General features: G+C 52.3%; 11 protein-coding genes and 1 long non-coding RNA gene across 30 annotated transcripts; 3 read left to right on the top strand and 9 right to left on the bottom strand.

The window, feature by feature from the left end:
• Window positions 1-2,372: 2,372 nt before the first annotated feature.
• Window positions 2,373-24,269, bottom strand: KIF4A (kinesin family member 4A). 2 transcript variants are annotated; one of them, XM_075106588.1, is made up of 31 exons: window positions 24,179-24,269; window positions 23,796-23,938; window positions 23,594-23,708; window positions 22,752-22,942; window positions 22,365-22,457; window positions 20,945-21,111; window positions 20,605-20,699; window positions 20,276-20,395; window positions 18,944-19,119; window positions 17,868-17,929; window positions 17,042-17,177; window positions 16,462-16,520; window positions 16,112-16,217; window positions 15,366-15,431; window positions 14,870-15,055; window positions 14,092-14,195; window positions 13,647-13,791; window positions 12,516-12,626; window positions 11,666-11,749; window positions 10,960-11,073; window positions 10,573-10,728; window positions 10,056-10,150; window positions 9,472-9,601; window positions 8,458-8,628; window positions 7,947-8,054; window positions 7,095-7,172; window positions 6,901-7,002; window positions 6,065-6,226; window positions 4,617-4,736; window positions 3,760-3,882; window positions 2,373-3,186 (listed from the first exon to the last, which is right to left on the bottom strand). In XM_075106588.1, the coding sequence occupies exons 2-31, from the start codon at window positions 23,916-23,918 to the stop codon at window positions 3,001-3,003; spliced, it is 3,684 nt and encodes a 1,227-aa protein (XP_074962689.1). In that variant the 5' UTR covers window positions 23,919-23,938; window positions 24,179-24,269; the 3' UTR covers window positions 2,373-3,000. The 2 variants fall into 2 exon arrangements, with proteins under 2 accessions (XP_074962689.1, XP_074962690.1); XM_075106589.1 differs by having other exon boundaries at window positions 17,042-17,174.
• Window positions 24,270-24,577: 308 nt separating this feature from the next.
• Window positions 24,578-27,999, top strand: PDZD11 (PDZ domain containing 11). The gene is made up of 6 exons (XM_075106587.1): window positions 24,578-24,748; window positions 24,893-24,976; window positions 25,506-25,562; window positions 25,915-26,013; window positions 26,194-26,254; window positions 26,983-27,999. Exons 1-6 carry the CDS (start codon window positions 24,662-24,664, stop codon window positions 27,015-27,017), a joined length of 423 nt encoding a protein of 140 aa, XP_074962688.1. The 5' UTR covers window positions 24,578-24,661; the 3' UTR covers window positions 27,018-27,999.
• Window positions 28,000-32,093: 4,094 nt separating this feature from the next.
• Window positions 32,094-50,215, bottom strand: RAB41 (RAB41, member RAS oncogene family). 9 transcript variants are annotated; one of them, XR_012662664.1, is made up of 9 exons: window positions 50,025-50,211; window positions 48,476-48,534; window positions 46,755-46,808; window positions 44,506-44,611; window positions 40,145-40,256; window positions 37,394-37,487; window positions 36,798-36,891; window positions 34,942-35,008; window positions 32,094-34,403 (listed from the first exon to the last, which is right to left on the bottom strand). XR_012662664.1 is itself a non-coding variant. In XM_075106584.1 (9 exons), exons 2-9 carry the CDS (start codon window positions 48,499-48,501, stop codon window positions 34,339-34,341), a joined length of 633 nt encoding a protein of 210 aa, XP_074962685.1. In that variant the 5' UTR covers window positions 48,502-48,534; window positions 50,025-50,185; the 3' UTR covers window positions 32,094-34,338. The 9 variants fall into 9 exon arrangements, 6 of the variants coding, with proteins under 6 accessions (XP_074962685.1, XP_074962684.1, XP_074962687.1 ...); XR_012662662.1 differs by lacking the exon at window positions 44,506-44,611 and adding an exon at window positions 40,522-40,630; XR_012662663.1 differs by lacking the exon at window positions 44,506-44,611 and adding an exon at window positions 40,522-40,627.
• Window positions 50,216-50,257: 42 nt separating this feature from the next.
• On the bottom strand, window positions 50,258-58,107 carry ARR3 (arrestin 3). 3 transcript variants are annotated; one of them, XM_075106577.1, is made up of 15 exons: window positions 57,684-58,107; window positions 57,113-57,143; window positions 56,699-56,759; window positions 56,266-56,310; window positions 55,666-55,865; window positions 55,496-55,555; window positions 55,177-55,244; window positions 54,737-54,872; window positions 54,558-54,642; window positions 54,360-54,432; window positions 53,673-53,810; window positions 53,081-53,164; window positions 52,759-52,782; window positions 52,627-52,679; window positions 50,258-50,911 (listed from the first exon to the last, which is right to left on the bottom strand). In XM_075106577.1, exons 1-15 carry the CDS (start codon window positions 57,698-57,700, stop codon window positions 50,679-50,681), a joined length of 1,308 nt encoding a protein of 435 aa, XP_074962678.1. In that variant the 5' UTR covers window positions 57,701-58,107; the 3' UTR covers window positions 50,258-50,678. The 3 variants fall into 3 exon arrangements, with proteins under 3 accessions (XP_074962678.1, XP_074962679.1, XP_074962680.1); XM_075106579.1 differs by having other exon boundaries at window positions 50,732-50,919; window positions 52,622-52,679; XM_075106578.1 differs by lacking the exon at window positions 52,759-52,782.
• A 4,852-nt stretch (window positions 58,108-62,959) lies between these two features.
• LOC142063162 (phosphatidylinositol 3,4,5-trisphosphate 5-phosphatase 2-like) lies at window positions 62,960-74,591 on the top strand. 3 transcript variants are annotated; one of them, XM_075106576.1, is made up of 28 exons: window positions 62,960-63,290; window positions 63,471-63,879; window positions 65,151-65,214; window positions 66,052-66,190; window positions 66,276-66,420; window positions 66,547-66,687; window positions 66,816-66,903; window positions 67,216-67,302; window positions 67,576-67,683; window positions 67,775-67,889; window positions 68,084-68,190; window positions 68,408-68,510; window positions 68,923-69,119; window positions 69,394-69,511; window positions 69,623-69,719; window positions 70,002-70,140; window positions 70,254-70,353; window positions 70,685-70,773; window positions 71,009-71,090; window positions 71,166-71,255; window positions 71,357-71,473; window positions 71,567-71,655; window positions 71,866-71,953; window positions 72,187-72,342; window positions 72,520-72,601; window positions 72,680-73,199; window positions 73,488-73,609; window positions 73,857-74,591. In XM_075106576.1, exons 2-28 carry the CDS (start codon window positions 63,743-63,745, stop codon window positions 73,969-73,971), a joined length of 3,435 nt encoding a protein of 1,144 aa, XP_074962677.1. In that variant the 5' UTR covers window positions 62,960-63,290; window positions 63,471-63,742; the 3' UTR covers window positions 73,972-74,591. The 3 variants fall into 3 exon arrangements, with proteins under 3 accessions (XP_074962677.1, XP_074962675.1, XP_074962676.1); XM_075106574.1 differs by having other exon boundaries at window positions 72,187-72,348; XM_075106575.1 differs by lacking the exons at window positions 62,960-63,290; window positions 63,471-63,879 and adding an exon at window positions 63,892-64,531 and having other exon boundaries at window positions 72,187-72,348.
• Window positions 74,592-75,713: 1,122 nt separating this feature from the next.
• On the top strand, window positions 75,714-81,480 carry P2RY4 (pyrimidinergic receptor P2Y4). Of its 2 annotated transcripts, none has more exons than XM_075106571.1 (2): window positions 75,714-75,884; window positions 79,763-81,480. In XM_075106571.1, exon 2 carries the CDS (start codon window positions 79,779-79,781, stop codon window positions 80,901-80,903), a length of 1,125 nt encoding a protein of 374 aa, XP_074962672.1. In that variant the 5' UTR covers window positions 75,714-75,884; window positions 79,763-79,778; the 3' UTR covers window positions 80,904-81,480. The 2 variants fall into 2 exon arrangements, with proteins under 2 accessions (XP_074962672.1, XP_074962673.1); XM_075106572.1 differs by lacking the exon at window positions 75,714-75,884 and adding an exon at window positions 78,972-79,416.
• An 879-nt stretch (window positions 81,481-82,359) lies between these two features.
• On the bottom strand, window positions 82,360-88,218 carry LOC142063160 (diacylglycerol O-acyltransferase 2-like). Its single transcript, XM_075106573.1, has 8 exons — window positions 87,855-88,218; window positions 86,027-86,155; window positions 85,842-85,949; window positions 85,520-85,590; window positions 85,213-85,417; window positions 83,497-83,671; window positions 83,208-83,410; window positions 82,360-83,077 (listed from the first exon to the last, which is right to left on the bottom strand). Exons 1-8 carry the CDS (start codon window positions 87,892-87,894, stop codon window positions 82,923-82,925), a joined length of 1,086 nt encoding a protein of 361 aa, XP_074962674.1. The 5' UTR covers window positions 87,895-88,218; the 3' UTR covers window positions 82,360-82,922.
• LOC142063161 (uncharacterized) lies at window positions 83,939-85,206 on the bottom strand. Its single transcript, XR_012662661.1, has 2 exons — window positions 85,109-85,206; window positions 83,939-84,946 (listed from the first exon to the last, which is right to left on the bottom strand). It is a non-coding gene; the product is annotated as an uncharacterized LOC142063161 (long non-coding RNA).
• Window positions 88,219-89,866: 1,648 nt separating the features above from the next.
• On the bottom strand, window positions 89,867-96,289 carry IGBP1 (immunoglobulin binding protein 1). Of its 2 annotated transcripts, none has more exons than XM_075106570.1 (6): window positions 96,069-96,289; window positions 95,474-95,779; window positions 92,907-93,102; window positions 91,792-91,877; window positions 90,661-90,773; window positions 89,867-90,393 (listed from the first exon to the last, which is right to left on the bottom strand). In XM_075106570.1, the coding sequence occupies exons 1-6, from the start codon at window positions 96,254-96,256 to the stop codon at window positions 90,248-90,250; spliced, it is 1,035 nt and encodes a 344-aa protein (XP_074962671.1). In that variant the 5' UTR covers window positions 96,257-96,289; the 3' UTR covers window positions 89,867-90,247. The 2 variants fall into 2 exon arrangements, with proteins under 2 accessions (XP_074962671.1, XP_074962670.1); XM_075106569.1 differs by having other exon boundaries at window positions 89,867-90,396; window positions 96,069-96,287.
• Window positions 96,290-102,880: 6,591 nt separating this feature from the next.
• LOC142063157 (protein Wnt-11b-like) lies at window positions 102,881-110,139 on the bottom strand. Its single transcript, XM_075106567.1, has 6 exons — window positions 109,836-110,139; window positions 107,198-107,429; window positions 106,559-106,794; window positions 105,861-106,138; window positions 104,939-105,231; window positions 102,881-104,158 (listed from the first exon to the last, which is right to left on the bottom strand). Exons 3-6 carry the CDS (start codon window positions 106,704-106,706, stop codon window positions 103,984-103,986), a joined length of 894 nt encoding a protein of 297 aa, XP_074962668.1. The 5' UTR covers window positions 106,707-106,794; window positions 107,198-107,429; window positions 109,836-110,139; the 3' UTR covers window positions 102,881-103,983.
• An 8,348-nt stretch (window positions 110,140-118,487) lies between these two features.
• On the bottom strand, window positions 118,488-121,869 carry LOC142063156 (transforming growth factor beta activator LRRC32-like). The gene is made up of 2 exons (XM_075106566.1): window positions 121,713-121,869; window positions 118,488-120,778 (listed from the first exon to the last, which is right to left on the bottom strand). The coding sequence occupies exons 1-2, from the start codon at window positions 121,830-121,832 to the stop codon at window positions 118,790-118,792; spliced, it is 2,109 nt and encodes a 702-aa protein (XP_074962667.1). The 5' UTR covers window positions 121,833-121,869; the 3' UTR covers window positions 118,488-118,789.
• A 5,244-nt stretch (window positions 121,870-127,113) lies between these two features.
• EDA (ectodysplasin A) lies at window positions 127,114-208,721 on the bottom strand. Of its 4 annotated transcripts, none has more exons than XM_075106562.1 (8): window positions 208,358-208,721; window positions 157,444-157,549; window positions 139,086-139,115; window positions 135,241-135,420; window positions 133,861-133,895; window positions 133,405-133,456; window positions 130,342-130,472; window positions 127,114-128,330 (listed from the first exon to the last, which is right to left on the bottom strand). In XM_075106562.1, exons 1-8 carry the CDS (start codon window positions 208,640-208,642, stop codon window positions 128,079-128,081), a joined length of 1,071 nt encoding a protein of 356 aa, XP_074962663.1. In that variant the 5' UTR covers window positions 208,643-208,721; the 3' UTR covers window positions 127,114-128,078. The 4 variants fall into 4 exon arrangements, with proteins under 4 accessions (XP_074962663.1, XP_074962664.1, XP_074962665.1 ...); XM_075106563.1 differs by having other exon boundaries at window positions 130,348-130,472; XM_075106564.1 differs by having other exon boundaries at window positions 130,342-130,463.
• Window positions 208,722-217,216: the final 8,495 nt, after the last annotated feature.

Genomic DNA, 217,216 nt, shown 5'->3' with positions numbered 1-217,216 from the left:
CACTATACTAGACAAAGTGCGCTGCTAACGCCGAACATATACTGCAGCGCCACAGCGAGCGTGGGCGTGCACCCCCACGCCCGCCGCCCGACAGCCAGCCGTGTCTATAGTGTAATATATAGGTAGACAAAAAGCATATGCTATTGCAGCTCTCCCTCTATTTAAATATCTATGAACCACCAGGGACACCTGCTCTTGCTCTCACAGACGCTTAGGGCTTTACATACACACAGGTGTATTCTCGCGCTACAAACACACGGCCCAGAGAGCCTTTTTATATACGCAACCCATAACATGTGTGAGAGATTACTATAGACTGTATAAGCTAGCATATATATGAAAAAATACATATATTATTAACACATATAAACCATGGGTTTAGCTAAAAACACATAGAACCATATGCTTTTTAATACATGGATAGGTTTATACTCTCTTCAGATAATTTCAGACACCCTTTCATTGGGGGTGTTTGTTGGGGAGGGTGTGTACACACAGGTGTAAATATGCATGCCATAGGCGCTATATATATAAAAAAATTAACATTTTAAAAGAAAATAGAGACTGTAAAACACAGCATGCTTAAATATAAACCAATAAACCACACATATTTGTGTGTGTATATTTAATTAAAAAAAAAGTTGGCCTCAATGATCTTAAGGCTCTTTTCTAGCCTAACCTCAAGTTCTGTGTTGCTGCATCATACACGCAGCATCAGCCAGATTTTATACAGCTAAACTGTACGATGTCATATACTGCATACCACAGAATCTATGATATACTAACCATTGTATGTATAAAATATAGCCACATACCACACCCAGCACTCACAAACACCTGCTCTTTTATGTATGTGATATTCTAATATATGTATGACTATATTCTCTCACACATGCACACACTCTTGGTCACACAGTGACACGTAGGCTTAGCTACGTGTGCGCTACAAAGGCGCTCTCCCTCTCTCATTGATTACATTTACTCTTTAATGGGGCGGGGGATGCACGGACACCAAATGAAGACGTGTGTCCTGATTTAAGCCCCGAGCGTGCCCCACAGCCCCAGGCGATGGCGTGACTCCCACCCCGGGGCTGAAGCACGGCACAGCTCAGCGGTACGAGGGGCTGAGACTAAGGCAGTGCATCAAAAAACCCCCAATCCAACCCATTTTTCTGACTTACAGCTTTTCTTTTACAGCTGAATAGGGCAGGGCCCTGCCCTGCCATGCCCGAGCTGTGGCAGGGCTCGGGGCACAGGTGAGCACTGCGCAACCGGCTGTTGGGGTCCCAAACCTCGGCCTCTTCCAGCAGTGGCGGCTGAACTGAAGCCTGTTGGCCAGAGCGGGCTGTTGTCCTGCAGCTGCTCTTCTCTGGCGTCTGCCCACGAGGCAGCAGCATTTGGGGCAGGCGAGGGGAGGCCTGCCACCTCGCCCGCTCCCCGCTCGCCTCCCCAGAGTAGGACAAGTTTGCTTAAGCCACAGGCATGTGTTACCTCGCATTTCACCTGCGCAAAGATTTGTCGCCTTTGTGCCGCGTCTTTGTTCTTCAAATGCGAAATGATCCTGAGTCAGTTTCTAAATCCTTGGGTAAAGGAGGGGAAGGTTTGTGGGGTAGGCTCGGGGGGTGAGGTGGCTGCCTTTTTGCTGGGTGGAGCCACCCTCACAACTTACAGGCTTGTTAAAACCACTTTGAAACAAATATTTTACAACTATCAGGGTCTTTGATACACTTGGAAAGCAAAAAGGTGCCGGAAGTTAGAAGAGCAGTCACCTAACAGCTCTTGGCGGGCAGTTTCCAGAGGCAACACTCACCTCACAGAGCTCAGAGAATGGTTTTATCAGCGAGAGCAGCACGAGCCCCGCTCTGCTCCCAGCACTCCTCGTACGAGGAAGGGATAGCTACATTGCTCATTTGTGACGACACTCATTTTAGTTCGGAGAAATCCTGCACTTTGGTTTATTAAAGGCGTGTCTGAACAGCTCCTGTGCAGCAAAGCCTGCTCAGCTTGCACCGAGCCAGAACCCACGTCATGGACTCAGTGCAATGTTACCCAAGATAAACGCAGAGGGCTCCCAAAGCAAACGCTAACGCAGAATCCGTCTGCAAGGGGCACTGTTAGCAGCGAAGGGAAAAAAAGATACATTTGGAGAAGGAAGCCTCACTTTTTCTTCCTGCTGTGACTCAAAAATTAGGCCATAATGGCAAGGAGAAGAAAAGCAAGCAGGAGCAGGCTGCTGGGGTTGCCTCCCATGACAAGGTCCAGAGCCAGGCCTAGGGCAGTCACGGCCCAGCAACTGGTGGACCGTTTTGAGACTAATTTTAATTGCAGAGTGCACAGGTTGTTCATCGTACATAATAACATGAAATTAAAAGTCAGGGTTTTTTAGTAGTTACTTTATTAAAGCTACAGGATGATGTTAAAATGACTACAATATTCACATAAGGCTAGCAGGTTTCTAACTTCACTGAACAAGGACAGACCCCGTGCGCCAAAAGGGGACGGAAACACTGACCGTCGCCTCTCCACGGGCTCGTTTAAGACTACAGACAGTGCCTCCTCGGGCCCAAGGCCCAGCACGTCTCACACAGCAGCTTGGAACAGTTCCTCACACCCTAGTGGAAGAGACAGTGCCCACTTCTCCAGTGCAAAGGCAAAAGTTTTTTCAAGATTATGGATTAAACTGTACCCGACGTGTTCACAGCTCAGGACGAGGAAGGCAGGTGGAATGAGGAACCTGGATAAATCACCTCCCCTCACTACTGAAATTCCCGAGGAAAGAATTTCCTACCAGCAGCCCAAGGCCCACACATACAAGTATTTACAGAGACACAATCTCACAAGAACTAGTGTTTGACGCTCTTGCTGAGGCCAGAAGCTGTCAGGCACGACAGTCACCTGCCTTCTGCTGCAGCAAGAGATCCCAACACTTCAAAAAAGTCACCAGCAACGTGGTCGAAGGGAGCGCAGCACAACCCAGGCACAGGGCGTCTTGTGGGCTCCTCAGTTAAGCTCCTCTTTGATAGGGGTACAACCCGAGAAGAAGCTGGTGTTGCTGCTCAGCATTCTCCTCTTTCTCTTGACAAACGGTATCTGGTTCTCTTGGGACTCCTCATCTCTCGCGAGCAGAGAAGCGGCAGCGCTGGGCTTCTTCACGAGCACGTCTTGGTCTGTGATATCTTTCAGCACCTATCGGAAACGTTAAGACAGTTGTGGAGCTGGTTGCTGCCCTGAGGGCAGCCAGCTTGCACCGAGCTTGGAGGCAGCGTGCACGCAAGTTGCCAGGCCAGCGCCAAGGGTTGCTTAGTTTCTTTACTCAAGTCAAAATCCTAAGGACAAATTCACAGGCTGAGCAGGAAGAGACAGCGTTTGGAACAGTGCGCAGCGCGTACACACGGGACAGGAGAATTTGTTTAGCTGAGGCAAAATTACAGCTGCCGAGTCAGAGTGCGCAAGGGCTCAGGAGGAGCAGTACGCTTGGACACAGACAGGTAGGGGCACGTAGGACAAAATCCTCAGTTACCAGTCTCTTAGTGCTGGAAGGTGCAGCAGGGAAGCATGGCCAGCCTGCGTGGCAAAGTTTTCGTACAAGAATTTAAGAATACAGCAGGCTCAGAACTTAAATACAGGATGGCTTGGCAGCTGTAGCCTAGTCAGACTTCTCTAGCAGCAGTCTATCACCTTGGGGCTTTCTCTTCTTTAGACCCAGCCGCGAACGAGGCGGGCGCACATTCAGAGCCACTGTAGGGCTTTAGGCAGTACCTTTGTAGTTGGTGTGACACACACCGGCTGAAAGAAGGTCTCTCCTGCAGTCACTTCAGTGGGGTCTTCAAGTTTGAAGGAACCTTCCGAATCCCTGGTTTGGTTCTCACACAGCGTGGTGTCCTGAGGGGCAACACGATTTTGAAGCACTTTTACAATACCCATCCCTTCCTTTCCCACCAACGGCTGAAGAAATACTAGGGGTCCCTAAGCCACCTTCTCTCCAGCTGCAAAGTAATTCGTAGTACAGGACGCTAGATGCATCTCTCGGGCAACTGGTTTCATAAAATAGTCAATAATTAAAGAATTGCTATGGGAGGTCTCTGCTTTACATCTCTAAGAAAAAAGAGTAGAGCAGACATTTCTAGCAAAAGCTCTCATGAACATCAGCTGCTCAAGAACCTCCCACATGCTACAACCTTCCATTCTTTAAAAAAAAAAAAAATCAGTCTGAAAGCAAGTCATGGTTTTATGCCATCTAAAGCTAAAGATACAATTTTTATTTACCAAGTGCAAAAGAAAGACTTAAATTGTTTGTCTTCAGTTTCAAGGCTGGCAACTGGCACTCGGTAAGCCTACGTGACTTGGGAGATGACCCAAATATCTGTGTTTAGTGCAAGAGCCTGGCACTGCAGTGGAAAACTCTGCTTTCGGTTACCGCAGATAAACCCTGAACTACAGTGACATTTACAAGTGCTTCAGAAAGACGTGTTAGCTTCAGCTTAACAAACAGTGCACGTACGTTTAGCATGAGTAGCGTAACTGTTTATCCACCCATCCAGCTTTGCTGGAACCCACGGTGTAGCCCGGACATCGGGCGTGGGCCCTTCCGCACCCCCGAACGCGGCGCTACTCACCGGAAAGCCGGGGTCTCTGTTTCTGCACTTTGCCGAGTCACAGCTACAGCCTTCAGTGCAGCCCACCTTCTGCTTCCTGCAGCCGCACTGTCTATTTCCACACCGGCCCTTGCAGGAACACTAAGAAAGAAGAGTTCTGTGCAGAAACAGCTCCGGTGTTTTACAGACTTGCATCTGGATTGCCACAGCTGTCCCTGCCTGCAGCAATCTAAAGGGCAGTACCTTCCCCAGGCTGCCAGGAACCTTTTATTGCTACACTGTTGGTCCTGCACCCCAGGAAAAGAAACCTTTCCACCTATAGAGCCATCTCTTGCTTCAGCATCCCCAAAATAAGCATCTTCCTACTCAGTCCCTGACTTCAAGCTACCCAAAAGGACGCCAGTTTCAGTGCGTTAAGCTAATATTTGTGTGCTAGGAGGCAAACCTGTGCCACCACGCCTGGGGCCCTCCCTCTAGATGGAGGTGACCCAGTTTAGCTACTTCACAGCAGAGATTCTCTGTGCTGGCCTGGGTACGTGAAGTGGCAGCAGACCACACGGAGCAGCTGCTCCATGCTACCGTTCTGAACTGAGCAGTAACTTGCACAGGGGTTCCACTGGGCTACGTAAATGAACTCAGAAGAGCCGAGGGTCAAGCACAAGGCCTCCTCCTGCAACACAGCCAAAAAGAACTCCCTGAAACCAAACCACCAGTAGTACCGTCATTCAGGATTTATCAGGTCAGCAAGCTCCAGTGAAAGGAGCTAAGCTAGACCTTAAAATTCATATGCTTTTCTGTGGTAACTGCTGACATTTGCAGTCACTCAGTAGTGAAATATGTAATAATGTACCCCTCTGTGAAGGGGAAGGAGGACACGTCTCACAATACAGGCCTTGATTCCCAGAAATTCAAGCCCAAAGAGGCCCATTGGTTCACAGTGACTTGTGTTCAGCAGGTTCAAATCATCTCTTCTATCCCATGGGGAATTGTTTCAGCAGCAGGCTGAAGCTTCAGGCCCAGCACACTGATACAAACAGAAGATGGAAGCTGAGGCTTCTGCCAGGACTAGGAGCCGCAGTACACCGCAGCGGGAACGGCACGCAGGGATGCATGACCCCTTCTTTCCCCCCGCTAAAATAGGCTCCATGAAGGAATAAGGCTGCCGCTAGGACTCGCTATCGCTGCTGTCTGAAACGTACAGGCCAGTTTAGCCACAGGTAGCAGGACAGAGCACATGTCTCATGGCAGAAGATGATTTGTACAATGAAAAACCCTTTAGGAAAGTGTCGCTGACTTTGGGCAACTTCTGCTTTTTCTGTCAGAATACGATAAATAACCAATGCCAGCAGTACTACCGCATTAAGGCTGTTCAGAACAGCAGTGGAGATGCCACAGTCTCCCTCTGTACAGGGATACAAGCAAGCGATTCCCTTATAGGTAATAACGGGTCAAAGGTAACTGGATCTTACCCCCATCATGCTTTTCTTCGCTCCTTTGACTGCTTTTACAGGAACCCAGTCTGCATCCTCCCTCTCCTCTCCAGACTCCTCCGAGTCAGACAGCAGCTCTTCCATGTCCATTTCTGGGGTTGGCGCGCGGGGTTTTGCTGTCGTTTGCCGGCGAGTCTTTGGCTACACACAGAAGTTACAAGGGTTGGGGCCCCAGAAGAACTAACACTGCATTTTATTAAGGCACTTCAGAGACCCACCACCACAGTCCCATTCTTCTCAGACAGCCAAGACAACTGTAGGGTTAGGGAGGGGATGAAGATCACATTGTCAGGATTAAAGATTCAATCCGTCACTTTAAACTGCTATAGCTGACAAATCCTTGGAAACTTAATAGATTTGTGTCACAGCCTTGACAAAGTAGTTTAAAATCTTTTTTTCCTCCCAGCACTAAAGGTTTGGCTCTTTTGCAAGGCGATGATTAAACTTTCTATGACAGATGCCTTGCTCCATGATTCAGAGACTGGAAATGCTACAGAGAAAACACCTGGATTACTGAGGATAGAGTCAGACCTAATTAGACTGAGAAAACAGGTTTGGTTTTTGTTTGCTCTTATTTTTAAAAAAAAAAAAAAAAAGATCGAAAGACTAGTGCAAGCTAGGTTCAGAAGTATTCTGAGAACAGAAGCCTTAGGACTGTCTGAAGTAGAGAACAGGCCTACTTCAATAAAGCAGAACAAGATAGAGTGTAAAAAGCAACGCGGGAGCAAGAAACCAAGATTGCCAATAGCCAACATTAGCTTTTGAAAAGAACCCAGATGTGACACAAGCATGAAAAGCAGTATGCAGATCTTTACTTTGGGTGGAATATAATCAAACGAAGAATCAGGCGACTCAGACGGTATTTGCTGAATGTGACGGAGCTTCTGTCCACTGGCAACTTGGAGGAGCAGCAGTTTCTGTTAAGAGGGACAAAAAGAGTGAGCTTTGCAAAATACGTTAACCCAACTGCTGAGAAGCTCTTACTGCTTCTGTCTGCACAGATCTCTACCTGCTTAAGAGTGTCGTTCTCCTGGAGAAGTTCCTGGTTCTTCTCACAGATCTCCCTCATTTTCTCCAGCTCTTCCTCCTGTTTGTAAGACAAGATGAAATCTGTAGGCTTACTTGTGCTGCCCCCACGTAGCCCTTTGGGGCAGATTTTCCTATTTGGATCTTTCTTACAGGATCAAAGGGGCTGCTTTGTATTCTCCAACAGGAGACCAGCTCTGATTAATCAGGAAAATCATTAGTGCTACAACCTTGTTTTATGTATAACGCTGCCTATACAACAGAGGGAATGGGATCCTTCCAGAATGACCATTTAAGACCTAAACCTCCCTCTATTTCTAAGGCTTATCTCCAAATTAGGTGCACCTAGGACTGATTTTGCTTTAATACATGACTGAACATGCCTTCCCACAGGAGCTTGCTATACCACTTAAATCTCTTAGTGACAAGACAAGGTGCAGCTTGTAACATGTTTAGAGCATCAGGCTAAAGTTCTTGCCTTGCTGATAGCACAAGGGAGCTGTTCTCAGCAAAGGATCAGTAATGGCGTGTTGAATACCCTAAAGGTGTTCCAGCATGGAAGAAGTTTGCACGAGCTGGTCAGATCGTGGCAGGTGTCCTTGCTGCATTTACATTTGTTTAATGGAAGAAGATACATAAGAGGAAAAAAAACCAGTCTTATTCAAACCTGTACAGCAACTGTCCCCTGCAACCAACAAAATTGAGCAATCTTAGCTACAAATGGAAACGCTCTCAGTCTTTCTGCACCTTCCTCGCTCTAAAGCTACTATTCAAGTAAGAGGTAGCCCTAATGAGCACACACCCACGCCCCCCAAGCCAAATCCAGACACTCTACCTGGAACCTGAGTCGCTCTTGCAGCTGTTTCTCTTGCTCACTTAGTGAGTCTTCCAATTTCTTCTCTGCTGCTTCTTTTTGCTGGAATTGGCTAAGTAGGTACAGAACCTAAAAGGAAGTCAATATAGTGGAGGGAAAGAGGTGTGAATTCCTAAAGAGACACTTGGCAGCTCAGGAAAAGGCCTTGACAATTTTGGAAAGATTCTTTCTGCCACTTCCAGCATGATTCTGCCCTGATCCACTTTAAAAGTTATCTTGTGCTCAGGTGTAACATCCTCACTTAGAGGACTGCAAAAAGTTATTGAATAAAACAAGCTGTGCAGGAGAGAAAACAAACAGGGAGATTTCTTGGGATTTTGTTAACTATCCTGCAAGAGTCTAACAAATCTTGATCAGATACACAGCAACAGACTGGTTTCAGCACAACATTTTGCCTTTATCTCTGAGCAGATCTGGGAATCAGAATACCGACACACAGATGCTCTCAAGACTTCTATCACTTGTGCTTTACCTTCTCCTGGTGGTGTTGTTCCTGCACCAAAAGCTGATTTTGGAACTCAGCCTCCATCTCCGTTATGTGGTTTCGCTCTTCGATCAGCATCTTTTGTATATCTGAACAGTTGGCTTTACTCTGCTGAAGGCTGCTCTCCAACTTGCTTTCCTGCACTTTTGAGGAAACCAGCTGAAAGACAAAAGCAAGACGACTGCTTGGGTCAACGAGTTCCGTGTTTCATACCATCTTCTGGGGCACACATGCTTCAGTCTGAAGGCGAAGCATTTCTGCCTAACTTCCAATGACCCTGAGAGCTGCACTGGCCATCAGCAACTGGGAAGCGAGATGAGACGTTCAGAGCTTGACATCTGACAGCCAGCACAGAAGTGCAACACAGATAGCAGGAAGCTTTGTTAACAGCTCTAGATTAATCTCCTTTCCTGAGTATCGGGGGACCCCAAAAATGAATGCTTTCTCATATTATCTCCTTTGTTCTTTTCCTTTAATTTCCAAGCCCCAGGGACTGATATGATTCTGCCATTCAATTGCTCTTTCCTTGATTCCATGTTAGCCCAATTCCTAATCCTTCCTACCCCCAGTCTTGTTTAAGCTTCTCCTATCCCAACATCCATTCCACTGCTTCCACTCTGACCTCAGAGCGGGCCCCTTGTTTCCCTGCAGATTGCCTTACTTGTTCAGTGAGTATTTTTAGGCACTACTTCTTCTCTTCCACTTGTGAATTTTGTCTCTTCCCTTTTACTATTCCCATACAAGCCTCCTGTAAGCACAGCTTTAGCCGTTACCTCAAGATGGGCTAAAATGTGTCTATTCTGTTTCTCTCTTTTTTGGATTTCACTCCCCAATAAACTATTTTAATAAGAAGTTGTGAGAAAAATAAACCTCATTCAGTACAGTAGTGCTTTACTCTAATTCATCTCTGCCATCAGCCTGTTAAATCACTTCCTTTCATTCCTGGCTAAGCACTTTGAGCCCTTGTTTTTAGCGATGAAACAGGAAAAATATAGAACTTACCTCTCCAAGGAGATACTTCAAAGCACATTTAGCCTCTAGAATAGTTGCAATACTGTCCCAGCGCTGTTTCACACGATCTCCGTTGTCCGCGTCCAGGAGTTTCTGCTGCAGATCGGCTATCTGGGCACTCCTTTGGAAGAACACATGCATTTGAGGTTACAACACAGCAGAAAACCTGGGCTAGTGTCTGGGCTAAAATGACTGTTACCAGTATATTAGACAAAATAGCTCAAGTTAATATTTTGACTGATTAGTACAGCAGTTGGAGCCTGCAATGCTATAGCAGGGAATTCCTCCTCCCCTCTACACTTCCAATTAGGAGTGCAGTGTTTCCCTCATACAGAGATGCTCACAAACAGTTAAGAACAAAGCAATCTTAGTGACTGAGTATTGCCCTCATATCCCCACATCTTGGAAAAATTCAAGCCAGGAAAACCACATGGTCTTATTTCATAATTTTTAGTGTCAGTGTATAAGTTACTTCACTTTCTCTTCTCTTTCACGGAAGAGCTGTAGATAGAGATGAGGGAATAAAAAAAAATGGAGGCAAGGCTGTGCAAATCAGCTTTGCCATACTGCCTTACCTGAGCGCCATCTCGGTCTCCAGACTTTCTATCTGCTTCGATATGGAAACGTCCATCTCTGAGGCCTGCAAATCTGCGAGGGAGTAGGTGCGTCTCTGAAGAATTACAGCAATGGACAGAAGTGAGCAACAGGTGAAGAAACACACGCAAGACCGGGCTTTCACTTAGGGACATTTCAGCAAAGAGGAGCCAAGCTATTACAAAAGCCTCCAAGTATTTCTCTGTAGCTTAAATCCCACTGCTCCTTCCCAAAATTCACAAAGTCTTTGGTAGGGGGTGTGACCCACTCACATCCACCAGATGCATTGCATTAAGTAACAAGTTACTTCAGCAACTGTTCCCTGACATGCCAGAGAACAGTAACAACATTAACCCTTTAACTTTGCTTCCAGAAAAGGAACCATCTGCATCCCTACTTTCTAAGGGAAAAGATCAAATAGGAGTGGATAAGAGGAAGTGACAGTACTTGCTGAACAGCCAGAGGTGTGGGACAGGGAAAATGGCATTTCCTTCTTACCCGGAGCTTTAGAGGTGGGTTTTCCCCAGCCTCTTTCTTCTCTTTAAGCTGAAGAAGCTCCTGTGCCAAGGTCTTTCTGTCTTCCAGAAGGTCTGCAAGGTGCCATCGAGCCTCTTCAGTACTAACGAGAACTTCTACTTCGTTTGCAAGCCAGCTCTGAAGGAAAAAAAAAACCACCAAAACCCAAAACCCAGTATAGTATCAATTTCAGGACTGAGCCCTTCTCTGAAATGCCTTCACAGGTAAATTGAATAATCCCATTGTATCCCTTAATACGCAAGTCCATGTTCCTCCCCTCTGCTCTCCAGCCATCAACCCCAGCAGGACCTACTGAGTTAGCAAAGCTAGTGTTGTGCATTCCAACAAATGGGCAAACTTGTCACCCACTTTTACTCGTGCACCAACTCCTTCCATTCCCCGATTTTGAGTCTCCTTCCGTTTATCTGCAGCCTCCCGTTGTTTCTGCAGAGCATCCTTTAGGCGCTTGTTAGCGGCTGCTGCCTGTAAAATATTTTACACAAAAGCTGAACAGTAGTTACTTCACTTAATCTGCAACAGTTGAAAACATGAGGTATTCACAATGCAAGCCAGACATTGAGACAATGAGAAGAGGTTAATAAAAACTTCAGGATTAATCCAAGATGAGGGAGTCCCCCTGATTTAGTTTCCTTTGCTGAGATTCCCAGTTTGAAGAGAATCTACTTCTAGGCCTCAAAGTAGAAGAAAGCACCCAAAAAATGTTCTCAAGATGCATTCCCTCTATACAGCCATCCTGAAAGAAATTTGAATTGCAATCTAGCGTAACCACCCAAGCTCATTTTACACTTTTTCTAGCTTGTGTATCTGCAATAGATTTGCCACAGCAGCCTGATGATCAAAGGGTAATCTACCCTTCAAGGAGCAGATTTAACTAGAATCCCTCAAAGACAACATGACAGAAGCACAGTATTTTTTCTACAGCGAGAAAAGCACCTATTTCCAGACCTCCAAGTTGTGTTTAAGAAGTTTCTGCATACCCTGTTACAGCCTCCAACCACACTCTGCAGACCTTTAGGAACTGGTCAGGAGTTTCTAGCAGACATTGGCTCCTTACCTCTTCTGTTTTGCGCCGAAGTACATTGGCCTGCTTCTGGAAATCTCGTTCTAGCTTAAGTAGCTCATATTGTCTCTTGCGGTCCTGCAGGGAAATAGTGTCAAGACAGACAGAAAAGTCATGTGTCACACTAACACCTGTGGCCAGTTTCATACTTCTTGGAACAGAATTATTACATTCGCTGTTCTGCAATGCGAATCCTTCACGACAATAATTTCACTGATCATGACAAGCTTAAGCCATATAGTGCCTCTGAGAACAAATGGCTGTTAGGCTTAAAGCGGCTGGAAGGAGCTCCACACTTTCCATCAAAAAGGTTTAGGAGCCTGAAGGCTGCAAGAGACTGCAAACCATAACTTTAAGACTTAGTGTCCCAAAGCACTGGGGAGCAAACTTCCTTCAGTAAGAATTCCTCTGAGACCAGAGCTCAGGAGGTACAGATGTTTGCTGTCCATTACACTTGAATGCTACAAGCCAGCTGGATTTCATTAATGATTTTCACTGTTTACCTGCAGATTCAATATTCCTTTGAAAGTTTAAACACCTCCCATTCTGTGGCCAACCCCTACAACTTTAAATACTTAAAAATATTAGATATATTTGCCTTCTGCTTTAGAGCTGAATCATGACGACTATGTTGATAGCTTTAAGGTTGCCAGACACGAGCGAGCGAGTCAGTTTATGACAACTGGTGAAAGGTGGCAGCCATATGAACTAATGTTTTCTTCAAAGCATTCCCCAGCTGTTTTTCAGATGCTTGCAAGTTAAACAAAGCCTTACAGCAAACGCTTTAATGATTTGTTTCACTCTTCGGAGGGAGGTACAGTTTGGGGGCTTATTGTTTGCTCACCCGTTCTTTCAGCTGGATCACTTCCTTGTCCTTCTGTTGTTTCCACTGCCTGAATTTCTCAGCATCATCTTTCATTTGGCGCATCAGCTGCACCCTTTGGTTTTTCATTTCCTGAAAAATATAAATTGCTGGAAGAATTGTCCAGTATTTGCATTCTGGGTAGTTTCAACCTACATTCCCCTAGTGTGTCTGTCAGGGTGAGGAGGGGCAGACGGGAGATATTACAGCGTGCTGCTCATTCAGAGTACATGCCTAAGGACACCCGTGAAGTGCTAAAACCCAGGAATTCATTTTTTTTTAAGGCATAAAGGGAAGACTGCAATGCATGAAAAGGAGTGTGGCCAGCAGGGCGAGGGAGGTTATCCTCCCCCTCTACTCTGCCCTAGTGAGACCACATTTGGAGTACTGCGTCCAGTTTTGGGCCCCCCAGTTTTAGGACATGGAACTGCTAGAGCACGTACAGCAGAGAGCTACCAAGATGATCAGGGGACTGCAGCATCTCCCTTATGAGGAAAGGCTGAGAGACCTGGGTTTGTTCAGCCTGGAAAAGACTGAGGGGGGATTTAATAAATGCTTATAAATAAAGGGAAGGTGTCAGGATGATGGGACTAGGCTCTTTTCAGTGGTGCCCAAGGACAGGCCAAGGGGCAACGGGCACAAGCTGGAACACGGGAAGTTCCACCTGAACATGAGGAGAAACCCCTTCCCTGTGCGGGTGCCAGAGCAGGGGCACAGGCTGCCCAGAGAGGCTGTGGGGTCCCTTCCCTGGAGACATTCACACCCCGCCTGGACGCGGCCCTGTGCCCCTGCTCTGGGTGTGCCTGCTCCAGCAGGGGTGGGATGGGATGAGATCCAGAGGGCCCTTCCAACCCCCACCAGTCTGGGATTCTGTGACTGAGGCAATAAATTATCAGAATAGCCAGAAGACACTCTGGACTTCTTTTATTCCTCCAAGTCTCAGTAGTCACCTGCCTATTGTATTACACTAGCAACTGTGGTCACATAGCCAAAGGAATCTCACAAAAAACTAGTGTTCTCAGCCTAATAAAACAAAAAGCAAGTGCCTTCTGCCTGAAAGCTGCTTTGTCTACACTTGAGCAAGCCTGAGAGCTGCCTGCTAGGGTTAGTTACCCTGATCTCCTGGTTCAGTTTGGAGACAGTGTGTTCTGTAGATTCCTTCAGCTTTAAGAGCTTTGATTGCTCATTCAGCTTTTTCTTCAGCTCATTAATTTGCCCTTCCAACTCCTGAAGTCTTTTCCGCCGCCTTTCACTCAGTCTGTAAAGAAATTACACTTTAGAAACAGTCCCCCACTAATAACTGGTATTCTCAACAAGTACTCTCCAACTTTAGAGGCACCTCATGAAAAATGAAGCAATTGTGTATTATCATCTTTCACACTGACGAAAGCCCACTACCAGGCTTCTCTGCAATTCATACAACTCACATGGCACGTTACAGGGACACACTTGCATCAAAATAAGATCTTTTACAAGTAGAAATGCAAGACCACGAGTTTTCCCAGGCACATTAACAGTTTTCAGTGCTATAAGCCACATGGCTTGCCTAGTCACTTACTTGGCTTGGTTGACATCCTTCTTTGCCATATGCAGAGCAAGAATCAACTCCTCCTTTTCTTTTTGCAGATTGCTGACCTCCAATTCCAGATCCTTGATATTAGTCTAGAAAGGACAAGAGTAGTAAGCCTCCTAATAAAAACCTTGAAACTTCACTTTGAGACAAAGCTTTAAGACAGGAGTCCTTGAGACACACCGTTCCTTTCCAACAGGCTGTAAAACGCCTCCTCTAAAAGCAGCATGAGTGCCAAAGGGCTAGTCCTCCATACACTGAAATCTTAATCAGTCCACAGAACCATCGTAACAAACTAAATGATATGACTGAACAATTTCACAGGTGGGAGATCCCAGCACACCTAGTGAAAAAGGGAAACCAGATCAGCTGGCTGGACTACAAGAGTTAACAATGAAGCACTTGCATTTGGGCTTGGTGTGGCCAAGCAAACCTCTGAGTAAAAAGCAGAGAAGCCCATTTCACATCGAACAGCTAGTGGCTAATAGCTTATTTCAGGGAAAAGAGAGCCTTCTGGTGGTAGAGCTATTTGTAGATAGCTGGGCAATGTTCACCCCGCCCCCACCTTCTCTACTGACACCCATAGTTAAGTCCCCCATACGCCCAAGGGGGCGGTGACCCAGCTTAAAGAAAGAGATAGACACAATAAGAACATGCTCATGAGAGGACAGATCTCCTCCCTTCCCTCCTCAGCATGGAGCGACTGCATCGACTGGGAAAAACAAACCGAACGCATCCTCACAAGAACTACTTCAGAAGAGTTTACCTGGTATTGGGACTGAATGGGCTCCAGCTGACTATCATTCTGAGTAATTTTTTTGGCAAGTGCCTCTTTCAGAGCCAGGGCTTTATTCAATTCAAGCAGCTCTTTGGACATCTGTGCTTGACGGAGGGCATGTTGAGTGGTGAACTCATCTGAGGATCTCTTGGTATCTTGGCCCATTTCTGCTTCCTAGAGGAGACACAGCAATGAGCTGCGGAAGCCAACCCAAAGCCCTTTAAGTCTGATAAGTTTCTGCAGAACACTTCAAATTCATTTTTTACGTAAATAAGTAGATATTCAGAAATGAGAACAGGTTATCGATCTAGAACACATTAGGCAAATATGAGCATAAAATAGCAGCACATACAAAAGCAACACATATTATTTACCAAACATTTGGATTAGAAAACTAGCATAAAGGACCCAGTTAAAAGGAGTGCTGAGGGCATAAAAAAAGGTGCCCCTGTAAGGTCTGCACTGCTAGACTCCCCTCACTTACACCTGTAGCATCCTGTTCAGATTTTGCCATCTCTGTAGCAGCTTCCATTGTGGCAGCATGTTCACCCTATACATGACAAAGAGAAGAAACTTTTAGTAAAAAGGGAAAGATGAAGTAAAGTGAAGCTACTATGACAAAGCATTATGTTGTTCTCCTCTGGGCCATCTCTGGAAAGATGATGCCGTCTTCTTCCTCCTTTAGTAAAATAAGCGTACTCCTAAACTAGCTGGACAAGGCAGTCTTTCTAGTCTTCCCTGAACTCCAGCACTGGCAGCCAGCTCCTCACGAGAGTACAGGAGTCTGGGAACAGGAGGAATGTCTAGTGAGGGAGAACAGCAAAGTTCCTCAATTAGACAAAGATTCAGCAACTTCCATTTAACAATTTCAGGTCCCAGGAACTGAGGCTGCTCATTAAAACTACCAAGACTATAACTCTCCTTCCGACTTCTGGATTGTAAATCCATGCTAATCTCCCACTATAAGATTCTTTTACAGAGACTCTTCCTTTTCCCGCACCACGTGCAGCCACTCAAGCACAAGTGGCCTTTCTGCAGTATTAAAAGCACAGCAGGACAAATTGTTTTGACATGGATATCAAGAGTCATTTAATACTTGTAATTCCTAGGCTCCTTAAGCAAAGTTTCCACAGAGTGGAATCCACTGCTCTGCAGATCAGCGGAAGAACCCTAGGTTTCATTAGTAAACTTGCCTGGCACACACACTTCTCTCCCTGGATTCAGTCTTACCTGCAACTGAGCCAACACTTGCTGCAGATTGCGAATCACCTCTATATTTTCTTTTAGTTCCTCATCTTCCACAGTCTCTGCCAGCTTCTGAAGATCAAGCTTGCATCTGCAATGCGGATGTGGGAATAAGTCCCTGAGTATTACATGGCACATTTGTGTCACATGCCAGTGAGGAGCAACTTTCCCCACTGAACACACAAATGAGTTGTGGATGAACAAATACAAATTGGCTTTTCCTGTTTATCCCCCGCCCCCCCCCCCCCCCCCAAAAAAAAAACCAAACCAAAAAACAACATTTAATGCCGAAAAGACATTTCCTTAGCATGAGTGGGGTGTGGAAACAGACTTACACAGCATGCTGCTGAAGTTGCTCTAGTTTGGCATTCATCTTCTCGTTTTCGTGTTCTGTCTAAGAGAAGTCAGAATTATACTGAATTGTAGGAAAACCAAGATAAGAAGCCAGAAAACAGCTGATTTATTTGTAGCAAGATATGTCGTCAGTCTGTGGCAAATCAATGCACTGAAAGATCTTGCATGATCATTGCCACTAGTTTGTTCAGACTTAACACCCCGTTTCGCAGGAACATACACTGCAGCGAATCAAAACAAAGCAGAGCAGGAGGGTGGGAAGAGGGAAGAGAGAGAGAAAGCATGTGCACAAGTGCTGGTATTTAAAACGTTAAAGCAACAGAAAAGCTGAAAGATTCAGGTCTACTCTTCCCCACAAGTCACCAAACCTACAGGCTTTGACAGGCTCTGGGAGACTTTTGGTTCCAAGTATCCAAAAGCTAGAGATTTGAAATGAATATGAAAGGAACATTAAAGAGAGATTCCTAATGTGCCATTAGCACAGCAGGTGCTAGTGATTAATCTTCAGCTAAAGGGGAAAGTCATGCAACTTAAAGCTCTTCTTGGGTAACTGAACCTTACCAGAATGATCCTCTCCAACATCTGGGCTGTCTGACCAGCGGCCTCACTCAGCCCTCTGCTCAGCTTTTGATTCTCCTCCATTAGTGACTGGTTCTTCTCCATCAGGGACTGAAGATTCTCTGATGGTGCCATACTACTAAAACATTAAGGACCGGTTTGCTTGTGAACATGACTTCGCTAGAGGTTTGTAAAAGTGCTGAAATTACCTCCAAGCTTCCTAAATAACTTACAATAAATATAGGTTGTAGCAGATGATCAGAAATAACTGGAGGAAGTCTGGTCTGAATTCAGAAATGTAAGTAGTACAGCATACCAAAAGTAGATGTTTGCAAGAGAAGGCGACACCCTTTGGAAACAGTAATGCTGTTTAACCAAGGGTAAGTCTGTAAACGGCATGAACTTGAGTTTTGGAACATCCTCAGAGACAAGACCTCCACAATCCAACTCTTTCCTGCATTTTGTGCTTTCAAGAACAATGGAGATGGAAGTGCTCTGTATTTAGAGGTAGGGGAGTGAGGAAGAAAAAGGGATGGATGGATCTGAGAAATAGGGAGTTAGGAGACAATGCCTAATTCTGCTCATATTTCCTACAACAGATTTTTGCAGTCTTAAGGGGTTTCCTACAAAATAAGTGACCCATACATGAATGGAATTTCAGTAAGCACAGAAAAAGAGGAAAAAAGGAAAAAATTGTCTAGATGCTATTAGAAAGCAACCAGCTTGCTCTGCCCACGCTCTACAGTGCTGCCTGGAGCAAAGGTGGTCTAGAGCCTTTGGTGGTGTGTGACGGACATCAGTTCCATTGAGATTAATCTACAAGTCTTACTTGAGAGACACTGGGAGGGTCCCTCCATGGGCCTGCAGCAGTAACACCTGTAGCTGTTGTACCTAGAAAGACAAACAATTACCAGTTTTAAAGCTCTCCCATATAGTAACTAGATGGTTGAAGGAACATGAGTAAGATCCTTAGTTTTAATACAAGTGACTTGCTCCACAATTGTCCTTTTACCATTGCCTGTGGAAAGGGATCATGTTGCTACAGTATTTCAAGTAATTTACTCCTAAAAAAGCTACCTTCTCTTTATCAGGGTTGCTCAGATCAGAGCACGTTAAGTCACCCACAGACAGCTGACATACTGTTCTGTGCAGGGTGCCAGAGACCTTGCTGATCCAAAGGGCAGGTCTCCCGCTTAGCGGAACGAATGCTCTGTCACTACCTTTCACATGAGACAGTCATATCAATTGCCTTCCTACCCTACTTCCATATGTGATTTGAATTTACAGTATGTTTATTAACACGCAGGAGGCTCTGGTGAGCACTCCCATGCAGTAAGCAAGACCTCTTCCTTGTTCCATTGTGGAACAAGATTACTGTTTTCCTACGGAGAGGTAGCATGAAAGACCATATCATATGCATACAGTCAAGCAAGCACAGCAAGCCTGGCTAGCTGTCATCGGTAGACAAGCCCTTGGGCAATTTTAGCTTTGGGTTTAACCAATTCTAGTTTATGCAACTTATTTCCCTCTGAAGCTGACCACAGAGGAACACTCTTCACCTCCCACTCTGTGCCAGGCATAGGCAGGTGATGTCAGCAACACAACCATCTCTCTGCCTCCAATTCTGCCTGTAGCCTGATGGGCAGGCGATGATTCGTTCAGTAGAAGGGAAACAGATGTCACACTAACACTACCATTTTTCTATGGCACTGAATAGTTGCTATAGAGTTAAAAGAAATATTCACGTGTTCCCTTTCCAACACTTAGACAGCCATCTCAAGAGACAGAGGAACACATACTAATTTTTTTTCACATATTTTGTGGAGCTTGGCACCCAATATCTTTGCTTACTAAGCTTAGTACCAAAAGGAGGGATCTACTCCTCTCAAAGAAAGCACCAAGTACCTGCTGCTTTAGATGATGCAACTCAGCCGCCTGGGGATCAAGGTTGACGATGGGTTTATTTTTTATTTTTCTTGCTCTGTCAGCATAACGCAAAGTATTTAGAGTTTCTTCTAGATTAGAATCCGCTGGGCTTACACAGGCAATCATGAGAGTGTGGCTGTTACCGCCCAGAGAATCTGAGAAGGAAAACAAGGCATAACCAAAGCTTTGAGAGACAGCAAGAACGACTAGTTAAATATCATCATTAAGGTATCTGCAACAGCTAAAAGATATCCAGCTGTAGGTTTCTGTCATTGTCATCTACTTTCTCCTCTGCCCCAGTCAGTACTATACTAAAGAGCTTTTACTGAAAGACAAAGTCATGCCTCAGCTCTAAGCACCGATGATTGTACATCAGAATCCCCCAGTAATATTGTCCTGTTAAGTAATTTCTGTAACTGCTGTAGTTTCTGTATGCCATTTCGGGCATAGTTCTTTCAGGTTTTCCTCTTCCTTCTCCCAGACAATAACACTCAAGACCTCCATGCATATCCAGACTATCTGAATTCACACTATCTTCCAATTTAAAGAATTATCGGCTAAGAACAGACTTGTTCAGATCATCAAGCTGCATGGCATTTATCCTTTGGTTTTACACGAACACATACTGGCTACTTAAAATTTTTGAGCTGAAAAAAGGACCCCATATCCAGCTCCACATAATCCAGTTTCTTTTTATTAGATACTCTCAGATATGGCAAATACTGAAGAGCCTAACCTTTTGTACCAAATCAATTAACTACCAAAAAAATCACAGTAAACTGCGTTACTAGCCCACATTAAAGGCTATTTTAGATAAAATGTATTAAAAAACCATCGCAACTGTTGAAAAATAAGTGCCACGAAGACCAGATAGTCAGACTGAGAAAATAAAACATAAATATGACATGCACAGTGCAGGCACAGACAGCTCAAGCTTCATTCTGGTTGCAATATCCTTCAGTAAGTAGCTATAATAATAAATCTCTGCTTCCAGACTTAACTTCTCATCTTCCTTCTCCTCACAAAAAAAAACTCGCACTCAATTTGTCTGGTTTCCTCCTAGCATGTAGGAACTGCAAAGGAGCAGAACTCATTAAATGAGTCTGTTTCAATGCATTTGCAACCTAAAAATAAGAGTACAGAAGAGGTTGAGCTTCAGCCAGAAGGGGAACTAAACCAATAAATGCAATGCCTTTGTCAAAAGCAGCTACAGCTTTGAACCATGGCTGTATGGCTGTTAGGGGGTGTTTTCCTACTTTGCCATTTAAAGTGCATCTGTAGATTTAGGCTTTATTATCATCTGCCCCTTACCTTGCAGTAGCCTTGTTAACTTTGAGTCTCTGTAGGGGACAAACCCACCCTTTTTATTTTCATCACCAAGAGCACTGATCACATTCCCCAGGCAGAGGAGACCTCTGTTTATGTTGATGCCTGCATACAAACAGATGACAGCAAGTGAAGCCACCTTGATAGCTAGGAATTGCTTATTTCATGCCCTTATTAAAAAATATAAGGAGGGTTAATTAACTCTTATAATATGCTTTTTTTAAAGAACTGCTTTGCTTTTCCTTACAAGGACTCCGTTTATTAACTCAAAAGCAGTAAGAAACCCACACCATACCAGTCCTTTTCCTACAGACCTTCTTTTAGTCGGTCTCCCTCAGCCTTGGTCTTCTTTTGTCTCTCAGAGCCAGCAAGATCAACCAGGTGTAGCTTGGAGTGAAAGCTGCTGTTCCTATGGCAGAAATAGCCTATTTTACTCTCTCAAATAAACATGCAATTAAAAAAGGAGCAGTCTAGCAGTTACTACAGTTAGGCTGAAAAACATACTTCATATCAGAGACAGCCAAATAAAGAAACTGACTCAAGAGTAGCTCAGCTGAGCTCATCCAAGAGCAAGAATGAATGACAGCACTAAGAAATTCTGAGTATGTCTTGACTCCTAAGAGCTTCTAGGAGTAGCTGTACAATCACACTTACTTGTCATTTTTCTTTTTCTGATCAATGCATATTGTGAAGATGGCATGGGACCGTGAGGACTGTGAGTTCATTGCCGTGGAGGCCACTGTTCTGGAATTGTTCCCTTGCTCTAAGCAGGATACAGTATCTTGGGCACAGCTGACATTTTTTTCTGTTAACCCTACAATCTGTATCAAGGAAGAAAGCATCATTTATCCTCTCCTTCCTCTTCACCTCAACTTACATCACAAATTATCCCCTCTCTTAGGCTACAGCAGACAAAGTAAAGTCTCTGTGTAAACACATTTGCAAAAATCAGAGTCTCACTTCAGGCCAGAGGCTTGCTATGGATTCCCCCAGTGAAAATTTATTCTGAACTCCAGATCAGTAACTAAGTTGCATCACCCCTCCGTCATCCTATTCCTACACGCACACACCCAGTTCCTCTGTGCCTGCTTGAGCTATGGGATGGAGCTTGAGCTATGAGCCCACTGAGCAAGGGATGGAGACAGGGCTCCTGAGTACTCTGTGGAGAAATCCCCAGCTGCCCTCAGGTATCCCCTGGCCAAGCTGGAAGTTGTGCCCATCACAGGCAGAAAAAGGGGAAGCTGGCTGAAGGGGGTGAAGTATTTGCGTGGAGAGAGCAGAGGGGAGGCAGGTATTAGGCATGTAATGGGCAGAAGGGACTGAGTAGTAGGGACTGGCCATGCTCCTCTGCAAGCTTGCACTTCCCCTGAAGGACTTGTCTCCTTGGATCACAATGCCACTGCTAACTCACGGAAGAGTCGCACCCCCGTACTTTAGAGATGACAGTGAGCAGCATGAGAGTACGCATAAAAAAAAGCATTAATGGACCAAAGCTACAGGTGTCGTGCACACCTACGCTGTGCGGATGACAGCCAACAACCTACCCACCACTGCAAAACGAAAACGTACAGATGAAGGACAATCGATTTAACTACAAAACAAGCACACAGAGCAAGCAGTAGCGAAAGGTTTTCTGCACTACACTGTAAGCACGCATCTATACAAAACTGCTAAATAAAACTTGGGCGCTTAACTAGTTTACCCTCGGGGTCCCTTTGTTGCAAGCTACTTCTGTCAAACTGAAGAGTACGACTGCAACAAGTTTGAAATTTGGCGAAGGGAACCAAGGTATGAAGTTCTCAGATAGCCACCTAAATCAGCCCTCAAAAAAGAAGTCAGACTAGGACTTGCAGGTGCATTTGTCATGAATGTCTAAACCTATTGGTGTTACTCTGAGTAAATTTAAGGATCAACAGCTCGGTTTTGAGGGGAATGAGTAATTGTGATGATTTCATACACACTAATATAAAGCATTGTGCTGTATGTGCTCAAGGAGTAGGGCAGCTGTTTCACCACAACATTCATCCTAAGCCATGTCACCCCCCACACACCCATATCTAACAGGGCAACAGACCTTTATGCCCTCTTTCGGATCCTCCCGTATGCTGATTTGAGAAGACCGCTCTTTTGATGGGCACAGCAGGTCTAGAATGTCCTCATTGTAGATCTGAAAGCATCAGAAGAGCAGTTCAGAGTTAGCAGCCTGACAAGACAACAATTCTTGTAAAGAAAGATGTACAGTTACACTGAAATCGCGGCTAACTGCATGACATTCTATTCGCTTTACTTTTAGAGAAAAATATCTAGAACTTGGAATCCAGTTCCTGACAAGACCTCATGTAGTCTTAGGTTTTGATTTGATTCATAAATGCCTATTACTTGAAGGAGGTGGCCTCATTAAAGCTCACTTTATCTGTAATTCATAACTTCATAACAGTTTGAAAACCAAAACAACTTTTACCTCTAGATAAGAAACCTTGAGGACAAATTCCCAATCCTGCCTTTGCTCCTTCTCCTTAAACAGCAGTTTGATTACCCGAGGGATGACCCCCACGCTAGGGTCATGCTCTTGATTGGCAGTGTAGGTACCTCCCATAGAGTACGTTTTTCCAGATCCCGTCTGTCCATAGGCTAAGACGGTAGCATTATACCCTAGGGGGACAAAGGGCACCCAGATCAGACAGTCACGTGGGAACCAGAAGTTCTGATGAACAAAGCTACATTCTAGTAAAAGCATCCTTCCAAAAAACCCCCCCGTCCCTCGCTATCAGTTTACACAACCTTTATGCACAGACCACAGTTAGCAACATCAAGGGAAAAAAGTCAATGAAAAGCTCCCCAAAGCACAGATAACATTATTATTCCAGCCCTTTTTAAAGTCTGCTCTGTTGCTTCACTAAAGTTAGTCACAGAAAGACAGGGTAGAGTTCTCTGTCATCCCAGCGCCACTGTAGCATCAGCAACACCTTCTGGTGTAGGATGCTTATCAGTTCATCCTCTTCTTCACTTCATAAAAGTTTCCCGCTTTACATAAAGAGCTGAGGAACCAAAGCGTCCCAGTGAACACGTACAAGTCATTTTGTTATCCCTACAGAGTACAACAGGCTGTGAGCAGGTAAGATCTGACACTTCTTACTAGAGGCTGGAGTCGGTGTCTGGACAGCACAGGATTTTATTTTCTCAGAAGATGAAAGAAATTAGTTAGAATGGAGAATGAAACAGGGCAGTGCCTTCTTCTGCACAGCTGAGCCCACCAAAATGCCCAATATTTTAAAGCAGAGCTTGACCTCAGCTGTCACACACCTTTGAAGATGCCCCGTATGAGAGGGGCAACGGCTGTGTTGAAGACTTCTTCTTGCTCAACGGAAGGGTCAAACACATAGTCATACGTGAAGGACTTATCGTTGCCTACGACCACCTGTGGAGGAGAGGGGACACACGACACTGGCTGGGCACCCCAGCGCCCTGGCAGCAAACTGGGGGGCGGCGGGGCCGGCTCCCTTACCTGCGGTTCCCCCGGCACGAAGGACAGGCACACCTGACACCCTTCGCTGGTCTCCTTCGGCACCAAGGGGCGGCAGCGCAGCGCCACACGCACCGGGATCACCTTGTCATCTTCCCTCACCATTTTCGGTCACCGCGGCCGCCCTGCAGAGGAACAGGAGCCGGGTGAGGCCTCACAGGAGACAACGCCCGCGGGTACCAGGAGGTACCGCCCTGGCGGGGCCCAGCGCTGCGGCCTGCACCCCTCTGCCCGGGAGCCCGGGGCCTAGGCCAGTGAGGCGCCCGGGGCCAGCTACCGACACCCGGGCCGGGCCCTCCGCAACGCCCGGGCCCAAGCGGCCCCACCTGAGGAGAGCGGGGGGTCGGGGCAGCACCGTAACCCACCTGGAGGAGCCGCCACCAGTACCGCCGGTTAAGATGGCGGCGCCGCAACCGCCAACATTCAAACCGGGGCCGCGCGCCGCAACCGCCAATGGCGGGGCAGGGCGTCAGGGGGCGGGGCGGTGCCGTGAGGCGGCGGGGTGGGACGAGGGGCGGGGCGGTGGGATGTGTGAGGCGATGCCGTGAGGCTGAGGGGCGGGGCGGGGGGCGGGGCGAGGGGCGGGGCGGTGCCGTGAGGGGGCGGTGCGGTGCCGTGAGGGGGCGGTGCGGTGAGGTGGGATCCGTGAGGCGATGCCGTGAGGCTGAGGGGCGGGGCGAGGGGCGGGGCGAGGGGCGGGGCGGTGCTTTGCGGCGGCGGGGCGGGGCATCCGTGAGGCGATCCGTGAGGCGGCGGGGCGGGGCGAGGGGCGGTGCGGTGCCGTGCGGCGGCGGGGCGGGGCAGGGCGGGCGGATCCGTGAGGCGATCCCGTGAGGCGGCGGGGCGGCATGGAGGGTCGGCTGCCCTACGATGACTTCCCGGTGGTTTTCCTGCCGCCTTACGAGAGCCCGCCCGCCTGGGTGCCGCCGCATGAGGTGAGGGGACGGGGGCGGAAGGGAGCGGCGGCGGCCGGGGCTGCGGCGGCTGGCAGGGGAGCGGCGGGGGCCGCGGCCCGGCCCGGCCCGGGGGTGCGCGACGAGGTCCCGCCGCCTGACGGCCGCCGGCGCCTTGCCTTGCAGAGGGTGTACCACCCCGACTACAACAACGAGCTCACGCAGTTCCTGCCCCGCACCATCATCCTGAAGAAGCCGCCCGGGGCGCAGGTGAGACCCCGCTAAACCACCCCTCACCCGCGGCCCCACGGGCTCCGTGGGGAGCTGCAGGCCCAGCCCGGCCGCTTCCTCCACCTGGTGTTTCCCCCGTTTCATTTCTGGCCGTTATTCCCAGTGCTTTTCCTGGTAAAAATCGGCCGGCAGAGCTGCGGGATGACGGTAAACCCCGACCAGCAGCACCCTCGCAGCAAGATAACCGCCGAGGGGAGGTCGGGCGGGTTCCCGGTGCTTTCCTCATCCAGGGACTTGGTAGGATGGACGGGGCATTGCTCCTGCCCTGCTGGGAAGGGCCGTGCCCTGGGGGGAAACGAAAGCTTTGTGGGTCAGGTGGAGAAGTACCGCATCTTGTGCTGTGGGGCTGGTCAAGGTCGGGGGCCCCATGGGTGCTCGAGGTGAGCTTACGACAGAAGTTAGCAGAGAAGGGCTGGTGCTCGCTGCTGCCAACACCTCTGCTCCGTCTGGAAAGACGCATATCTAGCCAAAGGGGGTGACTGCATTTCACTGCTGGTTTCTCTCACAGTTGGGCTTCAACATCCGGGGAGGAAAAGCCTCGCAGCTGGGGATCTTCATCTCTAAGGTGTGTCTGTCCTTCTGCCGTTCCCTCCCCGTGTTCTGCGTGCTCCCTTGGGTGTTGCTGGGCGTGCAGTGAGACTGCCGTATGCCTTATATGCATCTCTGAACTCATAGCTGTAATTTGCCATGCACCAAGCAGCAATCAGACAGTCCTGCACCATTTCCTGGTCTCTCCCCAGCCTGTGGAGTGTTGCTGGGGCACCAGAGTCCCCCATTCTCCCCTGTCCTATGTGAGTGCCCTGGATGAGCACTGCGGGGAGACCCTGGGGCTGGGCTGTCTTGGCTGCATGGGAGGAGAGCTGAGGCACCGGTCGTGTGGAGAGTCACTGTTGCTGCGTCTGCTCTTCCCTTCACAGGTGATCCCAGACTCGGATGCCCACAGAGCTGGGCTGCAGGAAGGGGACCAGGTGCTCTCAGTGAATGATGTGGATTTCCAGGACATCGAGCACAGCAAGGTGAGCGCTCCTGCGGCCCAGCGGCTGGAGCAGGGACAGGGCAGGGAGTCTGTGCGTACACCATCTCCTCCCAGCCTCTCAGCCTGCACCAACTCCCCTTGTGGCACCGTGTAACCGATACATTCCTCTCTCCCATCCTCCAGCCCAGGCTGCTCACTGAGCAACTCTTTCTGCTTTCAGGCTGTGGAGATCCTGAAGACGGCCCGTGAAATCACCATGCGTGTGCGTTACTTCCCCTACAGTAAGTGCCCGCCAGCGCCGAGTCCAGTCACTAGCAGCACTGGCTGGGAAGCAGACTGCCGTGCATGCCGGCCGATTCCACCTGAGCTTTGTGCTTACCAGTCTAAAGTTGCAGATGGTGTTAACATAGAAAAACTTTTAGACCAGGGCTTAGTGACACAGCGCTAAAAGGTGGGATGATTGTTGAATGGAAACGTTAGCTTTAGAGATGTAGAAGCAGCTACTTATCCTTGAATAACATAGGAATTAGTTCCATCCCTGATGGACATATGCCGATGGCGGGTGCTGCTTGTGGTTTTTATCCCTCCCTAAGAACATCTAAATACTGACTGAGGGAAAATACTCTTAACTTTTGGTTTCTGCATCCAATGAAGCCCACAGATATAAGGAAGGGGGGAGAAATACAGGTTAGGTCAAGCCAGACAAGGATTCTTCATAAAATAGAAACTGACAGTTAAGTGAAGAAAGAAGAAAAATATGTGGCAGGGGGAGAGAGGACTTTAAACAGACTTTTGTTCTAAATGCCCTGAAATAACTGGAAATGTCTGGCTGGGGTGCAAACGTGCTATTTTAAACCCAGCTGCTACCCAAGAGTGTAGCAAACCGTGCCTTGACTAGTGAAGTGTAAACAGGATATATGTTTTTCCTTTAGCGTTTTGGCTAATTCCCCCTTGCCATCGGTGACTGCTGCTCCTGCCCTTTCAGCCTCGTCTCCTCTTTCCCTTCCAGATTACCAGAGACAGAAGGAAAGAACGGTTCACTAGCAGGCGGCTGTCTGCGGGTCTGCAGAGTGGCCATCCTGCAAACAGCTCTCTGCTACTTTTCCTCAACATCCGAGATGACACACGAAGTTTTAGCTGTCACTGGAGGTACAACTGTCCTGTTGGCTGCACAGGCATCGGCTCTGCTTCCTTCGTGGAGGGACGCCAACAGTCTTATTTAGCTGGAAGATGGATGGGGCTTTCGTCTGTCCTCCCTGAACTGGGTGTTGAAACAAGCTGATGGTGGTGCTGTGGAAGTGGGTACCAGAGGGCAGATCCTCCAGCAAGATCTGGGCTCCTCTTCTAGCAGGACTTGATTTAAAGGAGTGCTCAGCTGGTTGTGGATCCAACCCTTGTCACTAGATGTAAGGCCAAGCCGAGCAGAGCGTGGCCTTTGTCCTCCAGGAGATCCACCCGTTCACTTCTCTGGTGACATGAAATTCTTTCCTTCTCCACTCTCCTACCTCTGCCCTACACTACGGGGTTTGCCTGGGACTCAAGGAGCAGGAGTAAACTCCACTCAAACTCGGTGCACACCTCTAGCTGCACTAGTCTGACAAGGCATGTTTGTACCTCTTTGCCGCTTAACGCCCCCAACGATACAGGACTGAGACGCTCGGAGCGCGTTTCCGAACTGCTGTGGGTGCTTGGCCGGGTTCCCTCAGGCGTGGTGCTTGTGCGGGTAAAGGTTTCGCTTGCTGAGCTTGCTTCCTGCGCTTGGCCCCATCACGTGCTCCCATCACAGCTCCCCACCGCTTCCAGGTAAACTTCTCCCCTTCCCTGTTGTCAGAGAGAGGCGAGGAAGCTGCTGTGCTCCGCACTGGGAGAGGGCAGGGGAAAACATGCTTGTTACCAGCAAACCGGGGTGCAAATGTGTGGTTCTGTCACATTGTAAATGGCATCAGGACAGCCCTAGCTCTGGCCTTCTGTGCAGTGTTTTCTGCTTGTCTGTAGTAACTGAATAAAAATAAAATGAGTACAGCAACCAGACTTCACCTTATCCCTGCTCAGGAAGCCTCCGTGGAGGGTTGTCACCACCCGAAGGAAAGGCTGGGTGGGCGGCTCAGACAGGGCTTGATTCTGGTTGCCCTTACAGCCTGTGGGAGGGAAGTGTGGGGCCCACATGAGGTGCAGCCCTGTTTTAAGGGGTTTTTTCCACCGATTGCGAGGGGAGCCAGCCCTTGATTAGCCTGGGGCAGTGTTTCAGCACTGCTGCAGTGGGGGGTTTTGTCTGTGGTGGCACTAACGCAGCAGCTCGCTTGAGACAGCCAGGAGCAGCCACCCTGACCCTGCTCCAGTGCTGCCAAGCCAGGCTGCTCTTAGCTCAGAATAAAAAAAAAAGTAGCTTTTCTACCAGGGAAATAAGCACCCTGGAAGCCCTGCTGTAACACTGAGAAGGGAGCTAAGAGCTCTTGTACGAGACAGGCCTCTCTGTCCCATGGGACATTAGCCTCTCCCATCTCACACCGGTTTCCCAGCATTTACCCGTTCCTTGGGGAGGGAGGCTGCTCGGGTCGCAGCAAGGCAGTGTTTCGTACTGCCCTGCCTTCCCTTCTCCCCTTGTGCTTGGAGGTGCCGGGGTGGTGGTTTGGCAGGCAGTCTCTGGCCCCAGAGCCAGCCCCGGGCTCTGCCTGGTGGAAAAACAGCCGTTGAATGTGCTTTAGGCACACAGCCCGAGTGCCAAGAGGCACCTCGAGTTCTCTGCAGGGGGCTGCGAATACCACCTCAGTGTTCAATCTTCATCCTGCTCCAGAGCAGCCCCTCGCAGGAGCTCCCAGAAGCATCCCCTGCCCAGGGCAGCTTCCTCCCTGCCATTACTCAGAGGTAATTAACTTGACTTGCAAAAGAGAGGCCAAGAGTCACAAGCAGGGCGGGTGCGCTTGGATCCAGTCACTGCATGAGAGAAAAGGCTACAAACCCAGAGGTTTTCTTTAAAAGCTCCCCCTGCTCCTTACTGCAAACCCCTGGATGAGCCTGAGCTGCAGCATGTACTGTTCCTCCCTGTCCCCCAAACCGCCGCGCTCACCCCTCTCACCCTTCCGCTCGGGCAGGCCGATGCTCTCCAGAGAGGAGATGCTCTCCAGGCTGCAGTGCTGGCTCCGACGGCACCACGAGGGGAAGCTCGTTCTGCTCGGGGGATGGCCAGTGGTCCATGTTGGCATTGTGCTGCTGCTTCCGGGCACGGTGCTTCACACAGGCATTTCATGAGGTTTCTTTAACATCTGATCAGGAACAGGGAAGCACGGGGGGAAACAACCACGGTCTTGGCTCATTTCTCAGCTAGCCACTACTGAAGTCTATTCCATTTCTTTTCTGGCACTTAGGAGGGGCTCAGGGCCCCCTACAGAGAAAGGCAGAATGCCGATTTAACGCCTTAGGACCACCTTCTGCTTGCCCAGGTCCCCTGACGATGCCAGCTGCTTTAAGAGAGTGAAATTAAACTTCCTGTACCGAAATCGTTTGCCCCTGTCCCTGCTCTGGCAGCAGAGACCCCCTCCAGCATGGCTCTGCCACTCAGCTCAGGAGCTCCAAAAGCTACTAAGCTTCAAGATCTTGTTCAGGTGGGGTTTGGACAGTGGGGGGGTCAGGCACAAGGGAGACCGGAGCCGTCGTGCTATCCATACCCCTCTGGCTTTGGCAGTGAATCAGTCAGCTGTCAAGGCTGCCAGGGCTGGCGGGATGCGACGCCACACCAGAGGTGAGCCGGGCCGCCCCTTCCTCGCGCAGCCCTGCCGAGGGAAGCCCACCCTCTGCGCCAGCCCCTGGGCTGGGATGTGGCACACGCACCCAGGAAATGCTCCGCTCACCTGCGGCACCAGGTGCTGCGGGGCTTTATTTACAACCTGCTTTGGCAACAACCCTACTAGATTAAGGCGGGGGGAAAAAACGCCCAGAAGTTAGTGTGCCAGAAAACGGCTGTGCTCCCACCAACCACCCAGCAGACCACAGCGTTAGCATCACCGCTTGCCAGAGAGGGTCTGGAATGGGAGTGTGGCGGTACATGGGCATGCTCTGGATTACGAGCGGGATTTCCTACAAGTGGGGCCAGAATTTGCATCATCCTGTCACCACATCCTGAGGCCTGCAGAACCAGAGTTACCTTTTGGAGCCACCTGAGCCAGGTAGGTCGGCCCATTGGGCCCAGCTGAATGCACCGGGTATTCTGGAGAGAGGCCATCCTTACCAGACCCTTGCATGGAAGGGCTGGCTCTGTCCAGACACATCGGACAGCCAGGTGCTCTCTTCCATCTTCCCTGCCCTCTCCCTCTCTCAGGTTCGGCACTGAGAATACAGGGCAAAGACTAGGCTAGAGGCGCAGAGGAGCTGCCTCAAGTTGAGGAACTTGTGAAGGAATTACACAGCTACACGCTAAGGGCTCTGGGCTCCTGGTTGTTCTAGGCAGAGGTGGGATCTTGTTGTCTACAGCCAGCCTGCTGCACTCCCCAGAGGCTGGGCGTAGCTCAGCTTTAAGGGAGCCAGCGCCAAATCCTGTTCAAGGGACCATCCCAGACTCCTACAGCTGGTGACCAACCCTAAGACAGCATCTTGCCCTTAACAGGACCGTCCGGTTCATGGCATCACTGTAACAGGGGAGCCTTCCAGCCCAGCCTGCTCTTCACTCACCAGGTGTTCAACAGAGGAGTTGGTAATGGCACGATACCCATCCTCAACCTGCCAGGATCGCAGCGTTGCCACAGCCCTGTTCTTCAAGGGCTTCAGGCACCGCCCTAAACAAGGCGGAAGGAAAGTTGTTTCCCCTGCCTGAACAGCGCGTGGGGCCTGCAAGGACACTGAGGTGCTGGAGCATGTCCAGGGAAGGGCAATGGAGCTGGGGCAGGGTCTGGAGCACAAGTGTGCTGGGGGGCGGCTGAGGGGGCTGGGGGGGTTTAGCCTGGAGAAGAGGGGGCTGAGGGGGGCCCTTCTCACTCTCTGCAGCTGCCTGAGAGGGGCTGGAGTGAGGGAGGGGGTTGGCCTCTGCTCCCAAGTCACCAGTGACAGGACGAGAGGGAACAGCCTCAAGCTGCATTGGGGAGGTTTAGGTTGGAGATGAGGGAAAATGTCTTTACTGACAGAGCAGTCAGGCCCTGGCACAGGCTGCCCAGAGAGGTGGGGGAGTCACCGTCCCTGGGGGGGGTTCAAAAACATGTAGATGTGGCACTTGGGGACATGGTTCAGGAGGCCTGGGTGCACTGGGTTGGGGGTTGATGGTCCGGTAGGTCTTTTCCAACCTTAATGATTCTGACACGCAGCCACTGCAGGCATTCTGCCTGGCCCAATTGTCCTCTCTAGGTCCCTCAGAGATGCCGGTCTCATCGAAGCAGCGCCCACCCCACCCCTTCCCATCCCGCTGTGCCAAGCAACACTTGCAGCGGTGATCCCAAGCAGTGGCCTGTACTCCAAGCATCTCTCCTGCCCAGCTGCCTGGACAGGGCAGCCCCTCCGCTTAACACAAGGCAAGACTTCAGTGGAAGGCAGCTGGTCCCACCTCAGCCCCCTTAGGCCTCCGGCCCCCACTCACAGGCACAGCAGCCCACATCAGCATTGGCAGCCACCTGGATGACATCATGCCTGTTGATGACGTTGGTGTCCCACGCCTGGCGATACTTGATACTGCGCAGTGCACCACGCACCATCTCCACCACCACATCTGGGATATCACCGTGGCACTGCGGGGAGCAATCCCACCCTGCACCCAGCCCCGGTGGGGTGTCTGTGGTGGCGGTGGGTCCCCCAAAACGCCCTCATGCCCCAAGGGGAGGAAGGGGCTTGCGAGGGCGTGGGGAGGGGGATCCCATCACAACCCCAAGTGAGAAAGGAGCTGGGGTCCCGGGTTGGTGACACCCCCTCCGCCCTCCAGGAAGGCAGGTGCTGAGCGGAGGTGGCACAGCACAGCCCCCCCCACCCTCAGGGCCCACGTTCTGGGCCCTTCTCTTCCAGCTCTGCTCCCAAAGCCAGGCTTAGAGCCAGTAAAAGCTCATCCTTCTTCCACCGTACCCTACGTGGGATAGGGTTGTTAAACCTATAAATAAAACATGCAGAGGCAGAGCAGGCCCCTCTCTGGCAGCAGGACAGCAAAGGTGTTGGTGAAATAACTTTATTTAGTGTGATACACGGCTGTGGTCAGACAGTCCATACTCATATTAATAGTCACACTTACTCGGCTAACAGCTAGGAGACAGCAGGGCCAGACACACACTCAATATTATACACATCCACAGAGAAGACAGGCGGGAAGTGAACTATATATTTCACTAGTTACCCCCCCGTTACTTAGGGTCTCCCCCCTCCCTCCCCCCGGGTCCGTGACTCAGAACAACACGACAGCAGAGCAGCGCACACCTGCCTGTGAGAAGGGGACAGCAAAACCTGTTCTACGGCAGACACGGACACACCGACAAACATCAGCAATTCCCACACAACGGGGGTATGTACAGAGGAGGGGGCTGAGCTTCCCACCGGTGCTGAGACCCGGCTACGTCAGCTGGGGGCTGTGGGTAAGGGGGACACACTCCAGAGTGAAATAGGAAAAAAAAAGAAACACATCCCAGCTTCCTCCTGCAGGCCAGCTCACCCGGAGGGGAAGGGACAGGGCTCTGGGGAGCAAAGGGTCGGTCAGCGGCAGCGAGGTGACCTGCCACCCGTAAGCCAACGCGGGGACGGCCAGCTCCTGGTTCGGGGCTGCCCCTTCCCCTCCCTCAACGGCTGCAGGCTTCCCAGTGCGCATGCTGTGCCAGTGAGCGTCGGGTACCCTGCGAGGGGAGCGTCACCAACCAAAGGCTGTTGTCCCCGCCTGTCACACCACGGTCAGTCGCTCTCCTGCCCGCTAGCGTCCCCCCCCGTCAGCATGACATAGGCCAGGTGATGAAGAGGGAACAGCTTAGAGCCACCCGACTTTTGTGCTCTCCTCACTGCCAACAAACCTACAGACTTCTTAGGATGGATGAAAAAAACCCACCAAGAGTCTCTGAAAAGCCTATTAACATAATTAGAAACCAAGGGCAGGGGAAGAGGAGGTATTTCCTGACTCCGAGGTCAGAGCAACACCGAAATCCACTTCAGCAGCATACATTCCTCCACCCAGGTCTGACAAGAAATCCCTGCCACTGCTCACCTCAGCTTTGGCAATGTTACAGCTTAACACTATTCCAGAAGAGAAAGGGCCATTAGCCCCAAACCCCACCAGTCTACTACAAAGGCAGGAGCAGCTATGTGGGACTTCATCAAGCAGCAACCTAGGTACGAGAGCAGAACTATTGCTGGCCTTCCACCTGCTGCAGCTGCCCTGCTCCACGTGAAGCAGCTCCCTGTCTATGCGACGACGAACAGAACAGAGACTAGGAAAGGAGCCTGAGCAGCATCCGTGACTCCCAGGGCAGGTATTGCCCCCGTAGCGATGGATTTCGGGTAACTGTTTGCTCTTGCTGTTGACAGAGAGGAGCCAGGTCTCTACAGACCAACCTGAGGATATCTCCCCACCCGGCCTCATGCTGCAAAGCCTCTGCACCCTCCTCCTTCCCTACACCTGACAGCCAACATGCACCGAGCACCAGCATCCTCTGGATGGGAAGATATTCCAACAGAGGAAAGCAGTCTGTGGGATGTCTCTGCTACACGAACGGAAGCAACAAGGCCAAAGCTATCAGAGTTTGGGGGTTTCTGGTGCTGTAACACGAGGGGCAAAACTCGGAAGTCGTGAGCAAGAGTTAGCCAAGATCATCCACAGAAAGGAGAAACTGAGGAGCTAATATTGTGTGCGCCCTGTGGGAAGCAAAAGCCTAGAAACAGATAACCTGTATTGTCCAAAAAGGCAAGGCCGAGTCAAACGGACTGGTTTAAAAGGAGCAGCCTTTCAACAGAGGAAGTGGGGATGCAGGACGAAGACAGGGCTGGAGTGGACAGGGAACTAGTTAAGATGCAAGGCAGTAAGGAAGGTGGAAAGCCCACCCCCAAGCTTTATTTTTGTCTTCCCTAACTTGGTGGCTTTTCCATTGCATTCACAAGATACATCTGAGCAGACAGGCTCAAGGTGGGGAAGAGGGGGAGAAGGAGAGGAAGAGAGAGAGAGTGTGTAAAGGGCACCAGAGTGCCAAAGTGCAACAACATAAAAAAATAAAATAAAAGACAGGACACTCATTCTGCACTCAGGGCTCATACCATGCAGTAAGAGGGGCGGCCGGGGCTGCTCCCCACCAGTAAACAGGGAGTTCGCTCGCTTAGTAGATTGGTTTTTCAGCCCACAAAGTAGGGTTGCCTAGCCAATGAGCGGTGATGTTCTTCAGTGAGACTGGCCGGTCGGGGAATGTGCTGCTACAGAACGGGCCTGTTAGCAGGAGCACCCGCTCTCCGTGACTGGCTGCTCGGGAGGTTTCTCTAGTTTGATGTCAATCACTGCAGGAGAGGAGTTAAGTCAGTCACCCAGCTCAAGGAAGAACGAGGAGGAGAGAACAGAGAAAGGAATCAGTTCCTGAAAAGGCTGTTAGCTGGCCCTTCGTAAGGGCTGGTTTTAGCAGAGCAGAACAAATCCCGCCTGAACAGGATTAACCACAAAACCAGTGGACTGGGTATAGCGAGACCACTTAGAGGGGAGGGCCCAATCACACAGGTCCGCACACAAGACAGCCCTGCGCAAAATAGTACGGTATTTTAAAACTATATGGATTTTATCCTAGCTTAAGTGGAAAAAGCAAAACTTGTGCTTGCCATTAGAAGTAGTAGGGTACATTTATATTTTGGCCCCAAGCAGGGTCCTCGGTTTATGCCCACAGGTAAGCACCACGCCGACTGGCTGTTTCAGCCATACCTCTGCAAAGCCCTGGGAAAGCCCATCCCCACAACGTGCCAGAAAGTCAGCAAGCCCAACCTAACAAAAGATAATCATCAAATTCTACAAGAAAAGAAAAGTTACAGATGAGAAAAGCAAGGATACTGTCTTCTTTGCTCTTCTCTGGTGTGCTGTCCATCCCAGGTAAGGCAGCAGCCACACGACGGAAAAGCTGAAAAGCAGCAATAGGTAAAGTTGAAGGCTTGTCAGAAAAAAAAAAAAATCATGTTAAAAAACATTGCTTTACAGCAGATCTTAAGAGTCCGAATTGTACAAACTTATTAGGTGGGTACTTTAGCAAGCAAAGCAATGATCAACAAATGCCATGAGAATTTTACCTAAGAAATCTATCAGGTTTTGTTAAAGAAGTTATGCAATGCCTACAAAACAGTTTTATTTCACTTGTTTCTGCTTGAACACAACACGGAGTTCATGAGTAACAGTTCTAGGGACACACAGAACAATTCCCTCCTGCACTCCATCAGTGTGTCATTGACCGTTTCCAGCCTCAGCTGCTTTTGCACGCAGCGATGTTACAGTGCACAGCTCGGGATTCCTCATGAGTAACCTTGCAAGAGATTGAAGGTTTAAGAATTTTATGGAATAACAGATTCTACAACCCATCCTTTCAGTTCAGTCCTGCTGCAAAACAGCCATTTGTGAGCGGAACAGCTGGCTGAAGTGAGCTGCATTTAAGCTATTAAGGATGTGCTCCAGCTGGGAAGGACTACCATATCCCCATAAAACACAGAAAATGGTTTTGCATAAGTTTTCAAGTCAATGCTTAGAGCTCCTCCTGCCGACATCAGTGCAGCAGCTAACACAACACAGATGCTGCTAGGCAGTCTGGTGAAAAGTGCTGCAGAAAGAACTAGAGGAATCACCAGCTAACGATTTTTCTCACAGTAGCTTGCCAGGGGCTTCTCATCCACCCCTCCAAATGGTGTTACGTGGAAAATCAAGCCACTGAGGTAGTGGCAAGGTGCTGCAGTTAGCGTCTTTTTAGTCACACAAGTTCCCACTGCAAACACCCGCTGGGCAAATAAAGCAATGGTAAGCTAGAACCAAAGATTAAAGCGGATTCAAGCCAGAACAGCCAAAAAGAAAACCAAACCCAAAGTCTCCTAATCCCATTGCGAGGTTCTCCCAACCAGCCAGGTGACACCAGTAGTACTTATGCTCCCTGCAGATCCCTGGCCCTTATGGCTGTCTTGCTCCCCAAGTTCTGTCATGCTCCAGAACGATCCCTGAACTAGTGGAGAGTCAGATCACAAGCTTATAGCAAGATGCAATGGGCACAAACTGAAATACAAGAAATTATGTTTAAACATAAGAGAAAAGTTTGAAAATTTTTTTACTGTACGGCTAGTCAAACACTGTGACAGGCTGCCTGGAGAGATGGAGTCTCTATCCTTTGAGATATTCAAAACCCAACTGGAGTCAGTTCTGGGCAGCCTGCTCTGAGCACAAGGGTTGGCCTAGACCATCTCCAGAGATCCCTTCCAAGTAACCTAAGATTTCCTGCTGTGGCATGCAAACAGGAGCCAGAACTTCTTCTCTAGTGCATCAGCATACGCAGGTATCCCGACTGATGTCAACACTGATTTTAGAAAACAGTGCGTTAACTGTTAACAAAAGCAAAGGGAATGTATAAGATTACATTTGCCTGGCTGCACAAAATAGCGGCACCCCTATCCCTCGGCACATGCAGTTTTTACACTCTCTTTCAAGGTAAGTTTGCTTAGCTTTAATGAGGAATCATTGGCTTGACAGGAAAGGAGCCTCCACTAGATCAAGCAGCAACCGTGAGCATTGGGCAAGAAGAAGCATTTCAGTGGTTGACAGTAAACACCACAAGTAAACATCTGATGGAACATGAACCCTATCCAGCAGCTTAATCCTCCCACATACAGAGCGGTAAAGTACGGATTTCCTGTCTTTAGAACAGAACATCGATCTACCTGTTTCACATTGTATCCAGTCTTTGCACTGGTCTCAATAAACATCACATTCAGCTCTTTGGCTCTCTGTTCACCTTCTTCTGTAGTGATTTGCCTGGACAAAGATGCAAACAGAAGCAGAAAGACAGAAAGGAAGAACAGACAGGAAGAGTTAGAGACGGCTGTGACTGAGACGCCCTTCAACAGAGGGCTGCTTCACCACCCCTTACGAGACCACGTAGTCCAGCAACGGAGACCTCAGGAGGTCCCAGTCTTCAAGACCCCCAGGTCCTCCAGCTAAGAATGAAACAACCTTTGCCAAGTTACCCAGGGAATGCCTGGACTTCGGACTATTAATAATGAATGACCAGCGCAGGATGAAGTTTGTGCAGTACATTTGAGCCTCGTTCACAGCTTCCTCAGGGGAAGGAAGAATCCCCATACGCTGCACCTGATACAAAAAGCAGTTTCCCAAAGTCAAGAGAAGAGAAATCCGTGAGGTTACTGAAAGGTTTCAGAAAGGCTCCAGCAGCAAGTACGGTGCAACAGCAAGTGCTAGGCTGCTCCCTGCAAGCAAGCACCTGCAAGTACATCTCTGATCAATACCCTGTACATACCTGCTTCACATTATATCCTGCTTTAGCACTGGTTTCAATACACATCATATTCAGTTCTTGGGCTTTTCTCTCACCCTCCTCTACAGAAACCTGTCTACAGCAATGAGAACAAATCACGGAAAAGAAAAACCAAAACAAAGAAAAATAGTCCAGGCATGATAAAAAGAAACTGCAGGGGGAAAAAAAAAAACACACACAAAAAACCAGCCACCAACTGAAGAAACATTAAGAGGAAAGAAAAACTTAACAGGCTGCCCCAAATAAGAACAGTGCTATTTTTAGTTCAGGTTTTTGGCCTCGGAACTTAACTTACATCATCGCTTGTTTTTTACCATAGGATGAATGGCTTCCAATAGCTGTATTCTATTTCAAAAAATGGGACCAAGCTCAGGCCAACACTGTGGCTTTGTCCAGTCTTAAAAGGCTCAGTATTTCAGCCTAACACAAATCTAACTTCCTTTTAAAAGAAAGGCAAAGCAGCTTCTTTTACTGATACCTGGATACCACCATAACCCCAAATTCTAGCCCAGACCAGGACTACTGCCACTTACATTAAAGTTCTAAAATAAGAATTTCTAGCGCTCCATGAACTTCAACTGCAGCTGTATTTCAAACAATTTTATGGTATTTTTCATTCTTAGGGCAGTGCCGGGCCAGCTGTCCTGCACCCACACCCTGCTTCACTTACATACTATCAGGAAATAATCCAAGGCAGAAATTAGCCCAGTGGGTTTTCCAGTTCTACACGAGACTGGATTTTGATAGAAATTCAAAAGCCTCAAATCTAAATGCCAGATTATGTAGTTAGGGAACTTCGGTTATTTCTAGCTGCCAGGAGGGTGTAAGAGGTACTAACTGGTCAGTGCCCAGAGCTGGCCTAAGTAGAACATCTTGGATTTTGCTCAGTTGCTTTTATAACCTGATTTCAGAGACCAGACTGATCTGAGGTCTTGCCACCTGGAATTCTTAATCCAAATCAGCTATACACATTTTTGTTGTATTTCTGAACCTCTGAGCGCCAAGTTTTCCCAATATTTCCAAAGAGCAAGGCACAGGACACTTGGAATGGCCCCCCCACTGGAAGTAGGAAGAGCCAGAGTTGTTAAGACTAAGGTGGTCTGTGTGGTGGACACAGAACACGTTTCTATACGAACCATCAGTACAGAGCTCACACAGCACCCAGCTGGAACATAACTTTATCCTTTTTCCCACTGATTCAAACCAGTCAGTTTGAGTCAATCTAATACTGGCAAGACAGTCTTAGAACTGTCCATGCTTTTCCTGCTAGGCACGGCAAGCTAAGAACTAACAGCATGACTCATACAGGCACGGAGGGCAAAAAGCACCTCCTGACACCGTGCTGTGCAGCCAGGGGTGCTGGCTATTGTCTCATACAAGCACCTGGCCAACACCCAAACCACAAGGGAAAAAACACATCACAATACATTCCGAAGCAATACGTACACTGCAGGAGGGAGTAAAGCAAGGTTTAGAATTCAAAATGTGGTAACATCCAGCAATGAAACAGTCAGATCCCTGTTAGGCCCCATCAGTCCAAGAGAGAAAGAGTAAACAGGCAGTTCAGATATCAGAGCCAGATTTCTGAGAAAACATTTATGTTCCACCTGTAAGGCTTTTCAGGCTGTTATCTTTTGATCAGAAGTGTCTCGCGAACAGCCAAGGATAAGGTTTTGATTCCATAAGACCTCATTTTATTGTGAGATCCGGGTGTTTCCCAGTTCTGCCTAATTCTTTTGCATCAGATAAAAATTCCCCACCACTGCAGTGCATCATGTGTCCTATGACATGTGAAGCACATGCTTTAGAGTAGCTGGGGTATGTGAAGCTGGTTCAGTTTAAAGTATCGGGACTGTAAGGAACTGCGTGGCTTACTCCGTTTTCCCTTTGCCAGCTACTACTGGTATTAGCCATTAAAATCTCTCCTTATCTACACCGTTTCTGACGTCTTCACAAAGAATGAGAATCTCTGAAAACAAAGAACAAAATTTTTGCAAAATCAACAATTAAGAGAAGAATTTGAAATAGAAATGCAAAGCCCAAGCCTGTGGTCTTCTAAGAAGCTATTACATTGGTTATGTTGGTTGAAGTGGCACTGTAAGATTAAGAGTTTGAAAAGCAAAATGCTTTATGACATGTCCCAAAACATTAAGTCTTTTAAGAGTCTAATTAACTTTTTACGTCCCTTGGGGGAATTTGCTTTTGCTGATCTAGGTTCCTCTCATACATCCACAACATCACAGTTTGCGTTATGTATGACATGAAATTTATGCTCAGAGGAAAACCTTTTAGATACATACTGTAAAGTCCTACGCTGCATCTTGTAAAAAGAAGGAACTTTACTATGAACTTACAGTGGCACATGTGGAAAGAGTCATGTAAATAGGATTATGGGAAAAAAAGGCAGATCTCCTTGCTTTTGCAAGACATCTTTTTGGCTTCATCTCAGCATGAAAGGAAAAGTCAGACAAAATACGCTATTGAAAAATGTGGTACAGAGATACTGAAGTAAAAGGAATTTTTTTAGGTGGGTTTGTTTTAACTTTTAACCAGAACTATTTGCAGAATAGCAAAATGGAATAACTTTGCATATTCTGAAACCAGGGATCTAAATGACATAACAAGCTATTTATGCTTCGTTTAAAACTAACACCTGTTTTGAAGAGAGACTAGTCAACCAGTTCCTTGCTTTCACTGGCGGGGGCAGCAAGGCCGCCAGCTCCCCTCCATTACCTCTTGTCTGCCAGGTCAGTTTTGTTCCCCACCAACATGATGATGACGTCGCTTCCTCTCTCTGTCCGGACGTCATCGATCCACTTGGAGGTTTGCTGGAAAGAATTCAAGTCTGTAGGGAAGAATCAAATGGGAGCGCTGAGAATAAAACTTCTTTCCAGAGAGGAAAAATGCTATGCTTGCACTTGGGCGCTTCTCCAAATATCCCCCCACCACATATAAAGGACCCATAAATTATTTTCCACTCAGAAAGAGAAACAGAGTGGGGAAAAACTGTTTCTAACATAAATCATCCTTTTGCAGAACCTCTGGTTGTAACATATTAGTTCTGCTTACATGCAGTATTTCAAGTAACGAGACACCAAAGCACCACTCACTTGTAATGTCATAGACTACCACAGCAATAGTGGAGTCGCGGATGTAGCTGGGAATGAGGCTGCGGAACCGCTCCTGGCCTGCTGTGTCCCAAAGCTGCAGCCGAACCTGCTGGTACCAGGCCAGGGAGAGCAGAGAGAGAGAGAGACAGAGAGCGAGAGAGAAAAGAAAGGAGGAAACTGTCCTTTAGAGAAAAGGCCATTTCTAGAATTAACCGTATGCGGCTCAGCTTGAGAAGCTGAGGTTGACATTGTAGCCTTGCCCCAAATATCCAAACACCACAAAAGTTGGTTTTCCTGACTCTGTAGATAATGTGCTCTAATTACCTCCCTTGCTTGCCCAGAGATCCTGCTACTTCCACAGTCGCCACATCCCAAAGAGCTCTAGGTTATGGTTACTACCTCCAGCCGTTGCTGACAGTGGTAGCTAACATGTACTACAGAGCTGGTGTTCCTGCTCTACCCAGGATTACATATGGGGTCTTCACAAGGCTCCTTGCCTAGAGCATCTCAGATCAAAGCGTTTTGGCAACTCCCACATGATAGACACACAACTCCCTCAGCCCAGACACCACGTCGCAAAACACCATCCATTCTCCAACACCAAGCATCCAGAAGATGGCAACAGGGATTTTCATGCAAGATTAAGGCATTCAGTAAGTTCCAGCAGAAACAAAAGCTTCACGTGACACAAAGGGCTTCGGGTTCTCCTTTCAGATAAGCGCAAGAGTTAGAAACAAGCACAAATGCTCTGAGAGCTACAGTTTGATCTCCAGAACTATGCCCAAACACAAACTGGCCTATTATATATATATAGGTCTAAGGTCTGGGACCTGCCTGTTTGAAACAACAATGGTCAAAACATGTCCACCTACCACAGTGAATGCTAAACAAAAGCTTTTCACGACTGGGAGTGATACCATTTCCTTCCAAGCCATTACCCCACACAGCTAGCTGTACAAATAGCCCAACGTTGCCACAGATCAAGATTGTTACTGGCGTTCTCAACAGGCGCAAGTTTCACAGGGGGGCAGATACTGGTCCCCAGCTTAATTACGTGAACTGGTTAGATGTGCTCACAAAGCCACTTGTTCAGCAACGAGGGAGAGCAGCTGTTTGTGCACAGAACAGCGGTTAATAGGGCAGCTTGCAGGAGACTGGCTGCAAGGGAGAAAGCAGTTTCAGAAGGACGAAGAACTGGCTTGTTTAGAAGAGAAACAGGAGCTAGACAGAGCACATGTCTGCAAAGCGTCTTGCTGCAAGCAGCTTCAAAACAACATATTGTACCTACATCAGGGCATGTAGATCTGATGCCCTGGGGCTTAAGGAGGATTAGGGCTTATAGTTAAATCAATTAGCTCATGCTTTGTTTTGAAGGCAGCCTTGATTAGAGTAGCAAAAGTCAGGGATCTTCACTACCCCAGGAAACCCAGGGTGACAAACTCCAACCACATGGACAATATTACACCAGCGCTGGAAGATCAGACCGATAATGACAGCTTCTGCCTCTTGCTTCTAGACTTCACAACGAGCTTCTGCGTAGTCCCCAGGACCTTGCTGCTGCACCAGACCATTCACCCAGAAAGTTTATGAAGGTGGTGATTTAAACACTCCAACCTTCAGACTCACAGTCAAAAAAGCAACCAGAAGAAGGACCACAGAACTGGGGAAGAACCGGCCCCTGTAACCTGGCTGTAGTGAAGGGTAATGCTATTTGGTGGAAGACCTTCAGCTAGAATGTGGGTACCATGCAGACACCCCTGAAGTGACCTGAGAAATTTAGCTGCAGTATTTCTGTGGCTTCTTGTTTCTAGAAGTCAAAGTTTGCGTGCACCCATTTCGGAAGGGAAGAGAAAATACAAATAACCCACCCAGACATGGTGGTGTGCTAATAACCCTACCGTTGCAGAAAGATGAATGGTCCTCGGCCAAGAATTAACCCAGGCCCCCTTAGAAACATGGTAACGTGTTCAGAAAGGGGCACAAGTTGCAGTATGGACCTTCACCATGGATCTCTCCACAGGCCACCTGTATTTCAAGATGCTCTTTTTTTAAATTTAATCTAAACCTAAGTTTGTATTTTTCTATTCTAAAATCCATTTTATATGTATTTCTATTTAAATATAGAAATAGGTATAAAAATATAAATCCTATATTTAGAATTATCGATTCTAAATCTAAATGATATTTAATCTAAAAAATAAGATTTACAATAAGCAATTTCTCTTTTTCTTCTCAGCTCACCACATGCACGCTAATATTTTCTCTCTGCTAATTAAGAGTATCTCGGCTGCCACTTACGCACGTCCTATGGTACTGTCCCTATTTTACACTACCACGACCGGTATCAACTTACAGGAGACTATCCAAGGTTCCCAAACACAGTTACCACTAAAGACAATGTAAATATATAGCTCTTAAGAGTCATAAAGGAAACTCTGTTTTCCTAATCCCGCTAGCGCTCACCATCATCGTGCCCTCAGAAGTACACCAGGATGTTTGTTCAATAACAAAAGAAAACTAAAAGCCTCTCAGTCCCTAAGAGCAGAACAAAGAGCGGTAATAAGAAAAAAATGACATTATCTGAAAAGATCAGACCATTACCAAGGCATGATGAGATCAGCTATCACTTAATTATCTTTGACATGTCTGGAAGCTGTTAAGAACACCCTAGACTGTGGTTAAGTTTTTTCCACCTGCTTGGATAAAGAGCATCCTGACCCGTCACAGCCGAGGGGAGACGGGATGCCAACCTACGCAGCCTGCCGTGCTGCCTTGCCCAGATGTGCTCCCAGCACAGAGTCATCACGTGCACGTCTCGGTGCTCCTCAAAGCCCAGACAGACCGCTTCAGTTTTACATCAGTTTGCACTGGACCAGAAATCCTCCCAGAATCTGCTACTTAAGCTACAGAACTGGGAGACGGACCATGTAATTATTTGCCCTCAATATGTAAGATAAATCACAACAGAAGTTGACTATTTGTTAAGCGCTTCTGGTAACTGAAGTGAAACAAACCCCTGGCCCATAAAGCCTTGCTATAATCTAGAGTTTGTGACAGAACAAAGGTGGGCCAGAGGTTTTTCATCTGCGCTGTGTTCTTCACTTAGACTTTGTCCACATGGCGTTGGCTCCCAGGTATATCTCCTGTCTAGATAGTTATGCCGACATTTATGCTATTTATCTAGATATTTAAGCTACAGCTTAACCAAAAAAGCCAGATCAAGTGAAATCAGTAACAAGGAGTTATAATGAAATAACTGTGTTTGTATCTTCATATCTTATACCAAAACATTTATGCCAAGAGTTACAGAGAATTCCCCTCTAAGCTTGTTTATTCTTTAGATACGACGGTAGTTACATCTCTTCCCTTTCAAAAACTCTCTAGTTACTCATAGGAGTCGCCAGCTCTCTTCCGTGAGCCAGGAGTCTTGAATCCTCTTAAGTCGCTATGTAGCTTTTATTTAAATGAGTGTTGTACCGTTTTACCTACTCTGACAGTATTCCTTTGTTTTGGCATCTGAAGCCTTACTTGTATTCCCTCTCTAGTTATTCAGAAAGGAAAAAACACATTCATTCTGAGGTAAAAAAAAAACCAAACAAAAAAAACCCAGAAAACCCCAGCCCAAACCCAGAAAGAATAAAAAGCATTCCAAAGGCCACCCATCGCCTTTCGTTCTAACCAGCAGGCACACGAGAAGTCACAACCCCACTTCACCCACCTGCCAATCCTCTGCACACCACTTCCATAATTTGAGGCTTTGAGCAGACCAGAGTTTTCTAGTCCTCCCATTTCTGGATTATGGGATGGAGTTACCATTGCTTGTGAGGGAAGATGCTCTGCTACCTCCCCTCAGCTCATTAAACACCTACGGTCCTGGGGCCGATGGCCTATCTTAGCTCCTTTCAGATAACACCAGCACTTCCAATGCATAAAAGGTACGTGTTAAAAGCAAGGTCCCTGCAGGCACTCCGGCTCAATACCTACTTGTAACGTCAAAGACAATGACAGCCACAGCAGAGTCACGGATGTAGCTGGGAATGAGGCTGCGGAACCTCTCCTGGCCGGCTGTGTCCCACAGCTGCAGCCTGATCTGGGAAACGGAAAAGTGTAGGGGAAGAAGGAAGGGCAAGAGCAGGAAAATGGAAAACAAAACCAAAACTCATGTGAAATAAAAAATAAAAATTAAAAAATTGCAAGGCAACAAATAATGCAACAAAAGGAAAGTTGAAAAGGAACAGAAACGTGAAAAGAGCCAACAATACTTCCAACCGCGTTCTCACACTAACCTCAGCCTAGCACATCTGAGAAACCTCCCTCCTTTCACACACCCATTAATAACTCGCACACATGAACACATTCTTCCATTTAATCATAAAACCAAGATATCCCTAAAATACCTCCTCACACCATCTGCTAACAAGGGAAATAGGCATACATACCTCCGTGCATCCTGCCACATCAGGACTCTGGCTATAGCGGGCACACAAGCAGCCTGCAGCTAGCTATATGTGGTCACTCCTAACCGTAAGGACATCATCACCCCCCCTGCGATGAATCCTCTGGAAAGCCTGCTGTCAAGTACTGAAGTAGTGGGGTACAAGCCAGGACAACAAACACCCTCTAGACTGGCTTATCTTGGCCTTAAATCCAACAAGTCTGGGAAGATATCGAGACACAGTAAAGGAAATAACTACTTGGTCTTTCAAGAACAAGGTTGTAGCTGTAACAGAGCTGGCAGCCGAACAGTCGGCATTGAGGATGGGGCTCTCATGGCCCCAGTTCACTTCACACCACGGGTCCCAACACACTGGCAACATGCTGGGAACGGCACGCTGCCAGGCGCCCGCTTTGGGAGGCTACAGGAGGTGGTGTGGAAGAACCCAACTCTACAGCTATTTGTCCCTTCTGCTGGCTAGCACATGCTACCCAGGCTGTATTTAGAACTGTGTCACCTGGCACAGGTATAATTTCAGGATGTATTATTTGGTGTAAGGACATAGCAAATATGCCAAAGCATACGCCACAGTTAGAGGCTCAGCATTATTCATCTGAAGCATAGCAGTCAAAGCCTATTGCAAAATACAGCATGAGCCATACCAGAGAAATTATTTCAATGTCTGAATCTTCCTAGCTTGTGTGCCTGTATTTCTGCCTCCTCCTATCTACATTCAACACCCCTGTTATTTAAACAGGCTCTGTGGACCACTTACATAATCAGGAAAGCTAACAGCATATCCAACACTGGAAAGAAAACAGTATTTTCTGGATAGCAGGCCGGGGGTGAATGACATCCTGACCTACACAAGCGTAAGGAATCAAGACCACACTGCTGAACACAGCACACAGGCATTCCAACTTGCCTTCACGGGCATCAGGCAGAAATCCCAAGATCTTTTCCTTCTTCTGCCACTGCCAGTACCATTGCAGGAAATTATCCAAGTAGTTTATCTCGAACAAAGATTAAACAAGGTCTTGTCTAATACTGAATCACTGGGAAGATGGCAGAGAAGCACTCAGGGAACTCACCACACGCACCAGGCTGAGGCTTCTTCAGAAGCAACAGAGCCAAAGCAGCACAAAGGGCTTCCCTCGCACCACTGGCCCCTTCCTCCCCCCGACAGTGTAATACTTCCCAGGCAGCAGGAAAACTAGCAAAAAAGGCAAGTACTAGCAAAACATGAACTAATGAAAAGACAAATACTGAAAGACAGGAGAGGGATGTAAGGGATCTCTATGCAAAAAGGAATAGCATGCAAGCTAAATCCAAAATTGCTTTATTAACTGTACATCAGAACTGTGTTACAAAAGGAGCCTTTCTATGAGGAGGGAGTCATCGTTACCAGTGGTGTCGTAATGACTTCAGGACATGGAAATGCCTGGGGTCTGCTCAGACCCATTTATACTGATAATCTCAGAGGCAGAGCTGCAAATTCTGGGAGCAAACTACGCCTAAAGTACATATAGCAGACAGCCCATTGCCTGGGATATGGATATTAGCTTGACCCAATTTTGCATGAAAGATTTTGACTTCGTTCTAGAGGTTATCTGATATTAACGGGTACCAGAAACAGGAGAGTGGGGGTCAGTGGTTTGACTCAACAAAGGCTGCCCCTCGGAAGGCTGCTGTGGGATTTCAGCAGCCGTCGGAGGAACGGCCAGGCGGAACAGCACGCGCAGTAGCTGCTGCTCCCATGACTGCAGTTGCCATGCTATCACCCGGACGCCTCCCTTACCGTGCGGTCTTCAAGATACATTGTTTTTGACAGGAAATCAATTCCAATGGTCGCCTGAAAAGAAGAAAAGCATCAGTAACTGCAACTTGCCTTCCAGCATCTGCAAATCAGATCTTTCTATACAAACTCTCAGAAATGTTCACAATCTTATAATCAAGTCATTCAAGTCATTTCCCTTCAATACAGTTGATAAAAACAAAGCAATCCGGGTATCTACACCATCTTCCTTTCACATCATTCTTCCAACACTTCTCAGCTGCACAAGAACCTCTGAGCTTGGATTTCAGCCTCAGACATTCAAGCACCTTAACCCAGATCACATCTGAACTGACATCTCTTTCTCATCTACTGCAATTCAGTCTGGTAAGAATTATCTTATTAGAAATAACCAAAAGATAGAGCAAATTGCATCTATAAATTGCAGGCAACTGTGCTGAAAGCTAAAAAAGGAATGTTTATTCAAGACTTTCCAACTGAGAATGTGCTTCCTTTCCAGTGACATTCAGAAGCTTCATCTCCCAGGCAGTTCTTTCTGTAAGTCTCCTTCCAGTCACATTTCCATTGCTCTACAGCAATTCCAGGACAAAGACATTTCAAGTAATTTACTAAGTTAGATGCGCTCCCAGGCACTTAAATCAAGCAGATGTCCTAGCCCATCATAACCTGGGAAACAGGAGGCACGTTACTGATGTAACAGATTTGAGTATTTTACACAGATTATCTGCAGTCTTAACACACGCAGGCAGCAAAACATGTTCTGGGAAGTCTCCATTTAACATCAGAAGAGACCACCACAGTCAGTTTCTGTCGGTAGTATTTATTTCTGAGAGTCCTATTTTCTGCAGCCAGGACACAGTTTATAATGACTACAATAAGCAGATAAATCCATGACAACACCTTACAGAAGTCAGGAAAAGAAACACCACAAGAAGATCCAGTTCCAGTGCATGACTTGCCCTCAAGAAAACAATCTTCTCTTCCTTTTTCAGCTTAATACCACTCCAGTCTAAACCAGTAACTCTTTCTGGCCTGAATTAAAAAGAGAACCCCATAGTCTCATCTTCCTCAAAGATACTTGCTATTCCCTTGAAATACCACTGAGTGCTTTTGATGCAACTAACTCCTGAAATCTTCACGCCTCTTACGTATTTTCAGCTTTTCATCTGAAGCCTCTTCATCCCTACCCTACTCTCCTTGCTAAGATTTTCCCAGCTTTTTCTATCTATAGCCTTTCAGTTTAAAAAAATAAATAGTAGAAATAAAAAAATAAAATGAAATAAAAAAAGACTCTGGACTCAGATGCTAGTTCTCAGTGTCTATCATAATCATGTTCTTATCTTCTTCTTTCGGTTTCCTTAGACTTCTATATCCATCATCAGGCACCCTGACCATCCTCTTCTCCGTTAGCCAACCCCATAAACCAATGTTTCTCCCTGTTTTTCTCAAGCCTTCTCACATACCCAGACAGGATCTAAACCTTGCTTCTTTTTTGTACATGGTATTTCCTGACATCATATGAGGTGTTTGGGCTTTATCATGAAGTCACATCTCCATTGCAAGGCACATTACAACCTCACACATGATATTGAATGGATATCTCATGGAGAAACCTGCTTGCCCCTAACAGCTCTCACAGGCATACCTTTTCATAGCAGGGAACAGATTAAAATAGATTCAAATAAAAAAAAAAAAAAAAAAGAAAAAAGACGACAACCACATACCTGGTAAGTATTGTCAAAACTGTCATACATAAACCTGGTGATCAGAGAGGTCTTCCCAACTACAAAAGAAGAGAAAAATTACTTTCAAGCAGCAGTGGAAAAAAAGAATAACCACTGCTTTGGGAGTGACATGCTGGTAGCGCTGATCATCAGAAGGAAGTTGCCAATTTAAGGCTACTGCCCAGCTACGCCCTCCTGCAAAACAACCAGCTAAGGAATTAATTCACAAAGTGACAGAAGTATGTTAAGCCAAGTCAATCTCAGTAGGTCAAAAATTAATCACAATGAAAACTCGGTCCTCAATTTAGGTACGTTGTGATGCATATGACAAAGGATTATTTGTTTGCTTTAAGCAATAAATCTGCTTTGTTTCTCATGCTTTGCTACTTATGTAATCACCAAGTCTAGGACTTAGGCATAAACATCAAAACAAGATGCTATTTAGCTGCCTTGGGCTGGATAGAGAAGCGACATTCAAGGCTCACATTCTTTCTTCATAATTAAATTTTAGATACAGAGTAAACTTTGGTGGCTTGCTTAAAAACTTTGAATTTATACCTCCAAATATTATCAAGAGACAAAGTGCAAAACTGACAAGAAATGGGAACCGAAGAGAAGATCTCCAATCCTCTCTCAGGAAGCCAGGAAAAATTGAAAGGACATGGATGGAAGAGAATAATTTTGCAGAAGAACACAAAAAGGAAAAGGAACATGCTGCTTCGGAAGGCTGTGAAATTGCAGGCATTGCAGAGGGTTAAAAACAGGTTAGAGAAATGCCTGCCAGCAGCAGTGTTGTTATTGCTTTGGTAAGGGAGGAGAATGAGGCAACTTCTGGAAATTCCTCCGAGACCTGCAGCTCTGGGACCTAGGAGGTGAGCAGTAAGAAACCTAAAGAGAGTCATACAGCAAAGAACACCACGGTTTCATGGAAAGGATACGACTCATCCATATATTGCGAGGGAAGGGGTACAAAAGGGAGGCAGCTTCCAGACAAAACGCATAAATGAAGATGTAACACGGGGGAGGCCACGCGTGGGACCAGCGCTGCTTTGCCGTTTATTTTCTCCCTCCGGTGCCCGCCCCAGGCTCGGCGTGGGCCCGGCCGGAGCCACCAGCCACGGGGCGGAGCGGCGGCCTCCGCATCCCCCCGGGCGGCAGCAAGGCCCGGCCCCGCCGAGCCCCGCGCCTCGCCGGCAGCAGGGCTGCGGCCGCACTGCGGGCCGGCCCCGGGAGGAGGCCCAAAGCCCCGGGGCACCGGGCCCAGCGGGCGGGGAGACCAGCGGAGCGGCGGGAACGGCGCCCCGGGGGCTGCCCGCCGGGCCCGTGCCTCCCGTCGGCGGAGGCCTGAGGCCGGGCCGCCCCTCCCTCGGGCGGAGGCGGCGGGCGGCTCCTCCCCGGGCGGCGGGAGGCCCGTGGCGGCCCCTCCGCCGCCTCGAGGTCCTGAAGGACCCCCGACCATTACCGGCGCCTCACCACCACCCCCCCAGCCCAGCGGGGGAAGGCCCGGGGCGGCCCCTCCCCGCTCCCCGCCGCCGCCTCCCCCCCTCACCGCTCTGCTCGCCCAGAAAAACGAGCTTAAACTTCCTCAGCGGGTTCCCGAACTCGCCGCCGCTGCTGCCGGGGGCGGACATGGCGGGGCGGGGAGGCCGAGCCGGAGCCGTGACTGAGGAGAAGGGAGAGACCGCCCTGCCCGCACCGTTACCGCCGCCCCGCGCGTCACTTCCGCCGGTGGCGCCGCCGCCGTCACGTCGCCCCGCCCCTCCGGTTGCCACGGCGACGGGCCGCCCTCGCGGGGCGGCGATAATGGCGGCCTGTACCGGGGACTGGAAGGGGGAGGGACCCGGCCAGGAGCCGCCGCCACCGGCTCCTCCAGCCCCGAGCCCTCCCGCCGAACCCCGCCCGAGGCACCGGTTTGCCCGTTCCGGTCTCCCCCACGGCCCCGGTTACCACCACGCAGAGCCTGCACCGGGTCACCGCGGCGGGTTTATTTATAACGGTGTCACAGAGTATCACGTAACGCAGGAAAACGACAGACTGACGGCGCTCGGCCGGGCTCCGGTGCACCCTCCCCGTCTCCTCCACTGGCGCCCATGGGTGCGAGGCGGGTGGGAGCACCAGCCCGCACGCAGTTGTACCGGGTGGCTCCCGCCACCACAGCCAGGGCTCGGAGTCGGTGCGAGGAGCCCGGGGGAGGAGGGTGTACCTAGGGGAATAACATCGCACCGCGCGTAGAGGGCTGAGGCGGCGGCACCGCATGCGGTGCAGCGGGGAACACGCTATGGGCATCTAGGTCCCAAACCGGGGCGCGGTGGCTCTCCGTGCGAGCAGGCGGCAGGTTAGCTTTCCTCCTTGTCAGCCTCCTCCTTCTCGTCTTCATCATCTTTCTCCCCCTTGAGTTTTTGGCGAGCGAATTCCTCGATGACGATGTCCTCCTCGCTGGAAGGGAGAGCGGAGCGTGGTGAGACCTGGGGAAGGCGGCCGCGGGGAGCACCGCAGTGGAGAGGGCGAGATCCCTGCTGCCACCCAAACCCGGCTGCTCCTAGGGGACAAGGCGGTGCTCGCCCTGGCGCCATCACCCCGCACGCCACAGGGAACAGTCCCTGCGAGCCGTGGCCTGGCCCGAGCATGTGAATCTGGGAGGAATTGCTGGCTCGACTGCAAGCGTGCATGACCGGAGGAGCTGAGCTCCCGCCTGAAACTTTTGGTGGTTTTTTAAGACCATATTTTGCATTGTCAAGGGAAAAAAGGGAAGGAAAAGAAATTAAAGTGGAGACAAAGAGATGAGTTACCTCCTTGTGAAAGGCAAGTGGCCAATGACATCAAGGGAGAGCCACAAAATGAAAAGTGGGAGAAGGAAACGGGGGGGAGAGAAAAAAAAAGAGTCAGCAAACCCATTCGAAAAGCTTGCGAATGTGAAACGACTTGGCAACGTCTACAGGGAGCGATGGTGGGGACAGGCTGAGACATTTCCTCCTCTCGAAGTTTAAATACCCTCGCTGAGCTGGGAAACTGATAGGCTTTGCTGTGAAAGCCTCGCAGTTGCAGCCTGGGTTTCCAGGCTCCAAGTCCCAGTGCTCGTGTCCTGTTGCAGGGTGTAACCAGACACAAAAATCAGCCTTCTGGGGCTTTGCAAGCCAGGGCTGGCCTCGGGGCTGGTTGGCGGCCGTGGCTGCCAGGCACGGCTGCCAGGAATGGGTTTGGCACGCTGAGGCTTCCCGGAGGGAAGCAATCCCAGCTGTGGCTTCAGCTGGAATAAGCTCATGTCGTGGGAGGAGAAGAGGGCTCTGGCACTGGGGAGCGTGCGGGGGCACGGGGCTGTGGCCGGCGCCGCTTCCAGGGATGAAGGGACCTCAGCGTGGGGCAGATGGGGGCCACTTGTGACTGGGAGACGCAGCGCTGCCGGCTGCTTCCAAGGGAAAAGGCGTGGTCTGGGCTTGCAGCAGGAGAGGCTGCTGCGTTTGCAGCAAGGGGAGTTGTAAAATAAGCCCTGGAAATTCGCAGAACGTGCCGAGCCCAGCATTTGAATCCTCCCAGCCTGTGACAACGCTCCTGCTGCCTGTGCCACCATGGAGGGAGGGTGTTGTGCTGGCTGCTGTCACATGGGGGCTCAAGACTTTGAGGCCCTCGTGATTTAATTCAAGGATGTAATCTTAAACTGGAATGGGGCATCACATCTGTCCGTGACGGATCTGTCACATCCGTCTGCGATGGATCTCTATGGTTTAAATGTTAGAGGAAACACTGTCCTGAGGTATAAGGAAACATCTCTTTACCTTGGCTTATCTGTAGTCCATTGATAAGCAAAGCACAGGGAGGCAAGGATTGAGAACAGACACATGCAGGTTAATAAAGGACATTTCAACTAACGTCTGTTCTTTAAGCTCAAGTGTTTTTCTAGAAAGAGAGATGTTGAGATGGGCAGCAGCTGGGGCTCTGCAGAGAGGAATGCTGCTCCCACGGCTGGTCCCATACAGAGCATGGCTGCCATGCAGCCAGAGCAGCTCTGCCTGTCCCACAGCCAGGGAGGCTGGGACAGAGCAGGGGCCTTTGCACAGAGGCGGCTGCATCAGTGGTGCTTTTACCAATTCCCCTCTGAACGGGGTCTGCCTCTTCCTCCCCCGCGTTTCAGCAGCATCCCAGGCGCTACTTACCGTCCGCAGGCTTCGGGTGCATCAGGATGACAGGCAGCTCGACACCCACGTCACTGGAAGGAAAAGCACTTCTTTCAATAAACCCACCCAGCACCACACCATGCTCGGCCCTGCAGGCAGCTCCCTCCTTACCTGGAAGTGAGATCCCCCAGGATGCTGTGGAAGCGGGAGAGAAGGGACAGAAATCAGCCGAGGCAGAGGGGGGGAGGTGTTAGACTTTGCTTTATAATAAGGTCAAAGATGATCTATAATAGGGGTGAAGGGCAGCACCGATGGGGATGGAGGTGTAGGAGTCAGAATGCAGCCCAGCACAGGTTGCCCCATGGCCCAAGGGAGTGGGACAGGGACAAGGGGATCCGCGCCATGAGTCCCTTCGGCATCTGCCCAGTGGCACAAGATCCCATGGCATGGCCCAAGGGGACGGTCGCTGCCCCCCATGCCCACAGAGCCTCACCCTCCTCGAGACACCACCAGGTTGACCTTCACTTTGTAGGACACCAGGATGCCTAATACCTCCTTGTCCATGCCGGGTCTCAGGCTAGGAGAAAGGCAGAGCGGAGAGTGGTGAGGCGGGCAGCTCACAGACCCCATCCGCTCCCCCCACAGCAGCTCCCGGGGCTGACTCTGTGCCCTGTTTCATATGGGGTGCACTGGGCTGTAGCAGGAGAGGACAACACAACATAGCAGTAAAAGAGAGGGGAAGTCACTTGGCAGAAGGCACAGAGCTGTTTCTGGAGGCTACTTGAGCTCCTGAGCTGGGATTTACTCCTAAGACAAGACCTGATGCAGCTCTGCAGAGGGATAGCGGGGCTTTGGATGATGTTTGGGAATGGGAGGCTATGTCTTCTACGAGATGAGAGGTGGGTCTGTGGCCACGCCACAAAATCCCTACATTTTCCAGCTGGATGGGGTGGGCTCAGGCACAGGAGGTGTGGGGGACCCTTGGTGGGAGCCCAGAGCACCCAGAGCAGCAGGAGGCTATCAGAGAGAGGGGAAGGCATGGGTCCAGTGTGGTCGGCAGTGGGGGGAGCCCACCCAGCTCTTACATGGTGGAGGAAGCCAGGTTGGTGTCCTCATGCTTGAGCTTGCCATCAAGAGCGAGGCCTCGCTTCTCACGGTTGGCCAAGAGCGTGGGGGTGATGGAGTACGTTTTGGAGAAGGTAGAGTTGGCCGCCACGTTCTCACTGGAAGGGGTAGGAGAGGAGAGCTCAGAGCCAGCACCAGGCTGGTGGGTGCTCAGCACCCGCTGGGGATGCTCAGCATCGCACCGGGCACCTGGGCAGAGCTAGACCCCCCCACCCTGCCCTCCCCACGCAGCTGCCTGGGCCTGTTTCCTCCTTTCGTTCCCTTAGACAACCACTTCTTTTTTCTACCCCCTCTCTCCACCTTTGCTGCAGCCCTCCTCATTCTCAGAGACGCAGAGGCTGCATCTGGCCTCAGAGATGCAAAGCAAGGAGAGGAAGCAGCCGGAGGGGTGTGGGGGGGCAGCTGCGCACCTTCCCCCAGGGACCTCCCCGGCCAACACCAGCTTGTGCTGGGGAGCATGGTGTCCACAGCCTGCCTTCTCCTCTGCTTCCTCTGCATCTGCTCTTCTAACCCTGATATTTTTGCTGCCTGGTGTAAAACCGCCTTCCCCGCCCCCTCTCCCCATCACTCTCCCCTCCTCCTCCTCCTTCTTTCTCTTCCTCCCTCTGGCTGTGATGCCACACCACCCCCAGCCCCTTTTTACATACTTTATCTCCTCAGTGCACACAGTCTTCGTGTATTTATCCAGCGAATAGAGGACCACATCTGTGATCTGATCAACTGAGGAGAGACGAGAGGACGCAGTGTTGGCAACAGGGCAGGGGCACCGGCACGAGGTCCCCATCTCCAACGGGGAGGCGGGGATGCGGCGGTTGCCGGGACGTGCCCCTCCTGCCTCCTCTCACCTGAGATCTTAATTTTTTTCACAATCTTGTTGGTGGTGTTGTTGATGTTGACGGTCACGTTGATGGGGTCTCCGTGGTAGTAGATCTGCAGTGGGAAAAGGCTCAGTTACGTGACATCCTGGTCCCCATCCGTGGGGATGGTGGTGGTGCCACGAGTCAAGGACTGCCCCTGTACTGACCTCCTTATCCAGGGAGGCTTCGAGGTGCAGGGGCTTGTCGGACATCATGAACTGCCGGGTGGTCTCCGACTTGGGGGCTGGGCCTGTCTCCATGGGTGCAAACTGAATCTTGCGGATGATGAGGCGCACGGAGTTCCTGCGGGGTGAGAAGTGGTTACCCCCAGCCCCCCGGCAGGGAGGTGTTGTCACGGCCTTTGAGGGGGACACGTCGGCTCTCTTCGGGGACACCATAGCCAAAGGAGGCAAGCTGCAGCCTGCTCTTAGGATGTGGTGGGTGCTGGCATGGGGACCACTGCTCCTCCTCTGGGCAAAGTGCCCCATCCAAGCGTGGCACAGGCTGACAGCAGGTCCTCAGCCCGACCCCTACACTTGCCACCCCAAAAACATCCCGTGGTTTGGTCTTAGGGCCACAGGGCAGGAAAGGGATGCCCTGCAAATACCTCTTGTGAATTTTCTCCTCCAGGTTTTCAGCACAAAATCCTTTGACCTCAAAGTCGACGCCGCAGGCCTGGGGGGACACATAGGGTCACTAAGCAGGAGGGGCTCAGAGCTGCCTGAGGTTTAGGTTCGTTCCCCTCCTTCCTCCACTGTATTCCTGGAGATCCTGGTCCCAGGCCCAGCCATCCTTCTTCCCCAACCCTCGCCCTGTGGGCCAAGTCCCCATGAAAGAGAAGCAGCTCTTGTTTTTGGCGCCCCACAACTTAAACCCCTGCCAGAGGGAATGGGTCCAGGGGACATGGGTCGGGGACAGCAGCTCACCTTTCCCACATCGTCTGGTCCCGGCTGGAGGGTGACCGAGCAGGGCAGGTTGGTGGCAATCTGGGCAGGACAGGGAAAGAGAGAAAAAAGTAAATAAAGAGGGTGCCCAGAGATGAGCCCTGGTGCAAACCATGGGGGTGTGCAGTGGGGAAGAGCTGAGCAGCCCCTACCTCGAAGGTGAAGGGGTAGGCATTCTCCCCAAGCTTCTTTGTCAGCTTCTCCTGCAAAGGAGTGAGGGTTTTGGGTGCCTGGTCCGGCACTGGCGGGAAGATCTGGGTAGTCAGGACATAGAGGTCCTTCCTGAAGGTCAACCCGATAACGTCGAGGTCATCTCGGCCGTAGCGAAATGCGCAAGTCAGCGTCACGTACACTGAGGCCGGATGGAAAGGGAGAGGAGTGGGGTTAGGAGAAGGGTGAGATAAAGGGGAGGCATGGGGTTGAGAAAAGAGGAAAGAAAGAAAAGCTACTTTAATAACTCTTTAGGAGAAATACGACCCTGTCATCAGGACCCAGACCTCAAACACCAAGTTAACAGGATTCATGACATCTTTCTGCAAGGCACAGGTAACTTCAAAGCCAGTGCCCCAGGCAGAGGAGGTGAGGAGAAAGAGGCAGCTTTCCTCTCCGGATCCGCTGCCATGGCCCTGATGTATGATGAACTGTAGACAACTCATTGCAGTTTTAACCTGACTACAGTCCCAGGTTGCTTGTGAGCTTTGGAAGGGTTTCCGTCCCTTCACTTTATAATGTGGGGTTTTGTGTCTTAATACCTTTTCTGTCCTTTAGGTACTCTGGGTCGATCAAGCAGACACCATCTGAAAACAAGCAGAGAAGTAGGGCCAGTAAGCTCAGCTGCCCAGGAAGATCCTTGTAAAAATACAGCGCTTTTTAAAGTCAAATAATCTGCTCATCAGCTGGAAAGGTGCCCAAGGGGAGCTGCCAACCAGGGGGACAGCGATGCCTTCTCCAGCATCTCAACCAGCAGCGTGGCTGAGTTGTTTTGCAAAGGGACTTTGTCCCTTTCCCCACCATTTTTCTGTAAGGGTATTTGCAGGAAGAGAAGACGTTTGCTCCCCTGGAGCTGCCCTTGCTCCTCCTGCTCCAGTGGGAAGCAGAAGCGAGCAGCCCCCGGCACAGGGTCCGCTCTCCCTGGCTGCTGACTGCCCGTGCTTCCCCCTCCATGGTGGGCACGGCCCCACTCACCTACAGAGTCCACTGACTCCACGTGATCCACAAAGTCTCTCCTCCCCAGGTAGATGGATAGCTGGAGGCAGCACAAGGTAAAAGGAGAGAAGGAAACAGGTTAGTGTTTGCCATGGAACCAGCTGAAATTTTCAAGCCCTGGGTGGTGTCGGGGGGCTCGTTAACCCTGCTGTTAGCTTGTTGGACTGGGCATTCCATTTAAGGATTCATATAGGGGTTTTTCACAATTTCTATTCTGAAAAGCGAGCCCTGCGGTGGCATCGTGGCTGCTATAGCAGGAATCAAACAGATTTCAAAGGGAAGGGAAACCCATCCCATGGGCAGAGCCACCCCAGAGAAGCCCCGCAGCCCCTTTGCACGGGCACAGCCCATACCTTGGGGTGCACAGTCCCGTCTCTGCATGCATGCACTCACCTTGCCGTTGGGGCTGGTCTTCTTGAACACCCTGTGGAGGAAACACAGACAGATGGTTTGGGAATGCCTTGGACGAGGCTGGCTGCCTCGTGGCACAGCCCACTCCTGGGGCAGGCAGGGAGGGGGTGACTCTTCATCTGCCCGGGACGAGGAGGGAGGGGGCTTCCCCTGCGAGCATGGTGCATCTCCACGAGCTAAGCCAGAGCGTGCATGGGATGTCCTGGCCTTGGGGAACTCAGTGTCCTGCAAATTCAGAACCCAGCCTGCCTGGTCTGCCTGCCCAGGGGGATGCGGTGCTCCTGAGCTCAGCGTGTGACCATTGAGCACGGGGTGCACTAGTTGGCTGTGTCTTACGGGCAAGTGAGAAAGCACCAACATGGAGAAGAAACGAGAACGTGCTTTGCTGGCCCCGCAATGACTTGCACCATCATGCTACAGCAAGCTTGTGTACCCCCCTGTGGGGGAAGCAGGTGGGGGAAGCTGGGGGGCTTACTTTCTCCCTCCGCTCCCACCCTACAGTGCCCTGCTCCATCCCAATAAAAAAAGACAAAAAAAAAAAAGAGACACTTACTTTGCTCCTTCTGCCATTTTAAATCAGCGGCCGCGCAGGCACAGATCTGCGGGGAGAAGTGGAGGGGGAGTGGGGAGTGCTGGGCGAGGCGGTGGGGAAGGGGCAGCCGCCAGCCATTGCCAGCCGGTGGGACAGAATCATTCACGTCCCAATGAACTGCAGGGCTACGGTGCTGCTGGGCCTTTTGCTCTGGCAGAACTCGGACGCTCGGGGCTCAGCTGGGGCTGCCCAGCTTCAGGACAGTGTGTGAGGCACATGCTGGTGGCTGGAGACCCCGGGGGGACAGCTGAGCCGAGCGAGCCCCTCACCCCCAGCCGAAAAGGCAGTGAAGAGGAGATGGAAGAGAAAAGGGGAGAGCGATGCCCCAGGCAGGGCAGGCTTCAGAAAATAGAAAGCACAGGGGTGACTCCCAAGGGAGCGACTTCAATGCTGGGAAAGGCAAGAAAATGAAGAAAAGGTCTTACGGAGTTTCAATTTTATGAATTTTTCTTGTTTGCAGGAAATTGGCTGTCACGGCTTAACGTCAGGAACGGGCTTGTTTTGTCTCATCACTCATGGGAGAGTGAGGAAACTACAGACAGAACGATCGAGGGCAGCTTAATCACCCCACGGGCAGGGGGTCTTGGCGTGCACAGCCCCTTGACCCACAGCCACTCCGTCCCCATCCCTGGCCAGCAGCGCCAGAGCCGGCTTTGGGACGGCAGCGCTGGCAGCCCTGCCTTCATGCCGGCAGCCCGGCCGAGGCTGCCCAGCCCTGCCCAGCTGCTGCCTGTGTTTTGCTTGCTCAAGCCCAGCATCCAGAATTAAACCGTAAATATCACACTGATCACCAGCTGATTCGCTGGGAGATTAGATGGGATGAGCTCAGCTTCTTAAAGTTAGGCAGCTCTGACATTAGCAGAGCTTAAGCCCAGGCAGGATTTTAAGCCCCAGGGGTGCATGGGCAGAGTTGCCTCTTTATGCAACCGCAGCGATGCTGGGGAGAAAGAAGAAATCAATATGGGGAGGAGGAGGTGGTCCTTTTCCCCATTGGGAAAACAAGGGATTAGTCCCAAACACAGGATCTTTGATGCCCTCAGGTGCTGCAGGATGTGAAGCTCAGGCATCCTCGCCCGCAGGGTTTCTTGGGCAGCAGCAAGAGAGGGTGCGAAAGGAGTGGGAACAGAGTGGTGCTGCGGGCTCGTCCCTCTCCAGAGCCCAGGAACTGGCGACAAGGCGATGAAAGGTGGAGGAGAGAAGAGCTGAACTGCTCCTTTGCATCTCCCAAGCCCCTGAGAGGGGACTCGGATTCCTTCTGGCTTGGCTAAGCTCTCCCATGCTGCTACCCAACCCCGCCGCCCATGCCCTCTAGCCTGGCCATGCTGAAATCCTTTTGGCCACGTTGTTCCCCTTTCAGCCCCAAACCAAACTGCTTCCAGCCACAGTCCAGCACCAACGCCCCTGCCCCCAGGGTGTTTTACAAAACAGCGGAATTCAAGCCCCAAAGCACTGGCAGGGCCCAGGCAGCAGAGTGGGAGCACTCACCTGGTGGGTGGATGGACAGACAGACACTCTCCTCTTCCTCTCTCAGCACGTCCCACTGCCACCCAGTCACTGTGGGCTGCTCCCAGTCCTGCAGCTTCTTATACCCCCTCAGCGGTCCCTCCCCTGGCGTCTGATCTCACCTGCTTGGCTTTGGCTGGAGATGCGTAGCGCGCGTGTGTGTGTTTGCGCTGTGGGAGAGGTACTTTCGGGAAGAATCCTATTAGTTTATTAATTGGGGAGATGCTTCATGAGTAAGAGTGGGCTATAAATACAGCTGCTGCTGGAGCCCTGAGAAAGCAGCTTATGGAGACTGGCAAAATGGGCTTAGGAGCGAGGTGATGGTAATTGAGGTGGAAGCTCTGCTCCTGGTGGGTAGGGATGCAGGCAGAGGAACGGGCAGGGGCGCGGATTCCCACGGGGGCTCTCTACAACTGCCCCTAAGGCAAGTGGAGCTGGGCCTGCCCTGGGCACGAGGGTGGATGGTGCTGGCAGAGGGGAGGGAGTGACCTGCCTGGTTTTATCCCTCCCTTACACACTGCTGAATGGCTAACAGATGGACGGAAGGTGCAGGCAGCTTCTTGCCTGGCCAACGTGCCCATCTGGCTGGTCACTTAGAGGTGATCTGTTGTGGTCTAGGACACCCTTGCCACAGGGATGCTGGTGAACAAGGTGATGGCACGAAGGCACACATGAGGCTCAGGGTGGCAGCGGCAGATTCTGTGCCAGGCTTCGGTCCCCCCTGAAGCAGCAGGGAAAGGCTGGCCACCCCTCAGTGGTGAGACACAGACCTGCTGCTGTCCGCCAGTACTGCTGGGCAATCTGCTTAGCCCCCACGTCGTTTCATAACACTGCAGGCTGGTGTCGCCTGACCGATTCGCACATCATTAATTCAAGGTTTGCTGCTGCAAATAAAAAGCTGTTGAAAGTGCAGCGTGGATTTGCCTTACGGCCTGCCAGGAGAGAAGTGCTCCCTGCTACCACCCTTCCTCGGCCTCTGCTGGTGCTCAGGATCCCCCTCCCGCAGGGGTGGCTGCAGGATGCTCACATGGGTGCTGCCCCCGGGCTGGCCCTAGGGACAGGGCACAGACTCCAAGGACAGCCCAGGGTAGCCTGCAAACTGCTCCATTAAGGCCCCACTCACCTTCCTCACATCCAGCATCCTTCAAGCCCTTGCTGGCTCGGCCAGACCCTTTGCTTTGAGCATGCACTTGGTTCTGGCTCAGCCCCCAGAGCAGAGCACCAAGGTCAGGATATCCCTGCTCACCTCTGTGCCTCCATTGCAGAGCTGCTGGCAGCCTCCTCCCAGCCCCCTGGATCAACTCAATGACCTTCAGCACCTGGGTACCAACCCCTCCCAAACTCAGCCCACCTGTGCCCCAGCCCCATGGGCCACCAGGAGCCACTGGAGGCCACCACGAGCCGCTGCGAGCCACCGCAGCACACCAGCCCCGCTGCCCAGGGCTTTAGCTGTCAGCACGCGTTGCCCGAGGCCAGGACTTGTGATCTCTTTAATTGCACACAGGAGAGCTGCTTAGTTTGTAGATTAGTAGGGGCTATTTCTGCCAAGGTCGGGGGGACACGTGAACTGTGACCTTCCCGCTGGGGGGTGGAAGAGGAGGAGGAGGAGGAGGAGGAGGAGGAAGCAGCCCCACCTGGACGCTCACTGTCTGGCTGGGGGGGGGATGGTGGAGCGGCCGCCTCCAGCGCCATGCCCAGGGCACCTAATCCTGAGCTCTCTGTTTGCGGCTCTTCATTAGGCTCTTAATAAGGCCTCTGAGATCAGCGTGGCTGTAGGATCTGCAGAGTGTGGTGAGGACGGAGTGCAGATTTCATTATGGGTGGCTTCAGCTTGATTTAATCCCAACTGGGTAGATTCATCCAGGGAAAACTTGCCCAGGTGGGGTGGGGGGCATATATTTCCCCTGAAAAAGAGTGGTGAGATGGACGGACCACGTATCCCTTCCTGTGCTTGTGCTATGTGCCGAGCCAAGCGGCGGGGAAGGAAGCTGGGGGATGCAGCGCTGTGTTAAAAATAATAGGGAAATGAGAGAGGGCTTCTTCCTTTTTCCTGTTTAATAAATGGCCAAAGGCTCCTCTCCTCTGCCTTATCCCACCCGTCCCCCCAGGTCCATGTGCTGCGTGAAGCACAGCTCGGTCATCCCCATCCAGCAGGGCAGGACGTCGGTGGATGTGGGGCTGGTGGAACGCGTGGGGGCCCAGCTTCATCTCCAGCTCCTGACGGACAGTGTCCTGCCTCCCTAGTGAACAGCCATGGGGCTTCCCGCATCCTCCTGCTTTGGTGCCCTCATCCACAGGGTCTGCCCTCCGAAGGGAGCCCGGGTGGAGCCGGAGCCCCCTGAGCACTGGTGAACCCACATTGCCTTCCAAAATATGACTGTCCCCAGGTGCTGGCAGCACTCCCCGGGTGCCGGTGCTGGTGCATCTGGCAACGTCCCGGCTCAGCCTCCAGCACTGCGCATGGCGGCCACCTTACGTAAACGCCCACAGCCAGCACCACTGATTTCTCAAAGCCCCTCAGAGCTCCAGGTCTTCCTCCCCTGATCTGGATTAAGTGGCGCAGACGGCATTAATCCGAAGCCAGGCGCCTCCGCAGCGGCGGGGAATTACTGCCACGCTGTTAAGTAACGGGAGGGAGCAGCACTGGTGGGTTTCCAGCAGGATGGGGGTCTCCAGCTGCCATCCCTGCACAGACCCGCCATCACTGCGTGTCCCCATGGCAGGTGCTGGTGAAAGATGATATTGCTGCCGTGCAGCCCAGAGCTGCCAGCCCAAAATCTAGCGGGCTGACTTCTCAGTGGCCCTGGCCACAGGTTCCTCTTGAGGGCAGCAGCCCAGGAGGAAGCCTCGGCAGGGGCTTTTGGCACGTCTGCACTTGCGGGCTGGGGCAGGCAGAGGTGTGGTCAGTCCCTTTTTGTTGGGCTCATGGCTGCAGAGGATGGCTTGTGATATCAAGGGTGGCAGACAGCTGGGAGCACAGCTTGATTTGGCCCTCCATCCTCATCCTCCTCTGGCAGGAGTCCGCCAGACACCCTGGCAGCAGATGGTGGCTGCTACTCATCTGTAATTAATCAGTGCTAATCACCCTAGTGCAGCTCGAGCCAGCCCCTTGCCCAGGCGGCCGCTGGCGCGTGCACGGCCTGCTCACTGCTTGCCACGAGGAGCAAAACCTCTGGGTCTGCGCCTGGGAGCTGCAGGAACCCTAGTGCTGTTTGCAGCCAGGAAAAGCCTCCTGTCTTCCCGACCCCCTCCCGGCAGCCCTTGAACCCCATTTCCCTTCTGCCTGGAGTCAGGGCACCCACAGATGGGGTGACATGAATGTGATTACGGGTGCCCGGCTTGCTCGTCCGCCCGATACCTGCAGCACCTCTGTCTCTGTGCAACCAGCAGCAAGTGGCAGAGCTCAGCCTTGGCAGGGGCAGCAAGCTCCCCGGGAGCAGGCAGCCTGGTTTCTGCTCACAAGCTGCCTGCCTGCCCACCACCCCAAATGCATTTTAGGGGCTTGCTGCCACTGCCACACCACTGACAGTTCCCTCTCCCGGGGTCCTGTCTGAGGGACCTCCCCACCATCACCCCTCGCCCCTGGGGAAAACGGGCAGCGGGGAGTGGGGTGGGGGCAGACCCCCTGCTCCAGGACTGCTCCTGCCTGCACCCTGCCATGCTCAGCCCAGCGTGGCTGCAGGCTTCCCCCCGTAGCGGAGCTGGAGCGGGAGGAGGAGCGAGGAGGCTGGTCCTGGCAGTGGGGAGAGCAGAGCGCAGAGAAGGAGGAAGAGCACGGCGGCCGCCGCGGTGCCGCGCGAGCAGCACGGGGCACGGAGTGGGTGGGCCTGGCCGGTGGGGCAGGGAGCGGGGGCACCGGCGTGGGTGCTGCCTGACCCCACACGGCCACCCCAACAGGCAGCGTGTGCCAGGCAGGGCTGCTGGTGTGCCCTTTGGGAGGAAGCCAAGAGCACTGGTGCAGCATCGCGGCTCCTCTCTTGCTTGGCTGCACCCTGAAAGGTTGGCTCATTGCCCGCAGCACCCCACAAGAGCCGCAGGAGTCCCGCACTGTGTCTGCAAGGGACGGTGAGTGTGTCGGGTGAGGTCCAGGCCTCCGCGTGCCGCCGGGATGCCAGCACGGCCTGTCCTCACTGTGCACTGGGGCAGGATGATGGCCCCGGGGCTGGGGTGGCAGCATGGGATGATTCCCCTGCGGGGAAGAGCCGTTTTCTGATCTGTGCCTCCCTGCCCCTGTGCACCCTGCAGGCTGGAGCCCCCTGCGATGAGAAGTGTCTTGACCTCCAGCCTTCCCCAGCTCCCCCCCCGGTCCGGCTCCTGCCACACCGCTTGGCCACGGGGCACCCTGTCCCCTTAAGCATCACCTCGGTGGCTGTACATCACCTGCTGGGACCTCCTGCCACTGTCTCGCTGAGGAACTGGTGGGCTGGTTGCCCTACACCACCCAGCACCTGCCGCTGAGCCCTGATGCGGGGCTGGGACAGGGACACAGCACAGCTGGTGTCCTGCCGCTTCGGACAATGGCAGCAGCAAGCTGGTACCACCGGGACATCAGTCGCGTGGTGGCGGAGGAGCTGCTGGCCAAGGCCGGGCGGGATGGATGCTTCCTGGTGCGGGACAGCGAGTCCGTCTCGGGGGCATATGCCCTCTGCCTTCTGTGAGTCACCTGCCTGGCTTCTGCTTGTGGTTTCTCTCTCTTGTCCCTTGCTGGGGTCCCTCTGTCTCTCTCCCCACTCTGTGCACGCCACTCCTGGCATCGCTGAGACCTCGCGGAAAAGCCTTCTGCAGGAATGCCGATGGGGCGAGTGGGGTGCCAGCTCTCTGGCACTGGGGGTTTCGAGTGATTCACATGTTAGACCAGTGGAGAACCCTATCTCCTTGGGAGCAGGCAGAAGCCTGGGCCAGCAGCCCTGACAGCACCGGAGTTGCTGAAGGGAGAGCCCAAGATCCAGGGCATGCCAAACTATTTTGGGCTGCCCGCCATCCCAGCCCTGTGAGCAGGAATGGGAGAGGCTGACTTGCATCTCCCTCCCTCTGCGAAAACAAACATCCCCTCTCCTTCCAACTCCCAACACGGCCGCATCCGGACCGTGACGCCCACTGTTAACATCTGAGCTGCCGGGACACCAGGGCTGCCTCTCCCGCCGCCCACGGGGCCCCCCTGCCAACTTCTCCATGCCTGGGACCTGGCTTACAGCCCCTGAGAGCATTGCTGCTGGGGCTGCCTGCACCCTTCCTGCTGCCTGCACCCTTCCTGCGGCCGAGCGACACGTCTGCAGCGGGGAGCGCGCGGGGCGGCGCCTCGGCAGGTTTGGCAGGATGCCACCCCCTTTTCTACGGCTGGGCTGGCCTGGTGCACGGGACAAATTGCAAACACATGGTGCCGAGGGGTGTGGGGGGCAGGCGGTGCAGGACATGCCGGGGGTTCAGCTAGCAGCTGCCCCCGCTCTGCCAGCATCCTGGCACCAAGTCAGAGGTCACGCCGATGCCAGACGGGACGGTGACATGGGCAGGGATGTGCAGTAGCCTCGGAGTGACTACGACCATGCTGTCGCAGTCATGGGGAGCATGGTGCTGGGCTCTGGCTGGCTGAAAACCCTCGATGCCACATGGAGCCACGGGACCGGAGGTGCCCCAGTGAATGGTGGCAGAGACGTGACCAAGCCCCCGGTGTGCGCTGGCCATGCCCGCTGCAGGCAAGGTGTTGTTTGGGGGCAGGGGGACACAGCGCATCCTCCCCTTCAAACGGGTGCAGACCCAGAGCTGAGGGTGATGCTTTTCTTTCCAGAAATGAGAGCTCAGTTCCTCTCTCTGCAGAGGGGACAGGGCATTTGCATCAGCGCTGGGTGCTAAACACTCCCCAGCGCTGCCAAGTGCCCACGTTGTTGTGGGGGGCACAATGGGGGACCCTCGTCTGCTCTTTCCTAGGTTCCAGCGGCATGTCCACACTTATCGCATCCTCCCTGATGATGAGGGGCTGCTGTCTGTCCAGGTGGGTGCAGTGGCAGGTGCCCCGAGGCTGGGTGCCACCGGCATGCACTCCCTGCCCTGGCTAACACCTCCAGGCGCCGTGCTGGGTGGGCAACCAGCTGCGAGCTGGGGCGTGGGCAGGATGCAGGTGCAAAGGGGCCGGGGTTCTCGCCTCCCCCGCCCACCCTGTGCAGCGCCCGGAGAGGTGGCGTCTGCCTGCCCTCCCCGGCACGCCAGTGCTGCGAGCGAGCGGTGCGGTTTGCTTTTTGCACGAGCTGCCTGCAACGCCCAGCACGGCAGGATGCGAGCACTTTGCAGCCCCCGCTTCAGCATGGGGCCGCCTGGGAAGGCTGCCTCCCCGCTGGCCCCATGGCTGCTGCCAGCCCACCCGGTGTGGTGCAGCAAACTGCTTGTCCCCTTTCTGCCACTGTCCCCTGCCCCACCCTGGCTACACGGCCCCGATCCCCATGACATCTGTCCCCACAATGTCTGTCCTGGCCGCCAGCTCGGCCTCGCTTCCCCTCTTTGGTGTCACTGTGGTTTCTCACAGTACCTGGCTCTCTGCAGCCACCCCTTCTAACACCCTAAAAAGAGCTTCCCGAGAGTCCCTAGGGAGCACCCCCGTCTGCTGCCCGAGGCAGATGTCTGCACTCCTCTCCTTGCTCTGCTGCCCTGCCAGCGGCCAGGGTGAGCCTCGCATGGGGCTGGCATCCAGCTGGCATTTACAGCTCACATTCTGGGGGGCGGACCCGGTCGACATGGCAGGCTGGTCTGCAGCCCAGCAGGGGGCTGCCCTGGCATGCAGAACTGGTGGAAAGGGGGGGACGTTACTGTACTTGTCCCCTCTCTGCCTCCACAGACCATCCAGGGCATCCAGGCCAAGTGCTTCCGCACCCTCCCCGACCTGATCGGTGCCTACCAACAGCCCAACAACGGGCTGGTGACACCCCTGCTCTACCCTGTGCACCGGGCAAGGCAGGCGGCCGACGAGGACTCGGGTGAGCCGCGGAGGGGGCAGCGGGGACTGTGCCAGGCTGCGAGTGGGGAGGGGGTCCCGCTGAGCTGGCTGTCCTCTGCCCGCAGATGGGGAGGATGGCCGAGGCAGCGGGCAGGCGGCGAGCGTGGCTGGGGGAGCCGGGGCAGGCACGTGGCTCGGCGCTCCCGTTGCCGGCCGGACCCACATCTCGCAGCAGCTGCACCAGAGGCTGCAGGAGCAGGTCCACAGCAGGTAACCTGCCCCTGCCCACCCCAGGCTGATGGTGATGGTGGGGTGGGCACGGCCACCCCCCCCATTGCGATGGTAGCACGCCTGGTGGGTGGGGATATATCCAAAGATGCCCATCCGCCCTTGCAGCCCAGCCAGTGACTTTATGGGCTTCATGGCCGAGTACCTGAACCACCACGTGCAGCTGGACCTGGAGGCGCTGCGCCACGGGCACCCGCAGCTGCGCCATCTCAGCACCGCGCTCGTCACCGCCTGCCGGGCACTGCACAGGCGAGTGGCCTGGGGGGGCAGCCCCGGGGCCCCCTGCCTCATCCCTGTCCCCTTCATGGTGGCTGAGCATCACCACTGAGGCTCAGGAGATGCCTGCGCTGACTCTCACCTGCTTCTCTCCTCCGCAGTGAGATTGACTTCACGTTGGCAGGTCTGGAGACACTGGCCAGGGTGTTTGACCCCCCTGCGTCCCCTCGCAGCCCAGCCAGGGAGCAGGTGAGCCCCCCTTGGGCTGCCACAGCCCCTCTTGGCACCCAAAGGTGCTGCACGCCCCGTGGTGCTGCCAGTGTTCCCCGGGTGCTCTGTGTGCTGGTGTTGCTGTGGCTGGCAGAGGGGACCTGGCTCCCTGTGTCCTGGGGACAAGCAGAGACTCATTCCTGCATGTCCAGAACACGGTGGGGAGGAAGCTTTTTCCTCTGCCAGACCCCAGGGACCCCCACATCATGGGGTGCAGCCCGGACATGTGGGGAGGAACGCACTGGTCCAGTGCCACCATGCTGCTCCAAAAATGTCTGTCCTTCCTCTCAGGGTCTCCTGACCAGTGATCCAGACCTTGAGCTGCTCCTCAACAAGATATCTACTGTCAACCATCTCCTCTCTTCGCTGGAGAAGAAGGTGCCTGCCCACCCCTGTGATGCCAGGCTGGGGAAGCCTGGCTGGGTGCAGGGGGAGCATGGCCGCTGCTAACCACAGCTGTGCCAGTGCCCCAGGCTGGGAACCTCACTCTGCTCCAGCAAACCCCTCACCTAAACTAAATCCTCCATCAAAGCAAGCTGCCAGCAGTGGCACAGCCCCAGGGTGCCCCTCGGGGAAGAACGGGCTGGCAGAGGGTGCCCAGGGCTCCCAGTTAGCCCTGTGTCCCCAGACCGGTGACCATCTCTCTGGCAGGTGCTGAAGTCACTGCAGGAGACGGTGTCGAGGCACAACCTGGTGCTGCCCAGCATGGCAGCAGCCCCCCCGCCAGCTGCCAAGCCCCTGGCGGTGCAGAGCTTCGAGGTGAGGGTGGAGGGGCACGGAGGGGCCCTGGCATCGCTGTTCGGGCAGGGGAGGCATGGGACTGACTGAGGAGCCGCGTCCCCATCTGCAGGTGAAGGTGGGCAAGTCGCAGCGGGCAACCCTGACGGTGGACGTGGAGTCGGGCACAGTGGCCATCACCAAGCGGGGCAGCGGATCCCCAGAGGAGACCATCCCACAGGATAAAAGTAAGCGGGTGCTGGCTGCCCCCATTGACTGCCAATGGGGTGTTGTGGGGCCACGGGATGCCCTGGCACAGGCCTGATGCCAGGGTGATGTGCTGCAGACATGTTCGCACCCTGAGCATCCATCCCACGCTGCCTGCCTCCCCCATGGTGGGAGGCGGGGGGCCACCACTGCCCTCCTCACTCCCAGCGTTCAGTCCTGCAGCTGATCAAATACCAGAGCATGCAGAGCAAGGTGAGGCTGGTGTACGACCGGGAGTCACAGAGGAGCCTGAGCAGAGACTTCATCTTCCCCAGCGCGCGGGTAAGCGGCACCAGCTGTGCTCACGGGGTGCCCTGGGGGAATACAGAGCCGTTATGTACTGATGCAGCACGTGAGTGGCCTCAGGGTTGAGACCACACCTGCAAGCCAGCTCCTATGCCTGGGGGTGATGTCCCCCTGACCCCATCACCGGCACCTCTGGGGGTGCTGCAGCTCCTAGCTCCCTTTTGGGACCCTAAGACACCCATATGTCCCGCAGAAGCGAGAGGCCTTTTGCCAGCTGCTGCAGCTGATGAAGATCCAGCACTCCAAGCTGGATGAGCCTGAGCTCATCTCAGTGTACGTCGGGACATGGAACATGGGTAAGGGACCAGGATAAGGTCATATTGTCCTGGGAGGCTGTTGTGTCTCGTCCTGAGCCCGCGTGGGTTTTGGAGGGTGAAGGCTGCAGGGGGCTGCCTCAGGAAACCTGAGGTCCAAGCTGGTCCTCGGTGGGAGGAGGTGGCTGGAGAAGACTCTGACTTGGCCTCTTTCAGGTTTATCTGTGCTCCACTCGCCCAGGGAAACACAGGAACTGGGGTACTGGGAGGCTTTTGGGTGGTAGCAGTAAATCCCAGCATCAGACTGGGATGTGCGTGGGTGAACCATGGGGTTGGCACGATGCTTCCCGTCCCCGGTGGCTCCTGGAGGTGCATAGGGTGTGGGGTTGGAGAGGAGCTCGAGGAACCTGGCACATTGCCCACCTTGCAATGACCTGCTGTCCCCTGCCTGCAGGCAGCACGCCGCCGCCCCGCTCCCTCGCCTCCTGGCTGACCTCAAGGGGCTTGGGACGCACGCAGGACGAGACCACTGCCTGCATCCCCCATGACATCTACGTTATCGGCACCCAGGAGAACTCCCTGGGCGACCGCGAGTGGGTTGAGTTCCTCCGTGCATCTCTGAAGACCCTGATGGCCATCGACTACCGAGTGGTAACGTCGGAGTGTAGCCTGGACCCCTCTGACTGTGCCTGGGGAGGCACCCGGTGCTGAGCAGGCTAAAGACATCCACCAGCAGTCATGGGGAGCTGGTTGCCAGCAGCCATTGCCCCAGGGCTCTCACCCCAAACCCAGGGTCCTCTCCCACCCCAAACGCAACCCAGGGAACCTCCTGTGCCCTATGGGCTCCATGCAGGCGGTGCCCTCCCCAGAGCCACCTCTCAGGGATGGGTTAACTCATCTTGCTGCTTCTCCACCCCTGCTGCAGGTCGCCCTGCAATGCCTCTGGAGCATCAAGATCGTGGTGCTGGTGAAGCCCGAGCATGAGCGGCGCATCAGCCACGTCCACACCTCCAGCGTGAAAACTGGGATTGCCAACACGCTGGGTAGGGATGGGGGGATGCCCCAGGGCAAGGGGGCAACCTGGGGGCCATCCTGAGGGCCAGCCTGAGCCTCCCAGGCCCCCAGAGAGCTCATTGCCTGGCACATCCCTGCAGGGAACAAGGGAGCTGTGGGCGTCTCCTTCCTTTTCAACGGGACCTCCTTTGGCTTCGTCAACTGCCACCTGGCCTCCGGCAGTGAAAAAACCCACAGGTGATGGAAGGGCCGGGGGGGGGGGGGGGGTGGGGGGTGGGGGGTGGGGGGTGGGGGGTGGAGGGTGGAGGGTGGAGGGTGGAGGGTGGAGGTGGAGGTGGGAGGACACCTGGACATGACAGGACACATGGACATGACAGGGTTGTGCTGGGGCAGGAGAATGTCTCAGAGGGCTGGAGGAGCCCCGTGGGGCTGTCCCTGTCTCTGTCCCCCCCAGCAGGGACAGGATGAGGATGAGGTGTTGCCGGGGTGCCTAACGCGGTGCTAACCTCCCCACCACAGGCGTAACCAGAACTACAGTGACATCCTGCGTTCTCTGGTCCTGGGCGACAAGAGGCTTAGCGCCTTTGACCTCACCCTGCGCTTCACCCACCTCTTCTGGTTCGGGGACCTCAACTATCGCCTGGACATGGACGTGCAGGTGGGACCCTGCAGGCATCGTGGCTGGGGCCGGCAGCATGCTGGCGGCAGCGCCGGTGCAGCCGCAGGGGTGAGAGGAGCGGGGGCTCACCATGCCTTCCTCCCCCGGCGCAGGACATCCTTGCCCATATAACCAAGAAGGAATTTGAAGCCCTCCTGGCTGTCGACCAGCTCAACCTGGAGCGGGAGAAGAACAAGGTGTTCCTGCGATTCAGTGAGTGCGGGAACAAGGGCACTGCTCCCCTCACCAAGACAGCAGCACCTCCAGCACACGGGGCCCTGTCCCAGAACAGACCTGCACGAGGTGCTGAAAGCCTGGGGACATCAACGTGCACCGTGCAAGCCCCCCCCGAGCAGGTCCCTGGGCTCTGCATCCCGAGAGCGTGCAAGCACAGGGACAGTCAGAGGGGCCAGGGGTGTCAGCCATCGGTGTGAGCCTTGAGCAGGGACCATGGCACCCCATGGGGTCCCTCCCTGGCCGGTTGCAGCTGTGGGGACAGGCAGGGATGCTGGCCTCTGTGTCACCTCTGTGTCTTGGTTCCCAGGCGAGGGTGACATCTCCTTCCCACCCACGTACCGGTATGAGCGGGGCTCCCGGGACAGCTACATGTGGCAGAAGTTCAAGACCACGGGGGTGAGTTCCTAGAGCCTTGGGCTGAGCTGCAAGATGTCACCAGGGGACAGGGACACCAGGCTCGGACAGTGCCGGGCAGGCTGCATGGTGATGTGCAGCCCCCACACCTCCACCAGCCTGTTCCCTCCCCAGGCGGGTCCAGGCAAGAGCCTGCTCGCTTTCTGGGCTGCTTTTCTGGGCTGGGGGGAGCCAGAACCGAGGGGCCACTGAAGCCAGCTGCTTTCCCCATTTTTAGATGAGGATCAATGTCCCCTCATGGTGTGACCGCATCCTGTGGAAGTCACACCCGGAGACCCACGTGGTCTGTAACTCCTACGGTGAGTGACACCCCAGGGCCGGGGGGACCCCGGGGCTTGAGGACCATCACTCACCTGCCCACTCCCACCATCCAGGCTGCACCGATGACATCGTGACCAGTGACCACTCACCTGTCTTTGCCACCTTCGAGGTGGGAGTGACATCGCAGTTTGTACCCAAGAAGGGTAAGGAGTTTGGGTCTGTCACCCCCTGCACCTGGTTTGGGGCGAGTCCTGGCCATGGGTGCTCGGCCAGTGCACGCTGACCCACCGGTGCCTGCCTGCAGCTCCTGGATCCGGCCCCGAGCCCCTGGCCTGCATCGAGTGGGAGAGCATTGAGGTCATTGTGAAAACCACCAGCCGCAGCAAGTGCTACATCGAGTTTCACTCCTACTGCCTGGAGGGTGAGGTGGCCCTGTGGGGCTGGGGTGCTGGGGGTGCGCCATGGGGGTGAGCCAACCCCGGCTGGAGCTGTGCCCCCCACTTTCCCCCGGCAGAGGCCCAGCGGAGTGGGGAGAACACCTCCCAGAACTGTGACATCCCTGGCTTCCTCAAGCTGGGCTGGTCTGCAAAGCATCTGCCTGTGGTATGCAGCAGAGGAGAGGGGCAGATGCTGCCTCTCCCCAGCCATTGAGCATCCTTCTCCCTCCCCTTCCCCATTCCTCCTGCTGGCTCTGTACCCTGAGCCCCAAGGGGTGCAGGGGGCTGTCATCATCCCCCTGAGGACAGAGCCACCCCTGTGCTACCCTGCCCTGTGGCAGCACCCCGTCCCGAGCACCCCTCTCTCCTCATGCAGCTGAACCCCATCCTGCCAGACCTGGAGTACTTGGGGGACCAGCACCTGCTCCTCAGCATCAAGGGTGTGGAGAGCTGCGAGTCCTACGGTGCGTGTGGAGTGGTGGCGTGGGGGCCACCACAGTGGCATTGGGGTGCCAAGCATACACCCCCTCACCCCCACCCTGCAGGGCTCAGGCAACAACCTGCTGGGTGTAAGGTTTTGCATCTGGAGCTTGGCAGAAGGAACCCTGGCACCCACCCTGCTGCATATGGTGGGGGGGTCTCACCTGTCCGTTGAGCTGCACCGGGGGGCTAACGGAGACATGTGCTGTGCCTGCAGGCGAGTGCTGCATCGCGATGAGGTCTATGATCGGCAGCATGGCCCAGCAGTTCGAGACCTTCCTCTTCCACCGTGGCGAGGAGACAGGCTCCATGCGTGGCTGGATGAAGGTCCGGGTCCCCAAGGACAGGCGCAGCACCCGCGAGAGGCTCTATGGTAAAGGTGGCGGCACACCAGCCCCCTCCCATCCCCCTGGGCATGGGGGCTCAGGGCATGCTCAAGCATGGTGTGGCTGAGAGCTGCCTATGCCCAGGCTGCCCTCCTGGACCCCGGTCATGGGCAGGGGCTGCGCGGTGCCCAGTGGGGAGAGGCCAGATTTTGGTGCCTTTGCAGAGTGGATCAGCTTCGAGGAGGAGGATGCTGAGCCCGTGGCAGATGCCCCAACGTGCCCCAAGCCACCCCTGCAGCGCCTCAGGTACCCCAGCCGGGCTCAGCCCCGCCACGAGCCCTGGCCATGGGGTGATGCTGAGCCCTCTCCTGCTGTGTCTTGCAGGAGCCGGCCCCGCAGCCTTCCAGAGCCGGCTTCTGGCTACACCAACCCAGCCTACTTCATCTTTGAGGGGGTCCCCAACACGTGGACAACAGCCGCCAGCGCTAGCAAAGCCCATGACAAGCAGGTGGAGAGCCCAGCCGCAGTCCAGCGGCACCGGAGCCCCCTTGGAGCACGGGTGCCTTCACCCTCAAAGGAAGAGCGATGGGGTGGCTGGCCCTGCTGTGTGCCAGGGGGCCTGTCCCATGGGCGCCCACTCAGCCCCGCCGCAGTGGGTCGGCAGAAGAGACCCAAATCGGCCGTCCTGGCGAGGGACACACCAGGGGTGGGCGACTGCTCGCTGACGGCGCTGCACATGGCCACCTGCCTAAGCCAGCTGGACTGGGTGCCCCCCGCATGCGGAGGGGACAGCCAGAAGACCCTGCTGTGCCAAACCCACAGCGCCCTGGAGCCTCCCCCGCGGCCCTACCGGGAGATGCCAAGGTGTGCACCAGATCCTCACCAGCACGGCCGCCCTGGAGAGGTACTGCTGTGGTTCCCGCAGGGCTCTGGAGCTCAGCTGGGGGGGGCTTGGGGAGCTCAGGGAGGGGAGGGAACCTGCTTTTGGCCGTGGGACCACCAACAGAGGTGGGGTCCCATCCCCATGGCAGTGCTCTGCCTGGTGGAGGCACCACAGCGCAGCCAGTGCGATGCAGTGGAAGGTGGAGGAACAGCTACGTGCATGGTTCATGTGGGGTGAGGACGTGGAGGTGGTGAATTTGTGGTCCTGGTGTGACGCTGCCGGTGTGCATCCTTGTTCTTCTTTCCCCAGTGGCCCTGCGACAGGGGTGAGTGGTCCTGTGGCAGCGACGGTGGTTGCCTGGGCCACCTTGCCTTGCAGCAGGACGTGGAAGGGCTGCAGGAACACGGCTGGGACCACCTAGAGATGTTCAGGTACCCCCAGGCTCTGGAGCTTGGAAAGGGGGACACCATGTGCGACAGCTTCCATGGCCCTGAGGTCCCTGGCAGAGACCCGTGCCCCAGGGGGGAGGAGAGCTGAGCCTTGGGGTCAGGATGCAGCAGGGCAGGGGCAGAAGGATATCAAGTCCCCAGATCTCCATGGATGCCCCCAGGCCGTGTGGGCTCTCCGCTCCCTCTCGGTGGCTCCCCAAGCACTTGCTCCCCCTCACCCTGCATGCAGGGACCTCACGGAGCAGGACCTGCTGGAGGCTGAGCTGCTGAGTCTGACCCATCCCTGGCTCGTCCCACGGCAAGCTTGGCGAGGGCACCGCAGTGAGCCTGCTATGGAGCCCTGACCTTGGACCCAGCACCTAGAGCACCTAACCCTGCCCCAGCACCCACATGTGCTCTCCTCTGTGGAGCTCCTGAGGCAGGCAGAGGGCTACTGAGGAGGACTCGGCACGCAGGCACCCTGGGCTGGGCTTACTGGCACTGCTCTGAACTTGTCCAGCCTCACCAGCAAGCGACTGGTGCTTCTCAGTTGGAAAGTCTCAGGAAGCTCCTGTGGCCATTGGGACAGACGCTTTCCAGGTCTTGCCGCCTGTCTCCATCCTCCCTCCCCAAAGCGACGGAAGGACCATACTAAGCCCCACAAGCAAGGATGGATGGGGACAGGGGAGATGTTGAGGCCACTTGGGAAGTGGGGACTGCTGGGTGCTTTGGACAGGGAGGCTCAGCCTCTCTGGGTGACCGATGTGCAGCCTGCAAGGGCACAGTGGCAGCTGTGGCCAGCCCAGCCCTGCACACCCTGGTGCCTTCAGCCTCAGCGGCTGCTCCCTCCTCCGCGGGCTCAGCCCTGGTCGGATGGCATCCCCAAAGGATTTCTCCTACAGCAGCCGCTCCTGAGGCTGCGGCACCGTTCCGTTACAAGATGCCCTTGCTATCCCCATCCAGAATAAAGTCTCAGGGACACTGGGGTGCATGCATGCAGCGCCTGGTTCTGTGCAGGGGCAAGGAGCGAGTGTGCCAAGCCGAGCTGAGCCAGGCAAGCCAGGTGGGGAAAGCACCAGCTCCCAGTGCCCTGGCTGCTCCAGAAGCATTGCCCCCCAACTCCCATGTTTAATCAGGAACGCTGCAGACCCCAACCTTTGAGGCTGCCCTTTCCTGGTGTCCCGTGGGGCTCCTGCCCAGGGCTGGGCTGGCTCTGCCCTCAGCAAGTGCTTGCGGTGGCATGGTTCCCCTCCGAACATGCCAGCTCTGCCTGTTCACTCCTGCATGTCAGGGTCCCCCCACATTCTCCCTCTGCAGCTGAGCATCCCCGGGCTGCCCCTCATGCCTCTGCTTTCCCGAGCCTGCCCATGGTCCCCCACATCTCAGGGTGCGCCTGGTCGCCCCCAGCATGCCGCGTTCATTGCGATGCTGACACGTTTGCATAGCACCATTTGCCCACCTGCACGCTCACAAAGGAGTTAAATCCCCCAGAGCGGGAACAGCAATGCAGTCAGCAGGGGCACACACTCCCCCCAAAACACAGGGACAACCCGACCCAGCAGGGCCCTGGCTGCTGTGACACCCAGGGTGGCCCTGGTTTTTGGGGACACTATGCCCAGGCTGGCCTCAAGGTGGCAGTGGCCACCTTTGTCCCCAGGATTGCCCCACAGGGCTGGGGTGCCAGCAGGGCAGCACCCTGGGGTGCAGGCACGGCCAGGACCTGTGTGGCCCCAGTGGGGCAGAGAGGCTGCCCTGGAGCGGGCAAGGGGCATGGCCCTGTGGGCGGGGGGCTGCAGTCCCCACAGATGAGGGGCTGTGACCCCCGTGGTTGGGGAGCCATGGTCCCCATGAGTGAGGGGCTGTGATCCCCATGGTCAAGAATCCTTGGCTTCCACGGGGAAAAGGTTGTGACCCCGTGGATGTGGCCCACCCGTCCCATCTCTGGGGGGCTGCTGCAGGGGCTGCAGATGGCCCAAAGCCTGAGAGGGTGATGAACAGGATGGGAGCGCAGTGGGGCTGAGACCTGCGGGCAGCCCCTGGGACGGGCAGGGACTCGGGCAGGGACGCTGCGGGCTTCTGCCCCCGCCTCTGCCCGCCTCCAGCCCTGCCTCTCTCGGGCACTTTGCTCCCAGCGGTGGGAAAGCGGGAGCGGGCACAGACGGCACAGCGCAGTGAAGGGCAGCCTGCAGCCCCACCAGCATGGCCCCCAGCCCCACGGGGGACAGGAGCTCCCCGGGGGCGCCCCACTCCTGAGAGCTGCCCCAGCCCAGGACCGCAGGTGAGCCACTACATCCCATGCCTGGTAGAGGGCAGCAGCCAGGACAACCCCACCATGGCTGTGACACGGCCGTGCAAACACAGACAGGCTTTGGGGGGCCCTGGGGGGAGCAGCTTTGGCCCCACAAAGGACAGAGGTGGGATCCCTGCGGCTGGACAGATGTGGGGTGGGGGTCAGCCACTTCTCCTATTCCTCTACCCACCCCAAATCCCTCTGTGCATCCTCTTCCCTTAATATGCCTTCCTTCATCACCAAGGGCCTTCATCCTTCCTGGTGTGGCCACCTCCTCTCCTTCATCTTCCTCTCCATCCCCCAAATTGCTGTCTTGACACAGGGTGCAGCTGCCCCTCGGGCTGCCGCAGCTTCGGGATCCTGCACTTCCCTGGGGAGGTGGAGGGACAGGGACAGCCTACCCAAGGGCGAAAGGAAACCCTCGCCTCCCACCCTGCTGAGAAAGGGGGGTCACTTCGGAGCAGGGGACACGGTGGGCAGTGACGCTGCTGTCCCTGAGGAGGTGGCACTGGTGCCCAAGCCATGTGGGAAGATCGCGCTTTGGCTGCGCTTGCGGCCGAAGGGAAGGATTGAAAAGAAATTAGGTCATGCTCACCTTGTGCTGGGGCTTTGGGCTGCACAGACCACGTGGTGATTGGGGACAAGGGTCCTTCTGCAGGATGTTTTGCATAATTTCCCCTTGTTTTGCAATTTCTAAGAGCTTAGGCGAGAAGAAAAGCCCTGTTTGTTTCCCCGTGCTCCAGCAGTAGCTGGACCCAGGCTCACCCAGCCCCACATCCCTCCGCAGTTGCTTGCTCCCCTCCGAAATCCACTCTCCTGTCCCCTCTCTGAAGCTCCTGCCCATTACACCATGATCCCCGACTCTCCATCCCATCCTGCCAGCAGCCAGGAGTTCAGCTCTGGGGCAGAGCCTGCCTTTGGCACTGCCCCACTCATTCATTTCGCTGGTGCCTTTCCAATGCCTCCGTAAATCCCCAGGGCAGGAAGCCTTGGCCGGCTGCAGGGGCATCCCAGGCTGGGGGACCCTGGGCTGGGGGCAGCTGTCAGCTCCCACCGGGGCCGGTGCTGCCTGCAGGGCCGAAAGATGGGTTCAGGCTGGGCATGGTCGCAGGGCTGGGAGCCAAAGCAGAGCTCCCGTTCCTGTGGCAAAGGGCCAAGGGCAGCATGTGTCCCCCCACGTGTGGCCCTGTCGCTGGCCCCTGCCCCTTTCTGCAGGCAGATAGCTGTGCGGGTGTTTTGCAGGACCCCTCGCTGCTTCCCAGGGCACGTGTGGGGGCCAGCCCGCAGGCACAGTCCCAGGGAGTTGTGCTTGCCATGGGCAAGGGATTCCCCAGCATTGCAGCCCCCGTGCTTCTGCAAAACGGGCAGGGCAGGAGCGGGCATCACCTCCCCAGCTCCCTGTCCTTTGCTTCCCTGCAGTGCCTCCCACCTCCCACTCCGGCAGCGAGCCCGAACACTTGGCTCAGACCCCACCACGGCTGCGGTCAGTCCCTCCTTGAAAATCCCACGCTGGAGAGGCTGTGGCTGGGGAGAGCTTTGCTAGGATGTCAGCGAGGAGTAGGAACGGGCCTGGTGGTGACACATCCTCGGGGTGGACTGACACGAATCAGTAGTTTAAACCACTGATTTTGATCGTGACTAAGATGAGGAAGCAGGAAACCTGTGGAGATAAAGCTTGCCAAATGTCATCATCTGTTGCATTTTTTTTTTTTGGTGGTTATCCCCAAAGGAAGCTTGCTTAGGAACGGTGAAATCACGCTGCTGACTGCGTTCAGGCTCTATCAGCTGGCAGAAGCCACATACCTGCACTGTCCTCCAAGCAGCCCGGCACCATGTAGCTGCTCGGGCTCTTTTTCCTTATGCTTTCCTTACACCAGATTATTATTTTTTTTTTATTTATTGGCTTCTTCATATCTTAGTTGTTTGTTGACCTATGTCATTGGCTTTGGTCACTGGACCCTGCAGCACCTCCGGTCTGGTCAGGTTCAAGGCTTCATGATCACTGGCACTCAGAGGTCAGAAGAGGAAAACAAATCTCCTGGTGCCTTTTGTCCTCGGCAGTGTTGAGGCTTGGGGAGACACAACTGCTGGGCTGGGACCACCACAACCAGCACAACCTTCCCTTTGGCAGAGGCAGCCCCATGGGACCACCACTGGCACCAGCACTTGGTGGCTCAGGGATTCCTACCAGCTGTTTTTCCCTCCTGGTTCTGGGAAAAACAGCAAGTTCTTCCCACTGTTAATGTTTGATCAGGACCTGCCTGTCTTGCTCTCTGAACTCATCCCTGTAATAAAGGCAGGCAGCTGCCTGCGTCAGCCTCAGCGGGAAGGAAGCTGCAGGGTGTTTGATGCGAGCCCAAAGCTGCAGCTCAGCCCACAACTCAAACAGAGCGCGTGGAGGTGCGTGCGACACGGAGGGGCCGGTCCCGCAGCCACCCACCTGCCCATCTGCCAGCTGATTCATTTATGATCATCTCTGTAAACCCGGGGATGTCTCTCCAGGTGAGGCTTTGAAGGGAGAAGACGGATCGCAGCTCAGCTGACCCCATGGATACACCCTGTAGGATATTCCTGCCAATGGTGCTTGCCACGAGAAGCCACAAGGCTGCACATCTCCGCGGCAAAGGGGCAAACAGGAGGGGGATGAAGGAGCCTGAAAGGATGCAACCTTCTGCCTCGCACCACCAACACCAGCATCCTGCTAACACGTGTCGTCCCCCTGAGCCCCGGGTCCTCTTCTGTCCTGGTGCCCATCACCTCCTGGGTGAGCTCTGAACCAACAGAAACTGGAGACACACCAGCCCTCCCTCCATCAGATAACATTTTGGCTACACCCTTGTCTCTGCCCGCAGCACAGCAGATGCTCCTGCTCTCAGGTTACTCATCCGAGCATCCGTCCTGGCCAGCAGAAGTGGCTACGCCAAAATCACTTTGCCAGGGATGGTGGAGGGTCCGGAGAGGCCAAGGCACGGGCAGCCTTTGTCAGTCCTTTGCTGGACACCGTGATGGTGGCAGAAGCTCCCTCTTCCCTCTGGAGGAGTGGGCTCTGAACTTTAGACATCCTGAGAGGTGAATGCAACCCTTTGGCAGCTTGCGCTCACACCTCAGCCCCGGGGACAGATTTGCCAGGAGGATGTGGACCCCAGGCTTTGATCCTAACAATGTGCAAGAGGAAACGTCCTGCCTGCCTTGTGAACTTGCTCTGTCTTGGGCTGGGACTTGGCTCCAGCGCAGCTCATCTCCGCAGGGCTTAGATCATCCCTCTCCTGCGGAGAATACTCGGCAGCTGGAGGCCCCTTGCCATCCAGGGACGCTCTCTCCCAAGGGCTCCTTTAACAGCCCCCTGAGGATTTCTCCGGGCCATAATATTCCCCCAGACAAGCCTTTCTTCTCCTCCCGCCTTTCTTCTGTCAAGGAGCCCTCTGGGACGAGCAGCATTGTCAGGATGGTGCCAATTAGGCTGAGCTGGCTTCCAAGAGGCTGTGCTGGCACCGGCCGGGGGCTGCTGTTGCTCATAAAGGTCTCATTGTTCAGCGCGCCGTGGGGCTGCTGGCCGGCGGGGCCGGCGCGGCCCTCTGTCTCAGGCACGCTTCCCGGCTCCACGCGGCGCTGGTGTCACTGCGCGCTGCTTAAAGGGATGATTAACGGGTGTCATTGTGGGGGCTGCGAAGGGGAGGATTTGTCAAGCCTCCCTCGGCTCCCCGCGAGGCCCGAACGCGCGAGCTGAGAAAAAGCAGAGAACCATCAAAGTGGCCGGAGCTCCTGGAGGGGGGGGAAAATCTGGCATCTTTGGCTCCCTTCCACGCTTTGTGCCTGACAATGGTGGGGATCAACAACTAATGTGCTTTTATTAACTGCTCCCCTAGATCTGGCTCGGAGAACATGGCCACTTCAGTGAGGACATTCCCAGTTGCCCCGTGGACACCGACGCCGGCTCCCTGGCCAGGAGGAAACACCACCACAGTGGCGGAGGCAAAGTGCATCTTCAACGAGGAGTTCAAGTTCATCCTGCTGCCCGTCTCCTATGGCATCGTCTTCGTGGTGGGGCTGCCCCTCAACTCCTGGGCCCTGTGGATATTCACCTCCAGGATGAGGCCCTGGAACGCCACCACCACCTACATGTTCAACCTGGCTGTCTCCGACACGCTCTACGTCCTCTCCCTCCCCACCCTGGTCTACTATTACGCCAACCGCAACAACTGGCCCTTCGGGAAATGGCTCTGCAAGATCGTGCGCTTCCTCTTCTACGCTAACCTCTACAGCAGCATCCTCTTCCTGACGTGTATCAGCGTCCACCGCTACATGGGCATCTGCCACCCCATCCGCTCCCTGAAGTGGGCGAAGACCAAACACGCCCGCATCATTTGTGTGGGTGTATGGCTTGTTGTCACCATCTGCCTCATTCCCAACCTCATCTTTGTCACCACCAGCTCCAAGGGCAACAGCACCCTGTGCCACGATACCACCAAGCCCGAGGAGTTTTACCGTTACGTGCACTACAGCTCCTCCGTCATGGCCCTCCTCTTTGGGGTCCCCTTCTTGGTGACTGTCCTATGCTACTGCCTGATGGCCAAGAGACTCAGCAGGTCCAGCTTCTCCAGCTCCGGCCCCCGAATGCCCTCCTACAAGAAGCGCTCCATCAAGATGATCATCATCGTGCTCACCGTCTTTGCCATCTGCTTTGTACCCTTCCACATCACCCGCACCATCTACTACACCTCCCGCTACTTTCAAGCCGACTGCCAGACCCTCAACATCATCAACCTCACCTACAAGGTCACGCGGCCCCTGGCCAGCATCAACAGCTGCCTCGACCCCATTTTGTACTTCATGGCTGGGGACAAATACCGGGGGCAGATGTGCCGGGGGCCAGCCCAGCGCCTCCGGCCCATGCCCACGTGCAACCTGGCCCTGGTATCTCCCTCCATGGACAATGTCGCAGGTAGCACCCACACTGCCAGCGTCATCCAAGGGACAGGGACAGCACGGAGTGGAGGCGGGTGCTGAGGTGCCAAAGGGGGTTCCAGTAACCTCATTGTCTGGTGTCCACGAGTTGCAGCCCCTCCAGGCTCTGTGTGGGCACCCTGGTACCCCCAGGTCCCCAAACCTGACCTGCCCAGCCCTTGCAGGGGCAGAGACTGCAGGGCTGAGGGCTGGTGGCCATGGGGCTTGTCCCAGCTCAGCGCCGGGGTGCCGTGGGAGGAGGGTGCCAGTGCTGCTCAGGGCAGGCCAGCCACTGGGCACCCAAGGGAATGGGAAGGATGCTGAGAAAGCCATTTTAGGGAGGCAGGCTGGCATCCCATCCCGGGGTGCTCCTGGGGACATGTCAGGGCTCACAAGTCCCTAAAGAGAAGGGACACTGGTCCCTCCCTGGGCACGCAGAGCCCTTCCAGTCTGCTCAACAGCAACGTGTGGGGACCGGACTGAACCTGGGGACAGAGCTGACACCGGGCCCACCACGTGCCTGGCAGAGGTTCTTGGAGATGTCCCCGTCACACTGCTGGCCTTGGGAGAGGTGGGGAGGGACACGGCACAGGGCACTTGCTGCCTGTCACCCCCAATAAAGCCACTTCCCCTTTCTCTACGCTCAGGCCCGTTTCTTCCCATAGCAGAAGGAAGAGGGACGAGACGCCCACCCTCACCCCAGAAAGCACCTGAGAGCAGAGAAAAGCCACCCGCCGCCGTGGCGCCAGCACTGGGGCAGGTTCCGAGCGAGGGGCCAGAGTGGTGACACCTGCGACGATGGGAGAGTCCTCGAGAATCTGCCTTTATGGGTGTTTGCTTTCCAAATGTTTACCCAGCCTTTTTGTTTGACCAAGTGCCTGCGCAGAGAGGAGCAGACCAGAGATGGCTATCAGGGCTGTCAACTCTCCCACGCCAGCCTGGGCAGGGATGGGTCAGGGCTCTCCCCAGCATGGGGACACCGGTGAGGGGCTGCCCCCTATTGCCCCCCCATGAGTCCTACCAGCACATGCCTAGGGAAGAGATGCCCATAGCATCTTCGGGGTGTCACCCCCCCCAAGGCATGGCACCGACCGCACGCAGCCACATCCCACCAGGAGCTGCCCAGGTCAGCCGGAGAGGGAGAGGGCCCCAGGGATGCCACATCCCAGCCCGGCATTCCCATCCCACCAGACAGTGGTACCCAGAGAGCCCCCCTCCCTCACCGCTGAGCCCAAAGCAGACAGAGAGGAGACCTCCCTCCTGAGCCCAATTAACCCAGTAAGAGCAGCTGCTGCCCCTCACCTCCCATTACATCCAACGTGACCCAGGTGGACATGGGAACTGCTTCGTTGCACCTGAGCACTGCAAGGGTGCCCGCAAAGCACAGCCACAGCCCTGGAGATGGGGCTGCCAGGGAGGGGGCACGGGTGGGTGGCGGGCGCACCCACACGGGGAGTGCAGGGGTATGGCTGCGGTGCCGCTGATCCTGCCCCCCCCAGCACGCACAGGCAGCAACAGGGCGGGTTGGAAATCTGTATTGGGTACAGAGGCGACAGAAAAGGCTCATCTGGGGCCAGACCAGCACCTGCCCCTTGCCCAGGGCCACACGGTCCCAGCTGAGGCCACTTCCATGGGTGCCCAAGTCTGGGAGTGTCCCCCCTCCACCCCAGAGGGGGATGTCTCCCCAGCCTGGTCCCACTCACCATGGGGATGCCACCCCAAAAAATCCCATCTCGTTCCCTCCTCCCATGATGCCCCCTCCCTCAGCTCGCGGTGTCCTGGCTATTTTGTGGGGACCCTGGCCATCGCTGGCCCTCCCACAACAGCCCCACGTCCTCAGGGGATGGCTGTGTCACCCACAGCTCCTCCAAACCCCTTTCAAGGGGAACCCTTTCCCAATCTCCCCTTCCCCTCACTTCCTCCTCTCCTCCCACCTCCCGCACAGGTTTTTCTGCTGGAGGAGCAGAGGGCTGGAGTGGGGACCGTCCCCCGTGTGTTCCTCGTGCCGGGCCGGCTGAAATCCCCACCCACAAGAGCCCGCTGCCCTTGTGAGCCAGGATCTGGCCGCCGGCACTGGCGCACTCAGAGGATGTGCAGCTCGTCCGTCTCCGACAGCCCGTATTTGGTCTTGTTCTCGTTGAAGAGCTTGAGCAGGGAGCGGACGTACATCTCGTGGTACATGTCCACCGTCTCGCAGCTTGGGTCCTCGATCTTGGGCACTGCCAGTGGCTCTCCCACTGTCGGGAGGGGAGGAAGGTCAGGCAGGCAGCTCAGGGATGCCCTTGGCTCACTGGGGACATTGCAGGGTGTCCTCCTCTGCCCCTCCACCTTCTGGGGGTCCCCTCCATCCTGATGGGCAACGCTTACCAACAGTGGTGATGGGTCTGGCATAGGGGAGGAAGCCCCGGGACTGGACGGAGGTGAGACCCCGGCCGTAGAAGACACAGGGAGCGAAGCCCATCATCTTCTGAAAGCGCTGCTGGATGCTCCTCATCCAGCTGCCCTCCTCAAAGACCACCTGACGGAAGAGGTCGTTCTCCCCAAAGGAGAAGGAGGGGACAAGGTAGGCCCTGTGGAGGGGACATGGTGAGTGGTGATGGGGTGCTGGGACCCCTGGAGCCCCACAGCAGCGGTGGCAGCGGTGCCCATGACCCACCCGTGCTGCAGGGCCATGCGGACAAATCCCTTGCGGTTCTTCAGGATGAGCGTGGTGACACCTGGACGGCAGGAGAGCGACTCGGCTGCACCGCCGATGACGATGGCTACCGCGTTGCCAGTGCCGTTCTTGGACAGCAGGTACCCGATGGCGCGGCGTGTCACTGGGCACAGGCCTGCGGTGGAACAGACAACCGGTGCTGTGGGACTGCCTGCCCGTGCAGCGCCCAGGTGATGGGGACCCTGCGAGGGACCCCCCACAAGGGACCGTGTCTGGTGGGACCCATGCAAGGGCCATGCAAGGTACAAGGGCCATGCAAAGACTGTGCAAGGACCATGCAAGGGACCGTGCCTGGTGGGACCATCCAATGGACAGTGTGAGGACCGTGCCTGGTGGGACTCTGCAAGGAGCATGTAAGGGACAGTGCAAGGACCCTGCAAGGGACAGTGCAAGGAACATGCAATGGACAGTACAAGGGACCATGCCTGGTGGGACTGTGCAAGGCGCATGTAAGGGACAGTGCAAGGACTGTGCAAGGAGCATGTAAGGGACAGTGCAAGGAGCATGCAAGGAGCATGCAATGGACAGTACAAGGGACCGTGCAAGGCGCATGTAAGGGACAGTGCAAGGACCGTGCAAGGCGCATGTAAGGGACAGTGCAAGGAGCATGCAAGGAGCATGCAACGGACAGTACAAGGGACCGTGCAAGGCGCATGTAAGGGACAGTGCAAGGACCGTGCAAGGCGCATGTAAGGGACAGTGCAAGGAGCATGCAAGGAGCATGCAACGGACAGTGCAAGGACCGTGCAAGGCGCATGTAAGGGACAGTGCAAGGAGCATGCAAGGAGCATGCAACGGACAGTGCAAGGACCGTGCAAGGCGCATGTAAGGGACAGTGCAAGGAGCATGCAAGGAGCATGCAACGGACAGTGCAAGGACCGTGCAAGGCGCATGTAAGGGACAGTGCAAGGAGCATGCAAGGAGCATGCAACGGACAGTGCAAGGACCGTGCAAGGCGCATGTAAGGGACAGTGCAAGGAGCATGCAAGGAGCATGCAACGGACAGTGCAAGGACCGTGCAAGGCGCATGTAAGGGACAGTGCAAGGAGCATGCAAGGAGCATGCAACGGACAGTGCAAGGACCGTGCAAGGCGCATGTAAGGGACAGTGCAAGGAGCATGCAAGGAGCATGCAACGGACAGTGCAAGGACCGTGCAAGGCGCATGTAAGGGACAGTGCAAGGAGCATGCAAGGAGCATGCAACGGACAGTGCAAGGACCGTGCAAGGCGCATGTAAGGGACAGTGCAAGGCCCGTGCAAGGGACGGTGCAAGGGCGCCCCCTGCTGCGAGAGAGCTCCCAGGGAGGGCGGGGACCCCCGGGCTGCCAGCCCTGCGGGCAGGGTGCAGGCAGAGTGCAGGCAAGGTGTGGGTGGAGTTCAGGCAGGGCACCTCCTCTGCCCTGCCTGCTCCCGGGTTTCCCCACAGATGGGACCGGGGAGCCCCCCTGGAGCCCCGCTGGAGTCCCCCGTGCCCGTGGGCATTGCTCTCTCCATGGCAGCAGGCAGAGGTGGGCAGGAGCGGGACAGGCAGGGGGGTGCATCCCTGGGGCACCCACTTAGCTCAAGGCAGCACAGCAGGCCATGCCTGCAGGGCTGCCCGTGAGGGTGCCCTCCATGCCCGTAAGGGCGCCTGCCCCGCCGCCCTCGGACCCTCACCCCCGCTCATCAGGTACTCCCTGAAGACGGGCAGGCGGAAGTTGCCGGCCAGGGTGGTGAGGAAGGGCCGGATGCCCGGGAACATCTCCCCGAAGCCCGTCGAGCCCGTGATGAAGTTGCAGAAGGCGCCGACGCAGAGGATGCCGTGGGGGTGGGAGCCGATGATGTAGTTGTGGCTGGGGGACAGGTCATGCGTCTTCACCAGCTGCAGGGACAAAATAGTGTTGTGGGGACATAACGGCGGCACGTCCTTTTGGGTGGTACCTCCACCCGCACGAACATCCCGTCCCGGCTCCCCACGCCGTACCTTCACGGGGAAATAATCCCGAAAGTGGTTCCACACGGGCCATCGCCGCAGGCACGGCAGCCTCCTGCCACCTGCAAACCAGGGAGGGATGGCAGGAGATGACACCCACCCCAGCAGGCAGCAGGACCCGTGGGAAACACTCCCTGCGGACCTGCCGCATCCCTCTTCCCACCACGATGATGACGGGGGAGAGGAGGGAAAGAGCAGATGGGGTATGGTGCTCCCCATTTGCTGTGCTGGGACGGACCCAGGGAAAGGGGGGACCCCACACCCCATCCTGCTGCAAAGCTGGAGGAAGCGGGGGGGCTCTGCCCATCCCCACCTTTCTCCGGCGTGTCCCAGTCGAAGATGATCCAGGCCAGGTAGAGTGCAGAGATGGGCCAGAAGCTGGTGAACACCAGGTAAATGAGGAGCAGCAGGCTGACAGTTCCTGCAGGAGCCACGGAGAGGGGGTGAGCAGGTGCACGCCCACCCTGCTGGGATCCTCCCCCACAGCCCCCTACTCACCCAGCAGCAGGAAGCTGAGCACCCACTGCAGCACAGAGAGGAGCTGGAGCCAGGAGCGGATGTCTCGCTGTGAGGGCCAGGGTGCTGCGAGCAGGGTGCGCAGGGCAGTGTGGATGCTGGCGCGGCTGCCTGCGAGGAGGGACGGGGCACCCAGCCCAAAACAGCACGGGTTGTGGAAATGCTGTCCCGGCTGGCCTGGGGGGTGTCCTGGTCTGGTGGTACCTGTGGCTGCTGGGGTTGGGGCATGGGGGGCAAGGCGGGAGGTAGGATGGGAAGGATGAAGCAGTTGGGCAAGGAAGGATGGGATGGGGTGGGGGATGCTCATCCTCAGAGAGCTCTGGACCATGCCAGGAGGTGGCCCTGGGCAACTGGAGCCTACTCTGGGGCCAGCCCTGCTCCAAGCAGGGGGCAGCTGGCAGGTTGGGCACCCCTAAGCCCAAAACAAATGCGCCTGTGAGCCTGGGTGCACCAGTGGAGCCAAGCGCAGGGGCATGTCTTGCACTGTGCCAAGGTTCCCGAAGACCAGGGGACGTTCAGGCTCATAGATAATTCAGGGTTTTCTTAGCCAGGCTGGTGCAGCAGGGAGGTGCAGGGCAGTGTCCGCCCCGCAGCAAGCCCCAAGGACAGCGGCCAGGGGCCGAGCCAGGTGGCCGAGGCTGGCCGCCCCCGATGAGCCTTGCATCCCACGAGGGACAGTCCAGCAGCCCATGGCCGCTCCACTCCCCGTGCCGCCCCCTTCCCTCCAGCCAACCTTGGTGAACCATTAACCGGCCTGGGCCAGGCGCCAGGATCCAAACTCCAGGCGCGGCCCCATCCCTCCTCCCTGAAACGGGCCCAAGGCGCTGGTCCCAGCGGCGCACTGCTCCTGGACAAAGGTCCACTGTGGCCGAGACCACCTGGCATGGCCACTGCAGCGAGCCATGCCAACCCTTGTATCACAATAGCCTTATTTTCTTGGGAAAACAACCCAAAATCAGCCTGCTGGCCAGACAGAGAGATGCTCAGGGTGAGACAGGAGCAGACCTGTCCCTATGGCTCCCCTGGCCAGGGACCCTCAGGTCCCTAGTGGGATCCTCGGGTGGGAGGCGAGCCACCAAACCCCAGTTTGGGTAGCTGAGGGAGGTTCAACTCCTCCTGGCTCTCTCCATGAATGGGACAATTGAAATAAATTAAACACTGGAGTCACCACCAGCATCAAAGAATTGTTTTCCCTCTCCCCTGAGCAGCGTGCCGAGCTTTAAGCGATCCCTCCTGCCCGTCCCTGCATGCCCAGCGAGGCTTCCCCAGAAGCCCGGCCACCCGCACACCCCCGCCGGTGTCAACTTCCAAAGCCCCCCCTTTTTTTTTTTCCAGGGGAGAAGCAGAGCTCTGCCTAGCGAATTTGTGCCTACCAAACAGTTGCTTTTTTTAGTTCGTTTTTCTAGCTCCCCCCAAGCACCCCGTGAATGTCCAGACCACAGACAGAAAATGGAGAAACCCTGGGGGTTCCGCTGCCAGCCCTGTCGACGGCGACAGAACGCTCTTCAAACCCAGAAATTAGGATTCTGCGGCCTGGGGCAGCAAGGAAAGACGAAGGGGAATTTGCAGCACTCTGGAGCATCTTGCGGGAGTAACGTTACCGAATGCATTGTCAGAAATTTCATTCCTATTGAGCAACTGTATGTTTTCCTCTGGTGCTGCTAACCCCAAATTGCTCCGAACACCTCCCTTTCCCCTAAGCAGTCTAAAGCCAATAGACAATAGTGACAACAAATGCTAGTTGCATGAGCAGTTCCTCGCATCGCCAGCGCATCAGACACCATTCAAACACGCTTTGGAAATATCTTACCACTAAGATTTTGGGAACAGGCTGCAATAATTGTTTTCATGGCGGCAAGGAGTTCTGCGCCAGACCCTGGTTCAGCAGGTTAAAAGGCGAGTTTGGAAATACCAGAGCGCGATTGATTGTGTATCCAGCTGCTTCAACCGGCTGATCCAAGGCAACCGTCTGCTGTGGAGGGGAGCGGACACGCTCCAGTCGTGGCTTGCAGAGCAAGGAGAAGAACTGATGGTCCTTGGGAGGATGAGGAGTCACAGCGAGCGGCGAGAAGCTGCTCTCGAGAAGGGCAGCCGCCGCTCCTTGGAAAGACACCGCTGCCGGCACTGGCGGTGGCCGCCGTCCCCCAGGAATGGTACCGTCCACACTTTGGGTATTTCACAAACCGCTGTCATGCTCTACCGGTGTGCCTCCCCTCCAGAACCGCCCGAAAACGTCATCCCGAAGCTCCCGCAGTACAGGAACACAGCCTGCCAGGCGGGCCCTGACCCTCAGCCCCAGCGCCCAGCACCATCCCCTCCTCTTCCACCCCTAAGAGGGGCACCGGGGTCAGCTAGCCCTGCCTGCTAGCCCAGGAAGACTGGAGCACTGCCTGGAGAGGACTGGAGGGAAAAAAAATGAGAAGGAAAGAAGAGCAGCACAAAAGCAGCACTGAGATGGGGCCTAACGGCCAAAGGAACAGCAAAAAGCCACAGGAACTAATTCACTCAAGCTACTTCTCAGGATCTACCTCGCCAGAGGTTCTCGCTAGGAAGAGCTGGCTAACGTCATCTGTATGGAAAGGATAAATATATATAGATATACATTATCATATATAGCATCAGTAGGACTGCACATGCTGTTAAAGTGAAAAACGTTTCACAGGAGAGGTTTGGAACCCAGGAACCCACAAACACTCATAAACTGCTGTTGTAGATTGTAGAGACTAGAAAGGGTGCAACAGCACTCACAGATGTAGATCAGTTAAGAGGAGCCGAGATTGCAGATTGCTACACATAACATGTCGAAGCTCCCCTGCAGCCTAGCTGGCCCCTCAGGCATGCCTGAATCATGCTAACAGGGAGGAAAACCCCCAGATTCTTTCGGAATCGCACTGTCCCCAGAGGTAAGGGAGTGCTTTGCTGATGAACCCAACTGCACCAAATCAAAGAGGGTAAATGCCTCCTGGCCGGCTCCAGGTGACACACTGCCACATACGCAAGCTGCGGTGATGCTCTGTGGGGATTTTTTTTACCCCAACATTTGTTAAGAGCTTTAGAACGACTGCAGGCACAGCTGCCAGCCCACGCTGAGCGACTCCAGAGCTTCCCGCTACGATTCCTCACTTTCTCGCCCAGTAACACCCACCGCATGCCGGGTCAGTGCCAGGTAAAGCAGACCAGTCATGCCCCCTCTCTTCTCACTCAGTTCAGGATTAGTGCCAGCAGCTGTTCAAACTAACTTCAGAGGAATCCAGAAAGGGTTTTCACCTCTTCAGGGTTACTCTGTAAGTAGACTTCAAAGCACACCGACAAACAGTGTGCTACCTGGCTCGAATACGGCACCATTTGTGCCAGTGTTGGCCCCGTAGGGCTCTGCAAGACGTCTGGACACACACACGTTGCGCACACAGTATGCGTGCTGTGGCCACGCAGACCCCACGTTATGCTGAGCAAAAAGGACAAACATTTCTATTAAGGCATTTGTACTATGTGTAGTATCAGCACTTCAAGACATTGCCCTCGAAGCGCCCGACCTACTTAACGCCAAAAAAATGCCAAACCACTTCAGCCTGCCCGCTCGGGGAGGAACAGCGGGACAAGCCTGTGGAAAGGCCACAGCCGAACGCCTGGCTGCACACAGACCTCCCTGCTGACGTGAACGCTGCACTGCAAGCTGGTGCGTTCAGAAGCCTCGGCCAAAAAGTCTGCCCGTCTGACATTGCCTATTTCCCATCCCCAACTCCCCTGGTTGCTGGAAACCAGCCTTAACAGACTTGCTCTAAGAGCCTAGGACGAAGAGCAAGGGATTTGCACAACAAAAACTAGGCAGCACAAGAGATTTTATTTTGCTTAAAATATAGAGGAAAAAAATAAATACATCCACCCACAATACAATGAGCAGTTTCCAAATTCATGTACTTTTCTTTCAAGGACTTCCTCTGACTGGGAGAACAGAGGCAGTCTGACCCCTCGGAAAGAGCTCCACCTGACAGGAGCTCTGTGGTACCACTGTACACGACCAGTGCACTCAGTCTGACATTTAACGTAAACCAGAGCAAACTTATGTTCACTCCTCTGCCTCCGGTGCCTCCCAGAGAAGCCAAGGATACCTCCGTGTATGTACAGTGTATTTACTCCTATATCTCCAGGACACAGGCAATTCTTACAGGATTTCCAGGCCCTGCTCCCTCTGCAGCGAGAGCATCAGCCCACATTCTGCCGGTTGCCATAGCCTCTTGGGTGTGTATCTTTCCAGTCATCCCAGTTTCGAGCTTTTTGAAGAGCATCCTCATCGTCCTCCTCCTCTTTTTTCTCTTGCTGCTGCTCCTGCAACTCTTCCTCAGTTATACCTGCTGAAGGTCAAGAACAGGAGTGAGGGACGGTGGAAGATCCCTAGTCAAGTTCTCAAAAGAGAAGCCCTGCCAGGAGCCGGTCTCAACAGAAAGCAGGAATTGTCAAAGAGCAGTCTAGCAATCCAGTTATTCTCACAGCCTGATGAAGTCTGTTCTTCCTCTTCCTCAGTCAGTGGGTGTTTTACACCCTGAACATATCCCTGTTCACCCTCCCCCCTCCACCAGCTTCCCAAATTCTTTATTCCAAGCTTTGCCGCTCTGTACCTGGTGCTCTCTGAGGCGCGCTCTGACCAGACACGACCCCTTGCCTTCTGCGCTGCTCATACCAGTCATCCACGGTCATCGTAGGCAGGCCGGGATATCCAGCACCAAACACTCTACAGGAAGAGAGGGGCACTCAAAGGCGGCACTTTACATCTCTACGAATGAGCCGACGCAGCAACAACCATGCACAGAACTACTCTGTAATTCAATTTGTACTAAAAACATATGGCTTGTTATCAAGGAGGGCTTGAGAACAAACGTATTTCTACAGCTTGGGCCTTCAGCAACAGATTTCCGTAACATCATTTAAAGAGTTCACCCTGCTAGTTTAGGGAGGGGAAGACTGTTCTAGTCCAAAGGCCTTCAGTCGCTTCTCCAGCCCAAAGGAGAACACTGTGTTACTACAGCTTGCCAAGGAGGCCCCTGGGAACTGAATTAGGCACTGCTTGGCTAAATAGATATATGGAAGGCTCAGGGCAAATAATGTCAAAAGCACGAGAAGAAATGTGGTTTCTATCCCATTTTGTGCTTTAGCTGCCATATTCCTTGCAAGAATCTCAGGGTGCCACAAAGCCTTGCAGTTAAAAACTGTATTCTTGTGACTGACGGTTCGCTAGCAGGTATCGCAACTTCCCAGCCCCTAAGATCACTTGTTGGAACTCAGTGAAATCTTCCAGAGTTTATATTAGATTAAGAGAACACATGTGCTTTTCTGCTGGGCTCTATTTTAACAGTGAACAATCCTGTTATATCACACAGAGGTTAGAGGGGCAGATAAGCCTTGCCTCTCCGCAGCTTACTAAACAGCAAGCATGTGGCCTATAAACTAACACAGTAATATTTGCTTATTACAATCTCCTCTTCTGTCCCCCCAACAGGAGGAAGCAGCATTAGCCAAGCTGCTGCAGTGTGCTGGTAACAGAAGAAATCAGAGAAAGTTCAAGAAATGCATTAGATGATCCCCCCACCCCCTGCCCAGACGCACGACCCATGCCATCTTGATGTGACATATGCTGCCCAGAGTGTCCGGAGGTAACGACTGGTTTTCTGCACTTGAAAGAGTATTTTAAGGTTGAGGTGAGAACAGACCACTGCCTTGTCCTGTGTCTAAATAATCATTAAACAACATACTTAGCCTGAGCAGCATCTCGGGTAAGAATGAAAGGTTTCAGTGGAGCCCTGGCTTGCCGAGAAGTACCATGTGGTGGTGCTGAAGACTGAAGGTGCAAACAATAGTCATGAGATAATCGCGTAGACGAGAATCCCCTTCACTGCTTCCCACCCCCAACAACTTATTAAAGGTCTTGTAGAAGAGGAACGCCTCTGCTGTCAGAGGAACATCCCAAGATGGACACTTTGGGCCTTAATCCAGTTTAAATCATGAACTCCACCTGTGAGCTTCTACAAATCACTTCTCCTTGTGTCTTTGTTACACACCCGTTCTGATCAAAGTGGAAAGCTGACAGAGCTAAACCAGATCAGCTCAGATCAAAGCATGAAATAGAGCTTATTTTTCCCAGAGATCAAACGCAGAACACTCTGAAGCGAGTAGACCCCATCGTTCCCAGTGGTATCACCAAGGGCACCAGGCAACCCACACAAGAGCAGAGTTCTGCAACGCCAATAATGAACTACACAAACCAGCTGCGCCAAAAACGCTGGACTATGGTCTATGTCAGCACATTATGGGTTTTTATTTCTAGTCAGACAATTTAGGTGAGTAACAAAAAGCCCAGGAACACTGTTCTAGACAGGAACAGCAGGTCTATGAGAAGCTTTCAGCATTCAGAACAGGCATTTCTTTCTGTAATGTGGACGCTTTGTATCCCAGAAGCATAGGTTTGAAAGAAATCACAAGGGTCTTCTTTTAATTTACAGATATACTTAGTTCTTTAGAGTTAATGGTCTGGCAGAACCCAGCAAGGTGGAGAACAGCCTCTGCACGCAGACTGGTTCAGCTCTGACACTCGACGCTCTAGCATTTCACAAGCCATAACTGTCTAGAACATGTGGTAGCACCAGACAGTGACTAATCCAAAAATCAGACCACTGCTCATTCAGGATTAAACCAAACCCCACCTGCTTGTGCTGTGACTGAGCTAAATTTCAGTTGGGAATTCACAGAATAAAACTTATGAAACTCTGCTGTTGAATTCCTCTGTGGTTCATTTACTTGCAACAGCATCTACCAGCAGGTCTGACTACCCAGAGTTCGTAGGACCCGCAGTGCAAGAGAGATCTCATACCTGCTTTGCTGTACCTCTGCTCCTCAGGATGACCATTTCTTGGTCAATACTCTCAATTTCCTCAAGGCTGGTGTTGATCCATTTCTGGATTTGCAGTATGTAATATTCCCGTATCTGATCCTCATCTGCTTGCTCGCTCTCCACAAAGGTTCTCATAGAGGCCAACCTGTTCTCCAGCTCCTTCTTCTGCTTATATCTGTCTCAAAGAGGACAAAACGAGATCTTTTCAGTAACCGTTCTCTAACACAACCTAGATAGTGTTTTCTAAAATAAACCATTTCCTATTTCTTGAAATTCAATCAAACGTAGTTAGAGAGCCACCTCCTGTCCCAATCCTCTTCTAACTGCTTTTCACAGAGGTGACAGTCGCTGACCAGTGCTCACTGGGGTACACAAATCCCAGACGTTCATAAAGCTCCCATGCCTTTGACAGATCTCCTTGCGCGAGGAGGACCCACCCACGTAACAACTGAGCAAGAGTCCTGTAGAACTAAAGCACTGACTTACAGGCACGTACCCGTTGAGAGGCGGAGGAGCACTGGCAGCACCAGATCACACTGGATCACCATTTACTGATGACCTCTCGATGCGTAAGCAAGAGACAAAACGCCAAGCAGGGGGATCCATCTCCCCACCTCATCTGACTGACAACAGAAGGTTTTTGACACATGAAAACTACAGAAATCAGAAGAGTTCCATTCTGCTTAGAAAAGGTTTTGAAAATGTACAGTTATATACATATACGCAGCACCAAGATCTTTTCCTCCTGTCTTCCCCATCGCTTCCATCTGTCAGTTCAAATTTAGACATTATACAGGATCTTTACTACTCTTCGTAAGAGGTTTCATGTAATGTCATGCATTTAAAAAGAAAACTGTATACAAAAAGGGAAGTTGCGACGGTTTAGTGCTGTAATTTAAGTATCTCCCATCTGTTAAAAGCAGTTTTAATAAGACAGATTAAATTTAGAGGCGCCTCTCTCAATTATTTTTTTCTTCTCCTTAAAGTTGAGCAATCCTTGACAATTAAGCCTCCCAGGTAAAATTAGGCAAGCTGGGCAACATTAATTTCCTGGAGAAAAACAGGACTTTAACTCATCAGCTCCTTCACTGAGAAATCCAATGTAATAGCTATTTTGAATTGCTTCTATATGACACGAAGATATCAAGGAGCTGCTTGTAAGGCAGATTAAAACACTTCCAATTTCTCTCAGGCGTTTTTTGGGGGTGGGGTGGTGGTGTTTTTTAATAGAATTTTGGCCTCCTGGATTTTTTGACCTTTCCAGGAATTAGTTATTAAAGGGGGGAACTACCTATCTAATACACTTCCAGGCTAAATACTTGCGTGCCACTTCCCTCAGTTACAGTGCCACCTGGAGAACGAACAGTGAGAATCAAGGATTAGAAACCTACGGGAGCTGAAAGGACAAGGAGCGTACAAGGGTTGTTCTGAAAAAACAAACCCATCCACAAATGCTCCACAGGGAACCCCCAAAACCACACCTGGACGGGCTGCACTCCCGACTGCCCAGCCCTGTCCTGCAGGGAAGGAAAGCAAACCACTCCGTTCCTGTTTGTTTTTACACTCCCAGCAGGATAAGCTCTCTTCAGTTGGCTGTGGCAATCCCAGCCCGCCCCCTGGGACGCTGCAGCGCCTGCTCTCTCAGAGAGCAAGGCTAAAGGCAGCTAGGACAAGACAGGCCTGGAGTTGGTGCAGTGATACAGGCCTTCTTAGGAAAATCCTTGTTCATACAGTCTATGCATTTTACTGAGAGTAGATATAATTGCAATGTCTCACCCTGATCAAGTACCAACCTGCTTGCAGAGCTCACAACAGAGGCACCTCCTGTTTGCCTTCAAGCAGGAGTCACGGTACAGGCAAACACAAGCCGCAGCGAGAGGGGGGTTCATGTGTAACCAAAGCCCTACCTGCAGCACCCACAGAACTTGCTTGCGCTCGGGAGGTGACGTGCAGCTCCGAGGCTACAAAAAGGAGCCTGTGCTGAAGAGGTGCTGACCCTGAAGGCCCTGATGTATTCTGGTATCCCAAACCCACCTCAGTGAGGTTATTCTCTAGAATATAAGTCATAACTTTGTATTCATGCAATTTAAACAGCTCTCCAGCCCAGCTTGGGCCTCCCAGTGCTACCACAATAACTGACAACTTGATTGTCAAAATCTCCAGCTGAAGCATGACAACGAGGCATAAACCACCTCTTTTTTTAAAGATTTAATAAGCACACTGGCAGGTATCTTCCAACGGGGGTGGCTTTTCACTGTCAGCAGTGACTAAGGAACCCATCATGAGAGCTTTTGCGTGGCTCTTCTTCAATGACCAGAAACTAAAGACATAAATGCACCTCCCCGTCCGTGCACAACCCAACAGCATTAAGTAATAATGTGGTGCATCTCTTAAAAATCAATGTTTCCTGATCAAAGTATTCCAATACCAAGGGAAGCAGTTCCTTCCTGACAGTCCTGTCCGCACAATCTCGCACTGCCTGAGGCTCTCCCCTTCTCTTAAACTGCTTACCAAAAGCCTTTAAAGACCGCAAAGTCAGAGCCTACCTTTCGATTTTGGCTTGCCTACTCGACGCCATGGCCACCAGGCTGGTCTGGGCAGCAGCAGGGCCCCCCAGGGATGGGCTCCCAGCATCCTCCTCCTGGGGGGGACTGGCGGGGGGCAGGTGGAAGCTGCCCAGGCCGTAGCTGCTGCAGAGCTTGAGAAAGCGCCAGAAGTGGGCCCGAGCGCTCTCCAGGTGCTCCAGCCTCCTGCTCAGGTCGACCTGCTTCAGCGTCAGGGCCCCCAGCAGGGCAGGCAGCGGCAGGTACTTCAGGTCGGCCGAAGCTATCTCCTCCAGCTCCTCGTTCTCACTACAAGGGGACAGGCAAGGTGAGGCGAGCCTTCCCCTTCCCACTCTGCTCCATCCAAGCCCAGCCCACTCTGTGGGGGCCGGAGGCCTGTGTGGAGGCGGCAGAAGGCATGGAGGGCCCTCGCACAGCCTCACTGGGCCCCTCCAGGCCCAGACCCACACCCAGACCCTCGCAGTCCCAGACCCAGGTCCAGGCTCAGGCCCAAGCCCAGACCCAGACCCAGATCCGGGCTCGGGCTCAGACCCAGACCCAGACCCAGATCCGGGCCCAGGCCCGTCCCTCCCCTCACCTGAACAGGTCCAGCTGCGCCACCATGGCGGCCGCCCGTTGCAGGGCATCCAGACCCTGCCGCACCTTATCCTGCACGGCGGGGGCCCCCGAGGAGGGCTCGGCGCCGGTCTCCACCTCCTCCCAGAGCCGCCGGCCCGCCGCCAGCAGCTCGGCCAGCCGCGGCCCCGCACCGGCCCCCTCCGCCATGCTGGGCCGGGAAAGCGTAGCCGCCCAACCGCTTCCGGGTCGGCCGGGAATGACCCCCCCGTCGCCGCCATCTTGGTGAGGGCAGCGGCGGCGCCCGAACGAGCGCGGCCGCCATGTTGGTTGTGGCGGGCCGAATGCAGGGCCGGGCCCGGGGACCCCCGCGGCGGGCAGGCAGCATCGCCCACGCGAGGCTCGGCGTGGCCGTGGGGCCTCACGTGCGTGCGGTGCGCCTGAAGCTGCTCCTGACTGCCGCACAGGCCTCCCCAGGCCCTGCGGGGGGCCCCCGGGGAAGGAGCAAGGGCGGTGCGGTCCAGTAAACCCGCAAAATTGAGGCTATTTAGATAAATGGACAGAAAGCGTGCAGCCCCTCGGGCTGGGACGGCGGGTGACACGCGGGGTCCTCTCCTGCTCCTGGGAGAGCCTGAATGATGCTGAGCTTTAGGATACAGCAGGACTTAGTCCAGGCTTGTGCTGTGCAGGGCTTTTACTCCGTAGTCCGGGACCTAAATGTGAGAGACGATCCTGGCAGCACGCAATGCGCAGCTCGAATGCTCAGCAGCGTGGTCCTACGGTTTATTTGTTTAAGCACAGCACCTTCCATTTCTTCCCTCTGTACTCTTTTTACAACAAAAGGAAGCTAAGCAGCCTTTCTAATTTCTTTTTTATTTAGCTCCTAAGTCCCTTCTTACAATATCTCTGACACTTAAATAGGCATAGGGCAGGTAAGGGTTAAACCTGGGCTTTTAGGAACTGATGTTGGTCCCTTAGAAACACAGGTAACTGACCTAGATGTGAGAAATATATATGGTGTAACTATAATTCACGGCCGGCCAGAAGCACTCGGCCTCCAAGAATGAGTCAGTTTACGATTTACTCTGTTTGCTTCATACCTACGTGAGATAGCTCGATAAAAAGCTACTCATAAAAACCAGAAGAGCTGTGGGTTTGCGTCCCCGTTTGCTGCGCCCTGAGCACCCGGCAGCGGTGTCACTCTCCTGCCACCCTCCGTGCGTCCGCTTTGCTCAGGCTGCAAAGGCAGGCGCCGGTATGTCAAGAGCCGACGGCGTCGTTCTGTGGCGTTCCTGTGTGCCAGGCAGGAGGCGAGGAAAGCGCTGTGTCCAGCGGTGGGAGAATTAATTAGTATAATGATTGGAAGTGGAATGAGGCCAGGAATCTACAGCCGTTTGTTCTTCACTAGCAGAAGATGTTTTGGTGTCTCCAACAATCACAACTAGTTCGCTTTCATCAAGGCAACACCACTCTCAGTATAGCGTCTTACTCCTTTGTATGTATCAGTTAAAAGCTACAGTAAACCTGTCACATCATCGCCGCCTGTAACCGCTAAGACTCAACGTTTATTTCAGCTGCACTTCTAAGGATCAGAGCAAAAGAGCGAACTCCTCTGTTGCGTTATCCTTTGTGTTACCCCGAGAGTCCCTGAGCAGTTCACAGATCACCTTTCTGTAGGTTATCTCTGTTTAATCTTTAACAAACACCTCCTTAGGACATTCTCCTTGGAGGCCTTCACCTCTCCGAGCAAGCCAGGCAGGTTCATAGGCTTGCGCTCCACGTAATTGTCAATAGGCTGAGGATGGAGCATGGGATCTCAGCCCACCTCCCCTCCCCTAAAACTGCAGGGCAGGAGAGGCAGTTTTGACCCAGAGCATCAGAGGTAGCACAGGACAGGCCTTGAGCAGCATGTTATCCCGGCTCACCAGGCAAACTAGACCAAGAGGATAGGAAATCTGTGTGAGGCCTGGTTTCCTCTACGGTGGAGAAGGCTTTGCCTCTAAGAGCCAAGTGGGTTAGCTTGTTGGAAGCTCCTGAATCCCCTTGCTAGAAGTTAATCAGTCCTGTTTTTATCTGCTGTCCCAGCTGGCCAAGAAGAGGTTTCAGTTACACCACGGAGGCATGAAATCAGTAAGGGTTAGCGACCAGGATCACCCACAGTCTGCTCTTCAGCTCCAGCGTAGCAAACTGCAAGTGCCCACGCATGTTGTTCTTCTCCTGCCTGAGGTCTGCCTGGCAGGATGTGGTTTTTTGAGCTGCCCCTTCTAATTACAGAGCTAATGTACACAAGAAAAACAAATAAATTAATCTTTGGAAGGCATAATTACGCAGCAAGACCCTATTCACACCACAATGAGCCTCAAGCTGGTGACTAGAGGAATAGTAGCTGTGATTAGTCCCACTGCACGTGAAAAAGGGGGAGCTCCTGGAGCTCTGGCAAGCTGGGGATCGATCTCTCCCTCTCCCCAGTTCTGCCAGGTGTCTTGGTGCGGTAGGTTTTCAGCATAAAGTCAATACCTAGGGATCAGCCTCAGCTTCTGGAGTGTTCTTACATTTCCACTTCCAGACATGAAACATGCCCACGTGCTTTCCATTATACAGGTAGTAAAACCAGCCACCACAGTGTATCGCATTTAATGCACATGTGTAGAACATCTGGCCGTGCACATCCAGAAAGCCTGTCCGGTGCTTCCCAGGAGCTCCAGCATGTTACATGTACATCCAGACTTCCTGGAAGGTGTTAGAGCTTCTGCATGTCATCCTGCAGCCCACGAGCGCTGCTCCAGCCAGACTGAAGCACGCCTGGAAATTCCATATTCCACCACACAGGATGTGCACAGTGGTCATGGCTGACACACACACAAGCTGAGAAAGTCCTCAAAATCTGTACGGCCCTGGTTCTGGGCTGGTGGGAGGATGCTCTTGGAAAAGCCCGGTTGGATGGCAGCCCCAGTGTGGCTCACAGGCCCATGCCAACTTCTGCTCTGGAGAGGAGACTGTTCTGCGGCTCCTTCCCTGCTTTAACTCACTTTCTGATGGACCTTGGAGGCAGCGTCTCCAGCAACGCACAAAGGGAAGATGCTGCTATTTAGGGACTCAACAAGAAGGCCACAGCATCTTCTCTGTACTGGCAGAAAGGCGATGCGGAAAGTCTGCCATGAGCAGCCTCCAGGACGCTGCCTGCACTGAACACAGGTGAGTTTAAGCAAGCAACAGGGAAAAATATGGGCTGGTGAAGGGAGACTAGGGTGCTCAGAAATGCCACCCGACTCCTCCTGGCCCCTGCGGACATGATGGGGATGCCACAAACCTGCGGTATCTGAGGCTTTTCCACTCTGATTGAGCAATTTGCTGACATAGAGGGTTCAGAGCTGGAAGGGATGCTGGCCTGCCCATCCTAGGAGAAGGGATGGAGGTCTCCTTCCCCTCTGAACCTCACACAGCCATTGCCGCAACTGCCCGTCAAGATACGCCCAAGGGCCCTCGGTCTGCAGGTCTTCCGGCTGTTACTCACCTATGTTGATTTGTCCCTGTCCCTCAGCTGAAGATCCCCATAAGGACAATCCCTATTATTATTTCTCATCCTTAGGGCATCATGATATTGCTGAACACCCCAGAAATAAAAGAGAACAGAGATACAAGGGTTTTTCCTTGAATACAAGTCTTTACTCATATTTGTGTCTTGCGGTGTGATAGCGTGGGCACCAACTATGCCAAAGGTCCAAGCAACATCCCCAGGATGTTTACAGCAGTACAGATGTTGATCCACAGCTGAGCCCCCAGACAGTGGCCCCATCCCCTGCTGTATCCTTGTTCTGGCTTAGCTTTCTTTGGGAAGAACACAAGCAAAAAGCTGGCAGAGGTCCTGACCCACGGTCCTATCCGAGCTGCAATCCAGGGCTGTAGGGAAGAAACAGCCCAACATGTTCTTGAACACAGAGTCAATCTTCCTCCAGAATGCTTACTTGATTACCAACAGCTTGTTGCCCTTGCTCAGATTATCCTCCTGGAATAAGTTTATGCAGCATCCCTCAAGAAATAAAGAAATTAAAAGGGGGGGGGGGTGGGGGGGGAGAAGAGTGCTTTAGCAGCAAAGTCAAGAGTCCATAAAAATCACTGTCCTTTCTCCAGTCTTCATTGTCTGCGCAAGTCTAACCAGCCAGGAATGATCACATTCATACCAGCGTTATTCCTTTCAAGCCCAAATTAAAATCAAGCAGTAACCAAGAGGAGGCATTTCAGAGCAAAGCTTTGCCTGGTTCTCACCACATTTCATGTAAGGAGGTGGTTTTCTTCTGTGCGCAAGCCATTTTCAGAGCCATCTCTCCCATGTCAGTTCACAACACCAGAAAGTGAAAGAGTTCTGCCATGGCCATGGAGAATTCAGCTCCCGGGAGTCTCATTTCCAAAGAGACAGATAAACAAAAAGCCACAAGACATTGGGAAAAATGGCTAATGACAGGAAAGTCAAAGAGGTAGATCCATCACATTAGCAGTGAGCCTGGCGAGGGTTCGTGAAGCAGAGGGTAATGACAGCAGCCTACCACAGTCTGGAGAGGACCGACTGTGAAAGCGGGGCAAAAGAAACATGTGAGGAAGTGGTCTGAAGGGCTGCAAAGCCACAATTGTCACAGAGATGCTCTCGGTTTCAGGCACACTGCTACTGTCCTTGCCCAGGTTTATTCAGGTCCTGAAGGGCTATCTGCCAGAGCTGGAGATCTTTGTGGTGGGAGCAAAGGGTTAGAGAAAAGCCCTCTTGCACTGATTTCTCTGGCAGAGAGTTGCACTGACTGGTGCTGGAAGACACCGGAGGGTGATGGCAGGGTCCAAGTTTTCCCATCTTTTACCTCAGAGGGTGCTTGCGCTAGCCCAGGTGGGGTGAAGGGGCTCCATGTTCCCCTGGCACCTTCCCGCTGGCTTTTCTGCCCAAGCAGAGAGAGAAAATGCATCCAGTCAGACGGTTCCCCTCAACCCTTGGGACCAAGCACAGGGTTTATTCCCTCTGGATCCATTGTCTGATGCCAGCTGCCTTGCTCTGGTTCTCTGTCCATGGGAAACTCTTCCAGCCCAGCAGATCTCACAAGCCTGGTGAGTTCAGGTGTGGGCCCAGATTACAACACCTCCCACTCGGACCATTGTCACTGAACTGTCACCTCCCCACCACAGTCCTTCCTGCCAGCCTGACCCTTTGCACTAATTACAGTGCTTTCCAACTTCCCGTAGGACGCAAAGGGAGCCCAAGGTCCTCACTGCTGGTTGACCCCTCTAGTCCTTTCCCAGCTCTTCCCTGTTGGGCTTGCAGTCAAGATGCAAGGAGCAAGAGGAGGAAGAGAGGACTCTGCATATTCAGCACTTGACCGACCCTGCCTTTTCCCAGGCAGAAATTCAAATGGGCCCTCTCTAGGAGGGGTTCACAACATCTCCACGGGGCATTCTGAGCTATTGTGGCTCCTCTCCTCTACCCCAGGCTATGTGTGTTTGTCGTTACCAAATGCAAATCACATTTCCCACCCTCCTGGCTGAACCTCTCACTGCGCAAGATCCTTCCCCTGGTTTTTTCTCACCAGCTCGTTTTGCAATGCTCTGCAGAGTTCACAGCCCCTCCCGGTTTCACCTCCCTCTGATCTGGCGATGCACAGGGAGGTGGCTATAGGGAAGGTATTTAAGCAGTCCTCCTAATTAAGTACCTGCATCACCTCTCGGCTCAGCCTGGCTCTGGCCACAGAAACTGCAGCTATTTTGCAGCCTGGCAGCTGAAGACTCCCTTTTCTGAGGAATGCCGGTGACTAACCCCTAATTGCATTTTAAAAGAAAAACTTGAGAGAGAAAAACTCGAGATAGCTCTTGGGTCTTCAGAAGCCTTGCAGCTGTGGCTTTACTGTCACTCTGGGAAGGCTAGATGTCAGCAGCCAGATCAAGTCAATGGCACATTAACAACTGATAATGATAGTTAATTCACTTGGTTAACTATGTGAGCATATGCTTCACCCCTGAGCATTTCACCTTCCAGCTCCCAGGCTTGCCTCAAGCCACCTTTGCCTCTCAGCTCTTATTCACCGTTAATACAGAAACCTGGAGCACATTAAGTGAAGGGGACGGTTCACAATAAAAGCCCACGAATTGATTCCGTGACCCAGCAGAGGCTATTGAAAATGATTGAATGAATATGGAAATGAGTAATCGTACAGCTGGACTCGGGGCTGAACACGGCCAACTCCATTCAGTGCAAACCACAAATAAAACAAGGCGCACGCAAAGACACCAGAGTCTCAAGGTCATGGTGTGAGCTGGAGAAAATTGCCCTAGGATTTCCATCAGGTTTACCTGTCCTCCTTATGCAGCGGGTTCTCCTCAGCACCTGTGTAAATACACAGACTCACCCTTTTTCTCCAAAGGCTGCATGACCAGGAATCTCTTATCCCGTGCAAGTGCTTGGCCAGCTTCTGTGCTAGGGGAAATGGGGGGCCCGCAGAGCCCCCACGCCGGGCTCCCCACCCCTTGCTGTTCACACACACCCCGCTTTGCTAGTCCAGCCCACATTCACAAGGATCAGAAGATAATCCCAGACTGCCTCGGTTTCCAGCCACCAGTGCTGAATCCCAGCAAGCCGGATCCCTGGCTGGCTGGTCAGAGACCTGAGGAAGCGAGCGACAGAAACCTTCCAACAGGTTTTTCTCCATGTGTGCGTGGTAGCTGAGGCTGACAGATATCTGTCGTTAAAGGCAAACCTGTGCCAATGAGCAGCAGAAAGAGTTAAAACTGAACTGGTCCCCGTCTGCATGTAAGGGTACAGGCACGGCAGGGCTTTATGCTCTCCTTACAGGCTTGCTTTCTCCGTGGCCAGCTGAGAAGGAGGTGGAGGAAGGAGGTTGTCCTAGGAAACACATCACAGAGAGGTAGAGTGTAATACATTTATTTAAAAAACACACACAGAACCCCACTTACATTAAGTTTAGAGGCTAAAGGCTCTCTCTCCAGGCCAGAGTGCCAGCACACCTGGTATTCAGGGGGTGGAAAGAGTGGGCCTTAGACCTTGGTGGTCTGGAAGAAGAGGCAGGAAGGACAAGCCATGAGTATGCCATGCATTGAGTGGGCTTCCACCTCCAACACAAGCCCAGAGGGCAGAACTACAGTTCTGCCATGGATGCCTTGTTAATACAAGGCTGCTAGGTGCAGTTTTGTCAAGCTTCGCCAGCCTCCGGGACCGCTCCTGTCCCTAGGTATGCGTGCCATCATCAGTCAGAGATGAAGGCTCATTACCATGACAGCAGTGGCGATCTCCAAGCAGGTTGTGGGGAGGATTGATAAGCTCTGTCTCCTGGAGCAATAACTAGTTCTGCCTTTGTCCAAGCCTGGTCTTCATTTCAGGTGCTGCAAAGGGCACTGGACCAGTATTTGCCCCAGAGGAAGGATGCTCAGTGGTGTTGGATGAGCCCACAGCAGAAACCTGCCCCGAAAGGAGCCACCCATGACCCCCTCACCCGAAGCAGCTTTCTTCCCCTGCAGCCTTCTCCCAACTGGCAACGCTCTATCCCCCTTCCCATCCATCACTCCTGGCTTTCAGGCCACTGTCAGAAACCTCCTGCAGAGAGACAATGGCAGCTGAAGGTCCCCATTCACCCCTGGAGAAAAGGGCCTGTGCATGCGGAGTGATAAATGGTTTGCCCCCAGCTGGAGACAGAGGGCTGGACGCTCTCGATCAGCTGCAGGGGGGCAGCCCTTTGTCTTGCTCCGGAGAGATGGAGCAGAGGTCGGCCCCTGGTCTTAGGCTTCCAGGCATCTCTCTCAGTGTGAGGTCTTCCGTGGTAATGCGAGAGTCCAGGCTTCCCGCATAGCCCGTAGCTCAGAGCATCCCTTGTCGTTGTCGTTCCGTCTCCAGCTGAGCCCCGGAGGATACGGGCGCAGGAGTCCTCCCACCTGCCGTGACACCTCTGGCGTTATTTACAGACGTATCTCTCCACCTTCCGCCGACACTTCTTGCACGCCACGTAGCAGCACCAGTGATACTTGCAGTGACATCTCTCCACCACCTCCTCCGTGTAGGCGTTGTAGCCGCGGCCGCAGCACATCAGGTTGCAACTGTCGCTGCCCGCAGAGGTCTTGTTGCACTGCCTGTCGAGGGGAGGATGCACAAGCGGGAGCTGAGGGAGCGTTCCTGCCCACCCATGGCGGTGGTGCTGACCACGGCTACCTGCCCTGGCCTCCTGCCAGAGTTTACGTCCTCATAGCAGGAGGCAGCGAGACGCAGGGGTCTGCTCGCAACCTGGGGTTGATGTCGGCTCGTGTTACTACGGTGGTGTTTGAGCAGCTGTGGCTGAGGTTGGGCACACTCACTCTGTATCACGCCGGGGGCAGGAACTTCCCATGGGAAGGAAGGGTGGATGGCTAAGACCAAGAACTTCTGCTACCGCTCAATCTAACAGGGATTGCAAGTCACATCCCTGAGACAGCCCTGGCTCAGCCTTCAGGTGAGGCTTCCCCAGCCCTCTAAAAGCTCCCCCCTCCCCTGCTCCAGAAAGGAGACATTGGGGAAGCGTCGGATACAAAGGACTGCTGAACCGTTCTCATTACTGGCAGGCAGCACCCAAAGGCTTGCAGGGAGAGGTGGTATTTTCCTTTCTGACTCCTCAGCAGATGAATCCTGTCATGGAGCGGGGCGGGGGGGGGGCTGTCAGTGAGGGCTCTCCCTTGCCTTTACACCTGCATAGCTCTGTACCTACCTTCCTGCCCTCCTTGAGGCTTAAAGACACAACGATTTTGCAGCAGTCCCTGTGGTGTCCCCATCCACAGTGTCCCCATCCACGCCAGCTTCCCGGAGCATGCTCTCAAACCCGATGATACAGACACTCATGAAATGGGAGGCTGAGTTAGAGGGTATTTGCAGCTTCTTACCTATCCTGTGTCCCCAGAGACCCCAGGTGGAGATTCAGTATGCAGTAGTCAGGGGAGTTGATGAGATAAACCAGATCCGTCTCTTTCACTGGCCTGACATCCATTTCTTTGGGTATCAGCTGCTTCCTGGGCCCTATGAGCCGATGGGTCACCTTGATGGCTGTCAGGTACTTGGACTTGAGGTCAGAAGCGATTTCACCCAGGTCTGGCAATCCCTTCCAACAGGTCTTCACCGAACAGGAGCCTGAAACACCATGGCATTTACACTTGGTATCCAGGGAATCACTCAGCACCTGCAGAGGACAGGAAAACAGATTAATTTGCTTCTGCTTTCTCCCGGTACCCACCCTACCGACTGATTTGCAAGAGCATCCATGTGAATTTTCAAGAGATGAAAGAGCTCAGCTGCTTGCTGCCACCTTTAAATGAATATAATGGGGCAATCAAGGGCTCAGCCCTGCTTCATTCCCCTTGTGATAAGAACCTAACCCTCGGGGAACTCCCTGCTGGAGCTTGCAGTGGGGCTTCCCTAGGCGAAATGGGTGCAGGATGGCCACGGCCTCACTGGGGGAACACGGGTGCATGAAGGCACAACACCCCACCGTTCTGCGCAGGGCTGGGGAGCCCAGCGGGAGCAGGGCAGGATGGGCCTCAGCTGCCAGCAGAGGGGCGGAAAGAAGTACTGGAAGCACTGGTGTGAAGTGGCAGATATCTTCCCCTAGTTGTGGAAAGGGTGTGGGGATGTTTGGGGAGGGTAGCAGTGGGGGATGTCTCCGCAAGCACATGTAACTCCATTTTAACCATTTAGTTGCCTCCTGACTTTAAGAACAGCATCCCGACAGCCTGGCTGGAGTCTGCTGCCTGACATTAGGCACCTCTGCCCCCCAGGCTGCTGTGATCGGGTGGTGGGCACCATACCCACCTGCCGGCCCACCCCGTTGTTATGCAGATTCATGGCCTTGAGCGCTTGTGTCCCCAGCTTGCTGGATTTTAAGGGACTGTCAGCAAAGGCGGCGCCAAGCTGGAGGCCGTAGCTAAGGTTGTCCCCGCAGCCACCCCATCTGAAGTCCGGCCCGGGAACCTCTGAGGGGACGGAGCCGCAGGAGCAGAGAGGGAGCTCCCCCGAGGTGCAGGCTTGGGCGATGGAGTGCGTGACGGCAGCGGCAGCCAGGGCGTAGACGAAGGCGGATTCCCGGGTTCCTGGGAAGAAGGGGGGAACATGTCCTTCCTCCCTGCCCAGCCAAACATTCCTCTTCAATGAGGATGGTTTTTTTTTCATGCAACAGGATAAAACCAAGACCCAGGGTTTTTCTTGTGCTGTATTTTTAACCTGTGCCACCCATTATATTACCCTGTCAGTATACAGCCTGTGTCCCCACCTCTTCCCCATTTTTTTTTGGAGCCTCTAGCAGCTGTTTTTGTTTGAAATGGAAGTTACTGCCTGTCATCTCCTGCAGACCTAAGCTGCATAGGATTAACACCGGTGTAACAGCAGCAAGTTTCTCCAAAATTGACGCCCATCAGCTGAACAGCAGCGCTGTATATTAAAGTGCTGCAAGCCTGGAAAGCGACGTGGGGCAGAAAGAGGAGCACGACCGCAGCGGATGAAGCAACTTTTACCTTTCAGCAGGTCAGGGCCAAAGCTGGGGGCACGTTGGATGGAGGAGCAGTTCCATCTCATGTCTGCAAAGGTCTTCTGGCAGACACTCTTGCTCTGGCGGGCGGCCCGGACGATGCTGTGCATGACCTCCAGGTTTCTCCGGCACATCTGGAACTGGTCGGGCACCAGCCCGGCGAGCAGCCGGCAGTGGTGGGTTTCATTCCAGGCCACCCCGTTGCCGCTGTCCGTCAGCCCTCTGTGGGGAGAGGATGGGTGTCAGCGGGGTTGGGGGACCACAGGCATCCCTCCGGGGACCCAGCTGGAGAGGGGGAGCCCCGAAGGGGGTCACTGGGGAGGGGGTGCATCCCCCCCAGGGCTGCTACTCACAGCCACTGGATGGCCGCGGAGAAGCCCAGCTGGCAGAGCAGCACGGCGGCGGCGGTGGGGCGGCCCATGGCCAGGGATGGGACCGGGGCTGGGGCCGGGACCGGGGCTGGGGCCGCTCGGCACCGCCGCCCCCTTTTATAGCGGCGGGGGGCGCGGTTCTCCCCCCGGGGAGGGGAACAAAGGCGGTTTCGGTGCCATTCACAGCGGGATAGGGCCGGGGGGGGGGGGGGGGCTACAGTTGTTATTAGCTGCCACCATCCCCGAAACAGCACCTGGGAAGGGATTAAGACGTGCCCCACTGCAGGACGGAGCAGCTCTGTGTGACCAGGAGCTGGGGGGCATCGGGCCTGGTGTGTCACCCCACTGTGCCCCGGCAAGGCGTAGAGGTGCTGCGCACAACGGGGGGCGCGTGGCGTTCTTCCTCTGGCATCTTCGGGAGAGCCAGCGGATCACGGAGCAAGTACATGGCTCTGCTCAGCAGGTAAAACTCATCTCTCTAACTCGCTGCAGGAATCAGAAAGGGATAGATTAGTAAAAGGCAGAAGGGGTTGATATTAATTTCTGGGTTTTTTTTTTTTCTTATTTTCTTTGCAAGAAGCTTTAAAAAATACATTTTAACCAGAAAGAGTGGAATTCTCAGCCATCTGCCTCCGGAGCCCCAGGAGGACAGCAAGGAGCCTGCGCTAACCATGTATATGTGCCATCAAGGGTGTGGGCGCTGGTCTCACCAGCCTGGAGAGGACGCAGCCAAAGGCTGTGCTGGGACCGAAGCTGGCTGAGCGTGGGGAACTCCTGTCCCTAGACACCGACATCGCAGCGTCAGCCCCAGCCCTTTGCTTACAGACAGACCAACTTACTGACCAGGCATCGGCAGCTGCTAATGGGTTTCATAACTGCAGAGAAAGAGAGTGGGTAGAAGGGGATATGTGGAAGGGCTCTCGGCGTGCAGCCCACAAGCACATTTCAAAGTAATGGGGTTAAAGCAACCTCTCCCTGCTGCAGGAAGATGCTGGGCTGCAGTGCAAAGACTCCCTCCTCCATGCTCCGCTCCACAGCCCTGCCCATGCAAACTTGAGAAACAGCCCTAAAACGGAACGTGTCCATTAGAAAAGATGTGGTCAGAGCAGGATCTAACTCAGCGTGGGGCTGTCTTTAGCTTGTCAGTGCCGCAAACCCCAGTCCATAGTTGGCACGGGGCTTTCTGTTGCCTTCCGCACCCTGAAGTGCACAGGGGCAGGAGGGACAGCTAAAGGACTTTGCTTTGACCCTGTCGCTGGGCTTGCTGGATCAGGACTAATGCCTTGATGTGTACTGCTGATTCCAAGCTCCTGAAAACAGCATAACCAGGGCCCACAGCAGTTTGCCTCTCCAGGCCAAGAAAATGAGCTTAAAGTCCACCGGCTGCCTCACAGACAGCCCAGAGGGGAGAGTTTGCCTGGTGCTGTGGGCAAACTGATGTGTGCACATCCGTGAGGCAGCACTGGGCACAGGTATCGGCTGCAGAAGTGCCCATTTCATTGCAGGAACCAGATTAGAGCTGGCAGAAATGATGCAGCCAGGGAGACGGTGCCTGCTTGGGCAGGAGCAGGTTTGGTGTGACATTTCCATGGCTTGTACACGCTTATCACAAGGTGTTATTTTTTCTGAATCTTTCACTTCCGTAAGTCAGAAAAGTGCATCCTTGCTGCTGTGAAGACCTTCAGGAACCAGGTAGACTCATATTTTCTCACATTGGGAGGTGACGTTGAGACAAGTCCAGCTGACACCAGCTTCTTTTGGAAACAGTCACAGGTTGAAGACCTCTACTTTGGGCTTTTACTTTCTCCCTCGCGCTGCAACTTCCCTTCTCTAGTGCAAGGTGCTTTCCCTTTACAGGACAAAACTGGGTGGCTGGCTAGCACCCCCCCATGACCTCCCTTTGACTTGCTATCACGTGCACTAAAATTAGGACACGCAACTTGAATCGTTGACCTTCCCAAACTACCCCCTCGGGATGAAAAGGCCAAGGTGCATTGTGCTGGTGCAGTGGCCCATGAGGAAGGGTCCTGCTAGGAAAGCACTGAGGTCACTCCCAAATCCCAAGCAGAGTTACAAGGGGCTTAATTAAAGGACAGAGAGAAAAGAAAGAGACGCTGTGTTTAGTGTTCCTGGGATCGGCAGGCTCTGATCCCATTAACCTTCCTCTCCCTGATGCCTGTGAACTGACACCAAAGGGCTCCAAAGTTACAGCAAGCTCTTGTTGGCTAAGGAATGATTTTTCAGCAGGAGTAGGAAAGATACAGGACAAAAGCAAATTTGCTGAGCTGCTCATCAGGGCGCACAGCTTGGGTGCCTCTGCAGAGGGCACGTGGAGGCCAGCAAGTGCTAACCACAGATTTCTGCTTCGGCGTGGTCTGAGCGGGAAGTCTGCCCTCCCTGGACATCCAGCTGGCCGTGTTGCCACCGGCTGAGCATCAGCACTGTGGGGCTGGGAGTCCCTGCTTTAGGGCAAGAGGAGCCTTTTCTCACTGCAACCGGTACTTAGAAAATTATCCCGAGTATTTCAGGGTGGGAAATGCTTTCCCAGCTGCAGAAAGCAGAGTCCCTGTTGAAGAGGACAAGGGATAACCCAAGTCTATATTCCCTAAACACCAAACCCCATGTTCTGGTTTCTGTCTCTAAAACTAGGACTAAGCTGATTAAAATAACAACAGTCTGCCTGTTTTTATGGGATAAGGTAGCAATGAGCATTCCCTCTCCCGTAGCACATGCTGCTCCCAGCCCCTTCTGACCAAGCATCAGGTACAACGGAGCCCTCCGGCACCTGTGGGAGAGCAGGGCAGGTCCTGCCCCCCTGCTGCCCCGATTATTGCCCCGCGGGGGAAGAGTTGGGGCAGTTAGTGGTCCCCAGCTGTAGGATGTGTAACTCACGGCCTGCAGGGAGGTCGAGCAGAGGCATCTGGGCAGACTTTATCCAGCCACAGGGACAATGTGATCTGCTGGCAAGGCACCGACCTCCACGGGATGTTCTGCAGGAGCAGGCTCGCCTGGGAAACCTGCCAGGAGGAGATGACGCCTGTCAGGACATGCCACGCTGTTTCAGCCTGGGCAGTCCCTATAGCATCTTTCACTCCCTCGGCTTCCTTGTGGTCCCAGACACAATTCAAGCACCCTGACTCCTTCCACAATGCAATTCACTTTTTTCTTGGTTTTCTGCAAGGCTCCGGATTTTCAACCCGACTCAGCTGCTCCCTCATCAGCCCAATGTCTCCTCCAGCATCCCCGCTACTTAAGGAAGCTGCTGTTTATTTTGCTCCAGTGGTACCTGGGTCCTGGTACTGCTGTCCCATGTAAGATCAAACCCCCTCTGGGCCCTTCGTGCCAGTCCCAGGTGGCAGAGATGAACCTGATCCGCTTCTGCCGAGGGCTCTGCAATCTCATAGTCTCTGTGAAGTCCCTGCCATGACGGACTTTACTTACATACATCACAGGGCCCTGTGAGTTGAGGTAGAAATGCCCCATGAAGCAGCGCCCGCTGTTGGGGCCAGATGCTGGTGCTGCGTGGGGCAGGGTGACAGCACCCCGGGGTGCCTGGGGCCCTGCCGTTCGACCAGCAGCTGGGTGCTGCAAGACTCCTTAGGGCCTGGGGTAAAGCTGGGGTCCTTTGCCACGAAGTTACTCGTTGTGCTTGGGGAGACTGAAGTCAGACTGGTCTCACCACAGTGACATAGATCAGCTTTCACCTTTCTTGACCCAGCTCGCTGCTGCTGGTACTCACTGCGCACTGGAAGTCCGTGATATTTCTTCGACATCCCACCTTCCCAATCACAGCTTTTGCAGATCCCTCTCTTACCTTGACCTGCAATCAGATACGGTGTCTACACTTCTCCCTCATGTTAGCCCAAGAGCTTCTTTCACTCCAACCCAGAGGATTCTGATGTTATGATATCATATTCTCTGTAAGTTCCCTTTTCAGCCTCGGGGAACGGGGAACTGCCTCGGGCCCTGAGGGGGACATTGCGGGGAAATCTGAACTGCTTCTGAAGGGATTAGGAATTTTCTGACCAGGAAAAGCTGCTTTTGTCGGTGTTGGGAGGCGCCTGGGTGCTTTTCTGGCCCATCATGTGCTCAGCGGGCAGAGGGAGGGCAGCAGTTCACCAAGCACGTGCAAGGCAGGAATTGCCAAGCAAAGGCAATCCCTTGTGCTGGGCACATCTAACCAGACACCTCCTTCTCCAGACTCCAGCCAGAGGGATGCAGGGACTCCAGTGGCTTCCAGTCCCTCCCAGTTACAGTCAATCTGCCCTGGACTCCTTTGCGGAGGTGCCCTACATCCAGCCTGCTAGGAAGAGCTGCTTTGCTGATTGTTGCTTCAAAGCATCCCAATGCCACATCTCTGCTGAGGGATGAGGAGGTCTCAGTGGGAACGCAGGCTCTCCCAGAGATGCTAATCCTTCTGGTGTGATTTCTAATGTTATCTCATCAGCTGCCTGGAAATGCCCCACGCCGCCCAAGAAAAAAAGCGACCATCAGCACAACTAGACCCTACGGCAGAGGATTTCAGACAAGAGGGTCAGGAAGGTCAGCAGCTCCCTAATCTCTCCTGAGCAAGACACAAAGGTGGGCAAAGTGCAAGCCTACCTCTGTGCAAGTGGAGGGGGACGAAGGTCTAGGGTTGCTATGTAGGCGAAGCCGATTTCCAGCTGGGTGGCCCCAGAGTATTCTGGTGCCTGGGGCTGTTCTCCCCGGGGCAGGACTTTGCACTCCCCGCTGTTGAACGCCCTCCTCCGTGCTGGCCATAGGTGCTGTGGCGTTCACACCACCAGCTCCTGCTACGGCTGGTGTGGGCTGAGCTTCTGGAGATGGACATCGGGGATGCCCGACCACCTGGGTGGGACACCGAGCGTTGTCCTGCCGTTGCCTGAGCTGTTCAATCCAAAGTGGGGTCTGAGCTGGGTTAGAGCTTCCAAACCAACATGGACCCATCCCCGGCACAAGGGGCTCTGTGCAGTGCCAGACCCAGAAAGGAAAGGGGATATTGCCACCTTCTGGCCAGTGGTTTTGCTTTTAAGGGCCACCATCTCCCCCAGAATCCCTGGAAAACCTGCTTTCACCATGCTCCTGCCTGCTGTGTTGGTGCTGGCAACGCTCACGTTACAGCAAGGCACTTTTTCCCCCCATTAATCATGTTGCTTTCAGGCAAACTCCTCAAGGTGTGGATGGCAATTTTAGTCTGGGAGCTGGAGGATCTCAGATGGGTTGCCATGGCCAGTACATACTGGGGTCGGATGGCAGCTGGGAAGGCGAGAGCACCTGGGATCCCATGGGTTTTAGGAAAAGCCATGAGCAACAGTCAGGAAAAGCTGCTGGAGAGCAGGAATGCAGAGAGGACACACGCGAGGACGGGCTGGCAGGTGGAGGCATCTTGTAGCTTCTCAAGTGCTGGGAGCCACGATCCGCGCTGGGGCAGAGGGGCTTAGTACCTCCCTGTCCCCTTCTTTTGGGGTGCGAGGTCACCGTGGGAGCTGAGCAAGGGCACGAGAAGCCAGTGCCAGCACAGGGAAGAGCGTCCAGCGATTTCTGAGCCCAATCTCCTGCTCGAGCCCGCTGCCTCCTACGAGAGGTGATTTTTACAAATCCCTCTTCACAGGAAAGTTTTGCAATGACCAAGTAGTAGGAAAAAAGAAAAAAACAGCTTCCTTTTAAAGCAAAAGCAATCCTTCATTTGAAGTCAATTCCTCTTCTTAGCTCAATCCTTGAAACAACCGTAGGGTAAGTGCTAAAAATACCCCTTCCCCTTCCGTGTCTTGCTCTCTCTTGGGGAAGGAGGAGAGCAGGAGGGGATTCCCAGCCCAGGAGAAAGGCTTCCCTTCCCCAGCCTGCCCATGCCGGAGAGCCACCACGGGGAGAAAGTGCAGCTGTGCTGCTGGGGATTCGCCTGTTAGCACTGAGAGGAGGGAAAGGCCGGCGGGGAGCTGGTGAGGAGCTGGCGAGGAGCAGGGAAGGACATTGGGAAACATCACCCCCAGACTGCCTGCCTGCCTGGTGTTGGCTGCCCTAGGGACACAACCAGGAGGGGAAAGCTCAAGGAGGAGCCTGCAGGAGGGCAAGGACAAGACCTGCTGCTGGGTCAGGGCTTAGCCTGCACACAGGGCTTGCCCCTGGGATTAAGCTAATTACCGGAGGAACATCAAATAGTTGTCCTGGAGGGTCAAAGGTTTGCGTGTCCCACTGTTGGGACTTGGACAGGGGCCAAAGCAAATGCCCGTGAATGGTTTGTGGCCTTCGTAAGCACATGGGGACCCCTTGCCATGCACCATCCCAGCTTGCAATGGCTTGTGGCTTCCAGGCTCAGGAGAGGCAGCTCTGTGCGAGGACCTTCCAGGGGTTCCCCTGCCATCAGTGTGCCCCGTGAGCCCTCGAGCCCTTGGCAACCTTGGCGCTCCCCCACCCCATGCTCACCTACCGACCGACCGCGTGAGGAGTCACATCCTTTTGCCTGGGAGGCCGTGACAGCGCCGGGTTGTGGTGACGCAGGCGGAGGTGGCACGCTGTCATGTGGCCCCGACGTCTTGGGGAGGAGGCAGGTCATGCTCCCTGGCCAGCTCCTGCCACGTCCCAGAGGTTGTGGATGGGATCCCTGCTGCAGGTGGGCGCCTGGGAGCATCCAGTCCCCTCTGGAGGCTGGGAATGCTGGGGAGGGCCACCCTGGTGCTAGGTGACTGTCCTGCTGCAGAGGGCTGCTTTCCTTTAGTGAAACCATCCTCCTTCCTCTTTCCGATGTAGTGATGGAGTCAGTGACCTCACCACAGGACGGATACTGAGAAACAGGCTGGGGGTGACGAGGACCTCCAAGGACTTGTTCCTGCCAGCTGATCTCCTCCAGAGCCACTTAAGCACAGCGCTGCCCTCCAGCTCCACCTGGCCCCGTGGCTTCTCCCGCTTGCCGCAAGGGTGCTCCCACGCATCTGCCTGGAGAAGCCCAAAGCTGGGACCAGGGACCGCAGGGCTGCGCCTGCTTGTGGGTTCAAGCTGTAAGGAGACAGAGGACCTGGTGACACTTCATGAGCTGCTGTGGCCAGGGCTGCCTGCGGCCGCAGCAGTGTCCCATTGCGGGCAGCACACACCAAGGAAACCCAGAGCAGGCTCTGCAGCACGCCCTGTCCCCAGGGCCCCGGGACCGCTGGGCTGGGGGGATCCAGCTGCTGAACATGTGTTGGCATCTGCACTCCCGCCCCAGCAGCCCAGGACAGCCTGGGCAAGCAACGCTGCGGAAGGCAGTACAGGACATTGCAAGGCAGGGGAGACGCTGGAAGCTACGTTGCCATCTGCTCCCTGCCAGAGCCTCCTCTGGCTGAAGGTCTGCGTGCTGGAGAGCTGGTGGCAGGTCCCAGCCTGGCCAGAGCCCCACCAGAGAGGAAGAAAGTGTCATGAATAACACGTCCGACCTCACTAACTAGGCTAGAAATAGCTGCCAGGGGAGTTTTGTTGAGTCACGCAGAAGAGGCTGTGGCAGTGAGTGATAATGGAAAGCAGTGGCGGCACAGCCCTACGAATGGGAGGGACACGTGGGCTGATGTCCTGGAGGTGACAAAGGGGATGAGCCACTGCCACCATCCTCCTGCCCCATCCCAGAGCCGCAGAGCAAATGCCGCATTAGCTAGGGGCACGTAAAAGGCACCCAGCCGCGGGGAGCCAGGCTATGGTAAGGGGACAGTGGTTTGTGAGATCAACCACATCTGGGAATGCAGATTGCAGCAATATCAGGAGAAAATACGAGAAACAATACCTTCAGCAGCCGTTCTGCTGCTGTCTGTGCTCTGAAGTAGACTTACCTGAGCTCTTCTGTTGCATGGGACCCAGGGCAGGAGCTGCTGGGAGGAAAACAGCAGTCACTGCCACGACGGTTTCACGCCTTGCAACAGCCTAAAGCATGTTATCTTGGAGGAGAGTTGGGGAGATTTAGGCTAACCTGTGCTCCGTCCAAATGCAGAGGATGAGGAGCACTCTCCCTGCTCTGCCAGGCAGGGGCAGCTTGAGGAGCAATATCTGCCAGCCAGCGACCAGGAAATTCTTCAGCTCCTGCAGCAGATGAGGCTCTGGCTCTCATCTCCATGGAGAGAAAAGGAAAAAGGGAAAAAAAAAAAAGTCCTCGAATTCAAGTTAGTTGCAGACAAGGTAATTTCCACATGAGTTAGCAGAACAGCTAATTGGAAATTTTTGATAAAATCTGTTTTTCTTTGAAAATGCAGAGCCAGTGAAATGTGAAGGCTTTCCACTGGAAAGAATGAGTTTTGCTGGATTTCTCAACTAGTTCTCTAGAAAACTTGTAAATGGTCACAATATTTCAGCCACCACTGTCCTTTCAGACCTAAATTTATACTCCTAATGTCTTACAGCTTGACATGAAAAATGCAACATTTTTGGCATCATCACTTTATGTGTTTGAACTTCAATATTCTACAGATCTTCTACCCTCATTTTCGATCAAGGAAAAGCTTGAGGTGCCGAGACAGCCCTGGGATAAGGAAACCATTTTCCCTAAACTGTGGGAAACTCGGGCTGAACATAGGACATACGCCTCCCATTAACACCAGTCAGCACCACAGCTGGGTTTCTCCTGTCCTCATGGGTAACCCGTGCTGGTTTCTGCTGTCACAAAGGCGGTTCGCGGGGACAGGGTCCGGCCAGTCTGGTCATACATTCTTGTCCCCTGTGCCAGCAGGAGCCCCGGGCACTTGCCCCGTGCCCTGCTCCTCGCCAACTGAAAGCACGCCGCTTCTCCTGCTGCTGGGAGAAGAAGGGGCCATTGCCCTCGGCACTGACGTGGATTTAGTTCTTCTTGCAGTACCCGTGAGACCGCAACCTGGAATCCTGTTTTTCTTTGATTCAGGAAAGCACACAGACATCGATAAAGATAATAACCCGACACACCGTTTCCCTGGCTCAGTTTCTGTACCTTCTCGACCCTGCTTTGGTCTCAGGGGTTCTCCAGGCTTTCTCATCTCTTTTAAAGCTTACATCCCCCAGGCTCTGGCAGCCTCCCTGTCCCTTAGCAAGGCCAGCGTCTTCCTTCCACCCCTCTTACTCTAAGCTTTATGTGTCTCTAGGAGCCTTCCCTGCAGGGAGAAACTGGTACCAGGATCCTTTCTCCTATTTTTAGTACACGCTTGAGCAGGTGCAATAATTGCCGGAGAAAACTTGGGGCATCAGCAGCCCGCCGCCCCCAAGCACCGCCATCCCCACACGGGTCAACCACCAGCAGCTGCTGCTGCTGGTCCCTGGGGACACGACACAGCCTGTGTCAACAGCGCTGGATAAACACGGCGCAGGAGCGCTGGGTAATCCCGGGCAGCGCCTGGCACCGACCGAGCGCCCAGCGGTACGCGGCGTCCCCGCCAGTCACCCAGCTCCGCATGGCTCCAGCCCTCCGCAAGCCTTAAGGGGAGGAGGATGCTGGTGGGAGCTGGTGAAGAAGCAGCACAAAGGGCAGGACATCTTACGGCTGCATGCACGGAAAGTACAGCCTTGGGAGGGGGTTTAAATGAGGAACAGAGGCCACACAAAATGTACCAGAAACACCCACCGGAGGCAACAGCAGCATTTTGGGCTGTGGCCAGACGGCCCCGAAGAGCATCCTTGTAATGTCACCAAGTGCCCAGGACGGGGAAGGAAGCTGGCATGGCCTTAGGGACAGGCTGAAGCCAGGCTGAGCTCACCCACCTGCTATCGCAGTGCTTCACGGGCAGGCAGGAAAGCACGTCCCTGCCCCGGGGAGCTTGGGTGCCACCCGAGGACGGGCGACCCTGCTGAGGAGAAGTGCAGATGTGACCAAGGCTGGCACGGGGGCTCCTGGCACGCTGTGCCTCACGCCCAGAGCCCGGCTGGCTCTGTGTCCCCGGTGACACTAGCCGGGGCTCACGCTGGAGCAGGGGACAGAGCAGGGGAGCGCTGGGCCAGCAGAGGCTTGCAGAGGGAGGGTGGCTGGCACGCACAGGGGCTTTGGCGAACAAGAGGGACATGGGAGCAGGAGCGAAAAGGGGAAGGGTGCATGTGGAAGCAGGAGATCCACAAAGAGCTGCCCTCGAGCAGGAGGCTGGGTTTTCACCAGCGTGGGCTGCCTGCCCATCCCAAAGGTCCCTGCAGATTGGTGGCACGCAGCACCAGGCTCCCCCACCGCACCCCAGGCACCAACACGGCCGGTCACTCACCATGGCAAGGCACAGGGTGCCAGATCAAAGGGAAACTGAGGTGGGGATGGAAACGTGGGGCCATCAAAGGCTCTGGGGGTCCCTTGGGAGCTGGATGCCCATCAAAGGCCAGGAAGCTGTGGCCCCGGCAGCAATAGGGGCAGCATGGGGAAGGCATATGTTTTATAGCAAAAATGCCCCTTACTTCACAGTAAAACCACGATAAGCTTGAAAGAAAAAAAAAAAAAAAGAAAGTTAAGAAATTGGGATTTTAAGTGACTTCCAAGCCCTTTTTGTTGCCACAGCCTCTAACCCAACAGGTGTGTTGACAAGTGGGTGGCCTGGCCCAGCCGGGGACTTTCAAGGTGGAACCAAAGGGATGTGAAACATAAAGGGTTTCATTGCAGCCTTATTTTAACCCCTCCCCAGAGCTGGCAGCCAGCCCTTCAGGTGCTCATCGGGCGCCTGGCTGCTATCGTGGGGGATGCAGCACTGCTCCACCCTGGGCAGCTGGACGTGTCGCACCCGGGGCAGACGGCTGGCCACTGTGTGCTTCCCGGGAGCACGGCACCCGTCACACCACGACAGCAGCCACTCCGCATTGCTGCCGCAGCTTGCTGCCCCGCTTTGCACCTTCTCCCTAGCTGGGGGCCCAGCCCCTCACGTTACACGCCGGCTGCGTGCGGAGCAGATGCCCAGAGGGTGCCAGATGCACCGAGGACCACAGCTCTGCCAGGCAGACCTGAGCAGCACCGCGCCTTTCTGCTGCCTGCCTGCTGCTGCGGGAGCCAGCACTTACCCCCCGTGATGGGGACCGAGCTGCCCCTGCCACCGGTGCCTCTGGAGCCCAGGCGCTGAGGGTGGGAACGTCCTGCACCCACCCCAAAGAGCCAGTGACCCAGCATCAGCCAGGGACAGCACAAGACTGGTTTTTCTTTCATTCTCGCTATCTCAGTGGGTGAGGACAGGGCAGATTTCCTTCCTGCACCCGCAGCAGTGCCTGGGATCATGTTAAGCCCTGCCAACTCCACAGCATCCTTCAGATGACAGCGTGGCAGGAAAAGGCAGGGGAGAAACATGTAGGATCCTGCAGAAACCCCTTCCCCGCCGGCGCTGTAACCCACCACTGCTGGAGCCATCCCTCCAGCACAGCATCCACCAGGCACCACTCCCTGCCGCTGCCTGCTCCTCCCAGCGCTGGGGAATGCTTTCAGGAGCAAGAGTTGGTATTTAAATGAGCTATTAAACCTACTTAACAGTCAGAGAGTGACTGCTGAGAAAGCTGTGAAACACTCAGGTGGCACCAATGGAGACGATTCCCTTTCCACAATCAGCATGTGATGAGTTTGGGGGCGCAGATTGATACAAGCAGGCCTTGGTTTCTTGTCCTGGGTGATGAGAACATACGATGGCAGGTCAGAAAACCCACCCACAATTGCTTATAGCGTGTTTAATTTCTTGCAGGGAACAGAGCAGATGGGGACAGCTTCCTTCTCGAGAAGGACGGGTGGCCCAGAAACCACCTCTGCCCAGCCCAGAGCTCAGCACCAACCACACTCCCTTTATTGGGTTTGCAAAACACGCAGGATACCAGTGACGGGAGGACACCTAAAATACAATAATAATATTATTAATGTTATTAATAATAGTTAGAGTTCTGACTGATCGCTACAGTTCCTGCTCCGCAGGGCTGGGCTACACTTTGGTGATGATGTCTGCTGGCCTCACTTTGGGCGGCTCGTCTCTTTTGGGATGGTGGGGGAAGACCCCCACCCTGTTGCTGCCCAGTCCCGTACACCTCAGCGACTTCTGCCCTTTCTTCAGAAGGCAGCAAGCCCCACAGCTGAGAAAGAAAAGGCTCATCAGGACCACGAGCAGAGCCAGAGAGCTGGAGCCCTTGGGTCGTGGACAAAGCCACCGAGGACTGCTGGTTATCTTGGCGGAGAAATTCCTGCTCTCGTCCTGGTAGGCGCAGAGGGCTTCGTCCAGGTCCTGCACGCCCACGCCGGCTGCCTGCAGCGTGTCCAGCCAGGCCAGCGAGCAACAGCTGAAGGGGTTGCCAGCAACAGACACGTCTCTCAAGCTGCGGGACCAGCTTGCGAGCGCCGGCTTTTCCAATGTCAGCAGGTTGTTATTGCGAACGTCCAGGCTTTCCAGCGGGGAGCAGAAAAGACCTGTGGGCAAAAGGCTCAAGTGGTTGCCTGAGAGGTCCAAGACTTTGAGTGTGTCCAGGCAGGGGAGCTCTGCCTTGCTGTCGTCCATCTGGTTGCCCCTCAGAGAGAGTTTCTGCAGGGAGAACTCCAACCCCCCCAGGGCTTCCTTAGGCACAAACAAGTCCTTGTTCCCCGACAGGTCTAGGGAGAGCAGCGAGGTCTGGTTGAAGGCGTAGGGGTGCAGCCTGGTAATGTTGTTCTTGCAAAGACTCAGATGCTTCAAGTGAGGCACGTTGTAGAAGGGGGTGCAGGTACCTCCTGAGGCTGGTACACGAGAGCCCCCTCCCAAATTCCCTCCCTGATCACTTCCCTGGCTCTCGCAAGGCTGGAGGCTGTTGGAGCCCAGGTCAATTGTTTCCAGCTGAGGCAGAGAATCAAAAAACCAGCGTGGCAGCACATGAATGGCATTGCTGTGGAGGTCCAGTGAGCGCACGGAGAGGGTGGCACGCTCCAGCGGCGCAGGCGAGTAGTCGCTGGGCCCCATGCTGGTGGTGAGCGGCTCCTTGGCTACTTCCTGGAGACAGTTCATAGCCAGGCTGAGGTTGTGTAGAGAGTCCAGGCTGTGAAAGAAGGTAAATGGGAACAGCTGCAGCCGGTTATTGCTGAGATCCAAGTCAGCTACATGTGTCAGACCGGCCGTGGTATGCAAGGTCCTGTTAAACCTCGCCATCTCCTTGTAGCGCAGCACAAACTCCCCCGGATGGCGTGAGCCTGGGAGCAGGGAAGCAATAAGGTTGTTGGAGAGGTTTAAGTGTGTGAGATAATGGGCTTTGGGGAGCTCTGGAAAATAGAGGAGTCTGTTATGGCTCAAGTCGAGCACTTGAAGCAGGTAGGGCTCCGCTCCCTCCTCCGAGGCAAAGAGCTCCAGGGCGTTGTGGCTGAGATTTAAAACTCGCAGCTGCATGAGGTTGAAGCCAGAGATACAGTGGAGGGAATTTAAAGCCAAGTTCACCACCTCCAGCTCTTCCAGAGCCTCAAAAACTCCCTCCTCGATTTCCATGATGTAGTTGTTGCTGAGGTCGAGCTTGCGCAGCCGTGGTGTGCTCCAGAAGATCCCTGCTGGAAGCCTGGTCATCTTATTCCCGGAGAGATCGAGCCTCCTCAGCCTGGTGAGGTTGCTGATGTACCAGCCTGCCATGTGGCTCTCCAGGTTATTTGCCGACAGGTCCAGGACCTCTATATTCCTGAGCAGATGAAATGCTCGCCCGTTAGCGAGGTAATTGTGGTCCAGGTGGTTCGATCCCAGGAGGAGAGAGTGTAGCTGGGGCAGCTGAGCCAGGGCCGTGTCTGACACAGCTTCTAGCTGGTTGAAGCACATGTCCAGGTACTCAAGCTGCCCGAACCCTGGCATGTGGCTGCCCGAGAGGTTTTGGATGAAATTGTTGGAGAGCTCGAGGTACTTAATTCCTTGGCCAAGTTCTTTTGGAAACTTGCGCAGGCCAACCCCTTTGCAAGACACCTTCGTGGGGCTCTGCAGAAAGAGAGGAGAAACCGTCAGCAGGACAGGGGCTACAAACCACAGCTCCAACCAAGCCATCTGCTGTCCGAGATGGGCAGAAGCAACACGGACATGAGCACCGCCACCCCTTCCCAAGCCCGGGATGGGAAAGAGCCACACCACCCAAGGCCCCTGCTCAGAGACAAGGAGGGTGTCCCCAGGGTTAAGGTGGGCTTCCCAAGACCCTGGCTGATAGTGCTGATGTTCCTGATGGTGCAGGAAGAAGGCTTAGTCTCTGGCTGTCGTCCCCTGCGTCCCAGCAAGGAAGGTGGGCAAAAAAGTAGCATAAGCACTGGAGATGCATCGGTGGGGCAAACCCAGTCTCTGGAGGGCACTGGGACAGCCCAGGGACTGGTGCAGGGCATCCTTGTCCTGTCTGAGCAGAGAAGGATCACCTTCCTGGTGGGCTCCACCTTCTCTCTCCCTCCAAACTGGTTTCCTCTGCCAGTTTGGAGGCGGGAGCCTAGACGTGGAGCAGCTGGTTTCTGTCCCACCCTGACACATTTGGCGGGGGCGGGGGCCAGAAACCAGCTGCTCCACGTCCAGGCTCCTGACTGCCTTGCCAACCTCTGAATCCCCGTGCGACCCTGCACTCCATCCTGCCTCTTAGCAAGCATCTCGAGCCGACGCCTCTGTGGCAGGGACTGCTGGAAGGTGCCACCGGCACGGCAGGGATATGGGAGCAGCTGGGTGCCGGGACCAGCTAGCTGGAGACTGGCTCGGAGACGGGAGAGCAGAGAGGAGATCAAATCTGAGAAGGTTGAAGAGGTGGAGGCTGGAGGGAGGTGAGAGCCCTGGTGAGGAGGTGCACCCTGCGCCGTGCACAGGGATGCTTGGAGCCCTGCTCAGACCCGGCGGTGCTTCTGGGGCCATCCCAGCCCAGGGGCTCCTCGGAAGGCAGCCTTACCTGCTGGCACAGCATGGACCTGGGCCTCGCCTCCCCATTAGACTGGGCTCTGAGAACAGATGGGAGCAGCCAGAGCAGCAAGCATCCTCTTTCAGCCAGCCGGTGTTCAAACAAGAGCATGTTGGGCTCTGGGTGCTGCCAGCCCCGTCCCGCTCCTCCAGTGCTCTCTGGCAAGCTGGGCAGGAGCCAGGCTCTGTATAAATAGGCTTCAGAATGGGATGGGGGAAGGAGATAACACATGTGGGTGTTCGTAGCTACGGAAGTGGGAAAAGAAAGACATAAGATTGCAGAGGGGGAAAAACAGTGCACAAAGCCACAAGGAAGGGAAAGAGAAACAGCGGGACGGGGAGGAGGCAGGGCTGCACCGCGCTCAGGTGATGGGCCGGCTGGCCGGCCGAAATCGAATGCCAGGAGGCAGAGGTCGGTACTTGGGAAAGCCGAGAAGTTTGGGGGGAGTTCCCCTGCTTGGACCTGCTCTTCCCCAGCCTCCTCTGCCCTGTGCCAGGGCCACGCTATGCCCTGTGCCAGCTCTCGCTGGGCAGCTGGTGCCGAGGGTGCCAGGAGCAGGCGGTGAGGGCTCCCCGGCCATCCCGAGATGGGGACCGAGCTCCTGGCTGCGGCCGCCGGGGATCACCGCGGGACTCCCAGCACCTCCGAGGCCGCAGGTGAGCTCACCGCACGAAGGCAGAGCAAATTCCCCTCCCCATGCCGCTGCAGCCCATCCGAGGGGACTCTCCCGTGGCACCTGCCCCTCCCTAGGGAAACAACGGCTCCCTGGGGCTTTGCCACCTGTTCCCAGAAGATGCGCAGAGCTGGCATCACTCTCCTCCTCCGCCTCTTCCTCCCCAGGAGTCCGCTGCACTGCAAGTGCTGGGCTCCTCGCTGCCATGTCCCCGTGTCCCCAGGACAGCTGCTGGGTCACCTCCTCACCCAGAGCAGGAACCAGACGGGGACTTTCCCTGCATCTGGGCGCCCGCAGCCGCACCCCACCCACAGGGATTATTTTTGCAGTGACATTGCTGTGTCCCTGTGCCACCTAGTGCTGACATGCTCCCTGGGGACGTGCTCCCTGCATGCTTCAGGGGGCTGCTCTGCAAAATGCTTGCATTTTGGCTTGGGTTTTGGCTCACTGTGGCTGATTTCCTTCCCATCCAAAGGAGCACCTCCAGGCTGCCACACAGTTGCCCAAGGATGTGTTTTGCTGTAATTTTAGCTGTAGAGCTGTTGCTCTAGTCCTAGATGGGTCTGGCAGGAAAGAAAATAATTATATATTTTTTTAAAAAAATATAAATATATATATACACATACACATCTGGAAGATGAAGCAGCCTGGCTTCTGCTGCTGTTGCCCGACAGCTGGCGTGGTGGGGAGCACTTTGTCACCTCCGGGATGTGGTTCAGCCTTGAGCCAGACCAGCATCACCAGCCAGCGAGGGCATGCACGGCAGCGGTGACAGCCAGCGGGCTCAGCCTGAAGGCCAGGGTTGGTGTTTTAGGCTGACGTCCTCTCTGCTAACCGCGGTGGACCTGGGCTTCGGCAGCAGCCGGGGCCAGAGGCAGCTGCGAGCGAACAGCCCGCCGTTGTTTTCAGAGGCGCGGTAAGGCTAGCACATCTGTGCAGATGTGAAATCCTGCAGGCTCTGGCCAGGGAACCACCGACCTCTGGATGAACCTTCTCCTCCAGCGTCCCTTGTCTCCCATCAGCGGCCGAGCACGGAGCCCCGAAAGCGGAAGGCAGCGTGGGGGAGGAACCACGGCGTGCAAGTGCTCCAGCCCCTGACACAGCCCCCGGCGCACCCAGCCCCAGCGCCGCCTCGCCCGGGGAACCCCGGCCCTCTCCTCCCTGCATCCCAAATTGCTGGGCACGGGTCTGCACAGCAGACATGGCTGATGAAATCAGCTGAAAAGTCCCTGACTTTGATCAGGGACTGCGGAGAATCCCTGGGCATTTGCATCCCTAGGCTGTGAACTCCCTTTGCAGGAGTGCCTGGCGGAGCGAGCCTAGTGCGGACCGAGAGCCGTCCAAGGCGCTCTGCAAACACTGAGAGGCTTTTCGCTGACCGCCCGGAAGGCAGAGCGAACCGCACAGCATGAACGGGAAGAGATTTGCTCCTGCAAATCGCAGGGCATGCTGTGCTTCTTGCCACTCGTGGCCTCCAGGCTGGCTCCCGGGTCTCCAGGGTGGTCTGTTAAAGAGAGGTGCATGCCGCTGTTCCCCCACGTGAGACGTCTCCAAAGCACGGGAGGAATGAGCGGCAGGGCAGAGCCTTGGTAGAAAAGGGGATGAAGCCACTTGCCCAACATCACAGCCCTACCGCAGGGTGACAGACACTTGCACCCATCCTGGGCGTTAAGGAGGCAGAGAGGCTCTGGTTATCAAATCTGTACATCTTTCCCAATAAGCAGTGACAGAAATGCTGTTTTCTGTGCATTCCCCTGACTGCAGAGAGCAGTGGGGAGCTGGAAGGCACGTTGAGCAGCTCTGAGTCCGGCGAGGGGACCAGTGCCTCTCACATCAGCGGCGGCGGCCACAGCAGCTGCCTACGAAATCCTCCCCGAAGGACAGAGGAGGAGCTTTACCTTTCGGCTGTGGCCCATCGCACAAACACAGTCAAAAGACTTTCCACTCCTGGTTTGGCTGGGGAAGGAAGTCCCATCCAGAGCACTGAGATCAGGAAAAAGCTTTATTTGCAAAGAAAATATTGACAATTTACATAAACTTACATCCTAATTTATATACATTATGTATATTTTATATACAGATAGTGTCTTGAATAAAGATGTCGAAGCACAAAACAGCATCAGCATATCACCACGCAGCTCTAACAGGTAATGGGGGGAGCCATGTCTCTCTTCCCACAACTCCTCTCCCATTATGCTTTTGTTGGGGAGTCTGAGAGGCTTCTTTCCAGCCTGGGAGGGACGAACACGGGGTGGGTGGGTGGGGGTCAGGCTTGTATGGGTGCAGCTGTCCCTTCCCCTTTCCCCCAAAGCCTGCGCCAGGACTGCCCGGGGCCAGGACGGGATCCAGGGCAGGTGCCAGCAGCGAGCGGGAAGGACTCCCTGTGCTCCACCTCTTACTGGGAAGCAACATGAATGAGCTAACACACTTCGCTCATCTTCCTCTCAATGCAGCTTGGGTGGCCTTTTCTAAGCACCTGACGTTGCTCGGCCAGTGGAAGGGTGCTGCCAAGTCCCCAGTTGGGGACCACAACCGCTTACCTGGGTGAGAAAGGTGCTGGAGGGAAGCAAAAGCCAGGCTGCTCTGGGTAGGAAGCCTTTACTGAAGGGAATTGTTCCTTCAAAAGGGGTCCTAAAAACAACAGCCGAGCTGGCTTTCCTAGAATTTGCCTCCATAGAGAGGAGCATGGGATGGACAACGGTTCCAGACGATGTGTTACACACCGATTATCTGCTTGCTACATTTCTGCAGCTGGAGTCCAGCCGAAAGTTGGGCAGCAGAGCCAAGGCACGTAGGTAAGAGCAGAGCCAGCAAGTACCACTGGAGAGGAAGGCTGGCACACGGGAAGCCACCGGTGACTGCTTTCGTGTCCGCCATCTCAGATATGCAGACGTTTGCCTATAAATGAAGCACTTCCTTCTCAACCAGACTAGGAGCAGAGATACACCAAAATTCAAAGACATCTGAAGGAAAGACTGGAGCAAGGCCCTGTTCCCGCTGGACTTTGTTAAAACCTCCCATACGCATCTTCCTCACGCTCCCCTGAGCTGCTTCCAGGCCTTTTCGGCTCCAGGTAAGGGGAAGAGGCACCATAGATGGTGAGACACCATCTAGAGAAGCATCACACAGAAGCAGCTGTGCCTCAGCCTAGGTAACCTGCACTGTAATACTTCATTAAGGAGAACTTGTTGCCAGAGAGGCCAAAGGGTTTCAAGTATAAAGACTCTCCACGGCTGCTACAGGACTGGTGATCCACCTGCTCATCCCAGGGATGAGCACGGCCCGCGGTACCAAGGCCACCTGCAGGAAGGTGTTCTCTGCTCTCCAACTCTGTGTCCAACTCCAACTCCCTGCCTCTGGCTCGGCTGCACTGAGCTCACCCTTCGGTTTAACACGAGCATCAGAAAAAGCAGGTTAACACCTTCCGCAGCCTGAACCGCTCCATCCTGCTCTCCGTCCGCATCCCAGGCAGAGAGGGAACCTGACAGCCACGCACGGGGCTTTTACAGAGGGGAGGGATTCTCCTTCTGCCTCCTCCTGCCCACAGCCGCAGTCAGGAGCAAATCCCAGACCCTGCCAGTGGGGGACAAGAAATGCAAAGTCCATCACGCTCTCCCAAGTCATTGCATTATTTATGCTTGCCCCTAAGTCTCGCTGTTCAGGCTGTATTCTAAAGCAATTGTTAATGATTTGCTTGATGCTCTCACTATACGCAGTTGTCCTGATTCATTCTTGACAGAGAAACATGTCCTCCTTAATCCATTTTAAAGGAAATAAACCACAAAGACTAGTTAAGTGCCCCTAAGGCTCTTACTAGTCCAACATGTTAAGGCTAGAAAGGAGAACATATTGAAAAAGAAATTGCAGGCAATTTTTCATGCAGTTATTTTACAAACTGCACGCCTCCTGTGAATAGCGAGGCTGTAGCCAAAGCTGGGTGCCCCCAAGAAATATTTATCTCCCAATAACTGCAATACTTGGCAAGTGAGATCACTCGCTACGGATGGGGAAAAGCGACAGAGCCAAGAATGCTTCAGCCAGGGTGGACCCTTCTGCGGTCAGATCGGTCGCTCCAGCGCGGAGCTGAGACACGTCCGCTCCCACGTCCCTGCAGGTGACCACGGCTGAGCCGCCTCTGCCTGGCGATGGAGGTCATCTCCAAGACGGCGCTGCGGGACGCGCCCCGTTTGCTACATAGGCTGAAACTTCACTACCCTCTTGAGTTTTTAAAGAAAAAAAAACACATGTTCTGAAAAGAAACCCAGTTTGAAAAAAAAAACCAACCAAACGAACCAAACCAAACCCAGCACAACCAAGCACAAACCAAGGCACGCCACAGAAGAGCAATTAGCGCTTCAGCCTCTTCCTCAGCTCGAGCACATCTTATAGCTTTAGGTCTCCCCAGTTGAGGGGAGGTAACGGCAGAGCGTTGCTCAAGAAGCCAAAAGAAACAATAGTGTCCCAGCTCTTCTATTAGTCACCAGAAATCGAGTTATGACTAGACTCAGCAGGGCTCAGAGAAAAGAAAAAGTGGTGACTTCATGCTGGACCAGACTTTTTAAATACAATTTTTTTTTTTTTTTTTTTTGCTAGAGACTCCATCACCACTTATTAGAACATTTTAGGTAGAAGGGTGCCAAAAGGAAAGGGGTGGGGGGAGGAAGGATAAAAACCACATCCAAAAGTAGGACAGTTGCTATTAAAACAGAAAAAAAAAAATCCTGTTTGAATAATTTTATTCTTAAACATGACAAACTTCTTCAGAGTGTTTTCACAAGTACTTGTGTCTGCTCTACGCGGCTTGGTGAAGCCTGTAGAAATGTGTTCTGGTTTGCAAAATATTAATTAAAAAGACAAAAAAAAAAAAACCCAACAGAACACAAATTGCTGTAACAGCAGCAGTACTTTAAGGCAGCCCCTGTTGGGGCAAGGTATACCTCTGGGGTAATGGCAGGAGCTGAAAGTAGCAGAGGCTCTGGAACCAGTAATCGGCATTTTCTTTGGGACTTTGTGATTTCTGGAATGTGGAGGCAGTTTCCTATCTGCTAAGCCTGCTCTATTAAGTATTCACCTTCCTCTCGCACTTACTGATTTTGCAGCCTGCTTCCCAAGCTCTAGGTAGAGGCACTTCGCCTTCTTCGCTCGCGCTCCTGAGGATGAATGTAAACACCACTGACCCTGCCTTATTCACCTCCCTTTGCATCCCGTGGCCGTTGCAGTTCAAACTGGGAAGGCAGAAAACCAGAACCCCCCTTTCTCGCTTTCCTTAGCGTGCGGAAGCAGCAGCGCCTGGATAGGACAACTTTGACATTAGCCTGTCTTCTCCCGCTACTGCCTGGGATGTTCTTGCTAGTGCAACATAAAAGCAGAGACCCACACCACTCTCAACAAGCCTCGTGTGAAGATCACAGAGCAGAATATCAGTGCAGTAATACTTGAAATACTGAGACAAGGCAGACACAACAGCCTTTCTTCCTCACAACGCTTTTTCAACTAGCTTTTTGATCCAAGTCTCCATGCAAATCACAGAAGACAATTGTGCTTCCTGCATTCACATATAGGAATAAATAGCTCTGGATCAGTTTTCTTTATGGCTGGATTACAGAACCCCCTGAAATACTGATACGCTTATGAACAGCAGCACTGTGCAGTTCTGTGAGTATCCTTGGACACGCCAAGTTCATCTAGGATGCTGGTGCATCTCCTAGGCGTATGGCCCCAAAGAAAGTTGTGTGCTTGCTCATGTTGATGGAGATGTCAGCATGGACCATTTTCACAGCAATCTTCTGCCTGGCTTTGAGGAGGCAGACCCCAGCTGTATAGCAGGTATTGAAGTTGGTCTTGCCGGTCTCAATACTCCGAGTGCATTGCAGAAAGGGCTTTTCATCCACCACCACCTCATAGCTGGCAAAATCTGTGAAGTTTATGTAGTATACCTGATGTGAAGCAGGAAGAAGAAAGGTATTAGGGAGTGTATTTGTGCACATGGAACAAGTCCACATTCCCTTCACTGTGTACACCTATGCTGTAAGGATGCTAACGATCCCTTCCTTGGCCCTGGGACACCTGCACTCATGGGAGGTTGACTTGTTCGAGGGAGAAAGAACCCCAAGGCAACCAAACACGAGGATACTCTGTATTCCACTTCATACTAACACAAGCATGCAAGAATCCGTGGATCTAAGGCTGAGCTACAAATCCTCGCTTTAGACCTTGCTTATTACAGGAAAAATTACAAACCTGCACAGGCTTAGTTACAAAAACACGTAGGCAACCCTATCTGCTACAAACAGCCTTTCATACAACAAACAAAGAGAAATATTTTAACTGAAGTCCTCTTTCACTTACCTGGTCAGTCCTGCTCTCTGGGTCCCATGAGCCTCCTTTAGTGCTGACATCAAAAATGCCCTAAGATGTACTGGGAGTTACCTTCTTTGTAACTGGACTTGAGGTGCTTTCAAAGGCATAAGCTATCACAGGGAAGATGCTCTCCCAACCTCCACAGCTTGGAAGCAAATGACCTTATAGTGTTTGTACTGATTTAACTCTTGGATCTAGCGCCTAAGTCCCCTTGACTCCATTCCTCATTAGTTAACCTCTCCCACGCACCGATTCTGAAGTACTATGAGATGCATGAGCAAGACCTGTCCAAAGAGAAGTCACTCCCAGCGAGCTGCTTCTTCCTGATGGAAGAAAACCAGCCATTCTGGATGCATCTGCTAATTCTTCTTGGTCTACACGCTGCAACCACAGAAGCTACACGAGACTGCATCCCCCTTTTTCCTTGATGGACTACAAACGACAAAGGCTTCAGAGGCACAACGTTGTGGCCAGCAATTAGCATTAAGCACGTGGGAAACAACTATACTTCGGCCCACGTAGAGTTATTTTTCCTGTCCCCATCCAAATCAGACATCCAAATCAGTTCTGTGGAAGAGCTCCTAACCTGACACCCACAGCCCGCTTTATCCGACTTGGTACAGTCCCAGCGGGGCTGTCAACCGAGCAGAGGCAAATCATGAGCAGGACGTAATATTAGAAGCCCGGAGCAAGGTGGAGGTTACTTAATTGTGGTTGTCTTGCTAAAATCTGACCCAGAACCTGGACAGTTTTTCAGTCCACAGGTGGGTGGACGCCCTGCATGCTCTGGAAGGGGAGAGCTTTGTAGCTCATGCTCAACGCAGCTCAGCAATTCTGTTCAGAGATTTGCAAGACACTGGGAGAGTGCGTTAAAGGACTGTCTCCTGCATTTTATTGGAATGGGGAGAGGAAATGATGTCTTAGTTAGCCGTATACTAAACCATAATGCAGTAATTTATGACTTTGTTCAGCCCTTTTTACAGAAGCAGGTCTGTACATCCATTGTCAGTACCAACTAAAGCAGCAGCCGAGCCATCCCGCTGCACAACGCGGTTGCGGGCACATCGTGTCGGTCTGAAGCTGCACAAAGGTGGGGGCAAAATGGAGTTACCTGGGCTGGAGTCTGGCCAAGCCACTGGGGCTGAGAGTCCTACGCTTACAAAGGGTGACATGGCTTCGCAATGATCACAAGTTGTCAGGGTTTTGGTCTTAACGTCTCTTTTAAAGCACAGAGCCTAGCGTCCTGCTGGGACCCTTGTTCTGCCAGGAGGTTTGGATGTGCTGGTGAGTGACTGCACAGACAATATGGAGGATTAAAAAAAGGCACTGGTGGCGTGTGGGATCTGGCTGGGTGCCTGCGCATGTGTTTCGATAACTAATCTCTCGCAGCTGGTGTCACGGCGAAACGTGTGACCTTGCACTCCGAAACTCTAACGTCTTCCTCCGACACACATCTCCTAGAGCACGAAGTGGTTAAAAGTACATACAAGTTCTTGGCATTTGCTAGTTGTCTGGAGCCCTCTCGTGGTTCATGCAAGGCTTCCATTGGAACACAAGAATAGGAGTTAGGCCTAGGACCGTACTCACTTCTACCTGACTATAGATGAAGTATGTGCCGTCCACCAGTACCTCCAGCTCCCCACTGCGGGCATGCAGCTTAAACACCTTGGGGTTCATAGTGATGCGAGACCAGTCATTGAGGACTCCACCTGAAAGATCTCAGTATGAGAAAACGGCAGTCACTCAGTACCCGTCAGAATGAAAAGCGCAGGAGCACAGAAATACAGTGACATTGCAACGTTTCGTACACAACGGCTGGCACAGACCCAAGTTGAAAAGTCAAGTAACTCGGTAAGAAAATCCCAGAATTAAAGGCTACGGTGTATTAGTTTGGACTCCTCTCTACAGCTCCAATTACAGCATCACTCGGTGGCGGATGCTCATTTTGTTCCGTGCACAGCACAACTGATTTACGTCTCTACTTGTCCTCATCAGGAGTAGTTCTCCTCGTCCTTGGAAAGAGCCGTACGGCCTTTTGTACTACGCTACGTTCATCCCCAGCGCTGGGTACAGGCTAGCCTGCCTCCTCCTCACGCTAAGTTAAGCTTATTATTATATTTGAGTGCTTCACAGGCCTGAAAACATGTTCCCAGTATCATCCCTGCTCCAGAGCAAAGACACTCTGGCACATGCAAATCAGTGCTGGTACTGTATGGCATTTGCTAAGTTTTCTTAGTTCACCTGAGAGGCCAGGGGCTGACTTTTCACACTGTTTTTGTGTGTTCAGCCACAGATCACAAATGACTTATCGCAGCCGTGATTATAAAAGCACTTCTACAACTCAGACCCCAGGCGCCTCCTGAAGAGTATCTGCTTGTGGCCCTTGTAAGTGCTTTGTTACTGGCGATCTCCCTGCTGTCGGGGAAGAAACTGCAGCAGAAGTAGAACCAGGATCCGATTCTCCAGGAAAGATCCTCAACTGACATTACCCAGCCTCAGGACTATTAAACCTCTTCCTCTACTTTCCAACTCACTCATTCCCCTCCCCACACCTCTCTGCTTAGTGTCCACACTAAACAAAGTGGAGCTTCAGCAGGCGGTGTGCTGAAGACCACGTCAACAAGTACGTCCTTGAGGACCACCGCAAGGCTAGGATGAGAATGGTGATCCCTGTCCTTGTGGGAATGGGACTACACGTGGCTGGTCTGTCAGTCTGCCCCCCTCCCAGTGCTGCTGGGCAGGAAGATGTTCTCAGCAGTGGTGTCATGATACAGCCTTCACCCTCGCTATAAGCCTTGGGATCATCCCTAGAAGAAAACTAGCTCTTGCAGCAAAAGAGACAACAGTGTTATGGGAAAAATATTTTGTGCAACTACGAGACCAGACCACCTCTCAGCACACGTATGTGCATGGAGGCCAACTCAGGGTTGGAGGCCAACTCAGGGTTACACAATCAATTTTAATTCTGGTATTCCTTGACTTCAGCATTCTTGACTTTGTAACTAGCGTTATTTTAACACATGCTTTGTCATTCCATTTCCTAGGTTTTTAAGAGCCAAAATAACAACAAAGTATGAAATTGCATCACGTCACACCACATTAACCCCTAACTGGGGTCCTCAGCACGGTCAGGGGTTTATAGATCCACCACCCAGTCCTCTGGCGCTGGAGCCAATGGAATAACTGACAGCGCGAGCAGAGCTCTGTTCTCTGGAGGGGCCAACGAGCAGGTCCAGAGGACGCACTTCGCTACGAGCCGAGGACAGAGCCGTTCTCTGTAGGTGCCTTGTTTTATCAAATACAAGTCTCTTCCTCCCAGTCTTCATCTGCTGCTCAGCTCCCTGCCCCCAGTCGCAAACCAGCCAGGCCGTGTTTTCTGCTGGCTGTCAGCTGGACAGCATTAATGGCTCGCAGCATCAGATTGTTCCCGAGCAGCAGGGAAGCACACTTACAGGGCAATTCCCACTCTTAGGGAGTAGCGTGTGCTCTGTAAACATACAGGCTTCCCATTAATAAAGGGATAATTACTTTTTGAACATAAGCAAACCAGCATCTTTTCTCTCGTATTGTTTTAGGAACGGCCGGTTTCCTTTTTGTTTCGGGGAGCTTTTCCCCCACCCCGCTGTAAGCATGCTTCCCTGACCATGAGAAATTTCAGCTCCCACAGCTCACGTCTGCTGAAAGGGAGAAACTGCCTTTCAACAGAAGCGCTGGTCAGCCCTCATCATCCCGTGCGTGGGGGCAGAGGCTGGCGGACAGGGGTCCTGCTGCAGCAATCCTTGGGAGCTGCAGCCCTCGAGGTCCGGGACGGGGGTACGTGCACCAGGGCGGCTGCCCGCGCTCCCTGGGGAGCTGCGCGCGGTGACTCAGGCCGGGGACAAGACAGCCAGCTCCTCTCCGGCACAGCCAGACATCGTGAGCAGGGAGGCAGCAGCTAATGAATGAGACCCAGCTGTTGGCAAGAGGAGCAGGAACTCGAGCAGAAATTGGATAGGGATCCAGGGAGGAAGGAGGAGAGCAAAGAGCTGCCTGTGGACGTGAAGCGGCTTGGCAGGACTCGAGCTTAAAGCCTTAAAGGCTGTTGGTGGGGGTAGAGATGCACGAGGGACCGTGGGGGCTGCGTGTGTGCAGGCTTGCAGCGTAAACGCGGGAGGAGCTAGTGGCTGCGCACCTCTGTGTCCTCACACTACAGCTGTGCCTGCCATAAATTACTGGGAAAACTGGAGGAAAACAGGCTAATGGGGCTGAGACAGGAAAAGGACGCACTGAGGGCTTAGAATAGAACACAGTGGGAAAGAAGGCTGGCCACCGAGGGGCTGAGGAAAACTGACGGTACAACAGCGGGTTGGAGGAGGCGCATCATAGGCCTGGAGGTCAAGGAGAAGGGGGATTCAGCGGGACAAAACTACTGGGATGCACAGGACAGAGACAGCCTGGGAGATAAGTAGGAGCGCAGGGGAAACGGGGATGGAGACTCAACAGAGGACTCCTCCAAGGGGGTCTGGGCAAGGCAAATCAGACTATCACGGGGTGAGCCAACAGCAGGGATAATCAGGGACCCGGGTTATAGAGTGGACTTAGACCCAGGTACGAGGCTACGGGTGCAGGACGGGCTCTTTTCAGTAACTGCCAATATCATGAGATCCTTACCATTCTTCACTTGGATTGCTGAGCCTTGGCCTTGAAGGTGGACCACAGCTGGCTGCAAAGGAGATCAGAGGGATTTAAAATTAATGGGGAAAACTGCGTCACTTTAACTCGACACACCTCCACAGTACTGGTGACCAGTACAGAGGCATGACAGTACCCTCATATCATTAATGCTTTTCATAAATGAAAAAAGAATATCAGAGCAGCAGACAACAAACTGCTTAAGTACTGGAGAAGAAGTGAGAAGCCCAGGCTACATTAACACGGCTTTCTTTTGAGCAATAAAAAGGGTGAGATCAGGCAGCCTCTCTGTGTAGCTATGATTTATCACATGCAAGGAGGGGGGGGTTTTTTTCAGAGCTACGCCATCGAACACAACATTAGCAAACAGAACCAGTAATGTTTACAAAAATCCAGCCAAAGCTGGGTTTTTCCCTTGAAAGAAGATGAACCAACCTGGATGTCTCTGGAGCCGGCCTTGTCTGTGGCACCTGCAAAATACAGTTTCACATTACTGAAGAAGAAGCTTGAAAGAGCTGCAGTAAACACTCCTATAAATAAAACTTCTCTTCCCATAATAACCAATAAACCCCTATTTTTAACAGAAGGAGGACAGTAAGAGCGGTATGGGGTGCAGCTTAATGTTAAAAAGTACATAACCAAGAAAAACATTCATCCTATTTTATTCCTGCATTTCTGTCTAACATCATCAAAATTCCCCAACATTATTCAACCAGTTTCCACTAGAAGGAAAAATTGCACAACCCTTTTCCTGATCGGTAGTGGCAATAAAGTCTCTTGGCTGCAAAGATTACAAGTTTCGCTCTGCAGTAACTCAGGTCATTCATTGCATTCAAGCTACATGTTGAAATCTCTTTTCCCTGAGAGCCAAATCTCTATTAAAGATGAGATGCTTGTGGGCAGCACTCTGGAGTGCTAAGGACCTCATGCTGCTCCTGGCCTCTGCTGTGGCAATTTCTGAGATATAAACTGAAAAGTCAACCGAGTCTTCCTTTGAGAGCCATGCAGACTATAGGGTCACAGTCCCCATTTCTCTGAGGATACGTTTTTTAACAATAGACTGTTGAGAGAGATACATATACACAAAAAAACCAAACACCGCTGATGTGAACTTCCACTAATCTGCGTTTTAAAGAGTTATTAAATTCAGGGATTTTAACAAGATCATTGGCACATGACTCCAGGGGGAAACAATATGGTGCAGATACAAAGAAAAATGAAACCAAGAACTGCAGGAGAAAAACATATTTTCATCTGGCTGGTATGGGAGGCAAGATGCCTCGGCTCGTGCCGTGCCTGGGCTGGCCTGGGGACTGTGCTAAGCGGCAGCCTGCCTGGTGCCAATGCAAAGCCAGGCTTTGCGTCAGCTTAAGAGGAACTAACACAAACACTGAGTCACCACCGGGAAGAGCCACCTTGCAGCCAGTTTGCGCACACAGAAATCGGTCACTGGCAGACTCCAGTGGGATGCTTAAAAGCAACTGAAGCTCCACGGGTCTTTGCTGGTCCTTCTCTGCGTCTTCTCCTGACGGGCACCACCTCGCCTGCGGCATCGCACCCTAAACCACTGCTGCCGGGCTCCCACCGCACAGCCCAGGGGGCTGCAGGACTCCTGTTCCTCTTGTCCTCCCATGGGTGCAAGGGTGAGCCCAGAAGCAGCTGAGTCCTAAGCCATCGCCTTCAGACCCTACGCTGTCCTCAGGTGGAAACCTGGAGCTTTTTTATTGATTTGTACGGCAGCAGTGCCCCGTGGCACCCCCTGCGTCCCCCCGGCGTTTGCGGGGCTCCGAGCAGAGAAGGGAACAGACACGTTACCTGAGGGGCCCTGCAGTCCTGGCGGCCCCTGGGGGCCCGGCGGGCCAGGGGGGCCAGGCGGTCCCATGACGGTTGTGCCGGGAATCCCGGGGATGCCGGGAATGCCGGGGGGACCCTGGGGCCCAGGAGGACCCGGCGGCCCTTGGGGACCGTTGGGCCCTGGAGGACCAGCCTTTTTACCTGAAAAGCAGAAGGGCAGATGTTAGCTTCTCCACACACTGAGTATGGGATGGTCTTTTACCTACAGGAAAGCAGAAAATCGGGGATGGCTTGTTGCCGGCTGGAGGGCAGGGACAAGGAGGAGCACCCAAGCATCCAGGGTGGGGTGGAGGTCCTGCAGCTCCGCACCATGAGGCCAAGGCTGCCGGCAGGGCAGAAGCAGGACGCTGCCTTGCAGGCTCCTTCCAGCACATGTAACTACATTTCAATAAGGCGTGGGGACTCCCCAAGGCCTCCCAAGAGATGGAGGCTCAGACGGTCTCTGCCCCAGCGCTCTGGCCGCAGCCCTCCCCCGGCCACGGGGCTGGGAGGTCCCGCAGCCCTCAAAGGCAGCGCGCCCGAGAGCTGGTCGCACCCCCTCGGCAGGGTTCGGCTGCTCCCTTTGACCAGCTGCACGCTGCAACGCAACACGGTGAAAGCCGGGCTATTAAAAGTCAACGCGAACCACTCCACAGTCTCTCAGTTTTCTGTTTTTTTTTGATGGAATACAGCTGCAATCTTTTCTACCTGCTGTCTATGTAGGCATTAGTATACAATCCCCATGGCTTGCTCTCCTGTCTGAGGGAGAGAGGTGCCTCCAGAGGGCAGTTCAGAGCTGAACTTCAGCTCCTCTCCACCAGCTGCCGAGCGCCCAGGGCGATGCAGGAGGCATCCCCACAAAGCGGGGCACGTTTCTGTGGTGCGATGAGGATGCACTTACCGCGCACGAAGGACCTAGACGCTACAACACCTCAAAATACTTAGATGTGCGCCTTGGCCTTTGGATGGAGGGGTAAGGGAAGGACTAACCCGATCAGGAGGATGGAAGCACTGAAGAACTGCCGCGATCCTCAAACACATCTCATCACGCGGTCGCAGGAAGAGACACAGCACAACCATGTACGTAAAGACTCTTCTCAGGCGTACACACACAGTGGACTGAAACAAGGCCTGCGGGGAAAGCTGACCTGTGCTCTCCTCATTTTCCAGATCCCTGACAGAAATTAGGTTCTTTTGAAGTAGTTTTTAAAATGCAACTTTGTAAAGGCTTTCAAGCCAGAGAGCTTTATTAACTTCGCAAAACTGCTTCAGTTGCTGAAACAAAGTCCGCTGTAGGACGGAATTAAACACTTCTTTTAGATGACAGCAGCAGTTAGGATACAAAATAATGGTTTCTGAGTACATTTACGTGCTTGTTTCTCTACTAAATATCCATCTTTCTCATGGAACAAAACTATGAGGAAAAACTACTTCAGTTACACAGAAGTGGGAACCTCTAGATGGTCCCTAGCCACGAACAAGGGCACAAGAAAATCAGCGTGGGGTGACTGCGCGGTTCAGCGTCAGTGTGCAGAAAATCAAGTTAAAGTTAGCACGGGTGGTTAAAGTAAAGCAGGTGTCCTACAAAAACAGGGCAAAGCTTAAGGGGACAAATTGTTCGCAGCAGTATTTCTGCCCCGATTAGCAGCCGCGTCTTCAAATCGGAGCTGGCAACAAGCCGGCTTTCCTCTAATCCGGCAATTCTCCTCCTCCTCCGGCTAATGGGAATTATCATCTTGCATCAAACCCCTTACCCGTTTCCCCTAAAGCACTTACTAAACTCTTCTCATTCACATCCCCTCCAGTCTAGGCCGTCCGGATGAAGGATCGTAGGCAGTAAGTCAGGAACCCTGCCGCTGTCGCTCCTTGCCTTCCTTCCCAAGAGGGATACACATTACAGCTGGTTTAACTAATCTGCCTCAGAAATCTGGTCTGCTACTAAATGAGCTGCTAGTTTAGCAGTAAAACAATTGCACATAATTCTGATGCCGCACAGGGACACTTATTTTCTGATCATTCCCACTCCTTCAAGTAATTTCAACTACTTTTCTGCATTAATGGAACCTCGCTTAATGAAGTCACAAGGCAAAAAATAGGTATTCATGAAGTATAAAGCTCCCGATTCATCTTCTAACCAAGGGGACCCCAGCACCTCTCCAGGGAGGGTCTCCAGCACCCAAGTCCCAGCGTCCGAGTCTTTACCGACATGCAGTAGGCAGCCCCCAAAACTCAAAGCAGGCAGAGCCAGTAAGTTTTCCTTGATCATCATTCGCCAAACAATATGCTCTAATTCTAAAAAAAAATTAAATGTGACAATACCATAAAATTAAACGCTTTTATACAGCGCTACAGCTGTACATAATACAGCTCTAAGAGATCCCTCTGCTACTCCAGAATTGCTACGAATACCACAGTCATCATTTGTTATTAGTTCGGCTGATTTAACATGGGATTAGGATTTCAGAGTTTTGTTAGAACAAACTTCTCAAACATAAAATTTTATGCTGCTTTTGAGGGTAAATAAAAACTAAATTTCTAACTGTGGCCTGTCTCAGCCTCTTAGCCGTAAATGAGTTTGCATCCAAGGATTAAAAACGACCTGATGCGCTATTAAAGTAGCACAGACATGCAAAGCTCAGCTGCTCCTGCTGCCGCAGGTCCCGACGGCGGGCTGGGGCCCGGGCCGTGTACCGGCACGCGAAGGAAGGTCTCTCGAGGGACTCAGCAAAGTGCTGAACAGCTAACTTTTCGGTTAATTAAATATACATCAGGTGGCACAGGCAGTAAGCCGAGAGCTGGTGTGGCACCTGAAGGTGCTTTGCTGCATAGGCTTGGCCATGAGCACGTGCTGCACGTCGACGCCTGCACGAGCCCCTCGATAAACCGAGCTCCCCGGGCTGCGGGGGCAGCACGACGCCAAGCTGCACGCAGCTTCCGCACGTCTCGTAGCCTGCAACCCGTTGCCAGCGTGCACCGCAGTTTAAAAGGTGCGCGGAAGTGTTTTGCTGGTTACAAGGAGCAAAAACGGGTAATCTGACTGCGGCTCCCTGAAATCAAGACTGCGGCATATTTTTGAGGACAAGTTTAGAAAGCAGCTCAGATCCTTTGACTCGCTTAAGTTCCTGATAGCAAGTAAGTGTATGACCCAGGAGTCCTACCCAAACAAGGACGGCATCAGACACCCCATGGAAACACAGGGCTGCCTCCCGAATAACCCAAGTCACAACTACTCATCGATATGCATTTTAAAAAATACCCACTTACCCACAGCAAACGGCTCGAGGAACATAAGAAAGTCAGACAAAATACCCGCGGGCTGGCCAACACTCGGAAAGGACACATAAAATAATAATTCTGAGGTTAATACGTGACCAGAAGCGAGATGCAGAGCGTGTTTATGTCGACTTCAGTGGGTCTGAAGGAGACCCCAACCCGCAACAAGAAGCACGGCAGAAGGGGATGAACAGCTAAAGCTGTTTTGGTGGAGGGGGCCTGGCAAAGAGCAAGCGGCTCCCGATAGCTGGTCCGTGACTCTGCTCAGCTCAGCCATTGACCTATAGCATCTCTGGAATTACTTCTATACAATGTAATGAACTTCCTTTAGCTTTTAAGGAAGGCTTTAACGAGTGCCTCTGTGCTCCCGCCACCGCTGGGTCATGCAGCCCTGCCATGGCAACGCGGGCGCAGGACAGCAACCCGTGCACGTTAATCCCTGCCCTTCCCCGAGAGGCACCCTGTCGTTGGTTTCTCCTTCGTGTTGGCCAAGGAGAATTCATAGCTGGGTTCACAGGTACAGAAAGAAAAATTAAATTAAAACTCAAACTTACCTTTTTTCTTGTTTTTAACTGAACTTGGACCTACAAAGAAAAGAAAAAAGTGAAATTCAGTGATCATTTCATCTTAGAAAATCCCCACTGTCCCCAACACCCACCGACCCAGAGGGTGCCTCTCCAGAGTTGAAACAAAATTAGCAACACAACTGATGAGCCGGTAGAGTTTTCGGTTTTCTACAAGCAGCTGCTGTGAAGGTATAACAATTTTACCCCCTCTCAGACCCCAGCAACCTGCGGCTGGTGTAACACAGGAGAGGGAGTTTTGGTGGGCTCTCCGGGAGGGCATCTCCCCCTTCACTGCAAAGGTGCATTAAACCACCTGCTTGTGGCCAACGGCAAAGCTCAGGCGACAGATGCTCTTCAACCTTGAGCCAGAGCTTTACTCTCAGATACCAGCTTAGGTCCAGCTCTGCTGAACACCGCTCAAGAGTTTTGCCACACGTATCCCCTGATGGAAGTACGGCACATCAAACCTTCGGCCAGCAGAAATCCTGAGGCTCAACAGAAACCATTTAAAAATAGGATCCCTACACAGCGGATTATTTCTGAAGTGGACAACGGAAGCATTTGTGGTCTGTGCAGACATACATGAATTTTCTCTGTTAGCTTGAAATCGCCAAGCTCAACATTTAAAGCTGACACGTTTTACTTTCCGATGAGAACAGGTTAGAAGAAAGTTAGCATGACTCAGCTCTCAGCTGAGAGCAGCAATCCAAATACTCGTGAGCCAAATTGCTTAAAAATAATAGTAAAATACTAAAAAAAACCACAAAAGCGAAGAATTAGTACGAACTGGCTTATTTAAACAATGGGAATACAAGCCTCCCTATCAAGAAGTGAAAATATTTATGGCAAAGCTGAGAAACTACATGACTTTTTAAGTAGAAGCTGAAGTGTGAAACACATTCCAGTGCTTGCTCAAAAATGAATCAGGGATGGGAACGAACTGCAAAAATCCCCAAATATTCCCTTGCTGTTCACCAGTGAAATCCCTCTGTAATCTGGTTTTAAACATACATTGAAGATTGAAATCACCTTTAACTGATACACGCTTGTAACGCATGGAAGGTAACGAGGTTGCTTTGAGTCAGCACCGGTACAGAAAGACTAATTACCAGTTAGTGCACAAGTGCCACGTTCCCCTGGGGAGATGGGAAGGTGAGAGGAGGACAAGAGAAATACCCCGTAACCTTACTGACGCCTTTTCAACAGGAATATTAATTTGCCTACGTTGTGCTGTCGGGTCATGAAAAATGATGGTATTATCTAATTTATTACTTCTGCTAATTTACTTTTTTTTTTTTACTAATCCATATATTCACTGTATTAAAGCACGTAGGTAGGATAAGACATAGGTTTCTAACAATGCCGGTCCCGGTATCTTGCTAGGGAGTGACAGTGAAGCCACCCAGCAGGTGCTCCACCAGCAGATGAACTGCAAACCTTTAATGTTCGGCAAACACCAACAGGCTCCTCTTTCTGCATTGCAGAAGGAGCCACGATCGCGCCGGCGACCTCCACCAGCCTAGGCATCTTAGGCACCAGCTAGTTAATAACATTTTCAGTGAAGAGGAAAAAAAAAAAAATTTTCTGGGGGACGTCACTTGAAAAACAAAACAAAACCACCCAACGCAGCAAGAAAATGGGAGTGCTGCGTATGTGTCTCTCCAGACCTCAGAGTCACGAGAGTTTATTTCATGTTATATATATCACACCATTAGCGCTATAACCAGAGTGAAAGTACAAATAGCTGCGGCGAGCCAAACACATTTGAAATGGATGGAACCAATTAGCTTCAAAGATGAATGGGAGGAATGAGAACCACATGCGATGTCAATGTTCACAGTCTATATTACAACACACGCATCTGTTCCAGGCACGGCAGAGAGAGATGTTACGGCTGTGCAAGTGAATCTTTCGACAAACACAAAAATACTTCTGACATGAAAAAAAAAAAACACAATATTATTAGCCTTGGGAGCTTCTGAGTCTCTGGGGTTTGCATCTGTTCGTCTCCCAACAGGAGGGGATGGATGATTTGATTGTAGCAAGGAGCCGTAAGGTTCATCCCATGCACCAGGAGACAGAATTTTCCTCATTTTTTGCTCAAAATGGTAAACTCATTGCACCGTCTCAACTTAAGTCTAAAACGGTAACAGAGCCTCTTTTGAGTTCGGGAAGCAGCGTTCCATCGAAGTAACAGATCTGCAGTTCCTTCAGTATGAAAGGTGCTGAGGCACAAGGCTCACGAACTTGACTTGATATACGTCGCCCCATATGTGCAGAGGAGGGGAAAAAATAAAGAAATCCTTTCTGACATGCTTTTTGAGGCCACACCCCAATATTTCAGCAATAAAGGCTGCTAAATGCTGCAGCGGTTGAATGCGTATGACCCACTGGTTAGCTGTTAGTTGATGGAGCAGGTGAAATACCTACAAGTTAGGCAAGTGTAAGTCTTCCCTAGAGTCTTCTCCTACACGGTTAACCCCACCTCGCCATCCCGCTCCTTCTGTGGAGGCGCTCCTGGGTCTCGAAGCCTTTCACGCTACCCACATTTCTTTAGCGTAGGTTCACGGAGGCCACCGGATGACTTGATTCCAAGGAAGGTCTCTGAGAAGGTACTTTTTCTTTTCCACTCCGAGATGCAGGCTGCAGGCATATGCACTGCGTTCCTCTACAGTATCAAAAACATTATAAAAAAACAAGTCACAGGACACCTACTGCTGCTCCGGAGTCCACAAGACCTGCCATCTTCTTGTAGAAGGAAATTGGTTTGACTTGAAGAATTCTCCACTGATCAACCTTGCATGCTACTGCTCTCGTCTCTGCTTTCAGGAGCTTCACAGTGCATTTGAGGATTTATTCCAGTCCCGGAGGACCTGAGAGCAACCCAACCGGTCAGCTGGTCCCCAGCACCTCTTCTCCCTTCTTCATAAAAACAACCCTGAGTTTGCTTTTCTGCACTTTTCTGACATCGTCTCTGGTCCTCCTAAATTCCTTGAAGCATCTGTTACGAACTTGCTAGAGATCAAGCTCGTGGCCTGGACTGCTCGTATTAAACGCGACAGCTACCCAAGCATAGCTATTTTTTTTTCCGTACGTGCTTGCGCTCAATTTTTGTACTTCTTCCTACCAATCCCACCTACCTATCTCCCACCACCTTTCTGCACGCTGTCTGCTCGTGTTTGTGGTCAAACCAGACCCCAGACCTAGGGAAGTCCACCCCCTTCTACGTTTCCTGTCTTTCATCTCAAATTAAATTTATGCTTATGCTCTAATCTGTCCTTGAAGGAGCTGTCAGCTCTATTCAACCCTTCATTTTAGCTTTGCTTTGCAGAGGGAGGAAAGTCGACAAGAACCGTTAATACAGAAGAGGACCAGGATATCAGGGAGGACAGGCTGGATGGCTTTGAAGGATAATAAGCATAGAATGAGATTCAGTCATACATAATGCATAGTCCTATAAATTATATATACAGAGGGAATAATAAACTGTTTGGCTGGATGGTGGAGCTGCTCGGATGGAGCTGCGGCGGACAACGTCTGCACGTGCTGAGTTGCTGTCACACAGCCGGGAAAGGCAGAAACGCAATCCGCAAACAGACCAGTGGAAATACCCCTGCAAGACATGGGGCGATACACCAGTAGGTGGGGGTGAAAAACCTGGGAGTAATGCAACCAATGCTGACCATCTACATACAGAGGGATGAATTTAAATGAGGACAACTTCACAGACGGGCTCCTGGGAAGGTCGAGAAGCGGTCAAGCAGAGCTCGCCCAGTTGGCCATCAACACCGGGGAGAGGATGAGGGCGCCGCTGGGAAAGGCTATGGTGCTGGGCATGGAGGGGGACGACCTGCTAGGGCTTAAAGGACAGCACTGGCACGTCCTCACGTGTGCGAATTGCTCCCCAAGACCGTTAAGCTGGGAATAAGAAGACTCCTCCTAACCTCCGGAAGGAGAAGCACAGTTTTGGAGGGGGTCTTCTGGCTCAGAGCGAGCCCTCCGGTGTCACGGGTCACTGCTTAAAAGTCTCTCAGAAGTTCACCAGTCCCTTTGGAAAGTGGTGAGGTTATTTTTTGTCTGACTACTAAAGCCATAGCCGCTAAGCTATGTGCTAGCCTGACTTCAAACGTTTAAGCTAGCTACCTGATCCACTTCTAAAATTTATAATCTCTTTCATTGGATTTCCTGTAGGAAAAGCCCACCGACTCCTGCTGTAATAACTCAGGCCAGCTCTATCCCCTGCCAGCTGAGTTCTTGAAGACAGGACGGCATGTCCCCAGCCAAGGCGTTAAGAGCAGCAAAGCTGCACGCTGGGCTCTTGAAGACCCTGGCTTTGAGCGGCACTTGAGACCTAGACTTCTCCAAAACCTTACTTTCCACATCTGTTGGGGAAAATAAAAGGGAATGATAACAGAAAAGGAGGGAATATAAAGCCAGTAAGAGCAGTAAACTTCAAGGGAAAGGGACAAGCAGGGAAATACGGCTCTGTGTGATCACAAACAGCCTCCCTGGGAGCCTGCTGCCTGCAGAGCCACCCAGCTGGGCATCTGAAGGGAAAGGCTCCAAGCAATGCCAAGTCACTTCTAGCAGAAGCACTCTGAGTCACTTCAGATGCAAACTTGCCACCTAAGCTAACGAAAATATTGGCAATAGATGAGTTTTTGTCGTGTAAAACTGCAGCTGTGGCCCAGCAAGCAGCAGAAGACATCTAACCATGCTTCAGGGAGCAGGTTCTAACCCCCAGCTCCTGCGGCCCTAGCATCTGCTGGATCATTTCCAGGGGCTTCAGAAAAAAAACCAAACAGATGGTGATGCAACTCGAGGATATTACATACGACATGTTTTCTCTTATAGAGATTATCAGAGTTTCCTTCCCAACCCCCACCCCGATTTTTCTTTCTGCGTGCTACACACTGCTATGATTTACTATAAATACAAAAATATAAAAAACTTCTTTAGGACATATGCTGATATAAATAGTATATTAAAAAACCCCAGTGTTCACTTATTAGTTATGTGTGTGGATTAACAAGAAATAGTTTAAATTCCTGCAAAACAATTCAAACTAGTTTTATTGACAGGAACAGATTTTTGTAACTACACTTATTTTATATAAAAGTTATAAAAGGGTGACCATTACAGAAATCAGTTGAACAAAGGACGAGTACCTCGGAAGGCTGCGGAACTTTCTCAAATTCTCAGTTGCCAAGAGCAGAACAAAGCCAATGAGCGTCACTACCATATTCTAGCAGCACCCACATTCAGTCCAGAACAAAGACATCTGCTGATGCCTTCAAGGTGTTCAATCATTTTCGGAGAGGTACACTGCAGCAACCGCCGTGCCCGCTATAGGCTGTGCAACCCATTTTCAGCATTCGCTGCTTGCTCCTGGGATTATTAAGGCATCCCTTGTCGATTTTCCTAGCACTAAATTACTGGGGTATATCATCAATCTTCTTACCTAAGCACAGCTTGTGTTATCTAAGACCAGATAACACAACTGAGCCATCTCCATATTACAATCACCTCTCTGCCTCTTCTCATCTCTCAGACGGAGGTACTGAGAAGTTATCTTCATCCCAGGTTAGAAGCAGAACCAGAGATAAAATCTCCATGATTAATGGGATGTTAGTGTCCTCCAGAAACTCCACATCACTTCTCACTCATTCACAAAATAAGCATAAGGCGACCTGAAATCGTTAAGTCTACAGCTACTTTCAACACAAACATCTAATTTTGAAGACAAAAACAGAAGCAGGGAGCTCCATGTGACTTATCTAATCAGCACATTTTCAAAACTATATTGTCTTTGTCCACTAAAAAAAAAAAATAATAAAATTGCATCTTTTTCTTTGAAGTATGAGCTTCTGGGTGTAGTTGGAAGGAGAATACTAGATTCAATGATCACTGTTCTCAACAGCTATGGAAATTTGTGTAAAGTATTTTTCCAAACCCTGCTAACCATCTGGTTTAACAAAGAGACCACTTGCTAAATCTCAGACAAAGCTCTGAATACTGCCCAAATCCACCAGTAACTTCTGGAGAATAGATGGCTGACGGAATTTGAAATGAGTTCCTGGACATTAGTCAGGATACAATTTTTGATGGAGTTATTGAAACACGCAAGGGTGCTGGCCAAAACGAAGTTATTCTCCACTTGCAGGCAGGGATATTTTTTTCTTCAAGGATCCGGGACTCTCAATAAACACAATGCACAAAGGGAAGAGGAGAAACAGAAGCCGAGCACGACAACCAGGCTCTGTGGTGCAGCGGATGAGTGTCGCGGGCCTCAAGTCCTGCTAACCCCAAGGTTACCATTCGACCCAACAAGGCAGGTTGTCACCATCTCTCATCGAAAGCTCTGGCCACCAAGTGCCCTCCAGTTGTGAAAGCTCCCACCCCTCCAGGAAGGAAGTTCTCTGCCACTTGGGGCTTCCTAAAAAAGAGGGGCAACGCAGATATTAAAATGTTACTGGTCCTGATCCATGCCTGGGAATTAACCAGTCGTGTCAACTTTTACAGACATGGAGACCAGAAGGAACCATTAGGGTGATCAAGTGTTAAAGAAGTCCCACCCGTTCAGCCGTCCATCGATCCCTCTACCTATATTTGACCCATACTAAAGGCCTGAGGGGAATGGGGTGGGCAGAAAGAAAACCTCAGGTGTTACTTGACATTTCAAGTGATGAAGAATCTCCTACCTTCTCTGATATAAGTTGTCTCAATGAATAATAAAAAACCGCCACTTTAGCCAAACCTCCAAAACACAGTTGTTTCATTTACAGAACTGGTGTAATGATATTGACTTCATTCACGTGGGTATGAGAAATGTAAGGCTTTTCAAATATTTTTAAGTGTGGCGTTATTAATGCCAGACTATGGTGGAGTTGGGGAAAGAAGGATGTTAGCTCCCAAACACATGCTTAATCTAGAACATGTGGTTTAGGGGGAGGTTTGGAACCAATATGTTTTCAACATTTTCAGGAAATTTGGTCTATCCAGATGAAAGCTTCTTGGACCCTACTGAAATATCAGTCAGCAATACAAATACTGAAACAAGAGGAATTTTTTCCCTTCCCTGAAAAAGAAAGTTTTTCACCCATTCCAGAGAGAAAGGCAACAGAACTTGAAGAGCAGCTTTGGTATTATTACTCCAGAATATTTAGAAAATATGCCAAATTATAGATCTAGGAAAATATTTCAGAAGTAAAACACATCGCGCACTACTTGAAGCTTCTGGCATGCCTTGCCAGAGTGGTTTTTTTGGGGGTTAAGCGTGGAGGAAAGAGGCTGCCCGCAATTACAGGCAGAATGGCTGAATCCAAGTCAGGGATGCAATGTCCCTGCTACAAGGCTAGTATTAATTTCAGTAAATCAGAATATAGCGAATATGTCACCTAACAGAACGGGGAGCTCGTTGTACAAAGTGGGGGAAGGATCAAACAGTGCTGCTTGATGTATTCGTATGCAAGGCAGAGCCCAAGGCCATTCAGTTTTTCCTCAACAACTACTGTTGCTCCTCTCTCTGCTTTTGCTTCCATTTTAGTTTAAACTCTTCAAAATTCATGTGTGAACACAGTCACCCTTAATCATCTTTTTCTGGTTATATCTTAAATTGAGATGCTCCGTGACGGCATCCCATAAAACAGCGTTCCCTCCTTGTCAGTCCCAGCCTGCTGCTCTACCTTCACTGCGCTTAAACTCTGTGCACAGTAGAAACACAAGCCCTAAATTTCAGGAGTCTCAGCTTAGTGGTAGCCCTGTCGTATTCTGGAGTTATAGGCAGCTCAGACCCCAAGACTGGCTCAGAGCCAATTTATAGCTGACACTTCTGATACCCCACTCCTGTGCTGAACCAAGCTGCCTAATGCTCAGAGCCAGTCTCCTCCAGCCTGAGAGATCAAGAAGAGTTCGCAGCTCATCTTGTGCTCTTCTGAGGCACTCCCTCGGCTACATCCACTTTTTGAAGCTATTCTTCTTCTTTAAGGACTTTTCACATGTCTCCATCCGTCTCCAGGGGAAGTGTCCCACACTGAGGTCTCCCCCGACACTTCTGGGACGCTGTGCTGTTTGGCCAGAGGGTCTGAGAAGAGCTTGTGCATCAACACCAAAGGCTGAGAATTATTTCTCTTGTGGTGAGTTAGGTATGAGAGTGGCTTTCTGCTGCCTCACTGCTCTTCTCCTCTGAGCAATCCGTCAAAGGACAAGCCTACATCCATGTGTCATCCAGATGATCCGATGCTGCTCCAGGAGCTCCATGGATCAGTAGCCCGCTCCCTCCCTATTCCTCTGATCCCATACACCAGACCCCAGTTCAAGCCCATCGGTCTGAAAACAGAGAGAAGTCACAGCTCATCCCTGCCCCATCTCTCGAGACCCCTGGAGTGACGTGAGATGCCAGAGCACCACACTCTCTTCCTCAGACAGCTTCAGACTATGCAAGATCTTATCATGTAACAGGTTTTTATCTGTTGCTGCTAAAGTTTTTTTCTCCTGCCAAACTCAGAGAGATTTTTGTCTGGTTTGACAATTAAAAACCAGGACCCTTCAGGGAATAACTTGGTCAAGCTCATAAGGAATGAGAGGACACTTAAACGCAAAAATGCAGAGATTGTGGCCAACAGCAGGTTGCCATGTGCTTTATACTGATCTTTAATCACATTAAATGGGAAAAAAACAGTCTTTAGTTACTGCAGTTCAAGATGATCAGAATGAAAGTGCGAGCAAAAGAGGCAGACCTAAGAGACCATCAGTCAACAATGTGTTTCACTGGTCCAGGTAAAGGTACCTTGCTGAGCAACCACGCTCTGCCCCAGCTGGAGAGGGGGAAGGAGCAGGCTGAATCTAATTCCTCTCACGCATTTACCAGTTTTTTCCACCTTAAAAAGGACAGCGTGACTCATAGGTCATCAGATGCTGTTTGAAGGGACCTGTGCTGGAGCACGTAGAGACCACCAGCCCCGCATACCTCCTAAGGGCTTTCTTGCATGAGGAGCAACATAGGTTTGGGGTCAGGGAAGAACAAGGCTGGCACAGCAACTGTCCTTCAGGAGCCTGTCACCTCTGCGGTTGTCACCTCTGCCATGGTGTTGGCCCCGCTTTGGGGGAGAGGGCTGGATCCGGTCACCTCCTGGGGTCCCCTCCACCCTACATGACTGCAAGACCTCAGCTCTGCTTCTTCAACAGCCAGAGCTCTGCTGAAAATCCCGACTCACCGCTTCCTCAAGGACAGCAAAGGTATCCCTACCGCAACGGGAATTTCCACCACTCTATGACAAAGAACGACCAGCTGATTTATTTCCTCAATCCCATCCAGATGCACCTTGGGATCGGTGGCAAGGTACCAGGACAGCCTACTGATCCCGTGAAGGCTTTTAAAACAAAATACCCAGTCTCCACTGAGTAGGTGCAAGCACACCACAGAGCAAATGTGTTCACGAACAAAGACAAAATCCTGCTCCCAATTAACTACAGAGCCACTGTTGCTGGCAAAATAATACTGCACTGCCTTCTCAAAAACACAAAAAACCCAATCTAACATAAATCTCCACCCTTCTTAACTCCGCTCCCACATAATCAGTCCCAGCCAAGTTCCTGGGGTTCACACCAGAACCTGTGGCCATCATATTTCATTTTCCGCACTCTCACTGGCTATGGAAGAAGAATATGATGTGCCTTTTGTTTTCCTTTGGGCATTTAGGTTGGATTCCAAATGCTGGATCTTTACAGCAGAGCTGACAAACAACATTACTATTTCTAATTCAAGTATCTCAAGGCTTTTTTTGGCTTGTTGGCTGGACTCACAAGGCTTATTTTCTATACACCACTGCACCCTATTGCTTACTTTATCAATACCACATATTTGAATTCAACAATTTAAAGCGTAGTATTACAGCTGTGTTTTTATTTTGTTTGTTTTATTCGGTTGTTGCTTAACACAAAACATTCTGACATTTTAAGTCATATCCCACTAAGATAAACAACTAACATATGTCATGAATTCCAGTAGAAATGATTCCCAAGTGGTGCTGCAGCAAGGTTTTAACCAGGCGTACGAAAGGCTCTCTTAAATTGTTTGCTGGATGTTTTAAATGCACTCTTCCCCACCACAGCTATCCATAAGGAATCAAGGGCAGGTGGGAGGAAATCTCTCCGACTGTCTCATCCCTGCAGAACTTCACATGTTTTTCTTCCTCCCCTACATAATTCTGCCTAACTGGATCGAAAACCTCTGTAGCGTTGAACAGCTGTCTGTAAACTGAGGGTTTAATTACACGGAACGGCATGGGATCTATAGCCAAAGATGTATCTGTGTGCACATACACGTTATTTATACTTGTTTGGATCTGAAAGGGGGTCTGCAGGAAACCCAAGAGAGACCCCACCACTCTTTGGGAAGCCCAAGTCAAGCCCCTGCAGCGGTTATGACACAGCGAAGTGCTGCCTGGCTCAGCCAACTCTTGAGTTTATCCATTCACAGCATTTCAGACAGATTAACGGACTTCACCAAATCCTGCTCGTATTAACGAGATCAGTTACGAATCCAACAATGTTGCTATACATCATGGCCAACAAAGCCCTAATGAAAACATGCAACGGCCATGCCTCATTCACAACTTTTTCCCCAAAGAGTTTCCCAGTGGTGGTGTTCTTTAGCTTTGTGCAACAGTACTTTTCTTACGACTAATATATCTGGTCTACTATAACCGAGCGGATTTTTAATGAGTGCCCAGACAGGCCACAACTGAAGACAACTTCACAATTCCCACCACCAGCACAGCAGCTCTGGGTTTGGCTATTCAGTCCCACCCCGGTCCCCACAGACAGAAAAATCAGCTTATTCAGCCCAAGATCTGCAGAAGGCAGATACCCGTAGTCGCTGCAGCAGGACCCTGAGCCTGGACTGCCGTACCTGGCCATTCGGAAAGGTGTACGTGATCCAGCTCAGCACCAGCTCCTCGGCTTTTGTGCTAGAGCTGGTCGGCAACCAGATGGGCCTGGAGCATGTGCCAAGCAAACTTGTGTCTGCCTGCAAAATACTCTGTGGATGTGGCCAGAGAGCCAGTTTATTCACAGAAATCAAAGCTCAGCTGCAAATACTTCAGTACAACAGACAATAGAGCCTCTCATACTGTGGGAAAGAAATCACCAGCTACTAGTTGAGTTCAGCATTTACAATGTTTGGTGCACGGCATCCATAGTTCAGATGCACACATAGTTCAGATGCAATTGCATTCCTGCCCAGCTGGAACATCTGTTCTCCTCTCATTAGCCCTGGCCACGTTTTGTAACAGAAGAAACTATCTGAGATTCCTGAACTTCACTATTTGACCCGAGGCGTTATGAAAAGCCCTGGCTTTCAGAAGTGGAATTCATACAGAATCACCAGTCACTTCTAATAATGTTAGTCCCTGCTTAATATGCAGTTGTAAAAAAAAAAAAAAAAAAAAAAAAAAAAAGCTTAAAAGTTTAGTTCAAGTTTCAGCAAAGCCTGCTGAAGGACACACCGTAGGCTAAGCACTAAGAATCTATCAGGACACCTCTGAAACCCACCCAAAAGTGGAATCAGCTCAAGTATCTGGAAATGCAACCGAGGTGAGATTCTGACGGGAGAACTCCTTCTCAAGCCTTCTGAATATCCCCTGCATCTCCAAACCTTCAGTAGCCGTCCCACCACCTTATCCAGACCAGGCGGGAGGTACCAGGGAAGGACACACACACACAGGAAAGCAGCTCTGCTGATGGAACGAATCAACAGCACCTAATCAGGGCTTTATAAATATCAAGAACAATGAAGCAGGGTTTCTTTCAGAACAACCCGGATCACAGATGGTGAAGAAAACAGGAGGCAAGTGGAGGTTGTCTACGGATCGGGGCATGTCGACCATTGCACAAGTGAACCCCGTGACCTGAAACAATTCCTCATCACGGCCACAACACAGTTAGGCTTGCATCTCTCCCCGCAGGTTAATTGCTTTGAATATTTAACATCCAACTGGGACAGGAACATACCAGCGTTCAGTGAAGAATCCTGGACTCCACCAGTTTTCAGACCCTGGTTCCTTCTTGCTGGCTGGTGCAGCGCACCCTCCTGAAAATACCCCCCTCAACGCATCCTGCAGGAATGAACGTCACCCCTCAGGCTTCCAGCACCGCACACTTTCTAGGTACAGAAAGTGACTCCAAAAGCTTTAACCTGAAATAGCTATTTGGCTCAAGCCTAGACGTTAACACCTCTGCCTTCCCAGCACGCTCGGTGCTACATGGAGCTTCCCGCAGATTATGTCTTGCTTGGGTATCTATCATGCTGCTGGGTGATGAACAACTGCCTGTGGTTTCCCAAGACAGGCTTCAGCGAAGATCGTTAATGGACACTGCAGTGAATTTTACCTCCAAGTAATTTCAGTATTAAAAAAATGAATTCAGAGTCATTTGAACCAAGGATATGCTGAAAACGTTTCATCTGTCTAAAAATGTATTCTCTTAGACGTTATACCTCGAGCACGAAGATCCCCTGTAGTATCATCTCCACTTTTGCTTTCACTTGTTTCCAGGAATGACATGGGATTAATCTACTGCTGCTGTTACAGAGCTGAATCCAGGACCTAAACATCTTTCTGGGCTTTCAGACAGCTGTTAAGCTTCTTTGGATCTGTCTCAGTGGAAATGCTAGTTAGAAATGAGCACAGACACAAGACTCAGGTCTGAAACAGGTAGTTTCCTATGTTTTAACTTAGTTTCCTATATTTTTATCAATATATCTTCAAGGCAGAAAAGTGCCTGGGGTATAAGACCTTATACAAATAGCCTGCCTTATTATAATAACCATAGGTATAGCACATAGGTGAGGAGTTGTAAATGAGCTGTAGTCTTAATTTGACTGTAGCAGTAACAAGTACGGACAGCCACGTCGCCGGAAAGGATGGAGATCTTCCACGAAGATTCAAACACCATCTTAATTCCTCCCTTCTCCCATTTTGAGGGAAATCACAGAGAAACTCTGGGGAAAATCAGTAAGTGCAAGCATTTTGTGGTGAGCCTTTCTTTTGGGACCGTCCCCTGCGCTCCAGTATCCAGGAAATGTTCTGTATTTACTGAGTGCTCATCACCATGGTTTCAGAGCACAATAAGGCTCTATCGCCCTTCATACATCTGCGTTTCTGGGAATGCCTGGGCTTTGGGGAATTGCACGGGGCCGACACAAAGGCACTGATTGTTCTGGAGGCAGAGGGACGAACCTGCCCTTTCCAAAGGAGAGGAAGCCGGCAGGAAGGGTCGCTATTGTGATCAGGATATAAAAAAAATAAAATAAAAGCCCTATTGCATCGCCAATGCCGCCAGGTCGGGAGCGGGGACGGCCGAGACGCGGCACCTGTGGGACCAGGGGCTGCCGGAGGGACGGAGGGGGCCAGGCACCCCCCAGCCAGGCTCTGGCATCAGCTGCTTGCTAAACCATCCTAAAACCACCAACAAATACCAAGAAGTTGAAACAACGAACCCACATAGCTGGCACATCACTTCCAAAGCTCCAGGTAGAAGCAGGGCTCGAGACGAGCTTCTGCTCTCCCAGAATTTAATTTTCATTTCAACAAAAGCCATTTGCAGCGCTGAAACCCACGAGTTCCCATCAAGGACTTTCCTCGGCAGTAAGGACTGCCAAAGTAGTAGGAACCAAATTGTTGTCAGCTTAAGGACAGCCATCTGCTCAGCCTCTTCCCAGCTGCCATGCTCCAAATCAAAGAATGGCTAACAATCGCTTATGTTTCTCACCAAGCTCAATATGAAAAAATCTAGGAAGGGGGGAAAAAAAAAGAAAAACCCAAACCCAAACCAAAAAGCAAAAACCAAACAAACCAGGAAAGAAGCACGGCAGGGATCTAACTGGGAACAGAGATGAAAGTAGGAGAAAAAGAAACTAGTTTTCTTTTTTTTTAAAAAAAAACCCAATGTTTTTTAAAGAGTCCTATTGACATCTGCTTTGTAAATGCTCTGTCATTATTTATAACCTCAAGAGCACGGAATTGTCTCTGTAGTTACAACCATGCTACTCCCATATTTTGGCTTTGCTAGCAAAGAGCCAGCAGCATTTTTACTGGTGCTCTGGGAATAGAGATCTAACATTTCATACACAGTTTATTTAAAAGTGGACTAATTTAACATTCTTGATGGTTGCTTTTAGTACAACTGTTGCTAATTACCAGCTCCGGAATGATTTGTTAATCTGGGAGCAACAGCAGTTCCACAGCAGCATAAATACACCAAGACAAAAAGGAAGGAGGGGAAAAAGAGAAAAATAAAAGAGAGGGTCAAGTTTTCGCGAACTAAAGCAAACTGACAGGTGGAGTCGGTAACACAGAACAGAAAAACACCGTAAAACGGAGCTGTAACAGGGGATAATCCTGGTCCTGGAGCGGCAGAAAAAACCAGCAGCAATTCTGAAAGCTGTGCAAACGTTGGTTTTGGTGGCACGGGCAGGAAGCTGGCTTGGAAGATGATCTGTGCTCCGCAGGACCGGGACAGGCGTCAGCCCCCCGGTACCCTCGCCCGCCCGCGGCGGGGGGACCCGCGCCAGCGCCAGGCCGGCCGGACAGCGAGCACCTTGTCCCAGGACACCTCGGGCACCTCGTCCCAGGACATGACCTCGGCTTGTTTAATTGGTTCCAGGGCACCGCGCGTGGAGGGACACAAACAAAAATTAACCAAACGCGATCATAAAACATGACAAGCGGGTAGGAGGACTGAAGCCGGAGTCCTTAAAGGAGCCCTTAAAATACTGGAGTCTTGTTTGGAAGCGCCGGGATCCAACCGATAGCTTTCCACTATTGCACACCGTTTTTCTTGGGGTTTTTCAGCAGGCAACAAAGAGGCACCGAAGCAGCTTCGCTGCTCGTGGCCTCCCACGTCCCATCCCTGTCGCTCCGTGCTCTGGGCGCAGCCACGGCCGTCACCCTCCTCCCGCCCCGTGGGACCAGCTCTGACCAGAAAAACCTTTTTCACAGCAAAAGACTGGAAAGCAAATTTTCCTAAAAGAAATTTTAGGAAAGGAACCGCGTTATCTTTGCCACTTATCTGCCACTGAAGCCGTCCCGTTGTTGGTGCCAAGATGAGCAGGACTCAAACAGCCATGGAAGGGGACTGAGCAGCCTCCCTCCAACCACGGCTTCCACACTTGGATCACTTAGGTCTTTCACTGCATGTGTGAAAGGACATGAAAGTTCATAAAATTAATTCCAGACAAATATTAGTGAGGCCTCAAGTGGAAAGCACATCTCCTTCCTTCTGGGAATTTATAGTTCATCCACTTTTATCTTTTGGAGGCTCTTTGGAGATCAAAGATTTGATCAACTTTCCCTTCACAAAACCCATGAAAAAAACAGTGTTACCCGTACCGTGACATGATTTTATTTATTTTTTTAAATGATTCATTGCCCTTCTCTAAAAAGTAAGGTTCCTTCTCGTAGGTCTAAAACAAACAGCACAAGCTACACAAAGCTATTCCATTTATTTATTGATTTTACGGTTGTTACAAGGTCAGTCCCTACCCTGAGAGCTTACACTTGTTAACTACCGCTCTACCTGATAAAACTGAGATGGCCAAAAGTGAAGTAACCGCTTGCCAACATAGCCCACCTTGGTAGCGTCACTAGGAAAACGACCTGTCGCTCTGGCAAGTTCCCCATCTCCATCACCCTCCAGGGCGAAACCCCCTCATTTGCAGACAGACATATATATGTGCTACGTTTCTGGGGCGGCTCAGCCCTGGTGCACTCAGGGGACATAAAGGGAATCTGGGAAAGGACTGCAAGTACAACGTGTTTTCACCTGAGCACAAGGATGATGAGAAAAGCCCTCGTTGGTTCAACGACTTTCAGCATCTCTCTGTCTCCATGCAGCGAATCTCTGCACATCTGGCAATAGGAAGGCAGCACTCAGGCAGCTTAACGGACTAGGCTAATTCCACCGAACATCTGCCTGCAGCACTTCATTTACACCGCTCGCATACAGTGGAAACTTGCTACTTATACAACCGACTTACGAAGACACTGGAATAGATTTCAAGGAATTGGTGCAAAAGGACTTGGATCCTGCCTGAGCCATCTGAGCATCAGAGCGACACCGGCTCTAAAGATGATGGACCACATTTAGCTGGAATCACTCAGGGAGTCTGTACCAAATGCATCATACTTGTCAGCGTTTCGGGGAGGAGGAATCCGGGGAGTTTCACGAGGCTCTTCCTTGGAGCGGAGCCACAGGGAAACGCTTTTCCGCTGTGAAATTGCGAAGGCTTCAGGGGAGATGGGAAACTCATGGAGCCAGGGAGCTGGCGAGGAAAACTAACAACAGCCGAGAGGTTTAGAACGCAGTCAGGACTTGGGCTTAGCAGGCATCAAGCCACGCACAGGCCACTGCTCTGCTATTTTTTTCCCCTGCATCCAGGCCCTTTCTCCTCTCCGTACAAAAAAGAACCTGCACTTTTCTGCAGTAGGAAAGCGCGGGAGCTCTTCCAGGAGCTCAACGCGGGAGGCACTCCTCATGTCTCCGTGTAGTTGGATGATCATGAAAAGACAGCATTGGAAATAAAATCCTTCATACTGAAATCAGGCAGTACTCAAGCCGGGGGAAGGGATTGAAGATGAAGTTAATTTTAATTATTTTGATATTTATTACTTAAGTTCTCGGCAAGACTTGAGCGTGGTTTTGGAGCAACAGCAATGTCGCAGTACTTACCCTAAGTTATGTTCTACCTAAGGATTTTGGCACTGTTCTTAGAAGAACAAAAAAGGTGACATTACATGACCTCAAGCATGAAATATAATTTTGGCAGGGTTCATTTTCCACTTTAAAGCACGCTTCAGACATCCAGGGGCTTTGGCGCTTCAGACGTCCACCTGCCGCGTGAAGAGCCAGTCGTTTGGCACGCAGAGGGCAGCTCTCGCAGAGCTCCTGGGAATCACCACCACGTCCGAGGGGTCGCACGCCATCACCCGCTCAAGAGACGTGCACCTTGTCTCCTGCCTCCCCATCCCTTCCGTACCGCGCTCGCGGGTGCCACGACCCCGCTGTGCCAGCAGCTCCACAACCCCAGTAAACCGAGCTTCCCACTGCTGTACCTCGTCCGTCGGGGAGGGCTGCAAGGCTGTCCTTCCCCCATCTTTCAGGCAGAGGGCTTTATGTGACTGGCTGTATCTCCCAGACCTTACCCACAAGCAGCCGCTGCAGTCCCTCACCCTGCAAAGCCATAACCGACCCCTGCAGCCCCACTCCAGCTCCCACCGCCGCATCCTCCGCACCAGCTCAGCGCCTTCGCAACCATCAGGAACAGCCTCCATCTCCCAGAACTTCCCAGATCAAAGATTAAAATGCTTTAAGAAAAACCCCTATCAGACAGTAGCAAGTTGTAATAGTACTCGCACAAGGCGCACGTACAAGGGATCATGGCACGGCCCATCCCATCACGGAGCGGGCGGTGGGACCGTCCACGTCGGGGAGGCGCGTTGCCAGACACCGAGTCCAAAACCAACCAGAAGGTCTGAAACAAAGAGACCAGATACACGAGAAGGGCTTTGGCGCCTGAGCGTTGCAGAGCAGGACTCGCGGAGGGTGATGCTCTCGCAAGCGACGGTGCTGGCGAAGGGAAGCAGCAGCTGCCACGCTGCAGACCACGAGGACAGACATCCCTGCCGCCACCAGGGAGGTCCAGGGCTGTCACCCAGCCCCGCTGAGGAAGCCCGACACCCCTGCAGTTTGTATCACACATACTCATTTTATATCCATCAAATAACAGATATACAATTGTAATTTTCTTTTGTAACTCTCCGCTGCCTTACTACAAGCTCTGGACAGCTCTTACTTCCCTTCACATGGGCTTCGAACCCACCTGAGGCCCTTCACTGCACTGCAAAACCCCGCTGGAACCCAGTTACCATTTTGTGATCCAGATGGTCAAGCTGCTTGTTAGGCTGCCAATAGCTAGTTGACCATTTTAAGTAGACACAGGAACACAGAACAACAAATATAGGTGAATAAGGACAAATCATGGCCTTAAATGAGCGCAGAGCCTCACTATTAGAGAAGAAAAGCCAAGGACGAAATTACCAAACAGCATCAAATTGCACAAAATCACTAGGCCTACAGTGGCAGAAATCAGAACTACTGTTTTCCCTCATCTGGAAGGAAATCAAAATCAGATAGAAACTATTAAAAGCCACAGATGCCAAGTTTTTTTTTCCCCCACATACAGAATTCTGTACCGTGATCATAACCATGCTCTGACAGCACCCGTCAGTGTCCTGCTTGTCTGCGCAAGGACGAGAAGCGCAGCGGCGAGGAACGAAGCGGGACTCACCGTCTGGCCCTTCGCTGCCTTTACTCCTTTTATTTCGGCGGACGCGTCTACCTTCTTCTCCAACGTGCAGCTTTTCTTCAGGGTGAAAGAAGTTCAGCAAGGCCAGCTGGAAGAAGAAGGACATGTTTAAGCATCTTTGGCAAGGCTGGCTTAGCCCCGCAGAGAGGTCGGAGCCTGAACGCCAAACCCTTTCCCTCAGGGACAGCCCTGCTGAGCGAGGGGGAGACGCGGGATGGCTGCTCACGGACGCCCACCTTATCCCAAGGGGAACCGCAAGGAGCTGTGTCCCCTCGGATGCAGTCTAGGACTCGGAAAAACTCAACCTGAAGGGTTTTGGCAGGGAGAAGCATCCCCCCGGGGCACGGGGGGGCTGCAGGGACCAGGACGCAGGCGGAGGCAGGGGAGATCTGTAGCTGGCGATAATCAAACGCCCCAAATGCCGATGCGATCACTTCTCATTAGTCTCCGCAAACCTTGCTCAATCCTGGAGCTCTTTCACCAGTATTACTCACTGCCAGTAAGTTTTTCCTCTCTCAAGCTCTCTTCTGCAAGCCTCATTAGCTACTGAGATTCAAAGGTCTTCAGGGACTTTTAAATCCAATTCAGTATACCACATAAATTAATGCTTCAAACCTAGGGCAAGTACATCTTTATAACATGATTTTTGCCAAGAGGCAAAAAATTTTATGTAGCAACCTCTTATTCATGAAAAAAAAAATAAGTTCTTGCATTAAAAACTCTTTGACAGTTATTAAATCAGCATCCCTACCCAGAAACTGGAATTTCTGTTTAGAAACTTCACTGGTCCTCCCAGCCACCCCAGTGCACGGCGGCTCATTGCCAGCAGCATTTCCCCCAGGGATTTCCACTTCCTAAAATAAGAAATTTCACCAAAGATTAATTAGGAGCCAAACACCTTGATCTGCGTGTTACCACACCTGCCACCAACCAGGGCTGCTCTGACCAGGGTGGGGTTTCCCTTCGGCTGAAGGACCCCGATCACAGTTATTTAAGCCGTAAATACACACAAGCCAAACACAGCCTAAGACGAGAACGAAGAGGCTTCAAAAAAGCAGCACCAAAGGTTATCAAGTGCGTTATTGTTCTGAGAACAAAACCTGTGGCATTGAAAGCATCTCAAAACAGCAGAGAAGAATAAACTCCTTCCCTGAATTGCTAGTTGAAAGAGTGGCTCATTAAGCTACAGGCCATAAAAGTCCCAACCAGAGGTAAGAATCACTAAAGGTCTCTGCTTTTGTGACGCCCCGGGGCTCTCGCCTCCCCTCTCCCACCCCTGGGAGCGCAGGGAGTGCACCCCTCCGCTCCGCTCCCAAGTTATTTCCCATGCACACACTCCTTCCAGCCTCAGAGCATCCCATTCCTGCTCCCTAATGAGCAGCCGCTGGACTTTACATTTGCGTTTTGTTTACAAGTCCCAGTGCAGTCTCATAATGGGATTTGGGAAACCAAAGGGTTTTCCCCCAGAAAAAACCCTCAAAGTGTTCCCTAAATTCCCAAGCTGTTGCTATTTATTTCTGCCTGTGTGCTGGCAGGTCTGCACTTACCGCAGCTCCTGATGTTTTATCATTGCAATGATCACAGAATCAGGGAACGCCCTGAGCTGGGAGGGACCCGCAAGGACCATCGAGCCCAGCTCCCGTCCCTGCCCAGGACACCCCAAATTCACACCGTGTCTCTGAGGGCCGTGTCCAAGTGCTTCTGGAATATCGCCAGGCTGGTGCCATGATGCCTCCCTGGGGAGCCTGTGCCAGGGCTCCACCACCCTCGGGGGGAAGAACCTTCTCCTAATGCCCAGCCTAACCCTCCCCTGGCACATCTTCCCGCTGTCCCCTCGGGTCTTATGATGTCGGGTCTGAAAGGACCCCAAAACACTGCCTGGGAGCAGCTCCTTGCAGCCTCACCACACACACAGTTATGCTTGTAAAAGCACCTAAACAGCAATGACAAGTAAAAGCTGGGACTTATTTACCCAGGCAAGGACCAGCCCCAGCGTCAGATGCAGAACCGAAGGCTCTCATTTAGAGACAGTCTTAGTGAATGGAGGGAACGAGGGGCACAGCTCCCCATCACCCATCACCTCCCCTCCTGCATCCCGCCACGCTGACCCAGACACGGAGCACAGGAGCAGGATGCTCCTGTGGGCACCGCCAGTACCTTCCCTTACACAACAAAGCAGGGCAAGGACGAGCAAAAAGAGAAGTTTTTATAAAAACCACTTGGTTTAAATGAAGTTGAAACATTGTGGAACTAATTGAAGGAACAAATTGCATTATAATTCAGGTTAACACTTCAATGAAATCATCAGCGCTGCTTTTGAATGCTGTTATTACTTGGCTCTCTTATTTGAGCTTTACAAAACACGACTAAATAAAAGCACTGAAAACGAAGCGGTGGGGAACCAGCCCATTAGGATGCGCAGCTCCGCGCCCCAAATAACCCTGCTGACTTTGGCCCAGCGACACGCGAGCTGCTCCCAGCGCTGAGGCTAAAAGCGACATTCTTCATCTTGAGAAGATTTTGCAATAGCGCAACCCTCATTGCGTGTGTCAAACCAAACAGGTTTCCTTTCCCTGCTATTACAAACACAATTTTAACACAACCTCCATGGTTTTGAAAAGCTGCAGGATAACGTTAAGCTCACCCTGTGCCACCTCCCCCTCCACGTCTGGGCACCGACACAGACATCAGCGATAAATACACTGGCGTGGTATTTTTTCCTGCCAGGTATAAGCTGGATCCTCGCATGCCACCCTCCCACCCACGCTGTAAAGAAACATAATTACTAGCAGGCTTGGAATAACTCAGAAAAGGGTTTCACCTGGAAAATCATAAGGATTTGGAAAGGATGGAACACCCTGATTTCTCATTTTGATTGACGGGTTTTGTCATTTTCAGTGAAATAATAAAAATTTCGTAAGAAGCTTAAAAGCTTTTCACAATCTGAACAAAACCATTGAAGTTTAGTCTCAGAAGGGGAAATACGAAGAGACTGACACAGTGTTTCCCCAGACAGTTCATCAAAATAACCTTTCTATTCACAAAACTCAAGTACAGGGCTCTGAGCACGCGCTGGTCAGCGTTAATAGCAATGTGAAACCTTAGATTAAAAAAAAAAATAAAGCCGATAAACACAAACTCAAATTACAGCTACCAAAGCACATCACCCAGCCGGACCTTCATCCTCCTCTTCCTCCCACGACGGATGCTGCGAGAGCCATCGGCACAGTCCCAGCCCTCCGTTGCCATTTCCACAAAACCAATGCTGGAAAGCACTGAAACTGGAACCGACCCCTTCCCTGGGCTCCCCCCGATCCCCCCGAGCAGCACCTCGGCTCCGCCGCATCCCTCTGGAGCCAGGAGACCTTTCCAGAAGCCACCCCTGGGCAGGTCCCGCGGCGCGGCACTGCCTGCGGCCCCTGGAATTGTCACAGGCACCGACGGCTTCTGCCACCCACGTCACCTGCAGCACCTTCCGCAACCCCCCTCGTCCTCGGAAGAGGCTCTCTGGATCACGAACGCGGTATACAAAGCTAATTTTTTTTCAACTGGGAGAACATACATTCAATGTTGCTGAGCATTTTATTGTTTTTTTGTAAATAAAGATGATTGCTCAAACCTTCATAGCCTCACAGGATGGTTTGGGTTGGAAGGGACCTTTAAAGTCCATCTAATCAATCCCCCCACTGTCGGCAGGGACATCTTTCACTAGAGCAGGTTGCTCAGAGCCCCGTCCAACCTGGCCTCGAACACTTCCAATGATGGGGCACCCACGGCCTTCCTGGGCAACCTGTTTCAGCATCTCACCACTCTCATCATAAAAAGTTTCTTCCTTATGTCCAGTCTAAACCCACCCTCTTTCAGTTTAAAACCCTTGCCCCTTGTCCTGTCACCACAGGCCTTGGTAGAAAGTCTCCCTCCATCTTCCTTAGAAGCCCCGTTATATATCGAAAGGCCGCAAGAATGTCTCCCTGGAGCCTCCTCTTCTCCAGGCTGAACAACCTTAACGCTGCTACTCTGCTCTCACCCAGGTTTTATTCTTATATCACGATTACCTCTAATCAGTCAGAAAAACACTAAATACTGACTAAAAGTAATTACCCACTAAACACTGTCTTTCTAATAAGACCAAGTCAGAAAGAGAAACGACAGCGAGGGTAAATGACTGAAACATACATTTTACTTGGATAAAAAACCAGGAAAAACAGCTTGTGACAGTAATCGTGAGCACACCAGCTACGAGCACACGCTGCTCTGAGACCAACCCCCATAAAACAAGCTTTCCTGAAGAAGTAACACACCAGTCCTCCACGCTCAGCTTGGTTGCGGACACAACTGGGGTGAGCAAAAAAGGTAGAGAGAGGAGTTTGTCCCAGGGACTACTTCCATAGCACTTTTCATTAGGCAAGCGACGGCATTTAACCTTGGGTGACCGGCGGTCAGGGGTTCGGCGAGGTGCACCTCTGGGTGGAGGGAGCTGCCCAGGACCACCCTCTGGGGCGCCGCGGCAGGGCGAAGGACGGCCAAGCCGCTTGCTGGGCGCGGCGCAGCGCTGAGCCTCGCTCGGCCGCCGGCTCCCACGCCGACGAAGGCGACGCTTCTCCCCGATGAGTCAAGGGGTCCGTTGTTCGAGGGGCCGCAGCTGCAGGAGGTCGGGGACGCTCGGCCGCCGGGTCAGCCCGTGAAGGGCCGCGCTGTCCGGCTGGGGGCCGGCGGCTGGCACAGCTGTGCCGCTCGGAAGAGCGAGCGATGCTTTTTCCATTCACTACCCCCTGAGATACCATTAATATATTCACTCGCAGCTCTTGGACTCTGCAGCTTTTGCTCTGGACGTAAGGGTGCATGTTGTTAATGCTTGAATTAAACTCATTTACTCCCCGTTATTTGGTGTGTCCGCAACGAGGGAGAGGATTTGCAGAGCGGAACGAGCAGATGTTTGCCACCCATCCAGCAAAATATGAGGCAGCCACACAGACAGATGCAAAAGGAGAAATAACTTTCGGTGAAATGCTTCTGGCTGGACACTAGCGCAGAATTACGAAATAGAGGTCGCTGAAAGCAACACAATGTCTGAAAAACACGCTGAGTGGCAAGGACGGCTCCTGCGGGCTCCCTCCCTGTGTGGGGAGCAAAGCAGCGGGCTGGGCAGGCGTCTTGGTCGACCCGCTGCGGCCATTCCCACGGCCAAACACCTCCCAGCATTTTAAAAACACTCAGAAACATTTTGCACAAGCATCAGTTGCATCATTTTTAGGAAAATGCGGAGCAAACCCATGTGCGGGGCTTTAGCGAGCATTTGCCCGCGGAGCTCGGGCACCCCACGCTCGCCCCCCTAATCACAGCTCGTGACTTGGAGGTGCAAGACCTGGACCTCTGCTGGCTCTGGGAGATGAGAGGCTGGAGCTGGCGGAGCAGGACCGCGAGCGTGGGTGGCCGCAGGCGAGGGCCAGGAGGATGATTAGGTGGGGTGCGGTGCAAACACATCTGCAACGGCCGAGCCCCCTGCGCAAGGCAGCCAGAGCAGGGCAGGGCTTCGCTGGATCACCCCGGCTGCGGCATCCATCCCTTCTCGGGAGGTCTGAAAGAGATTGCTGTCCTGGTGCATCATTTCGCTGAAACTCCTCATCCTCAAAGTCACAGAGAATCAGTTCTCAGCCTCTGCGCTTGTAGAGCGAGAGTATTTCCAAGGAGCCCAGAGAGCACATACCTGCTCCCAAAAAAGAAGCTCTATTTTCTCTGTAGTTAGGCAACGACAACAGAAGAGTTCGGAACAATTGCCATTTCCCTCCTCCTCCAACCTAAAGCCCTCAAATTACCTTAATTTTAGAAACACCATGTAAACCCATTACGACTCCATACTTCTAATCAAGAAAATCACTATAGGATACAAAAAGGTCAAAAAGCCAAGAGAGGAAAAATCCCAGGGGAAACCATACCTCAAAATAACCTGTGAAACAATAGTAAAGGCATGCCGCACCAGAATGAATCCGTTCTACCTTGGTTTCTCTCAGCAAAATAAAGGCAAACAAAGGCATTCATACAAAAGCAGTGATTTTCTCTGCAGCCAAGATGCAGAACCTGCTCTGGAAATACAGCACAAAGCTTCTCTGGGATGTCAAGGGGGCACAGTGGGAACCCCCAAAACCATGTAGCCTGCAGCCAGTCAGAAACTCATCTGGTTTGTAAGGACGGACATTCCACGCTCTACAGAAGCAAGAATAGAGAGTTGTGGGTTTGGTTTTTTTTTTTTAAAGGTACCATAAAACAGGAAGCTTTCTTCAAGCTATGAAACCCAAAAGTGCCACGGAGTTATAGCTGGATATACAAACCACGTGTAACAGGGAAAACAATGCTGGGATGCTGAAATAACTGTTAAAGTTTGTATATTTAATTGCACCCCTCTTCCGGTTCCTTAAATAACGTACATCCCTCGGAAACACTTCATAGGAATGAAGATCCACTGGACACCAAGGGAACGTATTTCCAATGGTCAAACAGCTTGAAAGTGAGAGAAGTGGAAAAATATAACCCAGCCTATGCAATTAGGGACAAAAGGCATATTTTTTTCCTTAGGCAAAGCCAAATTGGTAGGAAAAAGTAGTATCTTCTTCCTGATTAACAGCAGAATTGGGAAAAGCATGCAAGGTTCAGGTGCACAAGCCCTTTTCAGTGAGAAGCGCGTTCCTGCAAAGTCTTTCAGGGCATATTTAGCACTAACAAAACGCCCAAAGGCTTCCTCGCATGCTGCATTGCAAAGTTGGCTTCCAATTAATCATGAGAAAGCTAGACCAGCCGGCTTTAGACCTAATCAATAAAACCCACACTCTCCTACAGAACAATATCTTAAAGCACCAGAGAAAAAAAGCATGAAATCATCCTCTCGCATTATTGTTAAATGGTATTGTTTGAAGTCAAATTCCCTCATCGTCTGCAGTTTTGGAGATCGTTAGTGTGAGAAGGCTAATAACAAGCCTAAGCTCTGCAGAGGCATTCTTTGCAAGCCATACTGTTGTTTTTCTGGCGCCCCGAAGTTCAGCCGTCAGAGGTTGCGGTTCAGAGTAGCAGCTACTTGAATATCAGCCCCATTGTCCTCCATCAGAAATTCGCCTCTGGTAACACGTGGTGCAAAAAAAATGAAGTAGATTATTTATTTTCAAACAGACTAGAAAGAAGTTTGGAGAGTAGCTTTGCTTTATTGAAAAAAAAAAACAACACAAACCCCATTCAACATATTTTAAGCCTTGTTTTTGTCATCGTTACTTTTTCTTCATAAAAATGCAAGAAGCAAGAGAGTAAACAATTCCCATTTCAACATGATGAGAATTTATACACAATGTCTTGTCTGCGAGACAAGCCATAGCCCTGAATGCAAAATTTTTGTAATGTGATACGGTGCCACCAGCCAGAACCTGGTGAGAGAGTGATGGAGAGAGCAGAGGTTACACTTTCTATATGCCGTAATTCTCATAACCCACCTTCCTCCCCCAGATCTGGTGTTTTCAGCCCAGCTTGGCCACGTGCACCCCTTCCAGGGGATGGAGCAGGTTATGCACCGTCCTCTGCAAACCCCCCCACCGCCTTTTTTTCTGCATGAAAGCTCAAATATAGTCCTCTCCCTTCAAGACTGTCCATAACTCTTCTCGTCCCTGTCGCTTCATCACTCCGTCACCCCTCCGCCCCCGAGGCCAGCCACATCCCTGCTCTCACCAGCTATTCACCCTGAAGCCCGCAGTCCCGGGGGCACAAACCAGCAGCTCTGAGTTGATACAAAACCCACTACAATTCCCCCTCATTCGGATCTGCACGCAAGGATCCTCACTGAGCCTTTTACACCTAACGGTGATCTTTAAAAGCTTTTTCCACCCAAAGCTATGAGGCAAAGCAATTCTATGATCTAGAGAATAAAAGCACCAGCGATGCTGAGGAGCTTATCCAAAGCCAGGCAGGAAGTTTGGGTGGAAGGAGGGGAGTCGGTCTCTTCTCCCAAGTAGGAAGCGATAGAATGAGAGGAAACTGCCTCAAGCTGTGCCAGGGGAGGTTTAAATTGGAGATTAGGGAAAGTGTCTTCACCAAAAGGCTTGTCAGGCCCTGGCACAGGCTGCCCAGAGAGGTGGGGGAGTCACCGTCCCTGGGGGGGTTCAGAAAACGTGTAGGCGTGGCACGTGGGGACGTGGTTTAGGAGGCCTGGGGGTGCTGGGTTGGGGGTTGGACTTGATGATCCAAGAGGTCTTTTCCAACCTTAATGAGTCTATGATTCTGTTCCATGTCTGAGCTATGCCTTGGGGTGGGAGCTGTAACAGCAGAGCGACCTCCATCCCAATACTCGTGAGGAGCTTCATAATGAGTGACAACCAAGGAGCCAAGCAAGTATTTGACCATTAAGAAACAGAGATGACCGTGGTCTCACAGAGGGACGTGGACCAGGTAATGCCATGGACCAGTAGCACTGCACCGGCTACTGCCAGCGGGCAGGAGCACCCCTCTCGGTAAACCTACAGCCCTTAACGTGCCAGCACCGCTTTTAAGAAGCGATTTGAGATGCTTTCGATCTGCCGAGCATTTCTGTCCTTGGGTTGAAAAGCCTTTCCAAAGAGGACTGCGCAATCCCGGTTTTCAGAAGGCCAGTGAGTCACGCTCCCGGGTCTTCTAGGCACTGCGGTAAGAGAAAATCATTCGAGAACAATAAAAGAGGAGAGAGCATATTTTCCTAAGTTTTTATTGGTATTTTAATTTCATTACCCAGGAAAGCCACTGTATTTTTCAGCACAGAACATTAAATCTGATTGCCCGTTATCAGTTCAAGCCTCATTACGAAGTGACGAGCACAGTGAATTAATTGCCATCGGAGGGTATAACGCAACTCTCAAACTTTCCTTCAGAACCAAACCCTTCGCAGAGACTTTCCTCTCCCTTCCTCCTTTTCATGCATTACAGAGCTTTAAGTAGCAGTCCTAGATTTACGACAGCAGTCATCTCTTCGCACACCGCAAACTCCCACAGTGACAGCTACCAAGCTTTTACTGCCAAAATTGATAACCTGTCCCAGCGAAGGGAAACCAGACCACAGATTAATTACTTCAGAATTTCACTTGAACTTCAGCAGCAAAACGACTAGATCAAACTACCGCACCAAACGCCACACCATTTTCCAGAAACAAGCCTATCTTTAAAAATAAGCATTTTTTTCACCCTCCCCAAAGACCCTCAGAATCAGGAGCAGGTCACTCTCTTAACATCTACTACAGGTAGCAAATCCAGCAGTGCAGGCAGGACGGCAAGTTAAAGCTCTACACCGATTAAACTACCACTGAAACCGCCCAGCTCATGACACACGACGTTACTTTCCGATACGCAGTGGCTCACCACGTATTTCCAACAATACAATGCTGTCTCATGGTGGTTTCTCCACGTCAAGTCTAGAGGCTTTGGACAGCTGATCAAGCCAGCTTCTGCACACTCCATAAATTCAGCCTAGTTCAATCTGCAATGTACCAAGTATTTATATTTCCCCCAACGGCTCATTTCTACTTTTCCAACCGCTAACTGCTCCTTGCGAAGGATGAGATCAGCATCAGCTCTGCTCCTCCCATATATTCCTGTGGTAATCACAGACCACACGCACGCACAAAAAGCGGCTTTCACAGCAACATGCTGTAAACCCCGCAGGTTGAAGCCCAGCGATGGCAGCCCACTGGACAGCGAGGCACAAGGTATGCTCTTCCAGTCCCTGGTTTCGGTGGTCCTGCCGTGCAACAGGACTTTCTGCTGGCTTGGGAGTCCAAGTCTTCCGCCTTGGCCCAGGGATATACAACATTTATTATCCAGGCTATGGCTGCTCTTCCATACTTCCAGCTGCTGGTATGTGACTTTAGCCTAGAGGGACAGTTTCACCCATGCAAAAACCTCAGCCACAGTAATTAGAGCACGAGCTCAATAGACATTGCTGAGGAGACAAAACTTGAGGCTCAAGTCAGAGCTGCAGGCTAAACGCGAGATGAAAGCAGTTCTGGACCAACACCGATATTGAGCCACATCAGAAAATAACTCCTCATGGTATTATTGTAACGATTTCCCCCAGCAGCCACATCTGGGTGGTGGGTCAAGGGAAGGGAACGAGAGGTGCCAAGTCCACGTACAACATCCCCTGCTTCCACGTGGGAGCAGGGGGCGCTGGCCGTGGGTACAGGTCTTCACTGCACGTGTGGATGAGTACCCAAGGATTTCCCCCGGCACGTCTAAAACAGAAATCAACCATGGGAGAACATACTTCAGTGAACAACTGTATGAACAGGAGTGTTTTCTGCAGTTAAAAAAAAAAAAGAATAGGAAATTAAAGCGTAAGAGAAGGGAAAACCTGAGCCAAAGGAATATACCACTTGCTTTTTACTTTCTTTAAACTCGGGGAAGCTGAGGCAAATGCACTTAAACCCTGACAGGTGAGAACACGGCGGCAGCAGCCGGCAGATAGATCTGCTTTTCATGGGGGAAGGGAAGAGCGTAACTTCGGAGAAGGAAGGGGTCTGGCATTCCTTTAGCACAGGCAAAACAACCCATACAACCCCGAGAAGCACAGCTTCTGTCATAAATGCCCACATAAAATTTGTTTCTAGCGTAAAACAGAGCCGGATACAGAGTCCAAATCCCTGGGTTACACGTACATCGCAACTTCACCTGACTTTGTGGCAGCACCTAAATGGCTAAATTCGATTCTGAACCAGCATCTCAAGCCTAGAAGCCCGTGCTTTGGTTTCCAAGGCTGCTTGCCCAAACGCTTGCCTCAAGACACCCTTCTGCGGAGCTGCCTTGGCCTGGCGGCGAGCTGGGGCCTCCCGTGAGGATGTCGGATGGAGGCGCGAGGCGCTGGGGCTGCAGGCAGACACGACCTCAGCAGCCCGTACGCTACGTACGGCACAGAGCACGGCCTGAGGTTTCCAATTTATTTCACCTGTTGGCACTGAAAGGGAAAGCTAAAAACGCAACCCAGATGTGAGGTGGAACAAGGTCAAAGCCAGAGTTTAACACTATATACGAAGACACCTGTAGTAAATTTTTTAATGGTAGCAAGAGTAAGAGATTCCTGCTGCAGCCTTCCCTGTCTGGGCACATCAGACCTGCAGGAACCGAGCACTTTGCTGGGAACACGCTGGTTAAAACACTGAAAAGTATCAATGTCAGTGCAAGGTAAGGAACTTAAATCAGTTCCTTTCGTCTCCCAAGGAAATCAAATTTAGCTGTGAACCAGTGCCAGACAGAGATCTGCTGTCTATTAGCATGAATTCTCAGTTTTTCACATTTTAATTAGCCTTCATAGTCTTTTTCAGTCCCATTTTCAGCCAGCTGGGCTACGTCCCCTCCATATGGAGGTCATGGTTTCTTCTCCTGCATACCAACGGCAATTCTTTTCTTATTTTAGCATTTATATTACTGAAGCATTTGTGCACTTCTAAAAGGCACGGTGCACGCTTGCTTTGGGGGGAAACCCTGAAAGCTTAAGTGCCTCGATATTAGCCATATTTTCTCCTTTTGCCTGTTTCTCCATCTGTGCCTTTGCTCATGTTTTCTCATGACCTGGATCTTCTCCAGTACATGCAGGACAGCATGAGGTCAATAGCAAAATCCTCCTGGAAGCCATAATACCTCTTAAAAAACCTTCTAAAATCAGGCGTTGCTCCAGCAAAGAGCTTCAGGGCTCTGCGGCTCTACTCAGAGCACCCTCGCTGCCCTGTGAAATAAAGGACTGGGTTCTCTCCAGCCTGCAAAGGCTCGCCTTCAACCACCCCCGGGTCTCCTCCTTAGGAGAAAGTTTCATTTTGCCGTGTTTGAAAACATCTTTAAGAATACCTGGCGTGTTCTGTTAGCCATGACAGAAACACTGATCTCATCTGGCTTCCGCGACCGCTGTAACGCGAACCTTAACGAGACGGAGAGGCCATTCCCAGAAGCTGCCGCTGGGCCACTCGCCGCCGAGCGCGCGTCTCTTCCACCCAACGCCTTCAGCTTGCACCACTCCCAGACGTTTCTTATGTGACGGGAGCACTGGAGTCCCAACATCAGGGACAGCTGAGAACAGCAGCTTCTTGAATGAACAGTCACCTCTTTTCTGAGCCCCTTCTCCGAAGCTCGAGCTGATAAAGCCAGCTCTTCTCGCAAGAAGAGGCGCAACCAGATCCTGCTCTGGAGCTTTCCATTGAGAATATGCCTGAATTTATGACATTTTTCAGTTCTCTGGTATTTGTCCTTTTATCTTTCGAAGGTCTATATAAACCCATTGCTTGAGCTGGGACTAGCTGCAGCAAAGAATGGGTTTGGATTCACTCACTGAGATGATCCCTACAGTAGAAAGTCACAGGAGAACGTCTGTCAGGCATTGGAACAGACAAACTTAATTCTGCCCTTGCTATCAGGCATCCGCTCATACCCTTCTTTTGGAAAACTTCAGAACTCTTCATAATTTTGAAATCTTTTTGCTCTAAACTGTTCAGATAGATGAAGTTTTAAAAACATTTTTCCTTGCTCCGTAGCAAAACAAAGACTTCCTGTTAGAGTGCGTTTTTCCTTTCAGCACAAGGGTTTTAAAACCCCTATTTTCTAAATCTGGATGTTAAAATTGGCCCTTCAGCTATGATTAATTTTTATGACATCTTATTGGAAGGAAAAAAACGGAAGGGAAGGAAACGGGAGGAGGGAATCAAGTAGTCCAAATCGAATAGTATTACCGTTAAAAGAAAAGCAAGTCCACTGTAAATTAACGTTATGAAATAATGCATCCACTGTAAGGATTAAAAGTCCACTACGGCAACTGGGAAATAATCTCAATTATTACATGTGCATTTAAAATAGTTTCCATCCTCAAGCCCTCCATGAAAAAGCCAGAAAACCAAGAAGAAACTAACTGCCCGCTTTTCGGCTGCTGATTCCCGCCGTGCGGCAGAGCAGCCCTAACCGCAGGGGCTCGGCAGCGGCACCGCGGTGTGTCCGGACCTGCCGAGCCCGCGCATCAGGTGGTTCGCAACCTTGGACTTGAATGGCTGATACCAGGACATCTACTTAGACGGCGAAGGTTTTGATGCCAATTCCTGTACCCGCGGGAACGCACGATATGGTGGTGGAAGACGGCGGCTGCCAGTTTAATTCTATAAAATTAATCTGTTCAAATAAATTATGCTTTGTTGCCTAATTAATCAGATCCACTGCAATTAGTGTCAAAAGAGACTATGATCTCATACAAACAGGATTAAAAGCTCTGAAAGCGCTCGTTTTGTTGCAGGGCACGGCGACGCGAACAAGTCACCGCAAGGCCGAGCCGGGGCGCGGTGCCGCGGCGTGCCAGCGGCGCTCCTGCCAAACACCGCATCCCGCGAGGAAAGCGCCCGCTGGCACAGCGCGCACCGGGACTCGTCAGAAGCAAACGGGACACGGCGTGGGAATGGGGGAAGCAGGGAACGTCCCGTCGAGCCCCGGCTCCAGAAAGCAGGGAGCACCGAGGTACGGCTCCGCACACGGCACCCGGGAAGCAAGCTGTCTCCAGATAAATGTAATTCTTGCCAAAAACTGAAGTTATGCTTCTGTTTAGTCCCCTCCTGGCTTGGCTTCCCCCAGCTGCATTAGCTCAGCCAGCAGTAGCTGTCTCCTCTGGAAGCGGAGACACCCGGAGCACGCTCCCACGGCCCCGGCACCCACCGAAACCACCGGCACGAGGAAACAAAACACACCCGCGGCACTTTACGTATGGCTCCTTCTAGAGATAAAGCCTACGGCAGCCTGACCTTGTCTGCGGCTGTGCCATCCCACCGCCCTTCCCCACTCGCTCCGTGTTACGTAGGCAGCTGAGGGAGCACGAGGTGGCGCGCAGGAACGCCAGGAAAATTCGGGGTGCAACAGGAGGGATATATGACCATCCACTGGAAATAGCGTTTCATTCCTTCAGCTCCTGAGCACCTTCCCTTCCGTAACTGTGATGGCTCTGCAAGGGCAGAGGCCACGCTTGCCGGCTCGCAGAGACCGACCGAGTGAATATTGCTGGGTCTACCCGGGGGCTGCCTAAACCATCATTTCACGTGCAGCGGAGCAGGGGAAAATTGAGCTCTGAAGGAGCTAATGGTGTCTGACTGATCTGAAGGAGAAACACCAGGATGTGCTGCAGGAGTGGAAACTATGGGAAAAGAACTGGGAGGAATTCAGGAATCTGAATTTTTCCATAAGACACTGTCTCACACAGTTGGTCCCGAATACCGGCAACGCGCACATCCCCAGCTATTCCAGGCTGAGCTTCGGGGCTGCCAAAAAACCCGGCTCCACTCTATGTGGAAGCAGAAAGACTGCTGGTACCCGAAATCAAACTGCCCCAAACCGCCCCACCAGCTGCCCATCAAGTAGGAGGTGCAGCTGGCACAGCACGAGCAAGTGCATTTTGAAGCTCAAAGGAACTACATCATCTTTTCAGCGCACGAACGCAGCTGCGGGCAAGAGACACAGCACACTAGACAAGAAAGGAGAGGTGTGAGCTTTGTGCAAGCCAAGCCTTTCTGTTTCAGACTTTGATGTGATGAACTAGAGAGCATGTCTTTCAAACAGGCGAGAGCAGCGACAGCAAGATGCTGCACACAGCAGCAGTCAGCACAGCGTCTCATGCCGCGAGGGTCCGTACGTCGTCAGACCATCCAGATGTTTCCATCCAGCAAGCCAGGCCAGCTGCTGCACAGCTGCCTCAAGTCAGGCTTTGTTCGCTCTTGTGCGAGAGCGGCGCCGGGGAAGCGCTCGCTCGCGGCTTGCTTACAGGTTCCTACTTTCCGACGCAGAAACAGAATGCTTTCGTATAGTCCTGCTAGTCTGTCAAGGCGAGTTAAAGCATTTAAGTATTATTTTAAGCTGGTGGATACTGCCTGTGCCACTGCAGTAGCTGCTTGCTCCATCGTATGGACGCCGCAAACCAAGGCACTGAAAGATTAAGTGACTTTCTGAAGGTTAAAAAAAATAGAGTCAGGAAAAAAAATTCATAAACAGTTCTGTCCCTGCCCAATTCCTAAAATGAGGACGAAGCTGGCTTGTACGACTTTAAAATCTCTCCAATCTTTCTGAAAGACCACTTCCCCCAGCTTACTCCCAATCATTAAAGTTCAAAATTCAATTGTAAGTGTACATACAGTGCTCCCAACCTGCTCCCCTGAAGCTGACCCCACCGACCCTTCCCCAGGGGAAGATAACCTTGCCTCTCTTTTTTTTACAATCATTTATTTTATCATTATCCTCTTCTTTTTACCCCCAAAACTGCTGGTACTGGATATGGAAGAGGCAAGTCTTCCTGTACCAACCCATGTCCTGCTGGCAGAGAGGCTTCAGAGGCAGATGTATCTAGATATCTATATGTGTGCATATATATCTCTCAGGCACCCCCAGCTCCGAACCCCGGGCAACCTGCACACCTGCGGACCCGCCGCGGCTGATGCCAACTCGCTGTATCCCATCCGCAGAGGAAAATCAGGAAAACACCCCGCTCCTGCAACCAGGGAGTATTTTCCTACGTTTCTGGGTAAGACGAACAGCTACATGGCTTCGGGCTCAGTATAAGAAAAAAACCCACTGTTTACAGACAGAATTTTGCAACTTCTCCAAATGCCACCCCAGGCCATATGCTGCCCGTGACGGGGACACAAAACCTGAGCAAGCCTCCAGGGGCCGTGCAGCCCCAGGCGTGCACGGAGCGGCCCTACGCACGCACCGTGCAGCCCCGCGGCGCTGCCGGCACGCGAGCGCGGGCAACGACAGGCAGCAACATGTGCTAAAGGAGGACCCATAAACCTTCTGAAGGCTTGAAACTGAAGAAGGATGGAAACTGTTTAATTTTTGCCAGGAAAAAAGTATCAAATATATCCTCACTGGATTTTTCAGTTTGCTTTGGTTTTGTTTGTTGTATTTTTAATTTTTTTTCCTAAAGCTGAAACTGGCTTTCTAAATCATCCTAGACAGACAAACAAATAGGGACATCACACTGATTCAATACCCAAACAAAAATCATTCCACTGGCCAAGTTTTGCTACAAATTAAGTGTACTGAAGCCTTTATTTTTCCCATTTTCCCATAGCACACACTGAATCTGCTAAGAACTGGACACGGATGCCGCCAGCCACACCGCCCGTGAAGCCCGAGGCAGGTCAAGGGCAGGATCTGGCTAAAATCCCGTTCCTGAGGAGCAAGAGCATCAGCGACCAGCTGGAACCACCACTGCCTGGGTCACACTGGAGCTCTCGGGATGATCTTGGTGTCACGATGTTTTATTCCCTTGACCTCCGGGATCAGCCAAACTGGGAAAGGCTCCCACGCGCCCCCGAGGGAAAGCGATATTTTACCATAACCTTAAATAAATAAAAAGCAGAGCAGACAAGATGCTGCTGGGGAACTACAAAGGGCGATTGTAAACACAAAGGCAGATAAAGCAGATGGATGTTTTAAACAATCATTTGCACTGGAGCACAACACACGGGACATGTCCCCACGCCCACGGCGAATGAATTCGCTGCAGCCAGAAACCACGTTACGCAGTCAAATTTCAATTTATAAGCAGTACCTGCTTACCCTGAAAAAGCCCACGACTAAAAGCCAGGACAGCAGAAATGAGTAACATTGCAATGAGAAACCCAAATGATTGAGGATCCCACGTGGAGAGGAGGATGCTAGGCGGCCTGACGCAAGGATCTTAAGATCCCAAGGTGTGAAACACTTTCGGTGTTTTTTTTAATCACCACAGAGATCTGACACCCAGCACCCAAAAGGAGATGGGGACGCTCGGTCTGGATCACATTCAGCCTCAGTCCTGGCCCTCCTCAGCTTTTTCATGCACACAAGAGAACAATTTGATTTTTTTTTTAATTAGCAGGCTGGAGAAGCGCGAGGTTGGGATGGAAAGCAGAGCGAACACAGCCTGCGTGAGGAACCAGCCTCTTCTGCTAGATCTCATTGTCCTTACTTAAAAAAAGAAAACCCCTATAAACAGAAAATAGCAAAGAATAGAGACTACCAATAAAACAGCCTTATAAAATGGATTATTTTGGAATTACACCATCATTTAGATGACGGTATTTTGGTAGCAGCAGCCTGCAGGATTCGTGCCCCTCGAGGGGGTCGCTCCCGCTCCCCTGGCAGCACCTTCACCCCCAGCTCAGCGGCTGAATTTTCTTAATTTAAAAAATTCAAACTGCTGTATTACTGAGGAGGCTCGGGGCCCTCTCTGGTCCCTTGCTCCCAGCTCTCTCCCCAGCATCAGTGAAATCCATCTGCCAAACGTGCAGAAGCATCACTGCAGCACCAGGCAAGGCAAATATTTAACTAGGCTGGGGTTAACCATTTTAAAGCATAACCTTGCTTCTCACCACGAACTTCAGCTGACTGCGCTTTGCTGACACCCTGTATTTCAACAACCGATTTGCCCCACTCAGCCCACATTTGGTTTGAGCCCCACCTCTCAGAAGGGGTGACTCCCAAGTGTCCTATGGAAGAACGAACCCACTGAGGAGTTAAGATGGGGGCTTTAAATATGCAAGGCAACGTCTCGATGCTCAGGTGTCAGAGCAATCCGAAAAGGAGAACGCAGGGTGTAAGAAGCTGGCCTGCCCAGGCGCTGTGCCAAGCCCAGGCTGATCTCACCGCTGGTCTCCAGGCTGGGCTTTCCCGTGGAGGAGCTACGGCAGCCCCGACACGGAGAGGAGAGCCGGCGGCTGGGACGTGGCCGTGCCGAGGAGGTGATGCGGGCTGTGTCAGAGGTGCAGCTGCCTCTGCCCCGAGGTGTAAGGAGGGGTGGTCGGGCACCTCGCGCCGCTCCGGGTGATGTCGTGGGGTGCCCAGACGCGGGCTTCGGGCAGGTTTGCTCAGCCAAGCCCTGCAGGAGAGCAGAGCAAAGCGGGAAAGCCGGCGTCCTCGGGGCAGCTGAGGACAAGGAGGAGGAGGAGGAGGAGGAAAAGAAATGCTCCCTTCTGCATGAAGAGCTGCCAAAGAGGAGGTCAAGTTTTTAGGATGTGAGCCCAGGAAGACCCTACGGGGTCTCCAGCTTTGGGGGGGGCTTTGCAGTGCAGCTCCCCGGTGAGGCCAGAGCTGCCACATACATCTGAAACGGGTACGATGGGGGCTCAAGCCTTCACCTGCCACCTCCCTTCCCACAGCAACCCCTCGAGCTCAGCAAAAAGGGAATGCTAAAAGCATCCTAATGCTCATACTAATGTCACGACCAATACTGATGACATACAGCAGCCTACCGAAATGCCAAGACATGCCCGGGAAGGCAGAAGGAGACCGTATTGCTTCAGATCAGAGGCGAACTCAAATAACAGATGCATACATCAGCCTAATTCAGGCCCAGTTAGCAATACCAGAATATGGCTAGACCCCCAGAAGGGCACGTTTACCACTTTGCTTTGCTTCGCTCAGAGGGGAGGCTCTGCCTGCAGCCCTACACGCCGCGGCTCTGCACGCAGGGCTGGGTCCGGAGCGGAGGCACTTCGCGGGTGCAGCAATACTGGGAAGAGACCCTGAAGTGTCTGCGTGATCTCAGTTATGGAAATTCAGAAGAACTGAAGATGAGCCCCCTCTCGTTACCAGATGCTCACGTATATCACTCGGCAGGGAGAGCAGGCAGCCAGACAACTTTATGCAGCAAGGTCAACATTCAAAAGGAGAAGAAACCCAAGCCCTCTTTCAACTTTCAGAGCCGAGGGAAAAAAAGGAAAGGAGAAAGAGCATCTGAAAGGCATGAAATACATACAGCACCCAAGAAGCATAAATGCAAACCCCAAAATAACGTCACCTAACTCTTCTAAGAAACGAATTATGCTTCGACTGAACGTGCAAAACCACCCTGCACCTCCGGAACTTGCTTTCTTCTGGGATGCCGTCAGTTTTCCATTAACAAAAGAGAGGATGGATTTATAAAAACAGCTGTTTCTGTGCAGGCACGATATCCAGCAGCATGTCCCAACACCTACCCCTTCGGTTCTGCTTTATCATCTCACCCACACCCCTTAAGTGGCTCTTTGTCAGACACCTGAGTGTTGACATATCCTGTCCTGCGGAATTATGCAAAATGGAAAGCAACAAAAGGTTGGGCTGCGCATGTTTCTGTGGATTAGCTGCTATCATCCTTCTAGCCAGGAGCAGTACTTGTACTGCGTGTTTATCACAATAATTCCCTTACACGTGCATTAAGCAAAATACCAAGCAAAAGTTAGCAACAGTTTAAAGCAAACAGTCGTTGCTCTTGCACTACCCAGTCAGCGAGGAGATGCGCAGGTTTTCATTAGGACCTTCTCGTAAGTGCTTAACTTCAAGTGAAAAAGCAAACAATCACCACCTACTGCGTGCAGAGCAGTAAATAAATTAAGGCAGGGGAACGTGTGAGCAGGCAATGGTGGAAGCTGCTCTTTGTTTCTGCTTTAGCATCTCCAAGTCAGCCGTATCTCATACGGCTTCAGCTGCGCGCCAGTTAAAGGTTCATCCACGTTCCAGCATCCCTTCTTGATGAGATTCTTGTCAAATTATCTTTGAAGATCAGTTATTTACTGGCAAGAAGATTTTGAGACGTGTCATTACACGGTACCGGAGTCTTTCCATGGACACGGGCAGGGTAGCCAACAGCTCTCATCATACCCAAAAGCGTACCGGCAAAACCCCGGTCGCGAGCACTAGAAGCCCAAAGCACAAGACTGACGTCCCACGAGTCCGTCAGCGCCACGTCCCATGGCAGTGCTGTGGAGGAGACCTCCCTGGTCACGTCACCTCGCCTGCAGCCCCTGCGGAGCAGCTCCCAGCGCAGGGTCTCTGCTTTCCCACGGGCCCACCCCACACCAGCACCCCCCTGCTTGAAACCCTCCACAATATAAAAGCAACCAAGTCGGAGAACTATCATTCACAGGTAAGGCTGGGTTATGAATAATGTTGGGATAATACCCTTAATAGCCGCTCCGCTCCCCATTTCGGTCCCGCCGTCTGCCCAGGCACGCACCGAGGCACGAGCTGCCGAGCACAGGCTTCAGCTGAGGCTGCGAATACCTTGGGCGACGTTCAGCACGGGGCACATCAGCTGCCAGGCTGCCCCGGGCTCCGCAGCCAAACACTCGGTCTCCACGGCCCGAGTTAAGATAAACCTCACCCCAAGCCCCCCAACCTCTGAGGGCATCGTTCCTACCTTGTCATTCCTAACTACAGTGCCGCTAGAGAAAGCCAGAGCGCCTGACAGTAAGTAGAGAGAATCTGCTCTTAAAAAAAAACTATCAGAAAAAACAAATTTCAAATTAAAGTCCTGTGCCTCTGACGCATAGCGCCAGCGTGTCATGTTACCAAAACCCTCTAATTTTAAATTTAAAACAAAAAATAGAAACAACACCAAAAAAAACCAAACCAAACCCACAATTATCAAACTCTAGGCATTTAATCCTGTGTCTTCACTAATTTCCCAACTTCCCTTAAGAACTCATTACGAGACTTAAACAGCGATCCCCAGAACCGGGCCCTATGTGGCCCGTTACGCTCAAAAGCAAAACCAAACAAAATGAGAGGGGAGAACCTCTGTTCCTGCTTCGCAATCGGTAGTTTGGGCACAACAAATCCCTCTTAAAACAGAAAAGCGCCCTGTTAGCAGACGCTGCCGCAGCTAGCGAGACGCTCCTTCCTTCCAGCTTATCCTAAGTCAAACAACTTGTGCAAAATTAATTCTGATTTTCTGTGGAGCAAACGCTCAGAAGCTTCGTTACCCAACGTCTGAAGGGCTGGCTTTCTACTCGCAAATCAACCACGAAAAAAAATTAAAAAGGAGTTAAACAAGACACAAAACACGCGTTTTTACATAGCTTGAGGTCATCTTTGTCCTCCTTCTGGTGGAGGGACAGTGCTCATCGCGAGTGTATTGGGTGGCTGGGGCACGCAGAGATGAAATGGAGAGGCAAGGAGGTATTTTATGACCGTGAACATAAAAATAAAAATTTAAAAAAATTAGTATTGGGGGGGAAAAAAGAAGCTCATGCAAATGCAAGCACAGGACAGTTCTGTTGAGGAATCCGCGTCCTCGGTTAGGGCCCGGGAGCCTGCTCCGCCTTGCTATCAAAGCCTCCACTCGCAGGACCCGGTACAGCAGTTTTGGGGGGCGAGAAGGGGTTACGGATTGCATTTGACCAACTTCGGCTAACGGGCACCCACCGGCGGATTTCCAGGCTTATCGCTCGTTTTGCGGCCGAGGCGAGGGAGCGATGCAATTTCAAGAATCGTTTCAAGCAGTTGTAACACAAACACGCACATGGGTTCGAAATGCATTTCGCCAGCTTGAGGTCATATGTTGCAAAAGAGACTTTACAACAGAATCTGGAGAAAGAACAGCACAAACACAGTGCCTACATAAGCAGAGCGCCTTTAAAAAAATAAAAGAAGAAAGGTTACTGAGTACTCTGGCAGGGTTTGAAAGAGATTCCGTATCAGCTGACAATCCTTCCAGATTAACACAGATAACGCAGCGACACTTGAACTTTTAAAGATTTATTTTGCAAATAGCGCGAAGCAGCCGTTGGACGGAGCAACGTGAGCTTGATCTAAAAATAAAAATACTTAAAACAGAACAAACCGACATGGAAAACTACCTGCTGCAGAGTGACGGAAACGTTTAAAAAAAAATAAAAAAAAAAAATTAAAAATCTAGTTTGTGCACGACCTGCCCATGAAAATACGATTTCCATCACGGTTCCTCGAGGCGTCGGCGCGCGCTAGCCGGGGCCCGCAGCCGGTGCCTTTGCTGCTCCCAAAGGAGGCAGGCAGCGAGCAAGGCTCCTCCGGCAGCTGCTGGCGACGGCGAAGGGGCAACGCGCGGGCAGCCGCTGGCCCCGTCCCACCGCCGCGCCCGAGGGGGCGAGCGAGGCGAGGCCTCCCCCAGATGGGAACCGCCGGCGGGAGTTTCTTGGCGTTTTAAAGTGGTGATGTTTAAAAGTTAAGCCACTCAAAAATTTTCACTACTGTCTGAAATGTTTTGCTGAGGAAGATCTTCAGGGGTCTATGAGGTTTGATTAACTGAAGGTGTTTAGAGAATTAGTCTCTCTCTTTCACTTTGAACATGTAGCAGATTAAATCCTGTATAAACACTTCAAAATTTTCTACCCTAAAAATCAATTTTTGCTGTTTTGGGGTGCTTTCCTGTTGCAAAATGGGAGAGAACATATTTTTAAAATATGGTTGTAATATCAGAACGACTGGCTACAGGTATCCGAACAGATGAAAATCAGAACAGATTAAAAACTCAACTGTTGTAATACGTTTCTTAGCTATTGGCTACGTTTCAGCTTGGCGATGTCAAATGGGCGTAGCGTGGATTTCAGCCTGGGCTCCAAAGTGTCCTCCCAGGGCCTGGGGCGAATACTCACACAGCTTAGCCCACGGTAAAGCAGGCGGGAGCTACGGGTACCAGAGCAGGGAGGATGAAGCAGCACCGCGCGCAGGTCCGGTAGATCAGCGTCCATACGACTAACGGCAAATCAGTCATACGTATTTAAGAGCGCGTTTGCATCCATCCTGCCTCGGTAACGGCAGTTACCGGCGCTCGGGGACACGCGGTGCCGTACGGCTGTCTTAGCCACGCTCACCACTCGATGAGGGTTCTGCCAATTCTCTGCATTTTGACCACACAAACCCACTTTTTTCCTAACACCGTTAACTACACAGCTAGTGCACGCACAGGGAAAAAAGCCACCTGGGGCTGCTCCTTTTGCCCCGCGGCTGGTTTTTGCCTCCTTGCTGCCATCCCACGCCTTCGTGGCCCGGCCCCGGGCAGGCAAAGGCACCGTCCTCCCCTCGCAGCACCAGGGGCCGGACCCCAGGAGGGGTCGCAGCACGTTTCATCACCAGGTGTTTGTGAGGATTACAAGCAGCACTGAATCAAAGGCAAAAAGAAAACCGTGGCCGGTAAAAAAAAAGACAAGCAGAAATCAATAGCGTTAAATGAATCAAACCTTCACTAGGGCGGCTGAGACCTCACCTGCCCCCGCGCCGCGGAGGCCACCAGCTCATTGGCAAGGATCCAACATACTTCTGTGGTCTTCTACTTGCTTTTAGTTCAGTTCCTCACAGTTTTTCATGTCCTCTATACAGGCAGGTCCTTGCCGGTGGTTTTCACCCTGCTGCAGGAGGGATTTTGGGAGGAAATGCCGCTTTAGGGCTACCAAACTGCCCAGGAGCAGGCAAAGACCTGAAACTTCCAATCCACTTCATCAGTACCCGAATTTTCATCCTGGAAACCTTTGGAACAGACCTGAGTTTTAACTACTTAGACCTTCTCAAGCCCAAACCTGTTGCCAAACATCCTCTAAAGCAATACCCCAACGTACAAACTACCTCAAAACAGGTTTTGAGCAAATACCCTCAGGTTTGCAGAGCATTTCCCTGCAGCTGCAAATTACCCTCCAAACCCCAACCTTCCTGGGCAGCTCAGTGTCAGGGAAGACCCAAGGAAAGACACAGACATGCTACATCCTACTATTTGGGTTTTTTTGACTACCGTATCTTTCTGCCAGACCGACCGGAGCAGTCCCCGAGAGGTCTAAAAGCCGTAAATCACGGCAGCCCTGATGCCAGGGAACACGTACTCACCCATTAATCTCTGCAGCAGCTCAATACCAACACATGGACAACTTAGAGCCTTGGTCCCAGATGGTACAAATTAGTTCTAACTATGCAAATCACAGCCGTAAAACAAAAAATTCAAAACAATAGAAGAGAATCCAAATCTTACCAAGAGACCGTTTTCTCGCAATATGGTTTTTTGTCAAAGCTTGCTCCATAAATCAGAGCAGAAATGGCTTGGGTTTGATGACTTCATTTGAGGATTAACATGTCGAAGCCTCTTCTAGCGCAAAAAAAACAAAGGCTTTTCCAGAATCACCTTACCTGCCCTGAAGCAGGAGGAGATGGACTGATCGCAGGCAGGCGTTCGCAGGGGTCCCCGCACCACTGCCCGCAGCGCCCTGGGAGCAGAGGGGACACGGCGCAATTCCCATCCCCTTTGCTCAGGGATCAGGTGCAATTGAAAAGGCTGATTTTCCAAACCATGCTTCGGGTCTCCATAGAACAGACCGCCCATAACCGACACTCGGGCAGGGCAGGAGGAAGATGCCCGCCGTCCTGCCAGAGGACAGGCCGTGGTGGAGAGGGAGAAACGGCACGCAGCAAAATAAACCACCAAAAACAACCCACAATCCTCTTCCATTTAACCGGATACGACTGATAACCTCAGGCACCGCAGCAAAGTACCGCCACGTTCAGCTAAACGAGACACGACCCCAGACGACGTGCTGCGCTCGGACACGGATGTGCCGCTCGGGTACCGCGGCGACGCGTCCCCCCGAGCAGAAATGCGGCAGCGCAGGGTGCTCCGTGCCAGCTCTGCTCGATCCGCCCACCTCGACGCCACCCCCGCAGGACCCACGGCTCCGAGGAAAGGCACGACGTGGGGCTGGCATCCAGCAACTGCGCTGGGCAAGGTCCCGCTCCGAAACGCGATGTAGCGCCTGCCATCGCGTGCAGATCTTCACAGGGAATACCTCGACCCCGTTCCATACAAACTCCCCCCTCCCAATACCTCCAGAATCATTTTCCATGCTCTAGCATAGAGCATGGAAAAACAGAACCAACAGCTCTGAAAACCCAAGCCGCCGTCCCACCTGCAGCAGCCGATGCATGTTTTTTGGGCATGCACCTCCAAAACAGTTAAGTTTCACTTCAGTGGCCTTCTGCAAGTGAAAGCTGGGCTCCTCCTCAAGCTGCTCTGGCAGTTCGGGATGCCTTTTTTTCATTAAATCACTCACTCCAAGTTGAGAGTTTTCTGTAAATTTAATTTGAGCTAATCACTTTCTTGCCAAAGGAGAAAAACAAATCAAAGGTTTATTTTAATGCTATTGAATTCAATGCCTGTAAATTTAATTTCTATCTGTACTTTTGTTTAAACATTTTACAGTGTTAATTACAACAAGCAATGCAAATTAGTCTTCCAGTGTAATAAAAGGGCTGTTATAACAGATAATAAATAGCTTTGAACCATAAGCTCATTAAGATGCTGCTGAAGTGCGTGCTCTGACTCACAGGTTAAGATCAAAATCTTCATCCTAAAACCAGGATGAGGATCTTTGTGGCAACTACAAGCTGCAAGCGCTGACGCAGAACGTCGCATTCTTTCCAAAGGAAGATTTTGGAGCAAGCGGACGGTCTGAAACCAAAGACATGGAAACCGAAAACCTCAACATCTGGCCTTGAGACTCCGACTAAGCTGCTTTAGACAGGTACCACGAAACGCCACTCGTTACTTTTTCTCATCCACGACCATTTAGATGCCAAGCTTGGTGCAATAAGGTCTCACCTTAACGTGCTCTCAACCTGCAGCCCACGATAGAAATACTGACCGCGGAGAGGCAGGAGGGATGGAGAGAGGTACAAGGCTGTGCGTGACACCTCTGATTTCCAGCTCCTGGCTGGCAACTGCCGGGAGAGAAGGGCTTTGCCAGAACCCCACCAAGCGGCCGGTGCCAGCTGGGGAAGGTGCACCCAGGCACGGGGCAGGAGCAGAGATCGGAACAGTTCTGTCTTTACGAGGCCTGGGAGAGGTTCAGCAGACCTGGACGCTGAGCCAAGCGACGAGGCTTTCCTTGCTGGACTCCAGGCTGACTGCAGGAGAGCTACAGGATACACAGGATTTTGAGGACATCTGGCTGATCCTCCCGTCGTGATCCAAAAGCCTGAGAAAGACGAAGGTTGCCTGCCAACATGCTTACATGCCTGATATACTGTTGACATGAAGCCAGAAAAGACTTACCACTTCCAACAAGGAGCAGGTGATGGCTGCTATGATTTGCTGATATGAAATACAGCGCTGCTGCCAGCCAAGGCTCGCACAGGATGCCGGTCCGTCGAGGGAAAACCGGCCGACAGCCCTGCACTGTGACACACAGACGTCCGCACGTCCCACAGGGATGCATGAATGCCCTCCCGCCCCAGGGCCACCCCATCCCACGAGGCAGATCTGAACCCTCGCCCTGCAGAGGAGCTGCCGCAGCCATGCCCCAGGACAGTGACGCACTTAAATATAGTCAGTGAGCTAGAGGAAAACCTCTTTCTCACAGGTAAGAAACGAGACTGATACGAACGCAAGCACCTTGCTGGTCAGCAGGACACCAGTCCCGCTCTCTGGACCTCACCGCCCTTAACCTGCACCCAACTCCAAACCGGCCAGGGCTGAGCAGGCACCGGCACCCGGATCCTGCTGATGCTCCTTCTCTCATGCCTTTCGGAAGGACACCAGTCCCAACACCAGATGCAACTGGCTGGGTGGTCCTCACGGTGCCTCTCGCGGGTCCAGGGATGACGGAGCCTCAGCCCGAGGAACGTCCCCTTCCTCTGCACAGTGCTCGGGGTGGTTTTCCAGAGGAGGAGGATGCGGATCTTCTCCTTTCTGCTGGCTCCCAGTAGGCTGGACACCAAGACCACCATCTCACTTTCTTCTGGATGGAAGTACAAAGGCTGTGTGCTCGGAGCACCAGCTCGCCACGGTCAAAGAGCTTTGATGCTCATAGCTTGGTCCTAAGGGGAATTATCATCTCCCATTCAGTGAGGAGGGTAAGTAATTAAAATAAATTATTGCGAATCAAGAAAGTCTATCCTTAATACCATCACTGGCCGTTCTATGGATTCGAGCCATGTCCTACCTAAGGAAAAAGATGTTTAAAGAACAAGCCTATAACCGATTTTGAAGTACCTTCTGCTGAAGTACCAATGCGTTGCCAGCCAACGTTGCTGCCTGTCCTCCTCTGTCCTCCTGCCTGCTGCAGCTCAAGCGTCAGCCGAAAGGAAGATTTACCGGAGGGGAGACCAGGGCTTGCAGCCTTTTCAGTCACTGTCTGCCTACCTACTTTCCTCGCCCAAGACAAGAAATCCTGGGCAAACAACCACCAACCGCTCTGCTCTCACGCAGCCACGAAGAAGGCAGATTTTACAACCACACATCTGGCACATCAATGGCTTTCCTTGATTCCTTCTGCATGGTACAAATGACATCAACTCATTGATCTCATAAGTTAATACGGATTTCAAAATAAAACATGCAGGCAGGTGTTTTTTTCCCCCGCAGCTGGCCTTTTGTCTCTGTTTTAAATGCAAGAACAGCTAAGGAGAGCTTTAGAGAAGCGGCGCGGGTCTGGCTGGAGGTGGTGGCATGGTGTCTCAGCACGCCGGGCTGTGTTTCAGGAGATCTGGATTCAAAATGTCAGCTCAGCCACAAGCCTCCGGTGCGACCTTTGGCCAACGAGGCTCCTCTGCACCGACATCTTCCATTTCGGAACCGGGGTGACACTGTGCCCAACCCAACCGCTCTCCTCTTGCTCTGCAGAGCTCTTGCAAGGACAAAGCCAGCCCATGTTGCAAACGCGTCTCGAAACCAAAAGCAAAGCCTACATTTGCAGCCAAAAAGGAAGAGCCTTGACCAGATTCTCTGGGTATACAAAATAACCACAAAGTGCAAGAAAGAGGAAGGACCTGAGGCTTGGAGAGACAAAGAAAATGAGGCCAAAACCAAAGGAAAAGCAATGCTTAAAAGCGAGGTGCGCAGCAAAGGGCAGCGCTGTACCCTTTTTGGGGCTGTACAAAAGGTCTGAGGAAGGTTGGGCCTGTTCAACCCAAGGGGTGTTGAGAGGCGAGATGACTCTAGCTCACAGTTCTGGAAACATAAGGCTCATTTATTCTTCCTGGAAAAGTATGGGCAACTAGAGAGGGATCTGGTAGGTTTACACTATAAAAAAAAAGAATGGCACAACACAGACAAGAAGGAATTTTCCATTCAGAATTAATTTGTTTTCATTAACACCCAATTCCATTGCTCACTATTAGAAGAAAAGCTCTTTTGTTAAAATTTCTAGGGGCTGAAAAGGCCAATGAAGGGCTGAAAATGCTCCTCCCCATAACAATGGATTCGCTCCACGAGACTGCCCGCAGAAATAAGTAATATCAGGCTTCATATTCCTGGTATTTCTGAGGTTAGAAAGTGTAGAGAAGCCACTTAAAAGCAGAGTTTGGTCCCCTCCTGCCATGAACAGCCGAGTTATTTTGTCTTCAGTACAGGGATCCCACAAACCCCAGGAAGGCAGCAGCCATACAGGGATCGAGCACCTTCATTAATAGGCTCCTTCCATACTTCAGGATAATTATTGTCATGTAAAGAGAAAAGTATAACGCAGCTAAGGTGCTGGAACAAGGAAGGAAATCCAGTAGAGTTGAGTTAATATAGAAATAAAGAGCAAGGTGACTTTGCCTTTCTGCCCTGAAGACTAACATGGAAAAAAGTGAAGTGAAACAAATGCTGTGACAGCCCTGTAGGTAAAAAGAGGAACAAAAGTCACTTATCAGGTTGCAAAAGAAGGGTGTTTGTTTTTTTTTTGGACGCTAGTGTATGTTTTACAGATCAGAAATTTAAGGTTGTAATTACTTTCTACAGAGTTGATGAAAAACTCTGGGAAATCTAGAATCAATTGCAAATATTTACTCCTGATAAAAGATATTTAAACAAGCAAAGGGAGATTTCACAGAGGAGTAAAATTCAGCAGAGCCGGAGGATGTGGCTTAATAAAGCTCTAGAAAACTGCACACAAAATACCATGAGCCTGCCTATTTCTAGGTACCATAAACTACTTCCCTTTGGCTTCCCACAGTCATCTGAAGCCCTTTCACGGTGGATACGAGAGTTTTGCAGTAATTTCCAGCCGAATTGGTACAAGCCTCCACGCAGCTGCCATGCAAGCCCTGGTCCGGCGGCGCTGCCGTGCCATCCCGGCTCGGGCTTCGGCAGCACCGAGTCGCGAGAGGCACGCAGGGCTTGCACCCCCTTCCCCAGCCGTGGCGGCGGCTGCAGCAGGGCTGGAGCGGCCCCGGGTTTGATGGGTCTGCGGCTGCAGAGCTCAGCAAGAGGCCAAGAGCAGCAGAGCTCTCGGAAAGCTGCCCCAAGGACCGGGATGGCCCCGCCGCTACCCAGGGCAGAAAGAGGATCCTGACAGCAGCGACCTGCTAGCTGCCGGTGTTTCAACATCTAGGGGTCTTTTTGCTTACAAAGAAGCGAACGGCCCCAAAACTCCAGCCGTGGTAGTTTCAGAGGCAGACGGAAGCAGACAAGGGATGGAGATCTCAGCAGCGGAGACACGCTGAGAAGGGACCAGGAGGGATTGCTGCCACCTAAACACTGCACCTCGCACCACAGTTGTGGAAAAGAAAAACCACATATATGATAAACAAAATGGTCCGTATTACCCACCACCCAGCTACGGGCACCCCACCCCGGGAAGGGCGCTCACCGCCTCTCGGGGTGCAGGGGGTAGGAAGCTCCGTTTCCAACGCAGGCTGCAGCAGCCGAGCCTGGGCAGGCGCCTGCCCGCCTTCCCCGCGGCGCTGCCCGCTCCTCGCCCCTGCCCTGCCTCCGTGCCGGCAGCTCGGCCCTGCCCAAGGCGCCGCGCCCAGCCGCGGGCTCGCAGAGGGGCGAACGATGAACTTCAGCGGCAGCGTGGGTGAGAAAAGATGAAAACCGGCAGAATAAAGGCTCGCTACCATCCTTTCCCAGCTGGAGCGATAGCCTGCGCAAGTTTGCGGCTACCACGAGACTTGTGAACGTGAGATGCAGAAGCACAGAGACTTAAGGCGTTCGGCTGCCTGCAGGGCCCAAAAATAACGCCGCGCTGGAAGATGCAGAGCCTTGACGAGGCAGCCCTCGACCCTGCGGTGCACCCTGCCACCCCTCCGCGGGGATGCCCAGGGGGCTGGAGATGCCCCCGTGAGGCGAGGAGTGTCGGCCGCCCCGGGAAGGCGGCTGAGAAAGGACAGGGACATATATGAAACGTTTCCTGGAGCGGCCGCGGAGACAGACGGCTTTGCTGGAGACCATGTTTCCACATCGCCCCACAGCTACGAGCGCTCGCACAGCCCAGTCACGTCTGGCAGCCCGGCGCGAGCTGGCAGCGGCGGCTCCCCCCGAACCCCGGCTTCGGGGGGCACCCGCCGCCCCCCAACCCACCACGCGCCCCCAGAAAGCCGACAGGCACCGAGCTCCCTCCTCCGCTCCCTCCAGCTTGGCAGGTTCCAAATATACAAGCACTTCGCTGCTGCCCTGCTATACAGCCCAAATTCTGCTCTGTTAGGGTTTTTGGGTTGGTGTGGTTTTTTTTTAATACTATGTTTAAAGTTGTATATTGTTCCAAAGTTTCCTTGTTTCATGTCATTGTTTGTTACTGTGTTTGAAAGTTGGCACATATTTGTTCAATTAAAGATTTATTTGCACTATTTGTTGAATAAAGATTATTCTTGCTAAAAGCTAAATAAAGTTTCATAAAAACTCACACATCCCATAAACAAAATACAATGTCCTTTCCAAAAAATCGTTGCACAAAACATTTTGAAATCACTCAATTCATTATACAATAAATCCACACACAAAATAACAAGACCTTGCCAGAATACATAATAAAATCTCATTACAACACTTTCAGACCCGAGCTTCAAAGCGGGAACACAAAGCCCCCACGAACCCCTTGGCTTTGAAAATCGCCGACGGCGTGGCCGGAGAGACTCCCCGGTACCTCCCGAAAGCCTCCGGCACCTCCATCAGCACCCATGGGTGCCAGCTGCCTGCCTCTCGGCCGCTACCGCCGGCAGCTGCCAGCCAGCGGGTCCCCCCGGCCCCGCTCCCCCCCGCCCCTGCCCCGGGCTGCCGGGCGCAGCCCATCGCCATTGTGCAGCTCCTCATGGCTGGAGCGGAGATGCTCTCTCATGGCCTGAGCATCACATAAAAGCGCTCGCAAACCACGGAAACAGAAGGCGAGCAGGGCTTCCAGCAGCATAAGGAGGAGTCAGCACAATTGCCACACGAGCCCCGAAAGCAGAGCTCCGCTCTTCATTAAAGCAACAGGCAGAGTTTCTAAAAACCACTGATCCTTCCAGAGCCCAGCACATTAATAATCAGGTCGATGACGGTTACGAGTTGGCTTTCCAAAGCTCAGCTAGTTGAGGGGAATAAAAAAAAAAAAAAAAAAAAAAAAAGAAGCCCTTTAAGTTTGCGGTGAGGTTTGGGGCAGAAAGCTGTGTTGCAATACTCTTAGGGAATCCCAGCCATACAAAAGCATCCCCCGCGCTCCCGGGCTTGGCGGCAGCCCTCGGCACCAACTGCAAAGCAAAATGGCAGCCCCGGCTGTTTGCTTGCACCCAGCCTCACGCTAGCAGCGAACGCGGCAAACGCGCAGGCGGCGACGGCCCCGCGCTCCAGCGCCCCGAGGGCGCCTCGACCTGCCGCAGAGGACGGTGCCGGCGTTCGCTCCCCAGCTGCCGTTGCCGCCTGCCCCAAGGGCACCAAAACTAGTTTCAGCTAAACCTTCTCCAACCTGCAAACCGAGAAGCCACGCTGCAAAAGCCGCGCCGCCGCACACAACGGCGCCGTGTGCCCAGGTCGGCTCGCGGCACATCCCAGTGCGTGGCAGCACCCATCCGTGCCGGCTGTGAAAAACGGGATGGCTCCCTCACATCTCCAGAACTCCTCAACTCCCCCCGCCAACCAGAATTTGGAGGTGGGAGAGGGTTTTTTTCCTCCTCATTTTAAGCGCAATAAGAAAAGCTCTGCGATCGCCGTGCACCAGCTGCACCGCGCTCCCTCCGGCACAAAACCAAAGCTCGATGGATGCACTTACCTACTCCCCTCTGAGCAACAGCTGTGCATGTGGATTCAGTTATTTCGGAGCAGCTACTCCGAAACGGCGCTCGCAAGGAACCCCCTGGGCAGAGAAGCCCCCGGCACATATCAAAGGGCGAAGAAAGATAGGAGAGATCACGAAAGCCGATGGCAATGCCCAAGGCTTGCCTAGCCAGGTGCGACGGAGCTGCCGGGCTCAGCTCAGCAAGGAAAACTCTGGAATAATGCTAGGAAGACCCTGCTGAGAGGGACGAGGCTACGGAATAGCTTTCCAAGAAAAACGGGAGCAGAGTTGGCTCTGCTGCCCGAACAGCGAAGGGGAAACTGGGAAAAGCAGCAGGACACACACCACAGCAGGGATCCCCCTCTCCGGACAAGCCAGGTGCTGGCGCACACGCTTTCCATCACCCCGACAAGCTCCTTTCATTTATTAAAATAAGCTCCTAGAGACGGTGCCACAGGCTGGGGGACAAACCCCGCTGAAGGACAGAGCCCCTTGAAACGGCGCTTGGTGAGAAGAGCCGAGACGGAGCGAGCAAAGGTCACCCCCACCCCAACGCAGGGGTTAAAACCCGTGTTTTTTCCTGCCATTTCAAGCGCATAATCACTTGTATTAGTTGCTAGAGACGCCTCCCTCGCAATTCTTCGCTGAATATATTGTCTCACCAGGCAGAGGAGTATGAACTCATCGTGGTTTCCCAATCCTGACCAGGGGCTCTGCGAGCTACTGGCAATACATATAATAAGTTATTATGCAAATAAAAACTGGACTCAGCCAAGTGAAACATGCTGGCTCTTAAAGTCCCATCTGCATCACAGCAAGGATCTCAATGAACTTTAAAATACTTATTGTCACCACAATGGGCAATATTATATTCTAGTTTGGATCTGTTCCTTCAGAGCATTAGCTCTCATTTGTAGATATTTTTAGATTTTCCTATCCCACTCCTCATTATGAAACACTGAGCTGCAGATTGATTTATTTCTTAAAAGCAAGTTGCTGTTTTCCCAATAACAGATTTAACAAATTTGTTCCACCTGTTCAGTTATGCTTCCAATGTCTTTTTTGTGGTTTCATTGAAGTTTTTTTTAATCCAAACCTCAAAGACTCTAAATTCAGCATTAAAAGACAAGCTCAGCATCATCACTACCACTCACAATTCAAATGCTGCTCCAAATTACTGCAAGCTTTCATTTGTAAGTCGATACAGACAGCAAGATTATTAAGCTTAATGGCTGTGGGCGCAAACACACGCTCTTCGGAGGGCATTCTCCTACTGTAAATCCTACCTCTGCAGCATGCAGGGGCTCGCTGCGTTACCCTCAGCATCTTCCTCCCGTCACCCCGGCTAACCTTCGCCACCGATTACAGATAGAGAGCTATTTAAAAAAAAAAGTAAATAACCTTATATGTATTCAGAGTCCCTCGAGCCCAGCGTTTTTCATCGCTTTATCGCACCGGCGTGGGCCAGACACCGCGATGGGGAGCGCTGGGAAAGGCAACGGCGTCCGGGAGACCCCTCGGTCTGGAGGTGATGGAGACGGAGCCATAAACACCCCGTTTTCTTCCAAGGTGCACGGCTGCGATGCTGGGACTTGAAAGAAAAACTTGGTGCTGGGATATTTCACCACCGCAATGACAAGCAGCTTTCTTGCATGCCCAGCTCACGGAAGAACTTTATGGGTTAATATTAATAACAGCAGATGTACGGCCACCTTACCAGCCAGAAGTCACCCTTATGGTAACTCCTCGTAACTAGAACGACAATTAGCATTCTCAAACGTCTGTGGCCAGTCCCGGTAGTTGCCAGGTCTCAAAGAGCTTTAAATAAAAGCAGGGAATGACAGGAAAATCCAATGCACTCAGCCTTCACGTAAGACCAAAAACTCATCCTGATAATCACTAACCACAAGTTTAATTATCTTGGGATTTTATTTATTTTAGAAGTCGAATCTAGGGAATTCTTTGCTATCAGGTATCACTATAGTCAAGAGCCTCAAATAATTACCGGAAATATTCAGCTGTTGGGATAACAAGAACGGACAAAGTAGCAAAAGATGGCACAAAATTAGAACGCGATAGAAGCACTCCTTCTTCAACATCCAACAGACACCCTAGCTGTGAGTGGAAAGAAGTTTACCAAAAGCCAACTTATTTCATTATAGACCAATTCTCTCTGCAGCTCTCCCCAGGTTCACCGGTCCCGCCTCCATCACGCCAACGGCACGGCTGCAGCCCTGGGCCAGCCCCGCACCTCCAGCACATCGCCCCAGCCCCAGCCCGGACCACACGCTTCTTCACCGAGCGCTCCAAACTGCCTCATTATATTTTCCCCTCCAAGCCCGTTGGTTAACGCCTTGCCTGTGGGTCTGCGGGTGGGTCGCGATGCCAGCAATGACGTGCCAGCCGTGATCTAGGAGAGCAGGTCACCTGAAAGCGAGCACCCAGGATGAAACCCTGGCCGGGGTCAGAGCAGCACGGTGCCTTACAGCAGTGCGGTGGAAAGCGTCTTTGGGGGACTCTTCAAGGGAAGATGCTCACCAACATCAGGGCTGTTTTAACCATCACCAACAAAGAAAGAGTCCCCGCTGATGGCCGAAGCTCCAGAAGGAGGGAGTCCACCCCGGCGGCAGCAGAAGGGAGATGGGGTGCTGAGGACACCAGGGCACTGACAAATTTACCCTTGAATTGAAGAAACGGGACTCAGCTGCTGCTCCAAAAAGACCCAAGGAACTACTTTTAAGAACAGTTCGTTTGCTTAAACAATAAACTATTTTCATGCAGCCTTAATTAAAAAATGACCATAGAAGTAGTCCAAGTCTTAGAAGAATAGTTTCTAGATTTCCAAAGTCATTCCTCAGCAAATATTTCAGAAGCGACATTCAACTGCAGCGATTTATTGGCAGAACATGTGAGTGCACAGGTGTGCACAAGAGTCGGCCAAAGAATTCGCCTTAATTTATGTGCAAACAGTTACGTTACGGAGATAGCACAGGGGAAAAAAAAAAGAAAACTAGGATCCTGTAAGAAATAACCCAGCGTTGTGCAATGACAGCAGAAATCTGAGAATTATCTTCTTCATTCTTAGCACAGACTGGGAAAAAGCAAAATATTTTTATTCACCAAAGGGATCCTCAAAGTGGAGAGCATACATGGTGACACATTTCCAACTGGGAAGCATGAAAATTTAAAACTTAATCCGATTTTAAGCTAAAGCAATTTTTTAAGAATATCTGAGGCTTGGTATTGTCAGTGTAATGCTTGAGAGGCGTGAGAGCGAATCCAGGCTGGCCCCTCTGCTCCTCAAACACCCATGACCTAACCTCCCCCTAAATAAGTTTGCAAAGAACAAATTTCATTCCCCTTGCAGCCATTTACAAACACAGATAAGTGCTCCAAAAGCTAAAGCGAGGGCCCTGCAAACCTCGGTTGCCTGCTCTCCTTCAGCAGCACCGGGACATGCTCAGACCCAGCACAGCATCTCTCGAGGCTGCACCTCACCTCAGGCACAGGTCCTGTGGTCCAGGGCAAAATCGGTTTGGATTTTCTGCCAAAGAAGAAGGAAAAATCTCCACAAAGTCCTGCTGCACTAACAGAAGGTCTGATTTTTCGGGGGGTGGATGTAGCCTGAGGGCGAACCAAAAGCTGACTGTGGTAAATACCGACGCCCGCTGAAAGTCATTTCATTGGGGTCTCGGAGAAAGCAGACAACAGGAGAAGGATAGCAAAAGGGAAATCCTGCCACAGACATACAATTTGCACATGCACTCACTTGCTTTTATCCAACAATTAAAGCAGGAGACGTTTCTCCCCAGCCGCCGCTCGGCGTAGCCATTACCGATTGAGTGACAGCTTTACAGGCCTGAAAGCTATTTTGCGTAGGGAATCAACAGCGCGACACAGCCCGCGCAGTCCAGACACGAGCCCCGAATGCCGAATGGTACACAGAGCTGTCAACATACTTCGCTGATATAATAAACTGAAAATGTATAGAGCTGCCTGGAAAAAATATCCACCCCGCCAGATTACACGCTCCGCTGCCTCCAACTGAACAAAAACAGTTTTGAAGCGTGCCAAAGTTCGAGAACTTTCAAAATACTAGTTACTTGCTGCAAAGGAGATCCAGGCTGGCCAGAAGGGCAGCAGGTAGTACCATGCTGTTGATAAAGAGGGAAGTGTACCCACAAAAGTAGGCAAGGCTTGGAAAAGTGGGCAATGTCCAAAAGATTTAACAGCTCCACCAAGAAGCCAACTTGTCTTCCTTTCCTTTTTTGTAAGTGCTTATTTTGCTCAAAGAGATAAGAACCACCAGCCATGGGGGTCTCAAAACCACCAAGGCTCAGCACAGCCCCCTCAGAATTACCCCTCAGGCCACCACAGAGGGTGAACCCCCCACCCAATGACACTGCTGGACCTCTCTCCAGCCTTGGGGGTGGACCTGACAACCCAGCCTGCAACGCCGCCATCGTTCCCACCCAATACTCAACCCATTGCTTCTCAACTTTACTGCACCTTCCAGCATCTTGTTGAAGAAAGTCCAACCCATCTCTGAAGCCTCCTTACCAACATAGCCCAACCCTGCTGATCTTCTGCAGATGTCCTAAACAGACTGACACCTCTCTCCTCCCCGTGGACAACCACCCTGGCAGATCGTGTTGGAGAAAATCCTTTTAAAGGCAGGGAGCCCAAACTCAGTCCAAACCAATCACTGATTCACTATCTCAGAAACGAACGGCACAATTCATTGTACCTGAAGCTAAAATTGAGCACTATGCCAGCCTGTTCATCCTTCCTGCAACTCAAGCTGTCAAACACACCTTCGCCAGCTTTCAGTCAACCTACGGCAACACAGCTTCCTACACCAGCTCTTCCTAAATCGGTCGTCTGTAGGTGTGAAAGCCATTCGTCCACCACGCCCAACCACATCAACCAACCTAAGAGCCATGGCACCAGCAGCTGCCTGGACCATGGGAACAAAGGGCATTGCTTACAACATGGACAATCTCTTCAATCTCTAAACCGCTGGTAAGCACCATAAAACTTCCCCACAAATGTCCAAGACATTCAAACCCGGAGTACTGGCCTTAAAAAAAAAAAACAAACCTAAAAGCCAGAAAAAAAACCCCAAGAAATTGCCCTGGGTTGTGTTACTGTTGTTCCATCGCAGGCACCCATCAGCCTGACACGTACTGACACGAGAGCCCACAGGCGAACCGACAAATGAACCACGGGCCTGTCCAGCTCACCCCATGTATTCTCTTGCTCTTTGTCAGACCTTTTCCCGACGCACAATTAATCTGTGTTTTTCCTTCACAACCAAGCTCTTTGCTAGCGCGAACATTTCATTTGGGTCCATTTTGGGGCAAGACCGGGGAAGGAGAATTTCTGGAACAGCAAGAACTCCGGCTCGGTTTTGGAGACGCAAGGCATATTTCTCGTTCAGATGTCATTTACTAACATTTAATGCTAACAGTGTCATTTGCCCTACAGCTAGAAGAAAGGCATGTAAGCAACCCTAACTAAACCGAAATTTCCCCATTGCAAAGCATTTCTGCCAGGAATCACAATTTGAGTGTCATGTTTCTTATGCCCTTCTTTGTACAATAACCCTCTGGGTCCACGCTTACAGACAATGTTTTATTACTCGGTATTATACGTGCCAACGTTAACAGAGCATCCTAGACGTCTTTTGGACCAACTTCACATCAGTGCCTTTCTGTATCACGCAAATTAATACTGAAAGAAAGAGGAACAGCTGGATCAGAACTAACGCTACCGCTTTATAACCTGAACTATTACTATTGATTTTCACGGCAGAGCGCCTGTGCTTATTACAAATGCAGTTTTGCTTCATTCTCCAAGCAAGAAAAAGGACCAGGATGGATGGGGTGGCAGGCAAACGCATGGCATGGCAGCCCACCTCCTCCCAGCAACATTTAAGACCGATCCTAGGCCCGGCACAAGGCGATGCCGTGAAGCCCAGCCGGGGCTTTTCAGGTGACATTGCCATAGCACCCTCAGCACACGTCCCCGCAGGACGGGCTGCACAAGCTGTTCCCCTCCGCCCTTTCCAAACTCAAGTCTTCCACTGTCCAAAACAAATGTTTGCTTTTAGTTGTTTCTAAACCCCTGCTTTGCCTGCCTTTAACAGCCTCACAAGCTGAAGTGAAAAAGCACAATGCAAAAAACCTTCAATTCCAGTGTTTTAAAAACTTTGTTTTATGAACTAACTATACTAACTGCCAAGTAGTCAAACAAAGAGCAAAAATTGTTATCTTGAAGCTGCATCTGCTCGCAAAACCTAGAGCGGTTTTTTGCTGCTATTGTTCTCGAGGTTTGGGCTTTTTGAGAAAGCGTACTTAACGATAACAAAATCGCTAAGTAAATATGTCAGTGAGACCTTCCCTGTCAGCCGTGGCCTTGGGGTGCGATTTCTGTTCACGACATAATTTTTTGCTATTTGCCAGATTTCAGAGAGCAAAAGTTGGATCCCCTGGAAGATACCTGGCATTGCTTTTGTACACCAGCAGCAGGAATATTTAACTACTTGAGTACCAGATCCAGACAAGCAGCTTGAAGCCACACAGGACCTTCACCGGGACCCAACTGAAAGTGTAACTGCCCCAACCGCCCTCAGAAGTTATCAGAAGTGCCATTTATAAAACTGGCTTTCCAGCATATTCAGACATAGGAACTGAAAACGGTTTTGAGTCAGGAGGGACCAACAGCCGAGAAGCTCATGGTCCATGGGCTGGGGGGACGCCAGCCCCGGGGTCTCTGGAGGTTTTCTCCTGAGCCCAACTGCAGCCACCTGCACGCAACTGGGCTCAGAAGGCCGAAAGTCTTCAGTAAACAGGAATGAGCTAGATAATATTTCAGCCAAAATCCCCCCTTGAATACTTCGGTCCAATATTTTGGTACCAGAGGAGGAGGACGCAAGTTTTTCTCAGCTTGACGTGACCCTCAGCCCTCAGGTCCACAAGGGGTTTGCGGAGGGACCAAGCGGCCCTCGCATGGGCTGTCGCCAGCTGGAGGGGGCTGCGAGGATGGAGGGAAGGGGATGGGGTTTTGCTGACTGAGGGGAAGCATCACTGGGCACCGGGACACCCGAACTCCTGCATCACTTCCAAAGAGCCCAGTTATTCTGAAAAGCAAGAGAAAAACAGACTGGAAGACTAGGGAGGAAAGAGTTGACAGCTATTTGCTGTATCTAGCGTAATTTTCTTTGGCAAATCCAGCCTGTTGTTAGAAATGTGCGCCAGACGCCTGGATCAGCAGAGCTGAGCCTGCAGGAGCAACGCTTTGTATTTAACACTTGAAGACCTCAACTTCCGAGAGCTCATCCTACCATTTCATACCAGCCAGCGCACGAAGACGGCACATATGGAACCGACTAAGCTGCTTGATGCAGCGCCTATAAATTGTCCAAGCCTTGCAGCCGCACATAAGAGTGCTAACAACAACTGTGCACTACACATTTGTTTGAAGTCAGATCCTGCTTTTATGAGGGGCGTGCTGCTTTCCTCTGCAGAGCGGCGCACCGGCTGCTGCTCCCTGCTACGTGACTTCGGCACCGGCCGGGACATTTGCAGTGAGGGGTGATGCCAAGGTAGCAGAGAGCATCCATGGAGCCCAGCCCGCTCCCGGCACGGAGCGCCAGCGGCACAGCGGTACAGGGCTCCCGTGCCCGTGTCCCCCCACCCACCGCCTGCTGCCGGTACCAAGCCCAAAATGAGAAAGCCCCCACGCCAGCATGCACAGGTGATGTGCGGGACAGAGCCCAGAGCTCTGCGGTGCTCGATTGGATACGGGGTGTCTAGGGATCAAGAACACCCGTATGCGTACTGAGCAGAGAGGCTCCCTCCATCTCTTAAGGAAAATCCACCCTACAAGCAAAACGTTTGGTACTCCTCATCAATCTGGTGTCTCGCCAGCCACAGCGGCCAACTGCAGCTCAGCAGGATCAGTGCTGAGCCGCCACGGGCTCAGCTGAAGGACTCTTCCTGCGCACATTCCCTTTTCCTACTTTGAACAAGACCTCAGCAGCGCTCCTCCTGAAGGATGAGTCTGAACCCTATCACCGCATCAGTAAAGGCAAAGACCGGCTGCAAAGCCCAGCCGTGGCTTATTGAATCTTCCGCTAAAGAAAAACGAGAGAAAACTCGTTCCAGAAAAATGTACATAACTTAGAAGAGAAGTATGCAGAAGGAGAGAGGTTTGTGTGTGTCTTCTTTCAACAAGGGAAGGTCTCCATCCTCCCGCGAGCTTTGCTACCTGAACACCTTTGCTTGCTCGCAGCATTCCTGGGATTTCCCCCGCTTACAGTACAGCAGAGATAAGCCAAGCCAATAAAAAAGCCCACCAAACACCCCAAAACCCCAAGCAATCCCGGGGCGGTCCTCAGGCGATCCAGGTTTTCCCCAGAAGCATGCTTCAGCACCAAGAGAAGCAGCACCAGCACAAAGTGGTTTGGGGAGACTCGCTCTCATGCAGCAGACCGACTGGGTTTTTCTTCTTAAAACAAAACAAAAGAAGCAAAACATCAAAAAAAAACCCACAGAAAACCCTAAAGTAGCAGCCAGCAGATACGCAGCTTCTGGCTATACTGTGCTGACGAGCCTTGATGTGAAAAAAAAAAAAAAAACCAAAACCCTTTTCCCCCCATTTCCCTGCTCTTTGCTACCAGCAGAGCTCAGAAAACTGCAGCAATGCTGCAAAAATCCCCGACCCCCAGAGCTGAGCTCAAATCTTTCACGTGCAGTTTACTCGTAGGTTTGGGCTTTCAAAATTAAGTTCCACGACCTGCAAAACAAAAAGGGCTTTGGGAAGGAATGGAGGTGGGCCCCAGCCGACGAGGAGGACCAGCAGCGTGATGATCCCACCGGGCTGCCAGAGGAGCTGGAATTGAAGCACATCATCACCAGTAAAGCCGCTGCACTTTCCAGGTGAGCTTGTCCTGTTGAATAATACCAAGTTCTGCGTGGTGCGGGAATGGGTGCATGAGCCATATTCTGAGTCAAAACAACTCCTTTCAACAACAGAAGAAATAGATGAAAACTCCAAGCCATCAATAAAGATGTTGCTAAAAAGAAAATACAATAATCCTTTAACAATAATAATTAACATCTTTCAACTTTACCTTCCCCCACAGGTAGGAAAGGTCTCCTTTTGACCTTCAGAAAAGAAAACCTCCCTCGATTTACTCCAGGGACACCGAGGGGATTCAGGGCGCGGGGGGAGCCGAGGAGCAGGGCTTCCCCTCGCCCCAGCAGAGCGGGACCCTCCGACCCACGCGCTGCCTTCCCAGCACGAGGCAACGCCGCAAACTCGGCAAGCACCGGCACGCCTGTCCATAGCTCAAAGGCAGCCAACATGCTCATTTAGTTCATTACCACTAAAAAGACAGTAACAGCTGCAGTTAAAACCCAACTATTTTCTTCACACGTTTTCATCCTGCTCCCTAGATACACCTCATCAGCTGCACATCCAGCAATTCCCTATTTCGATCTGATTTTTTCCACCATCGGGTACGTTTTATGGGAAAGCATGAGAATCAAAGCTGCCCAGGCAGAAACGCCGCCCTTCCTAACTCCCGCAGCCCCAGGGTTCTGAAATCCTGATGCGACTCCGCGAGAGAGGAGCTGGCAGGCCGAAGGGCAGCACCTCGCCATTGCAGCAAAAAATAAAGATCTCGTTGGAGTCTGAACTGTTTAGCCCTTTCAGTGTCGCAGCGGGTCAGCAACAGCTCCAGCGATCAGCTTTAAATGATTTATCCTATTTTCCTTTCCCATGGGAAAATTAAAAAAAAAAAAATAATTGCTGGTTAAGGTTAGCAGTAGCTCAGCAACTTATTTGCAAGGTTGGAGGAAATAATTGGTCCAAAATTATTTCCTGGATTCGTTCCACTGACACCAGCACGTGGAGGAGGCTGGAAGGGTCACACAGGGTCTGTTTCGGCCATCAGCGCCTGCCCCACGAGCCATCCGCAGCCCCACGCCTCCCTGGGAGCCCCGGGAAAAGCCGCTGCCGCTTCACGGGTGAGAAAATAAAAGGAAGAAGCTTTTTTTTTAAAAAAAAAATTCTGCTGGACAAGGTACGCTGCGTTTATGCCTTCTCGCCCCTAAGGCTAATCAGTTATTTGCTGTATATCTGGGTGCATGATGTTATTTTATCTTCCCCAAGGAGCCCCTTCCTCGCCGGGAGCAGGGGCAGGGGAGCAGCTGCAGCCAACGCAGCCCAAATACCCATTTTCTTGCCCCAGCATGGGACCTACCAGCAAGAGCGTTGGTCTCACCTTCTCTCCTGTTGCAAATATATTTGCAATGTATTAGTATTTTCCTTTTTTACACAGAAAAAAAAAAAAAACCCACATGTGCCGACCTATAGAGACACGCTGACTGTAACGGAGATGGAGAACACTGAACAAATTAAATCCCAAGGGCCAAGGGAGAGCATTTCTACGTACAAGGCTTACTGCTGGGGGCGGCAGCGATGACGGAGGGTCTCTTGCTAAGGGAGCACCCGGCCGCCTCCTGCTCCCAGCCGTGGCCATGGCAAGGGGCTGCGAGGGCGGAGGAAACACTGCTCTCCTTTAACGTAAGGAATGGAAAACGGAGACGGGACGAGACAACAAAAAGTGGGTTAAGGAGCGTGATGAGGTTTATATCCAGGGGACAGCGTGCAGGAGCAGCGGCACCCGGTTTAACTATCACCGGGAAAGCCATGAGACACCCCGGAGCAGGGCCAGGAGCTGGTCTGAGCACGGAGCCGGAGCCAGCCCAGGCGTGGCTCAGCCTCGGCCATGGTGGAGACCACAACCCCAACACAGCAGCCCCCCAACTCTTCCACCCGTATATAATTTACAATCAGAGAGCTATTACACGCTCTGAGGTGGATTTTTCTTCAAGTGCTGGCTTAAGAAACTTTCTCACCATCTTCCCCCTTCCACCTTGTTATGTGCCTCTAGAGAGATTTAAAACACAGAGGTAGTATGAATTGCAAAGAGGGATTAAAGGCAGCCAGACAAAGGCTGCACCCAGAGGGAGGGGGCTGCACCAGACCTGTATTGCCACCGGGTATTTAACCCTGCTTTGTCACTGATGGGCTGCTACTGGGACGTTGTGTCTACTGTAAAGGAAGGAAAAACAGCAGAGAAAAGAAGGGCCTGGTCTTGCAAAGTCACGTTTGCCATCGCTTCTGCAGTGAGGGCTGGCAGCCCCATCTCGGCCCAAATTGAGCCCACGCTGGACCACAGCACAGGCAGCTTGGTGCTGGACTGGCAGGGTGGGTGAGCCTTCCCCAGGCCTCTTCTCCCTCACCCCACCGGGAACCAGCCGGCAGCTACCAGCTTTGCCAGCCACCGCATCAAAGCCCTGCTGCAACGCCGGCTGCTGCAAAGCCACGCAATGCAACCCCGCGCCGTGCAAAGCCACACTGCTGTAAAGCCATGCAACACAACCCCACGCCATGCAGCACCCACCAGTGTCACTCCATGCAACGCCACACGGCTGCAAAGCCATGCAACTCAATTCCATGCCATGCAACGCCACACTGCTGCAGAGCCATGCACACAACCCCACGCCATGCAACGCCTGCTGCTGCAGAGCCATGCAAAATTATTCCATGCCATGCAACGCCACACGGCTGCAAAGCCATGCAAAATTATTCCATGCCATGCAACGCCACACGGCTGCAAAGCCATGCAACACAACCCCACACCATGCAGCACCCACCAGTGTCACTCCATGCAACGCCACACTGCTGCAAAATCATGCAACTCAATTCCATGCCATGCAACGCCACACGGCTGCAAAGCCATGCAACACAACCCCACACCATGCAGCACCCACCAGTGTCACTCCATGCAACGCCACACTGCTGCAAAATCATGCAACTCAATTCCATGCCATGCAACGCCACACTGCTGCAAAGCCATGCAACTATATTCCATGCCATGCAATGCAACCCCACGCCATGCAACGCCACACTGCTGCAAAGCCATGCACACAACCCCACGCCATGCAATGCCTGCTGCTGCAGAGCCACGCAACTCAATTCCATGCCATGCAGCACCCACCAGGGTCACGCCATGCAACACCTGCTGGGGCAGAGCCATGCAACGTGCCGCCCGCCGCTGGCGTGCCTCCTGAGCAGGTCCCACACTTTTCTCAACACATTCAGGTCTCCTGAATGAATCCAACCGAGAAGCAAGCGCTGGAGGCAGGGGTGCAGCTTTGCACGGGATTATTCCCCCTTACCATGCGCAGACAGGAGGCACGGCGCGCAGAGCTAAATCGCTTGCAGATTTACGTATCATTTCAAGTTGCTGCTCTGTTCCTCCTGCTGCGAGAGCCATTTCTGAGGAAGTGCAGATGGGCTGGAGAACAACAAGCTGCAGCCGAGGTGCAGCTTCAGCAGGAGGATGCTGGCACTTGCCATTTGGAATACATTAGAGCACTGGCATTTCATCAATACAATCTTGCATATTTAGTAGTTTGCACTTACAACAGAATTTTATTTGGGCTTATGGAAAGAGCTCATTTTAATATCCACCCATCTGCGAGTAATTATATCTGTTATAGTAGCATTCAGGCCCAACTGGCATCAGCACCATTAGCATACAAAAACAGTGCGTTTCCCCAAGACTTTAACAAGAGAGCGCTTACAACTGCAACATGTAAAAGTCTAGGCCAGAGTTTTATTTTCCTCTCCTATAAAGACCGTTAACTATTTTAAAATTGCCTCCAAATCTCGCTGTAATTTTGTGCTTGTGCACAATGAGTTCTGACGGATTACGCATCTTCGGACACACTTACCCCTTACTCACGGCACAGAGTTTACTCAGGGCTCTGCCTCTGCAAAAAAACCTCGGCCTCTCACACACGGGTTACCTTTCGCAGCCAGACACCTCTAAAAATAACATCCTCTTAAAGTGTTGAAAGATATTAAAATATAAAGTCATTAACATATAATGAGACTGGAATGAGAGCTTCGCATGCTCTGAAGCTCTCAGGGTTTGGCTTCCAGTCAAGAAAAATATATTGGATTAGTATGAGAGCAAAATTAGGATAGTGTGCAGTTTAATTAGCGTTACAAGACACTACATGTGTATGGAAGAGCAGAGAAGATTTATAGTATTATGTGGTAAGAAAAATAATGTTAAAAGGTTAGAATAATATCGTTTTGATAAAGCACTACGGTACGAGGAGGTTAAGTGAAAGATAACTTTGGAATGCCACCGAGCATTGCTAAAAAACACCAGTTTGAGGGCCTGCCAGTTAACTCATCTGAAACTCGTGGAAAAACGCTGCAGCTTTGCTCACGCGTCGGGCAAACGCTTACTTTGGCAACAACAACCTTCTCCATCAAGGAATTCAATAAATGCTGATAAGAAGGCCGGAGCCCTTGCACAAAGTTGCAGTATTTATCCTCCATAGAGCAAGCAAAAAAAAAAAAATAATAAAAAAAATAAAAATCAAGAAAAAAATCGCCCGGCAAGCTCAGCTGCGGAAGGGCCAGATGGGGCAGAGCCCGCAGCAGCCCGGGCTGCCTGCACCCTCCCCGCTGCTGCCACTGGCCGAACACCCGCCCGATGTTGACCTGAGCTTCCAGAAGGCAGTTGCAAAAATATATTTCATATTTTCCAGCTGCTTCGCCTCTTCTAGACGTGAGATTTTTCTTTCTTCACCCGCTCACTGATCTCACCAGCATCCCCAGCGCTCTGAGGGCTCCCCCAGCGCGACGCACCCGCAGCCGACTTGCCCTTGGAGGCCTCGGAGCCGCAGCTGTATTTTTTGCCCCGCTGACAGCTTCCCCTTTTCCGAAGGGGAATTCCTACGCTCCAGCCCTCTCAGCCGAGCACCTCGGGGACGGTGACATCCCACCGCATGCGTCCGTCCCACCTGCTCGGTGTAACGAGGCGGAACAAAACGCACCCAAGCCGCGTCGTGCATCTCTGGAAACGCGCGGAAGGCGCCTAAAGCAGGGCGGTCTCGGCGTTAAACCCGCGGCACGCGGGCGGGTGCGCCTCAAACCCGCAGGGCGCACCTCATGCCGTGCTTCATTTTCCAATGAGTGCCGCACACCCGGCGGCCGCTGCCACTCTCCTGACCCTCCGCACCATTTTCCGTTTCAAAAAGGCGGCGTTAGGGATCCGTGCCAGATTTTGCACAGAATATTCGCAGGCATAGTAGCAGAAATATGTTTTCTATTTGACATCAGGCAATCCCGCCGCAGCCCCCTCTCCCCGGCACAGACCCCAAACCTCACGCAGCCTCAGGAATGTTATCCTCCCTGTCGGGGGACGGGAATGAAGGTTACCAGAACCCCGATGTGTTATTAGCCAGATAGCGCGCTGCGGTCTCCCTTTATTGCCCTGTAAGAGCTTCCTTCAGCTACAACCAAGACCGCCAAGCGTAATTTGAGGGAAAACCCACCATGAAATGCATCCCAAGACACCACCTTCCTTCTGCTCCACAGCCCGCCTGCACGGACCCCGGGGTTTCCACAACCCGAGATCAGAAGTCACGAAATCGCAAAGCACGAGCCCCGAACAGGTAGTTGAAGGTTTGTGCCCGGCAGGGAGGCTGCTTTCGGAGGAGGATAACGCTGGAGAAGCGTTTCCAACAAGACGCTCCGCTCAGAGCTTTCAACGCGCTGTCGGGTCTCGGCTCTTCCCTGATCCATCACGTGCCGGCGCAGCCCCCCGCCTCGGGATGCAGGAACCGGAGACGGGGATGAACGTGCGCGGGTCAGCTCGAGGTATGCTCGGGGAGGGAGAAGTCTCTGGAGCAGCTTTAATACGTTTTAGACCCTTTGCCAGCACGTTGTGCAAATTGCACCCGAATGCTGCCTTTTACTCCGGAGCTGGAATTGAGAAGAAAGGGCAAAATAATTGTAACTTCATATTAGCGAGGCAAAAGACACCAAGGCGCCCTCGTGGCTGAGCGTTAATACCCTCCTGCTTTCACACTAGCTAAGTCTCGCCTAGATCCTGACCAACCTTCAAAGCTCCATTTCAGTCTAGAGCTACTCAGGCCAGGCTGGCAAGATTATTTTGAGAAACACCCTACGATTACCTGGAGAACAGACGGCAGCAAGTACCTGGCCACAATTCCCCTGTTTTCTGTTACCACCCTTGGGCGGCACAGAGCGGGCAACAGGCTAAGCGTGAAAGTCAAGGCAGTGTCCGTCTGTCCTCTACAACCCTTTCCCACGACCAGTTAGAGGCCAACATGCCACAACCCAAATAAATCACCAAGAACTACTCCGCCACAGCATCCTGAGCAGAAACAGAGAAAAACTGTGTATTTCTCCCTAAATCTTTTCCCGCCTCCCCCTCGAGTAAAGCCAGTTAGTCATTTTTACCACCTGTAACAAAAAGCCGTGCGCGCAGGCTAAGTCGCACGCTCTCGCTGTATGTCTTTATCCACGACTACAAGCAAGATCCCACTTTGCCTCTGCAGCCTTATTCCTAGAATTTCCTTATCAAATGAGCGAGCGGGCTTTTAGAAGACAGATAAAAATGAAAGGGGGTCACATCCCACTGAACAACGGCTGGACCAAGAGGGCCCTGACGCCTGGGGATGGAGGGGTGCAGGTGGGATGGGGTAGAAAAACAAGAAAACTGACAATTAGGCGGTTTATATACGGTGCTGTGGTGGAATTCCAGATACCGGCAGGAAAGCGACGGTATCGTCAGGAACGCCGACGTAAGCACTGCTCAACAGCGGGTAGGTCCCGCGTGAAGAAGGCAAGAGGTGGAGACCGCCAAGGAGGACACCTTTGGGGCTGACGGCGGTAAGCGCCGGCAACCGAATTCCTGCTCAGCACATTTTTTCGGATGACTCGGCAGCCCCCCCCGTCCCCGCCCCGGCCAGCCGCAAGCGCCTCCACCGTTAGTATGATCTGACATATCTGATGGATATTTGATCTTACTCCAAGAGGCAGACTTTGGCAACTTTTAAGCCTGTCTTGGGACACTCACGAGGGCACACGCTTCGCCCGGCCTTTGCAAAAAACAAGTTTTTGCAGAAACGTGGCACGACACAGACTTGCTCGGAGAAAAAAAGCACGGAAGTGACGCTCTGCGAGGCTCAAATACTACAGGCACTGATTTTTTTTTGTTTGTTTTGTTTTTTTTTTTTAACAACAAAACATGACCTAGTTTAGGCATCAACTATTTTAATGAGCATAGTACCCTGCTGCCTGCTCGCTGTGAGCGAAGCGCCCACCGAACGCTAGCGAACACACCGACAGAACCGCTTTTGTATTCCACAGCCCATCCACCTGACGGGGTGGCTTAGATTTGTTGATACCATCGGTCGAGGCTGAACGTCGTCCCCCTCCCACTCCTCGCATCCGCCATCGCATCCAGAGGGACAGCGATCGAAGAGTCGACGGATTAAAGCAACGTCAACAAAGTCTTCATCTCAACGCCAAACTGGTGATGCAACACCCGGCAGCTTCTGGGCCAAAGATGTGAACCACGGCACCTCAACCTTTGCCATGAAAAATTGCCCTCGTATCTGAAATGAGTTACATATTCGAATACCCTGTAAGATGGGGAAGCGGGGTGTTATCGAGCTGCCAAATCTCACTCCTGTCATGAGGTCATTTCTGGCAGGCGGCCAGGTGAGATTTCTGCCAAAAATCTCGGTGCTGACCATCGCTCCCCATCCTTCCCCTCCGATCCTCTCCCTCCTGCCCCAGGTCAGCAAAGGGGAGGGGAAAAAAAAGGGGGGGGGGGAAGAAAAAAAAAAAGAGTCAGGGAGGGGAATATGTATTGTTTTTTAATCAACTTGTACAATCGCGGTACATGCAGTAATTACTCAGCCTCTTTATGGAAAATACTTCGCTAAGCACAGCGAAAGGACCGTCTGAGGGCTCACAGCAGCACCTTTATTGGGCTGCCGGATCGCCCCAAGGCACCCCGACTCTGACCGCTCCCTCGCGGGTCCCTGGGAGAGACACGCCATTGATCAGATCCCTTGAAATAATTATTTAGTAATTTCTGCTTAATTTACGTAAGAATCAGTCTCCTGATACACGTGCGTGGGACTGCACTTTGGATTTACCAGCTGCTGCCAGGGGCTGGAAGGCAGCTAGGAACCCCGTACGTACCCGGAAGGTTTTAACACTGCTGGTATTAGCTTCTTAAATAAGGCTGTTTGCAAATACCTCGTTTCACTGCTTTAATCCCCGAAGGGATATATTCACAGCACCCGAAGACACAGAAGGTGGTTGCCTTTAGCTGCACATAGACTCAAGCAAACGGTAAGGCAGAAGAGGCAGTGGGAAAGAGGAGAGCAGCACTACTGCAAATAATATTAATTGCCCGTCGTCACAGCACCGGTTTGCAAACAGAGCATTTTCGGTGCCAGCAGTTCGGCTGCAAGCTGGATGCTGCCCGTGAAGCTCATCGTTTCGCATGCCCTTACTACAAGGAAACTTTCTCCCACAACCGACTGCTTCAATATGTCCAAAAGAATTTTTCATCTTACACCCGACAGGCCAGATGTAAAATAAAGAAATAAATAATTAGCATTACCTTATCTGGAGTATGTCAGCTGTAGCGAGCGACGCTTGGATCTTCGAACACATCCAGAGACAAATTATCTAACGCTGTAATTTATGAATGCCTCAACTATTTACCCTGGTATTTCATTTTACATTCGCTGGAAAGAAGAGCTCTAAAGACTAAACAGATCCAGCACGATAACACGAAAGGAACTTCAGCCACATGCTATTACAAGACAACCTAAGAATTCCAACACGACATCAAGCCGCTCCGACTCACTTCACGCTTAACTACTGAAGGGGGGGGGGGGCGGGGGGGAAAGAAGGAAAAGGAGCGATGACCAGCTAGCACGGGTTCTCTCCGGTTCAACGCTTACTTAGATTTTATTATCGGAAGCTGCAGAATCCAAATACCCACTGGAAGGCGCGAGCCCGGCTTTCCCGGGAGCAGCCGAGGCCAGTGCCGCGGAACGGCTGCCCGCTGCCAAGTAGGAGGAAGAGTTTCCAAACTTGCAGCTTTATCAAAGCTATTTTTGTCCAGCCCACCCCCCCCTTACACGCATTGATAACCAGCAAAGCAAGGACTGCCGGGACGCCGCAGCAGGGCTTTGCATCTCCGCTCCCCCCGAACCCTGGGACCCCCGCCGGGACCCCCCGGCAAAGCCACCCGGGCACCTTTGGGGAACGGGCCATCCGCTCGCGAGGCTTGAAGGGGAGGAAACTCCTTCCTCCAGCTTATCCTGCTCGCAGCGAGGTTTCGTGCCTGGAAAAAATGAGCTAAGTTTGCAAGCGGAGGCCCCAGCTCCGCTCCTGCTCTCCCAGAGGCTCTCGGGACAGGCGAGCCCCCCCGGGCACCACCGCTCCCAGGGGCTGCAAACACCGGCGAGGAGGACGGGAGGTAGGAGCCAACCTGTTCCGCACAGTTTCGGATTTAGGAGCTGCTGGAGGGGGGGGAGAACGACGGGACCATCAGCGAAGAGGTTGATGCATCTCGGTTGCGGGGCAGGGAAGGGAAAAAGGAAAGTAATCAAAACCACCCCGGGAGGAGGGAGGCGGGCGCGGGGCGTGCGGGGAGCGGGGCTGCCAGCGCGGGGCGAGGCGGGCAGGCTTGAGGCTGTGCCCAGCTCCTCAGCTGCAGCATCGGGGAGGAGACCCCCGCCGGGGCTGCCCCGGGGCAGAGCCGCTGCCTTCAGCCTCCTCGTCCTCCTCCTCCTCCTCCCGCGGGCACAAGCACCGAGCTCGGCCGGGCTGTCGGGAGCGGAGCCGATAGCGCGGGGCTGTCGCGACGGAGCGGCAGGTGGAGCGCAGGGGGCGGCGGGGACCCCCCTCACCCCCCCCGGCCCAGGCGAAGGGGGGGGGGGGGGGCCCAAACCCACTCTGAGTTTAACTCCCGGGAGTTTGGGGCTTTTTTTTCCTCTTTTTTTTTCTAAATAAACACAAGCGAGGGGGTGCTCGGTTTTTCTTTTTTTTCTTTAAGCCGGCCCCAAACCGCATCGGCGGGCGGAAGGATGGGGGCGCCGGGGGGGGGTCCCCGAGCAGCGGGGGCGCGGGGGGGGACACACGGGGACACGGGACGGCGGGGGTCCGCGACAAGTGCGGTCCCACCCGACCCCCCCCCCCCCTCCCCCAACCCCCCCCGTCCCCGGGCGGGCACCCACCTGCTGCTGCCGCCGCTCGGCGCCCTCGGGGGGCCGCTGCGGGCGGCCGGAGGCCGGGGCTCCCGGCGCCGCCGCCGCCGTCCCGTCCCGGCGCGGCGGGGCGGAGGGCTGCGGGCCGCGGTCGCGGCGAAGCTCGGAGCGCAGCTCCAGGTAACAGCCCAGCGTCAGGACGTGCAGCGCCAGCGACAGGGCGAAGAAGCCGAGGAAGAGCCGCCAGCTGCCGCCGCCGCCGCAGGCGCAGGCACCGCGGGGCGCCGCCGCCTCCCCCCTGCGCTCCGCACCCATGGCCGGCGGTACGGAGCGGCCGGGCGCCGAGCCGCTACTGCTCCATGCTCGGCCGGGGAGCGCCGTCCCGCCGCGGGGCTGAGCGGGCGGGGCGCGGCCGGGAGGGCGGGGCAGGGGCGTGGTCAGGGCGGGGCTCCGGAGGGGGGGTTGGCCACGCCCCAGCGCGGGCAGAGCCCGGCCGCCGCCGGCCCCGCCGGAGGGCTGCGTGTCCCCGGGACAAAGGGGCCGTGTCCCTGGATGGCCCCAGGGGGTGCCGGGCCCGCCGCAGCCGCCTCCGCCGCTCCCATGTCGGGGGCAGCCCCTCTTTTCTAGTCGCGTCGCCGCCGAGGACGCGGCTTCTTGGCACAAGAAACACCCCCTCGTCCCAGGGTGATGGGAGGCGGGTGCCGGAGCGGAGCCCACCGAGGGGTACCGAACCCCCCCCACCTCACGCATCGCCCCTGCCGCGCACCCGTCTCCCACCCACAGGCATGCCCAGCCGGCCTGTGGCGAGCACCCGCTCGGGGAGCCCGACCTCCAGCCCGCGGCTTCCAGCATCGCCTTTGTTCTTATCTTTAAGCAAACAGAGCAAAAAGTTACAGAGCGAGGCTGAAAATAACTGGCCGGGCGGTTGCGCGGCGGGGTTCTACATCGCTGGCGTTGGAAGGAGGCTAGACAAGGGTGGAAACCGAGGGGGCGGTTTGCTGCGGCCCCCTTGGGACCGTGAACACCTGAGAGCGCGGTCACGTTAGGCAAATAAGCTCTCAAAAATGAGCTGCACTGCCAGGCGCCCGCGTGCGGGGAGGGCTCTCTGCAATCAGAAATCAGAGGAGGGAGGATTTTTGAGGGCAGGTAACAAAGACATCCAAAGCCTGGGGCTCAGCAGGCAGAGCTTAATTCCATAGGTGCCACTTGGAAGGCGACTGCAGCTGAGCGCTGGGCGCTCGGCAGGTTTGTTGCATGTTTTGGGGCATCAACAGTTGCCTTCTCCAGCTTTTCTGAGCTGCTAGAAACAAGTCGAAGGTGGAAAGCAGCTTGGGCAAAAGTTAAGCAGGAAAAAGCGCGGGATTTGAGAGGAAAGACTGTGAACGTCAAGAAAGCAGGCTTGAATAAACCATGAGTTTGGGTATGTATCCCTCAGAAAACAAGGGATGGGGGAAGCCGTCCGGGGAGTTGCCGGTTCCTCACTGGAGTTAGAGCAATGGCACATCTGCAGACCATCCCAGCGCAAAGCGAGATAGAAAGAATAGCATGAGATCAGCTTGGTCATCTCGAACACAATGAGGAACACGCACAGAAAGTATAAATCAGAGCAGTCCCTAACACCGAGCCTAAGAATAGCGTGAGCTTGTGGGGACAGAGCTGGAAGGAGCGAGGCTCCGGTGGCGGGGCAGCGCGAGGACAGACAGCAAGCGGGGCGGGAGATAAGGAAACATCGAGTATGGCACTAAACAAGGAGAGAAAATCCAGGTGGTTCTCAGCGAGGAGGAACACGGACAGCTGATATGGGAAGCGAACAGAAGCGTTGGGTCTATTTTAGTGACAAATTGTATTTAATTAGGAAGAAAAACCATCCAAGTTTCAGGCAGGCAACTGCTAGCAGCGGTGACAGAACCGGGGAAGGGAAGGCGGAGCGGAGACAGAAACGCTAGGGTTTTTGCAGATAGCTGGACCTGATGAGGATGATGTTTTAGCCAAATTATTAGGGGTTATCACTGGGAGTTTGAGGGCTCAGGGAGAGCTTAAAGGACTGGTTGAGGGTGAATAAAATGGTGGGGAATCAATACAGAGGCCACAGAGCTTGGCTAAATATCCCCAAAACATTCCAAATTACCAAGGAGGTAATTACCCTCCATCACATCTGGAGGGTGAGATGGAAAGGAGGGCAGCTGACGGGGGTTTGTCGAGGGAGACCTCGTCAGGCCGATCTGACCTCCTCGGCGACCACCTACAGCAAAGCCGCTTCGTGGCGATTCCCACGGTGCTCGGACCTTCCTGCTGCCGAGGGGTTCCCTCGCCTGGGTGGCTGTAGGGCCCGCCGGCCCCCAGGGCTTGCCAAGAGCAGAAGCGGGAGGGAAGCAGGAACGCGCGGCGGAGCAGGGGAGGCGCCTGACGTGAGCACCTGCACCGCAGGGAGCAGTTTATCGATAGTTCACTGTCGAGGAAGCAACAGATCCAAAGGAGCTCTGCCAAAGTCTTTGCCGGTCCTACTACCAATCCGTGTTTGATCTCGATAATGAAATAGAGAGCGAGACGAGTACGTCTCTGTGTGATGCCCGCATGCCGCGGGCCGCAAGGGAGTTCCAACACGGCGTTAAAAATGATCCTAACAAATCGGAGAGGTGGCCTGAAGAAAACAGGATACAATTTGAAAGAATAAAAAACTAGTGCAAGGGTCTTAATACGAGCCCGAAGGCTGCGGAGGGTGAGGCAGGGGTGGCTAGGTGGCACTGCTGAGGAGCACTTCCAGCTGGTTTTAGAGGCTCAGATAATGCAGAGCAGATCGTCAGCGCTGGGGAAGCAAGCACTGCGAGGGACTGACATAATTACCATCAGACCTGTGGGGAAGGGTGGCGGCACCGAGGGCCGTCGCCTAGCAAATCCCCGAGGGCCGGGATCCCTGGGTGACCGATGGCAGCCATCAGAGCTGTGGCTCCCGGCCTCACGCTAGATGCGCCGTGGGAAGGCCTTGGGTGCCCCGTGGTGCCCCGGGACGTGCCCTGCGAGCCCACCTCAGAGGGAGGCACCTTCTGCTGCAGGGCCGGGCTGGGGGAGCCGGGTGGGACCTTGCGGGTCCGTGTTCCCGTGCTCCGCCATCCCGTGGGTAGGGGGATTTTTCCACGAGGCTGTCCTTTCCCGGAGAAAGCCTTCCAAGTCCTGGAACAGATTGCCTGGGAATTTGTGGGGTCTTCATCACTCAGTATTTCATAGATTACAGCTATAAAGAATATTATAGTTGCTGTTTATCCTGCCTTTGGGGAGGAGGATGAACTAGATGACCTCTTTGTAGTCCTCGTTAGCCTTATTTTTTCTGCAATAGGGGATTTTTTTCTTTAAGTTCTGTGTAATAGTCATGAAATTTTATGAGAGTCTCTGTTTTCATTTAAGAAAGAAATGTTTCCCTAATATTTGTGAAGAAAAAACTGGAAGCATTAACCACTGCCAACCCTCACAACTCAAGAGCAAAAAGCAAATGAAAGCAAATGGACCCTCTGTACAAAGTCCTGTAATTATTTTAGGATAATTTATAATTATTTGAACGCTGAGGGTTGTTGCTGTTTTCCAAGATCGAGACTCAAATTATTTAGAAACAATGGTACATTGACCTACTCAGACTTGCGATAGCCTAGTTCCCTTTTCAAGAGTAATTTATGTTACTTTTAAGATTAATTTTAGGGGTGAAGTAAGCCCAGAAGTCCCTGAAATACTTTGAGCTGTGTATGTTCACAGGGTCTTAAAGACAAGCCCATGTTGCAAATGTCGCTAGGTCCAAGCTGCCTACCGGGGTCAACCAGTTAGTAATATTAACTGGTTATAAGAAGTGAGTTCACCGCTTCGGCTCTGGTCTCATTAGGGACGTTTGCCAAGTCCTCAAAACAAGGTACTTCTGCCTCCGAGAGCAGATCATCACACAGCGTCCCACCAATTAAAAGAAGTCCATCTAATGCTATAATTAATATGGGTTATAATTAATACATGTCACCCCAGACCTGAGAGGGATCCTCACGCATTGACCCCGTGGCACCGGTCAAGCCCCACAGACAGAGGCGTTGCACGGCGCCTCCAGCATTTTAATTTAATTGCTCTTGCACTAAGCGCTGCCGCCAGGTCCAGGCTCTGGTGGGAGCGCGGGGCGGAGAGCCCTCCCCTGCCACGGCCGTTTCCCTTCTGAACCACGAGTCCCCCTTCTCTGCCAAATGCAACCGGTGCCCTTTATTTTACAAGTTTCATCCCTTTTTGCTATGTCATACCTGATAAACTTTGTTATATGGATGAAGAACCCCAAAGGTTTACGTTGTCTTCTGCAGCCCAGCCTCATTGCTCCAAGGAGCCCCGGTCCAGGAGAGGCAGGAGCCAGAGGACCGCAAAGCCTCGTGCTCGTAACGGCTGCAGCAACGACACAGATTCGTAATGCTTTGGATGGGCTGATCAAAGGCAGGGGCCACAATAGGAAAATAAAGAACAGTTCTCTTTAATCAGAAAAATAATATTACTTCTTGCACAAGGAAGAGGTCCCCCCACCCAAATTTTGCCTCTTTATATCTGCTAGAGTTTATTGGGTCCAGCTGCCCCTGCTTTTCCTCCCCGTGAACAATGGGGAGAAATCTAGGAAAAAAGGAAACATTCCGAAAGTTAAGGCATTGCTCCCTCGGGCCCACGTCCTCTGGAGGGTGGGCAGGGGCCGGCGAGGAGGAGAACCCACAGAAGCGACTGGCCCCTGGTGCCAGGGGGCTTCTCTCCATTCCTAAACTCGCTGGCTTTTCCAGCACCACGGTGCAAGGGGGCCTTCCCGCCCAGGCAGGATGTAACCAAAGATGGGAGGAGAGCTCGCTAGGGCAGCCTTGTCGGTTTAGAAGATCTGCCTTTCTTTTGGAATGGTAAAATTCTCTCAGCATGACACAGGGCACTTTGTGGCAGGTCCAAGTGCCCGTTGCTACGCATGTTTAACAGATCAGTGAATCTCTTAGAAGGCCCTTGTAAAGAAGATTTTAGCCCATTTCCCATTTACATTTTGGCAACAGCTGTAATATTTGCAGCAGCAATAGGATAGATTTTAACATGTGTGACCTAAAAGCTTTGGAATTCATGACTTTCCTTTGAGGAAAGCTCCACTAAATTGCAGGAAAGCCATCTCTTACTCTTTCGGTGATGTTAGCAGCAACGCTAATACAATAAAGTCTCCTGAAACCTGAAGTCATAGCATACCGACAGCGTGTCCTCAGCCGTGTTCATAAGCCCTTAGGGCAAAGGATCCTGACTTTTATAAAGCCTCCATACATCACTGCAGTTACAATTATCTTTCCTCAGTGAGAGCCAGGATGTTCCATACGATCTGGTTTACTTAAGATTGTCTTTTCAATAACCGTGAGCTCTGCCTGTGCAGTAAAGGTAGTTATTAGCATCCACCTGCTTCTGTAGGGGCATGGATTGAACAATATGCTCATGTTATAGGAACAACGTGTGCTAAGCAATTGCATTCATGGGATGCCTCTCTCCTGGCTCTGTCTACGACTCTTCTGAGACTTTCCCTCTACTCAGGCTGTCACTATTGTGTCTGGAAATTTGTCTGTCCCTCCCGTCTTATCCGTGAATTCTTACAACTGTCATTTAAACTGACACCTACCGAGCTGCTCGTCCCTCTCGTCAAACTCTCCTGCACCAGGGCCATCCCATTCCCCCCACCTGACCGGCGGCCACTGTAACAGGCTTCGACGAGATGTGCAAGGCAGAGGATGATTAGAAAACGCCCGATATCCCAGCGTCAGCTAAACAGCCACTGCATTTTAAGCCTGAATTAATTTTTTCCTCACAAGCACCAGGCAGTGTTTACAGAGCACGGTGTGCACAGCATCACTCAAGGGTCCCTTTTCTACATCGTGAAGCATGAAAAAAGGAAAAGCAAAACCTACCAGTGTGCACTGACAGACATTTTTCCTTTGAGGTGCACTAATAGTTAAACAGCAGTAACAACAACAACAGCTATGTATGCTTGTCCCCTTTTTACAGGGAGAGAGAAAAAATGGATCTGTTGACTCTTACTGTGCTTATTTACACATATTCTTCCCCTTGTACTACAGACCTCTAAGAATTAGCAGCTTGTTGACTTCTAGCTTGCCTGTATAGACAAGCCTTTGCCTTGCTTTCTGTTTTAAGGGAAGATGGAGGCCCAATTGCTTAGCCAGCTTTGCTATTTAGTTTCAGTACCGAGTATACAAGGAGGAGGTTTGGCCAAAGAAGGCTAAGTTAAGCCTAAACACAGCTTCTTCTAGAGAGGGTAACTAGGATGTTGCTCTTGGTTCTGTTGTATGTTTATTTATATGTTATTTGGTGATAATGAAAAACAAATGTTAGGAATCTATTCAGTTCTTAAACTTTTATAGACTTATTGTCTTTATTTTCAACTGTGCAACTGTCTCTCAGCCTCCCCCTCCCTCAGACACATGGAAGTGCAGTCGGTGACCAGCGTCAGCTGTGCTCTTACTCATCCTGGCTGGAACAATGATATTCCACACCACATTATACAACCTCCCCGGTACTCGCTGCCTCATCGCCCCCGACCCTTCGGCTCCCCACATCCCAGGTTTCTCAGGCGAGCGGGCAGCGGAGGAGTCTTCCAAGTTATTGTCCTGGAGTGATGGTTTCAGGATTCGCTGTTGCCAATGAAAGAGGATATGGTCTTTGCCTCAAGGAATATAAGTCTTATATGAAAGACACCCTTTCAGAAAGCCCAGAGCCTGGTTTGCCCCTTGCTTGTATCAGTAATATTCAGTCACCAGCAGCCCATGTGAAAACAGGGAGGAGGAGGAGGGAGCTGCACCGTCCAGCTAACGCTTAGCTTGACTGGAGGACCATTGCCAGAGGATGGCAGGAGTTTCCTCAGGCCCCAGCGTTTCTGGCGCAGATGTTTGCCTGACCCGTCTGCCGGGGAACACGGCTCTGGATTTGCTGCTTCCCTCTCCCTCCGCCCTCCTTGGGGGGCGGAAAGGAGCCACCCCACAGAGCCACGCTCCCGTCGTCCGCGTGGGAGACCCCCAAAACATGCCCCTTCCCACTGAAACCAAACAGAGTGACCGCCCTCAAAGCAGAAGCAGATGAGTCTTGCAGCACGCTTTGCCCATACCGGGGCTCAAGCTGTGGCCCCGCTCCATCTGCAAATGATTTCGGTCATTTGATATTTGTCTCTGTTAATGCACGGCACAAATTACCTCTTTGGAGAAACAATCCTGATTAAATTATTATCCACAGAATTTAAATCTCTGAAGCAAGAGAAGCAGAAGCCAGAAGAGGCTGACACGCACTCACGCCACAAACCTAGGGCAGGGACATCTCCCGTCAGCTTCCCCTCTGGCTGGAGGAGACATTTCAGTTGTGAAACTGGGATGACAACTTGCTCTGCGGGGATAAGTCCACGCACAAGACCCAGTACTGCACTGGCGGAGTTAATTCTAAATTATATGAGCTCAATTTCTGTGAAGCACGTGAGCTCCAGTACTACCCATCTCTCCACTGGTATGACCCAGCCTGTGCAAGGCTCTTCCCAGCCCAGATGTGCTGCTTTGTCCTGTCCTACCGCCCAACACACCTGGAGGTTTGGTACTCACCTGACTAAACCGATGCGCTTTCTGCGCCTCGCAGGAAAGCCGCAGACTTTTCTCGCACCGCTGCGGTTCCCCAGGGTATTCCTAGATGTCCATCAGCACAGCAGCTGTGACACGGCTCTTCCCGAGCTTTGCTCCAGGAGGGCAGGGGCTTTGGGGTGCCCCGAGGGCCTGCCCAATGTCCCACCTCCCCCTCGCCAATCCCTTCTCACAGGGCAGGGACTCGCAGGACCCACGGCCGCGGGCTTGCCGCAGCGAGCGCGCCAAGCACCGTCGCTTGTCACGAGGGGAGCGCTGTGGGCTGCGGCGTCTCCCCTTTGTCACCCGGTGGGATGGTCACACGAGCCCATTTGCCCTCCAGAACCACCCCTGGAGCCGCCAGCCCCAGGTCCCTGCGAGGAGCCCTCACCCTGCCCTGCCTCAGGCACACCTGGCCTGCAGCTTCCACGTCTCTGATGCACTGTGTATATAGCCACCGCTGCTTCGCTATTAGCATCAAAAAGCCCAGGGTCGAGGTGGCCTCAGGCACTGGCCTCCTTCCTAAGGCAGCTTTAGTTATGGCACAGTAGCACACCACATCTCCCAGGTCACAGCCGCACGGACGATTTAGGCTGGCGTAAGCAGCTCTTCTGGGATCAGCAGAAAAGAAAAAAAAAATTAAACAGTGTTGAAGAAAAATAAATAAAAAAAAGAATTAAAAATCATCCAGATTGCCGTGGTTTTTGGTAACACTGTGACCCGTGTGTCCTTGTGCCTGATGCCCACAGGCGTCCACGTGAATACACCACCTCCCGGCAGTGTTCCCTCGACGGCCAGGGCAACGCTGCCGTGCCAGACATGGGGGGTCCCAGCTGAGCCCTCAGCCCTCGCGCAGCCCCTGCCTGCCCAGCAAATAAAGCTGCAGGGTGGGAGATGGTGGAGCAAAGCCCCCTCGTGCCCCGGCTCCAGCGTTCCTGAAAGCCACGTGTTTCTCGCTGCCCCCGCAGAGGTGCCAGTGGGGAGGAGAGGTCAGTAGCTATTGGGAGCCGGGGACCAGAGTCTTACCACGTAGTTTTGGACTAAATTCAAACTTTTAAGCATCTCAGGTAAGGTAGGGTGAAGTCCAGGGTAAAGAACTGAAGCCCTGGCTTTGAAAAGGATAAATCCAAGGAATGTATATCAAAGCAGGAGCGGTCATAAGGAGGACATATGGAACTGTCTTTTTCTGCTCACTTCTTAAGTTATTGGAAACTGCACACCCAAGGCCCTGATCCAGCTACGGGACCTCCGCGTAAGG

Source organism: Phalacrocorax aristotelis, chromosome 11, assembly GCF_949628215.1.
Source record: "Phalacrocorax aristotelis chromosome 11, bGulAri2.1, whole genome shotgun sequence".
NCBI lineage: Eukaryota > Metazoa > Chordata > Aves > Suliformes > Phalacrocoracidae > Phalacrocorax > Phalacrocorax aristotelis.
This window is presented reverse-complemented; position numbering and strand designations above follow the sequence as displayed.

Bases quoted from the DNA above. Each gene is read 5' to 3' on its own strand.
- ARR3 (XM_075106577.1), bottom strand. The intron at 54,433-54,557 runs GTGAGAGGAGGC...GTCTCTCCTCAG, and splicing joins GAAAAAAATTAAGATCTCAG to TTGATCAGATCACAGATGTG. The intron at 52,783-53,080 runs GTGAGGCTCTGT...CCGCTTCCACAG, and splicing joins CTGGTGGTGTCTCGAGGAGG to CATCCTGGGGGATCTCACTT.
- RAB41 (XM_075106580.1), bottom strand. From the start codon at position 50,106: ATGTCCGCCCCCGGCAGCAGCGGCGGCGAGTTCGGGAACCCGCTGAGG. The intron at 40,257-40,521 runs GTGAGTGGTGCT...TCTTCCCTACAG, and splicing joins GGTAGTCTATGACATTACAA to ACTTGAATTCTTTCCAGCAA. The intron at 34,404-34,941 runs GTATCCTTGCTT...CCTCTCCTGCAG, and splicing joins AGAGAAGAGCAAAGAAGACA to TGATTGACATCAAACTAGAG.
- KIF4A (XM_075106588.1), bottom strand. From the start codon at position 23,918: ATGGTGAGGGAAGATGACAAGGTGATCCCGGTGCGTGTGGCGCTGCGC. The intron at 17,178-17,867 runs GTAAGACTTGTA...TTAATGTTTTAG, and splicing joins ACCCTCCCAGTGTCTCTCAA to TAGTATGGCACCATCAGAGA. The intron at 4,737-6,064 runs GTAAGATCCAGT...CTTCTTTCTTAG, and splicing joins CGAAGAAAAGCATGATGGGG to TGTTCCTGCAAGGGCCGGTG.
- LOC142063156 (XM_075106566.1), bottom strand. From the start codon at position 121,832: ATGCTCTTGTTTGAACACCGGCTGGCTGAAAGAGGATGCTTGCTGCTC. The intron at 120,779-121,712 runs GTAAGGCTGCCT...CTCTTTCTGCAG, and splicing joins GGTCCATGCTGTGCCAGCAG to AGCCCCACGAAGGTGTCTTG.
- PDZD11 (XM_075106587.1), top strand. From the start codon at position 24,662: ATGGAGGGTCGGCTGCCCTACGATGACTTCCCGGTGGTTTTCCTGCCG. The intron at 26,014-26,193 runs GTGAGCGCTCCT...TTCTGCTTTCAG, and splicing joins AGGACATCGAGCACAGCAAG to GCTGTGGAGATCCTGAAGAC. The intron at 26,255-26,982 runs GTAAGTGCCCGC...TTTCCCTTCCAG, and splicing joins TGTGCGTTACTTCCCCTACA to ATTACCAGAGACAGAAGGAA.
- P2RY4 (XM_075106571.1), top strand. From the start codon at position 79,779: ATGGCCACTTCAGTGAGGACATTCCCAGTTGCCCCGTGGACACCGACG.
- IGBP1 (XM_075106569.1), bottom strand. From the start codon at position 96,256: ATGGCGGAGGGGGCCGGTGCGGGGCCGCGGCTGGCCGAGCTGCTGGCG. The intron at 95,780-96,068 runs GTGAGGGGAGGG...GTCCCCTTGTAG, and splicing joins GCGCAGCTGGACCTGTTCAG to TGAGAACGAGGAGCTGGAGG. The intron at 91,878-92,906 runs GTATGAGATCTC...TTGCACCTTCAG, and splicing joins GCAGAGGTACAGCAAAGCAG to TCTTCAGCACCACCACATGG.
- LOC142063162 (XM_075106574.1), top strand. From the start codon at position 63,743: ATGGCAGCAGCAAGCTGGTACCACCGGGACATCAGTCGCGTGGTGGCG. The intron at 66,688-66,815 runs GCGAGTGGCCTG...TCTCCTCCGCAG, and splicing joins GCCTGCCGGGCACTGCACAG to TGAGATTGACTTCACGTTGG. The intron at 71,954-72,186 runs GTGCGTGTGGAG...CTGTGCCTGCAG, and splicing joins GGAGAGCTGCGAGTCCTACG to GCGAGTGCTGCATCGCGATG.
- LOC142063160 (XM_075106573.1), bottom strand. From the start codon at position 87,894: ATGAAAACAATTATTGCAGCCTGTTCCCAAAATCTTAGTG. The intron at 83,411-83,496 runs GTGGGTCATGGG...TCCCCTCCACAG, and splicing joins CGCATGGCCCTGCAGCACGG to GGCCTACCTTGTCCCCTCCT. The intron at 83,078-83,207 runs GTAAGCGTTGCC...CCCTCCCGACAG, and splicing joins CAGACCCATCACCACTGTTG to TGGGAGAGCCACTGGCAGTG.
- EDA (XM_075106562.1), bottom strand. From the start codon at position 208,642: ATGGGTGCGGAGCGCAGGGGGGAGGCGGCGGCGCCCCGCGGTGCCTGC. The intron at 133,896-135,240 runs GTAACGTGTCTG...TGTATTTTGCAG, and splicing joins AGGACTGCAGGGCCCCTCAG to GTGCCACAGACAAGGCCGGC. The intron at 133,457-133,860 runs GTTGGTTCATCT...TCTCCTTTGCAG, and splicing joins CCGGCTCCAGAGACATCCAG to CCAGCTGTGGTCCACCTTCA.
- LOC142063157 (XM_075106567.1), bottom strand. From the start codon at position 106,706: ATGTGCCGGAGAAACCTGGAGGTCATGCACAGCATCGTCCGGGCCGCC. The intron at 105,232-105,860 runs GTGGGTATGGTG...TGTCCTCTGCAG, and splicing joins ACAACGGGGTGGGCCGGCAG to GTGCTGAGTGATTCCCTGGA. The intron at 104,159-104,938 runs GTAAGAAGCTGC...TCCCCTCGACAG, and splicing joins TCTCTGGGGACACAGGATAG to GCAGTGCAACAAGACCTCTG.